The sequence below is a fragment of the Emys orbicularis genome, chromosome 2 (assembly GCF_028017835.1).
Source record: "Emys orbicularis isolate rEmyOrb1 chromosome 2, rEmyOrb1.hap1, whole genome shotgun sequence".
NCBI lineage: Eukaryota > Metazoa > Chordata > Testudines > Emydidae > Emys > Emys orbicularis.
In genome coordinates this window covers 121,275,592-121,563,949 of record NC_088684.1, presented here as the reverse complement: position 1 = coordinate 121,563,949, position 288,358 = coordinate 121,275,592, and the positions used below count along the sequence as shown (strand labels likewise).

Below are 288,358 nucleotides of genomic sequence, written 5' to 3'. Positions count from 1 at the left end.
ATCATTTATTAATCCACCAAATCTTATTCTCCTGTTAGACAATTCTTTTATCCCATGAAGTGCTGTCTCAGGTCACATAGCCACTCCATCCAGCATTATGTCCAGATATAACACGCAGTTTAGATTTTGATCTAAATCTCATTTAAGTCAGTGGAAAGACTCCAATTGACTTTCAAAGGTGTTGGATCAGGCCATCAGGGAGGCAGAGCTGTCCTTTGGGTATGGCGAATTGGGGCAACTGCTCCGGGCCCTGCACTTCAGTGCGCATGTGTCATGCGGGGGGCGCTAGGCCAGTCCAGCGGGGGTGGGGTTAGGAGTCCTGGGGGCCCAGGGAGTGGGATTAGGGTTTCGGGGGGCCAGGCTGGCTTGGAGGGTTAGCATTGTATTTCCTTTTCTTGCTCGGCATTGCAGGGCTCGTGCTCAGTCTCTGACAGCGGCAGCAGTGACCCCAGCCAACCCTGCTCCACCCCTCCCCGCCGGCTCCCAGCGTCGCCTGCCACCGCACAGCCGCCAGCATCCTAGTGCTGCAGGAACACGCCAGAGCCAGGCTGACCCCATCCATTGCCCTTCCACCCTGGACCCCACCCTTTTCCAGGACCTGCAAGCACAGGGGGTCCCCTCGCCCCTAGCACAGGTGCCACCCTGTGACTCTCCATCATCCCTCGCCCCCCAGCACTGGTGTCCCCTCTCCACACTAGATTTCACTTGTCTAAAAATGTTAAGGGAGGCCCATACGGGCTGATTTGTCCCAGGCCCCGCACCCCCCTAGGGACAGCCCTGCAAGGAGGATACTATTCAAGCATTTTAAATGAGCAAAGGCCAGATTCTGCCAACCGTAGTCACATCGGGTAACACTTTACTCAGCAAATAGGAATCTGACCCTAAGTGAAACAAATGAACGTATACTGTAGAAGCATATAATTAAATCATACAAGTGCCATTTTTAGGATTTAATAATAAACAACATAGATAGATTAGGGTAATAAACTGATCCTGGGCCATGCAATGGCCAAAAACTGCCCACAGATGGATGATCTGACAGTTAACAATTAAATATTATTAACATTAAGATTATCACATATTCAGGACAAATGTTAAGAAGTAAACTACATTCAGGAAATCAACAAGTTGTGGAATGAGTTACCACAGAGGTTTCCAAAATGTGGTCTGTGGAGAACTGGTTGTCTGTGGAGGACTTGCTGTTGGTCTGCAGAGAGCCAGCAGGGAACCATGGGCGCTGGTGCCTTATTTCCAGCTGCTAAATTTCATTACAGTTACAGATCCATTCCTAACCTTACTTCTCATGTAGGCAATTTCTGTACCTACCACAGTGGTGTTACGCAATTTCTGTTGGCTGTGGAGGAGGATGATTCCGTTGCGAATGGGAGTGGAGGTAGTCTGCAAAATCATCATCCTGTTAAGAAGGTGCACACTATGGAAAAAGTCTGAGAACCCCAGCTTTACCAGGAAAATGATAGAGGTGGAAATATTTGGGATATTATTTAAGAAAAACACATAGGACCCTCTCCTATTTGGAGGGCCAATTCCAGGGAAACAATGCCCAGCCAAAGTATTAGGTTGTGTTTTGGCTATCCCCGCAGAGGGGCGACAGCTGGAAGGAACTTTCCACCTTAGCACTGAATAGCTTTTCTTTGGCCTATGTTATCCAATGGCTGAAGTTGCCCTTCACTGCTCTAATGTGCACCCATTACAATTCCATTTTCAGAGGTACTTTCCTTGCATTAGATCTGATCCAAAGCCCTCTGAGTCTATAGGAAGGCTCTCACTGAGATCAGGGGCTTTCGGTCAGAATCATTGTGCATATAAAACGGTAACTCTAAGGACTAGAGGATCAGACCCTCGTTTCCATGTGGGAGGCTAATGATGGTGTCAGGGGAGAATGATGATAGAAATGAGAATGAGTTTAGATGGCCAGAATGGCTTTAATTCATTTTCCACAGCCCCCTCCCAAAATCTTAGAACTTTTATGGAAAACACATTTGTAATGTATTCAATTGCATCTATGCAGGGAAGAATAAGATTGGCATAAAGGTAAACAACTGGCAAATTATTCATAACTCAAAATCTGCCCAATGGTTTTTCTTTCCAAAACTTTAGAAATTAGAGACTGCGCACCAGATGTTATAAAAGAAATTACTAATTTAACTGCTAAACTGCTAAAAATGTTCACTCTAGTAATATTTTCTTGCCGAAAATGCCTGTGTCTTGTTAAATGTTTATTGAATACTATAATTATACTACATTTACTGTTAAACAATATTGACATTTTTGAATAAAAAAAGTTTGGTGTTTTTTTTTTTTTAAGCCAGGCAGGATGTAAAGTGAACATCTGGTAGTAACCTTATGTGTGGTATTGGGGGGGGGGGGGGGGGAGAGAAGAGCTTTCTTCCAGGGTGTTTTTTTTTTTTTTTTTGCTATGTGCTTTTTTTTTAAACCATGTAGCCTTTGTAACAGAAAGTACGATTAAGCACTAGACTTTCTCACTGTCAGTGAAATGTTTAAAGACAAGCCACCAGCAAATCCTCAGCAAGCTGGTGAAGTAAGGATATATTTAACTATGAAACAGCTGTTTTTTGAGCAATAACTCAGCTGTTTGGCTTGGAGGATGCTTGTTAGAGTTGATTAATCATTATATTAAAAATAGAAAAAATAAACATCTTTGGAGAGCATGAAACAGGTTTTAAAAGAAATCGGTAATTCCATTATTACAAAAAGTGCAACAATAACAGAAAGGAATTTCACTTTTAGCGACACAAGTGCATTAGTTAATAGCACAGAAGTGGTTGAACAGTGCAAAACTAATATCACTGCCAGCAATTGATTGAGTTTCCTTTCGCCATTCAATGCTTGTAAAGCATTTTGCAATAGTTTGTGGTACAGAGTTTTTCATATCCTCTCCCTCCCCTAGCCTAGACCTTTTGTTGAATTGCTGTAAAGAGGCACAGTGGGTTTGTGTGGGCTGTTGGCTGACTGCCCCAGTAGGGCACTTTTTTTCTCTCCTTTTCCCATTGGGTAATGAAAGAGGACAGTATGGCAGGTATTTGGCTCGCTTTCCAGCCTTGGGCATTATCCATAACGCAAAGATTTTGATTTGTGTTGGAGGCTGGAGTAGGGAATGCATATAGTACTGTACCATTTAGTTGGGATTTTAAAACAATCTTTCTTCTATAGGATTTCCCTGTCATGAAATAGATTTAATCAAGAGAATCAGTCAATTATAATATGTGACATTTAAAAGATCTTTTACTTATAACTTGACTCTTTAAATTGTAACTCACTGTTCAGAAAGTAATTTCTGCCTGGGAATGTTGTCAAAAACCAAAAGCTTCTTTCTCTATACGTGGGGCTGAATCCTGGTTGCTTTACCCCCATACAAGCAGTCCTGTTGACTCCATTGCAACTCCAGGTGGCCCTCAATTCAACAAGGTACTTAAGCACGTGCCTAACTTGAAGCATACAAGTAATCCCATTGACTAAGATTAAGCATATGCTTAAGTACCCTATTGAATCAGGGTCCATATGAGTAAGGCAAAAAGGGTTTTGCCAAGATAAACTATTAAAAATTTGGACAAGCCCCCTTCTTCTGGCTAGTTTGCTTTCAAAATAAATAAATAAATAAATAAAAACAACTTGTTTAAAATTATTTTAAATCTGATCTATTTTTCTTTTTAAATTTATTTCTTTGGACTCCAAATAGAATGTCCAAAGACTCTATTATGATATGATCCATCTACCAGAATGAGGAAAATACTAGCTGAGGCAGAACATTGCTAAGAAAAGAGCCCTAGTAACAGCCTTTCAAATTATTATTATTAATAAAATTATAGATTAGCCTAATAAATGGTCATATGTGTATTTACCCCACACTTTGTAATTCTGGGGCGTGCTTAATTCATGACTCCTGCTGCAGGTGTCTGTAAAATGGAATTTTCCTTTTCCAGACATTTTGACACTTCAAAAATAATATTCTGTTCCAAAATCAGAAGGACAAAATGAAATACTGAAATTTTTCATGAAATGAAAAAATATGAAAATAATAAATAAAATGTAGAAATAGACATTTTTTTTAATTCAATCACAATGCAATGTTTTGACCTCTCAAATGAATCTTTTTCATTTAGATTCTCCCAACTGGAAAATTTTAATAAAATGTAGTTGAAAGCTACATTTCTCCCATGAAAAATGTCACTTTAGACAAAACTATATTTTCCAACAGGAATATATTTTGGTTAAAAAAATGAACTAGTTTTAGCTCCTACAACAGAGTAAAATTATGCACTGAAAAATATACGTAGTTGTTCAGCCTGATTCTCATTTACTCTGGTGTAAATCATCAGTAACTCCATTGAAACCAATGGATTTACCCCTGTGTAAAACCAATCTAAAATCACATAATCTATCGAGGATGCTGAATACTGCACCCATGTTTGTGTTCACACACATGCACACTGCCCATGATACCAAAAGTCAACATGAATACCATGAATATAGATCACCATTTTAAAAATGAATGAATCATTCATAATTTTCAATAATTATTTATAGTTTTCATAGTATTCCATGAGAATGACAGTCAGGCTCACTTTTCAGTTGTATTGCCAGTTCAGACTACTTTAGTTTTTATTTTAAAGTGATAAATATAAAATCCCATCTAACTCTGTCTCCTTGAAGACAATAGAAAGACTCCCATTCACTTCAATAGGGGAGTTAAATCAGGCCCTGAGTGCTGCTGAAAAGTGTCACACATTCAGTACAGAATGTTTAAGAGCCACTATTTATCCACAGAACAGCTACACCACATAGTCCTGCAATAAGCTCTTCACAGGGACAGGGATTTGCCTGTAGAGAGCTCATTACAGGATCTGTGCCATAATCTGGCTCTCACAATTCCTTTGTTTCTACTGTGGTTACTAATAAGAAGGCCAAGTGGTCCCAATTGCAAAGGTGGCATCAGGATATCTTCAGTAGCAATGGAATGAGAAGGTTTTGCTGTTTACCAATCTGTCCTCCGTTAGCAACGGATTTAAACACTGGGAGTTAATTCAAACATGTACATGTGGGTTTGTTCCTAAAAGGGACAAGAGACATTAAATGGCATTATAGTAGTGTTATTCTTTTCTCTATAGATAAAGGTCTATGAGCATTTACACTATAAGATACTTTTCTTGTGTTTTTTTATTTAATTGCAAAAATGGGCTCCAGACTGAAAATTGTCTCACAGGCTCTCAACTATATAAAATTTAATATTTTTATTATAAAAGTGGTATTTGAGCTATTAGAGTTCAAAAATATTACTGCCAAAGGGTTTTATTTATAGTCTCATAATAGAAAACTCTTGCCAATCCAGGACTAAATCTAACCTAAATAACAAAAATAGGAATTGTTTTTCTAGTAATAACACCTAGTTATTAAGTAAAATTGTTCTTTGTGAATCTCCTGCGCCAATCTAGAGTGGGTCTAGTTCCTATCAGCAGGCAGAGAGACAAATTAAATTTGTGGAGATGATACAGGATGTGAATAAGGACTCATCAAGAACCTCTCAGCCAGCAGAAGATTTCCTTAGTGGTCATTCAATGAATTAGACTAAGAAAGAAGACAAAACTCCCATCCTCCAAAGGATCCCTGGGGTTGTATCCTGTTGCCGGCTTGTGGTCTAAGAAAAGAAGCTATGTTAAAAAGAGCAGAAGTTTATTAAGTGTAACATAATTACTGCTTTCCTTATGTGTAAAATATCATCCTTCCTGAAGTTAAGTATATCAGCAAATCAACAGTGGGAGAGCAAAGGGAGCGAGGGAGCTGCCTGCAGGAGAGGTGAAGCCTGGAGCAGGGTTGCAAAATGAGCCAACCAGAGACAGCTGGCGTGCAGAGGGAAACTCAAGCAGCTGGTTCCTTGTAAGACAGCTGAAGCAATTCTCTTAAAGGGTTGACTGGGAAGTCTACAAGGATGTCAGCTTGGAGCAGGGCATTACCAAGCTGAACCCCACAGCGGGTCACCTCCTAAGAACCGATTTAAAAAATAAAGACTCGGAAGGAACTATTTTGTTCATCCATGTTCTGAGGTAAGAGCCAGGCCCCAGGACAGATTCAGGATTTTGAGTTTTACTTTTGAGTTTATTTTGTCTGAATAAACCCAGACCCTAATAAGGGTGGTGATTGGATGAGCAAGTGTGTGGAGCCTGTATAAAAGGGCCAGGAAGAAGGAAAATAAATAGAGAGCAGGGCAATGCAGAGGCACCCTGGTCATGAGGGGTTGTGCGGAGGGTGGCCCATTTGTTTACAACAGTATACTATTCTATAGGAATAATTCATTTTGATCATTTCAATCACTGCTATGCACAGTGAATAGCCACAAGCAGATTGTGATTTCCTCATATTTGTCATTCAGAATTATTTGAATGTTTTTGCAAAGCTTTTTAACTCTGAATTGTTTGTTAACAATTCTGAATATTCACTATTCAAATTGCATGGGTTAGTTGTGATTAGTCAGGTATTGTTTCTGTGGATGCGTGTATGAGTGCTTCTGCTGAAATATCTGTGAGTGCAAATTTAAAATTTGTTTTTCTGTAAATATTTCTACATGCAACTTTGAAATTTGGACTCTGTGAACTTTCTCCTGGCTCACTCACATGTCAACAAAACGCAAAGACAAGAGTCCCTCCAAAGGAACTCAACTGATCCATGAGCTGACCAAGAGCACCAACAGTACTTAAATAAGATAATAATAATAACAATAATTGCTGTCAAGTCCAATCAATGTTTTCTTTTGTCAGGACTGTAATTTCCAAGTGTCTTGAGCTAGCTGTCTGCTCCTGGAACCCTTTCAGTGCAAAAGGATGCAGCCGCTGATATTTTCACATTGTATCTTTTTATACTGTTCGTCTACTTCCAAAGCAATTTCAGGAGCAAGAACACATTTCTGATCTCCAAATTAATGACATTTATTTAAAGCAGAGCCTCTCACCTTGACCATATTCCTTGAACACATCTATCTGAGAGGTCCTACCCTACTCCCTTTTTAAAGACTAACATCCCTGAGAATGGTCTTACCTAGTGGTCTGCCACTTAAAAAGTTCCTGCCCTTTTTTTTCACCATGCCTACAAGGTCTTGACCATTGCAGTTACAGTTGCTGCAGTGCAGTAATGTTGACTTCTGCTCTTAAATTAAATTAAGGAATCTCTGCAAAAAGCACAAGATGATGTTTTCCCATCAGTCATTGAGTGAGAAATTAACATGATCTTCAAATTTTCTTTTTGACATAAACAGTGGCACACAATAGATATCCATTGATCAGGGTATCAGTAGTAGTGCTTGCATTATGAAGCTGGAAAAAGACCCTCTGCCTCCTGGAAAAGTATAATTATTTATATTGCTGTAGCACCTAGGAGCCCCAGCCATGGACCAGGACCCCATTGTGCTAAGCACTGTACAAACACGGAGGGTTTCTTAACCTATCTACTGAGAGGGGATCATATTTCAGGAGGTCTCTTTTAAACTTCTCCATGTTAGCAACTCTAATGATACACTGATCAATATATTATCCAGTTATGGATGGAAGTGTGGACTCTGCTTCTGAAAATGACCTGTTAGTACCATCAATCCTAAGTAACTATTGTGAACCAATCCAGTTAGAAGTGCTTGGGAACAGATTAAAGATGATACATTGCTGCCGCAACTTCCTACACTCCATTTATATCAGTGGTTCTCAAACTTTTGTACTGGTCACCCACTTTCACATAGCAAGCCTCTGAGTGCGACCCCCCCCCCCTTATCAATTAAAAACACTTGTTTATATATTTAACACCATTATAAATGCTGGAGGCAAAGCGGGGTTTGGTGTGGAAGCTGACAGCTCGCGACTCCCCCATGTTATAACCTTGCGACCCCCTGAGGGGTCCCGACCCCCAGTTTGAGAACCCCTGATTTATATTCAAGTCTGGAAACTGAGCTATGCAAAATTTTGGCTTAAGCATTGTGTTTTTCCAAATAGGTGCCTTGTGATTTTTCAGTACAACATTTCCTCTGTTCTAAAAGATGCTTAACCTTAGAACCAGCTTCCTGATTTCCCTTGAGATTCTCTGTGAGATTATCCATCCAATTCCATATAATCCTTGGTCATTTTTTGGTCTATACTTTAAAACTTTTTTTGTGAAAATAAGTCTGAAAGTACCTGTTTGGCAAGAACAGCAAAAGATTGGTTGAATATTAAGAAAGGTTTATATTAAACGGGTCTTCAGAAGTTTGCGATGTTAACTGTGTGTTCACTTCTATCTGCCTGAAAAATGTGCTTTCTTCCAGTCAGCATTTCTATCATGCTCAGAGCTCTGCTCACTTAAAAGCAAGTCATCTAGTTAACATTTGCATCTTAAATTCTTCATAAATTATACCCCTCACTTTCAAGTGTGTATGAAACAAAATAACTCATCTGTAAATCTTTGTTTCTTAATTGGCACTAGAATGGGAAGAGAACAGTCTCCGGACTGTGGGCCATTGTAAATTGAAATAAATGCACTCTAGTAGCATTTAATCCTACTAACAGCCTTTCATTAGTGCTTTTATTTATTTATTTACTCTTACAGAGCAAGAATTAGGCATCAGTGCCCTGAAGCTTTATTTTATGTAAAATTCATAAAGGCAGTTGAATCCAAGAAAATTATACTAGAAAGTGGAGGGAGCCAAAAATGTTACAAGCCTTTCTGTTTGATACTTGTTAGTGTTAAAAAGATTTTGCTTTTAACATAGAATGTAAATTACCTAGCCTGGAGAATGACATCTGCAGGATTTCCAAGGGCATTGTTTTTACTATTCTGAGCGCTGATCCTGCAAAGACTTACCCATGTGCTTAATTTTACACACTGTAAGTAACCCCATTGGCTCACAGTATGTAAAGGTAAGCCCATGCATAAGCTTTTGCAGGATCAGAGCCTTAGGGAGTAAAATGGAAACAACTACCTGAAAATCAGAGTTCTTAACAAATCCTCTAGCTACATTTCAATACAAATTAAGCATGTAGGTCCAAATCCTCAACAACAGGAGTTAGGCACCTAAATACCTTTTGAGGCTCTGGGCTACAGGCCCTGATCCTGCAGTGAGATCTATGCAGGAAGATGCTTGCACCTGCATGGAGTCCCATTGACTCTAGCAGAGCTGTGTGTGAGAGCAAGGGTTTGGGACCTAAAATGGAAAAAAAAATCCTTTCGTTTGCCATCCATCACTAGGTGCATTAGGATAGTATAATGTGCTACACAAATATGCAACTGCCAGTAACATATCACTCTGTGTGGCATCCTCCAATCTACTGCAAAGGCAAACAAAATACTCTAAATTAATCTTATCTGTTCTTTAAAAACAAAATTTAGCCTTGCTAAAGCAGGACTGCCACTCATGTTGAATTGCAATGTGGTTTGTGATAAGAAAAAATAATAGCATTGGGAACTAGGACGAGATTGCTGAAACTCAATGGCCCAAAATGTGGCATTTAGCCATGGGCCCCTGTTAAGGTTAGCAGGAAGCTGCACCTACCCAAGATGAGTGTGAGTGCAGGAACTTCACAGGTGAGTGGCCCTTCTGTGGAAGAGGCAAGGAAGGAGGCTTCGGCCCCTTTCTCCTTGCACTGCAGCACAAGAGCCGCTCCCAATATGGTCCAGATTCACTTATGACCAGCAGCAGGCTGGGTTTAAATCTAAGTCTCCAGAGTGGTGGTCTTGTGAATGAAACCTCCTTATGTAGCTCAGCTTCTTCCCACTCTTTAGTTTGATGCAATTAAAAATCTAAAATATGTTCAATGCATTTTTTAAAAAAATACATCAATTAACACCACAGTAATTTTCTTATAAGGTTGAGGGGAAATGTCAACATTTTTACAGTCCCTGACCAAATCAAGGAGGTTGAAGTGCCAGTGGTCTGCTCTTTCATAGGTTTACAGGGCAATAAAGAGATCGTGTTTCTTTTAAGAAGCCGTAGAGACTTTTTTTTTAACTCAGTGTTCTCGCATTACATTATTGATAGCTCTGATTTTGTTTGGTCCCTGGGGAGGGTCCTTATTTGGCTTCATGTCTTCAGAGCCTTTTTTTTAAGTACCAGCCCATTTTTGGAATAATGTTTTTTTACACACTCACATGCAAAGTGAAAAATCAAAGCGAACTACTCTTTCCTAATTAACACTCTCAGCTGTCGGGTCTGTGTATTTTGATGAGGACAAAGTCATCAGTGAAACAAGTATTGGTGGCGTGAAGTAATCAAATGTGCCCTTACAATCCAATGTGTAGTATAAGCTGTTAGTACACCAGTGTTAATGTTAAAAATAACCCCAAAGGAGTTTAATAGGTGCTATTTTGAAAATACACATCAGGGGCAGCAGAAATCTAACTAGCAGAGCTGGCCAGAACAAAATGGAAAAAAATAGGTATTCCCCCACTTTTCAATTCAAAATTAACAACATTTCAACCAGCTCCATGGTTAATTAAAAATACTAAAATGGAGAGATCTTCTGTAAAAATGGCACTAATTTTCTCTTTTTAAAAATTAAAAACTGTATTGACATTTAATTTTTTTTTTAATTGCTGGTTCTACTAGTCATTCATTAATGATGTGTATTGTCATAGTGCCTACTTGGGGCTTCTTGGGGCTAGGTGCTGTGCATACAAAGAGCTTACAATACAAATGTATAACTAGAGACACCAGGTGGTTACAGGAAACAAAACGGGGGAGCACAAGTTAACAGTGAGATGTCTATGGTTATTGAAATAAAGGGGGGAAGCACACTAGAAGCCAGTTCCAAAGATGATTAAAGTCAGCAGAGACTCCCATTGACTTCAGTGGAGTTTAGATCAGGCCCAGCTGTACAGCTATTTTCAAATGTTTTGTAGGCATTGTGACAGAGATGAGTAGGGTTGTGACAATAATATACCTGAAACCCTCAACATTAAATGTTTTTGGAACATACTTAGTGGATCTGACATGATGTGGATTTTTAAGAAACATATTTAGAAACCATTTTTTCTGCTAGCTGGCCTGCCACAGAGCCAGCTGAGGGGGAAATGGCTTACCACCCTCTCAGACTCAGGAAGGGAATTGCTTATCTCAACATGGAGGTGTTTGTTTTAAGGAAGGAGAAGTGCAATGTTTCTAGTCAGTTCTGGAAATGCTGGGGGATAGGTGGGGAACATTCTCATGGAGGTTGGAGTTCAGAGAACTCCAGAATCCAAGCGTACGTGAAGGTGTTGATTCGCTGCCAACCTCTTGTGAACCAAACCGCAGAGTTTGCACAGATGTGTCCGCCAGCCTCTAAATTGACTTGCCTTTGTGAATTTAAAGCCAAGAGTAATCTTCCTTTTATAACTCACCTTGAAATAATCTGCCATTTGGATGGTTTGAATGGGCTAAATCAAATGAAGTAAGAGGAAGGACTCCATGTCAGTGGGCTTTGGACCAGCCACCTGTGCAATAGTGGGCACAGAAGATTAAACTAAGGTTAGACTTTTAATATAACTGTGTCTTTTGGGGGGGAGGGGGGTGACTTAATTCAGGCTACTGTTAACTGGCTTATATACTGTAGTGCTTTTTGCATTACTAAAGTTATCAGTATAAGAAACATACAGCTCAGTAAAGGGACAAGGGATGCAACAGCCTACACAATCATGGCTTGAACTACCCTCGTCAAATCTCATTTCATTATCCCTGGATACACATTTCCTCTTACAAAGTGCTTTTTAAGCTTTGGGACTCCAAGGAGCTGTTTCTGCAGCTTTTCTCCTCATCCTTTCTCTTAATACAGCTCTCTAGGTACTGTATATATACAAACCTAGAACCACTTCCAGTATCTCTCTGCTAATGTCGTCTTTCTGTAGACATCTATCCATCATTTATGCCCTTCCTTTATAGAGATATAATTGTTGTCTTTAGAAAGCTAATGTTAAGCCTCATTTCTTTCTTTCAGCACTTGGCTGGACTCATAAATCATCATGATGGAAGCTACTAAAGACCTAGTAAGAATAACATCATCCTGATGTCAGCCTTTGCTAGGTTCCCCCCAGCCCTTCCATTATGCTCACTACTTGTCCTCTCTCTCTGACTAGCCCCATCCATCTGATGCAATGTTGTCTACAATAAATGACAAGATGCAGATCAGTCAGTTGCCAGACTTTTATCATAGTGACTTATATGGAGGAAGGATGGTCTTCAGTTAAGGTACTGGGCTAGGACTCAGGAGAGCAGCATTCAAATCCCACTTCTGCCACAGACTTCCTGTGTGACTGGGAAGTCATATAATCTCTGTTGCAGGATAATGATACTTAGAATACACCTGTGAAGTAGCTGAGAATAAATTCACTGATACTGCATAATAGGTACCTATATAGATTTTTCTCCATATTATCAGTGAAGTTCTCAGCAACTCTAGACCCATCTTTCCATAATCAATTGTATTGTCCGGCTCAGTAACTAAATGAAAGGGGGCCTTTTTCTAACAAAAAGAGTAGGCACCCAGAGAGTTAAAATGGCTGAGGTCACCCAACTAGTATTTCATCACTGACACAAAACACCCAATGCTGAAGGAGATTCTCACAATTAGCCACTGCTGTTGCTCTCACGATTCTATACAGGCCCATTTCTTGCTGCTTTACAATCTTAAATCTCCAAATTATGTTGATTTCTTCTGCTGAGAGATTTAATTATTGGTATATGTTCACCACAGGAATGATGAAAGCAAGATAGAATTACTACTGAGTGGTCTAAAGAAATCTAGGATTATGATGAAAGTGAGCAGTAATTGATCACTGACTGATGTAAACAAAAGATTATTGGGCTTGAAACATTTGTAATTATAGGGCTATGATTCTTCAACTGAACATTTTCTTGTCAAACATAGGACGAACACTGTATTTGTCTTGTAAAACTGAAAGCTTTTGAGTGAGAAATTAGTCAGAAGATGACTTGAGTATCTTATTGTGTAAGTTACACGGGGTTAAATCACTTCTCGTGTAACTCTTTTAACTTCAATGGAATTGTGCCGATTTGCAGCAAGGCAGCATCTGACCTATGAAGTGAAATGTTCCTACAAAACTCAAAATGACACAGTTCCCATGAGTTTCTATTTCATTACAAACTAGAAACCCGGAGTTTGAACTGGGCCTTGAGAAGTGCCGAAGTTCTCAAGAAACTATAGTCTATAGCCATTTAGCATCACTGTGGGCTCTGGATCCCACCTCTCAAACCAACTACCTGAACTTCTACCAGTAAAACAGGAAAGAGTGTCCGCAGTGGTGTTATCAAAGCCTAGAATGTCTCTCTTCCTGAAGCAGATGTTGCCTTCCAAAGGGTAAGGAAAAAAGGCTCTAATCAGATTCATAGCTCTTTTAGATTTGAACATTTGATAATTCATATGATAAATTAATGATAGCTTGCTTAGCAGTCCAGAAAATGACCTTCTTGTCCGGCAGCTCCCTATACCGTTTAGTCACCCAAACTGATGATACTTCAGTAACATGGAATATTCAGTAATATGGATATTATTATTCTGTGCTTTGAAAGCTGCCTAAGGATAAGTTTTTTGGCTGCCTGTACCCCAAACACTAGTTCATTATTTTAGGTTGCTTTGCCCAATGAAAGACATGACTCTCACACTAAAGTATCTATTTCTATGTGCAGATATGCCAGAGCAGCAGTAGAAGACTCTCTTCTTGAGCTCCAGTTGGAAACCTGTTCTGTGGAAAATGGCTTAAAACACCCTCCAGAGCTTCTGACAATTCCCAGAATTATATGATTTTTAAACAGGAGATCATGGCCCCTATTTTTTTATTTTTATTTTTCGTAACAACACATTTCAGGAAAGAACTCAAGGACTCTAAGCCAATACACAAAACTGAGCATGAGCATGTGTGTATAATAACAGTACATTTCTTCAAAGGTGAAACCAAGCATCTCACAGTAATTGGGTGCCCTGGCAAGTGGAGGAAAGCAGATTGGATGTCGCTGTTTGAAAGCAAAGCAGTAGGATCCCAGTTCCTTACCAGCTGTACAGCATGGTCAAAGAACTAATAGCACAGAGTAGATCTCGGAGTCAACAGAAACTTTTACTGAGATTCTTTTAATGTAAGAGAGGTGAGTTGCAAGACAGTATTCAATGGGGATATTTCAAGATGCTATTTAAAGAAGCTTAAGAGAAATAAAGCAGCAGGATCTGTGGAACTGTTAAAGTGCTGGGCCAGCTATTCTTTTGTGGCCACAGATGCTGTTCAATAACATCTGGAGAACAGAGTTGGTCCCATCCAAATGGCAAAAAAGCATTATTTGGACACACAAAGGCAACAAATAAGACTGTTGTAACTATCATGGAATTACTTTCTATCCATCCCAGGGAAAGTTTTATCTTCTGTCTTCTTGGCTGGAGCCATTGAAATCTTAAGGAGCAAGATAAGACCACAAAAAAAATAGCCATTTCATGATGGAGCAAATCTTCACAGTGTGAGCTTATCAAGAAGGCGCGAGAACTGAAGTGCCCTGTTCCCATTTCATTGGATATCAAGACTGTTTGACTCTGACACAGAATTGCTCTGCCTGATCTTGAAATTCACAGGCCTCCCACACAAGCTCTGCAGATGACTCCTCCTCACATTATGTTCTTGTAAGTGGGAAAAGAATTAGTTAGGTCAAGTTAGGTCTTGTTCCGAGTTAGGTCAAGTGTTTCATAAAGATGTGTTGCCACCCCAGGACTCTTCAATGCCATCATTGACTATGTGCTTGGCCAGATACTAAGCAAATGCATTTTAGGCATATGACCTAGGAACCTCACTGATGTCGATTTTGCTGATGACATTGTGCTAGCTGTTGAGTCAATGGATGAGCTGGTTGCAGCACTTAAAGCCCTGGACAGCTCAGTGGCAAAAACTGCCCTGAACATTAATTGGGGTAAAGAAAAAAAATTGCCACTTGGTGATTTTGAACACTGTGGGCTCTAGCATCTATCATCAGCTACCCAGTTCAGAATGTCTGTCAGTAATTTCACCACCCTCGGCTCTGTCAACAACATGGGTGACACTGAGAAAGAACTTAAAGCCTGCACTGTATAAGTATTGTCAGTAATGAGGCACCTCAAGAATATATTTCACAAACCGAACACATAAAGTGGTATGAATTCAAATTGAATTAAGCGATCTTTTTTCTAACTAAATGGGTCATGTTCTCTCAAATGGTTGCCCAGTGCTCTCTAGGAGATATGGTCATCTGCTCCAAATGCCTACCAGCTTCCCTCTGAAAATCACCTTTGACTTTGTCCCAGTGAATACAGGATGAAAAGACCCTCCAGAAGTCCTAAAACACGATGACTGGATGGCATCAACAGACATCTGTTCCTCACCAGCATCCTACTCTGTAGCATGCCAGATTTGGCTCATAACTGAACATAATGGAGGTGCATAACACATTTGGTGGCATCTACACTGTTCAAGCAACAGCATATGAACTAACTGATATTTCAAGACCACACTAAGCAGGGATGTTTTAAAATACAGTAAGAACAAGGAAAAGTTCAGCAATTCGAATACTAGTGGCCCAGTTCAACCAGGAGAAACTGCATCTGGGACAACAAATTAGTCCCAGTACCAAATTAGTTCTGTGTGCATGGACTGGTGTTAACTATAGAAATAGTGCAACCTGTGATAAGTAGCCACCCAGCTGGCAAAAAATATATGGTTGCTCCAATATAAGTCATCTTGAAACAAAATTTTATTGGAAACTTTGGGGGGAATATCTTTAAATGGGTACTTGTAGGAACACCAACTTGAAATCTAGTCAATTTAAAAGAAAAAAAGAAGTTAAAATTAATTTCAGGCACTACGCTGACCACTTGTGAAAAATTTGGTTTAAGTGATTTGCCCAGATCACATAAGAATTCTGTGGCAGGGATAGAATCTAGTACTCCAAGGCAACATTCAATTGCCTTCACCATGAGACCTTCCTTTCTCTTCCTGCAATCCTGTGCCTCATTCACTTCACTCCTTCCAACTTCTGCAACAAACACAGGGGTGCCACAGACAAGTCTCTTTCTCTACACAACTTTGATTCATCCCCATCCTGTGAACTTAATGATGCAGGGGTCCTGTATGAAAAACTAGTATGTGATAATATAATTAAAGACTGTATTCTAATGCATACACCTAAGGGGGTCAGATTCAGATTGCACAAACATCCTTAATTTCTGGCACTTCCTGATCTTTAATGTTCTCTTAGTGTCATTTTTTTGTGTGCGATAAGGATATAAACTGACAAATGAATAAAATAAACAGAAAAATAGGGAAATATAACTTCCTCTAATTTCTTTCAGTTCTGATAATCTTAGGTGTTACTTGTAACAAGAGTAGATAAAACAACTTCAGACAGAAGAGTGATTTTTTTCAAGTCGATGGTGTCCCTTTAAGAAAAGGGATTGGATATTGGAGGTGGTGTTCAAGGCAGGTTTCACTACTTGTGTTTTCCTTTGTTTCTTTAAAGAAACATAGAACAAGGCCAACATGCTGTATGTTTTAGCAAGTTAACATACTGGACTATACTGACACTTTATCGTAAATGTTTTTGGTACTACTTCAAAGTCAATGTTTACACTGAGTATTTTCTTAGTGCACACATGTGGAAATAACAGGTGGAACTTGCCAAAATTTATCAGTCAATGCTGTGTATATATAGTAGCTTTAAAACTAACACAGGTGTCCTAGATCCCTTACACAAAATAAACAGAATTACCTGATCAAGAGGGTGTGTAACTCCTCTCCTCTTGAAATAACTCATCCCTTCTTGAAATACTAGTTCTAAAATTGAGTCATCTCTGCTTTTCAAAGGAGCAGACTCTTTACAAACATAAAATGCTATTGATTCCTGCACACCCACCCCACCTGCGTGTTTTTTAAATGCACATTTATGATTATAACTCTATACTATTGCTTTCTAGAATTTTGATTTTTTTTTTCTAAATGAAGGGCAAGCAATAAATATTCAATCAGTTCAGTTCATCCCTAGATCACACCAGCAGAAGCATCAGGTCTCTGGCTTTGGAAAAACCACACAGAGGCAGGGATGGAGCAATTGACTTGAAAGGAGGATAGCTAGAAGCCAGTCCCCACTCACGGGTCTCCTATGGAGCCCCAGCCACAAATTAAATCTGGCTCCCTGGGCAAGAAAACCTAGTGACAAACATTTTGCCTGTCGTCCTTCAGTGTAAATCTATCTGCCCTGAAACGTAGCTGCCCTATTGCCAGTGGAGCTCCCCCCTATAGACACAGCAGTGGCCTCCAAGAGGTGATTCCACGGCCTTTGGGAATGGAAAAGCCTTTCCTGCTACACCTTCTTTGCTAGCACAGGGGGAAATAATTTTAACACGGAGGAACATGTTGGTTGGTCGGTATTTAAATGCCTCTCATCAATTTCCAATTAAACCGCACTCATGATAATCTTTTGAATAAACAGAAGCTACATAACATCATGTCATGTGATTTGGAGGCGTGTGTGTAGAGAAAATTCCGTTGCTGGTGAGGCAAAATATACAGAGGATGCAGTCCTGTAAAAGGAGGATGACACATGGAAGTCTGCACATATTTTTCTCCATGCACCTTTAGAGTTTGGGCCATAAAAAAATTCAGACGCTTGAAAATGGAAAAATATTATTTATTTAAAGTCTTTCAACACTGCATTGATTTGCGTGCTTAATTTAAGTACTTAAATCATGTGCCAGATGGCACAATCAACATGCACTGTTGAAAGACTGTAATTTCACTGTTATAGAAAAATTCTTGTTTTTTTTTTTTTTATATCCTTGGCCTTATGATAAGATTTGTGGGCCAGATCCTCAGCTGGTGTAAATCTGCATAGCTCTACTTTTGGTGCAGCTACCCTGATTTACACCAGCTGAGAAACTGTCTAAGGTCTTACAGACAAATTCTAAAGTTTTATGTAGCAGAAAATAGCATAAATTTAAGCCAGGTTGCTGGGGAGTGGAGCGGGAGAAGAGTGGCAAAACAAATTGGTATGACGAATGAAGGAAAAATCCTTTTCTCTGCTATTTTGAAGTGAGCTAACAGCTTCTTTTCTGTTTAACCACACAGAAGCAGATTCTGCTTTCAGCACTCACATTGACGAGTATCCTGCCCTGTGAGTTGTCTCACTGACCCTATAGTCTCACAAAGGAGCAGACCAGAGAACAAACTGTGATTTGAGTGACAATACTTGGCATGTGCCCCCACCCTCTCACCCCTGTCATGCTTTGATGAAGAATGAGTTACTTCATCCTTTTCCTGCCAGGAATAATCACAGGTCTGATGCTATTTGGTTTTTGGTTTTTTTTAAAGCCCACCTCCGGTCATCATGTGATTAGGTGACAATCTCAGCTTTCATTTTCTAGAAACAGCATGTTTCTAAACCTTGTTTGCTGAGAAAAGCCTGAAAACATGAACCCCGAAGGCAAATAAAAAGAACCTCCATTTTAAAAAACCTCATGGTTTTTAAGCTGATCACAATGTTTTGGGGCCTGACTCATGATTTCTGGAATGTCTGGGGTTGGCAATACTGTGGAGTAGCTCAACCACCCCTCCCCAACCCCCAGACATTGGGCAGCTGCTCTGGCCAACGAGTGGGTGGAGCAAAGTCTGGGCTCCTCCTGCTCTCTGCCCCTCTCCACTCCCTTCCTGCCCATTTGCTGATGGGGAGTATTAAGCAAGCAGCCCCTGCACTCCCCCCTGTGGCTGGAGTCTAGTCAGGGCTGAGAAGGGAGATGAAGGGGCTTACTCCTCTGCCCAGCTGAGTAAGGCCTGTGAAGATATAGCTGAGAGTAAGACACCAGTGTGACTCTGCATGAGCAAATGGGGCACAATCAGACTCCTAATTAATACCTTTTTGTTTAGTGGCCTCAAAGGAAAACAAATGATATTTTCCAACTGTCTTTTATTGGTAGGTCTGAACCTTATTTTGACTCAGACCTACATAACAAAGACTCTTATGGAAATCATATATAATATTTAAATTCAGATCCTGAGAAACTGAGTTCTTTCAGTACTCACTGAAGTCAGTGATATTTAAGACAGCTAAGGATCTTATAGAAGGCACTCAGCATTCTGTAGGATTATGTTCATCCCTTTATCCAAAGAATCTAAATTTTTCTACTAGTTACTATGGCCCAATGTGACAATTTACAACCTGTAGATAGACCCCTGCACCTATATGGAGTCCCCATTGTTGTCATGTTACAAATGGCAGGACTGGGGCTTAAACCTGCTTCATTGTAATGAGCTCACACTGGGAAGTACAATTCTCAAGACGCATAAAAGCAGCTTTCTTGAATGTTGTTATATATATATATATATATATATATCATAAACCAACAATTCCTGACTGTTGAAAGATTAATAAATCATATCATGATGACTTCAAACATTCATCAGTTCATCTTCATTTATGGTAGATTACTTTCTGACCCATCAGAACTTTATTATTTAATTAGCTGTGCATTCAGAGCCAGAATTTCAAATGGTTTCCTAAAGTGCATCTGTTTGCGTATGCAAAACTCCACAGGTGACTGCATTTTTGTTTTCTATCCAGATCTACTTGCTTTGACATCACTCTCCAAAACAAAAGCAATACATATATAATTTTTTAAAGGAATGCTAGGTATAGCAAAATATATAACCAAAAAGCATGGGACTTTAAAAAAATTGTTTTAGCAGCATAATGTGCAGTCAGCTTTGTCATTTTTCTAGAAACTCTGCAGCTATGTAGATCTTGGTGTGCACTAAAGAAAATAGTTTATTGTTTCTCTGCAGCCCTTATGTTCCATTTTTTTATTTAGATTTTTCTTATCAATTTCAATGTGCCTCTGTCACTTATGTTCATGAGAGTTTATGGGCTCCCTCTGGTGGCCATTTGAAAACCTGAAAATTACTGAGTATTATTATTATTTTATTATTTTAACATACATCTCTACCAAAAAAAAATCCTAAAACCTGGTAAATAAACAATCTTTGATATATTTGTAGATGGCTGTATGGTTAACCCCTTCTCTGCTCACCACTATTCTGTAGCAGATTTACTTGGAGAAGTTTCTTAGCCATTACACTGAAATGCCGTAATTCTAAGGTGATGTATCTACTAAATGAAGAAGTGCTTGAAGTGCACATTGATACATTAAGAAGAAGCAATGCATTTTAATCTACTTGGGGGCTGTGTTTTCATTAAAATGTGTACCATTAATATCTGTGTTATGCTGTTTGACTTGTGGGTTCTCTTGCACATGATGCACCATGGCACTGAATTTGCTTTCATGCTGATGTTATACCAGTGTAACTCTATTGAGCTTAATGGGGCTATTCCGGATTTACACAGATATAAGGGAAAGAGCAACCAGGCCCCATATGTTTAAATAAAATATAGATTCTTTTAAACCTATTGCTGACTTGCATTGAATTATATTTAATTTTCTGACTAAAAACCACGGCCAAAATTTTCAAACCTGGGAGCTGTTGCATTAATTTAGAAGGACTATGTGGACCAAAGGTGTTAACATAACTCAGTCACTGCCCAACATTAAACGGAGTTAAACAAGATCTGGGGTTTGGTATACAGAGACCTCAGCCTGCTTATACTATGGCAAACACATCATTAAAAATCCTTTTAACCTTTTATTCAAGATACTGAAAAAAGGAAAAACAGTTAAAGCATTTGAAATGTAAAGTATTAAGTAAGGATTTCTTTTTAACAACATCCCTTGTTCCCTTTCCCTTTAGCTGGAGAGAGCTTTTAGAAGAAAAAACCTTTGTCTCACAGTCTCTTAGATAGTATTAAAGATGGAAACAATTGTCCTTTTGGGGAAAAGAGAAGAAGTTTGTTGAGGTGGGCTGGAGTTGTTGTCGTTGCAGTCTGACCCTGTTTTATCCCAGGTGATGTTTGGGATTCAGTTGGAGCTGATAGAAGTAGTGATATCATCTGTATCCCTCTTTTTTGGCCCAATCCAGTCAGGACATCTCTCAGGACCAGGGTGACGAAGGCCCTGAGTTCCCAGAAACAGTGAGAGTGGCAGCCATGATAGTGAAGCTTGCTCCAGTAGCCCCCATCTGTTCTTCTGTCTTTTCCCCACAAAGTGTCTTTCTCTAAGGATCCAAAAAGAGAGTGATGCGTGGAACAGTCCATGCCCTCATTATTTGATCCACCAATTAGACCTAGTTTCCCACACACCAGTTTTGGTTCTGGACTCACATTTTCTTCTGCTCAAGAACCTGGTTTTAGGCACCCTGGTTTCAAAATGTTAGCCCCTAGTCTTTTTTCCTTCTGCACACACGAGACCATTTGATGTCAATGGGAGTCTTAATCAAAGATCAAGCAGAAAATATGACCCTCTCTGAACACTATTCATATGTCTATCATAGACGGTGATCAAAGATTATCACAAATTCATATGATAGCTCAAAGGGCTGAGTTTTGAACTTGGCTGAAAGATGTGTGAAATGTAGTTGATATAAGAAACTACCAATTCATGGTGAGCCATATACTCTTGTACTAAGCACAGTACTCCCATTGACTTTACTGGATGGCCTCACAAAGCTTGTGGTTAGAACATGCCCCTTTACTGAAGGCTGTATTTGGAAGAAGACTGGGGAGGAAAAATGGCCCTGTTGTTGGCACATTAGCCTAGGTCCTAGGAGATATAGGTTCAATCCCCTGCTCTACCATGAACTTCCTATGTAACCTGGGGTGGTCACTTAGACTCTCTCTATGCCTCAGTTCCCCATCTGTAAGGGTGCTCAGAGAGGAGATGATGGCTACTACTGGCATATTTAAAAAAAACCAAACCATAACCCATTGAAATGATGCTGCCTGTGGCTGAGTTGGTCACAGGATACATAGTATATGGAAATAATCATATTTAAGAAATGTACTTCAGATACCTCCATTACAGCAGGTAGAATATGACCACGCTGTGCACAGGTAAGGCTTTTGATCAAATTACCCTCCAGGCTTACACGCTTGAGGGAACTTAAACATAGGTTTAGACTTACAGAGCTATGTTAAATCTATCTTTAGACGACAGCAGAATTCCAACCAAGCAAAAATTTAACAGCTAGGCTGCTGCTAGCCCTTCAGACATCAAGATTATTCCTCTTATTGTGACCTGCGTTCGTATGTCTGAAGATAGGGCCACGTCTTGAATGGCTAATTCTCAGTGCATTTATGAAAAGCTGTCCAGATACTGACGTTTCAAAGCCATGAGCTTTATATTGGAAGCCTAAAGGGGTTAGCATGCCATGGAATGATTTAACAAATATGCTTGCTCTAGTGGAAATATGATGATTGATCTTTGGTTTTTGTTTTTTCAATGAAAATGCAGTACTGATTAATCAAGGATTGTGTTCAAAGCTTGCATGAACTATGCAGTGGTTTCCTAATAGCCTTTTTAAATTCTGAACTATACTTTAAATTACCTCGTAATGTCCTGTTACAGAATATATCACTGAAGATTTTCTTTTTTCCCCTCACATCACATACGGAGAGTCAGAATTTTCACTTCAAACAGCCATTACAGTCAGCATAACCTCAGACAATAGAGAGTGAAGGGAACATAAGAGAAAGTGTGTAACTCAGCAACAAGTTTCTATCTCCCCAGCTATGCCTTTTTGCAGGTGAAAACAGAGCTCATGTAGAAATGTGCCATATCCCTTTTTGGTCTACAAATATACATAATATAAAAGGTGAAACATAGAGGATGGTGGGAAATGGTTTTCCTAGCCTACAAATATTTCTGAGAGATCAACATTTTTTTCCCATCCTGAACCAGGACAAAAAGTCAAAAGCTTGTAAACGTTCATGAACAGAAAAAAAATCTGTCAGCTCAAACATTTTGTTTCAATATCTGTTTTTTTAACCTTTCTTTCTGTCAAATTAACTTAAATTTCTAAATGAAATCTTGTTTAGAACCAGAAAACCAGAATTTTTTGAGTCAGGAAATTTGTTGAAACCGACCTTGTTTCACAACCAGTTTCAGTTTTGACAAATTGGCATTTTTCAACTGAAAAATGTTTTGCTGAAAAAATTCCCGCCAATCCTGATCCTGCGTCCATTGAAGTCAATGGGTAGACTTCTAAGAGCACAAAGCCTGACTAAATAGGATGTGTGTTCAGTCATACGCATGTGAAGCTGAAGATCAGAATCTTGCCTCGATTTGTAGTTGCTAGCGTGCATCTGCTCCATGACTGCTATTGGAGTGTTTAGGCTGCAAGTTGATGATCCTTTCCAACCTGCCACCAAACACTCAAATATAAATGTTTGGGGGCAATGCACCCTCTGTCTGTGATCAGATCCTACCCCTATCATGATTTTTTCCATGTATCTGTGTCCATGACCAGAGAGAGACATGGGGCCATAAGTTCTACAGCATGTAGGGCAGGGGTAGGCAACCTATGGCACACATGCCGAAGGCGGCACGCGAGCTGATTTTCAATGGCACTCACACTGCCCAGGTCCTGGCCACCGGTCTAGGGGGCTTTGTATTTTAATTTAATTTTAAATGAAGCGTCTTAAACATTTTAAAAACCTTATTTACTTTACATACAACAATAGTTTAGTTATATATTATAGACTTATAGAAAGAGACCTTCTAAAAACATTAAAATGTATTACTGGCACGCAAAACCTTAAATTAGAGTGAATAAATGAAGACTCGCACATCACTTCTGAAAGGTTGTGGACCCCTGATGTAGGGTATTCCTGAGTCCCTTTATCTGTAGCTCTTCCATCTTGCAAAGTGGAAATGTATCATTTACATTTTATTTTGGGCATCTAGTGACTATGGGGAGGGAAGGTGGGCACAATTATTAGGTAAGTGAGTTTCACCTGAGCAGAGACTGCAGGATTGTGCCCATAATGCCTTCCAATTATTACCATGTAGTGCCTGGTTAATTTGATCCTTTTGTCCCATTTGACTAAAGCTCAGGAAACAAATCCATTTATATTAACATAACATGATTTCCACCATTTATCTTGATTGCCCTAAGCAGATATTATTGGATAATTTGGACACTGGCTATAGGAAATTGTCACTTAAGCCAAATTATGAATTAGAAGAAGAGTCTATATAAAACCTATTATATAATAAAGTATGATGAAATCCTGACTTCATTGAAATCAATGGCAAAATTCCCATTGACATCAATGAGGTCACGATTTTACCTAATAACTTTTAGTTAAAAGTTCTGTTGTTCAGATACTGCTCTGAGCTGTATACGTACAATTGTCATTCTAAAATCATGTGCAGTTTCCTGAAACATAGCCAGCCACTTCAATTTCTGTTCCAGTAAATGGCAATTGTAGAACACACTTTTTTTTTTTGTAAATGCTTATTTCTGTTTTAGATGGATATTTATAGGTAACTCAATGATAAATGTACACAAGTAAGTATATAGATTTTAGGAGTGGCATGCATATGTAAATAAGTATTTTGTGTATTGTTTTTCTACATAACAATATATACCGGCAAAATCATTATGTGGAATATTACAGTATTGCTGCATACAAGTGTATGTGCAGGTATCTGGTGCAATATTGTCATATACAGTTATGTCTACAGATAGCTGGTATGTGAAATGTTAGTACTAATTATATGTAGCATAGCACCTAGGTGTTGTAGTCATTAATCAGGACCTTATTGTGCTAAGCACTGTACAAACTCAGAACAAAAAGTCATTCCCTGCCCCAAAGAGCTTACAATGTAAGCATAAAAGAAAGGTGGCTACAGATAGACCAACAGTGGAGTACAACAAGATAGTACTGATTGGCATGATAGGCAGTGGTCTTAACCCACCATTGTTAAGTAAGTTTTGAGGAGGGTTTTGAGGGATAATAATTAGGTACTTTTGTGGATGTTTATGGGGCGCTCCTCTCGAGCATGAGGGACAGCATGGCAGAAAGCACGAAGGTGCTTGTTTAACATGTGGGTGATGGTAGCTGGCATCATGGGCTGATTGGAGGTACGAGTCAACATTTCAATAGCAAATGAGAGGTAGGGTTGGGATAGACTCTGGAGGGCCTTAAAAGTGAGCCAGTGGAGGGATGCAAAGAGAGGGATGACATGGTCAAAATGATGGGCTAGGAAGATGACTTGCAGAAGCTTTCTGAATGGATATTAATGGGGTAAGGTTGCATTTATCAAGGTCAGAGCAAAGAGTGGTGCTGTAATTGAGATGTGAGATGGTGAGAGCCTGGATGAGAGTTTTAGCTGAGTGGATGGATAGGAAAGGCTGTATCTTAGAGATGTTACGCAGAAAGAGGGCTGTAATCGAACATCTACATTTGAGTTGGGAGGCATTATTCACACTAGCTGCCCCCAATCCTCTGGGTATGTACTCAGGCTAGGTCTACACTACCCGCCTGAATCGGCGGGTAGAAATCGACCTCTCGGGGATCGATTTATCGCGTCCCGTCAGGACGCGACAATCAATCCCCGAATCGACGGTCTTACTCCACCAGCGAAGGTGGGAGTAAGCGCCGTTGACAGGAAGCCGCAGAGGTCGATTTTGCCACCGTCCCTACAGCGGGGTAAGTCGGCTGCGAATTTGCCTATCTTAAATCGACCCCCCCCCCCCCGTAGTGAAGACGTAGCCTCAGACAACTAGATCAAACCACCACCCCTGCAGCTGTGGACACACTGCTATTTTAGGCGCTAGCTCGAGCAGACCTAGCGTGGGTATATATACACAAGCTGGGAATCAGACCTCCCACACCTCAAATGTGGGCACACCCAATGGTAACAGCCAGTTTACAGGCCTGAGTGACAAATAGGGTGGTGGAGTTGTACACACTGATCAAGAAAGGAGATAGCAGGTAGGCCTTGGAGGGAAGATTAAAAGGTCTGTTTTAGCCATGCCGACCTTGAGGTATTTAATACTTTCGAAGTCTGTATGCTTAGAGTGCCAGCAAAGGACTTAATCCTGGAAGGTACTGAACACTCTGGCTTCAGTCCAGCAAAGCATTGAAGCACATGCTTGACTTTAAGCACATTAGTACTCCCATTGAAACAGGTATTTAAGTGCTTTGCTGGATCAGAGCCACAGCGTTTAGCACTTCGGAGGATCAAGCCCTAAGAGTCTTTCAGAAGACTCTGTTTTCTTCAGATTGGTCTTTTGCTGAGTTCAGGGGGGTGGAAGCACCCTGCAAATGAGGGATAGGAAGAGGAGGAGCAACGGGATATACTGAGACTCTGTGGTGGGGAAGGGGGCAGCTGGCTTCAGGCTGGGAAGGAGAGTTTCAGGGGTTCCTACCTGCTCCCCTACCCGCTCCTCATCCCAGGCCCCACGGTGTGCACGCCAGCCCTCTAGGTCCCACTCTCACCTCACCTAACTCCCCTAGGCACACACAAATTTATATGGGGGTGGAGCCCCCCAATATTTCCATTGCAGGGGGCACTAGGCCTCCTTGTCCCCCTGGTTCCACTGCCCCTGGCTGAGTTTGGAAGCTTGCATAGTTTTGTTATAGAAATATGGTTAGAATTAAGCTAGTGGTATTCAAAGTATTGTTTTTAAAATGTTGGACAGTCCTGTACAGTAGATCAGATTTCAAACCAGGAAAATTAGGGGTTTTGGGGGGGTGATTTCTAAAATATTTTCTTCCAGCTTCAGTTTCTTAATTTTAATTCTGCAATTGGGGACACTACAGTAATTCCATCTAAAACAAATGTCACTTTGGCTTGCTAATATTTTATGTGGTTTTTATATTGTATCATTGTGATGATTCTTTAAAGTTTTTTTTATGTTTTTAGTGGCTATACTGTACATTAAGAATTTTGGTGGAGAGAGACTTTTCTATCTTTTTTTTTTTTTGTATCATGGTTCTTCTGTTCAAACACAAAGGTAATGAATGTCTTTAAACCCTATCAGCAATCAGAAACATTTACCTTTTCATAAAAATTGTGCAATCAATTTAGGAAAACATCTTAATTCAAGATAGCCCTAAATCACATGCAAAGTTAAGTATGTGCTTGAATCCCATTATTAATGTCAGTGGGAGTCATGCAAGTGCCTAAATTTAAGTATGTGTTCAAGTGCTTGCCTGAATCGATGCCTGTTCCATTTTGTTACCCTTAGGCCACTTGAATAAACATACTGTTCAGAACGTACCGCATGCAGCTCACATGACCAATCTGAAGGAACAAGAATACAGACAAGTAAACTATCCCTGTGTCATCCAATGGCTTTGTTTGCCCTGCAATGATTGGCAACCCCTTTTATTTTCTTGATGTGATGTGAGTTACCACAAGGCAAATTATGTTTGATTAAATAATTATCATGTGTAACCAAAAACTGTATAATTAAATGTGAAAACAAATTAAATCGCACAAAATTCCCACCACTTCCTTCCTTGCTCAACTAATTGCTCTGGCAATTTAGACTGTAATATAATTATTTTTAAAAAAAATCCAGTGCATGACACACTACCCAAAATATTCAAAGCTTTTCAGAATTTAAAAATTTAAAAAGCTTATTTAATAACATCTTTCCCTAGGAGAGGTGGAAGGCCCTTTACTATCCAGCTAAAATGTTTCGGATTCTTACTCTCAGAACACTCAAGTCCATGTTATTGTTTTTTGGAAGCAGTTGGGATTCAGGGTAGATTTTTTTTGTTTTGTTAGGTTTGACAAACTTTGGCTTAAATGCAGAGCACCTACGTCAATATTGCTGACCCCCTGTGTGATGGGTTCGGACACAGAGACCCCCTAGGGGTCTGTCACCTGACATGCTGACTTTACCTCTGAGCCCATTTTCCCCCCCAGCTTGGGACTCCAGAACCCTACCTTGTTGAGCCAGATACGCTAGCCTGCTGCAACACAGACCCAGGTCTGGTCTACGCCCGCAAAGCTATAGATTTAACCAAAAACTGTTCAGAAGGTCACCAGCACCCAGACACCCAGTTCCCAATGGAATCCAAACCTCAAATAAATCCGTTTTACTCTGTATAAAGCTTATACAGGGTAAACTCATAAATTGTCTGCCCTCTATAACACTGATAGAGAGATATGCACAGTTGTTTGCTCCCCCAGATATTAATCTCGGGGAGGGATAGCTCAGTGGTTTGACCATTGGCCTGCTAAACCCAGGGATGTGAGTTCAATCCTTAAAGGGGCCACTTAGGGATCTGGGGCAAAAATAAGTACTTGGTCCTGCTAGTGAAGGCAGGGGGCTGGACTTGATGACCCTTCAGGTCCCTTCCAACTCTATGAGATAGGTATATCTCCATACCTTATTATTATAAACAAAAGTGATTTTATTAAGTATAAAAAGTAGGATTTAAGTGGTTTCAAGTACTAACAGACAGAACAAAGTAAGTTACCAAGCAAAATAAAACAAAACACACAAGTCTAAGCCTAATACATTAAGAAACTGAATACAGGTAAATCTCACCCTCAGAGATGTCCCAATAAGCTTCTTTCACAGACTAGACTCCTTCCTAGTCTGGGCCCAATCCTTTCCCCTGGTACAGTCCTTGTTAGTTCCAGCAGGCATCTTAAGTGAAAAGCAGGGGTTTTCTCATGACTGGGATCCCTTTTGTTCTGTTCCACCCCCTTTTATAGCTTTGGCACAAGGCGGGAATCTTTTGTCTCTCTAGGTCCCCACCCCTCCTTCTAAATGGAAAAGCACCAGGTTTAAGATGGATTCCAGTTCAGGTGACATGATCACATGTCACTGTAAGACCTCCTTCTTCATTACCTAGGAGCTGGCCTACATGTACACAGGTAAACAAACCCATTCACAGTTCATTGATTCTGAAGCACCCTTAATGGCTTCCACTTAATATGTTTACATCAGTAATACAAGTTTATATCTCAGTCTCCTAACTCCAGACATAGAAATAATACATGCAAACAAATAGGATGACCACACTCAGTAGATCATAAGCTTTGTAATGATAATTTACAAGAGACCTTTTGCATTAAGCATATTCCAGTTACATCATATTTACACTCATAAGCATATTTCCATAAAACATTATGGAGTGCAATGTCACACCCTGATTTCATTTTGGGTAAAGAGTTTGCTACTGCTTCTATTTTTTTCTTTGTATAAAGGTAACTATGGACCCAATTTTTCCAGGCCCTGTATAGGCCAAACTCCCATTGACTGAAGTGCAATTTTGCCTGTTTGAGGACATGTTGAAATGTAACATTGTTCCTTATTTTTCAAAAACTAGCCAGGCTATTGCTATTTCAGGTGGCTCAAAAATATGTGCACAGTTTGTACTTTTAATGTTTAATAAGCTTAAAACATAAAATACAAAATGCAGCTTGAACTTTCTAGTGTTATTTCATCACCAAAAAAGCAAAGTCTTGAGGATCAGCAATTGCCTTTGTCAGAATGTAAATTCCAGCTTGTAATACCCAGGCTGTATGTTTCAGGAAATCAGTATTAACCTATTAGCATGCAGTTTTCCTTGGAGAAGAGCCATCTTCACACTGAGCCTGTATTCCTGCTTCAAACCTTCCTGTCACTGTTCCGTATCCACGACCCAGCCTAAGGCAGCCTTTGAGGGTTCTCTAGCCATTTCCTGCATTCTGCACTAACACTAATTGAAAATTTGGGTGGCCTTGTTTATTTATTTTCATGGAATGCAGTGGGTTATATTTTCATGGCACTTTCTCAGCAGTGCAACGTTTCAATTTCAAAACCTGCAACATGAGAAAAAGCACCAAAAAAAATAAAAAATAAAAAATAAAAATAAAAGACAGCATACCTTTGATTAATTTTTGTAGTAATCCTTTTATAAAATATAATGGAAAATAAGTAATTGGTATTTTGTTTGTCTTGCAAGATCAAACTAATTTAAATGTGCATAGATCATTATCATTTACTATCGCTACAGACATAGTAGTTTAAATGTACAGATGCCATGGAAATGAAAAGATAATATTCAGTGTATTCTTTGCAAGTCTTGTAGAGTTCAACAGCTACATAGTTGGGATTTTGATTGAAAAAACGATGTCTGTATATGCCACTGGCAATGGTCCTAGTCCTGGACTCTGCCTCCATGGATTTCTGCAAGAATGTAATTCCACAAAAGCCAACCTCAATGCCATTGCTACGTTAGGTTTGCTTTTGTGTGTGTTAGATTTCAAGTAACCCCACCTCTACCTTTCCCAAAACAAAAAAACCTATCCAATTTTTTATTTTGTGTGTGGCTTTGTTACTTAACCACATTCTTTCTGCCTCTTGTTTTGTTGTATCTTTATTGTTCCTTGAATTTTATGCAAAAATAAAATGTTAACGTGGTTAAGTTGACATTTAATGTAACCCCCCACCAGTTAGCAGTTCACTGATGGATTTTTTTAAAATAGTATGACTGGAATATTTGAAATTAAACAACCTTTTGAGAATCACGCTTTCTTCATTGGCCCATGAACACAAAGAAAAGATGAGCAACGAATATTCCATTAAGATGTTGATTTATCTCTCACAATTTACTTGGAGATGGACTGAGTCAAAAATGTCTGGTACGAGGCAGAGGCTGGAATCTGTTCTTACATTTATGCTCAATTCTAAATGTAGTTGCCATCAACTGGAGTTATGCATGTGTATGTGACCAAAGAATAGATCCCTCCATCTGAATTTAGATATTTCAGATTTGATGAAAAAAGGTTATGCATAAAAAAAATTTTAAATGGAAACTTCCCCACCCCCACAGAATTATTAACGGCATGTCACTCTGGAATTTTACCCATAACTGAAATGTGTTGATTTGAATCAGACACTGACCATTATTTTTATATAGTGCTGGTAACGAAACAAAATTTAATATAGATTTTTGACTAGAGATGGATTTGAACCAAAACTCCAGATCCAACCTCCTCTCCACTCCCAGGATAGAAAGTTCAAATTCTTACCAGATCCAACTCCACTGCATGTACGTATCTTTATAATGAGCCTGAATTGAAATCTGGGATCTGAGCATCCCCACACTGGGGGAAGTTCAGATTTGGAACTAAATTGCCAATTCTATTTTAAAACAAACTTGATATACCTTAAAGCATGCCTGCCAGAGAAGGGGCAGATTGTGGCAGTTAATGATTGCTCTGAGGTGGGGTTGGAAGAAGCCACCTTCCCAAGTGTATCCTACTTTATATTACTGTGTCAAATTTGTGAATATTCTGTATGCTACAGTTAATATTCTTTTACAATTCAGTCGGAAGTTGCAAACCACATAACAGACATGAGAAAAGATACATTTTTTCACTGTGATTTCCATATATCGTATACATTTTAAAAAAAATGCAAGATATCAAAATTTAAAAACTATCAGAATCTATTATTTTTAAAGGGCAGCTGATGCCTCCTGGAAATGATTCCAATTAGAAATGATTCTTCTAATGCTGCATATCATCTGTTTTCTTCATTATTATCGGGGTCACTTGCAACTGACCAGGAGATTGTTCTCATGAATTAATCTGCTCCTGCTAGTGGTGAAAGTAACTTACAGGACTTACCGGTACGGCCGGAGTCCTGAGGGGGTGTGTGGCCTCACCCGGAAGAGGCGTGGCCTCAACCAGAAGAGGCGGGGCCTCTCAGAATTTAAAGGCCCTGGGGCACGGGCTGTGGCTGGGAGCCCCAGGGCCTTTAAATCACCCCGGGGCTCCCAGCTATAGAGGTGGCTGGGAGCCCCCAGGGCTCAGGGGCGAATTAAAGGGCCCGGGGCTCTGGCCGCCATGGAGCCCTGAGCCCTTTTAAATCCCGGCCCCAGCCTGGCTGCCGGAGCTACGGGGGGGATTTAAAGGGCACGGGGCTCCCCGCAGCGGCCGGAGCACCGGGCCCTTTAAATCCCCGCCGCGGAAGCCGGTGCAGTCTGGCACGGCATACTGGCTCTTGCCGGTACGCCGGACCGGACCGGCTTACTTTCACCTCTGGCTCCTGCTATTTATTCATCACCTGAAGCATGAGCCTCCTCATATTAATGGCCACAGCAACCAGCTGTGATTGGTACCAACAGAGTTTTATGATTTTAGATTGAGAATAAGCAGCAGAAGCCTGATCCAACTCTTTCAAATATTAATCGAAAGACTCCCATGTATTTCAATGGGACATGGATCAGGCCTTGGAAGTGGATGAACCTCTGAAAAACAAAGTCCAGTTATTAGGCAAAAGTCCTGTAATAATAACTGGGAATGCAAACAACGCAGAAAATATGGCATAATTGTTTCCAAATAATGGCCAGGATTCTTTTTTTTTAAATGTGTAAGTAACTTTAGGCTCCTAAGTGGGATCTGATGGACACTCAGCACCTTTGAAAATCAGGCCACTTTGGCTGTGATCTTGCAAACACTTAAGCACATGCATAAATTTACTCATTGAGTAGTCACATTGTCTGCAATAGGATTACTCTTGTGAGTAAAGTTGTGCACATGCTTAAGCATTTGCAGGACAGGAGCCTTTATTTAAGGCTATGATCCAGCAAATCACTTAAGCACATGCTTAACTTTAAGCATTGGAATAATCCTGTTGAAGTGAGTGCTCAGTACTTTGCAGGACCCAGCACTAAATAGGGACTTAGCAGTCTACATTTAAACACCCATTTAAAAAAAAAAAATCTTAGAATTTTTTTAAAAGAATATTGGCTATGGAAATTTCTGTGGCTCTTTAAAGGGATTGGGTTAAATTAATCCCCCACTGACTTCAATGGAGTTACAACTGGGATGAGTTTGTCCATCCAGTTTTGCGAAAAGTTGATGGAGAAATACATTTTGAAAACAGGTTTCAGAGTAGCAGCCGTGTTAGTCTGTATCCACAAAAAGAACAGGAGTACTTGTGGCACCTTAGAGACTAACACATTTATTTGAGCATAAGCTTTCGTGGGTTACAGCCCACTTCTTCAGATGCATAGAATGGAACATATACTAAGGAGATATATATACATACAGAACATGAAAAGGTGGAAGTAGCCATATCAACTCTAAGAGGCTAATTAATTAAGATGAGCAATTATCAGCAGGAGAAAAAAAAACGTTTGTAGTGATAATCAAGATGGTCCATTTCAGACAGTTGACAAGAGGTGTTAAGTATCCTCACACCTCTTGAAGTTAAATTTGCTTTAAAGCAAAGTTTATTAAATTGATCATTACAACTGTTCTGGTTTTTAAATCATATTTGATTCAGTCTGGAGAATGTTTATTGAGAGTCTTAATAAATAAAGCATATTTTATAATACATTGCTCTACAACCTTTTGGGTCCTCTTTAAAAATAAATAATAATATTAAGGGCATGATTCAAAGCTCACTAAAGTCAAACATTCCCTTTTACTTTAAGGGCTTCAGATCAGGCCCTACATGTAATAATTTCTGATCAGAAATTATTTCAGTTTCACATTTTAATGTTAAATGTGTTCTATTTTTTTTCATAAACTTACTCTGTAATTATACAAATGATCCCTGATTACAATGTGTGCCAGTTTGGTATAACCTCCTATAAATACTGTGAGAATGATGGTTATATGAGAGTTGTTTGAAAAATTTTCAACTAAATATTTTTGAAGAAAAATTACTTTTCAACCAAAGTGAATATTTTCATTCCCTCCCCCACTCCTTTTCCCTCCTTTTTAAGGGGGAGGAAGAAATGAAAAACCAAATTCCCCAAAATTTTCAGTACTAAACAGAACATTTTTATTTCATTTAGTCAAAAACATAAAATATTTTGTGGAAAGTTTTCAAAATACAAAACCTTTTTTTTCTTTTGAACTTATTTATTTATTTATTTGGTGGAAAACACTTAATTTTTTTGATGAATTTGGTCCTAAATATTTATTATTTGTATTGTGATAGCACAAACAGACCAACAATTAAAGTTCTGGGCTCCATTGCACATGTATAACCTAAAACAGACCTTGCCCCAAAGAGTTTGCAACCTAAGGTCCTCATTCTGCAAAGACTTACACACATACTTAATTTTATGAACTATGAGTAGTTAATGAAGTCCATGGAAACTATTCAAAGGATGTAGAGTGAAGCATGTGCAAGATTAAGGCCTAATCAAACTGGCTCAGTTTTAAAGCATGAGGTTCCTGAGATGCTGATGTTACACTAGAATAACCACTGAAAATTATTTTATGAAAGAATCCTGATTAGGAAAGACAAATCTGAGATACATAGTAATTTGACGGTATATTCGTAAATGGTATGCTATGCAGAGTAAGTTATTTTTTGCTATTAAGATGTTACCCAATTCTACTTACATTATTTTCTAAAGGAAGAATGTAAAATGTGACGCACATAGTGACGTTAACATCACTTGTGTGAAACGCAGCCACTATTGCACCACTCTAAAACTAATGTTGTGGCCAGTAGATCTGCAGTATATAGACTAATTGGCCTCCACTCTACTCCCGTTCTGTGCATAATCCTCCCTATGCAAATACTTTCAGAGAGCTACCACCTAGCACAGCTTTATAATGCACAGAAGGTTGTAATGTTCTCCTTCTTTGGCTTATTCCTGTAACAGTGGAACCAAGGCAGTTCTGCTATAGTTTGGCCTTGCATACCAGGAAGGGAGAAGGAGCACATTTTACCCTGAGGTCCAGTGTCATAAAATGTGAAAAAAAATTTGGTAGGGCTTTCCGTTTTGAAGAAAGAATATGGGACATTTCTAAGTATTTGCAGCTTTATATGTCTGCTTTGTTCTTTAAAAATAAAGGCTGCAGATGAAAATTGCTTCCAAGATGTAGCATTAGAGCTGATGAAACCTACTTTACATAGACTAATGACATTCTTGACTGAGCTGTAGTATACAGAATTCAGTATTTTTAGCTGCACAAAGTAAATGAACAATTTGTTTTGTTGATGCTGTTTAGAGAAACAATGCCTCTGGGTCAGTAGTGCGCAGATTCCTTGGATAGGTCTTTAAAGGAAAGAATTAATATACTGCAAACCAAGAAAAGAAAGCGGTGTGAGAATTTTGTATACTATTAAAGATCATTTAAAAATGCAAAAGGCTACGCTTTCTGTTTGATGTGGAGAAACTGACTACTTGTTCAGGAAGAGAATTCAAAATATCTTGTGCATTAATTTATATTCTGTTTCTTTTAAAACATGCCAGGAATCATTTGGGGGGCAAGCACTGATCAGTAATGCTTCTTTTTCTCTTCTCTTTAAACTAGCATAAATATATTTTACTTTACAATTAGAGTTGCTGGCCCAAATTGATATTTACTGGGAAAAGCACTGCCAAGGTCAAAGAATTTATCAGTACATATTTGTTTAAAAAAAGAGATAAAAGCCAGATATTTTTTTAAAATCTCATCCTGGATATCAGCTTCATGCCTTACATCTAGTCAATTTTCTATTACAGAGACTCACAAGGCAGATAATCTCTAGGAAACATAATATAACATACAGGGGGGAAAGTCTAAAAAAAATTGACTCTGGAGAAATATTCCATGAATTTTCCAGCAAATATATGCCAGCGTCTGAAAGCCCCATTTACAAAAATAAAGAACACTGGTTTTAGCCCTCCATATTTGATCCTGAGAAAAAGCAGAGAGGTAGAACCAGTGAGACCACAAAATGTTTGAACAGTAAGTATGGATATCTTAGAGCGGGCAACTAGGAGTTAGGGCTCCTTGGTTCCATTCCTGGTTCTACCATTTTGACCTTTGACAAATTACCTAGGCCCTGATTCACAAGGTACTTGTTAGGCATGTGCCTAACTTTAAGCATGTGGTTTTAATGGTCTAAGTAACTTGCCAAATTGGGGCTTCAGGGGCCTTTCTCTATGCCTCAGTTTTCTCTATCTGAACATTGTCTAGTAATATTGAATAGAAGTAGGCAGGTGGTATCACTTCTGTAAACAGCATTCGCAAGACTATTGCTAGAATACTGTTCTCATGTCTGCACTTCAAAAAGGGATGTTGACCTATTGGAAAGGGTTTGGAAAAGAGCTACAAGAATGATCTGAGGTCTGGAAAACTTGTTTTACAGTGACAGACTGAAGAAGTTCAATCTATTTAGTTTACCTTAGGCCTGGTCTACACTGGAGGGGGGGAATCAATCTAAGTTATGCAATTTCAGCTACGTGAATAACGTAGCTGAAGTCGATGTACTTAGATCTACTTACCACAGCGTCTTCACTGCAGTAAGTCGACGGCTGACACTCTCCCGTCGACTCCGCCTGCGCCTCTTGCCCTGGTGGAGTACCGGAGTCGATGGGAGAGCACTTGGCGGTCCATTTATCATCCCTAGACTAGACGCGATAAATCGACCCCCGCTGGATCGATCGCTGCCTGTCGATCCAGTGGGTAATGTAGACAAGCCGAAAGAGAAGGTTAAGAGAGGACTCGATCACAGTCTACAAGTACCTACATGGGGAAAAGATTTCTGATAATAGGCTAGTAGCATAATAAGATCAAATTGTTCAAAGCTGAAGCTAGATAAATTCATTTTAGAAATAAGGTGCAATTTTTTAACAGAGTAGTTAATCCTTGGAACAACTTTCTAAGCATTGTGGCGGATTCTCCATTATTTGAAGCCTTCAAATTAGAATTGGATGTTTTTCTAAGAAACAGGTTCTAGCTCCATTTACAAGATAGGAGTTTGATGCAGGAATTACTTGCTGAAATTCTATGACTTGTGTTATGCAGGAGGTCAGACTACATTATCATAACAGTCTCTTCTGGCCTTAAAATCTTAGGAATGTTTACCTAACTCTCAGAGGTGTTGTGTTGTTTAATCTACATAAACAGACTAGAAAACAGTAAGTGCAAACTGTTGCTCTATGTAACCCTTATTAGGGAGTAAAACTTCACTGTTCAGCAGGATATAGTGTATTAAAGTTGCCACTTTCCCATCCCATTCTTAAGAAAGAGGATTAATCTCTTTATACTATCGTGAGTATTTTGAATAATTTAAATTTTATAGTCAATATTACTGTTTTACTCCATTTGTCCTGGAAGCATGTGTGTGTGATGTGGGTTCTTCTGCCCAACAGGCCCTATCTACATTCCATTGCTGTTTTGCTTAGGAGCTGTTGGATGGGTGCTTACAACATGGCCACTTTAAGTTCCTCTGGGTATAACTATTAGCTGGGAAAACAACATGTGGCGGAGTCAGAAATGCACTGTGCATGAACAGAGCTTCACTGACATACTTTCAGGTCACCTGAGTGGGTCAGAGTAAATAAATTCCATCCTGGGGAGCAAGAGAATTTGCATGTCTGAGGGAAAGCCACATGCCTGTTAGGAAACATAGCATATACCCTTTTAGTACCTAGCATTGGGTTCTGTTGTTGCAGAGCTCAACCTGGCTGTGCAGTTTGGACTGGATTCCATGTTGCTGTCACACCAGGACCTGGATTTGGCCATAAATTGCTGCTAATGTTATTTTATTGGCAAAATTTATTATAAACCTTAAAATGAAGATGACATTGGATCTGATGTTCAGAGGCTCCACGTTCCTGTAGTTTTCATAGAATTCACCTGGTGGTAAGTGCTCAACACTTCTGAAATTCAGTTCCTTTCCCTTTTTAAATCAAAAACAAGTTTCTGTGGATACAGACTAACGCGGCTACCCCTCCGATACTTTTTAAATCAGTTACTTTTAGAATACTTGTATTTCCAGTAGAGATGCAGCTCCAGATCCAAACAACTCTGAACTGTGGGAGAATTTGGATCCATTTCCAAAGTTTGCAGCCTGATTCAATTTTAAATTCAACATTGCAAAATGTTCTGCATGGACGAACCCTTGCATTGAGCCCTACTGAAGTCCTTGGGGCTCTCTGTGGGCACAGCCATCCACCTGCATGGAGCAGTTTGCAGGATCAGGGCCCAAGTGCTGTCTATTGGGTGGGGGCCCTCCTGGATTAATCAATCCTTGGTTTGCTTGAAAATAGTGGTATTGTTGATAACATCCTTTTAAACAAACAAAATGTACTGATGAACAGTCTGAAAATAAGGTGACACTCTCATGGGTGACAAAATCAGGGCCGCCCAGAGGATTCAGGGGACCTGGGGCAAAGCAATTTCAGGGGCCCCTTCCATAAAAAAAAGTTGCAATACTATAAAATACTATATTCTCATGGGGGCCCCTGTGGGGCCCGGGGCCTGGGGCAAATTGCCCCACTTGCCCCCCCCCCCCCCCAGGCAGCCCTGGACAAAGCTTAAAAAAAGAAAAAATCCAAAAGTTACATTACATCATCAGAGGGATCTGCCTTGCTCAGGTACCAAAGAGCATACTATAATTGAATCAGTTACTGAACATCATTGGAGAATAATACTAAAAAATTAGACTAAAGCAGGTGCAGTACAGGACTTTAAATGAGCAAAAGGACAAAATAAGGAATTTACCAGCCAATTAATTTTAACTTCATTAGTAGGTGAATTATTGTGGCCCAATCCTCTAAAAGGGTTAAGTGCCCTCAAGTTTACCTAATATCCATGGAAATACTCGTAGGAATTATTATGCCTTATAGCATCTGAGGCCAAGGAGGTTTTGTAAAAAGGTGATTTTTTACAAAACAAATTTTTGGGCCTTATTTGACAGTAGTATAACTTTAAGTGGTTTTCCCCTTTTCCAGTTCTTCCTGTTTTTCTTTCTAGTTTAATTTCTTCTCTGTTTAGGTTTAATTCTACTTAGGCTTTTGTAACCACATGCCAAATTAAAATCCCAGCAAAATAAAGAAAATAACATAACCCTCCTAACTCATCCCCCAAAAATGTTCTTTATTTTTAGATCTCTAAAGTAGGCAAGTCCCAGATGGTAAAATGGGTTCCATCATCTGCTTCTTTGTTTTATGTGGCATGAGACAGACACCTAATTTACTCCCTCAAAAAGAAGCGTAGGCATCTAAGCTGTACAACTCCAGGTAGCAGGTCCCTGTTCATGGATCACAGAGCTAGGCACTTCCATGCAGCCCAGACTTAGAAGCCTATTTCTGTGAAATTGGCAGGGCTTAACAAACACCTCTATCATCAACATCTTCCATTGGGTAGCTTAGGGTGCTCTGTGCCTAGCATGCTGGCTTTTGCAAATCCCATTCTAAGGCAAATCCCTATTCATTGTATAGGTATCCTAGGAGCCTAACTTGGCTTTATTGTTTCTGTGATTTTCTAGGTATCTAAAAGTTAGGCACTGTGACACTCAACATTGCAATGCCTAAGTCCCTTTGTGGATCCCACCACAGGCCCTGATCCTGCAAATTTGTAGGCCTATGATTAACTTTAGACACCTGAGAGGTTATATGGGACCCTTCAGGTGCATAAAGTTAAGCATTATGCCTGTGGGCTGCTGTGTTCTGTACCAGTTTCAGTTCTTGCATGAATGTAAAGATAACCTGCAAAGGAGAATATAAACCATACAAAACCACTGAACCTATGTCCTTTTTCACTCCTTTATGATATAGGAAAAAATGCCTGAAGATGTGTTTTTTTCTTTGTACTTTTAACAGTAGAAATTCAGATCCTGTCTAAGTGGACAGCTAATGCAATAATGACCGCATAAAAGCTAAGAGATGGAAAGCTAATTTATTAAAAAGGGGAAGGATTTTTAAACAGACTGCTTAAAACTGCTTTTGTTCTCTTTTAACTGCCATTTAACTTAACTGTCTAATATTTGGGATAAAAGAAGCTTTTGTTAAGGATTCAATAGCCTGGTCCTGTCTGTTAAGATGTGAAAATATTTATTCACTGAGACCTTCACCAGTGGAAGCCCAGAAATGACACTTCCAAGGTCTTGTCTATACATACTGGTTTAATTAAAGATGCATCATAAATCCAGTTATTTAAACTGCTGCAAATCCCTGTGTGAACACTTAAATTGATTGAAATCTGGTTTATATCAATTTAGTTTATTCAGTAAGATTTAAGATAAATAGATATAAACCTGGTTAAAAATCAATTTAAGGGCTTGTCTGCATGAGAAAGTTGCAGTGGTTTAACTACGGATGCGATTTTTAAACCAATTTAGTTAAACGAGTGTGGACACTTAGGGTATGTGTACACTGGCAGAGTTACATCGCCTGCAGTTACATCGCCGCTCAGAGAGTGCTGAAGGGAAACCGCTGTTGTGTGTTCACACTGTCAGCTGCTTGCGCAATAGCATGTTCACACTTGCAGTACTTGCAGAGGTATTCGGAGCGGTGCACTCTGGGCAGCTATCCCACAGAGCATCTCTTCCTCTTCCGCCGCTAAGAGTTGTGGGAAGGCAGAGGAGTTGCGGGCCATCCTGGGTCCTGTCTCAATGTTCTGTGATGCATTGCTTTGCATCCCAGCAATCCCTGTGTGCATTTGGCACCATCTTTCAACAGTTTGTGTACTGCACACTCTGCCTCTTCGGTCTGCAGGAATGGATCCCGCACTGTTGACCAATATGCTGCTTGCTCTCACTAATACGTCACGAGTGGCAGTGGAGTTATTCCTTAAACTACAAAGGCAAGAAGAGTTTGACATTGATCTCGCTACGCGTAGTGGCTACAACATGAGATTGCTTGTGGCATTCACGGAGGTGCTGACCACAGTGAAACGTTGCTTTTGGGCTCGGAAAACAAGCACTGAGTGGTGGGATCACATCGTCATGCACGTCTGGGATGATGAGCAGTGGCTGCAGAACTTTCGGATGAGGAAAGCCACATTCATGGGACTGTGTGGTGTGATGAGCTGTCCTGTCGTTGGAGAAGCGCGTGGCGATTGCACTGTGGAAGTCGGCTACTCCAGACTGCTACCAATTGGTCGCTAACCAGTTCAGAGTGAGCAAGTTGGCCGCTGGACTCGTGTTGACAGAAGTGTGCAGGGCCATTAATTGCATCCTGCTCCGAAAGACCATGACTCTGGGCAATGTGCATGACATTGTGGATGGCTTTGCACAAATGGGCTTCCCTAACTGCAGGGGAGTGATAGATGGCACGCATATTCCAATTCTAGCACCAGACCCCCTAGCACATTAATCGGAAGGGGTATTTCTCTATGGTTCTCCAGGCGCTTGTGGATCACCGTGGGTGTTTCATGGACATTATTGCAGGCTGGTCCGGAAAGGTGAATGATGCACGCATCTTTTGGAACACTGGCATGTTCAGGAAGCTGAAAGAAGAGACTTTCTTCCCAGACCAGAAGATCACCGTAGCGTAGGCTGACCAGATACCAAGTGCAAAAATTCGGGACAAGGGGTGGGAGGTAATAGGCACCTATATAAGCAAAAGCCCCAAATATCGGGACTGTCGCTATAAAATTGGGAAATCTGGTCACCCTACCGTAGCGGAAGTTGAAATGCCCATTATGATCCTGGGAGACCCTGCCTACCCCTTAATTCCGTGGCTTATGAAGCCATATATGGGGAATCTTGATAGCAGCAAGGAGCAGTTCAACAATAGGCTGACCAAGAGCAGAATGACTGTTGAGTGTGCTTTTGGATGTTTAAAGGCCTGCTGGCGCTGCCTATATGAGAGGCTGGACCTGGCCGATGACAATATTCCTGTGCTTATAGCTGCATGCTGTATGTTCCATAATATTTGTGAAGGGAAAGGTGAAAGCTTCACTCAGGGCTGGACCGCTGAGGCTCAGCGCCTGGAGGCTGAATTTGAACAGCCAGAGTCCAGGGCTATTAGAGGGGCGCAGTGCAGGGCCATAAGGATCAGGGATGCCTTGAGCCAGCAATTTGAAGCTGAAAGACACTAATATTTGTTGCTCTGCTCGGGAGGGCAGTGATTGTAATGCTAGGAGGTGATTGTGATTGGTGCAGACGATGCACTGTGAAGGTTTAAGAAAATTGCCTTTTGCCTTGCAGGGCTCTGTTTGCTTTCAATTAATGAAATAAAGATTGCTTTCAAACCAAAACAATTCTTTTATTAAAAAACAACAACCAGAGGAGAGAGACAAACAAAAAACCACAGCAGCACTATGGAGAATGGGGGGAAGGGAAGGTCCCAGGAGGTGGTGGGGTCCCAGGACAGTTAAAGATTTGTGTATGTCCAGGTCTCATATGCAACGCTTGTCCTTTGGAGTACAGTGCAGCGGGTACTGTACTTCAGCAGGGCTAAACTGCAGAGGGACGGGTGTTGAGTGCAGTGGGTACTGGGAGTCCGCAGGGCTGGACTGTGACGGGGCAGGAGTGGAATGCCGCGGGTACAGACTGGATCCAGGAGCTTGCTAAGAGTGTGTTGGCCGTGTCGGGGGGGCACATGGGAAAGTTTTTTGTGACAGCGGCTGCAGGAGAGGGTGGGCACGGAGCTGCTCAGTTTGCATTGCTAGTAGTGTCACACCCCAATGGCCCCCTCCCTCAGGGAGTCCCTGGGGAAGGCAGATCAGCACTATATGTGGCTAACGCTGTTGCAAGCATCGCAAAGCATTTTGGGGAGGGTCAAAGGTGTGTGAGTGGGGAATGGAAGATTCCTTTGCAGGAGTATGAGAGGCCAAGAGAGGGGGGGGGGGGGAAGAAAGAAAAAGCAGAGAACAGGTTAACTCGGCACTTTATCTAGCTCCGTGTGAAGATACTAGACTAATAGGTCATACTGGCGGTACGGTGTCCGTACCAAATTGGATAACGAATGTGAGAGAGGCTAAACGGCATAAATTAAGATGTTTATACACCAATGTGAGAAGCTAGGGAACAAAATGGAGGAATTGGAGCTCCTGGTCCGAGAAATGAAACCGGATATCGTAGGAATAACCGAAACGTGGTGGAACGGTAGTCATGACTGGAGTACAGGTATGGAAGGGTATGTGCTGTTTAGGAACGACCGGAACAAAGGTAAAGGTGGGGGAGTAGCACTGTATGTCAATAATGAGGTAAACTGTAAAGAAATAATAAGTGATGGAACGGATAAGACGGAGTCTGTCTGGGCAATACTCACATTGGGTAAAAAAACGACTAGAGCCTCCCCTGGGATAGTGCTTGGGGTGTGCTATAGACCGCCGGGATCTACCCTGGATATGGACAGAGAACTATTTAATGTTTTTAGGGAAGTAAATACTAATAGGAACTGTGTAATCAGGGGAGACTAACTTCCCGGATATAGATTGGGGAACAAATGCTAGTAACAATAATAGGGCTCAGATTTTCCTAGACGTGCTAGCTGATGAATTCCTTCATCAAGTAGTTGCTGAACCGACGAGGGGGGATGCCATTTTAGATTTGGTTTTGGTGAGTAGTGAGGACCTCGTTGAGGAAATGGTTGTAGGGGACAACCTTGGCTCGAGTGATCATGAGCTAATTCGGTTTAAACTAAATGGAAGGATTAACAGAATTAAATCAGAGACTAGGGTTTACGATTTCAAAAGGGCTAACTTTAATAAATTAAGGCAACTAGTTAGGGAAGTGGATTGGACTAACATATTTATGGATCTAAAGGCGGAAGGCGCCTGGGATTATTTCAAGTTGAAGTTGCAGGAGCTGTCGGAGGCCTGTATCCCGAGAAAGGGAAAACGGTTCGTAGGCAGGAGATTTAGACCAAGCTGGATGAGCGAGCGTCTCAGAGGGGTGATTAAGAAAAAACAGAAAGCGTACAAAGAGTGGAAGAGGGGAGGGATCAGCAAAGAAACCTACCTTATTGAGGTCAGAGCATGTAGAGATGGAGTGAGAAAGGCCAAAAGCTGTGTAGAGTTGGACCTTGCGAGGGGAATTAAAACCAATAGTAAGAGGTTTTATAGCCATATAAATAGGAAGAAAACAAAGAAAGAAGAAGTGGGACCGCTGAAGACTGTAGATGGAGTGGAGATTAAGGATAATCTAGGCATGGCACAATATCTAAATGAATATTTTGCATCGGTCTTTAATGAGGCTAATGAAGGGTTTAGGAATAGAGGCAGCGTGATAGAGGGGAATAAAGGAGGGGGGTTGACATTACCGTATCCGAGGTAGAAGCCAAACTCGAACAGCTTAACGGGACTAAATCGGGCGGACCGGATGATCTTCATCCGAGAATATTAAAGGAACTGGCGTGAGAAATTGCAAGCCCGTTAGCGATAATTTTTAATGAATCTGTAAACTCGGGGGTGGTACCGTTGGACTGGAGAATAGCTAATGTGGTTCCTATTTTCAAGAAGGGGAAAAAAAGTGACCCGGGTAACTACAGGCCTGTTAGTTTAACATCTGTAATATGCAAGGTCTTGGAAAAAATTTTGAAGGAGAAAGTAGTTAAGGACCTTGAGGTCAATGGCAATTGGGACAAATTACAACATGGTTTTACGAAAGGCAGATCGTGCCAAACCAACCTGATCTCCTTCTTTGAGAAAGTAACAGATTTTTTAGATAAAGGAAATGCGGTGGATCTAATATACCTCGATTTCAGTAAAGCGTTTGATACGGTACCGCATGAGGAATTATTGGTTAAATTGGAAAAGATGGGGATCGATATGAAAATCCAGAGGTGGATAAAGAACTGGTTAAAGGGGAGACTGCAGCGGGTCGTACTGAAAGGTGAACTGTCAGGTTGGAGGGAGGTTACCAGTGGAGTTCCTCAAGGTTCGGTTTTGAGTCCGATTTTATTTAATCTATTTATTACTAACCTCGGAACCGAATGTAGAAGTGGGCTGATAAAGTTTGCGGATGACACAAAGTTGGGAGGTATTGCCAATTCGGAGAAGGATCGGGATATCCTGCAGGGAGACTTGGATGACCTTGTAAACTGGAGTAATAGTAATAGGATGAAATTTAATAGTGAGAAGTGTAAGGTGATGCATTTAGGGATGACTAACAAGAATTTTAGTTATAAGCTGGGGACGCATCGGTTGGAAGTAACGGAGGAGAAGGACCTCGGAGTCCTGGTTGATCGCAGGATGACTATGAGTCCGCAATGTGACGTGGCCGTGAAAAAAGCTAATGCGGTCTTGGGATGCATTAGGCGAGGTATTTCTAGTAGGGATAAGGAGGTGCTGCTTCCGTTATACAAGGCACTGGTGAGACCTCATTTGGAGTACTGTGTGCAGTTCTGGTCTCCCATGTTTAAAAAGGATGAACTCAAACTGGAACGGGTACAGAGAAGGGCCACTAGGATGATCCGAGGAATGGAAAACCTGTCGTATGAAAGGAGACTCGAGGAGCTCGGTTTGTTTACCCTAACCAAAAGAAGGCTGAGGGGGGATATGATTGCTCTCTTTAAATATATCAGAGGGATAAATACCAGAGAGGGAGAGGAATTATTTCAGCTCAGTACTAATGTGGACACGAGAACAAATGGATATAAACTGGCCGTCGGGAAGTTTAGGCTTGAAATTAGACGACGGTTTCTAACCGTCAGAGGGGTGAAGTTCTGGAACAGCCTTCCGAGGGAAACAGTGGGGGTGAAAGACCTCTCTGGCTTTAAGATTAAGCTTGATAAGTTTATGGAGGGGATGGTTTGATGGGATAACGTGATTTTAGTCAATAGGTCAATAACATGCCATCGCTGGTAATTAGTATCAATGGTCAATGTGGGTATGGCTGGAGAATCTTGCCCGCATGCTCGGGGTTCTGCTGATCGCCATATTTGGGGTCGGGAAGGAATTTTCCTCCAGGGTAGATTGGCAGAGGCCCTAGAGGTTTTTCGCCTTCCTCCGCAACATGGGGCAGGGGTCACTTGCTGGAGGATTCTCTGCGACTTGAAGTCTTTAAATCATGATTTGGGGACTTCAACAGCTGAGTCAAGGGGGAGAATTATTCCAGGAGTGGGTGGGTCAGCTTTTGTGGCCTGCATCATGCGGGAGGTCAGACTAGATGATCATAATGGTCCCTTCTGACCTTAAAGTCTATGAGTCTATGAGTCTAAGATAAGATGCTGGCCCCGGCCCAAGGTCATGGGCTCGACGAGAAAGCTACAGACGAGAAATCTACAGCTGCCCCGTCGTGAGAAGAGGAGAACTAAAGGGAGCAAAGCTGCAAAGATAGCAGCAAAAACAGAGCGAATGAGGCAGCGACGGTGAAGGCCAACAGAAGGGAAAACAAAGTCTCCGGACCCGGTGTGTTTTGGGCAGCTGAGAAGGCCACAGCAAGCCCATTAGGACTGGTACAAAGAGCACCAGGCACAGAGGGCCCTGGGCGACGACACCCCCAAAGGAACCCAGGACTTAAAAACCCGCCCGAGAACAGGAGCAATTCGGAGATTACACCGGATTCCCCAGACGACCTGGGCCCAGGGCAAGAACTCCCGTCCACCCCTCCCCGTCCTCTTCTTACGTTACACCCAGGCCTGGCCCATTTTGGGTAGTGCGTGTGTGAGTATGAAAGTGGATTAGGGCTTGGGGCTCTAATGCTTTCTTTCTTCCCCTGAGTGACGTGGGAGCATTCCCAGCACTCTCTGCTGTATTTTATTAATAAAGCTTTAAAACTTAGACCCTGGGTGTGCTTAGTCATCTCCTTCCTGAAAAGATCCTGAAGCTTCGTGGCTTCATTCTGATGTGCCACATTCTCCTTTCAGTCCCTCTTCTCGCTGTCCCGCCACTCCTTCAATTCTTGCTTTTCGGCCGCAGAGTGCATCATGACATCACGCAGAAAGTCCTCTTTAGTTCTCGTGGCCACTTTCTAATTCTGCGTAGCCGTTCAGCCGCGACAACAAAGAGGGAGGCTGGGCTCCCAAGGTCATATCTGTGAAGCCAAAATGCAATATTTTACAGAAGCAGTATTGTTTGCAACACACAGACCACTGATTCAATGATTTAAAACACAGCCACTATTGACATACCTGTCACTAACTGGCTGACCCCAGGCAAGCACACAGGAGCCTCAAGACCCCCAAAATGGTCAGTAACCGCAGGGGCAGGGGCAATCAGTGTTCCAGGACCCTACAGTACACTAGGCATGTGGCTCCTGGGGAGAGACAGCACTGTAGGCGGGGCCTTATAATCATTACTGTCCCCACATTTTCCACAGGCTGTATTCATTATGGAAGATATCTCGCTGCTGAGGGTGAGCAGGGAATTAAGGGAGCGTCTTCTCCATGACTGCAGCTTCCGCCCGGGCCCTTATGCAGCTTGCCTATGTGCAGCAATGGTCTCCCCCTCCCACCCCCCCAGTGATGGCAGAGTGGCATGGGAAAGTTACCCTTAATGGGGCAAGAAACAAAGCAGCTCTGTTCCCGAGGAACCTGTGGCAGCAGATTGCCCCAGTATCTCCATGAGAGTTTTGTGGAGATCTCTGAGGCAGATTCCCGTGAAGTGAGGGAGTCAATCAACACCCTGTTCCTCCGCTCAGGCTAGGCATGTGGTGGTACGTGCATCATACAGACACAAGCCTACTTTCTGCAACCCTCCTGCCCCCAACAACTTGCTTCAGCGATTCCCAAAATCAAAGCCACTTACCAGGGGCCTCCTCTCCTGTTTGCGCTTCACCACGCTCCGACAGCTGTGACTGGCTAGCCTCCTCTGGGGTAGAGAAGAGCGCCTGGCTGCATGCAACTCTGACCTCCGAGTCATCCTCTGCCTCTGGGTCACCTCCCCCTCCACATCCTCATCCAAGATTTCCTCCTCCTGGCTCGGTCCACTCTCGACTGGCACATGAGCCACCGAAGTATCCACAGTGGTCTTTGCAGTGGAGGTGGGATCACCGAGTATCGCATCCAGCTCTTTGTAGAACCGGCAGCTTGTGGGCGCAGCACCAGAGCGGCGGTTTGCCTCCTGCGCCTTGTGGTAGGTGTTCCGCAGTTCCTTCAGTTTGTCCCTGCACTGCAGTGTGTCCTGGTTATGGCCACTTTCTGTCATGCATCGTGAAATCTGTCCGTAGGTATCATAATTCCTAGGGCTGGACCACAGCTGGGACTGGACAGCCTCCTCTCCCCAAATGCTGATGAGGTCCAGCAGCTTGGCATTGCTCCAAGCTGGGGATCGCCTGGTGGGTGGAGCAGGCGTGGTCACCTGGAAAGATGTGCTGAGACCACTGCACGCGTCACCGAGCAAACAGGAAGGGGACTTCCAAAATTCCCAAGGAATTTACGGAGTGGGGCTCACGGTTGGTCACCTGAGGTCAGGGCAGTAGAATTCAAACCGATGACCAGAGAGGCGAGAACAGGCATTGTGGGACACCTCCCGGAAGCCCGTTGTAATCAACCAGGGTGTCTACACTGACACCGCAGCGCTGTAGCCCCAGTGCAGAAAGCCTCTTATCGGGGTGGTTTCCATGCACTAAGTGGCTTGGCAGTGTTTTAACCTCGGGAATTACACCGCAGAATCTTACCAGTGTAGATAAGGCCTTATTTTGTTTAGAATAAATTAATTAAAATAATGTAAACTAATCACAATAAGCCCCTCTTAAACCAAACTATGAGTGTCCATAGCAGGGTTTACATCAGATTAATGACAGTGGTTTAAAAACTGATTTAAGTTAAACCAATATAACTTTCTTAGGTCGAGAACCTCTTCCCAACAGGGGCTCAGGGCTGCCCGGGGGGGAGGGGCGGGGGCAAATGGGGCAATTTGCCCGGGGCCCCCACGAAAATATAGTATTCTATAGTATTGCAACTTTTTTTATGGAAGGGGCCCCCAAAATTGCTTTACCCCAGGCCCCCTGAATTCTCTGGGCAGCCCTGCAGGGGCTTGTCCGGGCTCATCTAAAACTGTTTTTAAAAATGGATAAATTAGACAGGTGCAACTTTGGATGAAGACTGGGACATGGGTAAAAAAAAAATCCAACCTCCTGCCTCCCCAACAGGACCCTTATCAGACCTTGATTTATACAAATCAAGCCAGACGCCCAGTTTAAAACAGAAAAATATATTCAGTTGCAGGTTGCCTGTGCGCTGCAGCCCCTGGCAGAGCTTTGCAGGAGCGGGGCCCGGGTCCTATTTTGTTTCTTTCTCTTACTTTATCCCGTCTCTAAGCAGCATTTCCCCCACTCATCCTCGGTGGTTTTATTTCTTGAAGAGCCTTCTGTGGGGCTGGACAGCGCCTGGCCCCAGGGGCCCGCCCGGCTGTCCCCAGCTCCCTGCCCCCCATACACTGTCTCAAACCCAGTAATCCCAATGGCCTCGCCCTGCACTTGAGGGCGAAGGGACAGGACTGGTGGGAGGAGGAGGAGAAGAACAAACTCAGGGGCGGGGCCGGGAGAAGGAAGCCGCGGCACGAGCGGGAGGGGCGGGGCGGGGCTGCCGCTCGATTGCTCCGGCTCCGTCTCTCAGGCGATCGATTCATCCTGGCTCCACTGCGGCGGGCTGGCCGTGCGAGAGGCGGAGGCGCTGCCGGGAGGGAAGCTGCCCAGCGCTGGTTACAAACCCCGCGGCGGCCGGTGAGTGACGCCCCCCCTCGCTCCAAGTCAGCGCGAGCCGGCTCTGACCTGCCTCCGAGCTGCGGAGCTGCGGAGCAGCCCCCCCCCCGCCTCTGCGGCTCCTGCCCCCGGGGGGGCGGGTCTCACTGGGGACCCGCCTTGCCTCTGCTGCCGTTCATAATAACGATCCGGATCGGGCCGTTGGGACCCGCCCGTTATCCTGCCCCCGCTGGGCGCTGGCTCTGTGCGGGGGAGGCCAGGCCCCCTCCCCCCCCAACACTGTGGCGGGGGCGCTGGGGCTGCCGGAGGCTCCGCTTCTCTCTGCCCGGCACAGCTGCGCTGGGCCCCACGGGGCTGCGGCCGGCCACGTCCGTGCTGCGGCGGATCCTGCGCAAGGCCGGGGGAGCGCAGGTTACGGCTGCAGTACGCGGGGCCCGGGTCAGGGCGTATTCGGCTCCAAGCACTGTCATTTGCAGTGTGGACGCGGCCCAAGCCGCAGGCCCGACTCAGAAGGTCTGCGTAGTAGTGCATTTTAGTTAGCACGGCTGTGAGGCCCGGGTCCGGCTGTGGGACCCACATTTGCGATGAGAGCTGGCTTGGAAACACTGGGTATGTCTACACTGCAGTTAGGCATCTGTGGCTGGCCCTTACTAGCTACTCATGCTGGTGGGGCTCCTGCTAAGGGGCTGTTTAATTGTGTTGTAGATGCTTGGGCTGAGGTCTGGGACCCTCACAGCTTGCAAGGTCCTAGAGCCTGGGTTGCAGCCCAAGCCCAAATGTCTACACTGCAATTAAACAGCTCTTAGCCTGAGCCCTGTAAGCCTGAGTCAGCTGGCAGAGGCCAGCCACAGATGTCTAATTGCAGTATAGACATACCCACTGAGTTCACAAGCCCAGGTCCCACAGACCTGGGTTTACAATGCAGTATAGACATACCCTTATAGCTGGCCACATAATCATTGATATTTTGTCATCTTGGCCACTGACCAATGTGTTGCAGAAGCTACCTGAAGGATGCAGCTGAGGCTACAATGTGCTGTCATTTCTGTGATGCTTCCAACACATTCCTGTTCACCTGCTTGATATCAAATATTGGAGGTCGATATTAAAAAAACCCATGTTTTTTAATTAAATGAAAGCTCTTGTTCAGTTTTTATTATGTCTGTGTCACTACAGATGTATTCTCCACTGAAGAGTGAAATCATTGATACTAAGACTTTACATTCTAAAGGCACCATAAATACTGTAAATGGGCAAGTAGTGGTATTTGCTCTTCATTGTAAGCTACAGTTGAGGAGTACTCGATTGTACTTCCACACTTCGTGCAGTGGCATGGGGAGCCTGGAAATCTTCAGAGCCCTGGCTCTGCAGCAGGGAGCCTGGAAGCTCTGAAAACTCCAGCTCTCAGGGCTTCCAGACTCCCTGGCCAGCTGGCTGCCTGACCCTCAAGGGATCTGACTTCTTATGCTGGGGGAGCGGGGCAGCCCAGTGAGCCAGCTGGTCCAGGAGTTTTGAAGCCCTGAGATTCCTGGCCCTTGGGCAGTCTGCATCCAGGCCAGGGTGTCCAGCAGCTGCTGATATGATTCATGTCAGTTTCACTGCTGTCCACCCTTGAATAGCAGTGGTGAAACAATCATGTCCCTTTTACTGAGCAGCTGTGGGGATCAGAGCATATTTTGTTTGGGAAACAGTATTTTTCGGGGGGAATTGGTTTCAGTCTGAAGTGGACCAAAACCACATTTTGAAATGAGGGCATTTCCAGTGAAGCAGAATTTCAATGAGCTCTGCTGCAGAGGGGTGTGTGAGAATTTTTTTGGATGAAGCTGTCAAGATAAACACGGTAGTAGCCCTGTATATTCTTTACCAAGTGTATTAATTAGATTATATCCTTGCTGGCAGGTGAGTTAATTAGCATATTTTGCTTGCTCTAATAGCATCATTTAAACGTGCATACTTTTTAAAAGTCCTTCAAACTTGGCTGTTTCATGGTGTTGGTAAATACCTTTTCTTCTGCAAGCTTTATAAAATCTGCTGGGGAGCTCATAGAGTTTTGAGATGCTTAGAAGACTGTAGTAAATAACTAAAATTAACCATCCATTCATCCAGAAAACATGTTTAGGAAATAATTTTCAGTGAATTAAATAGATGAGTCTTTTAGGCCAGATTATCTTTTGATATAATCCCCCTTCCCCAGTTTACAATTTTTCAAAATTTAAGTGGCTTCTTGTCAAAGTACTGCAGTTCTAAAATGCTATATCTAATTAACTCCAGATTTCCACACCAAAAAATGATGTTGACAGGAGACCACACATGACAAATTTCAGGCAGAAAGCTACTTATCTAGCCAAATTGCTCCCCTGTTTTGTGTTACATGCCTGCTTAGCTAGTAGAAGATAAGCTCTTCAAATCATACAGGCATCTATATCTCCTCTTTCCTTTCCAACCACCAATTCACTCCTTGTTACTAAGCTTCATTAAAATCTTGTAAAGCTTTTAATGTTTTGTATTAAATCATGAAATATTCAGAACATTGTGATTTGAAAAGAATATAATACAAATATTGTTCCTCTAATAAATGTAGTAATGTTCGTAAAGTTCCTGTCATTTAGGTTACTCCTACACAGCAAATGAAGGTGTACTTTTAATCTAACTAGTGCAGGTATCAATAGTAATAAAGATGTGGCGACATGGCTTTCAGTGCAGGCTACTCGCCACTGTACAACCTTGGTGGGACCCTGGGTAAGCTAGCCCTTGTTGAAGTCTGTGCTGTCATGTCTTTACTACTATTGGTACTCATGCTAGCTAGATTAAAGCTAGGGTGGGTATGCTTACTTGCTTTACAGCCACGTCTTCATTTGCTGTGTAGATATACAGAATGTTTTGGGCTTTAAGATTTCTCATGGTCCTAAAACATGTTTACAGAGCAGCATTGACAGTAGCTAAGGCAAAAGCAAACACTAAAGGTTTTCAGATTTAAAATATACTGACAGTCTTGCCATAGTCCAGATTTAGAAATTTCTTTATCTGGTTGTATTTATATATTCCTTTCTGTGTTGGACCACTCAGCATAGTGAATTTGATCCAAAGTAGTAAATAAAATAGGTGGTTAGACGAGAGAGTCTACATCATGAATCCTAGAATGATGAAAATTGCAAAAAATAAGCAGTGTGTAACATATTCAACTAATTTTTAAAAAATTATTTAAATAATTATGAAGTCAGGGAGTTTAAGGAAGCATATTTTCAAAAAACATAAATCAGATTTAATTTCAATCTTATTTTAAATATATTTCTACTTATGCAGAAATCTGAAAATATCAAAAATCCTGGTTTATCGCTAAAATTCTAAATGTAAAGTTCAGAATATCTGACAAAGATAGAAGGTTGAATGTGAGAGATGTTTTTAAAGTTGCATTATTTCAACTGCTAAATTATGTCAATTTATGTAAAGCAGCCTGGATTATAATTTACCCTGCATTTCTGTTTCCAGCAAAAATAGGCCTGTAAAGCAAAAAGATTGATACTGCCCAGAGCTACAAACCCTGAAAGGCTAGCATGTATACATATTTTGTCAGTTTTCTCTAAATGTATGTTGCTCACAGATGGAGTGACTTCATCTCTGTGCTTCTGCTTTCCTAGTTGTTATATAGGAATAATGATACTGACTGCCCTGAAAAGCACGTTGAGATATATTGATGAAAAATGCGGTGTAAAAGCTAGTTGTTGTTATCGTGCAGCCTTTATCCATATGCTTTTTCTAAAAATTGGTGGTTTGATCCAATGGACTGGTTCTTAGATGAGGTTTGTCATCATACGATGATGTATCCAACAGTGTCATGTAGCGACAATGAACCAGATCAAACCATTCCCATGATAAACCCTGTGAGAGGAGATCCTGAGGAAGACATTTTCTTGAGGATCCCTCCACTGTTGGGAGGAGGTGACTTTTTTTTCTTCTTCAAGAAAAAGCTCTTGTGCCCACCTTCCCCAAATCTACTGGATCCCCAGGGCCATCTGTTTGGAGGTCCAGAGTTTTAGGCCCTAGCTGACACATCTCTAAATATACTGGTGGATATGGAGAGAAATTATGTTCATCCACCACTAGCCTTGCCTCTGGTCCATCCACACTTTCCCCCTCCATTCTGGCCTACCTACTTCACTCCCCACTTGCAGTGTGCATTGTGGGCTCATGGATTGCCTTCCACAGTGAAAGCAAAATGGTGCTGTGGGAGGGAGGAGAACTGCCCTGGGAGGGTTCCCTCTACATGTTGATTGTGGGGGATGATCTAGGCAGTGATTTTAATATCATATAAAGTAAGTGTGATTAAAAATAAAAAAATGTTTTTTTCCTTGGATATTAGGTAGTGCATATGCATAGTGGTAACTTTTCAAAGTTAAAGACTTAGAGTTCACATCCCATCCTCCTAACCTTAATGTAGCCAAAGGCACTAGTCTGTGTTTACAGCCGACAAACTCTCAGTTGCAAAAATAAAACAGATTTCAAATTGAAGTATAAAAGCAATCTGAAAATTAATCGGTTTGTTTACATTTCTATATCTCAAAAACAGTGGCAAGTTCCCCCAACCCCAAAATTTGATAGAGGCAAAACCACCTGTCTTCTGGGATCTCATGCCAAAAGTCAGCCTTGGATACACTTTTTAATGCTAGATTACAAATTCCTGAAATTAGAGGTTTATAATGGAAAGGCTCAATTTACCTATAGAAGCTTAACATCCTAGACGGCATATCAGTAACACGCTTAAAACAAACAAAATAAAACAAACAACACTATATTCCTCACCACTATATTTGATGTATTATATATTTTTTTAGGTCAAAACTGGAGTAAATATATTTTTAAAATACTAATTTTTAAACTATTAATGGATGAGTCTAAGGCATCTTCTTCAGTAGGAAACTGAATAATTTAAACTCTGTTTTTTTTAACAGTAGAGGTAATGATATGATGCTGACTGTTCAATGTAGATAAAAACAAGTTGTGGTCAGCATTGTCAGGTAGTCATGGTAACCCTTCTGGCACTTGGGACCATACTCAATTGTGTTTATAAAAAACAAACAAAAAAGTAAATCCCCCACACCCCCGGTTTTAAATATGATTGAGCTTCCTAGTGAAGTAAAGCCCTAAAGAGGTCTATATTCTATCAACATCCAAGGAAACTGATAACAAAATAGGGTCCTGACCTCCTAATCAGATTCATATAGCCAGACCTTGTGCGTGCGCAGAACTGCAGAGTCAGTGGGGTTCTGCGCTATACTGTATACAAGAATCCGATTGCATTGTATTGGAGGCCTGGATCTGACTGCAGTATTGGGACCTAAATGAATGTATAGGCCCCTAGAAGTGTGTTCAGGTATATTTTTAACCCTTTTTGGTTGAGCTTTACTGACTCTGTGTCATAATATCTGTAACAATATATTCTATATCGGTGGTCTCCAACCTTTTTACGCCAAAGATAACTTTTTGAATTTAAGGGCAACCCAGGATCTACCCTGCCCCTTCCCTAAAGCCCCGCCCCCCCTCACTCCATCACTCCCTCCCCATTGCTCACTTTCCCCCACTCTCACTCACTTTCACCAGGCAAGGGTAGGGGGTAAGGGTTTGGGAGGGGGTGTGGACTCTGGGCTGGGGCCGAGTGGTTCGCAGTGTGGGAGGAGGCTCTGGGCTGAGCCTGGGGCAGGGGATTGATGTGCAGGAGGGGGTGAGGGGTGCAAGCTATGGGAGGGAGTTTGGGTGCAGGGGGGGCTCTGGGCTGGGGCAGAGTGTTGGGGTGCAGGAGGGGGTACAGGGTGCTGGCTCTTGGAAGGGGCTGTTTGGGGTGCAGGAGTGGGTATGAGGTGCTGGCTCTGAGAGGGGGTCAGGGCTGGGGTGAGTGTTGGGGTGCAGGGTGCTGGCTCTGGGAGGGGCCTGGAGGTTGGGGCGCAGAAGGGGGTTCAGAGTACAGGAGGGGGTATGGGGTCTTGGCTCCGGGAGGTGGCTCAGGGCTGGGGTTCAGGGTGCAGAAGGGGGTTTGGGGTGCAGGAAGGGGTATGGGGTGCTGGCCCTGGGAGGAGGCTGGGGTTTGGGGTGCAGAAGGGGGTTCGGGGTGCAGGAAGAGGTATGGAGTACTGGCCCCGGGAGGGGGCTGGGGGTTGGGGTGCGGCCTCCTGCTGGGCAGCACTTACTTTGGGCATCTCGTGGTTGGCGGCACAGCAAGGCTAAGGCAGGCTCCCTGCCTGCCCCAGCCCCAGCCCCAGCCCCACGCTGTTCCCGGAAGGGACCAACATGCCCCTGTGGCCGCCGGAGGGGGAGGGGGTCATGCGGCTCCATGCGCTGCCTCTCTCTGTAAGTACCACCCCCACAGCTCCCATTGGCCACAGCTCCCTGTTCCCAGCCAATGGGAACTGCGGGGGCGGTGCTTGCAGGCAGGAGCAGCACGTGGAAGGAGACCCCTGCTCCCCTGCCCCCGGGGCTGTGCTGGCCGCTTCCCGGAGCAGTGTGGGGCCGGGACAGGCAGGGGGCCTGCCTTAGCAACAGCCACACAGCACCGCCGGCGATCGCGATCGACTGGTTGGTCACCACTGCTCTATATCTAATGGGGCTGATAGCAGCTCCAAAGTTAAGGTTAGACTTTTCACTTAAAAGTTAAATCTCTAAATGAAACAAAAACTTCCCACTGTGAGTACCTAATGGTGAATACAGACACACTGAATTTTCAAAAATCTAACTACTTTAAAATTGCTATTATTGAAAATTTTCAAAAGTCTGGTGGTGTGTGTGGCTGAAATGGTTCTCAACATTCATACATTGCTTCATGCTGCAAAAATGAACATTATGTTCTTGACAAATAATCTTAAGGAACTATAAAGAAGGGTGGTATGCTTTTGTTATCATAACATAGTCCCTTTTCATCATCACGGAAAGTGACGAACTTTAATTCTTTACAGACAGCTTCAGTTCTCCATAACCACACGAGAGACAGGCTTTTACATAGAAGATCCAGGCTACAGATTGGGAGCACACAGGCCACCTCCAATATTAATACAGACATATTGCCTGTGTTAAACTGAGGGAAACATATTATATGCATATCTGTGCATACAGGCCTACATTCAGGAAGGCATTTAAGCACATGTTGCATAGGGACTACTCCTCGTGTGTTTAAAAGTCAGGCACATGCCTAAGTACTTTGCTGAATCAGGGTCGGTAGCAAGCATGGGGTATTGTGGGAGTGCAAAATACTTTTGGTTATAGTGGCACAAGAGCATTTCCCACCAATGCAAACGGTAAAAACCAAGGAACCAATGATGCCACACTGCAAACATCACTTTACTTTATCAGCCTCCCCGCCACTTATATCCTCACCAACAAACACAAGGTTTACTCCAGGCATATTAATTGTATAGATGTGGTTATTTTATGACTAATAATGCTTGGCTGAAGAATAGAGTATGTAGATACATGAGGTTATGAAAAACCTCTGATGTTTTATTTTTTTCTCTAGTAAAACAAATAAAAACCCACCCAGTGGGATTTATTTAGTTCGTTTTTTTTTTAACTTCTTAATATATTTACATAAACATGTTTGAAAGTTTTTTGATGCTCAAAACATCAGGCTCCAATTTCAGTCTGTGAATAAGAACTTTTAACTAATTTAAGAAGTTGAAAGGAGATTGTTGAGAACACTAACATTCTTGTAAAGACTGTTAGGTTTATTAGGAAACAGTAAGAAAGTTACAGAATTGTAGAAGCCTTGAGTTGAAGGGGATATGTGGGCAGAATCACTGGTGATTGGAGACTGGAAGGCTAGTGGATGGAATAAACTTTCAATGGATGTTGGAGAGAGAAGTAGGTGGAGTCCTAAATTAGGAGAGGGTTTGATTTGCTAGTCTGGAAATTTATAGAAAGCTTGTGAGCTATCTGACAGTATGGCTGGCTAGGTCATTTTTGGTCTTCATGTTATTGAATTTACTACAACTGTAAATTCATCTAACTAGTAAATGCCAAAGCTGTTGATCAATACTTCAAATGGGTGATTAGTATTTTTAGGGATTACCAAATATCAGTACATGTATTTTGACATGTTAAGTCAGACAAATTAAAGGAAGGGGTAAGAAACAAGTGATTTAATGGACTAATGTCCATTGAAAACAGGCTGTTTTAAAGTAAAACATAAACTGTCAGGAATAGTGTGACAATCTTGATTTGAGATTTGAAAGGTAATCCTTTCTGTGTTTGTGAAAGAGATTGTTTCACAGTTTGTGGCATCAACATGGTAGAAATTTGTGGAAGTCAAATAGTAGATTATGGGGCACTTGAGTTCAGAATTTGACCAATTTTAAAAGATCTTTACTCCTCTCAAGCCTGTTCAGCATCAATGAAGAATGCCTTAAAGAAAATTTGGATTGGTTTGGTTGAAATGTTATAATAGGTTAGGAGTAGCGAAAGTGTTTCTGTATCTAAGGGCAGATACAAAACAGTGAAAAGTAGACTGGGATTTATGTTTTTTGTATAATATTTGTAGAATTGAAAGTTTTAAGTTTTGGACAATATGAATTTAAGGAATTAAGCATGCTTATGAAGTAAATTTTGCAGTATGTTTTGTGTTACATTTCATAAAATCTTGGTGAGTGTTTCTGGTTATTTTGTGTGCTAGGGCAAACCATAATAACCCTGGTTTATGAAACTAAGTTTGTTTTGTCGTATAGGAATTATTGTAGTGTGGAAAGAAAGTAAGAGTATGAGCTTTAGTTTTTTGTGGGTGATTTTGCTGAATGAATGAGTGAAGTATGTAGGTTGTGATTTAGACAGATAGGTGATTGAGATAGGGCCAAAGTGTGATTGAGTGGATATGGGATGTTGGATTGTGTGTATGGGCAAAGTTAAGGTTGTGTGTTTCTTAGTGAGTTTGAGGGAGGAGGAATATGTGGTGTGGGTGGTGGATAGGCGGCAGAGTGAGGGGTGAGGTGGGGTTGATTACGGTGAAGTGTGCACAGGGTGGAAAGGTATTAAAGGTTTTCAAATGGTCTCATTTCAATTTTTTCTGTTTTGACAGATATTGGTTTTAGTGGTATCCCCCACATCTTAAAAAATAATAGTGGGTATTCCTAAAGTGGTTGAATCTGTCACAACAAAAGACACTTTCTAAGTGTGACCACTGAAAGGGTAATTTCCTTGGTTTCAGTAGTTTATGTTGGTGGGCTATGCCCTTGTGCAGCCTTAACTCATAGCGCCAGATTGTGATACTCTTACACTGAGTGGCACCTTGTATTACAGGTAATCCCAATGACTTCAATGAGACTGCTTGTGGTGTAAGCTACTATTCAAAGTGAGGCTTGGTTTAAGTACTAAATTGGACCGATTTAGTTAAAGGTGTGATTCGAAACTGATTTAATTTAAATCTATGCATCTCTTCTGTGTGTGGACAAGCCCTGAATAAGGGTAATGTAATCTGGCCCTTAGTTAATGGAGTTTGTTTTGTGATAATCTTTTTCAAATATAAAACACGTCAAGTACTTTATTTGAATATTTGACACATGTTCTCCAGGTAGATCTGTTGCACATACTGCAGTCATTTAGTATTTACAGTTTAGTATTTGATACAAGCCTAAGATTTTTTGACATGTGATAGATAGGAGGTTAATTCATGTTAATTGATGTTAACCCTTCATCAGCTACTAAACTGCTACAAGAGGAGTGCAACTCATTACTACAAAAGGCCATTACTGGTATGTTTTCTCAGCAAGGATTATGGATTTCTTCTTTCTCCTTTCCTTCCTCCCCAAACCTCACAACACACAAGCCAGCTGCAAGGATAGGAGGAGAAGGCAGCAGCTTTTTTAAACACACACACACACTCCCGTCCCCCCCACCCTCTTCATCTTTCCTCTTCATACCTCAGTAGAGTGACAGCTCCTAGATGTTGCGTGCGAGTGAGTTCAGCTGGTGCTGTGTGGTCTGGGTGTGTGGTCTCCAGCTCGGCAGAGAGGCTGCTAACAGGGTGGATGAGAGAGAGCAACACTGTTTACTTTAATTTATTTCGGATGCCGGAACTATGCCCGGAGTTTCTCCTGAGCTTGATTCCACAGTTAGCAGCGTCAATCCCTTGCAGCTGCAGTGCAGTCTGAAATATGCACTGAACTCCTCTACCAAGTGCTTTCACAGCATCTGCTTCAGGTCCAGACTTCTAATCCCTTGTGACTCAGAAATCTTAGTGACATTGCTGAATGCTGTGATTATTTTGCTTTCACTGTGTCAAGATATATTGCCATGAAGATATACCTTTTTTGGGTTAAGTAAAGCAAGAGTTTTAAGATATACAAGTACAGTCGCTGTGAAAACAAAACTATTGAATGGGCATTACTCGGCTACTCTAAAAGATAATATAACTAACATATAGACCTGATGGCTGACTAGATCATGTGACCAAAACATGTTCCTTTAACAACAGAATAAGGCATCAGATCAGGTCATTTAATATAAAATCACATTTTTGTTTTCCATAATTTGTCCCCCATCTCCCACAAATTTATACTTTCAAATTCTAAATTGATTTTGGCATGTGACACTGTCCTGTAAATTAACATGTTTGTCAATGTTAATATTGGCTTGACTCAACGTGCCAGATATGACAAGCTAAGACAAACGAGGCTTTACTATTTCCATGTAACGGTGATATTACCCTTTATTTTATACTTGTTCATCTTTTCATTATAAGTAGCTTAGTGGTGTTTCGAAGAATTTTTTTCCCACAAAATATAACATCCATGAGCATTTCTTGTTTAAGTTGACAAGTCTTCTTTTATTATATAAATAAACGTGCATAGACTCTTAATATCACTTGGAATTTCAGCATTGTTTAGCTTATTCACTTCCCAGTCTTTTCTGGCAGGCTTGCGGGATTAGACTTTGTATTATTGATGCAGTGTTGAAGGCTGTGGAAATTGTAGGGCACTGAAGATCTCCAGAGGGGTTAATAAATGTCAGTTATTTTCATTGAGTTTCTTTTTGGCTACTTTTAAATCTTGGTTTGTGTAGCTTGTCTGTCTGAATTTATATTGCTAGGAAGATAAAGCACAGAAAAGGGTGCAGTAGTGGTTTTCATTGGTTTGCAGTGGCTTTGAATTAAAAATCTAAGGAACTTATTAGTAAATCATTTCATTGTCCCCCTCTGGGTCATTTGCCATGCTTCTTCATTGACTCTGTTGTATCGCAGTGTTCTCCAAGAAACACTTGGCGTTTTCTGTATTAAACAACTACATTAGGTTTGTTTGTTTGAAAAGTATGTTTCATAGTTAACCAGGATGATAGACTCTTCAATTTATGGAATCTGTTAAGGTTTTTTTGGCTTGTATTTTTTAAAGTGTGTTTCAAAAGTCTGCCTCTGTTGAGAGCATGTAACTGCTAATTGATATCAGTGGGCCAGGGGTCCCTAACACATCACTTCCAAATTTGCAGTTCCTTGTATATTAGAAGGCAGTTAATGGAACTAATTCTCTGATGAATACTCTGAAAAATGAAGCATGCCATGCTGGGCATTCCTGCTGTGCCTTGCACCAGAACTGGTTGAACAATAATATTTTTATGAATGTTGGAATTTTTTCATTAGGTATTTTGTGACTAAAACACATCCATGAACATGTACTGGTCTTGACATAGCTTATGCGGTAGATGTGCTCGTTCCACCACAATGATGGCAAATAAGTCTTATTTTTAATTTCCTCTTTTGAATTCAGATTCCCTCTGCTGGATGACTGCAGCAATGCACTGTGACCCCAGTATTAACTCTTTCATCTGAGAGAGAATCTTTCAGGTTGACTGCTTGTGAGAAATTTCATCTTGCAAAGTGCTGGGGACTTTAATTTAACTGGGTTTTCAGTAATTGGAACCAAGTGACTTTACTTTTTCAGAAGCGTGGAACTCATCTTTATGACATCTTAACTGGTGTTTTCTCTATTGACAAAACTCCAAAAAAACTAATTGTTAATCCTCCTCTGTTACCTGGGGTTTTTTCAACCCAAAGCTCTTGGTAACTTTTACTCTGTGCTAGTTGGTGTCAGAAATGAATCGGGGAGACACGGCCGTCCGACCGATAGATGGCTGGCACTAACAGGACAACACAAGAGTGCTTTCACTTAAAGCTAAACTTTACTTAGTCTCAAGCACTTACACACGTCCGCAACAGGTTAGTAAAACACCCCCAACCCTCGATAATTACCGAAGCTGAGTGTGGCTCTCCCCGTACACCTCTTCCAATGTTCGGTGCAGAAAGTTGCCTCCTAATGTCTGCAGTCATTCTCATGATAGCCTTGTCCACATGTGAATCCAATGGACAACATGACACATCGAAGTCCTGAACAACTATGACTAAATTATTTCAGATTCTGGTAACGTCAGCAATATCCTACTTCACAAAACTGGTCTGATCAGTTATGACAATTCCTTTATCCTCTCACATCCCTTGCCATTTGGCCATCCAACTTGTCCTAGAAAGTGAATCAGAATTCTCAGAGTAGTCCCAAAGGTTAAATAGCTTTCTTAGCAGATCTGATAGCCTCTGCTGTTTCTGTGTGGTTTGCCAGATCCATATTTGTGTGATCAGAAAACTTACTTGAGAAATTCATTTAAAGAGAAAAGAATTGTGCTCATCTTGCAAGATGTCTCCAACAGTTTTGTTTGTAGTGGATACTTCTCAGCTCCTTGCACTTCACAGCAAGAATTATGATAGCCAACATGATATCAAAAAGACTTATCTGGAAACAGTCATGGAAAGCAATCAAGCAACTGATGTGTATGCTAGATTACACTTTTTTTGTGACTTTGTTTTCTCAAGATACTAAAAAAGAGACAACTACTATAATAAAGGAATATGGTCCAAATCAAACAAAGAAGAAAGGTCTTAAGGAAATTTCTTCAATTAGACTAACTTCTCAGCAAAAAATATTGCTGAGAAACCTGTCTTTCCACATCCAATCTGTCAATGAATAACACTCCTCACAGAAGTACAACAGCAGTTTTGTAAAACGGTTTTTTTTTTAATAATGGAGACAATGGGAAATTAACTAATTAAACTTCAAAGTGATAATTATTGCTGGAAAAAGCCTATCTGAACATTCTTTATAGTCAGGTGTTTTGTAGTGGATATATTTTTCAAGCTTCACTTCGGGTGCTCACTGGAAAGAACAATGGTCTTTAATGGCTCTGAGTTCGTTGCTGAGAGACTACCAGATTCACAAAAGCTCAGAAGATGACAGAATTGGGAAATGTCTCTTTTCCACTTGCTGGCAGCACGGTGTTGGGCACATATAATAAAAAGAGAGAGAATTGTGCTATTTCAACCAGTGTTTATAAACCTGGTAAACAGTTAATTTTTGTGCCGGGTTTCCTATTTGGGGCTACATTTATAATTATAACCCTAGGTATGGACTCTGGCTATGATTTAGTATTTTCCTAATGTGCTTCTTCCTAGAATTATAAAAGTCATGTTTAGTTTCCAGTTTACACTTCTTTAAAAATAAGTTAATGGAAGTAGAAAATTAGAAACTAGCATTTTGGGGACACCTGTAATCTTTTGGGTCTTTTATCTATAGGTCAGTATTTCAAATTCAGGTGACTACTGAGTTAGAATCATTTTTAGCTAATGGCTTTTTTGAACGATGTGACATGAATGGATGGTCTCAATATAGTTCCTGTTGGACAGGTATTCGCATCATACATACAAACCACCCTTGATAGTCTTAGCAAGGATGCCAGTGACCAAATGGATTGAACTATTGTATCTTCTTTTTCCTTCTAGCCAGTAGAAGTGGTCCCTATGTGTAACAATCAAGACACATTGTCAGGGCAGTGTGGGGAAACTTGCATTGTTCTCGCTCATGTTGTTCTAGTTTTATGGATAAGTAGAATACTTTGGTACTTTCTGTTCAGGACCTTCTGAAAAGTTCTTTTATACTTTACACAGAAGAACTTAGGATCTCAAATATAGCTGTGTTAGAGTTTCATTGTTTACTGAATTTGGGTGGGAAATTTCTGACACTGAAGGTTAGTGGGTATTGAGTTGGTTTTTTGTTCGTGATTTGTTAGTGCTTATTTGACTATATTAGGGGCTCGATCCTGCAATTGGATCTATGTCTGATGACCCTTACAACACAGTGCCCCACTGAGACTAGCTGTACTACTTTAGTCAGTGGGGCTGTACACGGAACAAGGGTCTTCCTGTGACGAAATGCTGACCAAAAAAAACCATTCAGTATACTATGTGTTATGTTAATGGTCAGTGTTATAAGTTCCAATCCATGGTCTTTACATTTGCAATAATGCTAGAAAGCCTGAAAATATTGCTTTTTTTATAATTAATGCAAATATTTTTATTCTTTGTTAATTTCTGACAATCCATTGTGTCCTCCTTCATTGAGTCCCCTTTTTAAAAAGTGCCAGTCTTACCTTTCCCTACTTGATTATCACTTCATCCATCCTAGAAATATGACGTCTTCATTTGCAGAAGGAATCAATTAGAATATAAAAGCCCGTGTTCAGGGCAGACTTACCCAATATTTACCTGACTATTTATATTTTGGCAAATAGTCACTGCAAGTGAGGGGATGGGAAGTAAAACCAGAATTCTACTTTCTAGTAGAACCATGAATTAGAAATGCACGGTGTAAGCCCCAGGTAGCAGAATGGAGAGAATAATTTCTATATTGTTTTCACGAGTCAAATTTACTGGAAGGTTAACTGCAATGATAACTATTATTTGTAGAGATTTGGCAAATTGATTATAATGTTGTATGTGGTATTTCTAGTAGATATCTGTGCAGTAGTTGGGATCCTTGAAGAATACTGTTTAACATTTTATTTTACATTGTCCCTTCTACACCAGTGTTAACAAACCCATACAATTCTGCATCTTTCTGTTTCTTTATATAAGTGCTCTAAGACCTAGGTACATTCTCTTTCTCGCGCGTGTTCTCTCTCTCTCTCTCTCGTGCTCTCTGTTTAATATTATAAATCTAAATACAGAACAAAACTTCTTTAGTGGAATGGTCCCAAGCACTTGCTCACTCTTTGTAGCTAGGAGGATATATATAGTATTCCTTTACCTATTCTGTGAAATAATGAAGCCAATTGTTATAAATAAAAACTCAACTACTCTAAACAGTCTGAATGCTATAGTCTAGCTGTAACATTTTGAGATTTATTTCAGGCTCTCTATTCCAGTGAAGTATTTTTAAAGCAGTTCTGCAATAAATATAGAAATATTTTAGAAAAAATATTAGACTTCAGAAGGCTCAACATTTTTATTACGTATATTCAGCTCATCATGGAAAGAGATCAAGTGCTAGTTTCTGAAATCCAGCAAAATATGTTTTAATATTACTTTTGAGTTTAGTCTTAATTCCAACACATTACCTGTATACCCAGATATTTTGAAAGATGCACTATCCCCAGTAAAAAGAAACTGAAAAATTTTCTGGTGAAGAAAAATCAAGCAATAACAAAATAGTTTATTTCTGTTTCATTTTGTCTTCTAGAGATTTTCCCCACATTACTAGTGAGGCTCTGAAGAGTCCCCAATTTTGACCTGTGTTTTGGTCATTGATTTAAATCTCTCTAAAATGTGTCCAATGAATATAATGGTCCAGATGATCTCACTCAGATACATGCATCTGTCTTCCAATTCCTGCAGAAGTGGGGTGCTTAGCAACCTCCATGGCACTGTCACACCCTCTACTTTCTGTGGAGATCTCTCCACACTGATGGAGGGGATAGAGACTAGGTGGGCAGGATACTGGAGAATGCACAATATTTTCCTTCTGGCCCTGTGGAAATCACTCGAAGAGAATAATACACTCCTAGGCTGCAAGATCTCTTCTATCCTGTCTCAGCATAGGGAGCTGGACTAGGTGACCTCTCAAGATCTTTACATTTCAAGGATTCTTTGATTCTGGGGAAATCTCTGTAGGTCTCTAGTGAAGTCATCAAACTCTGGGCCTGAGAAGGGGTGGGGAGTCTGTCAGGGACCAGAGACACGACTTGTTCACAGATGGCACTGTTATCCTTCAAGTTTCAGAGTAGTCTCCAAAGCCAGCTTTTTGGAGGAAGGAACACCATCTCCTCGACTGACAATATTGTCTTCTCCCTGGATCTGTTCCCACAGGAAGGGATGAATCTGGGCCTATGATAACTGCTATCTTTGATCCATGTGGGAAATACAGTCAAAATTTCCTATGTTACCAGTATTTTTAAACTTGGCAATAGGCACAAAACTTGTGAGGGAGGGATAAGCATGTACTTAACCTTTGAACATCTTATTTATTAGAGGCAGAGCTCCTATTATTAAGGTTGCTTTACATTTCACATTATGGGATCATATTTTCATTTGGTACTTGGTTAGAAGTTTGCAAAATTGTAACTATTTTGGCTGAAATTATGAATGTCTGGTGTCTGCCTCAGGCTGAGGTTTTTGAAAAATGTCATTCAAAACATTTCAGCCACTTCTGAGAATGAGGCTAGTGACAAATACATTGTTTTGCCCATGTTAATAAAAATTCTTACAACTTTTTTATTGAGAAGTTCTAGCTACTCTTGTTTGGTGCAGGGATTTGAAATTTGGCAGGAGAATTTCTCGGGATGTGCTTTTTGCTGTCCCTGTGAAAATCCACCCAAATTTGGGCAAGTTGTAAAAATAAAATAAAATAAAATCACAGTTCGCACATGCTCCGAGACTTGCTACAGCCTAGCAATTTAATTCTCTGAAGATTCTGTCCTCACTGAGCATACTGCAACCTGGGTCTGAGCAGGACTTTCACTGAAACTGCAGTTCCCAGCTGGCCTGGCACAGGAACTGAGAGCAAGGAGCTTGTCTCTTCTGTGCTCTCAATGCCCTCTTCTACTGATGCCCAGGCATTGAAGAAGAGGAAGCTATCTGAATGGAATGCAGAGGGGACAAGAGCTGAACCAGAAAGTGGGCGGAGAGGGAATAGATGTGAAAAATGCACTTAGGGGTGGAAGACTGGAACTGGGGGATGGAGATGGAATTGGAATTGTAGTGGGACTGGGACTGGCTAGGCAAGGAGACTGGGGATAAGGGAGTGGGGAGATAGATAGGACAGAGAGCCAAGGGTGAGGGGAGAACTGTCACTTTTTTTTTTTTTTACAGAAACTGAGGGAAAAGCAGGGGTAGGGGTGGCACACACTGAGATAAGGCAGAGGAGGCAAATGGAGGCCAGAGTGGGGAAGAGAGACATCGGATGAGCAGGGAGGGGGAAACTGGGACTGGATGGCCTGAGAGCCTGGGGAAAAGGATATGGTGTGGGCACTTGAATTGCTGGGCTAGGAGACTGGGACTGTGGGAAAGACTGAGATAAGCTGTTGGGATGGGTGAGACGAGGACTTGCTGGGCAAGGAAACTGGGAGTAGGATTTTGGATGAGAAGCCTGAAAAGTGGAGGCTAGGAATGGCTAGGAGTGGGGAAGGGGATTAGGACAGGGACAGTTTGGAAGGGATGGTGCAAAGGGGTCAAACTAAGGGGGAATGGACAGAGAAGTCTGTGCCCCCTTCACACTCCACTTCAGAGCCTGGAATGGAACCCAAGATTCCAGAGTCTCGCCATTCCTCTGCTATCAACAAATAACTATGAAATCCTCTGGCAAAGTATCTCATCCCACCTCTAGTGCTGGTCCACAGAGGATGACTACCTACTACTGCTATCAGTCCACTAGGTCAAGTGACTGAGGTCTGTGCAGTGGATATAAAGGGTTCCAACCCTGCTGCTGATCCATGTGGGTGTCATTATGATGACACATGATAGAATTTGTTTTTTCACTTGACTACAGGGAGTCCTCAGACTTACGACACCCGACTTATGTTGGACTCCACTTATGATGCTTTTCAATTGACTGCCCGTTTCGCCCCTACGACGCTTGGTTCGCCCTTACGATGCTCAATTTGCATAAAGTTTACTTGAAATCACTTCCTGGTTGCATTATACTGGTATGGAGCTGGAAGGGGTCACTTCTGATTGGCTTTGAGGCAGCAGCTTGTTGCTGGGTAGGGTTGCTGCTTGGTTTTGATTGGCTGAGCCCAGGGTGGGGAGCCAATCAGAAAGCTTGAACAGTGATTGTCTGAGGCTCAACATGTGTGCCATTCTCCCTGGCTTTCTGAGCCTGTGTTGCCAGCATTCTGAGCAGCATATGTGAGTTTATATGTTTATTTGAATGCTGTTTACAGTGTACAGTAAATACATTGATGTTGCAACATTAGTTATCTATAATTCATTTAGTACAAAAAATCTGGGTTATTGTGGTGAAAATAGTGTATCAAGCCTTGGTTCAGGAACCAATCTCTGCTTCATACCATTGATTCCTATGGGAAAACAATTTCGACTTGCAATGTTTCGACTTATGACACAATTCGTTCCTCAGAATTGTGTTGTAAGTCAGAGGACTCCCTGTATTTTAAAAATGTAGGAAATTACACACTAAAAAATTGTGTTAAAAGAACATTATTAAGGTTGCAATACCAAGCACCCAAAAGCTAGGAAATGCCAGAATTAAGATGATACATTTAATTTAATTTAATTCGTCCCCCTTGTTCATATGCATTATGATACAGTTTCTGTGCCATGATTACATAGTATTTTTTCCACAGACCCCCTGCCTCATTCAGTGCACAGGATGGGTCTGCTCGGGGGATTAAACAGGGTTGTGTAGTGAAGGAGACTTGTCTGTAGGACCCTGCGTCATTTGTGGCAGAAAATGGGTAATGTGTCGTGAATGAGGCACAGGATGCAAAGAGAGAGGGTGGTCTCATGATTAAGGCAGTTGATTGCTGCCCTGGAGAATTGGATTCTATTCCTGTGTCTACCATAGTGTTATTATATGATGCTCGACAAGTCACTTAACCAAACTTTTCATGGTGGTCACTAATTTTGTGTTCCTCATTTTCTGGGTGCCTGAGTTGAGATCTTGGTGTCTGATCTGCAGAAGTGTGGAGCATTCACAGTTGCAACTGAAGTGAATGGGAGCTGTACTTAGTATTATATAGCACTTCATTTGTTCAAAGTACTCTGAAAAATCATGTCCTAGTCATCTCAAATTGGTTACCAAAATTAGTGGATACTTTTGACCTTAATCTCTTTGTACCTCAGTTCTTCAGCTGTAAAATGGAAATGATAATAACCCCTTCTCATTTGGGTGTTGTGAAAGTTAGTTAATGTTTATGAATCACTCAGATACTGTAGAGATGAGCACCATAGAAAAGGCCTGGAGGAAATTAATAATCCTGTCTTCAGAATAGGGTATGAGTAGCATGTAGTAAGCACAGCTTGGGGTCACGCATTGAACAATGAAGGGAAAACAAAATATTGAATAGGTGCTCATTAAGTGAGCCCTGCCCATCCTGTGCATAGAGTGAGGTAGGAATCCCATTGAAAAAATAGTCTGTGAGTGGATAAACTGCTGCCTTTAGAGCTGGGTGGCTGGAGAGCGGCGGCTGTTGGTCAGGTGCCCAGCTCTGAAGGCAGTGCCCTGCCAGCAGCAGCGCAGAAGTAAGGGTGGCAATACCATACCATGCCATCCTTAATTCTCCACTGGTGCCTTCAGAGCTGGGCGGCCAGAGAGTGGCTCTGCAGGCAACAGCGCAATTCCATACCATGCCATCCTTACTTCTGCACTGCTGGTGGTGGCAGCTCTGCCTTCAGAGCTGGGATCCTGGCCAGCAGCCACTGCTCTCCATCTGCCCAACTCTGAAGGCAACGCCACTGCCAGCAGCATTACAGAAGTAAGGGTAGCAGTACCGCAACCCCCCCCTGCAATAACCTTGTAACCCCCCCACGGTCCCCCCCCCACACACACCTCCTTTTTGGGTCAGGACCCCTACAATTACACCCTGTGAAATTTCAGATTTAAATAGCTGAAATCATGAAATTTATTATTTTTAAAATCCTATGACCAGGAAATTGACCAAAATGGACCATGAATTTGGTAGGGCCCCACTCATAATATGCACAAAGAGGTTGAATTAAGGTTGCACAGGTAGCTTTAATCCATTTTGGACAGCCACCAGGCCTGACTTTTATATTGTATAGTACCTGTGCTTTTGTTACTTTCATAATATATTATCTTATACCTTAAACCAATATATTTTTGGACTACTCAGAAGTCATTTGTCATGGATCACATCCTGTCACGTTCTCACTAGCATCTATTTAAGTTGCGCTGAAAGGTTTCAGCCATTTTTTTTAGGTGTCATATTTGGTTATCGGCTTGCCTAGACTAGAGAAGTTCCTGTTATAAATACGTGATGACAGATCATCTTCTCCCCAAGAGCAACTGGTGGAAGGCCGGGCAGAGGGGACTAAATGCTGTGAGGTTCCCCCTCAGAGTTTAAAAAAAAAAATTGTCCTACCTGGCTTGATTAGGGGGTCACAGAATAGATGAAGTGATCCATATATCCCTTGAGACAGGAGTCATCATATGTGGATGGCTGTCCCTGAACCCGGCTATGCTTGCCCTTTTTTTTACTGTTGAAGTTACTACAGGACCTATTTGCTTCTTTGGACTGAATCCCTGTGCAGCAGCTGCAGAAAGAACCCAGTGGGAGCTAATGTTGCTTCAAGCCGTGTGCATCTGCTTTTTGGCTTGCAAAGCTTTGCAAATGAAAGTTACTAATAAACAGCAAGAAGTTTAGTATCAGAATTAATCACGGATTAAGTATGAGTTGTATGACACAGGAGTTTTAGTAGTGTTTACGACTGCTGAGATAACTGAAATGATTCAGGCAGGCTCCTGATTTGAAATGCAAAATGATACTATTCTGGAAATGGTCCTCAAATAATTTCACATGCTGTTTGAATACGTATTCAAAGCGTATATTGTCCTGGGCCAGGTAGGATTTTTTTATATTGTTGTTGATAATATTGATTTCTCCTTTATGTTGGTATCAGGAGCTGTCTCTTACTTTCAGAGTAAGAATGGTTTCCATTTTGGATAAACGCTCATCATTTATCTAAACTATTCCTGAGGAATCCTCCCCCCCCCCCCAAGAAAGGGGGGTGTTATGGTTGTGAACATACGTAGGTAGTATCGTACCTCTGATCTAAGCCAAGGATGGACTTGACTGAGTAGATTCTTCCAAATTCTTACTACTATGATCTTATACATGTGTACTCTGACTTACCATTATGCATGTTAATGGTTTTGTTTCTAATGTATCTTTTTGGGGGGGTTTACTTTCCTTACTTAATTCAGATCTGGAGTTATTGAATATACATACGTGTAAATGCAAGGACATCTAGTAATTAATATAAAATTATAATTTAAATTTAAATATAAATATAAAAATATAAAAATATTTAAAATGTGTGGTGAAAACTATCTGTTTTTTATAAAAAACATTTTTAAAAGATGTTTAGTTTTACAATTTTAATGTTTTCAGTTTTTGGTATAATTATTTTGTAAATACTTACATACTGTATTTATTGTTCCTTATTGAACAGATTGCTGAGTAACTGGATTTCCAATCACAGAAGGAAAATATCATGTCTCGATCACGCCAGCCCCCTCTTGTAACTGGTATCTCTCCCAATGAAGGGATTTCATGGACAAAAGTCACAATTAGAGGAGAAAACTTGGGAACTGGGCCAACAGACCTCATAGGTAAATTCAGAGAAATGGTTTGATGCATTCCACATTTTTAGACTGCAAGAAACTGCTTGGTGACAGATTCTGATATTTTTACATTCAGAGGAAATAAACGATGGGTAGTATGATAATATACAATTATCCCCATGAGTTTGGAAGGATGGTTTTGAATTGGTAATGTACACATTAAATATATGTGTACCTTATTACTTATGCCAGAGGTGGTTTGTCTTGTAGTTAGAGTCCATGGGTGAAATCTGGCTGTAGTGAAGCCAATGAGAGTTTTGTCTTTGGTTTCAATGGAACCAGGATTTTACCCCATGATTGTAAAACAGAACTCCCAAGTTCTGTTCCCTACTCTGCCAGTGACTTTTGTGGCTGTGTTCAAATTGTTTAACTTTACTGTGTTTCAGTTTGCCATCTAAAAAAAACAGTATAACAACATTTTCCTGCTCTGACCAGGGTGTTGAAGCTTAGTGAATATTTGTTTAAAAACACAACCAAACAAAACAAAAAAACCTTTGATATATGTAGGTAAAAGGCACTATATATGCACAATTTTTGTTGTACTTTTTAGCATTCCAGCTAATTCACCTGGACTCTGTGTTGCCACTTGAAGTCACGCTATGCCACACCACACCCCCTCCAATAATACACCTGGGCAATTGTGCATTACTTTACAGTGTAAATAAGTCTTCTTTCAGATCTTTGCTGCTAATCATCTTCTGTGTTGATGTAGGAGAGTTGAAAGTCATTGCAATTTTTATCTTAGCTTATTTAACATTTAGTTTATTCTGGGGAGTGTCTAAAGGTACAACTACACGTCTGTGGCTGGCCCAGGTCAGCTGACTTGGGCTTGTGGGGCTCAAGCTGTGGGGCTCTAAAATTGCAGTGTAGAAGTTCTGGCTTCCACTGGAGCCCAGGCTCTGAGACCCTATGAGTGGGGAGGGTCTCAGAGCTCGGGCTCCATCCTGAGCCCAAACGTCTACACTGCTATTTTTAGCCCCACAGCCGAGTCATGTGATCCCATGTCAGTTGATCTGAGCTCTGAGACTCAGTGCCATGGGTTTTTTATCGCAGCATAGACATTCCCTAAGGTCCCAGTCTTGCAAAGAGTTACACACGATGGGAGTACTCACACTTGTAAGTCTTTGTTGGATTCAGGCCTAATATTTTTATAAACCTCAGTTAAACTCTCCTTACCACCTGCTGCCAAAAAGCATTACAATTCAATAAAAAGTAGAAAATATTATGTGCTTGGGAATAAACTGAGTACCACATGTATGAAGAAAGAGAATATGCCTTTTTACGTCATTCTGTTAAAGACAACCAGGTTGTAAGTCACTTGCGACTTTGAAACTTTAAAAACACTTGCAGAAAATTTAAGAAAATACTTTTCATTTATAAGGAAGTTCTGTCATTTGGGAACAAAGTTTGTTTCTGGATTCAAATATGTATTGAGGGAGATCTTTTGTCAGTTTTAAAGTTTTAGCCCTGTGCCATTACTATATTTAGTGTGGTATGCAAAACATTAATGAAGAGCACATACATTACAGTGCCATATCATTTATTATTCTGTGAGGTGAAGCCGATCATAGCAAAATTTTAAGTTAGTGGACTTCTTAAGTCCCATGTTCCCTGAGTAGTAATATTTATTTAAGAAATAAAATTGAAGGCAGGAAAGAAACTCTTAAATAATGTAGAAAACTTCAAATGATTTTGCACAAGTATAAACATTTCCTACATATTTTAGTGAAAATCCAAGTTAAATTATTCCATCAAGTTAAATTAAATAGTAATTAAATGAATCTTATTGAGTGAACCTTAAAACTGACCTACAAAGGAGGAAACAGGCTGCTCTTTTTTGCTTCTTTTGATGTATAAAAACATTCTGAATGTTGTTATAATTAAAAAAAAAATGCTTTTTTCCCCTTGCTAGTCTTTACACTAGAAAAGTCTGGTGCTGTCTACCCTGGTTTTGTGGGATGACTTTATGTATACTTGACAAACTAGTGGCAATTATATCATAAGACAAGAGTCTTTAAACAGTGACTAAAAATCACTTTCCCTCTCAATTGCCCAGGTTTCAAAGTCTGATTTCTTTATTTCTTTATTATTTTCTTAGCACCTACTTAATTCAAACTCCTATCACACACTTGGGAAAAAGTTCTTTGTTAAAGATTCAACTGTCTCACCTTTTCAGTCGGGGCTGAGAAAAGTTTCACTCCAGCCTCTTATTTTTGTCCTTCCAAAAATTCTGGGCAAAAGCCAGAAAAGACAGGGTTTGATATTTCATACATTCTGAAGGCAAAACACAAACATAAAACCTTTCTTTCTTTCTCTCCCCCCCCATCCCCCGAAACCCTCGCCCCCCCCCCCCCACAAACAATAACACACAACTGCACAGAGACAAGATTTATTTCTCTGCTGGTCACCTTTACTTTAGATCTTAGTTCCTCTGGTACCACTGACACATCTGGGAGTCCAGTTCCTCCATTGATTACAGTCACTCACTAGTTTTGTAGTAGTTCAGGTGATGCCAGCACATTCAGTTTACTATGTCACTGTCTTTTGCCAGTTCTTCCTTGGTCTTCCTCACTTTCTCCTTCCTCCCACAGGTACAATGCTTGCTTAACACTTGCTCCAATCTTCCATATGTTATACATGTCCAAATCACCTGAGCCTTTTTTTTGTTGTTGATATTTTCTAACATGTTCTGCTCTGTCAGCTTCCTTACTCTTGCATTTGTTGTTTTGTCTTTCCAAAAATGTGTAATATCTTCCTCAGCCATCTGTGGAGATTACCCATCAATTGCTTTGTGTTAGCCATTGTCTCTGCTCTGTACAGTAGTGAGCTCAGTACAGTCACATGGTATAGTCATGGTTTAGTTTGATGTGAAAGACCTCTGTTTGCTTTTCCTAATCTTGTATGAATATCTTTCACAGTCCCCTTCAAATGTCATCACATTCCCAAGATAGCTGAACTCTTCTACCTGTGTGATTTCTTTTTCATCCCCATACATCTTTACATCTGTTGTCCAGTTTCTGACCTTCATAACTTTTTACTTTCAATCCAATTTTTGCTGCTTCCTGTTCTACATCTGATATGAGGGGAATCATTCAGTTCCACATCATACTTAGTAAAGCAATTTCATCAGCAAAGTCGAAGTCATGTAACTTATCTCCGCTAACCTATTTTACACCATCCATAGTGCCTTTTTTTGCCCTCTTCATCACCCAGTCGGATGCTAATTCAAAGAGGATTGTTAAATAACACAGATCCTTGCCCAGCTCCAGTCACAATATCACAATAGTCACCCAGGCCTATATGCGACCTCACTGCACATCTGCTTCCATCATATAAACTCCCTTATTATGTTGATCAGCTTAGTATCCCATAGCTTCTAGTAATAGTCTACAAATGGCGTTGTGTCATTGCCAAAAAAGGGTGCTCTCATTCAGTGCATGAACTGGAGAGGTACTGCAATCAGTATTGGATACCATTCTGCTGAATAGAATGAAGAAGGCAGTGGATGGTCACCTTTAAAAAATATATAATTTATCTACCATCCCTGTACATTTTAAAAATAATTCTTTCTGAATATTCCACTCTGTTGTAACAAGCATTTTAGTCCCCTTAAAAAAAATGAATTTGGCCAAGAAGAGATGTGCTATCTGACAAAAACCTCAATCCTGCCAAATTTGTCTGCTGTGTACATTCAAAGAATTAAATTATGAGAAAAGAAAGTGTGAAATATTTGGGGCTGTGTGACACATGCGGACCTTTTTCATGTAAGTATCTGTTAAATTGGTAAGAGGTTTCTAGAAATTGAAAATACAAACCAACCCAATTTAAAAAAAAAAAAACTGGCATTGTCTGATTACAGTGATGTACCATCTGTATTGGGGCAAAAGCTAATCTAGACACCTATACTGAAAACCTGAATAATTAATATTTGTGCAGTGTTTTGAAGATATAGAGGCTGATCAGCAATGTACTTAGTACATAGGGAGAAACAATTTCAAAAGCACCTAAATGATTAGGAGCTTAAGTCCTATTTTCAAAAGTGCCTACCTCCCACTGAAAATCAATAGGGCTTAGGTTCATGCTTTTGAAAAATATACCCATGATTTCCTTACTGTATTGGGTCTACAAAGTACTATAGAAGAGGTACAGATGAGAGCACCTCAATGATCTCTAACTAGGCTTGGAAGGATTAGATTTTTATCCGTAAATGTCAGTAAACATTGATTTCACTGTACATACACAAACCCACAACAAATACTTACAGTGATGGTAATCAAAATATAAAGATAGGCAAAGTACAAAAAATGCTGCTTGAGAACTTATTAGAGTCAAAATCCAGTTATTTAGATTTTTGAATTAGACTTGTTACAAATGGATTAGGGAATGAATAGTAACAACAGGTCTGATTTGTTGATTTAAGGATATTTACTTTGTATATTTTGACATGTGATGTTGACAATTTGTGTTTTAACAGCTTATAACGCTTAATAGTTTGAATCTGTCTATTTGTCATTAAATAATTGTCTGACCTCCCCCACCCATAATTTTCCACAACCCTGAAAGTTTAAATGCATAAAAATAGGAAAAAATGCTTAAAAATAAACATCAATATTATTCATCTAAATTATAAAAGACAGGATTGGCAGAATTCTTTTATTTGTTTATAACATGTCTAGATAAACAGAAAACTAACTATTATAAGACAGACTGTATTTCATCAGTTTTATTCACAGTAAGTCTTTGATTTCCAGGTTTAACAATCTGTGGACACAACTGTCTGCTGACTGCTGAATGGATGTCTGCCAGTAAAATAGTGTGTCGAGTGGGACAAGCTAAAAATGATAAGGGGGACATTATTGTCACTACAAAATCAGGTGGCAGAGGAACTTCGACTGTTTCCTTCAAACTCCTGAAACCTGAGAAAATAGGTATTTTGCCTCATTCAAACTTACAATTACTTTTGCTAAATAATTAGAATTGACTAGATGTCTTTGGTTTTGTAAATAACATTTATTTATAAAAATGAACCCACTGATAGTTGTTCCTTAGTTACTCTTTACTTGTTTAGTACTTGCAAAATATATACTAACAATACACATTTTGGGTTGAAATCTGCCTTTTAGGTATACTTATACGTTGGTCACTGAAGGCATCTGTTTTTCTGAAAGCGAAAACTCTTTGATTTCCTTCACACACTCCTACCCTTTAGAATGGATATTAATACTTGCAAAAACGACAGTCCCAGTAATCAAGTTCTTTAATGGGCTATTAAGCTTAATGAATCAGTAAAAGACACAAAAGGAACGTGTGGACAGTACACCTATAGTTCCTTATGACTGTTATCCTTTTAAAAAAGGAGTTGAATGTTGGATGCTGTTATAATTAAGCAACATTAGCAACTAATACCTGGTAAGACACACACACACACAAAAAGACCTTTTTGGGGTATTTCTAGTGTGTTGTTTAATAATTAAGAATGTTGTCAAGTAGTCTAACCCCAAATTTCATCTGCAATCCTGTCAAAAATGTCGTTTGAATAAAAAAAAATTAGAATCCAATCTAGATCATTGAGAAATTAAGACAGGCACTGTTTATATAAGGGCTACACAAAAGCAACAGTTTAGGTTCTTGTTTTCTATGGTTCCAATGGCAATTAAATAACACATACTTTCCCCAGAGCTGTTCTAATGTTTTACAATCCAAATATTAATATTTCAGACTTTATTAGAAACTTGTGGGAGGGGGAAGTCTTGGGGAGGAAGAAATCTGTGTTTTGCCAAACAGCAAAAGTCTGAGGGCCTTGACATGCTCCCTATGCTTGAGCTGTTGGGAGGAAGCCAGTTCTCTCTGCTCTACACTCATTGAGGACTGCCACATACTGGGGGACTTGCTAGCTAAGGGGCTTGTGGCCAGAGTTAACTTTTATTCTGGCTGAGTGGTGAAAATGAGGAATCTTCCCCAAAATTTATGAAAAGAGAGACTACCACATTAGCAACTGGTATCTTTGGCGGGTGACAGGGTTGGAGGTGATGAGGTCCGTGTTGGTACTTTGTATCTTAAACAGAACAGTGCAGTCTGTGAGATGTAAGGTGTGATGCCCTGCCACTGATACCTTTCCAGCTAGTCTAAGCAAATAGTTTAGCATAATTGTATCCAGGTTGTTTTGTTCTGTATCTTCCAAAATATTACCTAGGCACGCATTTTATATTTTTCAGTCTTTTTCAAATTAATTCAGTATGGCCGAAGTTGATGGTGCTGGACAGCCTTTGTTGTTTTAAGGATATGTGCTTTATTTTCTCTAGGTATCTTGGATCAGTCTGCTGTCTGGGTTGATGAAATGAACTATTATGACACGCGCACTGACAGGAACAAAGGGATTCCCCCCTTGTCTCTACGTCCAGCTAATCCGCTTGGTATTGAGATAGACAAGTGAGTACCAAATGCCTTTAATCCACTTTCTTAGTGGTTTTTTCTATACATCATTATATGAATTCCAGAAAAGTTTAACAGCTTATAGGGTGGGGAAAGACAAGAAAATTCAATTAGCTGATGGCACAATACCTAGTATTCAGTAGTGTTTGGTAATCCTAATTTTTGTCTATATTACTGCGTGATCAGTAAGAACATCAGATAACCTGAGAGCCTAGTTCATTGAACCTTGTGATGTTTACAGTTTTGGGACTGGCAAATAACTTAGGGTCTAAGGCAGGGGTCAGCAACCTTTCAGAAGTGGTGTGCCGAGTCTTCATTTATTCACTCTGATTTAAGGTTTTGCGTGCCAGTAATACATTTTAACGTTTTTAGAAGATCTCTTTCTATAAGTCTATAATATATAACTAAACTATTGTTGTATGTAAAGTAAATAAGGTTTTTAAAATGTTTAAGAAACTTCATTTAAAATTAAATTAAAATGCAGTGCCGCCAGGACCCGGGCAGTGTGAGTGCCACTGAAAATCAGCTCGCATGCTGCCTTCGGCACACGTGCCATAGGTTGCCTACCCCTGGTCTAAGGGTTTATACGTTACAGTTATAGAACTCTCAGTGTTGTGCTTGAGTTCTGTGGGGCTTTTAAGCACGTTTAGATAGATATCTCTTGCTAGTATTGCAATGTGAAATATGTTTTATGTATCCATCAACTAGTTTACTTTTATTGAAACATTAATATGGGTTTCTAACCACAAACTTCTTGGCTTTCGTTCACAAATATTGTAGACTTTATAAAATTGCTCTGTAATAAACTTACTCCCTTATTATAAATCTATCATAGGGCTTTAAAGGGACACTATCAGTGCCCAAAACATAATCGAACCTAAAATAGCATTTAGAAATAAAATTCCTAGGAAGTAAGATATCAGCCCCTTCAAAAACAAAGGTTGTTTAAAATTAGACTATTTTACTATGGGATCCATTCTGTCTGGAGTGCATGGCTTGTTTGTGATCTCTCTGTCCATTTCTTCAGAGTAGCGAAGGAGAAACTATTTCAGTATCTTCTCCTCCGCACAAGAATGGGGCAGCATGACGCATACTTGTGAATCAAGAAAGTTGAAAGTTCTAATTTTTGGCCTCTCTCAGATTTGACAGTGTACCTTTTGAAATGGTTATCATAACTATGTATGCATTTGGGATTTAATTAGGATATTGTCCCTTTATTCTTTCCACAATGGATAAAATCTTCTGTTAAATAATTATCATCATTCAAGTTTGAATATCTTCATTTCCACAATTATTTCTGTAAAATACTTGAATTCTTACCACCCTAAATCCTGGCAATTACTGTTCTCTCAAAGTCTGAATCCTATCCCTAGTAAAATATTGAGAGTAATCATGTCTAGAAAATCCAAATCTGTTACTTGGTCTGCTTTCCATTCATCTGTCAATTTTGTAACTGTATCCAAACAAATGTTTGTCTGGCAAGATCTAGTCTTCATAAACCAGTGCTGCTTATTACTCATGACTTGGTTATTTTTAAGATTGGCTTTATTTTGATAAACCCTTGGATACAGTCTCAGAACCTTACTGTCAAAATGAATTCAGATCAGCTTGGCTATGATTACTGTCACATGGATTGACAACTACGTGAAAGGAGTGTAAAAAAAGGATTTAATTTAACAAATGTTAAATTGAAAGAGGAGTCTAGAAGGTACAGATGAGTTTAGTATTGGATCCAGTCTTAATATCTTCTTTAATTGTGTAGTAGTAGTAGGTAGCATGTTATAAAATGTACAGTTACTAGTGTGCAGGGAGTGGTACAAAAATAATACAAAAGGTTGTGGAAAGATCTAAAAAATCTGGGCAGAAAACAACAAGGTGAATTCTCTTAGAAAAATGCAAGGTACGTCTGGGAAATTATAATCCCAAACACAGATATGTAATGGGGAGGAGGAATCTGGGAAGTAATAATGCTGGGAAAGACTTATCTTTAGGTTTGACTGAGGAGAGAGAATTCAAAACAAATTAGTAGTGAGACATCTGAACAGAAAGGACCAATATAATTTTGGGCTGCATTTGCTGAGATATTCCATGACACAGCAGTGAGGTAATAACCATGACTGTAATTGGAATATTCTGTGGTTAATATTGAGCACCTCTTACTAGAAAGGTTTTTTTTTTTTTAAGAATTTATTTTTACAAATTGGAGGAAGTTCAAAGGACAACAGAAATGGTTGTGAGACTGAAAGGACTGGTTTGTAAGGACATCTTAAAAGCTATATGGGTATAGCTTAGCTAACCATTGATTAAGTGGGGACACAAGTCTGCAAATACGGGAAGTGCATAACCATTGAGGGAGGAGAGGTGGCACAATTAGGATTAATGCAATTAAATTAAGAAAAGTAAAACTTAGACCAACTAGTTATAAGCATAACACTCTCTAATGATAAACTTTACTAGGCTTTGGAATCCCAGTGAAAGTGGTGTAAGCTGCCCCATTGGTTGGCATATTCAAAACTGGACTAGAAGTAAGCCTAGTACAATAAAGAACAATCCTGCATTACCACAAAGATGAACTAGGTGACACAACATCTTTGACTCGCTTAAATTATTTAAACATGCACACAAGTTAGGATGCATTTCTCAGGCTTAATTTCAAGCTTTAGGAATGTGCCATGAGCGTGCAGCACTGGTCTGACTTTGTGGAATTTGCATCCTCTGTGGGAGCTTGGTTTGCTGCCTGATAGAGGTGGGGGGAAATGTCAGCATACTAGCCTTGCTAATAATGGTAGACAATAGAAGCATTTAAAGAGGACTAGCTGTGGAAGGAAAGGGGTGAAAGAAGAGAGAGAAAATGTGAGGTGGCAGGGTAACAGGAGGTGAAGCGGGACCAGAAAGCACCAGGCCTAGAGTAAAGACGCAGGGAAAAAAGGATCATGCCAGAATAGCATGTAAGACAGAAAAGCTGGTTCAATGATGTGAAATGACTAAATCACCTGCCCTGTGTGCTGTGTTTTCAAAAAAACAGGCATAATGCTTTCTTCTTTTTAAACAGAAAGTTGCCTCATGTGGTTTTCTAAATATTATTTATGGGACCATGTCCAATGCAAATGCATTTTGAATTGAATCATGCATTGTGAATCATACAGATTGGTATTTCCAAGATGGCTCCAAAAATGTTACTCAGGTTTTAATGATCAAACATCTTAAGCCCTAGGAATGGCTTTTAGTTTAAAAAACAACAACAATGTTTAACTGTTTGTACGAATGGGGAAAATGTATTTGATTTTGTGTATATAATCAGCAGATAGGCAAAAGTGGAATTTGATTAATAGAAATAATTTGGGAATTGTTACGGCTTATGTGAAAAGGGCCTTTGAATAATGAATTACTTGGTAATAGTGGAGGGAATGCCTTCTGAAGGTGGATTAGTCTGCTTCCAGTGATTTCAATAAGTCACTTTTTTTTTTCCCAGCAGTAGTGTACATACATGAAATGTACATGTAAGTAGGAGTTTAATGTCTTCATGACCAGTCTGTCTGAATGCAAAAAAGAAAGTGAGAGTTGCTGCTTTTGCATGAGTCAGGATTTAATAAATATTTTATGGGTGTACCCAGCATGCAAGCTGTCATCTTTCAACCTGCAAGTTTAATAATTGGTATTTATTGGCAGTCTTTGACTGTTAGGTCCTTCATATTTTTAAAGTCGTAACTGTTGTTTTTGTACACATGGTGCCTTAGTAGTTATAAAAATGCAACTAAGTGCCTAAAAAAAATTAAGTTCATTTTGCAAGGAGACCAGGACTTGGTGATAAAAATTTACAGTTGTGACTTTATTATGCTGATTCAATATTTACAAACAAATATACATTCCTAAGATGATTTCTTCTCTGCCATTGTCAGGTCTTTTTTTATAACTTCAAACATAAAAGCAGGTACAAATTAGAAGAGGCTTTGTTACCCAGCTTTGGAACTCAAGTGCAACGCTAGTGTGTTTTCTTTACCAGGCTTTGTGGTTCGTTCAAAATATTGAGTCTGCTTGTTGAATTCTAGCTTTGTAGTGTAGCCATCAGCTTGTAAAGGTAAAGCAAGAATTCAACAGAAATTGAGTTAACAGTGTCTTCTACTTTTATTTGGTGGCTTGAAATTTAAAGTAGATCTGATTTTTTTCCAAGGTGTGTTGCTGGCTATGATATTATTGAAATGCAGCCAGAAACCCAGCAGAAGAAGAGGTACCAAGTAGTGACCTAGAGCTGGAAAACAGGGAAAAATAACATAAAAATACGAATTAAAAAGGGATGGTGGTGAAGTATGTTTGATTTTACTATTTAAAATTTGTACAAGAACAGATTGGTAGGTTAATGATTTAATACTTAGAATTTTAAAACAGAAAAAGAAAAGAATTTGTAATATCTATTTCATGATAACAATGGGAGAAACGTTAATGAAATTCAGACCTACAGACAACTTGTTTTGAATGATTACTTGCTATATCAATAGATATACCTAGTCAAAACAGCTGAACAAGGTAGTGTGTACTACAGTTTTTTCCTTGTAACCTTTTCCAGACCATGAAAATGAATGCAACTGCAAAGCAACAACTGCAATCAGACCTAACTGTATCTAGTTTGGTTAGAAATTCTCTTGGAATAATGTTTGTTGTTTTGCATGCTGCATGGGTCGTCACTGTGGATCAGTCTCGTACATGAAAGCAATTGTTGACATGCTAAGTACATTCCACATTAGCTCTGTATCCACCCACTCAATACAGATACTTGCATCTTCCCACGGCCAGCTTCTGAAACTTTTCAGCCGGGAAGATGTAACAGACTGATCTTACACTGCCACCTAATGGAGTATGTCAGTTTTCTATTGTGATATGAGAGAAGACTGTTTCAGTGGATAACTTCAACATTGAACTTGGCTAATTGAAATTTACAGCAGCAGATAGACAATGGAAGTTTAAATTTTTCTACTGTCGGTTTTGTAAACTGCCGCATTCAGTTATACAAGTTATGAGATCTACAGATGAAAAGTGCTATATAAGTGGCCATGTATTATTATGCTGTAAAAATATTGTAACATTTTAGTTACACTTTGTGATATTGAGCCATCAGTTTTAGCAACCTACTTTTCTTACAGTCTTCCACTGAGTCTCTCTTACAGCATTCTCCTATGATTAGAAGCTGTTCTGACATTTCAATATCTTGTCTCTGCTGGGACCATCCCTATGTCAAATTTTGCCAGAGTGAGTCATTGCCTCTCTCCTGCTATTGCAGAGGTCCTTGTTAACACTTTGGATTTGTCCTGTTTAGTCTACTCCAGTGTCCTTTTTGCTGGTCTCTCTGCATGCACGATTAACAGAGTACAGCTGGTACAAAATCCTGCTTCTAGGAGTCTGACTGATACCAGACAGAGCAAGCTCATACAATAACTCTAGTTTTAGCTTGTTTATGCTGGTTGACATTCAGAATCTGTGTTTATTTTAAGTTGCTCCTCTTGACCTATAAAGTCCTCTGGAATCTAGTTCAAGTTACCTTTTGGTGACTGTATCCAGTTTTCGGGCCTGATTTTAGTTTCTAAATGGGTTTATATTGTTATGTACACTGAAAAATCTACGACTGGATAGCTAATACTTTGTAAAAAATATCTTTATAATAAATCCCCTAAAAATGACAAAGAAGCATTAAGTTGTATAAATAGACTAGCTATGTTCATTAGTACGCATTGCCACCTATTGTTGTTCCACTTATTTGTTGTGTCTTTGTTTAAGTTAGAGGCAGTGACAGTTACTTGTTATATTTACCGAGAGCCTAGTCTGATCTTGATTGACTTCTGTGGTTATTATAAATAATAATAATAGTCTGTGTGTCTGTGCATGCACAAACTTGGTAACAGAATTTGCAAGAAGAGTTTGTATGGGCCTAGGTACATGAAATTATAATAAAATTAGGTGGACATTGTTCTTGCAGTATGCAATAACATTGGGATTGCTTGGCAGATGCGGCATAAATGACATTAACTGTATTTGACATATTTTCAATCTTGAATGTATGAATATACATTTTAACAGGGAGCAAGGACCTGTACAGCACTATGAGAAGTTAGGAGCTTGCTTCCAGCACACTTGAGGGAAGTGGGGTATAGATGATGGCTCAAATCCAAGTCTAACTTTTGTTGTAGTTAAGATTTGAATATAAACTGTGTGAAATTGTAATGGTTTTATTTTTAAAACACTTCAACCCAAGTAGTCCAACCACTGTTGAAGGGGAAAAAAAAGGTAACAAGGCTGTAATACCAAATTAGGTGTTTCAATAGGAATAAAGAGCCTTGATAACAAAATCTTTACCTTCATTGAAGGACTTTAGGATTTTCTCCCCCTTGATAGATATCAAAGTTGTGGGTCATCAAAGAAGGTTGACCCGCCTCCCATCATCTTCTATAATGACAAAGTCCAACAGGCCCAATCCTAGTGATCTCCTCTACAATGGTGTGTGGATGTTAATTATATCATTATAGCTGCCCAATTACCAAATCATTTGAAGTTATTTCTCACTGTCTCTCTTTTTATACAGATTTAATGGTAAATAAGATGCATAATGGTGTTTGACGCTTTCATATGGTGCCAACATGATCTCACTTTATGTTCCTATGTGATGTTCCCCACACAATGTGCTGCTGTCATCACCGCTACTTTCCTCACTTAGGAAAGAAAGAAATATCCCGTTCCCAGTAGAGGTAGCTCCTGTTCCCTGGCCAGAGTGTTTTGAGGTAGTAAGCAAGTCCTTAGAAACCAGTTTGTCAGTGGAATGTAATGAAAACATACACAGTATGTTTGCAGAGCCAGTTTCTTGGATACTTCTATCCAGACATTTTTAAAGATCAGATATACTCTCACTTTGATAAGACGCCCTTCTATTTGATTCTCCTGAGTTCTATTTGGATTGTCAGTTTTTCTATCATAGCAAGTCATGAAGACGGGAGTGTTACTAATTCTCACTTCTTCACTAATCTACAAACTTGGTTACTCCATTTCCCAAAAAAAGCTTTGTTAGACGTTACTATGGCACTCTGCTCATTACAAAGATATAAAATATTTTGAAAAACATGCTAATATGATGTATTAAACTCTACTTAATAATATTAGTGGACAAAAGTACTCCATGATGTAGTCTTAATTTAATATGCAAAATTTGTTAATCTACTATGCATCGTCCATTTGTTTCTGTGGTTCTATTATATGTAGTGTCTATGTCTTATCCATATTTGTGTGGTGTTGTCTATGTATGTATCTAATTTATAATCCGAAATAAGTAAATAAACATTTCAAACAAAAAATCCTCTAGAATTTTTGAAAGTGGCCAAATGTCACACTAAAATAAACTAAAATGCAACTAACTTTTAAAGTTTCTTCAGGCTCTTTGAAGGGACTTGTTTTTTTTAAGCCTGAACAGGCTAACTGGAGGGAGTACAGTACATTGAAATAAATGCTAAGAGTTATATTAGCAGTATTTATGTTTGTTTGGTTTTGTGCATGATATAGAGGGAGATGTTGGTAATATTTTGCAGTAATAAGTATTGTCTCTGAGAGGTTTTTTTTGTTCATTTTTAGTCAGATATCTGTCTCTGATACACTCTCAGAAGGTGTGCATCTACTTTGATGCTCATGAATAAATCCTGTTTTCCCTATGTGTTGTTAAATGCATGCATTAAGAGATGATACAGTACTTGAATGTCTAGTTTGACTCTCTTTCTTAGCCATTGAAAGATGAATCTTTAGCTAGATTATTGTTTGACCACAAGGGCTGTACATTTATGTATTTTGTGAGCACTATATTGTATTATAATGATCCTATACATTTTGTTGGTTAATAGGCACTCAGTGATAATCCCACTGTAAAAATTCTTATCCTGGAGTGTCCTTCCTATTTGAAGACTTATAACACTGAGCTACTGTCAAGTACACCTGACCATCAGCATTTCCCAGTCAGTACAATTAGCCTCCACAAAATCCATAATCCTATCAGTACTGTAATGAGTCTCACTGCATGCACATATGGATTTTTGTACTCCACATAATTCTTTCACCAAAGGTAGAGAAAACTAATTTGGACCATGTTGTATGCAATCTCTATTTCTCACACGTTTCCCCCCCTTCTTTCCATTTCTCATGTTGTCTCTCTCCCCCACACCACTTAAATAATAACAAATAATTTAGACAATCCTAGTTGTTTTAATTCAGTAGAGGGTGCCACTGGCAAAAAATTTCTGGGCAAAAGGGTGGTGTCCTTTGCAACTCCTGGTGCTAATAATCCTCAAGATGTAAAGTGTGGTGGAGCAAAGATAACTTCGTTTCTTTGCGATTCTCAACTCTTTTAAAAATACCTATCTTGGATTCACTAGTTCATTTTAATCTGCATTTTGCCTTTCAGCATATTTTTAAAATATATGTGTTAGAACAGTTCATCCTGGAAGCAAGTTTTGTAGTCCTCTTGCCTCTTTGAAATATGTTTACCAATAGTTTGTTTTTAAAATACCTTTCTCATTGTAATTTTCATTTCCAGTGACATGGCTGTTGATACAGCAGGCTGTTGGAGAAGATATTAAATATGTATGTTCAGTGTCTTCTTCATTTTCCTTTTGGTCTTGCCAGTTTAATTTTAAGTGCAAGGTCCTGCAAGTTTGTTTTTTGTTTGTAGTGTGTGTTGCACAGTCTAGCAGCAGTTTGTCTAGGTCATATGCCTCAGAGAGGATTTTATTTCAGGGTCTGTGTCTGCATTTATTACTTCATTTTTCGACAACAGTTTTTAATTTTTTTTGGCAGTGTTTGAATTAGTTTCTGATGGTTGGATGCAGCTGTGAGTAGAGAACTGGGAGTGGTAATTTTTTTTTTTTGATTTGGGAATTTTTGACAAATTGTGAACATGTCTTATGAATGGGAGAAAAATGGGTTTGATTTTAAATTTATTTGATTTTAGAATAAATGATGTAAATATGCACTGAGCAGGGGGAAGGAGATGAGTTGCAATAGTTACTTGGCTATTGTAGCCTAACGCTGTTGCTACTGTTTCATTGGCTGCCTACAGAGAGTATTCCATCCCTCTGCACCAATCTCCTTTACTTGGGTTGACATAGAGTCCAGGATTCACCTCTTAATAGATTAAGCCAACTTGAAAGATACTCAGTGTTCACGATTTTTTATACGAATGTGGGAATCGTAATATCAGGTCTGCGGTCTTTCTAGGACAATATACTATATTTTACAGTGGCCAGTACCAGATGCTTCAAAGGAAGGTTAACCTCCTCCCTAAAAATTAAACAAACAAAAAGCCCCTCAAATGAAATAACCTGAATATAAGGGAAGTTTCTTTCTAACCTTCTACTTTCTGTGTTTTTAAAAAATAAATAAATTGTGCATTAGACAACACACCCATGAATTCAGATTATTTTTATATTACCAATCAGACATATTGAAACTTCTTTTTCCCATCGGTTCATAACTTTGTGAGTCTGTGTTCCCTTTAGGCTGAAACTTGTGACAGTCTGGCCCTGTTTTGTAAATGAAAATAAATGAATTAAAATGGTTTGCATACAGATAAGATCAAGTAAATGGAGCACTTCTAACAAATGTGGATGGTGGATGAAATGGAAAGATTTTTATGAAATTCAAAAGACATTATTTTACACATACAAAGGGAAATCTATCCACCACCCACATTTAAAGTATGTTAGATTCTGGTGCAAACTTCAAGTCTAGAAATTCACTTTTTGGGGTTAAAAAGATCAGTGTAATTTCACAACTTTCACCATTTTTAATGCTACACAGTTTAGTCTCATGGTGCTTATTACCTGTTGAAGGTTTTAACATTATGTATGAATTTTCCATACTTTTGTGAGTATAAGCAAAAGTCTTAATTTATTTTAAAATGAGTATAAAAAGTTTTTTTCTACTTTATTTTTCTACGTGAAGTAACATGTGAGATTGAATATCTGCAGTATATACTCATTCATGTATACATATCTACACTGTGTGTTTATACATACTGGACACACACAAGGCGTGAGAGAGAGACATTGCTATAGACTTAAATGGGAGTTGGATCAGGCCCTTAGGGACCACCAGTCACTGTATTATCTAAATACTGATATTGAAAAAAATAAAGGGCTTAAAAGACTTACAGCAAAAGGTGAGCTTTGCTCTCACTTTTCTGGGGGTTAGTTGATAAGTATTCATTTTGTACATTTTATTGCATTATGAGAGAGTTTGAAATAAGAAGATGAGTTTCTGCTTGCCTTCATAGCACACAGTCTTCATTTAATTTGAGTAATCCTTTTACTAAACATAAATATTTTAAAGGCCGTATAAATTGATGTATGCATTCTTTTTCAAGAAAAAAAAATATTTGCATCAACAAATGTACATAGATTTCTAAATGCAAATTATAGTATTCAGATATTTTAAAGTTAAAAAAGGAAGTAACACCTTTAGTTGTAAAGAATGTTCATGGTGATACTATTTACTGTTAGAATTGCAGCTGTTGTGTGTAGCACCATTTTAATCTACTACTCCCATGTACATTAGTAAAATCCAAAAATAATGTACCATTTTAATTTCAATTGCCTCTTTCCTAGATCTGTTGGGTTTACCCTAGAACCATTAGTACCAGATTTATTTTGTTAGGTTGTTACAGTTCTGTGTTTTTATTCTGTTACTACTTAGTGTCATGATTTGAAGAATGGAACATGAGCTATTGTTTTATGTGGTAATTTTTCTTATAACCTTTTGGCAGTAAACACTTTACTTTATAAATTATTTGCCTTTTTCAGAGGCAGATTTCCCCAGAAGGATTTGGAGGCACTGTTTCCTGGGATGAGTGCCGATTTCACTAGTGAAAACTTCTCCGCTGCATGGTATTTGATAGAAAACCATTCAACAACAAGGTTTGTGGACAATAACAATGTTTTTAAAACATCCGACAGTATTTGTATTGTTACTGAGCATCATAGATATCAATGGTGGTAGTAGTGGAAGAAATGTTTGTACTGCAGTAATGTCCAGAGGCCCTAGTCCGATTTGGGCCCCATTGTGGTAGGCAATGTACAGACACGCAGTACAAAACAGTAAGGCTTTTAATCAGCAGGCATGTGAAATGCGGTAATAGAAAAAGGTAGGACCCTCCAGTGAGATTCATGGGGTGAAGTTTTGGAAATTTTTGCCAATGACTCCATCATAATGCTTAGGAAGAACAACTTCTAGCTTTTGCTTGTGTGCAAACCTTCAGAATTGTGTACACAGAACTTGCTCTCATAGCCGCCTAATTCAAAGCCCATTGAAATTAATGGAAACATTTTCCTGATTTCAGTAGAATTTTGGTCAGGCATGGGATCGTGGTAGTTACATGGATACATTATGTACATACACTTTTGCATAAGCAACTGAACATGCACAATTCTGCAATTTTTGACTACAGTAGATTTAATGGAGGATGGAGCACTGTTTAAAAAAATGTGAATTTTAATATTCTTGTAATGATATTAGCTTGAAACCGGGTATTGAAATAAAGACTTCATTTGGTGTAGTAATTTTCTCTTGCATTTTAGTGGTAGAACGTGTTCAGTTTACCAGGATCCAAGAAGGCTATGACCACTTTAAATGAAAAGCACACAGTTGTTTAGATGGGCATAGAATACTTTTCATTTACTCCTGAATTGAAACTATGACTGAAAGATCTCTAATTATAAGACAAAAGAGCTGCTCCAATAGCAAGGGAACAGTATGTTCCAATACATGTGTAAGAAGAAGAGTGTATTTGAAATAAAAGTAGTTGGGAGGAAAAATTACTAAAATGACTTTTCATTAGTTGTCTAAGCTCTATGAGCCTGATTCTGGCATCTTTACTTACAGTGAATAGTAACTCAGTGGGACCACTCATTGTAAAGATTGCAGACTTGAGCCCTAAAATAGATCTTTGTGGTTACCATTCAGGAACTGTTAACAGGACCAGGAATCTATCTTTTGGTTTACCAGGATTTAACTGGAATGTAAGCAACAGAATAAATCCACAATCAGCTCTCCAATAAAACAGTATGTCGATGAATAAAATACTGAAATTGTGGCTGTTGAGAAGATGCTGCTGTCCATGAGTTGAAAACATAAATAACTACATAGACAACAACGTAGCTTGACATAGACTTACTTTCTTAACTGTTTCACATTGTTGTGTTGGATCAGTGCCTAGTGATGCATTCATGTGTGAAGCCTCATATTAAAATGGCATGTTGTTACATTTTTCTGCCCATATTAACTCAAGGCATGGAATCTGTCTTTGGAAAATAATTTGTCACAACTTTCTGCAAAACCATTCTTGTGAAGTACAAATTATTGTTGTATAGCTTTCTTTATTTGCTTATCTCATTAAGCTGTTTTTTGCATTGGGTCCACTGCTCTGGACTGAAGCCATAATTCATAGGTATTTCTGTTCAAGCCAATGCAATGGGGGCAGAGTGCACCTTTATTTTGTATTGATTTATTTTTAAATGGAAAGCACTTTCTGTTTGCATGTTTGCTGACCCAACTCATCATAAGTATAAACAAGGAACAAGGGTAGGGCAAAGTGAAGGAAAACTGAAAATTTAAAGTGGCAAAGATGCAAATATTTTTTCAGACTAGTAACAGCAAGGAAGACTTGAATGATAGATATGATTTGATGATGATTCAGAGGTGATTATAGATTAACAGACAAAGTTGTGGATTAAGGATAATTCTGAATCTGCTGGATCTTTAACTATTTTCCCAAGGCTAGAAATTTCAAAAACATGGAACGAAGAAGACGTTACCCAGGTGGAGCAGAACATCAGAGTTTCAGATATTCAGTACTAGGAAGTTATGGGGTGTGTTTGATAGAACAAGTACATAAATGAGAACTAGAAGACTTAAGAGTTAATTAAGAAGGATAGACATAATCAAGGACAGATCCATGCCATGAGCTAATACTGAAAGAAAAATGTAAAAAGATTCCACTGAGTAGGCTTTCATTGACATAGAAATGGTGGGGCACAAGGTTGGGATTTGGGACTCCTGACACCTGTTCCTAACTTTGCTACTACTTTGTTGTGTAACCTTGGGCAAGCGAGTTAGGGTAAAATTTTCAAAAATGCCAAAGTGACGATTAAGTCCCACTGAAAGTCAGTGGGATGTAACTTGCTATGTCATTTAAGGTTTTTTCAAAATTTTAGCCTTGTCCTCTCTGTACCTCAGTTTCTTCATCTCTAAAGTGGAGAGAATACTCATCCCATTTTGTAAAATGCTTTAAAATTTATTGATGAAAAGCACTGTGTAACTACTAGGTGGCATTATTTTGGCCCCCACGTACCTTACTTGTGCTGTTGTGTTGTTGTTTTTTCAGATGAGCACAGCATATCCTTAATGTCCCTACCGTTTATTTAACCCCAGGTAGCAGGAACTCTGAATGTGTGGAACTTTGATGTTTTGGTTAGCTCATGTATGTTTTTTCCTTGAAGGAAATTCAGATTTTTTTCACCCTAAAATTATTTTCCTGACAGAACATCATAACAAGTATAAACAAACTCTTCAGACTTCATATTAATTTATCAGCTAACAGGGAAACATTAGTTAAAAGAGAGCAGTACTGATTTTGTTGAGCCCAGCAGTCTGAAAGTGCTGCTAGTAAGAAGTTCTTATTGTACACCCAAATAGGCCATTTCAGACAGTGAGTAATATGATTTCCGACCAGCAAATGGAAACGGGAAATAAAGCAAAACATTGTGACATCATCCCTGTATAAAGGGAAATGCCTTTGCACAGTGCACCAGTGCTTTCCTGTCTCACAGCAGGTGGGGATCACTTTCTGACTGACTGAGCTCAAATTAGTTAGTTTTTAGTTTGTTCTTTCAACAAATCTTTTACTAACGCTTTTAAACTGACAGAGTTTTTGGTACTATTGTGTTAGGTGTATCCGCATTGGTGGATTTTTTAATTTCCATCCCTCACTGTCTTCTTGAGCAGTCATTGTTTAAAATTTTTTGAAATATCTTTGAAAAATCACACTTGTTTCTAATTATAATTGGTATTTCCATGCTTACTAATGGTGGCTAATTAAGTAACCTAACATGTGATAACTTGTCCCTGAATACAAGAAACAAATAGTATATGTGTAGTGGTTAATCATGAATTACAGATATTATTACTTTGAAAATAATCAAAGCTAGTTGAAACTAAATTTCCAATTTAAAAATTTCACTAAAGCAAAAACGGATAAAAAATCTAGGAGTACTGAGGAGCAGTAATATGGAAATATATCTAGTATAGGAGTGACACTGGACAACTAGTTAGACATGAATATGCAATGCAGTATAGTAGCAAAAAACCCAGTAGGCTGCATGTGCAAAAGCATAAAGGAATGGAACAGGAATGTGTTTTTCTCAAAGGCTTTGATGCAAAATTGCATTTAGTTCAGGACCTCATTATCAAGAAGATGTTGGTAAATTTTGAGTGACTTCGGAAATTAAAAACAAAAAGTGAATGGGATTAAGTTTAAAAGAGTTAAATGTACATTGTTTGGCTAAGTGTACACAGAAGAAAAGAGGTAAAAGCAGGTAATTATGTAGGATGGTACAGTGCAAGTGGATATAGCTTGGAGCAATAGGGTGAAATTTAGAAAGGGAAAACTTAGGATCAGTATCAGGCAAGACTTCCTGACTGCGAAACCTACGTAGTGGAAAATCTCTTCTAAGAGAAGTGATGGAAGCCCCTCATTTGGGAAAACTAGATTGTTCAGAACTCTAGAAATGTAACATGAAGAACAATTCTTCGTTGGCAGGAATATGTAGTAGATAACCTAATAAATCTCTCCCTTGTCTAATACTCTGTGATATGATAAAATACTGTAAATTACCATGTCCTGTGTGCTAAATTTTAATACATGACTTTCATTGTATCAATCCCTTTTCATTGTATCAACGACAGTGTTTCTTCTTTGCTTAATTTCAGTTTTGATCAGCTCAAAATGGCAGTCATGAATCTGAAGAAGCAGGCAAACAAGAAAAATGAGGGGAGTCTAGCATATGTGAAAGGAGGTCTCAGCACTTTTTTTGAAGCACAAGATGCCCTGTCAGGTAAATTGATTAATGATCATCAGCAATATAAAAGAAAAATCAAATATTCGTATAGAAAATCTATTTTAATTTACTCATTTCAAAGTAAAAAAGTATGAAGAAGGAAAATAGATTATGACTAACCTAAAATTCCAAATGATCAAGGTTGCAAGATAGGACTGGCCAGCTAGATGTACTAATCAGTGAAAGATGGGCACCAAAAAACCTGCTAGGTATCAAAGATATTCCAGGAAGATTGCATAATCCACAGTATGAAATAATCTAATGAAATCCAGAAGAGCAAGAAAAACATACTAAACCAGAGCTGACAGAAAGAAGATAAATTTCAGACTTTAGGAAAATAGTCTTGGTGCTGTGATGTCTCATCCTGAATTTAGATTGAAATGGTTACCAGTGTACAGTAAGTTCTGACTTGAGAAATCAGGCCAAAAGAATTCTAGTCTCTCAATTTTGGGGCGACCAATTTGATAGAGAGGCATTATTTTCATTGAGCCCATCCACCCGCCGAAAAGTAAGGGCCCTTTAAGGTGTTGCTCAGATTTGCATGCTCATCTTGCACTCCTAAATCACTGTTCAGTAGAAAATCTTGGCCTAAGGCTATTTTAATAAGAGACGAGAAATTCTGATGAGACAAAATCTTTTGGTGGCAGGTTTGAGTGATGTAACTAAGTGGAGAAAAATAGAGTAGGGTGACTACTATCATTTTAAAGGATCCTAGTACTGCTGGTCAGGTTCTAGTTACCTTTGCAGTGGTTCTAATGACCACGGTTAAAGCTTTCAATAGCTTTTAGAGGTGGGGAGGGATCTCGTTCTCTTTAGGAAGTGCATCACAGAAATGTGACACTGTGCTTGTGGAACATTTATAGTCTGTTACTGTGTTTATAGATCTAGTAACTGCCATAGATGTTTAATAGTTGCAGACAAAAGTGGAATAGGAAAGAATATGCTGAAATGTCATTTTAGAGGGCTTGTTACTTCCAACGTCTGTAACAGACATTTTCTTACATGAAAAATGCTGATAGATCATGTTTTATTTTTTTTCAGTAATCCGAAATCACCTGGGCAAATCTGAAATCCTAATTTGTAAATAATCCTAAATCTATGAGTTAATGTGAAAATTTGACTTTAAATCCCTATGATTACACCCAAATTCTTTTTGCTGTAGAGATAATATAATATCAAAATATACTCCACTACAGTTCATGACACACTTTTCCAACAATAACAACAAAAAAGTAGTCCTAATGGATATGTGGTAACTCTGCATGTGACCTCTTGGAAGATTATTTTGGGAATTCTCTTTTCTCTGACTTATGAAGGCTGGGTGGGGATTTGCAATGCATTATTATAAAGTGTGTGTCTTTTCAGTAAGACCAAAAAACTCGTCTGCAGTTGTTTCTCTTGTCCCTTCTTTGTGAATCCATGCTCTGTAAAACCATCCTCATAAGAGATTAAGAGGCCAGAGAGCCAGCCAAACTACAAGTTAATTTTACAAATATTAGCCAAACAAAAGGAAAATTGCAAAGCACCATTTATTTCATTTAAAAAAGTGTCTGCTTGAATACAAAAATACTTGCTAGCATAATACCTTTCTGCATTTTTCAGCTGGTATTCTGCAGCTTTCCAGTAGCCTCATTCAGAGTGTTTTAGCTGAACTAATTCTGTGCTTTCATTTCTGTTCATTTTAGGGGCATATCCCCCCATCTAAAAAAAAGTCTTAGTGCAGCTGCTTTTGTATTATAAGCACTATGAATTGAAAATAGAAGAGTACTGTAGATCTTGGTGTCACTTTGTGCCTATGATCAGTGACGTGGTTTGAGTCTTCCTCCCAGAGACCCCTAATGAGCATTCAAAAGGAAACAGACTTGTAGTTTGTGCCAGTGTAAACAGTGAATAAAAAAAAAAAATCATTGAGAGGAGAAGAATGATGCTGATGCTGATGCTGTTGAAAATTAGCATCTTTAAGGCTTTGAATCTCCTCCTTGCATTCAGACCTGTAGCATTAGAATTGGAGGGCGTTTTGTATTTGATTTCTAAAACTAATTCTTGGGGAGGACACAATTAGAGCTATGGGAATAACTAGTTTTTGATTTGCTGGCATTGTCGAACAATCGAAAATAAATTTCACTTAGGGCAGAACAAAACATTTCCTTTTGACAAAATAATTTCATTTTGATTTTGACTATATGTAAACGTTTGATTTTAAAAAAATCAAATTTTGAAACAAAGTTGTTTTGAACCAAAAAAATCAAAACATTTTGTTTAAAAAATGTCAAACCAATTTTTTTAAATGTTTTTAGTCGTCGTCCCCTCCTTCCCCAAGCTAAACAATTTGGTAAAACTGACACAAGTCTGCAGACTGTTTGTGACACCAAATCTGCATTTTTCACTAAAAGATTTGGCTGAAAAATTCCATCCGGCATTAGTTATAGTCTATTCCCTTTCCCCAGCGTTCAGTCACCCTCCCTCCCCATGTTTCCCGTCCCCATTGGCTCCTCATCTAGTCTGTCACCATTCTGCTGCTGTTCCTTGACCCAGTCTCTTTATGCAGCCACTCCCAGTTCTTCCCCCGCATCCTGGTTTCTCATCAGATCTGTTTTGCCTTCATCTTTCTCCTTCCTCCAACCGGGGTCCCAGTTTCATTGTCCAGTCAGTACCAGTCTACCCCCATCCCAATACCCAGTCTTACTCTCCCACCCCGATCAGCTTCCAGTTCCAGTCTCCTTCCTCCTTATCACACTCCTTGTCCCACTCTACTCCTGGTAGGTTTGGCTCTTGTCTCCCTGCATTCAAATCAGGCAACTCCCTATACACCATCTTGGCATCAGTAGGGGAGGGCATTCAGAGTTCAGGAGAGAGAGTCTCCCTGCTTTCAGTTCCATTTCCTGACCAGAATCCAAAACAGTCTGCAGCATCCCAAAGTTGCAATTGCAGGGATAATCCTGCTCAGCCCCCTGCTGGCCTGAGCAGGAGCATGCCAAGAATGGAAATTTTAGCTATTAAATTCTAGCATGTATTTATGAGCATGTACAAATTGCAAAATTTTCAAAGGCGTATAACTTGACCCAATGATGGGTGGATTTAACAGGGATGGCAAAAGGCACATCTGTGACAGGCTGCCCTTTGACCAAATTTCAAGTTCCTGCACCAAAGCATGGGGGCTCTTGAGTTTCTCAAAGAGAAGGTTACCAGAATTTTTTAACATGGGCAAAACAATTTATTTTTCTCTAGCCTCATTCTCAGAAATGGCTGAAACTTTTGGCTGAAAGTTTCCAAAAACATTCTGCCTGAGTCAGAGACCTGGCATGGAACATTTCAACCCAATCTCTTCATCAGAGTTGTTTATATTCAATTACAGAGCCCCATTACACTTAAATGTAGGAGTTTATTATTATTTGTTGATGTTGTAGGTTATACAGTATTAATTTGCATAGGGAGTTATAATGCTGGTGATGTCTTCCCATGCAAGTACAGTGGAATTTCCATGTAATATTTTTCCTCATTTAAATTCTAGACACGTCTTTTTGTTTTTAAACTGAGCTACATCAGAGACAGCTGATATTTTAAAGCTGAAATGTGGCTTCAACATAATCCTTAATAAAGAATATAAGCTTGATTCTGCAGACTGCTTCACTAAATAGCTGTTAAACTATACAGCTGTCAAAGTATCACATGAACTAGAGAGAGAAAATACATATTAGATCACATCTAGTCCATCTCTCCTGCCAATACAGTCTAAATGTCCTGTGTTTATTGAATTTCCTCCACTTCCTGACAGGAAATCCATTAGATTGTGGAATAGCCTCCCCACAGGAGGCATTCCATGATAGCCTACATTTTCCCTATCAGTTTTATCCCAATACCGCTATATTATCCCCAAACAATTTTTTTCCACTCTTTGTTTACTCCTCTCAATTATTTGTGAACTATTCCCATGTCCACCTTGTTTTCTGTTTAACAAAGCAACCTACTTCTAGTTCTTTTTTAATCTTTCCTCTTAAATTGGTCTTTCCTAATCAATAGTCATTTTTGCTTCATTTTCTTGAACTCCTTAATTTGTTGTTTGAAATCTACAGTATTAAGAAATCACCACATTTCATAGTAAAATTTTATTGAGAAATAGAATGCTATGTCACCTGACCCCAGGTGTTTTGTATTTTCATTTAACTATAAAGTGGAAGAACAAATATGTTTGTACATTTTTAAGCTTACATTTTTAACAATTTTTTTTTAAGATAAAGGGCCGGATCTTGCCTACAGTTATTCACAGATTTATGTGTGACTGCTCCTGTTAGTAAGGGCTTGAAAGATTGGACCCAGATTTATTAAGTAGACTGTCAAAACTGATGAAATCTTTACATCAATTTCAATGTATCTTTACAAAAAATAAATAAGTGAAAAACATAAAGAGTTGTACCAAAAGATGCTCCTTACATTGTGCAATTTGGAAAGTGTTTACTAAGAAAATAAGAGGTCAAGTAGGCCAGACATATTGTTATTTGGTTTAATTTCCTGGAAAATAAGAATGCCTTATCAGATCCCCATGTCTCTTTGTCCGTTAGCTTGGCTGACAGTTTGACAGTAACTTTACTATAGAGGAGATGTTCAACAGGAAGTTTGCTTTGTCAGTGAAAGGAGGCTGTAAACTGAGCTGAGGGGAACAAGGCTCACCTCGACTTGACCCATTTGTCAACATCAGTTATGTAGCTGGTTTATTTCCCATAATACTAATGGTAACCTAGAAAGTAGCATTCCAAACAGGGCTACTGTTCCTTTCATCGTATTGCCTTTGACAGACCACATACCGCCATAAAAGATTCTGGACAGATAGTAATCCAATATATATTTTTAAATGAACTCTTTAGAATCTTTACACTGCAAGATTTCTTTTTAGTTAAGTACAGATTAGAGAAATACACATTTGCATTTACTAAATTACCTGAATTTTCAAGTGTGTGACAGTCACATTACCAGTTATCTTTCTTCCTGCCTTTTGGATATGTTGAAAAATTCTAAAATAAGTTATAGTTTGAGATTATGACACTGAGTAGGGCAGCTTTGCACAGCTCATCTAGTGCAATTCTGCTGAAAAACTGGTTTAATTAGCCCTTGGAAGAACCCACTAGAGTAGAGGGATCCTTGGGTGGCATAATTCCCCCTTCTCCCATGGCTAAATCAGGGTGTGGCCAAGGGAAAGTGGGCGTGGCCAGGGCATCTCTGTGCCCTGGTGAACTCTGTTGTCCATAATGGATCCTTGGTTGCTGAACGAGTTAGAGCAGCATTTAGGCTACTTTAACTTGCACCTAGTGACAGGCCCAGAGCAGAATGATTCCAATCTCAGGTGAGTGCAAAGTGTGGTTTGCAGACCACATCATGCCCTCCTTTGCTCTCCCCAGCCTTGATTTGGAATGGACACAGCCACAACCCACCATTTGGCCCAGTGTCAGGAAACTTATGGTGTGGTATTACTACTGCTTAATCCAGTTTCTCCAAAACAAAAGAAACCACTACATAGTCATTCAGTTCTGACTCAGTCTGGGGTCTTGGGAAACTAACAACTGATGTTTGCCTGCCATATAAATGTTCCTTCCTGTTGGTCAGTCTGAAGCTATCCAAGTACGTTGTGCGTATTTTCACAGCACGCTAGTAATGCAACAGATGTGTTTGACATGACACATTCATTCTAAGGTCCTGCATTTTCAATAGTTTTTATTCATCAATCCAATTTTGGGATGGAATTATACAGTTAAGAGCTTAAAAACATATACTGGAAGGGGAAATGTTCTGCCTACTTGTCCATGGGCAGCCAAACTTTCAAATTTGGTTGTCTTACAAGAAAACCCATTTGTCAAATTTTCATGCTGTGGTTTCATTCAGAAGTAAATTAAATATTGTTGCTGCTGTTATTGTCTAATGTCAGTAGCATTCTTTGCATTCTGCTTGTTTTGCTTTGGTCTACTGTCCCGGGTTACTCATTATTATTCTCTTGTTTTGAGTGTGTCAGGCACTAGGTCTTATATATTAAGTTTTAGCCTCACTTTAATATAAATTCACACTGGCTGAGGAGAAGCATATTAGACTGAGAGTCAGAAGTGAGACTGTATAATAATGCATTTTAAATCCAAATAAATATCCTAGTACTTCAAATAATATGGACAATATCCATCTGACTTGAAATGTAGATCTGTTCATACAGAATAGCACTAGTCTAGTCCCTTCTGTTGAGTGCTCTTTGTGATTATGTAAATGAATATTTTGTTCTTGGTCCCACACCAAGGTAGTAGAGAATAGCCTGGCAAGGGTGTAAACCATCTATTATTTATTCATTTATTTATTTTTATGGTAGCACTTAAAGGTCAACCAAGATTGGGGCCACATTGTGCTGGGCAGTGTACAGAGTAAGAGGACACTTCACTAGTATCTACGTCAAGTACTGGAGTACTTTCTTGTGGGGGGAGATAGGGGGGCTTGTTTTTATTAAATTCATTGCAGATTATCCATGCTCTATTACTGCTTTGCTACAGGACAACAAAAACAATATTTCTACCAAGAACAGTGTATTCTGAAAGGCAGGTGGTCTGATAGTTAAAAGCTTTTAATTAAACATGCATATGCATTGTAATTTGTTGTGGATTTGATGGTAATCAGGTGTCATTTCAGATAAAACCAACATCTTGGACACTCTCCTCCTCTTCTTTGCACAATACCTAATGAAATAGCAGGTTGTCAATATATACATTTACATTTCCACAATGGGCCAATTCTTTTTGACCGTTAGGTCATCATGTTGAGCCAAAGGTTAAAACCATGTGAGTGGTGGTTGCTACAGCCTAGTGAATCTGGCATACATATATTCAAAAGCAGTTTCAAGATGATACATCTGATTGACTGATTGATTTACTTAATGCAGCTTTGCCTTTAAAACCCCAGAAATGTTTATTCTGTCAAATGTACCATCCTAGAGTTAAGCTTCCTTACATATGGGACAGACTTGTTTTTCATTGCTGCAAGTCCAGCATAGCACTTCCTAGGTTTTGCAAAGTATCAAACAAGAGATTTCTCTTTTAAAAATAAGAGAGACTTCAGTTGGAATGGTGGTTGAGTCCATGCTGAAATACATGTGCCCAAAACTGTGCATGTCTTGAGCACCTTAAGAATGATCCATATTTGATCTGCGTCAGCCTCTGACTTAATGTCTTCTAAACTGATGACAGCCTTCAGAGCTCTGGCCTGAAGATCAATCCTGAACACTTGGTCGATTCCTCCAAAATATCTGGTAATTACCTTAAACTCACCAGAGACCGTTTGAAGTTACTGTCATGTTTTATGACTTAGAGTTTATTTTGAATCCCATTTTCAAATTTTATTTTTCAATTGTTTAAGCTATAGATAATCTTTTATTAGACCAGAATATAAAGCTGAAGGTTGTGGTTGGTGCTGTGCACAAAAAGAAACATATCTTGTCTAACTATGACCTACATGTCGTTTGAAAGCCCATAGTCTCCACTACATAGTTTAAATTCATGTTGTTATTTCAATTTTGATTCAAACTCTTCTTGTCCTTATCTCCACAACTTGTAAAGCTGCTTTTATGCCTTATGTGATATCTTGAGATGTCCGAGATCCCAAGTTCACCGGGTCACTAAAGAGAGTATAACTTTTCCTATTCTGTAAAACCTGACATAACCAGAATTGCTCAGCTGCGGATTTTTTCAGTGGCTCATTCAGCGGAGTAATAAACCTAGCTTTTAATATACATTTCTGAGACACTTCCCTAAGAGACTTTGCGGTTGCTTATATAAACTTTCTTCCTACGTGGATGCATTGTTACCAAGTTTTGAAATTTTATTATAAGTCTCACAGTAGTTTGTGTTTTTCTTAAAACCCCAGGCTCTGGAGTCAGGTTATTATTTGAGACTCTCTACTTTAATAAATAAATACATATTTTTTCTTGCCCTTGTGGTTGTGGGGAAAAGCATGAAAAAGCTCAAAAAAACAAAAGATAATTAAACACAATCCAACATTATTTCAAAATCTCATGCTTTTTGAGGTCCAACATATTTTTTCAGTAGTTAGTTTGGCAATGTTTTGGATGTTAATGCAATATGATTCGAGATTAAGGCCATGTTTTTCCTTCAAGTTGCAAAATATTTCAATATTTCTGAAAATGAAATCATATTTAGTGACACTGTAAGTGACAGTACACCACATTGCTAATTTATAGATCTTTTAGCATTTTATGGAACAATCTAGTAATAGCTTCTTGAGGACAAAGTGACACACTTCTGTACATTTCAAATGATCAGTAGAACAGTCATATACATATCTGGGATCCATTCTGAAGACTTTACACTTCTCATAGGGGGCATGCCCTTATCAAAAGCTTTTCAGGTTTTCTCCAAATTACACAGATCATTTCATCTTTCTGACATGAAATCCATGGACATTTGGGTTTCCATTTATTCTGGAAAGTGTGTTTACATTTTAGTTTTTCCTATTCCTTAGTATACTTTGGTGCCAGAGGCTTAATGGATACTATGCCCAGGGCCTTCAGAACTATGCTCTGCTGAATCAGTCTGTCTTCCTTAGTTGTTTGTTTTTTGGTTTGATGTGTTCCAGACACTTAAAAAAAAAATTAACTACGTTTCTGTGCAAAAGCTCTCAGTTTTGGTCTACTTCTGCTTCCGTTGGAAACCAATGGTAAAACTTCTATTGACTTCAGTGGGAGCAGAGTTAGAGCAATGCTGAGCTGCTTATGAAAATTTCACCCATAGTTTTTGAACAAATTGGTATTAAAAATAGTGTGTATGTTAATGATTGACTTGCAAATTTAAATTGCCTGGTTCTGCAAAGCTGTAACAAAGTATTAAACCATCTCTTTCCTAATATTAAATTGTTTTTAACACAAACAGCAACTAATCAAATTGTAGTTTAGATTACTAGAAAGCCTATTGCAGTGTAGTTGCCAGATTAAACTATCACTTGTTTTTCTGGCAAAGATAACTGTCTTTGAACTCTTCAACTGTGGTTGAAATGCCTAGATTCAGTCTCTCCTTGCCCCAATAACTGCAAACTTTTTATCAGAGCACTAACAATGTTCCAGCTGATGCTCAGATATGGTAAGCCGTGGTCCTAACCAAGCATATGGTTTGTGTGGCTGAGTCTAGAGATATAAAATTTCCAGATGTTTTGAAGGCATAGAAAAAAAACATATGGGGAGGGCGGTTGAAAAACAGAAATTTTGGAAAAAATTGAAATATCTGCAGTAGTTACTTGCTTATCAAAATGAAACTTTGCTTCTTTAAGAGTGAGAAATGTATTATGTATAATTTAATTAGCACATAGAGATTACTGCTAGTTATATTTATGAAGTAAATAAGTATAAATTCTTTGTGTTTGAATAATGACAAATATACATAGTAATAGAGATGGAGCTGCACGCTGAGATATTTGTGTATTTTTTGCCTGTTGACATCTCTCTAAAATATGGGGGAGGGCAGGAGGAATTAAAATATTGAAAATAGAAAGCATCAACATTGTTGACTTGTACACAAAAAGGAAGGTTATCCGTAGGACTCAGAAATAGTATGTAAATTGAGCTCTGATGTTATAAAGCAGATACAAAAGAAACTCATGTTTCTAGAGAAAAAGTGCTAAAAATGAACATATTTATATTAGGGTTGTCAAGTGATTAAAAAATTTAATCATGATTAATTGCACGATTAAAAATTGATTGTGATTAATCGCGCTGTTAATAATAGGATACCATTTAAATATTTTGGATGCTTTCTGCATTTTCAGATATATTGATTTCATTTACAACACAATACAAAGTATATAGTGCTCACTTTATTTTTTATTACAAATATTTGCACTGTAAAAAAACAAAAGAAATAGTATTTTTCAATTCACCTCATACAAGTACTGTAGTGTAATCTCTTTATCGTGAAAGTTGAACTTACAAATGTAGAATTATGTACAAAAATACCCTGCATTCAAAAATAAATTTTAGAGCTTACAAGTCCACTCAGTCCTACTTCTTGTTCAGCCAGTCGCTCAGATAAACAAGTTTTTTACATTTGCAGAAGATAATGCTGCCTGCTTATTGTTTACAATGTCACCTGAAAGCGAGAACAGGTGTTTGCATGGCACTGTTGTAGCCAGTGCCGCAGGGTATTTACATGGCAGATGTGCTAAAGATTCAGACATCCCTTGATGCTTCAACCACCATTCCAGAGGACATGCGTTCATGCTGATGACGGGTTCTGCTTGGTAACAGTCCAAAGCAGTGCGGACCAACACATGTTCACTTTCATCATGTGACCCAGATGCCACCAGCAGAAGGTTGATTTTCTTTTTTGGTGGTTCGGGTTCTGTACTTTCCGCATCAGTCTTGCTTTTTTAAGATTTCTGAAAGCATGCTCCACACCTCGTCCTGATTAGATTTTGGCAGGCACTTCAGATTCTTAAATCTTGGGTCGAGTGCTGTAACTATCTTAAAAATTTCACATTGGTATCTTCTTTGCATTTTGTCAAATTTGCAGTGAAAGTGTTCTTAAAACGAACAACGTGTGCTGGGTCACCATCTGAGACTGCTATAACATGAAATATATGGCAGAATGCAGGTAAAACAGCAGGGCACATACAATTCTCTCCCAAGTTGTTCAGTCACAAATTTAATTAACGCGTGTGTCATCAGAATGGAAGTATGGCCTCTGGAACAGTGGCCGAAGCATGAAGAGGCATATGAATCTTTAGCACATCTGGCACGTAAATATCTTGCGACGTCAGCTACAACAGTGCCATGAGAATGCCTGGTCTCACTTTCAGGTGACATTGTAATTGAGAAGGGGGCAGCATTATCTCCCGTAAATGTAAACAAATTTGTTTCTCTTAGGGATTGGCTGAACAAGAAGTAGGACTGAGTGGACTTGTAGGCTCTAAAGTTTTACATTGGTTTGTTTTTGAGTGCAGTTATGTAACAAAAAAACCTACATTTGTAACTTGCATTTTCATGATAAAGAGATTGCACTCCAGTACTTGTATGGGGTGAATTGAAAAATACTATTTATTTTATCATTTTTACAGTGCAAATATTTGTAATAAAAATAATATAAAGTGAGCACTGTACACTTTGTATTCTGTGTTGTAATTGAAATTGATATATTTGAAAATGTAGAAAAACATCCACACATTTTAATAAATTTCAATTGATATTCTGCTGCTTAACAGTACGATTAATTGCAATTAATTTTTTTTTTAATCGCATGAGTTAACTGCGATTAATTGACAGCCCTAATTTATACATATTCATTATAGTGTAGTTAACACAGTACAACATTAAGGACCTGCAGTAAATATGGGTATATATCCAGATTTTATAGTGAACATTTTTAGACTCTTTAATAGTGCATTATCATTATATATAGTGTGTCATATTTGTAGGCAAATCTAGCCATCGTATAAATAAGTATAACTTAAACAGTTTAGTTATCAATTTACTCTTGGAAATGCTACCATAGCTCAAGTTTTTTCTTGTGACTTTTCTAATCAGAATCTCTCTCTCAAAAATTAACAACTTCTGATTCTGAACTTCCACTATGATCTTCATCTATTTCATTAAACTGAAGATATGCATGGCGTGAAACAAACTCTTTCACATGTTATCGTGTTTCTTGAGTTTGTGTGTATATTTCCAAACATTGACTAGTGTCTTTCTCGTGCTTCAGAAGATGGAGGAATCTGAAGCAGATGAGAAGCAAAAGGAGTCAATGGTTGTGCTGTACAGAGGCCTAGCCACCATTTTGTAGGAGCAATGTGCTTGGCACATTCCCAGATTGCACTCTGGGACCAAATACCTGAAGAGGTTCTGTATTCTGCAACATTTGAAAATGCTTCACACAGCGCACAGTCAACCTGTGGAACTCCTTGCCTGAGGAGGTTGTGAAGGCTAGGACTATAACAGGGTTTAAAAGAGAACCTCCATGAATTTATCTAGTTAAGTCCATTAATGGCTATTAGCCAGGATGGGTAAGGAATGGTGTCCCTAGCCTCTGTTTGTCAGAGAGTGGAGATGGATGGCAGAAGAGAGATCACTTGATCATTACCTGTTAGGTTCAGTCCTCTGGGGCACCTGGCATTGGCCACTGTCAGCAGACAGGATACTGGGCTAGATGGACCTTTGGTCTGACCCAGTATGGCCATTCTTATGTTCTTCTGCTTTTCCAAAATCTAATCCTAAATGTGTAGCTTGTTTAGTAATCCAGTCAAGTGATGTAACAATGCTATCATCACTAACATAACTACCTTTGAACCTTGGATCTAAGTGATTTGCAGTAGCATATATTGGTTTACAGCAGAATTCTTCCCATCTACGTATAAAGTCCTTCATTTTTATGTCTTCCTGACTTGTATGTGGAGATGAGCTTAGATTTTCAATACAGTTGACTTTATCTTTGTCATAACTTGAGGAATGTCCGACAGAAGTGCTTTGTCTGATTCAGATACAGTGATTGAAGAAGCAGTTGGCTGCAGAATCTTCAGAGTGTTCTGCAGGTGAACCCAGAAGGTATCCTCATCAAGTACAGTGTGTTGTACACTTTTAAGTTCTTCAGTCATCACTCTTTCTTGAAGAGCTTCTTTGTTTTAATACATTTTCAAATGACATCCCCACAATTCCCATCTTGTTTTGTTAGAAAGGTGCAGTGTTACCATTTTATTTTTACAATACTTTTCTTCTTGCTTCTTCTTAAAGAATATGAGTAGTTGTCACATTTTATAATTTCTTTTGCTTTTTTTATAGATCTCTTCCAATGTGCACAACTGCATGAAATCATTAATAAGCAGGTTTAGGCAATAAAAAACATATTCTTTTATAGTTATATGGGGATATTTGTCCATTATGTTGTCCCATTCTACTTTCATAGCACAGGCATTGTCAGTCAGTGGAGCAAATACTTTCCCATTTCCACTCTTCTCTAGTACTTCACATATTTCTCTCCTAATATACTTTGCAGTTTGTCTGTTTTCTCCTAAAGTGGTGTTATTACAAAGTTTATGATTCCTTCCCCTTCCACCCCTACATTTGTCTACCCATATGTAAGTACTGCCAGACAAAGTGCTTCGTTGATTTTTTTTTTTTTTCTTGCACAGGTTTAATTGCATGTTAATATTCTGACTGTAGAAGAGGCTTGCTCAAAGAATGTTTGCTTGGTAACTGGTATGATGGTCTTAATAATTTAAATGCTGCCTGCCAATAACTGTTTTCAATGACTGACACTGGAATACCAGAAGCATATATCACTCTTGCTTCATCAGTCTTTTTTGTTGATATTCAGGTGTCATCTTGTCTATAAATGAAGTCATTGTTGGGAGGTAATATCTTTTATTGGACCAACTTGTGTTGGTGAGAGAGACAAGCTTTCAAGCCACACAAAGGTCTTCTTCAGGTCTGGGAAAGGAACTCCCAGCCTCACAGCAAAATGCAAGGTGGAAAAGATTTTTTTACCGTAAGTAGTTAGCACATATTGTAAGGAACCATTCAACATAGAATGGTCTGTTAACACCCCACCCACCTTGTCTCTCTAATATCCTGGGACCAACATAGCTACAACTACACTGCATACAATCATTGTTGGGAATCTTTTGGATATCGTTGGTTCAGATGCCTATGTTTTCCTGATGATTGAAGAGTTGAAACTGAGTGTACAACACTTCCAGATGAAGATGTCACAGAAGCAGAAGGACTTCTGGATCAAGAATGTTTGTTGCAAATGCAACCAATGTCCGTGTTGTCTATCTCACACTCTTCTTCTTGACCTTCATTTCCACTTTTAATGTCTGCAGGATATTTCATGCATGCTAGGATGTGTATGGTCATTCTGGTGGCATTTGGAAATGAATATTTCATTTGGCAGTATTTGCAAAACACAGGTCCTTTTTTTGCCTGAATGACTTCCAGCTTGGAAATACTTCTACATGTTAGAAGACAGTCACATCATCTTTGCTGAGGGAGAAGGAAAAAACAATAAGAGCTTCTCTGTGCTTGGTGCGGTTGGTTCCTCTGGTGGATGTCAGGGTCAGGACTCTGAGACAGGATCCATTCCAGCTCCTCAAGGTTCTCTTCCAACGCCTTGCAGGCACAGGCCTCTGCCCCACTGGCTCTACACAAGCAGACAGTAATCTGTTCGTTTGTTCCCCAGCAAGACACAGGGTGTCAACCTTCTAATCTGCTGAGGAGATAGGATGAGTGTGCTGCTCCCTGGGGCCTGTCAGGAGGACAGCAACTTCAAGATAGCAGCTACTTCTCTCTTCCTGCTCAGGTTGTCTCCACACCAAACTTCACTCCTACTTGCTAGTAAGAATGGTAGCACCTTGTACTGACTGGGGGGCTGTAGTAATATGCCCCAGAGGATTACATAGATATATACAGTATATAGGCCTACAGTATACAGGAATTGTAATTGCCTGATACTATAAGTTTTGAAATAAAGCAACTTCATTTGACATTCTTATTAGAAAGCATTTTGAAGGACTGAAGTTCAGCAGTAATAATATTTCATATATTACTCTAATAATTCTTTCACGGTTCATTCAGAGACACATTTTTTCACATGAAAATTTCTTTTCCATTTCCCCCCAAAGTTCCAATTTTTCCATATCAGGAAACGGGGGAAACCAGGAAAAAATAAGTTTTTTTTTCCTGAAAGATTTTGGATTTTTTCTGGAGCCTCTTATCAGTGAGGCCTACTCCTATCCCTCTCATTGGCATCTACTTTGACTGCCCTTGTTTGTATGGTGTCACTTTAGCCCATTCTTGAGCTTCTTTGTTGTTGTTGTGTGGAAGGCAAGAAATCCAGTTTATCCAGCTAGCACTTTTTCTTTTCCTAGGCTTTTGAGCATCCAGCCTCTGTGTATGAAGAAAATGTTTCACTGTTTTTGAGTTACTTTATAATGAAAAAATGATTTTAATCACCATTTTAATAAATCCTTCAGAAGCTTTTTGCATTGAATCTTGAACCTAAAATTTGGTATGTGCATCGTTCTCAATGAGGAATGGACATATAATTAAATCTGAAAATACTGTTGGGTGAAAAGTAAAAATGGTTTCTGTATATGGAAAGTGAAGGTGTGTATTGTGCATGTGTAATATGTTGTATTCTCTACCAGTCTGTGTGCATAGAGAAGTTATTTATATGTACACCGTGTTCAGTGTGTTTAAGTTAATTTAGCTGGACTAGTTGTGCAAAACTAGTCCAAACAAAAATACTAACTGGTATGTAGGTAAACAGTCACCATTATCTCACTTACTCCAGACAACACTTTCCCTCTACTCTAGAATCTCTTAACACCCTGACAAAACACTTATACTTACCTACATGCCTCCAGCTTCCATCCAGAACACACTACACGATCCATTGTCTACAGCCAAGCTCTAAGATACAACCGCATTTGCTCCAATCCCTCAGACAGAGACAAACACCTACAAGATCTCTATCAAGCATTCTTAAAACTACAATACCCACCTGCTGAAGTGAAAAAACAGATTGACAGACGAGTACCCAGAAGTCACCTACTACAGGACAGGACCAACAAAGAAAATAACAGAACGCTACTAGCTGTCACCTTCAGCCCCCATCTAAAACCTCTCCAACGCATCATCAAAGATCTACAACCTGTCCTGAAAGATGATCCCTCACTCTCACAGATCTTGGGAGACAGACCAGTCCTCACTTACAGACAGCGCCCCAACCTGAAGCAAATACTCACCAGTAACCGTACACCATACAACAAACACTAACCCAGGAACCTATCCTTGCAACAAAGCCCGATGCCAACTTTGTCCACATATCTATTCAAGTGACACCATCATAGGACCTAATCACATCAGCCACGCCATCAGGGGCTTGTTCACCTGCACATCTACCAACGTGATATATGCCATCATATGCCAGCAATGCCCCTCTGCCATATACATTGGCCAAACCGGACAGTCTCTACGCAAAAGAATAAATGGACACAAATCTGACATCAGGAATCATAACATTCAAAAACCAGTGGGAGAATACTTCAGCCTCTCTAACCACTCAGTGACAGATTTGAAGGTGGCAATTTTGCAACAAAAACACTTCAAAAACAGACTTCAAAGAGAGACTGCTGAACTTGAATTAATATGCAAATTAGATACAATTAACTTAGGTTTGAACAGAGATTGGGAATGGTAGGGTCATTACACTAATTGAATCTATTTCCCCATGTTAAGTATCCTCACACCTTATATCTCAATTATCTTAATTATCACTTCAAAGGTTGTTTTTTTTTCTCCTGCTGCTGATAGCTCATCTCAATTGATTGGCCTCTTACAGTTGGTATGGCTACTTCCACCTTTTCATGTTCTCTGTATGTATAAATATCTTCTTTCTGTGTGTTCCATTCTATGCATCTGATGAAGTGGGCTGGAGCCCACGAAAGCTTATGCTCAAATAAATTTGTTAGTCTCTAAGGTGCCACAAGTACTCCTGTTCTTTTCACTTATACCTTGTAGATTTCCTCTCTTCCCTTACCTCCACAGCTTTTAAAATGCAGTTGTGTGACAGCTTTTGCAGAGCCACAGGTCCACCAATTTCAAAGTTTGGGTACTCTATAGCAAGGGTTCTCAAACACTTTCATAATGTGGACTGTATCTTCATCTAGACATTGTTTTATGGACCCTCACCTTCCTGTTTGTGGTTTCAAAGATCACCTGCTCTCCCATTCATGATCACATAGCCTCCCAGTGGCAACTACAGGAATTGATTTACATGGAAAAGTAACACCAGGAAAGTGTGTATATATTTTTAACTGTCCCTAATTTTAAAAAGTTAAAAAAAAAAAAGGCTAATTGTACTATCTCCATTTCCTTTCCATTTAATCTCATTTCTGCTTCTCTTACTGGAAATGAGACCATGGCAGACCAGCAGCTTTCTATAAATCATCTGCTACTGCTCTGCAGACCACCCATGGGTCATGGGTAGGGCCCTACCAAATTCACGGCCATGGAAAACGTGTCACGGGCCGCGAAATCTGGTCTTCCCCCATGAAATCTGGTCTTTTGAGTGCTTTTACACTATAGTACACTATACAGATTTCATGGGGGAGACCAGTGTTTCTCAAATTGGGGGTCCTGACCCAAAAGGGAGTTGCAGGGGGTCACAAGGTTATTTTAGGAGGGTCACGGTATTGCTACCCTTAGTTCAGTGCTGCCTTCAGAGCTGGGCGGCTGTAGGGTGGTGGCTATTGGCCAAGGGCCCAGCTCTGAAGGCAGCAGCGCAGAAGTAAGGGTGGTGATACCATACCATGCCATTCTTACTTCAGAGCTGGGTGGCGGAGAGTGGCGCCTGCTGGCTGAGGGACCAGCTCTGAAGGCAGCAGCGCAGAAGTAAAAGTGGCAATACCATACCATGCTATCCTTACTTCTGCGCTGCTGCTGGCAGTGGCTCTGCCTTCAGAGCTGGGCTCCCGGCCAGCAGCCACTGCTCTCCAGCTGCCCAGCTCTGAAGGCAGCGCCGCCACCAGCAGCAGTGCAGAAGTAAGGGTAGCAATACCACTCCTCCCCCCCACCCCAATAACCATGTGACCGCCCCACAATTCCTCGTTGGGTCAGGATCCCTACAATTACAACACCGTGAAATTTCAGATTTAAATAGTTGAAATCATGAAATTTATTATTTTTTAAATCCTATGACCGTGAAATTGACCAAAATGGACTGCACTTTAGGATGTAGTTACTAAGTGTAACGCTGCTCTACAGCCAAAATGCTTCTGAAATAAATGTAGTCAAACTTTACTAATTCTGAGTCACTGAGAACGAAAATGATGCTTAAAATTGTTGATTGGCTCTAGTTTTCAAGATATGCTATTGGGTCAGTATATACGACCCTTGACTTGGGAATGGCGGAGGATAAGTGAGTTATAAAGGGAAGGGATCTCAATTTAAACCAGAAATGACTAAAATACATCTTTGACTGGATCTATGAATAAATCTATGACTGGGTTTGGACAGTACTTGCTTTTTAGGCAAAACAATGAATGATGCAATCTGAAGCTGGTATTGCGTCATACATGATATGAATTGCATCATGTTATTCCTAGAAGTCATGGATGATGCCATCCTAATGAAGCTTACATCACTCTGCTGAACAAATTGCCCTATATCAGCTCTAGAAATCATACAGTGTCGTGCTCTCTTATTTGTCAGTGTTTGATTTTGCAAAGGGACACATTTCTGTTTAGCCAAAGTGAGCAGAGATGCCTCGTACTTGTGTGAACAGTACAGATAACTTCTGCTATGTTTGTGGTGAAGTGACTTTTGCATCACAAAAGCGCAGTATAACCACTATGGTTAAGAAAGCCTATCACCTTTATTTTGGCTCCAAAATTGGAGATCAGGACAAGAGGTGGGCCCCGCACATATGCTGCAACACTTGTGCAACAAATCTTCGCCAGTGGTTGAACAGGAAAAGGAAATCTATGCCTTTTGCAGTGCCAATGATTTGGAGAGAGCCAACAGATCATACCAGCAATTGTTACTTCTGCATGGTGCCTCCAGTTGGGAAAGGTGTGTCAATGAAGAAAAAGTGGACTGTGCATTATCCAAACATTCCATCAGCTATACGCCCAGTACCCCACGGAGAAGGACTGCCGGTTCCTGATGCACCAGAATCATTCTCATTTGAGTCAGACGAGGAAGAGGATGAAACTTCTGGTCCTGAACCATCAATGTCACAGGACCCACATTTTCTCCCATCCTCCTCCTCTGAACCACACCTCATAACACAAGGTGAACTGAATGACCTTGTCAGGGATTTGGAACTACCCAAGAGTAAGGCAGAGCTGTTGGGCTCCAGACTACAGCAGTGGAATCTCCTGGCAGGTGATGTTAGGGTTTCCATGTTCCGTGACCGTCAAAAGGATCTTGTCCCATTCTTCTTCATGGAAGGTGATCTTGTAGCCTGCAACAACATCGATGGTGTGATGGCAGCCCTCAACATCGTTCATGATCCAGATGAGTGGAGACTGTTCACTGATTCATCGAAGGCGACTCTTAAAGCTGTTTTACTGCATAATGGCAATGTTTTGCCATCAATTCCAGTTGGTCATGCAGTCCATATGAAGGAAACCTATGACAACATGAAACAACTTTTGAGGTGCATAAACTATGACCAATGTTAGTGGCAGCTTTGTGGCGATTTGAAGGTTGTTGCTCTCTTGCTTGGTCTGCAGACTGGATACACAAAGTACTGCTGTTTTCTCTGCGAATGGGATAGTCGTGCAAGAGATTCCCACTACATCAAGAAAGATTGGCCACTCCGACAGTCTTTGGAGCCTGGGAGGAAAAGTGTTCAGCATCCACCACTTGTTGAATCGAAGAAGATTTTGTTACCACCCTTACACATCAAGCTGGGTCTGATGAAGAACTTTGTCAAGGCCATTAACAAAACACAAGCAGCTTCCAAGTACCTCCGTGGAAAATTTCCAAGGTTAAGTGAAGCTAAGATAAAGGAAGGTGTCTTTGTTGGTCCTCAGATTCATGAACTTCTTCAAGATGATGCATTTGACCATGCACTGCGTGGCAAGGAAAAGACGGCATGGAAAGCCTTCCAGTTAGTGGCAATAAATTTTCTCGGAAACAACAAGGCAGACAACTACAGGTTGTTGGTGGAAAACCTCCTCAAGGCATACAAAAGCCTTGCTTGCAACATGTTACTAAAGATACATTTTTTGCACTCTCATCTAGATTTTTTTCCACCGAACTGCGGAGCAGTGAGTGACGAGCACGGCGAGCGATTTCACCAGGACATTGCAACAATGGAGAAACGCTATCAGGGCAAATGGAGCCCATCAATTCTTGCAGACTATTGCTGGACAGTGACAAGAGATGCTCCATTTAATGAATACAAGAGACAAGCCAAGAAGCGCCGAGTAGACACTGAATAGGACTAAACTATGTACATAATAGTTTTTTGCCTTTTGTTTCATAATAAATTTTATTTATATAACCCTTTTGCTGATTTTTAAAGTGTTACATAAACAGGACAGGTGAAATAGTATCATGTAAAGCAACCATAAACACATGAAAAGACCTTACAATTTATGATTAAAACTCTACTATCTTCACAATATACATAGACATAAAATGTAAAAACTTAAATATCTTAGAAACAGTAGCCAATCAGTTGTTTTAATTGTCATATTTGAATTCAGCACATCAAAATACATAATAAATAGCACATTTTATCTCTGAAGCAGATGACTTCTCAAAAATTGTAGACCAGTGATTATAATCAAAATTTGTTGATTGATTTTTGGTATACTGTTCAATACACTGCAAACAGGCAGTTTTAAACTTAGAATATAACTTTATCTATAGTACATTCCAAACTCATAGTGCTTGATTCTCATCTCATACCAGTGTAAATCAGGAATAAATCCACTGAAGACAATAAAGGGCTTGTCCACACTGCCCTGCAGTTCAGACTATGGGGGTGTGAATGGCAGTGCACACCGAAATGCTGTGCTTTAATGCCCCCATGTGGATACAATGGGTGTGAACTAAAAGGTTCCTAGGTCACATTAACGTAGTCCTCTTCAAACAGGACTGCATTACTGTGAACTAGGAACCTTGTAATTTGCTCCCGCAGCATCCACATGGGGGCATGATAGCACAGCATTTTGGTGTGCATGGCTATTCACACCGTTGTAGTCCAAACTGCAGGGCAGTGTAGACATAGCCAAAGGTACACCAGTTTAAAGCTGACAAAGGAATGAGCAGAATCAAGTCTGCAATGTTCCAAAGCACTTAAAGAGTTAGAACCTGGTAGGGCAGTGACTCTAAAGGAAAATGTATGAGGAGTTAGACACTGATCAGTAGTTCACACCCGTTCTTGAACAATAGAACTCGCTTTATTGGTGACACCATAATTGTCCAGTCTCATTTTGAAAAGTGGTTTAAGCATTTGGACTGATAATCTTTTCAGTAATTGTATCTCAAATATGCTAAAAGTTTACATTTATACCATTTTTAGGTTGTCTCCTGAGTGTTCAGATAACTAAAGGGTCACACACTTTGTTGCTTCTGTATGCCAAGCTCACCACTGCCCACACTACAGGTTCTTTGCATCCTTTCATTCTTCCTCACAAGCTTCCTGCATGCCACCTATCCACCCCATCTCTATTTCAGGAACTATTTGCAACTCCCCAAAGCCCCCAATACTAGGATCTCCCATTCTCCCTCCCCCATGCCAAGGGTTGTGGGTATGCCCTATTCCAGTGGTTCTCAAACTATTTGTACTGGTGACCCCCTTTCACATAGCAAGCCTCTGAGCGCAACCCCCCCTTATAAATTAAAACCACTTGTTTATATATTTAACACCATTATAAATGCTGGAGGCAAAGCGGGGTTTGGGGTGGAGGCTGACAGCTCGCGACCCCACATGTAATAACCTCACAACCCCATGAGGGGTCCCGACCCCCAGTTTGAGAACCCCTGCCCTATTCTCTTATCTCTTCTCTTCCCCCTCTCCCCCAACCCTTTCTTATTTTTTTTCTTTCTGTCTGGGAGATAAGTCATTTAGTGTGTCAACACTTTAAACTATTAGGAAGATGGGCAGAGCTGAGTTGGGGTTATTGTTATGCTGGAAGGAGTTAATGGCTGCCATCAACCAGTTCTTTCATCTTAAGATGGTTACAGAGGTGGTTGAAGCTTTGGCTCTGCTAACTAGATGCCAGGCAGTGTCACCCATTTCTCCCAACTTTCTCTAATTTCACAAAAATTAATAGCACTCTGCCCACCGTTACTAGATATTTTGAAATCATTGGCAATATCACACAGCAGCGTTTCACAGCTTGTTACACAGTTGAGGAACCCAAACAATCTTCTCTGCCCTGTAGTAACACAATTAGGGGAAAAACAGGTCTTTTAAAAATCGGTTTCATATGGTCTGGGACCAAAAACACCAAAACGTCTTAATTTTAATCAAATGGTTAATGCATGGTGTCACTGCAGGGCAGAGTTACAATTGTGTGGGTGCTCCAACTGTGCATTTGCATATCTTAACATTAAGTTGGACTTTAACTCTGGATTTATAATTGACTTTGGGATAATTCAGTATACATGTAATCTTTTATATCCTTAAATTACTGGTACATACTCTCAACCTTAACTCCCTTTTATTGTAGTTTTTGTCTGGGAATATAGAGGATAATTCTCTCAAGGACTAGTAGTCAAAATGGTCAGGGATGCAACTCTATGCTTGGGGCGACTCTAAAGCTCTGACTGCCAGAAGCTGGGAGGGGAAGATGATTGGATCACTCCAATAGCACTGTTCTGTACACTACAGCTGAAGCTCTGGTACTAGCCACTGTCGGAGACAGGGTACTAGGCTTGGTCAGACCCAATATGGCATTTTTGATGTTTTTAGGTACTATTATAATTAGGGCTTTTGATTAATCACAGTTAACTCTTGCGATTAATTAAAAAAAATTAATCATGATTAAAAAAATTAATCGCGATTAATCGCAGTTTTAATCGCACTATTAAACAATAGAATACCAATTGAAATTTATCAAATATTTTGGATATTTTTCTACATTTTCAAATATATTGATTTGATTACAACAGATAATACAAAGTGTACAGTGCTCACTTCATATTATTTTTATTATAAATATTTGCACTGTAAAAATGATAAACAAAAGAAATAGTATTTTTAATTCATCTCATACAAGTACTGTAGTGCAGTCTCTTTGTCGCGAAAGTGCAACTTACAAATGTAGATTTGTTGTTGTTGTTACATAACTGCACTAAAAAAAAAAAAAACAATGTAAATCTTTAGAGCCTACAGGTCCACTCAGTCCTACTTCATGTTCAGCCAATCGCTAAGACAAACAAATTTGTTTACATTTATGGGAGATTATGCTGCCCGCTTCTTATTTACAATGTCACTTGAAAGTGAGAACAGGCATTTGCATGGTACTTTTGTAGCCGGCATTGCAAGGTATTTACATGCCAGATATGCTAAACATTCTTATGCCCCTTTATGCTATGGCCACCATTCTGGAGAACATGCTTCCATGCTGATGAAGCTTGTTAAAAAAAATGTGTTAATTAAATTTGTGACTGAACTCCTTGGGGGAGAATTGTATGTCTCCTGCTCTGTTTTACCTGCATTCTGCCATATATTTCATGTTATAACAGTCTTGGATGATGACCCAGCATGTTGTTTGTTTTAAGAACACTTTCACTGCAGATTTGACAAAATGCGAAGAAGGTACTAATGTGAGATTTCTAAAGATAGCTAGAGCACTCAACCCAAGGTTTAATAATCTGAAGTGCCTTCCAAAATCTGAGAGGGACGAGGTGTGGAGCATGCTATCAGAAGTCTTAAAAGACTCTGATGCAAAAACTACAGAACCCGAACCACCAAAAAAGAAAAGCAACCGTCTTCTGGTGGCATCTGACTCAGTTAATGAAAATGAACATGCATCGGTCCATTCTGCTTTGGATCGTTATTGAGCAGAACCCATCATCAGCATGGACGCATGTCCTCTGGAATGGTGGTTGAAGCATGAAGGGACACAAAAATCTTTAGCGCATCTGGCACGTAAATATCTTGCAACACCAGCTACAACAGGGCCATGCCGAACGTCTGTCCTCACTTTCAGGTGACGTAAACAAGAAGTGGGCAGCATTGTCTTCTGCACAGGTAAACAAACTTGTTTGAGCAATTGGCTGAACAAGAAGTAGGGTTGAGTGGACTTGTAGGCTCTGAAGTTTTACATTTTTATTTTTGAATGCAGTTATTTTTTGTACATAATTCTACATTTGTAAATTCAACTTTCATGATAAAGAGCTTGCACTACAGTACTTGTATTAAGTGAATTGAAAAATATTATTTCTTTTATTTTTACAGTGCAAATATTCATAATAAAAAATAAATATAAAGTGAGCACTGTACACTTTGTATTTTGTGTTGAAATTAAAATCAATATATTTTAAAATGTGGAAAACATCCAAAAGTATTTAAATAAATGGTATTCTATTATTGTTTAACAGTGCAATTAATTGCGATTATTTTTTTTTAATCTCTTGACAGCCCTAATTATAATTAAGGCTACATTTATGACACGGAGGTCATGGAAGTCATGGAATCCGTGACTTCCAGAGACCTCCATGACATTTTTTGCTTCAGCCTCAGGGCCTGAATGACTCTGGAGCTGACAGCCAGTGGGGCCCTGGCAGGGTTCCAGTGACAGGCGACAGCAGCAACAAGCCACAGGGGGCCCCCTGCAAAGTTCCAGTGACAGGTGACAGACTCCTGAGGGGTCCCTCCTCAGGGTTCCAGTGACAGGTGAAAGCCTTGCACGGGGATAGGGGAACACCTTGGGCGAGCGGCTGGGGTGTCCCATTTTCTCTTTGGGAAATATGGTCACCCTGCAGCTTCCAGCCGCTGTGGGTGAAGCGGGAACCCCACAGCTCCCAGCCACCACGGTGATGGGGGAAACCATGGAGCCGCAGCAGCAAAAGTCACAGGTCACGGCTTCTGTGAATTTTTGTTTATTACCCGTGACCTGTCCGTGACTTTTACTAAAAATAACCATGACAAAATCTTAGCCTTAATTATAATATAACTGTGGCTTCTCTCTATTGTCATGTTCTGGGGTGCAATCCAGCCCACTGAATGGTTGTGTCTCCACAGCCTGTAAACCTGGGTGCATTAAATGCTCTGCTGCTGTGCTCACAGCTGGAGTGACCAGATGTCCTGATTTTAAAAGAACAGTCCCGATATTCAGCACTTTGTCTTATATAGGCACCTATTACTAGTCATCCTACCTTACAGCCCTGACATTAACAGCCAGGAGTCAAGCAAGCATTGAGTGTCTGTGTGTTAAGCAGCTCTGGTCAGCTACTCTGATTCTAGCAGCCCACTTGTTGCATCCTAGCCATGCTCTGGTATATGCCAGGTTTGGTTACACCTGGCAAGATGACCCCAACACCTCCCCAGTCCTGAATTTTCCCAAACTGTACGCTCTGCAATGTCCAACCTCTTTCATGGATCATTCAGAGGAATAATAAGGTTAGTTTGCTCCTCTGAAGAGACAAAATGCACATCTTATCACTTTAGTTGAAACACAGCACTGGGTTGATTTAGATTAAAAGTAAAACAAGTTTATTAACAAAAGGAGATGGGATTTTAAATGAGTTCAGGTATAAAGGATAGAGTTAGAAATGGTTACAAGCAAATAAAAGTGTTTTCTAGAAACTTAACAAAACTACAATCTTGGTTTAAGGTAAGACTTTTACCACACTTCCTTCCAGCAAGATGGCTGATCCCATTTCATCCCCCATCCCCCTGTCAGAATCTAGCACAAAATACTTGGTTCCTTTGTCGTCTTAGGTGAAAGATAACTTGCGGTTCTTTGCCCCTCTCTTTTATAGTTCAGTGAACCTTTGAAATTGATTCTTCTGAAGGTTACCCCCGCCACGTCCCCCATCCCCCAATAAAGTTTGTTCAAGCTCTGAGGAAGGAGACATGGAGTCTGGGGTGAAGGAAGTTCCATGCCGGTTTCTTCCCCTGTTGGTGTTTGCTAAAATGCAAATTGATCTGTTCCTGCCCTCTCCAGTGCAAATGAATGGCTACTTGACATGTGATTGGTAATCACCTGTGGTGACACCTGACTGGAAGTGTTAGCCTATCCTTTGTCTGAGAGAAACCTGTTTACCCTCACCCCAGCCTCGTCTGGTAAACACATTTTAGTTCCACATTTCCTTCATATTTGTATGGTCCCTTAGGAACTTACCGTATATACACACCACACAAGAATGTTAGTTATCAGTGTGGTGTTAGTTTTCACATAACTTACATGAGATACAGATTATAACATTAATGAATTGGGGTACTCTGAACTGGTCAGGTGAGCTGAAACTCATTACCAGATATCAGTGAGCCTCTTGCATTGGGATGCTGTTAGGGTCACACCTACAAACTACTTTCCAGTGTCATGATAACATATAGCATTTATGTGGTGTTTATATTTTCAAAATACTATACAAAATTAATACTATTTTATAGCATTATCCTTGGGGGGGGGGGGGAACTGAGACCTGGAGATAAGTGATTTGTGCAACGTCACACAGTGGCAAAGTAACAATTAGAATTCTGGAGTGTCTGGCTCTTCGCCCTGTGGCCCACTAGACCATGGTGCCTCTCATAACATTTGAGCTGCTTATGTCTAGCAAGAAATATAGCAGTTAATTTAAAATTTTTGAGAAGCTGTTTTAAAGTGTCACGTTGATATAATGTATTCCCATCGATTTAAATGGTCTGCATTTTAACTAGACATTTTATTCCAGCAATCCATCAAAAACTGGAAGCGGATGGAACGGAAAAAGTAGAAGGATCCATGACGCAAAAACTGGAGAATGTACTGAACAGTAAGTTTTGTCCTCCCACCAGCAACTATTTATGGACTTCAGACTTTATGAAAGCTTTAATATATTTCTTGGAATTTGTTACACAGTAGAAAACAGTAAGTTTTGTCCTGGCATTTATTCTTGCATAGTGATGATTTTTGGGACCTGATGCTGCATCCATTGAAATCCATGGGAACTTTGCCATGAACTTCAATAGGTACAGGATCAGATTTATGGTTAACAATGGGGAAGAAGGGGAGACTTTTAAGGTAAATATTGTTTTCCTGCTTCTAAAGTGACAAATCTTGGTTTTAAAAAAGTATACACAAAAAAGTTTTGAAAAATAAATGTGCATCTAGGACAATGAGTGGAATTAAATGCAATACATTAAAGCAGTGGCAGAAGAAAAATAGAGAACTGCTACTGGAAATAGTGTTTACACTGGTAAGATTTATTTACAATACATTCTTTATTTGATATTCAGTCATTCAGACCACATTGGGACTGGTACTCCTAAGTCATTTAGGCGCTTTTGAAAATTCCATAACCTCTTCCTGTTAAAGTATTCCTCATATTGTATGATTGAGTTGGGAGAGAGCATTTACATTTCTGTTGCTTGGTACATGCTTCACCAGATCACAAAAGTTACAGTTCCTAATTCTTGGACTTATGCCAAGATAATTTTACTTTGTTTCATTGTGATTTTTTTCACAGAGGAAGGGATGTTTCCCTTAGTGCTATATCAATAAGCAGGGAATGACATCCAAATAACTGACTCAGTGTCTGAGAGCCTGAATATGCTGTATGAAATCAGAAAAGTGACATGGAAGCAGATTTTGGGGGGGGGGGGGGGGTCAGGATACTTTGGTGTGTGAATACACAATGATAGAGTGGGTAGGGGGAGAGGGAATAGTTTTCAAAAGGGCCTCCACCCAGACTCTATAATAGCACATTTCATGTACACTGTTGTACGTGCAGTTTTGCACGTAGTTTTTTTTTTCTTGGCCATGCAAAACCTGGTATTTGCAATTTACTATCTGAACAGTTTGTGTCCACACATCTGTTTGGGGTTTTTTTATACAGGCAAAATGATACACATAGGAAAACATGCACGTGCCAAAATTTTAGGCACAACCTACAATGCCATATATTTTACACCTAGTCACATGTAAAGTCAGTGCGAGCTTTTTTTCTTTTGACCAAAGTAAATTTTTAAAATGTTAAAATAGTAAAAGAACACAGCAAAAGTATCCTGTATTTAGACTAATTCATGTATCCTCTCATGGACTGCTTGTGACAGACCTCAGATTAACAATAGACTCTGTGATCATTCTCTGGTCTAGCAAGTGGAGTTGAAATCTGTATGCAAGTAATGCAGTCCATTTTTTTTGCAAGCAAGCTTTTTAGAGTAGTTTGTGCCAGCCACTTCAGAATGGTATTGGCTTTTGCTTTCTTGTGGAAAAGAATTGGTGGCTTTTCTGTCCCTGTGAAGGTGGGCAAGTCATGATGGAGGACGCTGGATGGGCCAGGGCCTGGGCTTTAAAAAAAAAAAAAAAAGAGAATAATGTTATGCAAACAAGCTATTATATTTACATATAAAATCATGTATTGTACCATGCAAAGGGATGAGTTTAATCAAGAATGGTAGCTTAAAAGAATTCAGTATATTTTAAAAGTTGGTTTCCTTTTATTGGTATGGTATCTACCTGATTGTCATTTTCTTCTGTCCACATAAGTTTTTTTTATTTCCCAATCTGTCAGAGAAGGAAAACTGATAAGTAGTCACTACTTTACTTTTTGGTAAGAAGCACTTATGGACAGAGTGTCTGATAGACCTTTCTTAAGTACATTTCTTCAGCATAGGGCTTGATTCAGCACCCATTGAAGTCGGTGACAAAAATCCCATTGACTTCAGCATTACAGGCATAGGTCTTTATTCACAGGTCAAGATGTGAGGATTGTTTGAAGCTTAACCCTTTGGAGAAAAAAAATGTGTTTATAAGGTACACCAACTCCTTTTAAACATGAGTCTGCCGAGCAGTCTGAAATATGCCAGTGTTTTTAATGGTTAAGAACACGTTGGAAGTGATGCACTCTTAAGTATTACAGGAGATTTTGTAAAAGTCATAAACAAAGGACAATGATTAATTTTTCAGTTTGTGTAACTAAAAAGAGAAACTTTTTCTTGCATAGAAATTTGATTTGATATTTCTCAAAAAATGAATTAATAATCCATAGAAAAGAAATGCAAATGCATTAAAATTGTGCTGAGGATTAATAAAACATATTATTTCTTCAAGGAATTGAGTTATGGATTCTTTTAAACTAAAGACAAATATCCATGTGCAATTCTGTAGTTGTTAGTCACCTTTTAAAGAAGCTTCCTTATGTGTTAGGGAAAAATACCTTGTGATTATAACTATAATTACCAGAAAATAATAAATGACTTGTTGCTTAACTATTAAATGAATGTATAAGTAAGTTGTGATTTAAAATAAAACAGTGATTCTCTTTATATATATATATATATATATATATATATAATATATATATATATATATATATAACAGATAGATATTTGGAAAAAATCAAACTTTATCCAGAGTCAGTATTTAAGTGTCCAGTTAGATATTATGTCGTGGGTTTTTTCTTAATGAATTAAACCATTTTACATTAAATCACATGTAGTAGAAACGGCTGTCCTGACAAAACAAAGATTTTTACGTCAGGGCTTCAAAATTTCAACAGTTTAAACATTATTTAGATTTAACAATTATTTTACAAAGACTACTTTTAACTTGAGCAGGCCACCCACAGTGTTGACTAGAGAAAATGGCATGCAAGCCACCCAGCGAGACTGATGTAATTTTTTCATCTTTGCTTAAAGTATAGTCACTAGACCAGATAATGTAGACACTTTTTACAGGCAGCGATCTAAAAGGCTAAAACAGTTCTTCTTTTTTCCTTTTGCCTAATTAAAAATAAGTCACAAGTTGAAAAATGTAACTGTTTCACATCCCATACTAATCTTCCTTCGTGTAACAGAAATTTAATTATTTTGTGCCAAATAATTATGGGAAACGTTTTAGTACAAAATAATATAACACTTTGTAGTCTGATTGGGGAAAAACTAGTTTTATTCTCTTTAGAATGTATTTTGATTGAAAAAAATAAAATAAATATGAATAGATTAATGTAGACATTCTTATTCCCATAAAATTGTTAACATAGGACTTGATCTTGCATCCAGTGAAGGGAATGAGAATTTTACTGTTGACTGCAATGCAAACAGGATCAGACCCTTATATAATGGTGTTCCAATAATGAGCTCTATATAATTGCTTAAATGTGTCTATAGTTGCTATATAGATTCATTTTTTAAAACGAAGCATTTTAATGCCAAAGATCTAAGGATATCGTAAAAAAATTCTTACTGAATTCAAAAAAGCCCCAACTTGCTTTATATAGCTGTAAAGAAAAAAGAAAGAAACTCCCCCTGCCCCCCAATGCTAACTCTTGAAGCTAGGGAATTCAACAAGTATAATTTCATTATATTCTGTTCTAAAAAAAACAGTCTCTGATGATCGAATAGCCTAAAAGACATAGATTAACTGTAAAATTTAGATTGGTGGCCAAAACAAACTATAAAATCACCACAGTGAAGTTAAGCACTTGAACTAGGAAAATGTGGTTGTTTTTAATTGTACGGAGGGCTCACCACATTAAAAGGCTAAGTGATCAGCACTGAAATAGTATTTCAGTAAATTGTGACGTGTGCTTAATATAGCTGAACAGAAATCATTAAAGTGTTAATTTGAGTTTATAGAATCAGTAGTAATTATTCACTACTTTATAATTAACATCCAGTATTATTTGATAAATAAGATTAGCTATTGAGGAATATATAGTGATCTTATTCTGCAATGATTACTTTATTTCCTTTTTTTCTCCCTCCTTTAAAATAGGGGCAAGTAACACTGCAGATACCTTATTCCAAGAAGTGTTGGGTCGCAAAGACAAGGCAGATTCAACAAGAAATGCACTCAATGTCCTTCAGCGTTTTAAGTTTCTTTTTAACCTTCCTCTTAATATTGAAAGGAATATCCAAAAGGTACAGTGCATTTTAAAAATAAAGTACAAATGTGTTTTTCCCACTGAAATCAATGTACGATATTTTTTTATTGTGACAAATCTCCAATGTTCCTTTATTTTAAAGGGTGATTACGATGTGGTCATTAATGACTATGAAAAAGCCAAGTCACTGTTTGGGAAGACCGAGGTTCAAGTGTTCAAAAAATGTAAGATTTGGGTTCAGTTACTTTGACTCTCTGCTGTTTTTTAACAGGAAAGATAAAGAACATGTAGCACCGTGAGAAGCCTTATGTGGGCTTCAGCTTCTGTTTATATGGAGCCCTCTTTAGAATTTGGAACAATTACTTTAAACAATATTTCTGGCAAGTTTTCCATCTGAGAGATACATATTACTTTGTAGTATATATAATAAGAGCTTGCAGCCAGTTTTTTTTAAAGGCTTAGTATTACTAGACATAAAACAGGTTTCAGTAACTACAGGATACAGCTTAGGGTGTCCCTCGCTTGGCATAGTTGTGAAAAAGCTTCAAAGCCAAGGCTTGTATTTTTGTAAAATTATTGTTTACAGAACTCTTTCAGATGTAAATTACAGTAAAGAGTACATATACCTTGGTTGAGTACACAAAGTGATTGATTGTTTTGAATATCTAATTCGAAATTACCATGTCTAGAAATGTATTAAGAACAAAGATCCAATTCTATATAAAACTCGCTTAATAACCTTTTTTTAATTCTTAAAAAAAAATCCATTTGAGAAGAAAATGAACAGAGAGCATTGCCACCCATGTGGTGAAATTAGTGATATTGCAAAAACAAAACTAATCCAAATTGAACACAACAGTGAAGTTGTTAAGGAAATATTATATATGGTAGTTGTGGGGGGCGGCAGTGGCTGCATATGTAAAAAGACAAGACTCCTACGTACAGGGGAAATAGTGCAGGGTAGAGTACTGAACATGGAGCTAACAAAGCATCTTTTAAATTTAATCCTCCAAGGAAAAACATAATAGTTTGGTGATATTTGAAGATTCATCTTGTAAGAACTGGTGCAATTTAAAAACTTGTTAAAATTTATCAGTTTTATCCTAAATCCATGAGATTTTGCTGAGAAAATATTAAAATTTTCAGTTGACACTTCAGGCAAAGAAAGGTATATTGGAATTCTGCATTCCTTTTTTCATAGATTATGCTGAAATTGAAACTCGAATTGAAGCCTTAAGAGAACTTCTTCTGAATAAATTGCTTGAGACTCCATCAACATTACATGATCAAAAACGTTATATAAGGTGATCTTTTACCTAATATCTTTGTCAGATATATTCTACGTCAGATGCATGTCTGTGCATTTCCCAGATAATGCAATGAATATTTTATTACATTTTAAACACTGAATTTTTTTCTTACAGAATTTGAGATTATCTTTTTCAGCCCAGGACTCAAGTCTATGTAAATAATGGCAATAATAAATTGTATTGTGTAATAAATGACACTCCTCTAGAATGAGAATTTTAATCCCAATTATCGTTCATTAAAAAGCTTTGAAACAAACTTGTATCTATATAAAGATTCTGATAAAAACTATCACTGTATGAATCCAAACTGAAACAGTCACTGATCTTAAAATGGACTCCATATTCATTAATAATAATCCATCTTGATTCGGCATGAAAAGGAAATGGTCTTGAATTTAGAAGTACTAAAAAGTGTTAATTTGGATTTCTGTTCAAAAAGTTTTACTCTTCAGATTATCGTTTTGGCTCTTTTGCCACTGGTTCATATTCAAAGGAGTAATATTACATGGGCAGATAGATTGATTTGCATAGAAATTGCAAGGGTCAGTGACATTTTTCTACAATAGCATTTCCAAAGGGGGGAGGATATGCACAAGCTGATGTGCATGCGAGCATGAAAGTGTTTTTGAACTCCTCACACCAGCAGCCTTTTGTCAGTGCCACCCTATTTTGGGTAGGCTCTTAAAGCCTCAGGAGAGGACTTGGGAAGAGCAACAAGCCCTATTCCCCTGTTCCAAACCCACTGACTCCTAGACACTGTGAGTACTGCTACACAGTCTGTGGAAGCGAGCCTCCCAGCTCAGTTTGACACACTTGGGCTCGTGCTACCATGCTAAAAACATGGCGACATTGTGGCTTGGGCTGGAACTCGGACTTTGAAGCAGAGGGAAGGGGGTGGACTTCAGAGCCCAAGCTACAGATTCAAAACACTGTCTACATAGCTATTTTTAATGCAGTAGTAATAGCCCAAGTCTGTCAACCCTGGCTGGAAGACTTGCTGCCATGAGCCGTGTAGACATACCCTCCTCCTTGATACATAGGGCAAAAGCCTCACCAGCCGCTTCTTGATACAGTCTCAAAACCCCAGAACACCCACTGAAGAGAGCGCTGTGTGCACAGAACAAATTGCATGATTGGAGCTTTAGGCCCCGATTTAGAAAAATACTTAAGGAAGTGTTTAACTTTAATCATATGAGCCATTGAAGTCAATAGACCTACTTATGAGCTCAGAGTTAGGCATTAGTTTAAATACACTGCTGAATTGGATCATTAGATTGTAAGTTCTTTCTTACAGAGACCAGTCTTCTTATATCTGAATTGTACCAACACACTTTTTGGGTGCTGTATGGATAGTATGTAATTGCTATGTCAGTGTTTAAAGGAAGGGTCATGGAGCAAAGAAGTATGTTCCCTTTTTTTTTTTTTAATAATATGTAAAATAGTCTTGAAAGTTTTAAAAAAAGTCTTTCCTTAGAAAAAGGAAAGTCATGTTGCTCCCTTTTTGGAGTGCTTCTTTGGAAGATACAGAAATGTGTGTTAGGAGCTTTTTCAGGCCCTCATTGAAAGAATGGATGTGTTGAATCCTTAAGAATGGCCCCACCTACATTAAGGAAACTTATATAAGCATGTCTACACTGATTGTAGTTACACATGTGGATACACTGCATCGGTGCAAAATGGGGCTTACTTCAGTCCTGGTTAATGTGATGTGTTACTAGCTGAAGCTGCACCAGTGCAAGCCCTGCTTGACCACAGTACACCGTGTTTATGCTAGGGGTTTACATGGGTGTAACTATAATGATATGGTTATACCAGTGCAAATTTCCTTAATGTAGATGGAGTAAAAGAGCTTTTTTTTCCTCCCAAGTGGTCTTAGTTACATAGATATTAAAAAAAAAAAAAAGAAAAGAAACCCTAAGACTTTAAAATAGTCTGAATAAAAATCACTTATCCTCAGTAAATCGTTGATACTTTTGATGTTCTGTACATCCTGAGTATTTCAGTGTGAATGAGCTCTGAAACACCACAAATTATTCCTCCCTCTCCCCTCTCCCACCCCCAAAAAAACGAATGTCTTAATCAAAAAGACACTAAAAGTGTGTCAACCCATTTTTATCTCCTTTTGTAGGTCATGTTTTAGATTAATATTTGCATCATACTGTTCAAAATTCCCTCATCCAGTTAATTAAACATCTTTCCCAAAGCCAGCAAAAGCTTTTTAAAGTAGAAATGAGTCAAATGCAGATTCAAGTCCTTTTGAAAACTGATGAAGTTGAGCTCATGATTTATAAATCTTACACAACTGCTCATTTTTAAAGAGTATCTCATCTGTCCAAATGATGAGCATGCTTTGACAAAAACAATTTGTTCTACATGTCTCAAGTACCACAGACAGTTCTTAAGAAAGTTGGAATTTTGCAATCATATCAATTAGCATTACTCAGATGTAATAATTTAGCTTTTGTGAAAGGGTTATGCACTTTTCAGTACTGCTTACGATCTTAAATCAGTGTATTATTTCATCTTGGGTATCTTGCATTGCTAAATCCATTCTGTGTTTAGGTAGTACAAGAAACTTTGTAGTATACAAAATAGTAGATTTGCTAATACTGAAGCACTTATCTTGAAGCACTTTCAGGCTCAGTTATTCAATATGCTGTTGTTGTCGTCACATACATTCAAAGGCCTGTACTTTAGTTTCAGAATTGATGGGCATGAACTTCTACAGTCTCTATTTGTGCACATGCAGATGTAAGCACAGCAGCTGATTTTTTTCCCTAGATACCTAATTATGTGCTCCCCCTTTTCTAGAAATTTAAGGCCTTATTTTCAAAGGAACCTCATCTAGTCTCTATCACACCACACACACATTCTCCCCCCCCCCCAATAATAGTTCCTTCTTTACTCATCATTAATATTCACATTCAAGATTAAAGAGATGATAGTACAATCAGAATATAACTAGTGCAGGAAAATACAGTAGATTGGTGCTTATGATGTCAACAATGGTTGCAACAGAAACACTGAGCATTGAACTAAGATCTTGACAGATAATTAAGTTACCTTATTGGAGGAATAACTAAAGCTACACATTAATGTTTTGTTAACTATATATATTCTGCCTATTTCTGTTCTTTTCTTTGGTCAGGTAAGGCTTTGCCTCCACTAAATTAGGAAGGGAAACTGCAAAGCTTGTTCTAGTTTTCAGTGTAAATATCTCTCATTTAAAATTCTAGTAGTTCTTTAGATTTCCCCCCCTAAGAAGTACAGAAAAGGTTATTTATGATTAAACTTTGCTGTATTTTAAGTTTTCAGTATGTCAAGTCTGAGCTGCAACCTCTGGACTTGGTTTTACAGATATCTTTCTGATCTCCATGCTTCTGGGGACCCTGCGTGGCAGTGTATTGGTGCCCAGCACAAATGGATTCTTCAACTCATGCACAACTGCAAAGACAGCTACGTTAAAGATCAAAAAGGCAAGAATGTTTTTCCAGTTTACAGAAAGTCTTCGGTTTGACACTTAAGAGTTTGACATGGTTTCTTATATTTTATTTGACACAAAAGTAAAGGTTAGAATTATTATTATAACAACTTTTTACTTTACTTTGATGGCATTAAATAGTGAAAATATTATTAGGCTTCATCCATTCAGCTAAAGTTAGATCCAACCCTTGAAATATTTCTCCGTGTTCGGTTTAATTCATATTGATTTTTAATTGCTGAATACAGATATCTGTTGTCAGAGTATATGCCAGTAATGCATGGATATGTAGGAGACTGGAGCATTGTGGAATACTGAATTTGCACATATATTTTTATTGAGACTCAGTTTAGAGATTGTGAGGTTGGCTGCAACCTGCTACAGTGTCTAAATATCCCACTTACTCAGTTTTACCAACAGGTTCATCAACTACTCAATGGTCTTCATTTTCACTAGTGTTGCTACTGGAAGAATTGCTTTTATATATAGTGCTTCCAGAAGTTTCATCACCACAACTGCCAATTAACATGGTCTGTTATAATAATATTCTTTCCAGAAAAACTAGTCATAAGGCTAGTATTGCAGGGTGTGAAGCCAAAGAAAATGTTACCACACTTTGATTTGACTTGGAAAATTAACTATTGGTCAGATTTTAGTATCCATATAGTCATTTGGATCCATCCAACTATTGAATAGCATCTTTTTTCACTTAAAGAATAAATACGATACTACTCAAGGTAAGTGTATCAACATCTATCCCTCTTCTGGGCAGAAAGATAACTCCCATATTAATGTTACTCCATGTGTGTCCCAAACCAAAAGTATCTCTTTGGAACTACAAGAATTGTATCCATTGTAGAAGTGCTCCACAGAACTGGTATAGGACTCTTAGGCCTGGTCTACACTGGGGGGAGAGAAGGGATCAACCTAAGATACGCAACTTCAGCTATGAGAATAACGTAGCTGAAGTCGACGTATCTTAGTTCGACTTACCTCGCCGCCTCACGGCTTAGGGTTCGATTGCTGTGGCTCCCCCGTCAACTTTGCTTCCGCCTCTCGCCGAGCTGGAGTACAGCAGTCGACGGGAGAGCGATCGGGAATCGATTTATCGCGTCTACGCTACACGCAATAAATCAATCCCCGATAGATCGATTGCTACCCACCGATCCAGCGGGTAGTGTAGACGTAGCCTTAGACGTGTTTCTCCTTCCAAAGAGGTTACCAGGTGAGATATAGGGTTCAGCAGGTACTTAAAGTATTGAACATGATGACGATAATAGAACCATGAATTCATGAGATCTGGTTAGAACATGCACAGCATATACCTTTAGCTTCAGTCCACCCTAGTGGATCATACTGTGTGCCACTATGCCAGCAGTGATAGCAGGGGAGATTTTCATTCAGGAATACACCAATTTAGGTGCAAAAAATAAACAAAGTAACAAGATCCACATAAAAAGATATCTGTAGGATTTCTTTTTATCATCTTACCTGAGGGCTTATTGAGAGCAATCATCCCATAGCTTCTTACCCAGAAAAATAAAACAGGAAGATAATATGAGATTGAGACTATTTTTTTCTGAAGCTGTCTAGAACAGTGTTTCTCAATGATCGGTCTTTGGACCTGAGATCTCTCTGACACAGTTTAGGAATTCAGCAAGCCGATCCCTGGTGTCAAAAAGGCTAAGAAACACTGGCCTGGAAGACTTAAAGACATGTTTAATTAAAATTAATAGAAGATGTGTGTCCAAATTTTCTAGCTTGCCTCAATAATCTCAACCTATGTATAACACTTCTCCTTACTCCTTATTATCTGAATTGTTAAGATGTGGGACTTACAGCAATTCACCTCCAGCCCAATGTTAATATTAAACAATTTATTGTGTTAGCAGCCTTTCTGGGAACCAAACAGGAGGAATTTATGTAACTTTAGTCTGCAGAGCACATAGATTTATACATGGATGGAACAAGCAATATATATATACATACATATATTAAATGAGCTTAAATGAATGTGATCAGAGATGTAAAATAGATTAAAACACACTATAATAAATATGTCTTTCAAGCAGGAAGTGTGTCTTTCCATTCTAGGTGTAAAATTGGTTATGCATGAAACTGAGAAATCTAATCAACCTATAGAAATAGAAACAAGGCTTTTGACAGAAGAAAGTTATTTATATTTATACTGCATTCAGAGGCCATTTCGTAAGTGAAGTTGGTAACAGATTTTCAGACTGCAGTCTTCTATTAAAAGCTCCCTTTTCCAAGAAAGATTCTTTTGTATATCAAGTATTTGGCAGCAGAGGTGGGTCATAAGGTTGATATTCTCTTGAACACTGTATTAGATCTTTCTCAAGGTTTCAGTTTTTAACAGGCATAGCATGCACTTATCCTAGCAGATGGTGCTCTTCATATTGTAAACATTGGGATACAGAGCTGAAGATTACTGCTGCACCTTAAGCACACCAGCATTAATCATTGGATATTCCAGATTGTTCTCCCACTGACTGATTATACAACACAAATTTGATACGTAGATTTAAATTGAACCAGGACTGACTATGTTAAAACTCCAGTAAAGATACCTCAAATACCAGTAGGAGGTGGACAGAGAAACAGTGTGTGTATGATGTATTTCCCAACTTTTTAGTGAGTTAGTGTCACAAGCAATTTGCAGCTAAACTGTATCTGTTTCAAAGGAGACCAGTGCTCTGAATTGTTACACATGAAGAATTTTCTATTGCCTTAATACAAGTCTAATTCATCTCTTAAATTCCTGTGAAACAGGTCCAAAATTAGACCAAAGCCTTTGCTTTTCCTGCCAGGAAAGCCTTTGGTTAACACCCCGCTGGCATCCCCAAACAGGATTTTTAGAGGTGATCATCAAAGCTAGTTGGGTTTTTGGTTTGTTGGGTTTTTTTGTTCAGGTTTTTTTTTTTTTTTTTTTTGGCAAGTTGTGGTGTATGTGGGGGAAATATTTTAACACTACAATTATTTGCTAAATGCCTGAGTTAACAAGGATGAGTGAGACATTTAGCATGTCAGTTATTCTACGACCTGCCCACAATGGGGATTTTTCCTATTTCAACTATTGGTGATCGACCGCAAGTGTATCTGAGCCAATAAAAACCTGTAGTGCATGGACAGTGTCACCTGCTATAAGAGCTCCTCGTGTGTAAATACTGGATTTGCCTATCTACACTAGGGAATTCCGTGGTGCAGCTACACCAGCCAGGCCACTGATGGCTGTAATCAGGACAAGGATTATATTTACTTCCCCGCTATGCATGTATTTTTTTTTTTAATTTCCCTAGAGTTGCCCTGACAGTCTACCCTGCTGTCAATTATCAGAATCTCAGAGCCTCTACTAAGCATAATTGGAGAAGGAAGTTAGTCAGTATAGATGCTCATGTAGTTGACTTTTTTATTGTATGCTGTAGTTTAAATAGATATTTAAATATGATTTTGTATCCCAAATGAGAGTGGAGGATTCACAACAGTACCATCATCAGAAAAAAAAATTCTCTTTACTTGGGCACTGCTGGACAAGCTGCATCCTATAGTAATGGTTAGTGGTAGCTAGCATGTGCTAGAATTCTGAGCCACCACAGCGCAAAGCTTGCAAATGCAACTTGGAAGTGCTGAAAGAGGGAAAAGATGGCAAGCGCTTTCCCTACTCAGCTGTACGAAGTCAGGTTTAATGCACAGCGCTGTACATCTGCAAGTGTAGCCAAGGCCAGAATACTAATATAGGTCCTGAAGTTTCCTCCTGGAATTTGTAAGTAGGGCTAATTAGAAGTCCTGCATATTTCAAATGTTCTCTGCTCTGTGCTCAAATTGTGAATTTATGTATTTTACTGTCCCATTGACATTGAAAGTTATGTCAGGCTCTGAACTGTGTAAAACTATTTGGCAGCCTGACATGGATGAAGAAGCTGACAACTGAAGTAGCAAATCAGTTGTAATAATTAAAGAAATCTTTTGATGGGAGAGTCCAGGCTGCATACAAACTACACAAATCTGGTGATTAGGTAAATGGTTATGTTTATTTTCTGAGGGTGGAGATAAGGGGAACAATGAGGGAAAGAGAATCTTAACAAAATATGTGAGGGAGGGGAGATTTCTAAAGTACTTTGGTGCATTTTTGAGTTCATTTCTCAGAAATGATATTCAGACAGAGAACAAGAACATAAATAAATCCATGCAAATTAATGGACTAATCTTTCATGGCTGGCACCAGCACCAGTGCAACCTTCACAACAGCTTTTACAGAGCTGAGAAGCAGATTACAGGAGGAGATTACAGGACTTCTCTGCTCCCTCTCCAACACTTAAAGACCAGAACCAGTGCCCTCTATCTCAGTTGAGGAGCAATTCTAGATGCACGAGACAATGATCCTTATCCCAAACTGAACCCAACAATGATATTCACTCCCACCAGCTGATAGAGCATTGTGTCTACTACCAGCAGGTAAGACAGTTCTTGGAGATCAGAACTTCCCCTTTGCTCTCTCAAACCAAAGTGAGCTTGCCAACCACCCATCCTTCTACTGCAAGGAACCACAATTCTCATCACCCTATGTTCCCCCAACACTGATCAGATGATAATCCTCAGGCATAATTGATGGAGTGGATAACAGACATTTCATTAAGTCCAGACACATCTCCGGCCACATCACCAATGTTCACAGAAGACCTGTGTCTAATGAAGTATGCAGGCAGAAGCTAGCGTAGGTAGTACAAGGCCTGGTCTACACTACCCGCCTGAATCGGCGGGTAGAAATCGATCTCTTGGGGATCGACTTATCGCGTCTCGTCAGGACGCGACAATCGATCCCCGAATCGACGCACTTACTCCACCAGCGGAGGTGGGAGTAAGCGCCGTCGACTGGGAGCCGTGGCAGTCGATTTTGCCGCCGTCCTCACAACAGGGTAAGTCGGATCTGATACGTCGAATTCAGCTACGCTATTCGCGTAGCTGAATTTGCGTATCTTAAATCGACCCCCCCCTGTAGTGTAGATGTAGCCCAAGAAATTATTAGAATCCAACATAAAAGCGTAACAGTGACTGAGACCAAGAGACTACCCTCCTCCTCACCACGCACTCTGAAAAATATTAGGCCATGGAACTTTTCCAGATGGTGAGCCACATACTCCAGATTATCTTTGCCCAACTGCAGACCCTGGTACAATGACAAGACCCCATGATTCTCATTAACGGAGTTTTGTACAGCTGTGGAAACAGAGTTTCTGAAAACTCAGAGAAATGTCCACATCATCAGGTGTACCCATGTTTTTATGACTAGTGGATGGTCACTTTTTGCTTACTGCTAAACTGAGATTGTCAGTGCCTCCATCAGAAGGGGAAAATCTACTGATCAACTTGAAAACGTGGAATAACCCAATTTGGTACTCAAGAATCCAGCAAATGACTAGGAGGATAGATACTTAGGCACTTTTGAAAATTTCCCTTGGCATCTTTAGGCACCTAAAGACCTTTGACAATCTGGCCCTAAGTGACTTGCCCATCATCATGAGGCAAGTGTGTCGCAGAGCAGTGACTTGAACCCAGCGCTCTCAGATCCTGGGCTAATGCCATAACCACTGGAGTGTCCTTCTTCTCACCTCATGCCCAAAAACAAATTCAACCTCTTCCAATACGTTTTCAGAAATGAGATGTAAACATGGAACTATGCTCCTGCTAATACCTTCTAGACTCATTAGGAACTTTTGGCCCAGTTGCCCATCAAGGTCGTCTTATCTGCTTGTGAAGTCACTTATTCCTCTGACAGATTTGAACTTAAATTAACCTTCTGGGCAGTCAAAGCCCATATTTTTTCCTAGGCTTTTGGGAAGGGGTGATGTTCGAGATGTTTGGATTTTTTGTTATCTTCATGATATTTGCTAGTGAAAAGTTCTCTCTCTGAAGGTGGGATGAGCAGTCCTTTATATTTGTATTTTTTTATTTTACATTTATGGAATAATTGCCCAGAGCATTGGATGGACCCCTTTTATAAATCTAAATAAATACTTGCAGCACTACATCAGGCCAGTGATTTGTCGAAAGACTGATTGTAGGTAGAGCCAAAGTCCCTCCCTCAATTAGTTCATAGGCTCATCCTCCCCAAAGAAGATTCTCCAAAATAGAGAGAAATAGAATTATGGGAGGCTTTTAATTGCTATTTGAATTTAAAGCGTGTCTTGTGACAATCACTGTGATATCTTAATGTCTGCTCAAAGCAGACAGGACTTGCATATCTTCTGAAAGGCACCTGAACGGTAAACTGTATAGTACTCAATTTTTCACTTTGGGATGGATATTCTGAGTTGATCCTGCTGTGATTTGGAGGAGTCTAGGTATTTTCAAACCTGATGCTTAGACACCTTAGTTATCCCCTGCAGCTAAAACAATATTTATTTAAATGTATTTGGTCACTCCTTTACCATTTGGCACTTTTTTTGTTTTTTCGCTACTCTTTTAGGCTTCTTGTAGTCAGACTCACTGTAGTACAGGAAACATAAGGGATATAATGAAGTAAAGTGGCAGGCAAATAAATGCAAATAAATAAGCTTTAGTTTAAAATTTGCCTAGGGGCACCAGGAGCAGTGCCAAAATACAGTGAGTACTGGGATTTCTAAAGTGAATATAAGGGAAAGAAACCATAGAGATTAAGAATATTTTCTACATGTCTGCTAGTTATTGCTGGAGCTTTGCTATTGGTTATGTGGGTCTTGTGATCCTGTGAGCTAAAACAGGGAAGAAACCTAATGTTGTTATCTTAAATGACTGTAGCTAATATCTTCGTTTATCAAAATATCTTCACATAAGATGTTCAGTATTGAAGCAAAGATATAATCATTTTTCAAACCCTTAAAATAGTCTTATGGAAATGCTAAGACAATAATAGCATGAACTGCCTGCTGCAATATAGGGGGCGTGGTTGGTATGTAGATTCTGTCTACATTGTGTGTTATTTTTTTTAACAAAGTAAACACATGTATCTATCTTAAAACAGAATAATGTATCACTTTTAGCCAATTTTTAATGCTAAAATTGTATCGTTTTGGCAGCACTTTTAGTATGGTGCTCAACTGTGAGTGCTGTCTTAAGGATATATGTTTTCTTTTGATGCCAGAATAACAGCAGCTGTACATAGTGTGAAGGAAGGAGGCAGATGCTTAGACCACTTTGCTCTTTCTTCTGTACCATACTAGAATTCTATTCACCTTGCGATGAATGATCTATCTTTGTTAGAGCAGACAGGCCAGCAAGGCTTGTGTCAAAAGGGCCTTTTCAATTTGTTATCCTAGCAGCTGGTTCTCTTCTATTGCCTTCTCTTACTGTACATCTGGAAGAAGACTTCTTGCAGCTGGGAGCCATTTCATGTCTAAACCACATCCCCTGTCCGTCGCAGAAATACTCTTTTCACAGTGAATGTCCAGCAAAACTCTTAATGAGCTATTAATTAAGAAATTAAAATATTAATCATTACAGAGCTTGACATTGGGCTGTTTTTGTTTTATTTGTTTTAGTTTTGTTTTTATTATTATCTGTTAGTCTGCTGTTCACACTTGCTGTGGACATCTTGCGGGGGGAGGGGAGTGTTCCTTTATATGTCAGTTTAAATTGTTTAAACGTATGTCGCAGGCAGTAAAGGTCTGACAATAAAAAGAAACACAATTCGATCAAGGCGAACATTTACAAATCGGGGTGAAATGCTGGCCACATTGAAATCAATGGTAAAATTCCCATTGGCTTCAGTTGCTAAATTTCCCAAAGTGCCAAAATTAGTCTCCTAAATCCTTGTTTAGGTGACTAAATAAAAGTGGGCTGACTGTCAAGGATGCCGAAGACTTCAGCTCCACTAACATAGACCAGTAAAAACAAAGTCACTTTTATGTAGGCTAACTCTAGGTACTGAGTTTTGAAAATGAAAAGTATTTGTGAAGTTCTTATTTGTTATGCCAAATCTGTTTTATTTCTGTATACAAATTGCTATTTTAAATATAAAACCTTTTTGCACCATTTGTTTTTAAACATATTCCAGAAATATCAGTGGTTGTGATGTAGGAGAACCCCAATTTACTAACTGCCAGGTTTTCCTGTTTTGTTTGAATGGAATGTTTTGTATTTTTACTTACTGACCATGTGAAATCTGTCATAGTTCTAAATATATATGACAGAATATTGAGAGCAAACAAAACAGAGTAACTTATCTCTTGAAACAGGTTAATTTTAAGGGAATTCATAGTACTCCCTTAATTTCTTGCCTCAGAAAATTGAAATTCTTCTATGCGGTGTGCTTGAAAGGAATCCTATCCTGGTTGTGTCAGTGCAGGCTCCAGGCACTGCATGTTTGGTCAACAAGCAACAGTGGGTGGTCGGGCTGTAGCACAGGACAAGGGCCCGCTGTGCACAGGAAAAAATGTTCAAAGGTGTTTAAGGGTGGTAAGGAAGTCTGCCGCCCTTCAGAGAGTCTGGAGGCTATAGATCAGTATACCCTCACACTGTTGTGGCCTGTGAGAAAGCTCGCTATAAGAGACGTAAAGGATGAGAAAATACAGTAACTATATTCACCTAGTTACACATGTGCAGAGCCCTCTTAAATTTTACACATATGCATACCATATATACAGTAGTCTGTTGTTTAAGTATAGTCTGGCATGTTGGCTTATAAAGGAAAATTGTAATTCTTCAGATTGAAAAATTACTAAAACTGAGCTGTAACATGTCTCATTAGAAGTTGCTTTTTCAATCCAAGGAGAAATAATATTCCTCAATAGAGCCAAACTTCAATCAATACCTCTTCTGAAATCCTTTTAAAGAATTTTAATTGAATTTTACTTGAATGACATGCCAGGTACAGTTTGATGCAGAAATGAGGCCCCATTTAAAGGTGGCTCAGAGACAAAATCTCATTGTCTCTAGAGAAAAAGAATAAATAAAGTCAAGGTACAGAGAATTTTACGGAACAGACGTTTGCTGCAGAATAGTTTCACAAATAAGTTTTAAAATACGGAAATTAAGTCATTGTTTACAGGGTTTAAATTGTTGACCAGTTTGTAGACTACAGCAAAACTACTTTTTAAGTATATTGCCTGTAGAGCTTCAATGAATTTACACATAGTAACATGCTGGATATATAGTATATATGCATAATCCATAGTGCACACTGTATGCAAATGTGTTTATATAGCATATGTATATGTTTATGTTAATATATATAGAGAAAATTCTAGTCCCAGTTATAGGAGCATGCACAGAAGAATATATTCAGAATTACTTACTATACAGTAAGTGTATGCCTAAGTGTAGTAGATGTCCTCACAAGACATACAGTTGCTTTATATGCAAGGCCTGATTTTGAGAGGTGCTGAGCGCAGAGCGTGTGTGTAAATCTCAAATGTAATCATTCTAATATTATTTTATGCCACTTTATCACTGTAAATATATATGGTGTAAAATACATATTGTAGTATATTTTATATTTAAATAGTATAGTAAAATATTAAAAAGTAACTTTAAAATCCTGGAGTAATGAATATAAAAATCTTCAGTTACAAATTCTGCTTTATTTGATCTTTTCATGGTTTTACAGTTGTAGATATAAAAAGGCTTTAATTACATTTGCAGTCTGTTAGCGTGGTTGGGTAGATGGGGAGAATGTACTACATTTTAATTTAAATCTTTATTTTTCTGGGTTCCTTTAGTTAAATATACACTTTGGCACTGTAGTCACTAACAAATATGCTCTACACAGATACTGTGTTTTGGAACAAAATATTTTTGTGCCATCAAAGATATGATTGTATGTCAGGAGTGTGTATTTATGCTGCATATACACTATCTTAAAACCTGTTCCTGCAATGTGAAGCCCTTAATTTCTTGAAACTCAAACATAAAATACTAAGAATCTCAGGTTAAAAATTGTAGAATGTGTATGAAAAAAGTAAACTTGTAATCACAGTCATTTCTTTTGAGGTTTTAAATATTTACTGAACATTAATATCTCCATTCCATAGTTTGCTCTTAAAATAATCCATTGTGTTATATTCCATGGCTAACCTAGTACTTGTGCTCCTAGAGAGAAGGAGTTGAATATGGGAGAAAACTTGTTTGTAAGTTAACTTCCACTTTTCAAGATTTATGTTTAGTATGCAGTCTTCAAGCGCTATCTTCTGGTCAGTTCAGAGCAAGATCGGCTTTGCTAATGTACTCCAGATGTTTATTAGTCCTGGAGGTATATGTGCTGCTGTTGTTCCCTGCTGCTCTGTTATACTTGCTTATAATGTCAGACAACCAATTAAGAAATTAGTTCATGTTAAACTTTCTTTTCCTGGTACCACCACAACCTGATGATGTGGTTTCTAGTGGAACAAGAGAGTATTCTTTACACTGTCTTCTGTTGGTGAATAAATAAATCATTTGGGTTTTTGTAGTGTATCAGTGACAATAGAATTTTACAACTTTCAGCCACATCTGTGTAATATTGGGCACGTTATTTTAAGTGAACTTGCCTAAAGATCATTTTGTAAATGCTCTATTTTTCTTAAATAATTATGCCAGTTGAATAGACACTGTCTCACATTTACAAGGTATGTGGATGGTGAGGGCAGGAAATCTATTTCAATATGTTAAAGCATGATATTTTCACTTTCTCCTATATGTGAAAAAGTGGTTTATGTGTTAGAGAAAACAGTGCTAATTTTAAAAATATATTAAAAAGCACATTTAACTGGAAATATTTATGCCAACTAAATAACTTTGAATTGTCTTACCATGCGTCTGACGAAGTGGGTATTCACCCACGAAAGCTTATGCTCCAATACATCTGTTAGTCTAGAAGGTGCCACAGGACTCTTTGTTGCTTTTTACAGATCCAGACTAACACGGCCACCCCTTTGATACTACTTATTCTTGACATTTCAGAAAATTTGCATTTTATTTGTTTGAATCCTAGAAGTAGAGTCAACGGAAAAGCTTATATTGATACCAAATAATTATGTTAAGCTTTTAGAATTTCACAACGTCTTCTGTGCTATAGCCTTCCTTCTTTGGCCCCGGGGGAAAATGTATTACATAATTTGTACTTACCCCTTTATATTGTTTGGGTTTTCATTCTGTGTGAGAGAGTAAATTCACCCCATTCAGATTATTTAATTCCACAAATGTTGCTAAAATGTTATTACAGATGTTAAGGTATTCTAAAATTAGAACATTTGGGTATGCCTTTTAAAAAAATAATAGGCATATAAGTTGTGAATGCGAAAAATTGCATATCCAGGCACAGATCTTTTGCCTGTGCAATTGCATATTTTACATGCACGATTAACTGTTTGCATTTACATTGTACGTGCCTATTTTAAAAATGTTTGCCCTTGTACATTTTCCTTGCCAATTATTCCGTATATTGTGGTGAATTATTTTAAACAAACTCTCATATTCAAATGTACCATGGAACTATAGATTTTACGACTATATGTAATATACCTGTATCACCGCTACAATGTCTATATTGCTGAAAGTGGAAAAATTATGGTAAAGAATCCACAAAGTTGAATTAATCTAAGTGAAATACAAATTAAATGCAAAACAGTATAATAAAGCAATGTGGAGGTACAATAGGTAAGATCACAAAGTCAGGGAATGTAAAAAGTTTAATGTTCCATTACCAATGTAAATCTTCTGTGTAGCAAATGCTATTCATTTTTAGGTATACATTTTATCACTAAACAGCAATATATTACCTTTTGTGTTTAGCATGGGATCCTGCAATGAGCTTTGCACCCATGCACAGCCTCATTGAAGAGACCGAGGAGTTCTCTCCTTTCAGAGCTCATTGCAGGATTAGATCCCTAATCACTAAATAAATAAATACCAGGAATCTGTGTTGCCAACTCTACTGATTTTTATCATGAGTCATACTTGATTTTGTGTCTTTCTGAAAACTGCAGCTTCTGGAGTCAAGTGATTATATGAGAATCTCAGGACAGGACACTGGACTTGTTGGATCCCTCACTTGAGCAGATATGGCAATTCACATGTGCCTATGTAATTCTTGAGAATCTGAAAGTGAAAAGGGTTTTGAAATTGCATATGAAGCTGATTCTTATTTTCATTATCCAAGCTGAGAGAAACGGGCAAAAAGTTACCAAAGAGCAATAAAAGTAAAAAATAGATGAGATTTTTTCCCCAGTCTTTATAATATATTAAGATGATGCTAGTAACATTGGGTACGGCTACACTGCAGTTAGGAAGTGTGATTCCCAGTGTGGGTAGACAAACTAGCGTTAACTCTGCTTGACCAAGCATGCTAAAAATAGCAGTGTGGATGTTGCAGTTTGGATGGCAGCTAATGCTAGCTGTCTGAATCCAAGCCTGCCCACCCCCTTCAATCTGAGCTTGGGTGGTTAGCCTCAGCCACCCCCGATGCTATAATGTCCACACTGCTATTCAAATCTTGAGCTTGAGCAGCGCTAGCACTGGTCTCTCTATTTGCGCTGGGAATCACACCTTTCAGCTGCAGTGTAGACATACCTATACTGTTCTTCTTTAAGTGCTGGTCCATATATATTCCATTGTTAGTGCCCTGTGCACTTCAGTTTGGATTTTTTTGGCCAGCAGTGTCCTTTGGGGGCTGCACTTGCGCCATGACAGTCCTCCTGCCAAGGGCATAAAGGGGAGGACGACCTCAACTGCCTCATAGTTCCTTTTCACCACTCATAGCTTCAACTTGGAATTTTGCTGCATCTGAGCTCTCACCCACTGTGTGGCCCTCTCTTTGTTTGTAAATAGCTATGGATAGTGGTATTAGTTCATTAGTTGAGTGATTCATTTCCTTTTTGTTAAGGAATTTGTTTTTCCCTGTTAGACTTACCCTGTACTGGTTCCTTCCTATATGGTGGGTCAGAAGTCTCCTTGCTTTAAGAATTGCTTTTCATGAGAGGCCCTCAATGGTGGGCATTCTAGGTGCTTATTGTACTTGGGAGAAGGGCAGTTGTTGACAGGTGCTCTGTTCATAAGTTGTTCTGAAAGAGAACACAAAAAGCTAGGGAGGCACATAGGAAGATGTTCTTCATGGAGAAATCAGAGTTCTCTCCTGGGGTCTAGATGCCATACCTCTGATAGGGAGTCTAGGTCTTATTACCAATATCCTAGCTCTAAAACTGACAGCAATGCTTCCCCTTACTATCCTCCACCATGGGCCTTCTGTTCCTTATACATACCAGCAGCTTGCCCTTACTGTGCTCCAATGAGGCTTTCAGTTTGCAAGGAGATCAGCTTCCGTGACCCATATCTCCACTACTACCACCACATAGAGTAGCATTATGAACTACTAGGGAACCAGCTCCTACTGCCAAACATCTTACTGACGGTTTTGACAAAGAGTTGCAAGTTGATGATCCCAGCACCCATTTCTTTGTCATTTCCTGATGAAGTTGTAGTTGCATCAACTTTGCAGCTAGATGATTGCAAATCATTTCAGGAGTTACTTAGAAGAATAACTAACATGCTGGAGCTCCCAGGGGAAGTTAGTAAGCTCCTGGACACCACTCATACCACCATGCTGGGTCATTTAACAATGCCAATTAATGAAGGCTTACTGGATGCTAAATTACTCCAGCAGACAGCTGCCTGTCTGGCACCAACATGCAAAAGTGCAGTGCAATACAGTGAGTAAACTTCTGCAGATCTCATACAATTTTATATGAATCCTGCTTCAGGATCCTGTGTGGTATCAGTGATCCATGAAAGAATGAAGCCTCAAGGTCCTAAATCTACCCCAATTTAGAGCCTAAGAAATCAGACATATTTGGATACAAGAATTACTCATCTTCCAGGTCGCACATGAGAATAGCCAATTACCAAGCCATGCTGGAGAAATAAGACTAATTAAATTATAACAACACCTCTAAATTTTCTGATAAAGTCTCACAGGCAGCATGGAAAGAAAGTAAGTCTTTGATTTCAGAGAAGCAACTTGTAGGACATACATCACAAGTTGCCTGTTTGGAAGTATCTGATACCATCTCCAGGTCCATGACAAATTTTGTTGACATGAGAACGTCTTACTGGCTACATGCATCCAGCATATCCGAGGACATACAAGGTACCATAGAGGGCCTGCATTTTGAGGGATGTGACCTGCCTTTTGAGAAATGTGACGTATTTACTTAGAAAACGGATGAGGCCTTACTTTCCTAAAAGGACTTGTGAGCAATCCTGAGATTTTTAGGGGTGTGTACACCTGCTTTGACAAGAAAATTAGCTAGGCCTTAGTCTTACCCCAGGAAGTCTTATTGGCCTAAACCCAGACATTCTGTACCTCCAAGAAAGCATCAAAGGTTCCAGACGAAGAAAACATTAACTTCCCATGCATAATCTTCACACCTTACGGCATCCTCAAGGCAGCAAATTTTACTCCTCAATTGGGAGCTGTGAATGACTTCTAATAGATTATCTTATTATTTCAGCCCCATTTGGAGGCCATCTCTTTCATTTTCATGGGGTTTAGAGTACCGTAACGACAGACTATTGGGCTATGGAGGTAGTATATTCCATTCAGTTCCACACTTTCCTCATCCCGTGTCAGAGATCCCTTGTGATTTCTATCTCTTGGACCAGTAGAAGAAGTTTCACCAGAATTCTCAGGGAAGAGGTTACATTCCCACTATTTTCTGATACAAAAGAAAAATGGGAAATGGCGCCCAGTTCTGTATTTGAAGACATCAGAGCAACTTCATCTGCAAATTCAGGATAAGGATGGTAATTCTAGCTTCTGTGATTCCCTCCCTAAATCCACACGACTGGTATGCAGCTCTCAACCTTCAGGATGCTTATTTCTATATAGCCATCCATCCTGCCCACAGAAGAGATCTAAAATGTCAAGTAGGCAACTGCAATTACCAATTCAGGGTTCTGCCATTTGGACTATCAATGGCACTAGGGGTATTCACCAAATGTCTAGCTATAGTGGCATATTACCTGAGAAAGCAGGGAGCCATAGTTTAGCCATTCGTGGATGTCTGGCTTACTCAAGGGAAATCTCATCAAGCTGCTGATTCCATTAAGCAGATTCTCTGTCTCTTTGCCTCTCTAGGACTTAGAGCCAATAAGGAGAAATTACTCTTAGTTCCCACTCAAAGGGCATGTCTACATTAATGGCTGGGATCGACGGACAGCGATCGATCCAGCGGGGGTTGATTTATCTTGTCTAGTATAGACGCGATAAATCGACCGCTGATCGCTCTAGCATCGACTCCTGTACTCCACCTCAACGAGAAGCGCAAGGGGAATCGATGCGAGGGCGTTTCCCATTGACACACCGCAGTGAAGACGCCGTGGTAAGTAGATCTAAGTACATCAACTTCAGCTACATTATTCACATAGCTGAAGTTGCATAACTTAGATCGATCTCCCCCCATAGTGTAGACAATCCCAAAGAATACAGTTTGTAGGGAGGGGGTAGTCTCTGACTCAGCCACAACAAAAGCTTGCTTACCTCAAAGAAGATTCTGCAGCATAGTACAGAGTCAACTGCAGGTACATCCTTCAACATTGCTTCAGGCTTCCAGGGCACATGATCTCCTGCACTTGCGTAACTCAGCATGCCAGACTTTGTTACACGGAAGAATAGTTGAAGTCAGTATATCCGCTCATCACATATCACCTAGAAAAGAAGTTGCAGGTCACGCTAGAAGTCCTATTGTCCTTAAACTGATAGAAGGATTCTGAAAAGCTTTGTAAGGGAGTACGCTGCTCTGCACTTTTACCATCCAAGACTCTAGAAACAGATGTCTCCAATATAGGATGGGGAGCTAGACAACTTACAAACTGAAGTCCTCTCATCTCATCAGGAAGCTCATCTTCATATAAATGTTCTAAAACCTAGAGCAGTTAATCAGGCTTGAACAGCATTCCTTCCAGTTCTCAGAGGATTATTTATTTAGGTCTTCATATGCCCCCATGAGGCAAACCAGATTTAAGGGCAGTCTGAGTAACCATGAGGATTTTAGAGCCCTCAGAAGATTTGAGCTTTAAACAGAAAGTTGGTCTTAACCTTAACTATAGTAGACCTGGCAGTCTGCTCTAATTTGGTAGCACCCACCTCTGTTAAATTAATCACAGTGGAATATGTATGGACAAGCACTTAAAGAAGAAGAAACGGTTCCTTATCCTACAGTGACTGTGGTTCCTCGAGATGTGTTGTCCAGATATATTCCGTGGCCTGCCCATCTATCCCACTGCTACAGAGTCATAACACTTGGGTTCTGTAATGGTAAAGGAATTGAAGGGAGGATTGAGATTGCCCCATCCTTTTTTCCCTAGGCCTGGTCCCCAACAGACACTGCTAGCCAAAAGAATCTGAACTAGATTGCACAGGGTGCATGCGCAGCAACAGTGGAATATATTTGGACAGCACATCTTGAAGAACCAGTTACTGTAAGGTAAGTAATTGTTCTTCTTCGAGTAATGCCCCTATGAGTTCTCCATTCTAGGTGCGCTTGCGCCCCCTACACCTTTGATCAGAGATTTCTCATAGCAATGTCCATTCATCCTGCACATGTGTGCTGGTCAGCCTCCTGTCCCATGCCATTATTATATAGCAGCGAACAGGTGAACTGCCCTCAGTTCCTTCTCACTTTCCTCAGCCTGAGACGGAGCTCTGGCAGTTGTCCCTGTTGAGATTGCCTCAACTGCGTCCCAGTTTCTATTGTACTACTAAGTTTATAGTAGTTCTTAGTGTAATTAGCAGTAACATTAGCTTTCTAGTTTTAAAAAAAGTATTAAACATTTTAAAATATAATATATATATATTATATACATAGATATTAGTAGATAAGGTTGTTCTTATTCACTGAGAGGTTATGCCTGGTTCTCCCAATTTCAAACATTGCCTATTGTGCCTGGAGGCAGTCCCGGTAAACAACCAACACTCCCAGTGCATCCGTTGCCTCGGGGAATCATACATTGCCCAGAAGTGTAACTTCTGTCTCATATTGAAATCTAGAGCCAGAAAAAAACAGGGAGATCAAACTTTGTCTCTTCATGATGGAGAGCTTACTATGCCCAGCTTCTGACCCAGCCAAGGGACCCCTCTTGTACACCAGTCTCTGAGCAAGTCTCCTGCCTCCACTGTCTCTGAGCCACACTCCTTGAGGACATCTAAGAGGAAGACCCAAAACTCCTCTCATAAGTCTTCCAAAGCCCATGTCCTGTGTTTACCAGGTATAGAATCTACCTCAAAAAAACCAAGGTTGTCAGTGTCTTCAGTTACTTCAGCGCCATCTGCTCTCCAGTTTGGTCCTCATGAAGCTGCTGCTTTCTCAGGTACCAAGGGCACCGTTAGACTGAAAGAGGGCGAAGCTTTTGGTCAGGCGAGATCATCAGTACCATCAGTGGACTGAAGTATCAAGAGGCGCTCTTCCATTGCTTCATCGGTACTGAAGAAACCTACTTGGGCTCCTACCATGTTTCCCTCAGAGTGGCTGAGATTCACAGTACCATCTGCTCCCTCGGCCACTATTATCTCTGTGCACACCATGGACTCAGTAATGACCGCATACTCGGTACCACAGGAGTTTCGTTTTCCCTGAGACCTGGCTGTACCCAAGATGCCCAATTCTCCACTGCTTGACTCCAACATATTTTCGGTACTGAGGTTATCAAGATTGCCAGAAATTCACCTGGTACTTATGGTTTCACCCTAAATTTCTCAGGCTGCTCCACCATTCTATAGTGAGTTTGAGGAGGAGGACTCTGATGAAGGCCTTGCCTCAGTTTCCCAAATATTGGTCTAAGGCTCTCCTCACCCCTACAGAGGTCCCCTTTCCAGAAGTGTCTGATAAGCCTATAACCACTTGTGACACAAGGGCGCAACCACCAACTCACTGGTCTGAGCACCAATGGGTGCCCCCTCCTATGCCTTATGGACCACCACCTTGTCTTACTGGGACCCTTGGGCGGCCTATTGCCATCAATTTTCCAGGGTTTTGAGCACCACCATCATAGATAGCTAGGCAGCCTTCATCATCTGCCCTTTCCAGGAGGCATGATCCTCAAGAAGAAATCTTTGAGGAGCAGGAAGCTAGAGCTGATGAAGAGGTCTCTCCTTCAGCCGTCATCTCCTCTTCATCTCTGGATGAAGCAGTTACGCCTCCTCCATCTTTGCAAATGGTTTTAAGCAGTTTCAGAATCTGATCAGGAAAATTGCCGACTCCCTGCAGATCTCGCCCATTCAGTCTCTATAGCGGTAGTTATGAGATGGACTTCCTGTCTCCAGCTCTCTGGATTTCCACAGGAGATCCAGAATACGGTGGAAGACCTCCCTTTTGATTGGTCTAAATTGTTTGCAGACAGCTTGGATGAATCTCTGCGCACATTAAAGGACTCCAGATCTACTTTGCATTCTCTTGGGATCTATACATCTGCCTACAAAAGAAGGTTTAGCAACTCCCATATGGCTCAAAGATCCTGTCCTGCCCAATTCCTGACCTCCTAGAGGTCGTATGAGCCATATCAGAAGAGAGAGAAATTCCAGAGACTGAAACCATCCATCTCTCAGCCTTCGACCTCATACCCTTCGACCTCCAAGCAACAATTCTGACAAGCTGGTCAAGGGTCTGAATTACCATCCTCATCCTTACTAGTTGCACCAATTGACCTGCATTCTTCCCTTCAGAAACTGCTTTTACCACTTCAGGTGAGCTTGGGAATCAATCACTTCAGAGAAATAGGTTCTGGAGATCATCTCCACAATGTACACCATCCACTTTACTATTCGTCCACCAACTAACCTGACTTCCCCTTCCCTTTTGAGAGGCCTCTCTCACAAGAGCTTGCTTTGTCAAGAAATAGACTCTCTCCTATGTGTGAGTGCTATAGAATCAATTCCTGTGCAGTACACAGAAAACGTATTTTATTCCAGGTACTTTCTGGTACCAAAAAAGAATGGCGGGTGGAGACCAAGCCTAGATTTGAGGCTATTCATCACTTATGTGAAGACACACAAATTCAAAATGGTGACACTTGAACCAATAATTCCACCACTAGATCAAGGAGATAGGTTCTCGGCCCTCAACCTTCAGGATGTATATTTCCACATTGCGATCTGCCTGTCTCACAAACAATTCCTACATTTTACTGTTGGTCAGGGCCACTCTCAGTACAGGGTGCTCCCTTTCGGTCTATCATCTGCCCCAAGGGTCTTTTCAAAGATCATGTCAATAGTAGTGAGGCAGTTCCACAGGCAAAGTATTTTAGTGTTCCCTTACCTAAATTATTCGCTACTGCAGTGTTGCTCCCTGGAACTAACTTCACAGTCTACTACTTCCAAAGCCATAAAACTCTTCCTCAAATTGGGCCTACAATTGAACATTCAAAAATTCCCTTTAACCGCTGTGCAAAACTTAGAATTCATAGGAGCTCATCTCGATTCAGTAATGGCAAGAGCCTACCTTCCCACTGCACAGGTTTGTGGCTCTTTCCAACATAACCAATACAATCCAGCTCAGCCCTCAAACCCGGATCAAGAACAGTCTTCAGTTGTTGGGGCATGTGGCACCTGGTACCTTCATCGTAGACCACACAAGACTACCTTCAAGGGTGGCTTGGTACTGTTTATTCATCAGACACAGTTTAAATATTCTACTTTCCATACCCACCTGCATAAAGGAATCCCTCAATTGGTGGAAAGACCATCACAATGTTTGCACGGAAGTCCCGAAAGGTCATATTAACGATGGATATGTCCTTGCTAGAGTGGGGAACGCATCTGGACACTCTCACAGCCCAGGGCAAGTGAACGTTGCAAGAAACCACGCTACACATCAATCTCCTGGAACTGAGAATGATCAGATATGCCTGTCTCCAGTTTCTACCACTAATCAGGGGCAAGTACATAAAGATCTTGACAGACAATATGTCACACATGTTTTATATCAACCAGCAAGGAAGAGCAAGATCCCCCCCGCTGCGCCCAGGCTCTCAAGGTTTGGAATTCGTGCATATCCACCTGCATATGCAATCAGATCGTCATCACAGCTGCCTGTCTTCCAGGGCTTCAGAGTGTGACCATGTATACACCCAGCAGGTACTGCTTTCAAGACCACAAGTGGGAAATAGATTCCAGCATGTTACTCCACATATACCAGCAATGCCCTACCCCCCAATAGACTTATTCATCACAGCAATAAAGAAGAGATGTGCCCAGTTTTCCTCCAGAGGTGGGATGGGTCCCCAGTACCTAGGGGATGCTTTTCACCTTCACTGGTCATCGAATCTACTGTACACATTTGCACTGACTCCTCTAATAGCCAAAGTTCTACTCAAAATAAAAAAGGACAAAGCTAGAGTCATCCTATAGTTCCGACCTGGCCCAGACAAACATGGCTTCCTTACCTGAATCAGCTGGCTGTTTGCTCACCAGTCACTCTCCAGGCCTTTCCTCATCTCCTCTCTCAGGAAAGCGGGAAGATCCTTCACCCCAGTCTTGGAGTGCTTTGTCTCAAAGTGTGATTGGTCGATGGTTTGTGGGGTTAGAAATGACCTGCTCAGAAGAGTTAAAGAGAGTATTATTACACAGCAGAAGACTGTCTACTCACTACATATACTCTCAAAAAATGGACCAGATTTGTCTGTTGGTGTGACCTCAAACATAGTTCACTCATGACCTCATCACTACCAGATGTACTGGACTATATCCTAACACTAAAAAGTTTGGGGTTATCAATGAGCTCTGTTAGAGTCCACCTGGCAGTCGTCATGACTTTCCATTCTCCAACAGAGAGTTCTTTCACTGTTGCCCACCCAATGACAGTGAGGTTCCTCAGGGTGATCGTAAATCTTTTCCCCCCAGTCAAGCATCCTATTTCGCTTTAGGGCCTGAGTCTAGTCTTAAATGCCTTACATGACCACTGTTTGAACTCATGGTTACCTGCTCACTTCTCCATTTATCAATGAAAATGACATTCCTGATAGCCATCATGTCAGTGTGATGGGTTGGGGAAATAAGGGCCCATATGTCATGCCTCCCCTTCACAGTATTTTTAAGGACAAAGTCATCTGATCACACCCCAAATTTTTACCTAAAGTCTCCTCCGAGTTCCATATTAACCAACCTGTTCACCTGCCAGTGTTCCACCCTAAACCTCACCTAGATAAACAAGAGGCACTGTTGCACATCCTTGACATCAGAAGAGCCCAGGCCTTCTATCTGGACTAAACCTTCAGAAAGACCCCCAAATTGTTTGTCTTGCTTGCAGATAGATCAAAAGGGTCTGCAATTTCTAATCAAAGATTTTCCATGTAGATAACTGATTGCATTCATCCTTGCAATGAATCTCATAATATTCAAGCACCTTTGGACATATGAACTCTCTCTACATGGTCCATTTCCATCTGTATGGCATGTCTCAAAACATGCCCATTATTACGGAAATATGTCAATCAGCTACAATATATACGTTTGCTGAACACTACGAAATAACTCACAACTCTGCTTCCGATACTGTGTTTGGCTCAGTTGTACTGTTTTGTATTGGACTCAACTACAAAGCCCCCCTCCTCCTTAAAGGGGAACTGCTTGGTAGTCACCGAGAGTGAAGCACTCATAGGGACACTACTTGAAGAAGAAGAAGAAAAAGAAGAAATGGTTGCTCACCCTGTGCAGTAACTGTAGTTCTTAGAGATATGTGTCCATATGGGTGCTCCACTGTCCGCCCTATTTCCCCTCCGCTTTGGAGTTCTCTGCTATAGGGCTTCATGGTAGACAAGGAACTGAGGGCGGTTCACCCACACAGTGCTATATAACAATGGCATAGGGCTGACTAGCACACATGCGCAGGCTGAATGAACACTGCTATGAGAAATCTCCGATTGGATGCGCAAGGAGCGCAAGCACACCTAGAGTGAACACCCATAGTGACGCACATCTCGAAGAACTGTACTTACTGCACAGGATGAACAATCATTTCTTTCTTAGGTTGAAGACATATTTTTATTACATAATTTTGAACCTGACACAGTCCCTCTGCAAATGAAATTGGAGTTCCATAAGAAAATAAATATATTAATAACTGTGTCACTGTCTTTCAGGCAATTCGTTGCTACATAGCCCCATGCTAGACCTGGACAGTGATGTGCGTCCGTCTCCACTTGGTCATCTCAGTCAGACTGCTTCGCTGAAAAGGGGCAGCAGCTTTCAGTCGGGTCGTGATGACAGTAAGCATCAGTTTCATTTGTAAAATAAAAATCTACTTCTGACAAATCCCTAGGCCTGTGTATTTTTACTGTGTATTCCCCAAATATTAAAATTTGACAGAGGGTAATCATATTCATTGTTTTAGTGTGTTGACAGAAAATGAGCCACCAGTCCATAACAGAATAATATATGTCTATGAAAATTATTTTCATATTCTGTCTCTACTACTCTATAAAGACATAGAATTTTCTTAAAGGTAAATTGCAAAGTGAAAAGGGTGTGTGCTTATTACATGATGGGATCAGTCAAGGAGGAGCCCACAAAACTGGACAGTTATCCTCACCATATAGATAAAATCCTAAATAAAAATCCCCCTCCTACTGAAGCAAAAAACATCAGACCAAAGCAGTCCTCCCCTTGCTGAGATAAAAACTAGGTCCAAATCCAAGTCTCCTTTTCCAAGTTACAGTCAAGGCAACAAAGTCTCTTTCCATGTTGAGTTTCCCTGCACATTAGGAACTACTTTCTTATTTTTATCATATCAGTCTGTTGGTCTCTGTAATAAGAACCCCAGCTGCATTTAAATGTTCCTCTGTTACTTAACGCCTCCAGGCCTGGTTCTGTGATCCTATAAACCCAACAGGGAAAATAAGATTGCATGCCTTGATTTTACCTGGCTGTCCATAGCCTAGCTCCCTGTTATGTTCCAGGAACTGGATGGGCACATGAAAACCAATTTTTTTTAAGTTCCCATGATGTAGGAGTCTAAAGGCATGTCTACACTTACTTGCGGAGCAATCGATCCAGCAGGGGTCGATTTATCGTGTCTAGTGAAGACACGATAAATCGACCGCTGTATGCTCTCCCATCGACTCTGGTACTCCACCGGAGCAAGAAGCATAGGCAGAGTCGATGGGGGAGCGGCAGCAGTCGTCCTACTGCAGTGAAGACACCGTGGTAAGTAGCTCTAAGTACGTCACTTCAGCTACGAAAATAGCGTACCTGAAGTTGCGTAACTTAGACTGACTTAGCTTCCCCCCCCCCCCCCCCCAGTGTAGACCAGACCTAAGTCCCATTGAGCCCCGAGTAGTGAGATCACTGGTGGCTGAAACTTGAATTTGTATCTTTGTATCCAGGTCTTCCTTACAGGGAAGAGAACTTTTAGTCAGCCAGTTTAAAACTTTGTAGTAGGGTTGGGGGGTTGTTTTAGTTTTTGTGTAAGGGCAAATTCTGACGAACAGTTGGTATAAAAATTCAACATCCACACCTTTTCCTTAGAAGCTGAGGAAGCTACAGCTAAGGTTTCGTTCTATTATGGTGTTAGTATCCCGCTTAGCTATCCAACAAAAGCCGAGAAATAAAGTCTTGCTGTTTCTGAGTTTAAAAACAAGCCAAGTAGGAAACAAACTTTGAATCTATCTTTTATACATCATAAAGAGCCATAAAGGAAGAATCATTTTTTACTAGGGCTGTCGATTAATTGCAGTTAACTCACGTGATTAACTCAAAAAAAGTAATCCGATTAAAAAAAATTAAACACAATCAATCACAGTTTTAATTGCACTGTTAAATAATAGAATACCAATTGAAATTTATTAAATATTTTGGATGGTATTCTACATTTTCATATATATTGTATTCTGTGTTTTAATTGAAATCAAAGTGTATATTATTTTTGCTTACAAATATTTGCACTGTAAAAATGATAAACAAAAGAAATAGTATTTTTCAATTCACCTCAAACAAGTACTGTAGTGCAATCTTTGTTGTGAAAGTGCAACTTACAAATGTAGATTTATTTTTTGTTACATAACTGCACTCAAAAGCAAAACAATGTAAAACTTCAGAGCCTACAAGTCCACTCAGTCCTACTTCTTGTTCAGCCAGTCGCTAAGATAAACAAGTTTGTTAACATTTACAGGAGATAATGCTGCCCTCTTCTTATTTACAATGTCACCAGAAAGTGAGAACAGGCATTTGCATGACACTTTTGTAGCTGGCATTGCAAGGTCTTTACGTGCCAGATATGCTAAACATTCGTATGCCCCTTCGTGCTTTGGGCACCATTCCAGAGGACATGCTTCCATGCTGATGACACTCATTAAAAAAATAAGCGTTAATTAAATATCAGCCAACCCATGGCTTGGACCTTACCATCCACCACCCTTGTAAGAGGGTTAAGGTGGGCTACGAGCCATTAGCGCCCCAGGGCCACGTGCCTCAACGATATGAACTGCTTCATCAATGGAGGAATAGCGTATGGAACATAGAGCCAGGTCTATCCCATCATTAACAGAGCCACCTTGTGGATATGACAGGTGATGAATTAATTGGTATGTCCCTGGGGTCTTCTTGGGGGGAAACTCTCAAATGTGCTATAGGCAATTGATCAAATGGCCCAGCTATCCTGCCCTCCTTTAATTCTTGTGCAATCTTTTTTTTTAACAATATGTCCCATCCCAGCTACCGACTTTACATTTTTTGACATCAAATGAGTCCTATTTCCCACAAAAGGGATCCGAAATCCTGCTGAATACCCTTCCTACAAATATGCCCCATCTGCCCTGTTAGGGTAATCCCATAGGAGAATCCTTAACACATCCAGCTTAACTGGCGTTGGAGCCCGTGCCCATTGCACCACTTGTCCCCCTCCCCAGCTTGTGCTCTGTGTCCCACACCCTGTTCCATCCACGCCAAACCTGCGGTTGGCGCTTGTGCCACCCCCATTCCTGTTTCCTCCCTGTGATCTTCCCTTCCCGTTCTGGCAAGAATGGGCTGAATGGGTCCCAAAACATGTCCTGCAAACATGTCTGTATCTACAGGTGCTTCGAAAACAACCACCATCATTAAATGCCCAGCAAATATTATTATGTGCCTCAGGCCCCTCCCGAGCTTGCTGCGGTATGAGCAAATCACTGTCTGTGTGAACTCCTGGCCCCTTGGGTATCATCCACTTCAACCACTGTGTGTGATGAGGTATGTCCCACCTTATCCCAGTTTGTGTTGCTGCCCTTAATTGAAACTGCTCATCATAATTAAACCAGGACATGCCCCACATTTTGTGCCCGCCTACTTATGTCCATATACTTAACCAAGGCAGGGCTCCTCTTTGGGTAGGCCTATACTATAACACCTGCACAGATGAAGAAGGCAGCCTCCCAATTTTCCCATGTTCTAGGCACCCTTGGCCTCTTGGGCAGCTCGCTGTTTTGCTTGCCTTGCCCATGTTTACTGTCTGTCAACACCTCCCTGTGCAATAGGGATAATATATCCACGTATTTGCCTCTCAGGATTTTGTCGTTAGTTGTACTGCGTAGGTGAACTATCGGGTCAGCCACCCCGGCAGAACCGTACTCAGAACTGCATGGAGGGAGTTCCGCAGAGCCCTGCTCCCGCATAGTTGCCCCCCCCCCTCCCCCCGGAGTCTCTACTCTGTCCCATGAGGTTACGTTCCCTGATGGCCGATGAGTCCCCATGTGCCCAGGGACGGGCTTCGCTACCCTTGCTGGGAGCCTGTCCCTGTTCTGCTGCCCAAACTTGAGCCCATGCTGGGCCTGCCCTGTCACCCTGTGCAGACCCCTCACACCTAACTGCCTGAAGCTGCTGCAGTAAATGCAAATTAGCTTGCAGCAGCTGTGTAATACCATCAGTGCCCCCACTGAAGGTGTCACCTCTGGGTACATCTGCCCAGGCTTCTGGACCTCCAACTCCTGGACCCAGAGTATTTACTACCCCAATAGGCTCACTCCTGTCCCCTTCAGGTGAACTCACTGACGGGCTGATTGAGCACAGTCCCTGCACCTCGCTGTGGCCCCTGCAACTGCCACCTCTTGCCAGGCTGGAAGGCCGGATACCACCTCTGCCACCCATCCCCCCAACCTCTGTCTGGTTCAGATCACACTCACCCCTGGGATCAGCATTAATGCCATCCCTTGTGTTCAGTGGAGGAGAATATCCTGGTTCTGGGTGACCTCGTGCCCTTTGGAAGCACTGTAATGCTGTGGAGAAAACCTCAGAAACAATTTCACTGACCATTTGCTGCACAGCTCCGTTGACTACCTCATTAGACCACCCAGCCTGCCCACCTGCATGCGTGGATGCTTCCCCTCCGTCATTTCCCTCCCTCAGTCCATGAGGCTGCCCTGGGTTATTAAATACACCACCCTGAGCATTAACAGCCACTGTACTGGTGAGCACCCCCTGCCCCTGCTGCAATACTGTCTCCCTTGGGTCCCCCTCCAGCCCTTGTGCTCCATTGGGACTGCCCTGTGCTGCAGCTGCTGCCTCTGCTTGTCCCTTTTCTGGCAAAGGTACAGACACCTGAGCAGCAACCAGCTCACAGCCAGAAAGAATTGCAGCCTGATAGCCCATACATTTACTTGCAGCACGGGTGGTACATGAAACAGTTAAATTCCCTTGTCTCCCTCTTCCTCTCCCCCATCCCCTCCCAGACACTGTTTCAGACACTGACTAGCTTTGCTTGCCAATTCACCCTCCCCAATTGCAACTTCTAGCCTGTCTATGGGTGGAAGTACCTGGGGCAGGGGGATGCTAGTTCCCTTTCTTTCCACCCTCCCCACTGTCTAGTGACTGCAGCAGACACCTAGCAGCAGCTTCACTTGCTAAATCACACCCCTTGTGTCCTACTTGTAATTTGCCTCTGCTTGCCCTTCCCTGCCTCTGGGGCTGGGGGAGTAAGCCCCCATTTTTCCTGAGCTCACCCTTCTCCATGCCCCTGGAGCCATGCTGCTTCACGATCCTGTTTGCTGGCTTACTCGCTGTGTGGAACAGACTTGCCCCACCCAGGTTTCATACCTTTATGCCCTTCAGAGCTCACATTCCTGGGGGGAGGGGGGGGGATGAGTCATTGCTTCAAAGCTGACCACCAAGCACCTTTATTACAGCAGTTTCTGACCTCCTTCCCTCCTCCCCCAGCCACCATAAAGCAGAACTGTCCTTCTCAGGTAAGCGCCAGACAAACTCTGCCCCACCTTAGTTGTGGTACAGTCATTATAGCAGTCTTGGATGGTGACCCAGCACATGTTGTTCATTTTAAGAACACCTTCGCTTCAGATTTCACAAAATGCAAAGAAGGTACCAATGTGAGATTTCTAAAGATAGCTAGAGCACTCGACCCAAGGTTTAAGAATCTGAAATGCCTTCTAAAATCTGAGAGGGATGAGTTATGGAGCATGCTTTTAGAAGACTTAAAAGAGCAACACTCTGATGCAGAAACTACAGAACCCAAACCACCAAAAAAGAAAATCAACCTTCTGCTGGTGGCATCTAACTCAGATGATGAAAATGAACATGTGTCAGTCCGCACTGCTCTGGTTTGTTATCGAGCTGAACCCGTCATCAGCATGGCCGTGTGTCTTCTGGAATGCTGGTTGAAGCATGAAGGGACATGTGAATCTTTAGCGCATCTGGCACGTAAATATCTTGAGACACCGGCTCCAACAGTGCCATGAGAACACCTGTTCTCACTTTCAGGTGAATTGTAAACAAGAAGCGGTCAGCATTATCTCTTCTGCAGATGTAAACAAATTTGTTTCTCTGAGCGATTGGCTGAACAAGAAGTAGGGCTGAGTGGACTTGTTTTTTTACAGTGCAAATACTTGTAATCAAAAATAAATATTAAGTGAGCACTGTACACTTTGTATTCTGTGTTGTAATTGAAATCAGTATATTTGAAAATGTAGAAAACATCCAAAATATTTAAATAAATGGTGTGATTGTCATTTATCTTTATTCTTTAAATGCAAGTTTATAACATTGTTTTATATTCTTTTTATGCTGAATATTCACAGGAAAAATATAAATTAAACAGAACCACCAAAATATCCATATGCTAAAATGGAGTAAGCACATGACTTTATTGCTGTCTCCGTTGTCCTTCCTCCCTCCATCTCCATGATTAAAATTAGTTTTTAAGCAATGTGGGATAAGACAATGCACTGTCTTTCTTTTTTTGCAAAATGTCTAGCACACTCTTGGTTACTATAAAAATAGTAATAAATTCTGCAAGATAAAAGTCAAGATCTATCGTTGCTTACATATTTTTCAAAGGACAGTCTGTATGGTGGACTTGTCCCATCAAGCCCCTTGTTAATCTCATATAAACGCAAGAGGAGAAGCCTAAACTTCTTTTTGACTTTACCAATATGAACTAAAACATTTTCCAGCCATACTATGAAGCTGCCAAAAATTCTTCCATAAGAATTCTAGAATAATCTTACCCATTCCTTTTAGTTTTGTTTGCCTGTGCTACCTTATGTTCTTAGAGAAAAGGTTTTTGATTTATTTTATTTTTTTGCACTTTGAGATCCTGAAATGGAGGCACTAAGGACTATTATACTTTTCTTTGCTTATTTGCCCTTGGTTACATGTAATTTATCTACATTTACATCATAGAAAGTTTATGATATTAAAGAGCATATTTAGGCCAAAACTTGATGTCATTGCTCAGAGGATTCGTTTATCCATGTTATTCACTAGCATGATGCATCATTATGGCTGCAGTGAATTCTGGAACAAATTCAAAGAAAGTTGAATACAAAATAGCGAATTCAAATTACATTGACTCTGACTTGAACATAGATTTGCAAGGAATTTTGAAGTATGGCTTCAGTTACAGCTTTAACTCAATAATATCTAGGTCCTACAGCATGCATAAAAGACATCATGCACTGATCTTGGACAGATGCAGCCACAGTAATGACTACTTAAGGTTTTTTCTATTATAAGGTAGATTTTTGAGCCTTCTAACTTCCCACACCAGAAGTCCCCACCTGAGATGTTGCATCTTTCGTCCCTTGGCAGCGGAGCTAATCAGCCAGTTTTATATGGGCTCATGTTTGTCTAATTGGTGACTTTCTATGCTATATGATCAATATTTATGTACTAGATTAAAGACAAATACCATAAGCTATCCAGTAGTCTTCCATGCTCCCATGGAATCATGTAAACTAGTTTCACACTCTTTAACTGTGTAATTTGTGAAAGACCTAAGACTATACAAGAAAATCTCAGGTCCTCTTTGTAATCAGTTTGAAGGTCTTTGACTTCTTCGTGCCCACATAGTTTGCAGGAATCTAATTCTTGATGTAAAAAGCATGCAACATTTATTTATTGATGCAGAATAGTTTGCTAAGAAACATAGCTCTGATAATCAAATGAAGAAAGTCAACATGGGGAAGACAAACATGATTGGAGATGGAAGTTTCCTATCTCACCTCCACTTTCCATGCTCATCCACCATCTCCTGTATTTCCTCTCTCCCATCTCTCACCTGACAAGAAAATGGGAGAAGATCCACCTCTTCCCCCATGTTCCCAAAGTTGTGACTCTATTGATGTCTAGTGATGGTTAAGGTGCCAAGATTGTATAGAGGTTTATGCAACTTAAGATAATTTTTCGGTCTCATGTCCCAAGTGAAAAGTGCTATACTTACTTTTATTATGATTTTTTGAACTTCTAATTGTACTGGTCCTCCAAGAGTCTCAAATTGCTTTACAAATATTAATGAATTTAGCCTCCCACCTACAATGTCAGTATCCATCCCCATTTTACAGAGAAGGAAACGGAGACTTCGCTAATGAAATTGTGGAGAGGTTGATGAGTGAGATCACACTGGAAGTCTGTGGATGATCTGGAAATAAAACTCAGATCTCCCATTTCCCAGTCTTTTGTCTTAATCTCAAGACAATTGTACTGCCTACATTCCAACCTTCCCCCACCCTATATTTTAATGGCTAAGCCTCTGATCCTCCCTGTTCAGTTATCATTTAGCTTGGTTTAAAGACAGATTTATGCGAGTGGATTGTTAGGATGTACAATATAATTCAGTGGGGCCATACGAGCACCTCTACATAGAAGACATATTATACTTATAGTACCAACCCCCTCAAAAGAATATATGGAAATAAATCTTGCACGTACACAAGCTGTATGCCATATGGACCAAGTCGTAAAATGTTGCCATTCACACCTGAGAGATTATAGATATGCATGATAGATCCATTATTTTTAGATCACACTCTAGCAGCATGTTTAAAATAGCTTTTATTATCAATTCAAAGTTATTTATTCTTTCTCTTTTCCTCTTAGCTTGGCGTTGTAAAGCTCCTCAACAAGTTGCATTTGTTGAAAAGTTGACAAAACTTGTTGTAATTCAGCTCCCCAACTTCTGGAAGCTCTGGATTTCTTATGTGAATGGAAGCCTTTTCAGTGAGGTATTGGTTCATGCATATACATAACCTAAATGTCTTCAGATAGACAAAGCTCATAGGAATGATTTTGTATTTGAATTTGAGTTTGAAACTGCAGAAGTATAGTACCTCAGTGGAGAAGATGCCTGACTAAGATGTTTTTGCAGCTTTTGGATTACAGAGATTTGTAGAACGACATAAGCAATTGTACATCTACTGATTGGTGCTTGATTTGGCATGAAGCAATGGACCCACTTTGTATGTTATGAATGTTAATCAGTAAATTTCCTAGAAACATATATGTAAGGATTCTATTTAAAAAAAACCCCGAAGGCTTCACAATAGGAACTATTTTGTACTGTAGTATAATTCTCTGAGTGACCATTGAAATGTACATAGTTTCAGTCCTGCTTGTCAAGATCATCAGCCAACTGTTCCATGTTGGATTTTACATTTATCAACATCTAAGAAAGGAGACAAGATGTTTGGTAATCTTAAGAAATGATAAACTAGATGAATCTTAAAGATATGAGAGACAAAGCTAGAGGGATAGTGTTTGACTCTGGAATGGGCATACATATTTTGTGACTTTGAAGAATTTGGATGTGAGGATAGATTTAACCCCAGTGTTTCAAGATGACAGAAGCCTAGAATTGTACGTACACACACACACACACACTATTGTGCCCAATCTACGTGCAAGATAACTGTAGTGGCATGTGTCACAATTGTATGTGCCCCTCATCCAGTCTTGTATTAAGTAAATCTGGCCCATTAATTGTGTAGCAATACAGTATCATGCCCAGAGCAACAGAAAATATTTTTAAGCTATATCATCAAAAGAAATGTAACTCAAACCAGTGATCATACAAAATGACAGTGTTAATAATTTTAGTAATTACTCAGATATGCATAGCATACAACATACTGTCATATAACAGTATGGGGGAGGGATAGCTCAGTGGTTTGAGCATTGGCCTACTAAACCCAGGGTTGTGAGTTCAATCCTTGAGGGGGCCACTTAGGGATCTGGGGCAAAATCAGTACTTGGTCCTGCTAGTGAAGGCAGGGGGCTGGACTTGATGACCTTTCAAGGTCCCTTCCAGTTCTAGGAGATGGGATATCTCCATTAATAAATAACCTTTATAACTAGAGAATATAATGATATATTTTGATTTGTATAATTGCTAGTCACCAGTTTACAAAACTACAGTGTATTTGACAGAAAAAGTTAGGCTGAAAATGGCCTGGCCATTTCTCTATTTTTCCAGTAGCAGGATACTAAAGGTGGGGCATCCCTAGAAGAGGAAGTATAATTATGCCATTATCCAATGATGATGAAAGGCATTATCTGGTAATAGAATAGGGAACCTTCAATTGCTAGGTCATCTTACCAATATGAAGGTTGATTTCAGTCTAATTCCTAGAAAAATGTCATGTGCCATATTTTTGGAGTTTAATGTACCCAGCCTACAAACCTACATTAGATATCATTTGAAAGCTTATTTTAAGTGCATTTAGATAAGTTTTGATTTGGAACTGTCAAGTGGTGCTGTAAACCTGTAGGCGAGGTGAAACAGTGATACCCAAAATGAGAGTGTCATATTTGCGCAGTTGCGGAAACACTGCAACATGACTATGACCACAGTTTTTAAACCTTCATGTGGTGTTTATTGGTCAAAGCTACCAAATGACTGTATTAAAAGATTGTATTGGTTTTGCATGGACAAATTTTGTTTTTTGTTTTATTTCCAGGAATGATGAAGCTGGTTAGCATGTGACAAAAATGTCAAATATCAATATTTTGCAATCTACTAACATGAAACGTTTTCACATTGCATATTCTTAATTGTCAAAGTATCTCACAAGTGATTATAATAGTTTTCTATATTTTCAGTTGAAATGTGCTGATCAGATCAGTCTCACGCTGAAGATTATGCACCAGTAGCAGTAGATTGCATTCTCATCGTTTGTACAGCATAGTGGGTAGATATAACTATACGTGAATTCTTAATGTAATGCTTCCCCATTTGTAAGCATTTGAACAAAACAATGTAGCATCTAGTCTGCCTGGTAGAAGATTTTAATTTGTACTGCCTATGCATGAAGTACTAAGCTTTGAAATATTCTAGAAACTAGCTTTTTAATTCAGTGACACTTATGCATGGGTCAGTACTAGTGTTCGAGATGATGGTACAGAGCTTCATATTATGAATATGCCAAAAGCTATGAGAGAAAGAAGGGACCTAACAAGAAGTAGTGAAGACAAAGTCCACAATTAAGTTCTTGCCTCTGTAATGAAAAGGGATGAAGAGCATGTTATAGCTCTTATCAACCATGTCATCAACAATATGAGAAACCGATTTGACCCTGACTCATAGCGTCAGTTGTACAAGAGTCTCTACTGAAAATAGCAGGTGGTGAAGAACAAATGGAGAGATTTGTGAGAGGTGCACTTGATTCTGATGGCACATGAAGCTTCTTCAGCCCAGTCTAGAAATTTGACATCAAAACATTTGCTGACATAGCCAAGAAGACTAAAGTCTGGCAAGGAGGGACAATCATAACAGCTCTCAGTCCCAAAACTGTTTTCCCACAGAGCTCTGTCCTTAGCAAGATGGAGAGATGATGTTTCAGTCGCAACTGTTCCTAGGGCTGGTCAATACTGAAAACTTGTATCGGCACTGCTGTGTCTCTTAGGGGTTTGAAAAATCCACCCCCCTGAGACAGACAGCTATGCTGACCTAATCCCCAGTGTAGACATGGCTAGGTTGACAGAATAATTCTTCCATCGACCTAGCTACCACTTCTTGCGGGGAGGTAGATTAACTATAGTGACAGGACAATTTCTCTCATCATTGTGGTGAGTGGCTACACTGAAGTGTTACAGCAGCGCAGCTGAAGCACTGCAGCTGTGCCGCTGTAGCCTTTTCAGTATAGACATACCCTCAGTCACCCGATAGGATCTGTGCCTATGTTCCTTTTTCATGGTGATGGAACTATAAGAAGAACAGACAAAGCTGAATTAGGGCATCAGTTGAAAGCTCAAGCTGAAAAAATCCATGAGCTAAGAGCATGCAACAAAGAAACCATAGTGTACCTCTCAGATGCCAAGGCTGTCATACAAATGATAGCTGGAGACAGTCTACACATTTGACAAATTGGCTACTGAGTATTTGAGGCAGGTCCTAAAAGGATTTGAAGCTAATTCTTTAATTGGAATCTTTGACGGGTATGACAATAGTAACTCTGAAAATTTCAGAAAGATCGCTCCGAACAGGATCTAAGGTTGGATGCAAGAAATACCAGGTGATTGGTGGACACCCTGTGCCCCCATGGGAAAATGTTTTAAAACGTGGCATCCAACGAACACTCAGTTGCAAAATTCCTCTGTGAATGTATGGTTCAAAGTGCACCTGAGTGTAGGAGCACACCCAACACAAACACCACCTTTCCAGTGGTGAAGCAGCAAAGTCCATCACCAGTTGAGCTGTTGAAGAAGCCTGTACAGTATTCAAGAGAAAGCTGATACAAAGATGCTTCTGTATGTTGTATGTGCCAATATGGCTTTTGGTATCAAAGGAACCATTGTAATTAGGTCACCTGATACAGATGTTTTGGTCATTGCTGTTCACTACTTTCCAGAAATGGAACACGTAGATAACATGTAGATTGAAACAGCCATCATTACCAGCACAACTAACAAGTATCTCTTCATATCTGTGCATGAAATTTGTGATGCACTCACTCTGGATGTCTGCAACATGCTTCCTGCTCTACATGCCTTAACAGCATGTGACTCTCTGACATACCTATTTGGTATAGGAGAAAAAAAATCTGTTTAATGTTGTCGAAACAAAGTGATCGTACCTCTTCAGAGCCTCCCAAATTGGGAGATTGTGATGGACAAGCTTCAAATTTCTGCAGCAAGGAAGTTGATAGCAGTCCTGTATGACCAGAGTGAGAAAGAAGAGGAGACCCACAAAAACCTGACTTGCTTGCACCTCAATCTAGCCATCAAGAAGGACAAGTTACTGGCCAGAATCCCACCATGTGAGGAGAGTTTTGAAGAGCATGTCACAACAGCATCTTGGCAAACAAAGGTTTGGATGTCTTCACACATAAGTAAAGCAAATCATGGATCACCATTACAACATGGAAGGAAAAATGAGGATGATGAACAGCTTCCTGTATTCTTCAAAGGCCCAGTGGCATCTGAGCTTCTACAAGACCTTATTTGTGCCTGTACCAGAAAGGGTTGCTGAGCAATCAGCTGTGTCTGTAGTCATAACGTTCTTGTCTGCACAGAACTGTGTACATGCCAAAGGAACAATGATATTGGTAGCCCACTCACTCTTGCCAGAGATCATAATGATGTACAAGATGATGATAATTGTCCAGAAATGTCACCAGCGTTATCACGTTTCAATTATACCAATACAAATGTATTACTAGATTTGTTTTAGATTGTTTAGATCAGCTGCTCTCAAAGTTTAGCAACCTGAGGACCCCCATTTTGATTTTAAAAAAATCGGGGACCCCCCAAACCCCCCGCTCAGTCCTTGCCACGTCCCTGCCCCCAACCTTTTGAGGTCATGCACCCCGCTCATTCCATCCATCCTCCCTCTGTTGCTTGCTCTCCCTCACCCTCACTCACTTTCACCAGGCTGGGGTACAGGAGTGGGTGAGGGGTGTGGACTCAGAGAGGGAGTTTGGATGTGGGCTCTGGGCTGGGGCAGGGGGTTCGGATGCAGGAGGAGGTTAGGGCTCCGTCTAGACGGTGCTTACCCCAGGTGGCTCCCGAAAGCGACCGGCACATCTCTCTGGCAGCAGCTCCTAGGCGGGGGAGCCAGGGGGTCTCTGTGCGCTGCCCCTGCCCACAGGCACCACCCCCACAGCTCCCATTGGCTGCAGTTCCTGGCCAGTGGGAGCTCTGGAGTCGGCGCTTGGGGTGGGGGCAGCGCACAGAGACCCCCTCCCTGCAACCACCCCAGCCCCCCGTTTTCCGGAAGCAGCGCAGAGCTGGGGTAGGTAGGAAGCCTGCCTTCGCCCCACTGCGCCACCGGACTTTTAGTGTGCCTGAGGCACTGGGAGGGAGGAGGAGGAGTTGATCAGCGGGGCCTGCGGACCCTCTGGGGTATCCTCAGGGACCCCCCAGGTGTCCACGGACCCCAGTTTGAGAAATGCTGGTTTAGATTGTTGGGGTGGTGCTTTGAGGTCACAAAGAAATCCAATTTTATGTCTTTGAATAAGTGTCATTAAACTAAAGAAATGAATGCAAATTATTTCAGTGATCATTTTAACAATTTATGGTGTTGTATTTATCCCCCATTTCTATGGTAATAGCACCACATGATGGCTCCATATCCTACCTCATCTACAAGTAGACCTAATAAGCTTCCAAATGATGTATGATGTGCATGTGTGTACAGAGGGTACATTAAGTTGACCAAATCGGTCATGTCTGCCGCTCACCTAAAATCCTCAGAAGTGGATGCATTTTGTTGTCCCCATTTCACAAATGGAAATCCGAGGGAAAGAGAGAACATGCATTTGTCAATGCCATACAGTGATCGAGAAGTAGAGGCAGTATTAAAATGTAGGAATTTGACTCCTACCCAGTGTTTTTTCCATAGAGAATCATGCCATTATTCTCTAGTGAAAGTGATGAGAATCCTCCTGAAGCTTTTAATTTGAAAATAACTACAGTTTTGGTAATAATACATTTCTGGTTATTAGAGATTGGATTTGGACTTTAAAACCTCAACTGTAAATTAATGTAGTTTTCTGTCTGTGAGAAATTTCAAGAGACACTGACACTATGTTTACAATTGTACACAAAGTTGAGCAGTTCTGCTTGTGAGAGTAAGTGCAAGAGAAAATGCAGCAATCTTGTATAATGCCTGGTCAGAACATTGTTTCCATTGCAAAAAAGTTGGAGTTAATTTGCATGTTAAACTGTTGAGGTACCTATCCTGTACTTTCATAGGGCCAGATTCTGACTGGACAAGCAACTCATCCTCATCCCTTTGCTCCTTTTTTGTCCATATGTAGGAAATGGCCAAAATCCTGTGGACAGTGCAGGCTCTTGTTGCCACTAGCTATCCAAAAATGGATGGGGGCCTAGGAAACCTCATTAGGAGCTCCTGAGGAGAGCTTCAGCCGCAACACCTCCACAAGCTGTAGAATTTTGCCAATAGTATGGATTTTAGGCATCATTGAAGGTGTCCTTACTACATTTCCTTGCTATTTATTGGTATGTGAGAAACAAAATGTTGCTCACCATAATTTTGGAGACAGAGAGAGAAAATCATGAGAACAATGTACAGAGAACCATTTGATTGAAATCCATAAGCCTGAAATAGATTAACTCTAATACAAAAGAAAAACCCAGTGATAAATAACAAGCTGGTTCTATTTTCTGTTGTGAAGTTATATACATTTTTCTTGGCATAAAGGTAGGCTGTTCGTCTTAGAATAGTGACAGTTAAAGATTTATGTGCTATTTCTAACAGCTTTAAAAGTTTGCAGCTCTTTGAACCACTCAGATCCATATGAAGTAGCATATGTGAAGTCAAAACAGTGAAATATAACCGTTGGTCTTACCACAAAGTAGTTTTGGTCTGTCTGTGCAGGAAAGGGTTAAGATTTTTATTCAACGAAATCACTAAGGGCAAAAGTATCTTAAGATCTTTTATATTTTTTCTTTAATATAACTTCATATCAGGGCTTTAAGGGAGCAATCAAAACTGTTTTAAAACTTTAGTTGAGTAACATTTTAAAAGGTACCTGCAGCATAGAGAAGTTTATTCAATATGATTGATTTTTTTAATCCGAAAAAAGCAATAAAAAAGAGGACAGTATATATGAGGTTCATCAGTAATATGCAGGAATTGTTCTGATTAATATAAGATGGTACAGTTCAGAATACTAAAGGAAAACAGAGAATTTAAAATCTCTAAAGTGTTTTTGACAAGCTTCTTTCTATTTGAATTTCTTGTTGGTCATTGTATGCTAACTACAAAATAATCTGAAGAACTTCTAACAAATGATGAATTATAAAAAAAAACATGAAACTTATTTAGTCATTTTAAAAATATATTGATTATATTACTGCTTTGAGGACAGTTTTAAGAATATCTTTTCCAAACTACAATTCTGGTAATATACTTTTGTCCAGTAGGTGTCACAGTGCATACATTAAATTAGCAAATGTTCTTAGCTGTACAATTCCACCTACTTCTCTAATCCAATCTTTTAAACAGCTTTTTCTATGAAACTTGCTTTGTGTTATGGCACACTTCACACACAAATATATAATTATCACTTGCATTTGAAAACTGCTAACAGTAAGAGCACTGTTCAAGCCATATTCTTTTCTTCACACAACTGTAACCAAAGTTGCTAGTGCAGATGTGCTTTGGTGCTTCTAAATTTTCAGATATGTGAATTGTCCAGCAAGATGATGATAAATCTTCATTGTAAGTCCATTACAGATGATTTAGTTCTTCACTTTGGAGAATAATGGACTCTGTCTTCTGAAACAAAGTACTAAGCCAAAAGAAAAAGGAGAACACACAGTACTTCTGCACTATCCATCATTACAAAGAATGTACTTTATTTTAGACCCAAATTTTCCTCCAGGCACCTCTCACCTACTGGGGACTTGAAGATTCTTTTCCTGTAGACTTACTGCAGGATTGAGCCATGGATTTTAGAGCTCTTTTAACAATGTTAATGCAAAAGCATTAGAGGAAAATATTGCTTGACTTCAATGAAGCTTATACTTCTTACACTGTTATTTTACTTCCACCTTTTATTTTAGGTTGTTTTGGCACATTGTGCCCCACACTTAAACACTAGCAGCTTGATAGCTACTATAAGTAAATACTTGTTGACTTGTGGAGACTTTGCTTGTAGATGTGACTTGAGTTAGCTTCTTTTATCCCATTGTAAACTCACGAAGCATTTTTGACCCCTTTGCCTTGATGCATCTTTTTAGAATGGTTTTAAAATTGAAAGCCGTGGTTACCAGACACTGATACTTTTCAATTGTTTCTCATTTTTACAAGACTGCTGAAAAATCTGGTCAAATGGAAAGATCAAAGAAGAATGCTAGGCAAAGACAAAATGATTTCAAGGTAAGCTTGGTGCGCAGACTTGTTTTCGTTTAGGTGGTCCTTCAGATTAAGACACCTGAAGAAGGCTTAATTTTCAAATAGTGGTGAGCGTTGACCCTGTAATAATCAGGCCCCTTTAAGCTGTTTTAGGTTCGGCACCCAAAAAACAATAGTCACTTCCCCTCTCCCCCCACAAAAAAAAGCCCTGATTCTTGCTCTACAAGAGACTACAATCTAAGCAAAAGGCAGATACCTTGTACTGGCAAGTATGCTCACACATCACCGGCCATTTAAGAACCTGCCATCACGTATGAAGCCTCTACAGACAATCACGCTTTGGCTGTGGTGGGCCCTGCATCTTGGAACTCACTTTCTTTATATCCAACCCCTAAAATCCATTTTATTTTATCCCTGCTTTAAAAATAAATTTAAATCTTTATTTTTCACAGTTGTTTTTTGCAGTGACCCTTATTAGCCCTAGGTTTATTGCCTTCTCTGTCCTAATTTGGACCCTGTTGTTTGTGTTTATGTTAAAGTGATTTTTTTGTTTTATATATTGTATTTGTTTTAATTATGTTGTACAGTGCTGTAGTGCTTGTTATGTGGGTGTTTGCTATGTAAGTAAAGTTATATTCCTTAGTGAAATTTGAAATGTATGCCTGCCATTTCAGACTAGATTATGTGATGAATACATAACTGGTTAAAAGTATTGGTGCAGTTTCTAAGTATTTATTTTTGTGATGTTCTTTTATGCTGTGACAGAAAATGATTCAGGAGGTGATGCAGTCCCTGGCAAAACTCATCCGTGGAGCTTTGCTTCCATTCAGCCTCAGAGAAGGAGAGTTGAGACAGTATGGTGGCTGGGAGATGAAATCTGAACTCTCTGGACAGTGGCTAACACATGTCATCCAGACTGTAAGGTAACTGGGGCTATTGGTCTGTGTCGTATGAGTCTTTAGTATGCATAACATAGTCTAAACTGTGCCTTATTTTTTTATTTGTTTTGCGTTCAACTGAAAGATCGCTAATGTTGCAAAGTCAAGGACACAAAAGTTAGGAAATGTCAAAATTAAGGTTGCCTGTGCAAGATTAATTCAGCCTACTTGTGTATATATGCATTATGATACAATCTGTAATTACATGATCACTTGCTATATTTTTTCCTTGGGAGTCTTGTCTCAGTGCACAGGATGGACAGTGCTCTGTAGATGAATCATGGTTGTGTAGTGAAAGAGGCTGTTGTCTATAGGACCTCTTTTTCATTAGTTTTAGAAGTTGAAAGGTGTGTAGTAAATGAGGCAGGAGATTGCAGGAAGAGAAGGGATGGCCTCATAAATTGGGCAGCTGAATGTCATCTTGGAGAATTGATTTCTGTCCTTGCCTCCTCTTAAATTCTGATGTAATGTTGGGCTAGTCACTGAAACCAGAGTTTTCACAGGTGACCACTGTTTGTATTCCTCATTTCCTAGATGGTTAAGTGAACTAATGATGGCTTATAATCAGCTAATTAAGTGGTCATGCTGAGCAGACAATAGTAGTGGTGTGAACAAAGTTGTGGATAGTTACCAGATGACATTCCAGAATCACAGGGCAGTGATAGTGGCACACAGAGTGATGAAAGTTTGAAGATTTGTGTCCATCCCCTGATGATGGCTGCTCTCAGTGCCTGCACTCTGCTCAGAAAGAGGAGCAGGAAAGATAATGGCTTTCCAACCCCACAAAAGTCCTGGTGGTTGGTGGAGGGTTATCAAGTGCCCACACTTGGAGCCTGGTTCCTGCTGCTAGCTATTCCCGATACTTATGCCCTGCTCAAGGGTAGGGAGAATGGCAGTGACTCCATTTGCCTAGTTCTTGCCCAATTCGGAAACATTAAGGAGATGCAGCCAGTGTAGTGTCTTTGATAGGCAGTGGGTTTAAAACAAATAAAAGGAAGTATTTCTTCACACAGGGCACAATCAACCTTTAGAACTTATTGCCAGGGGATGTTGTGAAGGCCAAAACTATAACTGGGTAAAAAAAGAATTAGATAAATTCATTGACGATAGTAATGCAAAGTATTGCACATTGGAAAACATAATCCCAACTATAAATATAAAATGATGGAGTCTTAATTAGCTGTTATCACTCAAGAAAGAGATCTTGGAGTCATTGTGGATAATTCTCTGAAAACATCCACTCAGTGTGCAGCGGCAGTCAATAAAGCAAACAGAATGTTGGGAATCATTAAGAAAGGGATAGATGATAAGACAGAAAATATCATACTGCCTCTATATAAATCCATTGTACACCCACATGTTGAATACTGCGTGCAGATGTGGTCACCCCATCTCAAAAAAGATACATTGGAATTGGAAAAGGTTCTGAAAAGGGCAACAAAAATTATTAGGGGTATGGAACAGCTGCCATAAGAGGAGAGATTAATAAGACTGGGACTTTTCAGCTTGGAAAAGAGACAACTAAGGGGCAATATGATTGAGGTCTATAAAATCATGACTGGTGTGGAGAAAGTAAATAAGGAAGTGTTATTTACTTCTTCTCATAACACAAGAACTGGGGGTCACCAAATGAAATTAATAGGCAGCAAGTTTAAAACAAACAAAGTATTTTTTCACACAACACACAGTTAACCTGTGGAACTCCTTGCCAAAGGATGTTGTGAAGGCCAAGACTATAACAGGGTTCAAAAAAGAACTAGATAAATTCATGGAGGATTGGTCCATCAATGACTATTAGCCAGGATGGTGTCCCTAGCCTCTGTTTGTCAGAAGTTGGGATTGGGCAACAGGATGGATCACTTGATGATTACCTATTCTGTTCATTCCCTCTGGGGCACCTGGCATTGGCCACTGTCGGAAGACAGGATACTGGGCTAGATGAAGCTTTGGTCTGACTCAGTATGGCCGTTCTTATAGGTCCATCAATGGCTATTAGCGAAAATGGCCATGGGTACAACCCCATGCTCTGGGTGTCCCTGAGCCTCTGATTGCCAGATGCTGGGACTGGAGGACAGGGGATGGATAATTGATAATTGCCCTGTTCTGTTCATTCCCTTTGAAGCATCTGGTATTGGCCAGTGTCAGAAAACAAGATATCAGGCTAGATGGACCATTGGTCTGACCTAGGATGGCCATTCTTGTGTTCTTAACTCTTCTCCGGTCTTCCTTTGTGTCCCTGTGTAAAGATTTGGCACAATTGCAGCCCTCCAGTTAAGACTGCAAATGCTGCCCCTTACAAGTATATAGGGTGCTACAATCCTCATAGGGAGAATGATAAGGCATGGCCCCACTCTCTTCCACACCAGTCAGTGGTGCTGGGCTGGTGGAAATTAAGTTGTGTTGGGTGAGTCCATGCTGCACTGTCTTTAGAGGTGGCACAGTAACTGTGTTCCATATTGGCACGTCAAACCATTATGCTCTGCTAGGGTGGTATACCTTCACGTTACCCTTCACTGCAGGCTCTGTTGCTATTTATTTTATGATCACCCCTAGGAGTGCTGATCGTGGACCAAAACACCACTGTGCAACGTGCTGTACAACCAAAAGGACGGTCCTTGCCCCAAAGAGCCTTCAATCTAAGTATAAAACAAGAGACAACAGATGGATACAGACAGATGGAGAATTACAAAGAAACGACAAGACAATATTGGTCATTGTGATATGCAGTGGTATTAGCACATCAGTGGCCTAAACTTTGTCAAGTTTATACAGTACAACAGTGAAGCTCTATATTGATATGGTTTCAACAAATGAATGAACCAGATAGTAAAACATACCTATGGTATTATGGATGATATCACAGTTTAAAAAGCTTACTGTTGAGAGGAATAATATTATCCATAAGCAAAAGAAACTCCTAAGTAACTTTGTGATATTTAGCAGTATTGTCTAGAAAACTGTTGGTTTAAACCTAACCTTCATTTTATTTTCTTCTCCTTCCAGGCTTAGTTATGAGTCCCTTACTGCACTTGAAATACCAAATGATATGCTTCATATCATCCAGGATCTTATTTTGGATCTTCGAGTACGTTGTATAATGGTCACCTTACAACACACAGCTGAAGGTAATTAAAAAAAGACATGTGCAGACCTACATGCATATGGTTAGGATTTTTTATTTTCTCTTTGGTTAAATCAGACTGCATTCTAGAATAGATTGTGTTCACTTTAGGTACTTGAATCAATAATACGGTCACCTGTAATTCCCAGAGTCACAACATACAAGACCTATTAGGTTATTTTATCATTTCCCTAACAATACTTGCTTGTTCCCTGTATTATGAGCCTTTTTTCCCCCCTTTAATATAAGGCAGCCACTTTTTTCACTAGGTTGCAGTCTTTTTTCCAAACCAAACATGCTTTAATTTATTTGTACTTTTTGTCATGACACAGCTATTCCATGCAATGAATCAGCATTATTACTACTCTGTTCTGTAACACTGCTCTACAGCCAAAATGCTTCTGAAATAAATGTAGTCAAACTTTACTAATTCTGGGTCACTGAGAACGAAAATGATGCTTAAAATTGTTGATTGGCTCTAGTTTTCAAGATATGCTATTGGGTCAGTATATACGACCCTTGACTTGGGAATGGCGGAGGATAAGTGAGTTATAAAGGGAAGGCATCTCAATTTAAACCAGAAATGACTAAAATACATCTTTGACTGGATCTATGAATAAATCTATGACTGGGTTTGGACAGTACTTGCTTTTTAGGCAAAACAATGAATGATGCAATCTGAAGCTGGTATTGTGTCATCATGTTATTCCTAGAAGTCATGGATGATGCAATCATAACAAAGCTTACATCACTCTGCTGAACAAATTGCCCTATATCAGCTCTAGAAATCATGCAGTGTCGTGCTCTCTTATTTGTCAGTGTTTGATTTTGCAAAGGGACACATTTCTGTTTAGCCAAAGTGAGCAGAGATGCCTCGTACTTGTGTGAACAGTGCAGATAACTTCTGCTATGTTTGTGGTGAAGTGACTTTTGCATCACAAAAGCGCAGTATAACCACTATGGTTAAGAAAGCCTATCACCTTTATTTTGGCTGCAAAATTGGAGATCAGGACAAGAGGTGGGCCCCACACATGTGCTGCAACACTTGTGCAACAAATCTTCGCCAGTGGTTGAACAGGAAAAGGAAATCTATGCCTTTTGCAGTGCCAATGATTTGGAGAGAGCCAACAGATCATACCAGCAATTGTTACTTCTGCATGGTGCCTCCAGTTGGGAAAGGTGTGTCAAAGAAGGAAAAGTGGATTGTGCATTATCCAAACATTCCATCAGCAATACGCCCAGTACCCCACGGAGAAGGACTGCCGGTTCTTGATGTACCAGAATCATTCTCACTTGAGTCAGACGAGGAAGAGGAAGAGGATGAAACTTCTGGTCCTGAACCATCAATGTCACAGGACCCACATTTTCTCCCATCCTCCTCCTCTGAACCACACCTCATAACACAAGGTGAACTGAATGACCTTGTCAGGGACTTGGAACTACCCAAGAGTAAGGCAGAGCTGTTGGGCTCCAGACTACAGCAGTGGAATCTCCTGGCAGGTGATGTTAGGGTTTCCATGTTCCGTGACCGTCAAAAGGATCTTGTCCCATTTTTCTTCATGGAAGGTGATCTTGTAGCCTGCAACAACATCGATGGTGTGATGGCAGCCCTCAACATCGTTCACCATCCAGATGAGTGGAGACTGTTCATTGATTCATCGAAGACGAGTCTTAAAGCTGTTTTACTGCATAATGGCAATGTTTTGCCATCAATTCCAGTTGGTCATGCAGTCCATATGAAGGAAACCTATGACAACATGAAACAACTTTTGAGGTACATAAACTATGACCAACATCAGTGGCAGCTTTGTGGCGATTTGAAGGTTGTTGCTCTCTTGCTTGGTCTGCAGACTGGATACACAAAGTACTGCTGTTTTCTCTGCGAATGGGATAGTCGTGCAAGAGATTCCCACTACATCAAGAAAGATTGGCCACTCCGACAGTCATTGGAGCCTGGGAGGAAAAGTGTTCAGCATCCACCACTTGTTGAATCGAAGAAGATTTTGTTACCACCCTTACACATCAAGCTGGGTCTGATGAAGAACTTTGTCAAGGCCATTGACAAAACACAAGCAGCTTTCAAGTACCTCCGTGGAAAATTTCCAAGGTTAAGTGAAGCTAAGATAAAGGAAGGTGTCTTTGATGGTCCTCAGATTCGTGAACTTCTTCGAGATGATGCATTTGACCATGCACTACGTGGCAAGGAAAAGACGGCATGGAAAGCCTTCCAGTTAGTGGCAATAAATTTTCTCGGAAACAACAAGGCAGACAACTACAGGTTGTTGGTGGAAAACCTCCTTAAGGCATACAAAAGCCTTGCTTGCAACATGTTACTAAAGATACATTTTTTGCACTCTCATCTAGATTTTTTTCCACCGAACTGCGGAGCAGTGAGCGACGAGCACGGCGAGCGATTTCACCAGGACATTGCAACAATGGAGAAACGCTATCAGGGCAAATGGAGCCCATCAATGCTTGCAGACTATTGCTGGACAGTGACAAGAGATGCTCCGTTTAATGAATACAAGAGACAAGCCAAGAAGCGCCGAGTAGACACTGAATAGGACTAAACTATGTACAGAATAGTTTTTTGCCTTTTGTTTCATAATACATTTTATTTATATAACCCTTTTGCTGATTTTTAAAGTGTTACATAAACAGGACAGGTGAAATATTATCATGTAAAGCAACCATAAACACATGAAAAGACCTAGGTTTACAATTTATGATTAAAACTCTACTATCTTACACAATATCCATAGACATAAAATGTAAAAACTTAAATATCTTAGAAACAGTAGCCAATCAGTTGTTTTAATTGTCATATTTGAATTCAGCACATCAAAATACATAATAAATAGACTTTTTATCTCTGAAGCAGACGACTTCTCAAAAATTGTAGACCAGTGTAATTTTAGCTCAAACTTGGATATTCTTTTTTAAGTGAGCAAATCTTAAAAACTTTACACAATATTTTAGTTGCAGTTTTATCAGGGATACTCACTGTTTGTCTCTAGAGTCCTATTTAGCTCTTTGGGGTCGTAGATTCATAGATTTTTAAGGCCAAAAGGGACCATTAGTTTATCTAGTCTAACCTGTATAATACAGGTCATAGAATTTCAATGAGTTATCCCTGTATTTAAGCGCAATAACTTGTTTGACTAAAGCATGTTTTCCAAAAAGAAATCCAGTCTTGATCTGAAGATTTCAAGAGATGATGCATTGGCAATATCCCTTGTTAGTTTGTTGCAATAGTTAATCATCCTCACTGTTTAAAAAAAAAATTGTGCCATATTTCTAATTTGAATTTGTCTGGCTTTTAACTTCCAGCTACGGGTTTTTGTTATGCCTTACTCCACTAGATTAAAGAGCCCTTTATTACCCAGTGTTTTCTTCCTCTTCCTCTTCAAGTCTCTTCTTGACTTTTTTTATAAGTTAAACACATTGAGCTCCTTCAGTCTCTCACTGTAAAGCATTTTTTCCAGCCTTCAAATCACTTTTGTGTTCTTTTCTGTACACTCTCCAATTTTTGACATCTTTTTTTAAATCTGGTCACCAGGGCAGGATGCATTATTCCTGTATTGGTATCACCAGAAGTAAAATCATTTTCCTGCTCATACTCACTACTTCCCTGTTTATGCATCTAGAGATCACATTATCCCTTTTGGCCAGAGCATCCCACTGGGAGCTCACGTTCAGTTGTTCGTCCACTAAATCCTTATCAGTCACTGCTTTCCAGGATACAGTCCTACACTTTACAGGTATGGACTGCATTCTTTGGTCCTAGATGTATAACCTTGCATTTGGGTTGATTCAAACACGTTTGGTTTGAATGGGCCCTGCTTACCAAGCAACCCAGATCACTCTGTATGACTTCCCTCTCCTCATCGGTATTTACCACTCTGTCAGTCTTTGTCATCTGCAAATTTTATCCACAACGATTTTATGTTTAATTCCAGATTACTCATAAAATATTGAATAGTGTCAGACCCAAAACTGATCATTGCAGAAGCCCACTAGAAATTCCCCTATTCAATGATGATTTCCCTTTGACAACTACTTCAGTTAGCCAGTTCTTATTCCATTTATCATGTGCTTTACTAATATTGAATAGTGCTAATTTTTTAAATGCAAATGTCAGGTGGTGCTAAATCAAATGCCTTATAAAAGTATAAGTATATTAGACACCTATGCAGTTACCTTTATCAACCAAACTTGTCATCTCATAAAAAAATGAAATTTGGTTTGCTTGACAAGATCTATTTTCCATAAAACCATGTATATTGGCATAGTTATAGTCCCATCCTTTAATTCTTTATTGATTGACTCCCACAAACATTTTTCCTTTATTTTGCCTGCAATTGATTTGAGGCTAGCGAGCCTTATAATTACCTGGGTCATCCCTTTTGTCCTTTTTGAATATCACTCATCCAGTCCTCTGGAATTTCCCAGTTTTTCAAGATGTATTAAAAATTAACATCAGTGGGCTAGAGATCTCTCTTCCCAGCTCTTTTCTTTCATATGGGGCTCATGGTGTCCACTGGTTTGATCAAACTTCTTTTATTCTGTGATGGGCAGTATGCTAGACAATGTAATGATCCTCATGCTGACTGATATACGCAAAGCAATGCAGGGACCATCGAGCAAACAAACTGGAGCAAGCAGGGTCTCTTCCTGTTCCTATAAACAACCTTATTTCTGTTTGTTACTCGACTTATGCCCCAGTTCAGCAAGGTACTTAAGCCTAACTTTAAGAACATGAGTAATCCTATGTGAGAAGTCAGTGGAACTACTCACTTGCTTAAAGTTAGACATGTGCTTCAGTGCTTTACTGAATCTGGACCTCTCTGAGAAGAACACCAATAATCATATCTAATATTTATACTGTATAATACTTTTCATTTTCAGAATATTTTGCAAATATTAATGATCATTTACCGCCCTTAACTAACTCTTGATTCATCGTTGCCTATATTTGTTAACTCACACTAACTGTCCATTTAGTGCCTCTGAAATCCAACCAGAACACTTCCCTTGTCATGCCTTCATTGATTACTCTTTCATATTCTTGTAAAAAAAAAAACCAATCCTATTTATTAGATTTAATGGCTTTAATCTATTTGTTTTTCTAATCACCAGCCCTGTAAACTCAACCTGGGCTCTGAGAGTCAAACTGGTTTCTTTCCTTCTCATGCATCGTCACTGGCAATAGAGGTCATGCAAACTAAATTATGCTAATACCAAATTAAACAGTGAGGGTTGAACAAGTGTAACTGACTGGAAATTAGTAAACAATTCTTTTGAAAATGCACAAGAAGGAATGTAATTCAGCTCCCTCTTTTGCAATATGCATTAAAAAAAACTATTTCTATTTCACGCCAATCATAATTTTATTCCACTGATGCGTCTGCATTAAAGAAAGAACATTAACTGCAACTCTGACATTTTCTTGCTTGGATTATACTGTGCCTCGTCTTTGTGTGAATAATTTGGAGTTTATTCATCTTCATGGGCGAAAGTGCTTTTACAGTGCTGCTTAATTTTCAATTCTATAATTTAAAAAAATGATTTTTTTTTTAAAGAATGTAGCCACATGATATAGTGGTAATGGAGTTCTCTTCTTATGTAAACTGTCTCACAGCACTAAGTTGTACATTATTCTGTTATTGACTTGCAAACAAAATTTCAACAGTAAATGCAATTTAAACAGCAATCTAATGGTTTAAAAAATTCCGTTTTGAAGATACTTTTACCTTGTATTGTAGCTCTTACTTTCAGGGATACAGCCTGTGATTATTTTGCAAATAGATTTTTGCTGGAATCAGGTTTTGTCAAATTGGAAATGACTGTGGGATGCTTATTGTCTTTTAGTGATAAACGTGTTCAGTTTACAAGTAAATGGAAGAGGGTTTTTCTAGTTGTCAGCCCTGTAAACTCAGCCTGGGCCCTGAGAGTCAAGCTGGTTTCTTTCCTTCTCATGCATCATCACTGGCAACAAAGGTCATGCAAACTAAATTATCCTAATGCCAAATAAGGCAGTGAGGGTTGTACAAGTGTAACTGACTGGAACTTAGTAATCGGTTCTTTTGATGATGAATAAGAAGGAATGTAATTCAGCTCCCTCCTTTATATCTGTGTTAGATCTAAAGGTCTGAAGGGAATAAACCAGCAGTAAAAACAAATATAAAGTTGGCAGATTCAGGAGAAGATCTGTTGGTAACAAGTTGCTACTTTTGCATGGTCACTTTTCAGAGTATAGTGCTTCTCGAATGTAGTTCAAGATGCTCCTCTGCCACAACACCTATCAATCAATCAAATCTACCAATTAATGATGACTAGGTTGAAGGGTAAATGAGGCAACGTGCAAATGTATATAGGTACCTAAATTGTATATAACTGATTGTTATACTCCTCTTCTTCCCCTCCCCTTTCCTACACTTCTTATCTCACTTTCTTCTTATAAGCCTTCCAGGGCCTGGATGGATTTTTCCTATATGTTTGAGCAACACCTAGCACAATGGAGTCCTGATCCTGATAACTCTCAACCCAAACATATTATAAATATTTAATATAATTATGTGAGTCTTAACACTTGTCCTGATCTCAGATTAAGTTATGTACTTGAGGGTTTGTTTTTTTAAAACTGCATTGAGCAAGGAATAATAAAACAAACATACATTTGAATTCCCAAATATAATGCCTATATTATGGGTACACAGCCATGATATGTCCGTTTTTTTAAAACAGAGGACTGTAACAATATTTCTCTAACCTTAAGATTTCCAGTAAAAGGTGGGCTTTATGCAACTATTGCCATGCACCATAAATTTTACTTCTGTAGGAGAAAGCAGCAGCAAACTATGTGTGTGTGCCATTCTTAGTCATTTGAAAAGTGTCTGAAATCTTTTAAGTATGGCCAATGTACTTGTATGCCTGTTCATCACACTTAGGTGCCTGTGGTTTTATCTCTTGTTAAGTTCAAGGAGTTTTTTATAATGAAACCTAGCATTTTAACACCTTTTCTTTTTACAGATGTGAAGAGGTTAGCTGAAAAGGAAGACTGGGTGGTTGATAATGAAGGTTTAACATCTCTGGTGGGTACACTTTGTGTGTTTCTGGGCACCCATTTTTTGTGCATGTGGTGGACTTGTGTAAATTTCATTTTTCTTTTCATAAATATTAAAAGTTTTGCAGCATGTTATACATTTACTTATATTTACACATGTGTGTGCATATGTATTTTTAAAAGAATTAAAATATGGTACAAAATAAAGCTAATCAGTTCCCATCTAAAGTGGGTTAGAATTTAGATGGAGGAGAGATTATACTCCTATGTGAATTCTTTCTGCCCTCTGTCTGCTCACTTTCTCAAATATTCATGGTGGTATAAATCCTATCACAAAATCAAAAGTTACTTTTTCTCTTCTTTCACCTTTTCCCTCTTTCAAGAGTTATTTTTCTCCTGGTGGATTTTCTTACATGTGTCAGTGAGCATAAGCACAGTTCAAAGTAGTTTTAAAAACTAGATAAATTTCAGCTTATGGATGGGGTTTTCAAAAGCAGTGTCTTTGGTCCCAGTGCTGCAGAGCCATATATGAATAATCTTTATTTATGTGAGTAGCAACTCATGTCAGTGGGACTACTACCACGAGTAAGGACTACTCATGTGAGTAAAGCTTTGCTGGATTTAGTCCTTTAATATGAGTAGAATGTAAAGAATCACATGGAGAAGAGGCTAGCATGTATATAAATTGAGAGGGTTGGGGGAGGGGGGTTTAATGTGCCCCCATAAAGTTTTTACTGATCTTCCTTAGTAAGATTGTGTTGAGGTTTAAAAAAAAAAAAGGTTTCTTTGGCCTGGTCCACACTACCCCCCCACTTCGGACTAAGGTACGCAAATTCAGCTACGTTAATAACGTAGCTGAATTCGAAGTACCTTAGTTCGAACTTACCGCGGGTCCAGACGCGGCAGGCAGGCTCCCCCGTCGATGCCGCGTACTCCTCTCGCTGAGCTGGAGTACCGGCGTCGACGGCGAGCACTTCCGGGATCGATCCGGGATCGATTTATCGCGTCTAGACAAGACGCGATAAATCGATCCCAGAAGATCGATCGCTTACATCCGGACCAGGAAGTAAGTATAGACGTACCCTTTTTTAGCTATGGATGTTCTGCTAAAATACAGTTTGTTTTCTCAGGTTGTGGCAAGTTCAGTCCACATCATAGTGCTTCATAACTTAATGGGTTCGTTACCATGGAAGCTGGACTGTAGTAGATATAAAAAGTTGCTTTTCTGGTATAATGAGAAATTTAACTGAGAGCCAACTAATTTAGGAGGTTGCTCACAGACAAACAATAAACAACTTGAAACCATATTAAAATAAATTAGTGAGGTGCTTTCGGGAAAATAGTAATGACTAATGGCTAAAAGATGACAAGCACATTGTAGGCATGACTTAAAAACAATCTGAGAAAGCAGAAATGGCTGTGGGAGGATTAAGCTTTGTGTGTATTATATAAGAGAGTACTCGGTAGGCCATCTGTCTGAAGGTTGTGCTTGTTTGTTACTATAAATACATTTGAATGAAGTTGAGTAGGAGGGTGTGAAGCATTCCAGATATACATAATGTGGGAAGAAGTGTTGTCTGGTTTTAAAATACAGTACTGGGAGTCATGACTTCTGGGTTTTATTTTCAATTGCAACGTACTCTGGTCATTTCAGTCCAGACCAGAGCCCCATTTCCTTCTTCCATCTAGGTTTGCATACATGGTCATTCTTTTGTAGAACTAATAAATCTAAACAAAATCTTATTAGTGCTTCATTACCGTGCTCCAAAGCTATATATACCCTAGGATTTTTTGCAAAAATTTCCCACCAGTTTAGTTCTGCCAGCAGCAGAAACCGTGGGTGGATTGCTAGTGTATATGGGTCTTTAGGGAGCTGCCACCGTCTTAAGTATGGTGTCATCTAATCCTGCTGAGAGCATGACATGGTGCTTAAAATACTGGCAACTGCTGATGCCTTGTCTATATGAATAATCCCATTGTTACCACCACTGATGGATCTGAATCAATTGTCGTAATGGTGGGAAACTTTAGCAAAATTTCTGAGGGTAAACAAGGCCAGAGAGGCCCTTTGGAGACAGCTTAAACTATATGTGTAAAATGCATGCAAGAAAATTAGTTATTAACATCCTTGATATTTATACAGCTGTTAAATCATATATTGGGATACTGTTGTCAGAAACGTACAGCCATGGGGCCTGTAATGCACAAAGGTTAATGTACAGGGAAGCTTTATTATTTTCTTCTCAGGCAATAAAAATCTACATGAGAACAAAAATAAAAGGAGCAGCATTTTACTTTTCCACTGAAAGTATGCCCTTTTTCTGCTCATTTAGCTCTCTTTCTCTGCTGTATGTCTTCAGCAGCTTGTTCTAAAAATGAATAAATAGCATTTTAGTATAGTGCTTTAGATTTTCAAATTGCTCTACAGACATGAATCAATCCTCACGACACCGATGTGAGGTGGATAAGTGTTATCCTCATATCATAGGTTGGGGAAATGAAAGTGAAGTGACTTACTCTAAGGCCTGGTCTACACTATGAGTTTAATTCGAATTTAGCAGCATTAAATCGAATTAACCCTGCACCCGTCCACACAACGAAGCCATTTCTTTCGAAATAAAGGGCTCTTAAAATCGATTTCTGTACTCCTCCCCAACGAGCGGAGTAGCGCCAATATCGATATTGTCATTTCGAATTAGGGTTAGTGTGGCCGCAATTCGATGGTATTGGCCTCCGGGAGCTATCCCACAGTGCACCATTGTGACCGCTCTGGACAGCAATCTGAACTCGGATGCACTGGCCAGGTAGACAGGAAAAGCCCCGCGAACATTTGAATTTCATTTCCTGTTTGCCTAGCACAGGAGAGCATAGGTGACCACAGAGAGCTCATCAGCACAGATAACCATGCAGGCCGATAATCGAAAAAGAGCACCAGCATGGACCGTACAGGAGGTACTGGATCTGATCGCTATATGGGGAGAGGATTCAGTGCTAGCAGAACTTCATTTGAAAAGACGAAATGCCAAAACTTTTGAAAAAATCTCCAAGGGCATGATGGAGAGAGGCCACAATAGGGACTCAGAGCAGTGCTGCGTGAAAGTCAAGGAGCTCAGACAAGCCTATCAGAAAACAAAGGAGGCAAACGGTCGCTCCGGGTCAGAGCCGCAGACATGCCGCTTCTACGCTGAGCTGCATGCAATTCTAGGGAGGGCCGCCACCACTACCCCACCTCTGACCGTGGATTCCGAGGCGGGGGTAATCTCATCAGCCACACCTGAGGATTCTGCGGACGGGGAAGAGGAGGAGGAGGACGAGCTTGCGGAGAGCACACAGCACTCCGTTCTCCCCAACAGCCAGGATCTTTTTCTCAGCCTGACTGAAGAACCCTCCCAAGCCAGTACCCAAGACCATGACCCCATGGAAGGGACCTCAGGTGAGTTTACCTTTTAAAATACAAAACTTTTTTTAAAAGCAAGTGTTTTTTAATGATTACTTTGCCCTGAGGACTTGGGACGCATTCGCGGCCAGTACAGCTACTGGAAAAGTCTGTTTACGTGTCTGGGGATGGAGCGGAAATCCTCCAGGGACATCTCCATGAAGCTCTCCTGGAGGTACTCCAAAAGCCTTTGCAGAAGGTTTCTGGGCAGTGCATCCTTATTCCATCCTCCATGGTAGGACACTTGACCACGCCATGCTAGTAGCAAGTAATCTGGTATCATTGCATGACAAAGCCTGGCAGCGTATGGTCCCGGTGTTTGCTGGCATTCAAGCAACATCCGTTCTTTATCTCGCTGTGTAATCCTCAGGAGAGTGATATTGCTCATGGTAACCTGGTTGAAATAGGGGAATTTAATTAAGAGGACAGAGGTGGCCGTTCCTACTGGGCTATTTGCCTGTGGCTGAAAAGAAATCCTTCCCTGCAGTTAGCCAAGCGCGGGGGGGGGGGGGGGGGGGTGGAAATTGGCACTGAGTTTTTCGCCTTTGGCTAGCAGGGATCTTCCCTGATACCAGCCACGTGGTGGGGGGGAGGGGTACAGCGATCATCCCAGATAATTCATGGGGGGCGGGGGGTTAGTTTGGTTTCTGCAGGGATCTTCCCTGATACCAGCCACGCGGTGGGGGAGGGATAAAGCGATCATCCCAGAGAATTGGATGGGGGGTTAGTTTGTTTTCTGCTGCTGAAGGTTAACAGGAAAACCGCAGCAGTCAACGGGCTTTGCTTGGTATGTGGGAAAGGAGGGCGCAGAAGCCGAAAGACTATGGCTTACCATGGCCGCAAGCAAGCCGAATTCTGTTGCCCGGACCTGCATCTGTGATCTCTAACACCAAAGCCACAGGCACTCAATATTAAGATGGAAAATGCGACCTTGTACTGAAATCACATGTGCTATGTAATGTGAATAGTGTTTTTCACCGTGAAAGAGTATAAGCATTGTTCTGTAAAATGTATGTTTTTAAAAACTTCTCCTTTTTTTCAACCCTCCCTCCAGCAGCTGCACATTTTTCAAGCCTCCCTCCTCCGTCCCGAAGGCTATCTCAGATAAGGCGGCAGAGAAAGAGGACGCGAGACGAGATGTTCTCGGAAATAATGGAATGCACCCGCAATGAAAGAGCTCATTTGAATGAGTGGAAGGACACGGTATCTAAGTACAGGAAAGATGCCAGTGAACGTGAGGTCATGAGGGACGCTCGAGATGAGAGGTGGAGCTTCAGGAACGGCAGCAGGATAACAGAGTGCTGCTGCAGCCGCTGTATAACCTCCCTCTCCCCTCACCATGTTCCATAGCCTCCTCACCCAGACGTGTAAGAACGCGGGGGGGGAGGCTCCGTGCACCCTCCCATTCCACCCCAGTGGACAGCCCAACCAAAAGGCTGTCATTATATTGAATTTTTTCAGTGGCCTTTTACTTCCTTTCTATCCTCCTCCCAAACCTCATCCGGGTTACCTTGTCGGTTCTCTCCCTATGTTTATAATCAATTAATAAAGAATACATGATTTTTAAATGATAGTGACTTTATTTCCTTTAAAAGCAAGCTGTGATTTAAGGGGGGAGGGTGGTTTGCTTACAGGGAATTAGTCAATCAAGGGGGCGGGTTTTCAACAAACAGAACTTTCACACCGTAGCCTGGCCAGTCATGAAACTGGTTTTCAAAGCTTCTCTGATGCGCAGCGCTTCCTGGTGTGCTCTTCTAATCGCCCTGGTGTCTGGCTGCGCATAATCAGCAGCCAGGCGATTTGCCTCAGCCTCCCACCCCGCCATAAAGGTCTCCCCCTTACTCTCACAGAGATTGTGGAGCACACAGCAAGCAGCAATAACAATGGGGATATTGGTTTGGCTGAGGTCTGACCGAGTCAGTAACGAGCGCCAGCAACCTTTTAAACGGCCAAATGCACATTCTACCACCATTCGGCACTTGCTCAGCCTGTAGTTGAACAGCTTCTGACTCCTGTCCAGGCTGCCTGTGTATGGCTTCATGAGCCATGGCATTAAGGGGTAGGCTGGGTCCCCAAGGATAACTATAGGCATTTCAACATCCCCAACGGTTATTTTCTGGTCCGGGAAGTAAGTCCCTTGCTGCAGCCGTTTAAACAGAGTAGTGTTCCTGAAGACGCGAGCGTCATGAACCCTTCCCGGCCAGCCCACGTTGATGTTGGTGAAACATCCCTTGTGATCCACAAGTGCTTGCAGCACCATTGAAAAGTACCCCTTGCGGTTTATGTACTGGGTACCCTGGTGCTCCGGTGCCAAGATAGGGATATGGGTTCCATCTATCGCCCCACCACAGTTAGGGAATCCCATTGCAGCAAAGCCATCCACTATGACCTGCACATTTCCCAGAGTCACTACCTTTGGTAGCAGCAGCTCAGTGATTGCTTTGGCTACTTGCATCACAGCAGCCCCCACAGTAGATTTGCCCACTCCAAATTGATTCCCGACTGACCGGTAGCTGTCTGGTGTTGCAAGCTTCCACAGGGCTATCGCCACTCGCTTCTCAACTGTGAGGGCTGTTCTCATCTTGGTATTCTGGCACGTCAGGGCAGGGGAAAGCAAGTCACAAAGTTCCATGAAAGTGCCCTTACGCATGCGAAAGTTTCGCAGCCACTGGGAATCGTCCCACACCTGCAACACTATGCGGTCCCACCAGTCTGTGCTTGTTTCCCAGGCCCAGAATCGGCGTTCCACAGCTATAACCTGCTCCATTAACAGCATGATCTCCAAAGCACCGGGGCCCGCGGTTTGATAGAATTCCATGTCCATGTCCTCATCGCTCTCGCCGCCGCACTGCCGTAGCCTACTCCTTGCCGCCTGGTTTTGCAGGTTCTGGTTCAGCATAAACTGCACGATAACGCGCAAGGTGTTTACAGTGTTCATGACTGCTGTCTTGAGCTGAGCGGGCTCCATGCTTGCCGTGGTATGGCGTCTGCACTGTTCACCCAGGAAAAAGGCGCGAAACGGTTGTCTGCCGTTGCTTTCCTGGAGAGGAGGGAGGATGTACCCAGAACCACCCTTGACAATGTTTTTGGCCCCATCAGGCATTGGGATCTCAACCCAGAATTCCAATGGGCGGAGGAGACTGCGGGAACTATGGGATAGCTACCCACAGTGCAACGCTCCGGAAATTGACGCTAGCCCCGGTACATGGATGCACACCGCCGAATTAATGTGCTTAGTGTGGCCGCATACATTCGACTTTATACAATCTGTTTCCAAAATTCGAATTATATAAATTTGGATTAATCCCGTAGTGTAGACATACCCAAAGCTACACAAAGGATAAAGGGCAGAATGAGGAGTTGAACTTCGAAGTTTCTGGCTCCCATTTTTGAGCCAAATCAACTGGATTGGTGTCCCTTTTTCTAGCATGGAGATAGCTTTCTCACTTTCATGTTCCCCTCTGGAAACACAATTTCCCCCTAGTGCTGTCAGGTGGTCTCTAACCAGAGTGGCACAATATCGAGCAAGAGAGGATGGATAAGGGGAGATTGGCTAACGGATAATGCTACAAATTCGTTTGCATCTAGATTTATACACCTTAAGACCTATGTAACTTTATTTTTTTGGCATGTTTCCATGCCATTTTTTTTTTTTTTTTTTTTTGCAAAGTATCAAAGCAATTTCTGAATAGACAAGGTTGCCTTACTTCCAACCCAATCCACCCCTACTTGTTCTTGATGATTTCATGATAGTGAAATTATAATGGTGAATTTGTGATATCCTAGAATGGCCCCATTAAATTTAAATCCTGGTCCTGTTAGTCAATAGGACTTCTGCTATTGACTACAATGGGGCCAGGATTTTACCCCCAGACTTTTCCTGAGTAGCTGTGCGTGCAATCACAAACAAGGTATAAGAACTTCACTACAGGCTTAAGGCGAAGAAACCATTCAGTGGAAGAACCCCTCATTCAGACACTTGCAAAGAAAATGGATCTGTGTAATTATTTTTGTTTGCTTCAGTATGACAGTACATCATTAAAACAAGGGATTTCTGTAGTATATGTATCATGAAATTTGTGGGGGGGTTTCCATTTTGGATCAGTAAAAAATGAGTATCTTCTCTGTTACTGTAAAAAAAAAATTTTATATTAATAGTTTGTGTAGTATACATTGCACATTCATTTAGGAACTCAAAAATCTTTTTACTTTCAGCCATCCCAGTTTGAACAATGCATTGTGCATTCCTTGCAGTCACTCAAGAGTGTTCTGGACTGCAAACCTGGAGAAGCCAGTGTAAGTCTTGTTATGTACTTTTTCTTTCCTTGCATGTAAATTGTTATTAATTTTTAAAGTAATTACTGTATAAATATGTTTTCATTATGTATTATTAGTGTTAGTGGATAATACAGAGATGCTATTATAAAATGAATTAAGAAATTACTCAAGCGTCACAGTATTTTTTTCTTCACTTTGACAAAAAAAAGCCCTTGCAATATTGAGTCCGTTTTCAAATTGCACTCATAGTACCTTTTGTTTGCGAGGGGGCAAAAAGTGAACTGTATTTAAATGTAATTTTTTTGTAATAAAGGTTGTGACCTGTAGCTTTCAAATGGCAGCAGGTATGATCTTACGATGTAGGTATCCTGGAGAGCCAGTTACAAATACATATCACATCTAGACTTCATTCAGAACATAACTCAGCCCTTTGTTTTCCCTACTCCAGTATGCCACATGATAAACCCTAACCCATTCATTTACTGCCTTGGGGACCTGATGCCACAAGGTATGAGCAACTTCCATTGACTTCAGGAAGACATGAGAGCATTCTTCAGGAGATGCTCAACATCTCATAGGATTGGGTGCTGTTGCTGTTGCTCTCTTCTTCTTTGTCCCATGTATGACAAAGGTATCCTATTCCCCCAATGAGGGTTCCCCAGAAGAACCCGAAAGGGGATATTACTTCACAATTAATCGCTCCCTATGAGATAATTTTCACATGCTAACAAAGATGATCTTGAGAAGTCCCAAGAGCTTCTACTATTGCCCTGTTCTCTTTTCAGCTTCACTTGGTTTCCCCCATCCTACATGTTGCTACAAACCTTTTTCTCCAAGTTTCTGTGACATACAGGATGAAGGAAATCTAGCTACTACTTTCCCTTCTACTCACTTATTTTTTCTCCTACCTTTTTCTAATCACAGTTTCACCTTCATGGTATGGAGAACTGGAATTATCCACAGCTAGGTAGCGTCATGTGCCAGTATTGTTCCCATCATTGTGTTTCCCCTTCACTATAGGATGCCCACACCCCCTATCCATTGTGTTTGTACATAGGATTTGTTCTACCAGCCACTCTTCTTTTCCTGGGGAGCCTCACAAGGGCAGTGTATACAGAGAAACTAGGTTTGATATTTATAACTCTTTTCCCTTTCCTCACTTCCTTTGGAAGAAGGTCTTCTGAAGCTATTCCACTGAAGTTATATGGTTGTTTCTTCAGGTTTTCCAGCAACAAAAAACACAGGAGGATGTGTGCCAGCTAAGCATTGGTATCATGCAGGTAATTTTAAACTGGAATTGGGGAGCATAAATGAGTGATTAAGGGCTTACTTTGTATCCATTCCTCCCTAAAAAGTAATAAAAGGTGATAAGATGTCAGATACTGTTTAATTCAGATCATCCAGACATAAGTGTTATCGTAACTTCAAATTACAGTAACTCTTAAGGATAATGATGCTTAATGCTTCCTGGGGTTTCTAAGGCCCTAATTCATCAGGGCACCTAAACACTTCAAACATATACTTGAAGCACTAGCTTAACTTCAAGCATTTTCTGGGTTATTAATTATATATTTAAAAGATTAACTTAAAATTTGGTTTAAAAGAGCACCGGTTTCTAATACGAAACTAAGGGGAAGCGCCTGAGCTGGTATAAATTGGCATAGTTCAATTGCAATCAGTGTAGCTATGCCAGTTTACAGCTGAGGATCTGGCCCTTAGTTTCATATTAGTAACCAGTGCTCTTTGCAACAAATTTTTAAGGTAATCTTTTAAATGTATAATAACCCAGAAAAATTTTTAAGATAATAAAGCAACACCCAGCAGTTTTAACAATTGTTTGTATTGTGTTATCAAGTGAAATGTCACAAATCAGACCAAAGAAATGACGCGTAGTGGGCTTAAGAGATGTTTGCGTTGGGGTCTCTGTTTAAGCACTTTAAAGCCATTAAAGATACGTTCCTTGTAAACCAGTGGACCCTCAGTCCTATGATTTCAACTCTGATTTGGGAGGTCATTTAGCAAGATGAGAGATAGTACAAAGAAATAGCACAGATCTTTTTTTCCACAGGAAAACAAAGGCTAACAAGATAATGAAAACGTTTGCCGGACTTAATTTAAAATGCTACTGTTTTCAATTATTTGAGGTTTAAGAAAATTGGGGTATTTGTGATTATTCTGCTTACGTGCTAAAGTTAAAAATTCAGTTAAGAAAAATTAAAATATTTTACAGGTTTTGTACCAGTAGTTCAGCTCTGATGGAAAATTCAGATTTTTTTTTTAATTATTTTATAGGTTTTTATAGATTGTCTGGAACAACTGAGCACTAAGCCTGATGGTGATGCAGATACCACACAGTAAGTAAAATAATACAGTTGGAATATTTGAAGTTGCAAATTTCAAAAAGGTTTTCCTCACCAGTATTCCTGTGGTATTTCTATTAGATAGCTTTTGTGAACAATTTTGGCTTTGACCAATAATGCCATGGAGCCAAGTAGAACATTTCTATACCAAAAAAAAATAAAAATGAAATACAGATTTGAATAAGATAATGAAATATGATGAATATTAAAAAGTTGTTTTCTTAGTAGCTATTGTAATGCTTTGTGAAAGCTAGCTTATTCAAAATCCTTCTGCTTGATTCCCAAAGAGAATCATCTTTCTAAAGGTTGTAACTGTTACACCAAACTAGCCCATTTTTTGTTCTAATGGTAATATCTGTGCCTGGTGGTTTTTGTCACAGCTATAGCTTCCAAGCAGTTTATATGAAAGAAGTTGCCACTGTCACTGAATAACATCTACCAATGGGGAATGGTATTTTCCTTGCTTTGCCCTCTGTCTTTGGCATGTTCCTAACTTTATCAACATATCTACTAAATTGTTGACAATTTTGCTTTTATTCCATCAACCACTAATTTCAGAGATCTGAGGAGTCATAAGTACCTGAATTTTAAGGCAAATTAGAAATTTACCTGAGTCAAACAAGGAACCAGAAAATATTGCTTGGATTTGCCTGGAATTAAAACTGATTGACTGTATCCTGAAAGACCACCTTTGTTTTTCTCTTTACTTGGTTGACCTTTAGTTGGTGTATAAGAGAAGAAAACAGAAACTATTTTATTGCAAATCAAAGAAAGTGCAGAAAGGTGCGACTCCACCTTCCGCCCTCCCCCAATATGATTGCTGGAATGGCAATTCCTGTTCCCAAAGCTCTTGTTCAGTTTGTGGGTGATTTAGAAAAGCTCTACAGCTCATTCTGCCTTCTATTCCATGGTATGAGACGCTCTGACACAGCACTCCAACTTTTTCTAGAGTCTTTTCAGCTGAACCCAGCACGACAGCCGGTCAGAACATTTTCGACTAAATATTTTTCATCAAAGCCATATTGATTTTGACGAGTTTTTTGACAAGAAGGTCTCCGAGGTCCAGGGTGGGCTGACTGACTCTCGGGGGGAGAGAGAGCCAAATTGAAGACCAGATATTTTTGATTTAAAAAAATGGAATTTAAACCCAATTCCATTTTGCAAATATGTTTGAAAGGTTTTGGTTTTGTTCTATTTGGAACCTTGTTCGCATGTCAAAACCTCGAAAGTTGTTGAGAAATAGAAGTGTTGTTCTCCAGCAAGCACACATCATAGCTGATTTGTAAATGCTTGGAGTAAAAAGAATAGTCTCCTATTCACTTTTTTCAAAATATTTTCAGTCTTTCAGTTGACGTTTCATCTCCTGATTTATTTGGAAGCATTCATGAAGACTCTAGTTTATCTTCCGTAAGTGTGCCGTCTAGTTAAAATGTCTTTTGGGGTAAAATTAAATGTTGAATAAGGCTTTTATCTTTTACTGTGTGTCTTTTGTAATGCATTTGTGTATTCCTAAGTCACATTTTTCAAAATAATATCAAACTTTACTAACTACAAGATTATCAGAAAAGCTAATATTAATGGTATTTCGAGCTTTGGATTGTTCGGTATTCAGTGTATTTCCTACAAATTCTTACGCATGAATTTTATTAAAAAAATAAGGGTTGGAGCCAGGTCCTCAGTGGGGATAAACTGGCATAGCTCTATTGACATCAATGAAGGTAGCACTAATTTATACCAATTCAGGATCTGGCCCTTGATGTTTAGTTAAAACTCAAGTGCGAATAACCTTATTCCTAAAACAGATAATTAATTTTTTTTATTTTTTTTTTTTAGAACATAGAGAGAAATGTGTAGAGAGAAATGTGTAAAAATAATGTAGTTTGCCTTGGTGAGTCTCTTCCTTACAGTAGAATGTGTTGTGGTGAATAAGAGACTAGAAAAAGTTGCTTTTCCATAAAATTCCTAATGTTGCATTTTTGTGTGTGCAAGTTGGGCTCCCAGTTATTTGAACTAATGCATTCCCATAGAGTACATGCCCCCAGCACAAGGGCTATTGAAACATATAAAGTTATGCCTCTCAAAGAATGAATTTGAAGCTCTTATTATGTTTGTAATAATCTATTTCCTGCAGAATTTAGAAACTATATCCCTTACTTTCATGAGTAATCTAACTGCAATTAGTGAGCAAAGACTTGTAGGATTAGACCCAGAGTTCTAAATTCTGAAATTTAATAATAATTTAGTACTTATATCATTTTAACTCTCTAAGTACTGTGTGAACATTCATTAACTGCTATCATCCTATTTTATTTTCCTGTGTTATTGAAGTCCGTGTGACGTTTTGAGGGTTTTTTCCTCCCAAACAAATGGTTCAGTGCTTTTTTAGCACACAAAAAAAAATCATTGCCAGTAACCCAATACTTTTGACCAGCCATATGGCTTATACAATGGAAAAATAAATTTGGTTAAGAATTATTTTGAAGCTTCAAATGAGATATTAATAAACAAAAGTAGGAAAGAGTATTAATTTCTATATTTGGCACTTAAAAGAGTTTTAATCTATAGATTTCAAAACACTACAAGGTATCAATAAGGATTATTATCCCCCATTTACAAATGGAGTAGCTGAGGCACAGAGAGTATTAAGTGAGTAGCCTAGGATTTTTCATTGTTTTTTGTCAGTTTGTGTTTAATATTGTACATACAAATAATGATAAATTAATCAAAGTAGTAAGCAGGTTAATGGGTACACATTTATTACACTAGTCGTTGTAGTTCATTACTGGTTGATAAGACTGTTGGGAATTTATCAGGAATTGCAAATCTCATTCTTAATAAGATATTGACTTCCTTCACACCTCACTATGGTAATTTATCCTCAGAAAGTTTTCATTTTTAAAGCACTTTGCAAATGATTGTCCTGAACTCTCTTCTGAGGTAGGTAAGTATTTTCCACCTTTTACAGGTAGGGAAACTGAGCAATTTGTGACTTGCACACAAATTTGTGACTTGCACAAAAAGTCACCACCAGAGCTGAATTTATAATTTGAAAGTTCCTATCTCCCAATTACCTCCTGAGGAAAAACTAGACCTTGCCTCTCTCCCAGGTATCATATTGTTGCACCAGTCTTATGGACCAACAGTCCTGATATAACCTAATTCAATATCTGTTTTGAACCATATTTGATTTTTAAAACAAAATAATTGGAGCGCAGAGATGACTTACAATGTTTCAAATTATATGCAGAAATGATTTAGAGTTCTGTCAGTCTTTGATTTAGTTTAATTTGGAGGATGGGAATGCATTTGTTTAATATCTGTTTTGCTTCCTTTGCTCGAATGTTAAAACCGAGTTCTTCAGGCAGTTTCATATGAAAGTGAAGATTTTGGTTATATTTTATGGTGGTCATCATTTTTAACAGGTTACTAGAAAAAAAACAGTAAAATGCAGAAACCACTTCTTGGAAAGCTGTTTGTGGCTTACTTTTTGGAATGGGATCTGAATCACAGATCTATATTAGTCACAATTATTCCAGTGAATACTTTCAGACATCAGAGCCCATAAGAAAAAGTGCCCTTATTGAATCATTGCACCCAGTGTTGACCAGTTCTTAGGATTTTGTTTACAAAACTATTTGTTAGCTATATTTTATTTATCAGCATGCTTATCATATGACTGTTGTCATTCAAGTCAACAAAACATTTTCCACGATCAAAATGTGTATAAACATAATAATGCACAGTTATCCTAGATATTTCCTAATTACTGTTCATTTTTCTTTCTTAAAACATCTCTTGATTTAGGAGCAAAGGCTTTTAATTGTACTCAGTAATTGCTGCTACCTGGAACGTCATACTTTCATAAATATAGCTGAACACTTTGAGAAACATAGCTTCCAAGGAGTTGAAAAGATAACTCAAGTAAGCAATAATATTAAAATAAAATTGCTACAGATGTATCATTACTTTGGATGGAAAGATTTTTTTTCCTTTTCACAGGTATTAAATTAAGTATTTGTACAATCACCCAGAATAAATATTACTTGACCCTCCTACAAGTGAGTGGGATTTAAAGCATCTGTTTAAAAAAACAATAATAATAATAATTAATATGTTTATGTGTGTGGTTTAAATAAATAGTGTAGCAAATGTGAGCACTTGTTAAAGACTTGTATGTTCATAGGCAATGTTTATCTGATTTCTAAGTAAAGCTTTTTAATGTCACTGTGTTTTCTTGATGCAAAGAATAAAAAGATCATAATCTCAAAATACATTTGATAGATGAAATAATCTAGTAATCTCTACCACTTGACAGCTCTTGTTCATAAACTAGATCAGGGATTTTTTTTTTTCAAAGAACGAAAATGTCAAGGTGGGCGGCTATAGATGTCTCATTTTCCTGCCTTTTTGTAATGATTAATCATTTTTTATGAGAAATGTTATGACTTAGAATCTTTATGGCCATATAGTTGGTTTATTTCCAGAAATGTTTGTTGTTTGAAAGTAAAATGTTATCTCTTCCAGTACAGAGTATTTCTCTACAAACTGATGCTTCTACTACACAATGAACTCTCATAGCCGTTCCAGTGAATGTGTTTGAACTTTTGTGGCTGGAATCATTTTGAATATCATTCAAATGGGGTTTGAAATTATTTGCATTGTTAGTATAGTATACAAAATTGCTCTAGATTTCTCCCTTCACACTCAACTATCCTGAAATGCTTAATAAAGTGCTGAGTTAGGTACTGGTAGTGTGGTGACTATATAGGCAAATGAGGTGCCCATTATATATTCAGCAATTGATCTTGAACAGCCACATCAAAGTATTGTTCTTAAAATCTGGTATTTTTATAAAGAACAAAATTCAAACATTGAAGTCACTGAACAATTTAAAATCTATATTAACCCTTTAATGACCGTGGACAATGCAGTACTGTACATACAGTACATATATAAAGTACTAGTTGGTATATATAGTACCAGATGGTATTCGCCCAATAATTTTGAAGGAACTCAGATGTGAAATTGCAGAACTGATAACTGTGGTATGTAACTCATTGTTTAAATCAGCCTCTGTACTAGATGACTAGAAGATACATAATGTAACACTGATATTTTTAAAAGGCTCTAGAAGTGATCCTGGCAATTACAGACCAGCAAGTGTAACTTCAGTACCAAGCAAACTGGCTAAAACTATAGTAAAGAACAGACTTATCAGACACAATGATGAACACGATATGATGGGGAAGAGTCAACACGGCTTTTGAAAAGGGAAGTCCTACCTCACCAATCTATTAGAATTCTTTGAGGGTGTCAACAACAGTGTGTGAACAAAGGTGATCCAGTTGATGTAGTGTACTTGGACTTTCAGAAATCTCCCACACCAGAGATTCTTAAGTAAAGTAAGCAATTGTGATAATAAGGAAGGTCCTCTTATGGATCAGTAACTGGTTAAAAGATTGAAGAAAAAGGGTAGGATTAAATGATGAGTTTTCACAATGGAAAGAGGTAAATATTGGGGTCCCCTGATGATCTGTACTGGGACCTGTGCTGTTCAACGTATTCATAAATGATCTTGAAAAGGGGGTAAACATAGAGGTAGCAAAGTTGCAAAAAATACAAAATTACTGAAGACAGTTAGGTCCAAAGCTGACTGTGAAGATTTTCATAAAATTGGGTCACTGGGCAACAATATGGCAGATGAAATTTAATGTTGATAAGTGCAAAGTAATTCACACTGGAAAAAATAATCCCAACTATTCATATAAAATTATGGGCTCTAAATTAGCTGTTACCATTCAAGAAAGAGTTCTTAGAATCATCATGGATAGTTCTCTGAAAACATCAGGTCGATGTGCAGCAGGAGTCAAAAAAGCTAACAATGTTAGGAAAGGGATAAATAATAAGAGAGAAAATATCACAACGCCACTATATAACTCCATTGTACACCCACAGCTTGAATACTGTGTGCAGTTCTGGTTGTCTCATCTCAAAAAAGATATTAGAATTGGAAAAGGTATAGAGAAGGGCAACAAAAATGATTAGGGATATGGAACAGCTTCCATATGAGGAGATATCAAAAAAGATTGCTTTAGAATAGAGATGACTGAAGGGGGGTTATGATGAGGTCTATGAAATCATGAATGGTGTGGAAAAAGTGAATAGCAAAGTGTAATTTACCCCTTCTCAGTACAAGAACCAGAAGTCACCCGATGAAATTAATAGGCAGTAGGTTTGAAACAAACATAACAAAGTACTTCTTCACACGACGCGTAGTCAACCTGTGGAATTTGTTGCCGGGGGCTATTGTAAAGGCTAAAAGTATAACTGGGTTGAAAAAAGAATTAGGTAAGTTCATGGAGGATAGGTCCATCAAAGTCTATAGCCAAGATGGTCAGGTACACAACCCCGTGCTTTTGGTGTCTCTGAACCTCTGATTACCAGAAGCTGAGACTGGCTGAGAGGGGATGAATTATCCAATAATTGCCCTGTTCTGTTCATTCTTTCTGAAGCTTCAGGCCCTGGCCACGACCAGAAGACAGGATGCTGGGTTAGATGGATCATTGGTCTGACCCAGCATGGCCGTTATATAAATGTTCATAGGGTGATCATGAGGGCTATATTAGTACCTAGATGGATAGTTAGATTATCCTTCTAAGAGTTCATTTGGTAGCCAGTTTAGAAAACAACAGTGTTTAAAACATACATTGAGTGCTAATTGAATAATATTAATGTTTCATATTAAGTACTGAACAGATAACTTGTAGGAGGTCAGGCAACATGCTACTATTGCACAAATACCGTGAAAGAAAATAGAATAGTATTTTGGCTGCAGTTGTAGTTTTTGGGAGTTGCTGTGTCCACTGATTCCTCGAGGTCAGATTAGATGATCATGATTGTCCCTTCTGACCTTAAAGTCTATGAGTCTATGAGCTGACTCATCTAGTCATATTTCCATGTGAATGCCATCAGGCACTCAACATTTATAATCACTGTACTTTTTTCTGTTTATTCAAAGTACTTTCAGTCTTTCATTCTCTTGTAATAGGTTTACACAGATGCATTATCAGATGAAGTGTTATTTTCAGCCATTCAGGAGTGAGTTCAGATAAATGGAAGTGTAGGCAGTGACAGCTACTGTCTACTGACAAATCTCCTTTCTCCTATAGTTAAGTAGAATTACACTGTTGTGTTGCAGTATCACAGATAAGCTTAGACGGGGGAACCAACAACCACAGCCTGTAACCTTATTCTTGCACAATCTGTCTTTGCCAAATCAAGAGAATGCACCATACTGTATTGTAGATGTAATCAAGCAATTCCAGGGAGGAGTTTTACACATCTTAAAACACTAAACACTTTTTATGGGAAACCTGCCAAAGCCCTGAAAGATTTTTTAACTTAACAGTTTTAGGAAGTACAGAGCAGATCCTGACTTCAGTCAGGAGTGTAAGATCTAACCTAATTAGCATTATCTTCTTGATTGACCTAGAAATATTTCATTTTAAGGTGGAAATAGTCTAAAACATTTCTGTCCAAAAGAAATCCTCCTTTTTTTATAAAAGACCAAAAGATTCACTAATTGCAGCCATGGTGACCTCATCACTAAATGTTACCAGTTGAATTGATTTCAAGATGCTTCTCTTTTTTATAGGTTAGTGAGAATATTAATGCTTCTTTCTGACGTTTGTGAGTCAGGGGAATTCCCTTGGGTATTAGATACTTAAGGAAACCTTACCATTGAGTTCAGTGGGCATCAGAGAGGCCCTAAGTTACATGATGTTCATTGCCCATAGAATGACTAAAATCAAATTACTTGACCACTGTTTTGAAAACCTGGCTCTGCATCAGTGATGTGCAAATTTTATAGCACAGAGGGCCAAACTGGCAGCTTCCCAAGATCCTGAGTGCCACCATTAATTTGCATATATATAATTATATATTATTTTAATTGAAGATGAATGCACACATCTCTTTCTTATGGAGTCTTGTAAGTGTACACAGTTCTTTCCGAATCACACAGACCCAGACTTGAACTCTTGAGGACTCCAGAAGTGGGAGGGCATTTGTAATGGAGAATTCATGGCTGAAGAACCAAACATAGTCATATGGGTAAAAACAAACCAAAACTGTACTGGACGTGGAAAGGATAGAAGCAAACAAATAATATATGGAGTCAGTTAAAGCTTGCAGAATGAAGATGAGGGTGAAATAAAAGGCGGAATGAACTAATGCTTAAGAAAGTGGGAATATAAGTTTGAGCTGTTGCTCCATAATTAAAATTACAAATGAGTTTCCATTATAACCTCCAACTCCACACACCTCCACCCTAAGATCCACACTAAAAAACTATATCTACTTCATAGTTAGTGGTTTGCAGTGTTGTTGTATCTATGTTACTCCCTGGATATGAGAGAGACAGGGTGGGTAAGATAATGTCCTTCAATATTGATATTTGGAGCTCTAAAGTTTCTCTCTTTCACCAACAGAAGTTGGTCCAATAAAAGGTATTACCTCACCTACCTTGTGTGTCTCATATTTAGTAGGTTAGATCTGGTGCTGAGGTAGAATTTTTCTATACAGTATGAACTGAAATGGAAAAGGGGCTAGGTAAGTATGCCATTTCGTAGCCCTCTCTCCCCCCCCACGCCATCCCCCCCCCAAAAAAAAACAAATCCAGAGAAATATAAAACTATGGGTTTTATGCACAAGAACAAACTTTTGTTCTTTAGATTCTAAACTTCCTTGCTTTTGAATTGGAACATCAGTAGGAATGACTGGCTCATGGACATGAAAATAGAGACCTTAGCTTGTATTTTAAAATAAGTAAATCACTATCCCTTTTCCTTACAGAGATAAAGCTGAAAATGTAACCTGTCACTTGTCCATTTGTTCATGCGGGTGGTGGGGGAGATTTTTCTATTAAAGGGCTCATGAGGGAGGCTGCCAATCTTAAGACTCTCACAGGCAGGAGCAGGAAGAGGTGGGGTAGGTCTCCGTGAGGGTTCTCCCCTTTGCAGACTTCAGAAATCCCACAGAAAGTGGGTGGTAGGGAGGGAAGGAATTGCATCCCTGACCTTTTCCTGAGGGCCAGTTCTCACTGCCCTCATGAATGCTCCCCTCCTGCCGATCTCCTGAGCACCTTTTTATGGTCCTTTGTGGTTCTCAGCTGTTGGACTCACTTCTGACACCGCTCAGGAGGTTCACTAGGTGGAGAAAGCAGGAAAGCACTAGTGTATGCTGCTCCTGAGCACCAATTTCTCCCATTGGACTCCTCTGCTGCTGGGAGCCTCCATGCCCCCACCAATATACCTGCTTTCTCCCATATTCACATTCCCCTCCAGAACTCCTGTTTCTCTCCCCATATCCAGCTCAAGAGACCTCCTCTCCCCATCTACACCACCATCAGGACCCAGTGATTTGTGATTAGAGTGCTCAGGAACAGATTAGGGGTGTAGTAGGAGAAGGCAGAGCAACAGAAGTATCAATGATTTCCTCCATGCTTCATTCAGTGAATCTTCAAGTGGTTTTCAGCACAGGGACTCCTATCTGATAAGTCTCCATGGGAAGAAGGCAGTGAAGTGCTAGGGCTTTTTTTCCCCCCTGCCTTTTACTTCTGTTCTCCTGGGTTGGTCTTGAGCCTTCCAGGATGAGAGGTGTTCATTCAGGTGAGGGGGAAGTCCCTAAACCTCACAGTGACTGAGAAACGTGCTGAGTGACATTTAAAAAGTTTTACCTTGAAATCTGATAAGCTCATAAACATAAATATCTTCAACAAGTGGTCCCATGTCATTTTCTGCATGACTTGTTTAATTAGCATTCATGATGATATCAGGATGTTAACTTTCTACTACTTTTAGTATTGTCTACATTTCAGGTTTCACATTATGTTCTGGAATTGCTTTAGAAAATGTAGCTGTCTTGTGTAGTTATATTAAGAAGAAAATACTTGTACAGTATTGAAAGAGGTACAGTCTTTAAATATAGCGAGCAAGTGAAACGTACACATACATGTATCTCATTGACTAATCTTTTTGTAAGAGTGTTTCACGGTTTAGTTACTTTATTTGGAGATTTCAGTAATCGTAGTGCTTGTATTTAGCTGTATTCACACAAAGGAAAGAAGAGCACGTCCTTGCTCTATACTGTACCCAAAAGAGCTGCAGCTTATTGTTTTGTTGTACAAGGATACTTTAAAATAGTACACCTCTACCCTGATATAATGCTGTCCTCGGGAGCCAAAATATCTTACCGTGTTATGGGTGAAACTGCATTATATCGAACTTGCTTTGATCCGCCAGAGTGCGCAGCTCTCTCCCCCTCCCCCCTCCCGCCCTCGAGCACAGCTTTACCGCGTTATATTCTAATTCGTGTTATATCGGGTCGCGTTATATCGGGGTAGAGGTGTACTTGCAATGAACTTTAAATAAGCTGCTAGGAGGTCACAGATCTCTGGTGAAACTGAATTTTTCAAAAGGATTAAACTCTATATACAATGAATAATAAAAAAAAATCCACAGTTACATCAGGTGGGTTAAAAATATTATAAGGATTTTAAGCATTCATGTTTCAGGACATAAGCCAGCCACTAAAGGCTTGATCCTGCTCCCATTGAAGTCACTGGTAAAATTCACTGCCTTCAGTGATGCAGGATCAATACCTAAATGACAGAATTAGGAAGAAATTATGCTTATGGGAAGGTTATTCCAGGATTCTCCACTATGGAGTTTCTTACGTCTTTCTATGAAGCATCTGGTACTGGCCACAGTCAGAAAAGGGATACTGGACTAGTCTGCCCAGTGATGTGATTCAGTATGGAAATTCTTACAGTCAAAGAGATATTGCTTAAAATTATAAGGTTGGAAGCATATGGCATGTTTCCTAAAAATCAAAGAGAAGACAAACCATAAATTGTTGATTATTATTCTTGCTTTCATAATTAGGTGTGCTTTTCTTTTTGCTTTGATTTTAGATTAGTATGGAATCCTTAAAGGAGTTGGATCAAAGACTGTTTGAAATTTACATTGAATTGAAGGCAGATCCTATAGTTGGCTCATTAGAACCTGGCATTTATGCAGGATATTTTGATTGGAAAGATTGTCTCATTCCAACAGGTAAATATCTATTTAATAACTGTGTAATTATTCTAACAGAGGCTGAGATGAATTGAGATTTAAAAATCTGATGTTTAATTACAAACTGTTTTCTCATCTGGTTTTTCTTAACATTTACCAAGATTTCATTTAAAGTTGTTTTTCAGAGATTTTACTCTATAATTCCTAGATCTCTTTTCAAATGCCCTCAAATTATTATAGCAGCTTTTATCATTGATGTTTTAATGCTTGTTTTTCATGATTATTTTGCTTCATTGCTAATATATAATGGAATGATTATGAAAGACTTCTTTGCCATTTTTTCTTTTGAAATTCATTGGGATTTTTTGGAATTCTTTTGTAAAAATCTGGTCACTTTTTAACAGCTCTAACTGCAATTCTGAAAAGGTGAAAGTTATAAGAAAATGTGTAGGTGTAGCATAATAACAGTAGTTCAGCAACAAAAAATGAAATGTACAAGGATTCATAGATTCCAAAGTTAAAAAGGACCATTGTGATCATCTAGTCTGACCTCCTTCCTGTATAACATGGGCCCCCAAATAGTTCCTATCGCATATCTTTTAAACAAAAATCCAATCTTGGTTTAAAAATTGCTAGAGATAGAGAATCTACCATGACCCTAGGTTCAACAATGCCAAACAATATAGAGAAATACTAGTCTAAGGACCTTCCCTTTTACTACTTATGAAGTATTTAATACTTTCCAGTTCATCTCCAGGTATGCGGTTAAAAAAAAAAACTGCTTGATCAGAATAAAATAACAGTCCTAGTTGACTGGGAACTGGCAAGACACATCTTAGTGTGCAGTTCTGTTATACTGAATCATTAAAAAAGTCCAGTTAATTAATCTGGTGATTCATGAGCGAAATGTATTTGTGAAGCCATCCTGGTACTTTTTAATACCACATCTGAATGAAATTAATATCTGCTCTTAAAAGTAATCTTTTACTAATGCAGATTTAAAAATTTGATTTGAGTCATTGAACTGAATGTGTAGATTTTAACTGTTTTACCCAAGATTGTCACAAAAGTTGATGCCATTGGGGGGGGGGGGGGGGGAAACACTTCAGCGGTGCAAAATTGTCTGTCTCAGTAGAATCATGGGAGGAACTGGTAGTGTCATCTAGTTAAGGTTGCTCGACACTTCCCATTAATTCAAAATGATCCGGACAAACTGGAGAAATGGTCTGAAGTAAAGAGGATGAAATTCAGTGACGACAAATGCAAAGTACTCCACTTAGGAAGGCACAATCAGGTGCACACATACAAAATGGGAAATGACTGCCTAGGAAGGAGTACTGCGGAAAGGGATCTGGGGGTCATAGTGGACCACGAACTAAATGATGAGTCAACAGTGTAACACTGTTGCAAAAAAAAAGAAAACAACATTCTGGGATGTATTAGCAGGAGAGTTGTAAGCAAGACATAAGAAGTAATTCTTCTTCTCTACTCCTCACTGATTAGCCCTAACTCAACTGGAGTATTGTGTCCAGTTCTAGGTGCCACATTTCAGGAAAGATATGGACAAATTGGAGAAAGTCCAGAGAAGAGCAACAAAAATTATTAAAGGTCTAGAAAATATGACCTATGAGGAAAGATTGAAAAATGTGGGTTTGTTTATTCTAGAGAAGACTGAGAGGGGACATAACAGTTTTCAGTACATAAAAGGTTGCTACAAGAAGGAGGGGGAAAAGTTGTTTTCCTTAACCTCTGAGGATAGGACAGGAACCAATGGGCTTAAATTTCAACAAGAACAGTTTAGGTTGGACATTAGGAAAAATTTCCCAACTGTCAGGGTGGTTAAGCACTGGAATAAATTGCCTAGGGAGATTGTGGAATCTCCATCATCCGAAATTTTTAAGAGCAGGTTAGACAGACATCTGTCAGGGATGGTCTAGATAATACTTAGTCCTGCCATGAGTGTAGGGGACTGGACTAGATGACTTCTCGAGGTCCTTTCCAGTCCTATGATTCTATTATATTGTATTATTATAACCCCTGTTTTCAGTTGCTTATAATTTTGCCAAAATGTAATTGTTTGGGCTGAAATTTTCCATTCTGCATGCTTGCTTCAGGCTGATTTTTTATACATACATATACATATACATATATAAAAGTTTCAACAAAAACAGTTCAGCTGGTTCCAAGAACTGGTTTGTAGAAGTCAGTATGTGATGTCTTTTCAGTTTTCTTTTATAAAATATCAAGGGAAGTTACACACACACACATCTAGATTAAAAGAATATTAAGGTTGCAAAGTCAAGCCCTCAAAAGTTTAGGAAATTCCAGAATTAAGATTGCCTGTTCAACATTAATTCAGTCACTTTGTGCATATGCATTATGATATAGCCTCTAATTATATGATCACATGCTATCTGCCCCCCCCCCCCCGTCCCTGCGTTATTCATTGTACAGGATGGATGGTGCTCTGGGGATGAATCAGGGTTTTGTAGTGAAGAAGGCTGTTGTCTGTAGGACTCCTGCCTAATTTGTTGCAGAAATTGGAAGGTGCACGGTGAACGAGGCGGGGGGTTGCGGGAACAGGAAGGACCGTCTCATGGTTAAGACAGCTGAGTGTTGCCCTGGAGAACTGGATTCTATCCCTGCCTCTTCCAGAGTGTTCCTATGTGATTCTGGGAAAGTCACTTAAACCAAAAATTTTGCAAGTGGCTACTAATCATGTGTTACTTTTTCTTGGTGCTCTGCTTGAGATCCAGGGGCTAAGTACTCACAACTGCAACTGAAGTCACTGGAAACAGTGCTTTGAGTATATAAAGTTGTATAAAATGCAAAGCATTCTGAAAAAATCAGGCCTTAGGCATCTCAAATTGGGCATCCAGTGTACACTTCTGATCTTTATCTCTCTCAACTTCAGTTTCCCATCTGTAAAATGGGGATAATGCAGCTTTATCTCAAAGAAGGTTGTGAAAATAAATTCATTAATATTTGTCAAATACTCATAGTATTAGCTTCATAGAAGCGTGCAGGAGGAAATTAATCATTCAGAGCAGGGTTTGAATAGTGTGCAGAAAATAAGGCCTGGGGCCACACATTGAACGATGAGGAGAAAGCAAAATATTGAATAGCTGCACATTCAGTGAGCACCATGCATTGTGTGCACTGAATGAGGCAGGGATAGCGAGTGATCATGTAATTAAAGACTGTATCATAATGTATATGTACAAGGAGGAGGATTGGAGGATTAAGGTTGCACAGGCAATCTTAATTCTGGAATATCTTAAATTTTGTGTCTTGACTTTGCAACCTACAGTCTTTTAACTGTAGAGGGCTTTTTAAGTGTAATTAAGTAAAATTGCACACAAAAAAGTAACTACATATTAACATACTCATTTTGATTACACTGATGGCATGATCAACCTTCTTTATGATGTAAATTATAGCTAGTTTTTCAGTATGAAGTAAATCTTATTAAGTTGACAGGATTTATTTACAGATTTACTGTTAATTTAATGATTAATTCAAAAGCCTTATATTATTATGCAGATTCGAAGGACAGAGTTTTCTAATTGACACTGAATATTGAAATTGAATACAATATCCTAGAAAAGACTGGCTTTTACTGCGGCAACATTGCTGCCAATTTAAACTAATGGAGTTTAGATCTTTACATAGGGCGCTCTAGAATTGATTGTCCTAACAGATATTTAATCTAATGCAGTTGCAGAAGGAATGAAAAGAGAAACATATGAACTGGGGGGGGGGGGGGATATGAATGTTCAGCAGTTGCTTTCTATGATTAAATATATTTTATTCTCAATGTTCTCCATCCACACCATGGAATCCTGACTAATCCATCAGTTTGCTTGGATTTTCACTTGAGGCTAAAATGTTTTTCCTGTCTTGATAAAGAATCCTATCAAATTTGTTATACTTCCCTTGTGTATCGTTTACCTAATCGTTAATACTAGGTTCCATACTCTGGATTCCAAATTCCACATTCTTCTAAGAAGCTAATCATGGTTACATGATTAAATATGTTGTGCGTGGATATGAGAGTTCACTGCTGAACATTGAAATTGTAAAGTAGGAGCACAAATAATTTGTTACAAAATAACAGACTTCATAGTGGACTAGTGTGAACAGGTTAGAGGCCTGACTATATGAAACACGTGGGCAGTGTTTGATCAGTAGCTAGTCCTCTCTCTGTTTCTTGTGATGTGTTTATCGCTTCCGAACACATAATAGGTTTCTTGACCATTTTGTTACCTTAAACTAAAGTGGTCATCATCTTAACTGGCAGTAGCATTGTCTGATGCCCAATTACACATATATTGGTGGTTTAGATGATAAACAGGTAATTTAAAATTTAATTACTCAATGGATCATCCCTTCTGATTAATACTGCGAAAGTAGGGCAGTCGGCTAGTTATCTTAGGTGCCTGTACACGAATGCAAGAAGCCTGGGAAACAAGCAGGAAGAATTGGAAGTCCTGGCACAGTCAAGGAACTATGATGTGTTTGGAATAACAGAGACTTGGTGGGGTAACTCACATGACTGGAGCACTTCATGGATGGGTATAAACTGTTCAGGAAGGACAGGCAGGGGAGAAAAGTTGGAGGAGTTGCACTGTACGTAAGAGAGTGGTATGATTGCTCAGAGCTCCAGTATGAAACTGGAGAAAAGTCTGTTGAGAATCTTTGGGTTAAGTGTAGGGGCGAGAGCAACAAGGGTGATGTCATGGTGGGCATCTGCTATAGACCACCAGACCAGGAGGGTGAGGTAGACGAGGCCTTCTTCGGACAACTAACAGAAGTTTCCAGATCACAGGCCCTGGTTCTTCTGGGGGACTTCAATCTGCTGAGAGAGCAATACAGCAGTGCACAATCCAGGAAGTTTTTGGAGAGTGTTGGGGACAGCATGCTGGTGCAAGTGCTGGAGGAAACAGCTAGGGGCCGTGCTCCTCTTGACCTGCTGCTCACAAACAGGGAAGAATTAGTAGGGGAAGTAGAAGTGGGTGGCAACCTGGGTAGCAGTGACCATGAGATGGTCGAGCTCAGGATCCTGACAAAAGGAAGAAAGGAGAGCAGCAGAATACGGACCCTGGACTTCAGAAAAGCAGACTTTGACTCCCTCAGGGAACTGATGAGCAGGATCCCCTGGGAGGCTAATATGAGGGGGAAAGGAATCCAGGAGAGCTGGCTGTATTTTAAAGAAGCCTTATTGACGGCGCAGGAACAAACCATCTCAGTGTGCAGAAAGAATAGCCAGTATGGCGGGCAACCAGTTTGGCTTAAGAGAGAAATCTTCGGTGAACTTAAATACAAAAAGGAAGCTTACAAGAATTGGAAACTTGGACAGATGACTAGGGAGGAGTATAAAAATATTGCTCGAGCATGCCGGGGTGTAATCAGGAAGGCCAAAGCACAGTTGGAGTTGCAGCTAGCAAGGGATGTGAAGGGTAACAAAAAGGGTTTCTACAGGTATGTTAGCAACAAAAAGAAGGTCAGGGAAAATCTGGGACCCTTACTGATAGCAGCCTTCAACTACCTGAAGGGGGGTTCCAAAGAGGATGGAGCTTGGCTGTTCTCAGTGGTGGCAGATAACAGAAGAAGAAGCAATGGTCTAAAGTTGCAGTGGGGGAGGTCTAGGTTGGATATTAGAAAAAACTATTTCACTAGGAGGGTGGTGAAGCACTGGAATGGGTTACCTAGAGAGGTAGTGCAATCTCCATCCTTTGTAAGGCCTGCCTGACAAAGCCCTGTCTGGGATGAATTAGTTGGGGCTGGTCCTGCTTTGAGCAGGAGGTTGGACTAGATGACCTCCTGATGTCTGTTCCAACCCTAATCTATGATTCTATGAAACAACTGCACCAAAATGCTACATCACATATTGTGATCATCTAACGTAATTTCTTTGCTTTGGAATCTACATTAGTTTATGGTTACTCCCACTAAGGTTTTAGATTCCAATAAGATGATAGCACATGCTGAAACATGAGGTGGTATGTAGCTTGCATGTCATTTGAGTGCATGTCACTGTATTTAATTTTCTTGGAAACCATGCTATATACAATATTTCAGAGGGAAATAGGGCCAGCTACATTTGTGCTATAATTAACTAGCCTCTTCCCAGCCTGAGGGGGACAGACTAACGAGGGTCAGGTGATAGATTAATGGACACCTTATAAAAAGCCTGAGAGTGAGCTCACTCTGGAGTGGGAACCACGGGAAGCGTGCAGTGCCCTGAGCCAGGGTCTGCAAAAGGCTAGGTACTCCAGGGGAACCATCTTGGGAACCCAGAGTGTATACCAGATCATGGAAAGATGTAAGAGAGCCCAGAAAGGATCTGAGAACAGTAATCCGGGAGACCCAGCCCATGGGCCAAGAGCTCTATACCAGAACAGGGGAAGAGACTCCCAAAGGTAGCCTAGGAAAAAGGGGCTGGAAACAAGGCCCCGGTGGCCAGGCTGAAGAGAAGCTCTGAAGGGCACAGGAAAATGTTTGTTTGGGAATTTTTAGTTGGACTTTTGCTACCCTGCAAGGGATTATGTTGGTTTATCACTTGACTGGAGGCTTAAGCCACGTCTCCAGAAGTGTATGGGGAGAGCTAAGGAGCTCCACCTTGGGGACGGAAAATGAGGCAGGCAATGTGACGCTCAGCCAACAGAGGTGGTACAGGGCAGCCATGCCCCATGACGCAGTACCACAGAATGCTACAATTACCTCCCATATTCTCTTGTACTCTCACACGTGGCATTCTGGAACAACTAAGTGCAAAAAAAGTAGTTTTTAATTCACACTTGTAACTAGTATTACATCATACTTTAATAATTACATTAATATTGTGTCATTACATTGAAGAATTATCTCTTTTCTGTAAGTTACAATTAAAAATAGTGTTAGAATGAGTTTAACTGAATAATTAGTTTAAGATTTCCAGGTTCACCAATGAACACAACCATGCATTGTCTGAGTGCTAGATTTTGCATTTGGATCACTGCCTGCAGTACCTGGCAGAATAGACCTCTTCAAGTGTGTGATTGTTGTACAATATCTTTTAAGTAATTATTTTTAATTTGATTCAATTTTCTGAATGAATTTGCTTTTACACAGATTTCTCAAAAGAAGGAAAGACTGTATGAGATGATATTTTGACTAAAATGTACAAAAGAATACTGTTCAGCTTAATGATACCATGACTGTGACACAGTGAACACCATCTGTTGGACTTGCCCTATCACTAAGTAGCAGTTCTTGAGGCTTTTGTTACCTGATCAGCTTTACAAAATGTACCATGTGAAACATTACTTCCACGTCTCTGCAACTAAAAACATTCATCCTGTGCATCAAAATAGCTTTCTTTGGTTAATTTCACTTTAACCTCAAGTTCTCTTTCAAACTTGTTTTAGAAGATATGACATAATTTTCTAATATCTCTCATTTCTAATAAGGCAATATGGAAATGTTGTATCTGCATTAGTGGATAATGTATAGTATATTAATGCAATAACATATGTACTATCTGAGCAATAAACATTATGAACTGGATTCACTCCAGCAGGTGCAGAGAGATATACGTTGTACCCTCTTTGCCCACAGGGGAAGCAGTTGCAAAGAGGGGGAGAGGGGTTTCAGATTCAAGGGAGTGCACAAGATACTGCCACGATGCTCTCCTATAGGTTCTGCCAGGAGGACAGTTTTAAAATCTGGTGGAGCACCACAGGAGTCCCAGCAGAAACTGTCCTCGAGAGGCACTTCATTATCATATTTTCCAGGTCTCCTTTCCCTCTGTATCCAGCCCCACCCATTTCAAAGGCTTCATTGACTAGCTAAAGAGCTCTTAGCAGAGCATAGCTAGTGGCCAGCTTACTCTTTTACACTCCACCCATTTCCATGCAGAGTTTCTGCCACCAAGAGCTTTGAGCCTGATTTTTGTTAGTTTGTGCCTCCAGAACCTATGCCCTAAGTAGAGCTATTAACTATCATTTCATTGCCACTTGGGAATCTTCTTCCACATCATTTCTTATGGCTGGAATAGTCTTCCACTTCTTGTGCACCTGTCCATCTTCATTCAAAACCCTTCTTGAAACATACTTTGACATCAAGCCAGTGATAATCCACTAGAGAATGTCACCCATACCCCTGCTAACTTAGATTTCCTCTGTGGCCCTTCAGCTTTCCCCCTGTATTCACCTGCCATGGCCCCCAGGCAAAATATCTTCTTGAGAGAGGATGCTTCTGTCCATGTCTTTTTGTCAAACACTGTGGTGTAAGTCAGGCTCCTGGAACTCTTCGCATTTCAGCACCTCTCCTTAGAAGCTGAAGAACTTTGCTTTCTTTGGAGGCAGTCTGTGTGAAGTAACCTAGTCTGTGAGTCATATAATCACATTTTAAAAACAAGATTCATTAAAAATAGGGAGGAAATGGTAGCAAAACAAAATAAACTGTTTTCTACCCTGAAAGCTTCACAAAGCCTAGTGAGGCAGGCTTCCTTTATATTAGTTACAGAAAGGGAAAATCTCACATCTCTAAAAAGCGAGTCCCTCTTATGACCGTCTCTTCTCAGCTTGGCCCAGCCGTTCTTTCTGTGTCCAGAGATCTTCTACCTCTTCCAGCCTGCTTATCAAGTCATTGGTATAGAGTTCATTGTCATATCAGGGTGAGGTTACCTTAACATTTTCACAGGAGTGTTTTATCGGGAATACCATCTGGAAGGAATACAGAAGTCTTATTTTGTCCCCCATGCAAGAACTATTGTTCCCTAATCACTTTTGGGATGTTCCCCTACTTCTTGACTCCAAGTTTAAAATGTCACAGGCCATCTTGACCTTCCTGGACTCTCCTCACAGTCAAGATGATTGACTTGAGATTTGCATGTCTCTTTCTTATTCATAGTAGTTGAATCACTCTCCTGCCTCTTAAAATCTCTGTTGTCAGTTTTCCATTTCCATAAAATTGTCAAAACTCTAGCCCTCTGTCACAGTGAGAAATTTAAATGATATAAAAACAAAAGAAAATTATAAAATTCAACTCTCAAACACATTCAAAATAAGTTATATGATCAGTACATTCCTGAAAACAATGCTGCCATCCCAGAGCCAGCTCAGGACTTGCACCTGTGCTGGTACATGGAGAAGAGGGGGCAAGGAGTCTCCACCCTTCCCCCCACCCCAGTTCCACCTCTGCACTAGGACAGGCACAATAGTATTTATGTTCTACTGAGAGCAGGCTTCTAGATGTTCCCCCTTCATGGCATCCCTGGGGGAACAAATAATCCTCAGGGAGCTGAGACCATGATGGAACTGGCAGGATGTAGAGTGGGTAACATACTTCATCATCCTAAAGGATGGTTCTAGTTCTCTATAGCTTCTCCACTGAGTGGTGTAACTATCTGGCACAATGTAGACTCCAGCACTTAATGTTTTTCTCCCCATACTACTTCCCCTGTATTTGTCTGCCACAGCTGATCGCAAGATGTCGTATGCACGCGTTTTTATTGGTTCTTTGTTTAAATATAATTTAGGCCCTGATCCTGCAGACTCTTATGCTTTCTTGCCATGAGTGACCCCCCCTTAAAATCAATAGGAGCAATCACATCTGTAAAGTTAAACACATGCATAATTGTTTGCAGGATCAGGGCCTTAGATCGCAATCTTCTTATGTCTTTTTGTTTTCCTGGAAAGCACCCTGCACACTTACAGGGCTACATAAATAATAGTTGGCAGTATGGTAGATCTGCATCTAATCAAACAGTTCAAAGCTGTTTCTAATAAGGTGAGCTTATTACAAAGCCAGGGTTATTCATGTTTGTGTAACTGAAATCCCAAAAAAAGGTTTTGCTTTTGGAGGGCAGGGGGGTTCTTTAGTGTTACGGCTACTATTTACAACCAGAGAGTCAATTTTCTATGTTTCATCTAGAAGACTTTTGTTGCTCAGAAATCTAATTTGTGTTATTTAGTCATATGCTTTCTTCAAGAACAAATGCTTGTGGTAGATTTTCACCAAAGTGATACACCTGCTTTCCAGAGCAGAAAGAAGAGCTTTGTTGTGCTAAGCCTAGACTTCAGTGTATTACTGCACCACAACTACATAATATCCAAATAAACTTGAAGTAGACTTTGATGAATACATTTTCAAACAACCTAAAGAACCCATGCATTTATCGCTGGGGGAAGGCAAACCTCCTTCACGGATTCTGATTTTTTTAGGGTCTTAAAATGAGATGGATATTTAACCGTGTTCTTTGGAGCTATATTTTCCACTTGCAGTGCTTTTTAATCATTTAATATTTGGAATCAATGCAGTGATGATGGTGCTATGACTGTTAAGACCCATTTGATTATAATTTATTGGTTTGTAAAAAGATTTTGATTAAATAAAACAGAGTTTAGCACTGTATGTTCTTAAATGTTATGTTTATTAGCCCTCATATAAATCCTGGGTTCTGTGCGGATTATGTGCTGGAGCCTCTTAAAACAACATAAAACAAAATATCTGACTCCAGGTTGCCATTATGACAATGTGTGTGCTTGTCACCTTGAGCCTCTTTTATACTCTGTTCTTATATGTAGTTGTTAGGCATTTCTCATGCATCATGTGGGAGGATCACATCCCTGTAAAAGACAAGGCCACTAAGTCCACATTCTTTTAGACTAAGAATTGTGAGTGATTGCTTGAAAACATCACTTGATATACCCTTCAGGTAGGTTTGATCTCTTTCACCCTCTTCCTCAAGTTCCCCTCTCACTCAGATATTTACACATGTGTGCTCTGAGGATGATCTGATTATCATGTAATGTTCCTGGTATATTTCCCAAATCCTTTCAAGATTGTGGTTGCTGCTTAGGATAAACAATTTGAGATTACTGTTTCTTCTGCTCCCTTTATACAGCTTAAAAAATTCCTTTCCTTGTGTATCCACATGTTAGCTGTCTCTTCTCACGTTCCCCCATTCCAAGGGCTGTTGTCTGTTCTGTGCTCTAACCTGATGATCGTGTCATTCTGGCTCTGTCAGTCTGAATCCTGCTCACTGTCTGCCTTTATAGAGACAGGACTTATTTTCTTATAGTCCCCTCTTACATTTATTTATATTCTATCAAATGTAAATTATTGACAGACTAAAGTTATTTTATCACAATGTACTGTCATTTATGTTACTGTACATATGGCCATTGCATTCTTTCATATTGGATCAGCTAATGGCGTATATTATTCAGGTCTCAGGCTGCATGTATAAAATCCTATTGAAATCAAGGCACAAAGGTACACTTTCATGGTTCCATTTGTGGGATTGGGGTCAACTGTGCCTACTAAAGAACTTTATGGAATTTTAATTGAAAAGTAGTTTGTTGGGTATTGAAATCATAGTGGCAATTTTAGAAGTGGGTATTTACACTGGAAGTCTGAAGCCATGGGCCATTTATGGAGCATAACCCATTTTGGAAAAATGCTATGTGTCATTGTAAGCCATCTTAAAAGAACGTGGGTCTTTGTTCCCTTGTAGTAATTGGTGTACATTGGAGGTTTGTGTCTGCTGGGCTTCTGGCTACAAACATATGCCCCGGTCTTCAAAGGTATTTAGTCTCTTAATTTTCACGGAAACCAATGGAAGTTAGGAGCCTAAATACCTTTGAGAAGCTGGGCCACATTTTTTTAGCTCAGAAGGTAGATGCTCATGCCTTTAGCACTGAAGATCCTAAGCTAAAATCCTGCTGTTCTTCTAAGCAGGGTGGGCTATATCAAAATAACCTGAGCATTCTATCTGAAGTGCTAATAAACAGGAGATTATTCTGTATAGTATTCAATCTGTTTAGATTCTTATACTGCCCTCATCACTGTAATAGCTGAGCACCTGGAGACTGGAGTTTCATCATTTAGGCCTTTAATCTCCAGGTAGTAAAAAGTGGACATACTCTGTACACTTACTTATGTCCTCCACTAATAATAATTTAGCATCTTGCATCCAAGAATCTCTAAGTGCTTTACAAACATTAAGCATTACAATACCCCTCTAATGTATTGCATTTTGCAGAGGCAGAAAATGAGGCACAGAGAGGCTGGGATTTACCCAAGATCACAAAGCTGGGCAGTGTGGAGCCTTATTAAAACCTAGCAAACTTGATACCCCTACTCAAACCACTAGACAATTCACTTCCCTGGCAACAACTGTGATGTGACAAACACAGGATCAAGCAGAAAGCAAAACCTGGGCTATCAGTGGGAATAAGCCCTCATTCAAGCACAAATATTCTATCTGCAACACTGCTGACCGTGTACGGTAGCAGCTTCATGTTAAAGATGGTTTCTGTTTTTAAATACTCAAAGACACTAATCAAAGTATCCGTATAAAAATATGAAAGTTAGTTATTGGTTGGTGGGTGGGAAGCATATGGATAATCACTAATGTCTGTCTTAGTACTTGAACATTTTCTGATCCATATTTTTGGGGTTGAAATTTTTGGCTAAAAACTTTGGCTGGGAACTTCTATGCAAAGTTCAATCTAGAATGTGTTCTTTTTACAGCCAAGTTGTAAACTCTTTAAAAATAAGGTTTTAAATCGGAAAATCTGATAGACCCTAAACAATACAGCAGGCCTATTGTAATAAGTGTTATATTAATTTAAAATTTCTTTACACTGTGCAATTTAAATTTAATGAAACACTTAAAAATTTTATTAGTGTTTGGATGGGATTAGAATGCTGAACTTGTTCAGAGAATCACAGTAATTTAACATTATTAAAACATTTTTCTTTGAACTGTGAAAAATCTTAAGCTTTCCAGTTACTTTAGATCTCTCCTAAGTGCAGATCGTTTCCAAATGTTAAATTTTGGCTTTAATAATTTTTAAGGCTTCTTTGTACAGTTTGTGCTAAGAAACCCCGGTCACTTTCAAAACCATACCACTTGAAATATAAAGGGCCGCAGTGGAGGTTCTCTGAACCTAGAAAGTGTGTGTGTGGGGGGGGAATTTAACCTCTGTCTAATTATGCAAAATAAAGGTGTAACTTCAATGAATACTGCACACCTAGCAACTCTGTTTGTCTTTTTTTATTTTTTGAGGAGGTAGTGAGGAGGGTGTAAAGGATCATCTGTTTACTCCAATAATATAATACAGGTCTACAAAACTGCCACAATCTGCCTATTGCTGTCTGTCATAAAGTCATTGTTGTCTTTTCTTAGGCACATGGACAAAATTGAGAGCTGTTTTTATGAAGCTGTTTGTCACAAAATATAAAGCATGCACACTCGAGAATAATTATTACTGGTACGCCTTCTATCTGGTACCATACATATGATTGTAACACAAATTCTACATTTTAAATATATAATACGGGGAAATCTGGAATAAAAATGGCTGTCAATAGTGGGTGAAAGTCAGAATAATTATTATCCTTCTGTTCATTGCAGTAGGGACCATGTTTGTGTACAAAGAAGTTAGGTTTTACCAGAGAAAGTTAAAATGTTAAATGCTCCAGTCTGATAAACAAAAAGAGGCCGTATGTGTGACGTTCCCCTCTGGTGTTATCTGGACCGGTGATCTGCTAGGTCACTCCAATCCTCAACTCTGAGAGCCAGCCTTACCCTGCTCTGCTGTGAGAACCCCCACTCCTGGCCTGTTCACGCACAGCCTCTGGCATGTAAGCTGCTCCTTGGATTGTGCAACCAAACGACACCAGCCAACATCTCCGGTCCCAGACACAACCCTAGGAACCTCCGTCTTGCAGTGTCCTGTTATGCCCGCTGGACACCGCAAGCTTATATGAGTTCATCAATTTAACAAAGAAATTGATATGTACCAGGCTTGTTATCCCAAGGCTTGTTATCCTCTTCAAACTAAGCGCACTGCTTCAGGTAGAATAAACAAACACATTTATTAACTATAAAAGATAGATTTTAAATTATTATAAGTCAAAGCATAACAAGTCGGATTTGGTCAAATGAAATAAAAGCAAAATGCAGTCTAAGCTGACCTTAACACTTTCAGTGCCCTTACAAACTTAGATGCTTCTCACCACAGAATGGCTGGTTGCCCTTCAGCCAGGCTTTCCCCTTTGATCAGCGCTTCAGTCGCTTGGTGGTGATGTATGTAGATCGAGGTGGAAGAGGGAGGAAGAGCATGACAAACGTCTCTCCCTTTATCATGTTCTTTCTTTCCTGTTGGCTTTGCGCCTCCCCCCCCCCCTTCATCGCAGTCTCAAACTGACCACAGGAAGGGGGATGACTCACTCGAGAATCCAACAGATCCTTTTGTTGCTGCCTAGGCCAGCGTCCTTTGTTCCTATGAGGCTGGGCTGGGTTTGTCCCATACATGTCCTGATGAGGTGTTAACTGCCCCTCTGCTCTTAGAGAGTTTTTGCCTGGGCTTATTTTAAGCCATGAAGACACATTTTCCAGCCTCATAATTATATACATGAAATTACAACCTATAATATTACTATAACAACAATTACTATAACATCACCATAACAACAATGCTCAGTACATAATGAGCCTTCCGAAGACACCGGACATGACAAACTTTGTATTAGATACCACACAATCATATTATAAGGATGAACATGGGGGTGTAGGGTGTTTCCCCGAGGTACAGAACATCACAGTATGGCCTTCTGCTGCAGTTGCCAGGGGACCCAAATTCAAGACCAGGATCCTTATCTTCCTTCAGATTCTCCCTAAGACTCCATTCTTCCTTAATACATACAGAACACTGCTAACTGATAATGGCTAGACAGCTGGTGAACTGAGACTACTGACACTGATCTGGTCACTTGTCTCCATTAACAAACAAAATAAATCTAGAAATTGTGCACAGATCCAGTCTGTGAAAAAATATGTTTACTGTTGTCTCCCTTTCCTTTGTTTACTTGCTTCAGCTCAGTGGGGCTGCTCATGTTGTTAAAGGTAGGAATGTGCATAAGCCATTGTAGGATTGGGGCCCAAGATTGTAAATTCTAATGGCAAGAATTAGAGGTTTTTTTACTGCAGCACCTAACATGAAGGACCCTTGACCTGTTCTAGACCTTTAAGTGCTACTGTAATAATGAAATGCCATCAGCATAGCCTTCAGAAAGTGTGTTGGATTGTTCAAATGGGATATTACTTAGACTACCCAGTAAAAGACAGAACAAGCTGTAGATACGCACCTTGCAATTGCTGGAAAACCTTGCTTCTCAAGAAGAGACAACTTTAAAGTTGCATATTTCATAAATAAACTAAAATAAACCCTTCAAGAAATTCAGATGGCTCTCCTCCATTTCCTTTTTTGAGATCACCCCTATTTCTTTGCCACCTGGACTGTGTATCTTAAGTCATGACAGTGAGTTTAGCCAAAAGCAAGTTTATCCAAATGTCTTGGATAGTTTGAAGGTCAGATGTTGGGGTGGTCTCATATGCAGGACACCCAGTGTTAGTTCCATATTGTTCCAAACATTTTCTCTATGATGTAGGTCTTTTTGCATCATTTGGCTTCAATTTTCTGATAATCTCTTATAGTAATATTCATAATGTTTGAGTGACAACCCAAGTAAATTCATAAACATGGTATATCTCTAAACTCATTTTTCATTTTTGAAATTGCTGTCATTTCATCTTACAACGACTATGACAGGTTGTTATTACTTTAAGGATGACTTTGGGAATTGTAAGTAGAATACATACCACTTTTGAGCTGTTTTGTGTATTGAAGGGTTTTAATAATATTAGGTTTTATAAAATCATGAAAAGACACCTTCAGGGTGATTTAAAAAACTGATGGATTTGAAAGAAAGAAATGAATATTCTTGTAGTCGATGGTTAGTTTGTGTTAATGAAAGGAAACATTGGTATAGATTTCTGGATTCTTGAGTATTTTTGTTTTTTGGTAGGGAGAGGTGATGGTTTTTAATGTAGATTTTAAATAAAGAAATTTGGATTTTTTTATGTTGCGCCTCCAGTATCTTCTAGTTATGTGTGTCTACAGCTACTCTCTTTTGTCTATGAAGTGCTTTTGAAAAAGTGACAGCGTTTACATTGCACTGAATCCGTTTGCATTTTGTAGAATTTTTTTTCATTGGGGCAGATTTGGGCATAGGGGGTGGCAGATCTGATCCTGCACCATTAATTCAGTTGGAGTTTGCCACTGATATCAGTAGGCTCATGATTGGGCCTTAGGTCTTCATTTTCCAAAGTGGTGGTGTGATGAGAGAGAGGTACGGAAGATGTGCAAATTAAAAAGTGTAGGCCTTTGATAACACATGGGAGAGCTGAAGTGAGGGGTGCAATTAGCTTCATTTTCCTGAACAGGGGATCAGCTTTGAAAAGTTTGGGAGACACTGTCCTAGGTAATGGAACAACAGAAACACAGTAGCTACAGAAACCATATTTGACTCCTAAGCTCTCTGAAGCTAGGAGTCTAGTACTACTGCATTTCCTATTTTCATTTTCAGTAAAAGCCAACATAGGACACACCAAATGCAATACAAAGGGATTGTAACACTTTGTACTGAGGGAGAGTCTGAAATTATAGCACTTTTCCTTATACCATCTAAAATCTATGACAACACTTTTGAGTATCACAGTGCTTTTAAAAAGCAGCTAGAACAACAGACTGATAGCACAACAGAAAAGAAAATTGGAAGCCCCTATTTCTTGTGTCTTAAGCAGTGTGTTCAAGAGAGATGACTTATTAATAGGGTAAGTGGTGCTTTTGATAGGGAATTGGTGCTCAGATATCTAACTTACATGTTAGGATGAGGATTGGTTACATGTAACTATAAACTTGAAATTGTGAAATTATTTGAAGACTGTATTGTTGCATATAAATGCATATTTTCCCCAAGTGCATTCCTTGTTGCCATGTTAATAGATTGAAATTTGGTTTATTCTTGGTAATTGTGTGTGTGTGTGTGTGTGTGTGTGTGTGTGTGTGTGTGTGTGTGTGAGAGAGAGAGAGAGAGAGAGAGAGAACGCGCTCTGTGAGGTACTGAATGTCCTCTACTCATACTGACTTCAATTCACTGTTAAGAGTGCCCTCCATTGTCAAGGCCTTTGCAATTTCCCTCCTGCCCAAACCGATGGAAATAAACCTCCTTAAACAAAACACAATTCTCTCATAACTACTGCCCATTCAAGTGCCTTGGCCTCCTCCCACCGGCAGTGCTTTTCAGATTCCTACTCCAGTGACCTCATTCCCTGCCCACAACTCCCATACAGAGTCTCCCAGTGCTGCTTTTCACTTCAAATTGTAGCGCCCTCGTGGTTCTCCTCCTACCTCCCTCTATCTAGTGCTGCTTCTCCTACCCCTTCAGTGGCAGGTTCTCCTGGTGGTTCTCCTGGTGACTAGTCAGGATCTGGTAGTGGCAGCTGGTCTGGCTCACTGTGACTCCTCCAGCTCTCTCTGGCGGCACCCATGAGTCAGATTTGAGGAGTAGGAGGCAAAGCCTTTTATGAAGCAGCCTCAGCAGCAGATCCTGAATAGTTCCAGATCCAAGTTTTACGGCTTCTTGGTTTGGGCTATGAACCAGGAAACAGAGCCAGCACTTTCACACAGCTGCCTGACTCTCTCTACAATTTGGAACCTCTGCTCTAGACTTAAGCACATGTTCAGATTAGAACATTAGCTGCAACAGTGTCACCACTTACTGTTCCCTGGTGCTGCTAGCCAATTCAAGCACAGAAATATGCAGACTCTAGTTTGTGCACCCTGAAATAATTGTCTGTTCAATTATTGAACTAAAATAGAGCACAACGAAGCACATACTTAATAATAATTTTCATTTTTATGTGTTTTTAAAACTATTATTGTGATAATGAGGTGGTAAATCTCACCAGCTGATGTCCACAAAGTGTATACATATTACATCAATACAATGTGTCATAGCTTAAAAAAAGGAGAGTGGGGGAGAACTAGTTCAGGGATATAGCACTCTCGACTTCAGTTCTGGAAATTCTTGGCTGTGTTTTCCCCACATCCCTGGCCATCAGAAAGGTTGGAATCTATTCCCCTTTTCCTAATAACTCTCTGCAATCTGATTGTCTTAAAAAAGCCTTTCCCAAGCAAGATACCCTTCAAATCTGTCTGCTGGTATTTGCACCTTTTTTACCTTTCAGCTAGTAAGTATATAGGTCCTTTTATATCATCATTATTTCTGTTGGCTTTTTCGCTTTCATTTATGAGGAGACAGCATTTCTTCATGCTTACTGTCAATTATGTGAGAAGAATTTAAAGGAAACAAAGTACAGATCCTCAGAATGTATGCAGAGATCACCCACGCTTAGCCTTCGATTCTCTTGGCCTCTATCCCAAATGCATTCTGAATCTCTGATCTTTGAGTTATCATCTTTTGTTTCCCCAAATTATGGCAGAAACCAGTGCACCACCAGCGGTTTATGTACCTTCCATAACATTAATCAGTGTGCTATTTAATGTGGACCTGCTGTGAACAAAAAATTGATAAATGTATCAGACTGTTTTCAGTTTTACAAAGAAAATTGCTAATGAGCTATTTATAGCACATTGTTATATCTATTTTTTGTCAGTAGACTAGGGACTGATTTAGGACAAATGGGTTAAAAACAGGAAGTGTGGTTAGATATGTAGGTAGTCTCTCCAAAGAGTTTCCAGAGCTTACCCACACATTCACATTTTCTTCTGAAACTACTATCAAAACAACATTGGGTACAGTACCTTGAAATCCATCTCTATTTAAAGGAGGAATATTTTTCAGCAGTAGCAGGAAATGGCTCATAGAAAAGTTTTACATTCTTGTAAAAGAAAGTTCAAATGATGATCTGGAGTCATTGTCTGTAAATGTTTTCTCTCTGCTTTAATCAAATTGCAGCACTAACGGCATTTTAGTTGATTCAGATGTCTCTTATGAATTCCTACAAGCTTATAAATAGTTCAATTATGTATAAAGTAGTTGTATTTTCAAACCCAGATTAGTTATGAGCACTGAATTTCTTCCAACGTTGCCTTTCCTTTTAAATGAAACTATGCTTATTTATGGATAGTTCTATCATAATTATATTTTAATGAATTGCTGCCACAATTGCAGGTGGCAAAATGAGTAGTCTAACAATACTATTTATAGAAGACATTTTATACACCATAAATCTATGGGGTACTGAGTCTGCTGAAGACACTGAACATGATGCCTCTGTGGTGCTCTAGACTCGTAGTAGTTTCATTGGTAATACAGGAACAACATAATCCATTGCTTGTTAGCTGTCTTTCTGTGGTATAATGGTCCTGGGACCTCAGATTAAATTTAGATTTTTCCACCTAAAACTACATGGTGGGATTTTCAAAAGCACCTAAGTGATTTAGGGGCACACACCTTATGCTTATAGTGTAAGTATATTTTTGTATGTCATTGAATAAAGAAAATGCATTTTTTCTAATAATTTGTAATAGAACTATGTTTGTCCATCATTAACCAGGCACTATTGTCCTGTTTAAAAATTTTCAATCTCTGACTAAGGGAACAGAAATAATAACATATGACACAGGTGACCAACCATAGAATGCAACATAGTGAATAGTCAAAGCAAACAAATAAGTGAAAATTATTCGTCTAAAGTATTTGGTGAGTGCTTGTAATTAGCATATTTTTAAAAAACTGGTCAGTTTGCAAATAATTAATTAATCTAAAAGGGGCCAAAGCAACAACAAAAAAATGTTAACAAATAGCTTGAGCAGTTTTAGTTAGAGTAAAGTAGGTGCCTTGATTGAGAGTCCTGTGTTACTTTTAGAGTCACTACCACATGCAATTATGCCATTTTAGGCTTCTCACATCCCTCTTGCTTCAAATGTATGGTTCTAGAAGAGTTTATGTCCCAAGAAACTAATTAGAGAGGAAGTCAAAAAGCATGATGACAAAATGGATTTTAAGTAATTAGAATGAAGCAGGCCTATCTACCGGGGGTAAGAAAATAGGCCACTGATGGTTACATATTGATTGAAGCAGATTTCCCATCAGCCCACTTTGGAGGGAGAAACCTGCATGTTGTTGTGGAGAACAGAGGTGAGTTGCTTTGTTGTGTCCATGGGGAATTTCCAAGTCAGAACTCTTAATTTTTTTTAAATCAAGCTGCTAGGCTAGCGGGTTAGATGATATCACTGTGTGGGTGGGGACACTTCAGTCAAATATCATATTCTCATGTGCAGGTACTGTAGTTCAGGAAAGGCTTATGACTGCAAACATTTAGGGCTCATTCTTTTCTAACGTTTGTAGAATACCTTGAAAGGTTATGGGTTTTTAGAAGAAAAAGTTATTTTAAAATAAAACATATATTAACATTTTTAAAAATCTACCAGATCCCTCCTTGAGAAATTATAAACAAGTTTCTTGGAACTTGAGCTGCTGTTTTTCTAAAAGAGGGCATCAGAAGAAAAATAATCTCACAGTCAGTAATGTAATAGGAAATGGTAACTCTCTTTTACATTTGATCTCCTAAGATATCATACTTAAATATTTGAAGCCAATTTCTTTGAAAATTTAATGTAGATTTCTAAATTGTACTAGTAACAATACATTAAATCCCTTTCAATTAATACTTTAGTTGGCATAAAATGGATATATACAGATCAGACACATTAGACAGATGTTGATGCAAGTGATGGAGCTCTAAACAGCACTCTGGTACACCCTCATCCTTCCCAGCAGCTTGTGCAGGTAGGGTGTCTGGTCCTCTTGCAAGGACTTTGCCCCTGGACTTCACTGATAAAGAATCCCACCCTCATCTTTCACATCTGCCTTTGTCTGATTTGTTTAATCCCCCAATGAAGCTAGTTTTCAAACCTTGGGATAGTGCTATGAAAGAGGTAAGAATAAAACAAATTTTACTTAATTATATTATCACAAATGATTTCTTAAATAATTCATTATAGGCTCTTACACTTTTTTTACGACCTTTGCAACACATATAACATCTAGTAGTTCTGTATACTGAGTCCATAAAGGTCATTTACATGAAAAGTACACTAAACCATACTTGCTCAGCATGAAATGAAATGGAAACATGGTGGCATATATAATATGCCCCAAAATTATGTCCGTAGTTAGCCATTTCATCCCATGGAGTGAACCAAAGGTTGGCTGTGCTGCTGATTGAAAAGAAAATGCATAGCATAGTGTTGAAAAAAATTATTAAAATAAATACCTCAGAGAGAAGAGGTCTTACCATATACACAGTGTGTCAAAACAGATATTGTAAAACGTTGGCAATGAAATTGGTGTATGAGAAGTGTACATGAATGAAAAAAATATTACAGGATGCCATCCAGACTCTAAAATTATAGGAAAGGTTTTACATGGCATTTTAGAAATATGTGATCATGCGGTTAAAGAGTAATATAATACACTAGCATTAAGGAACAGAGTACGTTAGTTGTATAAGCAACATTCATTGTGGCATTTCCTGATTTTTGGGTGTCTAACAGTGCAACTTTAATTTTCTCTGAACGTAGGAAGTTTTGGGAAGGTATTTGGAATCATATGCAAACACAGAGAGAAAATATATTGAGTAATTATAATGTAATCTTAATAAACCACAAAAGTTAACTTCACAATTTTGTGGTGTTAAAAAGGACCTCCAAAAGAACTAGATGCATTTATAGTCATGTTAATTTTGTTACTTTATTGCAAGAGACAAATGGTTACTCTTCCCCCACTCTGACTTTATTCTCATGAAGTTCTGCCATCCCCAGTCAATGTCTCCAGCTACCCTGATTTTCAGTATTAAACCACTGTTAGTCCTTGTAATGGATGTGATAGCAATGCCAGAAATTACACACCATGTATGAGAAGTGACTGTAAACTACAAGACTTTAATAACATTGAGGGATTTTTGGTAATAACATCAACCACGAGAGTGAACTTCAAAGAATTTTGATGCCATCAGAAACTCCAACGTGGCAATATAGTCTTGGGCGTTTTCTGTTTTTTTTTCTTTTGGATAATATAAACAGCCAATTTTTTAAAAGTATCTAATGAAAAACTTTGCTTTCCCTATCAGTGCCATAGCCATCAGCCCACTCTTCCTTCCCTGCTCTTCTTTCTTTTCCTACTCTTTACACTTTCTCCTTTATAGTGGCACCTGAATTTTTTGCCTTTGATCATGACACGACTGGCTTTAATTTAAACATTGCTTTGAATCACAGCAGATTCATACATGTTTCAGAATTTGTGTATGTGAGGCCACTCTATGAAGTGAAATATTTCGTATAAGAGTGTCTCTCTACCATGTATTGTGTTTTTCACAACATTACCTGTCATTCACTTATGAGTAAATCTATGTTTATTACCTTTTATGAATAGGCAGAAGTGTTAAAGTGTATTGAATTATATAAACACATAACTGACTATTAGTATTTTGGTATAAAGGACAAAGGTCTAAATGTTAATATTGTAGAATTCAGTTGATTTTGAATTTCCTTTATCATAAAATGAATGAAAAATGTTTAAATAAAAAAACTGTTTTGTTGATATCCATGCAATCTAGTTTCAAAGAGATTCAGATGCAAAGAATTTCAAAGCAAGTTGTGCTTTATAGTTTTGGAAGATGTCAAAGTATCAGTATGAGCCTATTCACTGCTTTGTGGCATTGTTCTGTAATGCTTGATCATTCTTTATGAAGCAGTTGTGTGGAGATGGCTGAAAATTAGGGTACGTCCAGACTACCCGCCGTATCGGCGGGTAGCGATCGATTTATCAGGGATCGATATATCGCGTCTCGTCGAGACGCGATATATCAATCCCCGAACGCACTCCCCGTCGACTCCGGAACTCCACCGGAGCAAGTGGCGCTAGCGGAGTCGACGGGGGAGCCGCGGCCGTCAATCCCGCGCCGTGAGGACGGGAGGTAAGTCGGAATAAGATACGGTGACTTCAGCTACGGTATTCCTGTAGCTGAAGTTGCGTATCTTACATCGACACCCCCCCCCCCCCAGTGTAGAACAGGACTTAAATACCCAGCATGCCCACATTGTGATTAAAATTGTACTATCAACCTCTGTATTCAAACACTCTTGTCTGTCTGCTGACCTGCTGTGACCTAAGATAAGTCATTTTAATTTTCTGTGCCTCTGTTTCCCCTCCCACCTTTTGTCTGTCTTAACTTGGTAGATTATAAGTTTTCTAAAAGAGATGCTCTAGCTGAGCCAAAATGTATGGGCTTGATATAGGAATACTGAGTGAAATTCTACAGCCTGTGTTATGCAGGAGGTCAGACTTATAAATGGTTCCACCTGGCCTTAGACTCTATGAATAACCTCTCTGGGGTAGGGACTGTCTCTCAGTATGCACACTGCCTCGTACAATGGGCGCTGATCTCAGTTGGGGCCTCAAGGCACTACTGTAATACAAATAATAAATAGTAGTCTGCCATGCTACTGACTAGCCTATAGTACAGTTTTATAACAAGGAAAACAAAATGCCCTGGCCACAGTGATCAGGCAAATGGTACCAGCAGCAACTATTTTTTAAGCATTCATTAGATAATTCACTAGATAATACTTAGTCCTGCCTTGAGTGCAGGGGATTGGACTAGATGACCTCTCGAGGTCCCTTCCAGTTCTATGATTCTATGAATCTATGATTACTATCACCATGTGAACTGCAAAGCAGACAGCGTCTAAAGGAAATTCAACTCCTTTAAACAGTCTGATCTTAACTGTTACATGGCTTGTGGATATCGTTCGTTGGTTTCTATTTAAATGTCAACTACACAGCAGTGCTTAACGACTTTAATAGATATGTGCATTTTTTTCCAACGGCTACTTAATAGTTCCATATAACACATTGCAAATGCTTAGAGCAGGGGTACAAAATTTGAGTGACAAAAAGCTATCTGTGGCTTGTTATAAAGTTACAGAACTATACATCTGAAATTTGGTATGAGAATTTTTCATGGCACTAATATGAGCTAATTAAAAGTTCTTTGGAATTTTTGGAAAGAGTTGTCATACCTACATCAGATCAGCACAAAGAACAGGTGACTTTCTTAAGACAGAACTAATGATGACATGCATTCTGTCCTCCTTTCATACGTTTTGGTACGGTAGTCCTGTATTTTGTGTCTGGACAGCATATGAACCCACCAAGGACAGTCAAGTATAAGAGCAGTGCAACTACGCGTGAATCACATTCCTCTCAAATGGGTTGTCATACTGTGTTTATTATAAGTGGGGGCGGAGGGGATTATTAAACAATGAGGCAAAGAAGTTCTGAGAGAGAGACTGAGTAACTATAAATGGCACAACTCACTGGTCAGAACATAGAAAGCTCAGAACAGTGAATTATGCAAATAATGATTGAGTATAGAATCAGATTTCATGCTGCCAAATCTTTAGGTTCTTACTTCCACCAAAACACATATGCTAGTGCACCTCCAGGCCACCAGGCGTTTCCACAAAGAATGCTGAATACTGGCCAACATTGTGGCATAGACCTACAGTATGAATCACTGTTCCCCTACAGTAAAGATTGGGTCCTTGGAGCCGAGTGCTTTTGATTCCCAAAGCCACCTCTAAACTCGGGTTCAGTTTCTGCTTCAGTTCACAGTGACTTAGGGCAGGTCTTCACTACAGGGGGGGTCGATTTAAGGTACGCAAATTCAGCTACGCGAATAGCATAGCTGAATTCGACGTATCGGAGCCGACTTACCCCGCTGTGAAGACGGCAGCAAAATCGACCTCCGCGGCTCCCCGTCGACGGCGCTTACTCCTACCTCCGCTGGTGGAGTAAGCGCGTCGATTCGGGGATCGATTGTTGCGTCCTGACGAAACGCGATAATTCTATCCCCGAGAGATCGATTTCTACCCGCCGATTCAGGCGGGTAGTGTAGACCTAGCCTTAGATTTCTCATCAGCAAGTCAAATAGTTCAATCTTGAAAATTGTCTAAAAAAGGACTGGCGACATGATAACCATATGAAGCGCTTTTAATTTCTATGTCAGTGATTCATTCCCCTTATCTTTGGGGATTTTGAGACAATCAGAACTTGCAGTTGGCAGCCATAGGATCTCCCATGAGTTGTTCTTTCTCAAAACATCCTGCTTCCAGGCATGGAAAAACAGCAGCAGTTATACTCCTGCCTGTGTTTCTTTCTTATATATTTGCAGTGTTGTAGCTGTATTGGTTCCAGAATATAGAGGAAACTAGGTGGGTGAGGCTATATCTTTTATTGGACTAACTTCTGTTGGTGAAAGAGATGTGCTTTCGAACTCCACAGAGCTCTTCCTCTAAGGATTCTAGAGCTCGAAAGCTCATCTCTCACCAACAGAAGTTGATCCAATAAAAAATATCACCTCACCCATCTTGTTTCTTTCTAACAGTGAATTTGCCTCACAACATGAGATTCTTCTTCAAGTGATTGCACATGTCCATTCCACTGTAGGTGTGTGCACACCTCGTGCTCAGTTCTTGGAGATTTTTCCCTCAGCAGTACTCTGGGGGGCAATGCGAGTGCCCTCTTGTGCCTCACATTTCTGCATGCAGGCATAAAGGGCCACACTGCCCCCGATGCTCCTCAGTTCCTTCCTACTGCTGGTGACAATTGTTGGAGCTCCAATCTTTGTATCTGCAAGACTTCTCTCTTTTAATGTATATAGAACCTGTAGAGTTAGCTTTTAGTCTAGTGTAGACTAGACTAAAGATATAGATATAAGAATAAGTATAGGATAGTAATTTTCTAGAGTGGGGTTCCCAGTTCCTTGTTAGCGACTGGCCTCGGTACAGGACTAATTGTTCATTCTCCTGGCTCCAGGGCCTGTTGCTCATGTAATAAGTCTATGCCAGTGAGTGACCCATGCCACAGCTGCCTTAAGTGTCTGGGAGTAGTACATGTAAGTGATAAATGTCACATTTGTAGAGGGTTCAAGCCCCAATCAAAAAAGAACAGGGCTGCCAGATTCAAGTGGTTGTTTATGGAGTCTGTGTTTCCCACTTGGAACGGGTACCAAGCACATCTGAGTTATCTAGGAGTGCTTCCCCTGTTCTGCCTGTGTCCAGAGGCAGATACTCGTTACAGGTATCTAAGAAGAGACAATGTCAGGCTCCCAAAGACTTGGAACTGTGGCCTTCAAAATCTACAGTAAAGCACCAAACTCAGGCAAGGACTTGGAGGGGTGCTAAGAGAAGAGGCACCCCCATACAGTCTAAAACCCAGGAGGGATTGCTGATTCAGAGCCCAGGAAGAGTCCATTGAGACCAACCCCTGAAGGGCTAGAGCAGCTTTCAGTACCACAGACTCAGGAGGCCTTTTTGGTGCCATCTACACCCAAGGCTTTCGAGACACCCAGAAAGTTGCTTAACCTGTTGGTGCCAGCTTCCTCTGCTGTTCAAGAATCTCGCCTGGTACTAGCCTTGGAAGTGCACTCTGGCCCCAGAGCACTGTTTGGTACCAGTGGCTTCTATAGTTGCAGCTCCTCTCGATAGGGTTCAGTCTAGAGGGAAGCCAGAGATGATCTTGTTGATACCCCCATCTCCAGACTTGGAGTCAGTCTCCCTGGTACCATTGGGGTCAGCTCCACTATGGTCTGAGGAAGCAGATTTTTCATCAGACTCCAAAGTCGGATCAAGTGTCTTGACCCAAGCAGCATCTACATTGGTAATTTTAGCCCTGCAAGCCTGAGTCAGCTGCCCCAGGCTGAGTCTTGGTGCGGTGAGTTTTTTATCACAGTGTGGATGTCTCCTTTGTGCCTTAGTTTTCCCTCTGTACAATGGGAACAACTGCCCTGCCCCGCATGGCTGCTGGGAGGGTAAGTGTCTTAAAAATAGTGAATTGCTCAGCTACTGCAGTGATGGGGGCCAGATAAGCCAGAGAGTCCACGGCCGGACGGGACCGCCAGCTTATTTAGCCTGGTCTCCGGCATGTCATAAGTCATCAGCAACTGAGATTAGACCAGGTGTTACAGCCAAAGCTTCAGAAGGAAGTTACAAGATTGCACAGTGCACTGCAAAAAACGGAAAGCCATTTACAGACGGAACCCCAGGCCGGCAGCAGAGTGCCACTGAAAATCAGCTCGCATGCCACCTTTGGCACGCATGCCATAGGTTGCTGACCCCTGTTCTAGAGCATCTCCGCTCCCTTCTTGCCCTTCTACATAAGCTAGGCTTTGGGAGCATCTGCGGCAAGGTCACCATTGTCCCTCGACCGGGACCGTGCAGGGGAAACTGCATGCACAGTACTGCCTTTCATCCTGTCAGCAGCTCCTCGTGTATTCACAAAAATGCATGGTTGTAGTAGAGGCATTCCAGTGAAGGTCACGAATCCATGTGTTTTCCTACCTAGATGATGGGCTAGTGAGAAGCTGGTCCAGATATCAGATACTGTCCAGTGTAGCTACTGTTCAGTCCACTTTCGACAGGTGGGGGCTCCTAATCAATACAGAGAAATCTTTCCTGATGCCTGTTCAAAGAATAGAATTCATTGGGGCAGACCTGGATTCTACAAAGGCCAGGGCTTTCCTGGTGGAGCAGAGGTTCCAAATAATGCAGGTCATTGCTCTACGTCTAAAGGGGCACCCTGTCACTACAGTTTGGAATTGCCTCAAACTTCTAGGACAGGTTGAGGGCGTGCACTTGCGTGATGCAGCATACTAGGCTACGCCTCAGAGAACTGCAGGGTTGGCTAGCCTTGATGTACTCACTGGCCCATCATCATATGGACATGGTGGTTCAAGTACCTGCTCAGCTGTTGTCCTCCTGGACTGGTGGGTAGAACCTGCAGATGTTTGTGACAGTCACTCTAGACACAAATGAATCCGACCTAGGTTGGGGAGCTCACTTAAATGTCCCTCAGGGCCTTTGGTATCCTCAGGATCTAAGTCTCCATAAAAAATACCAGGGAGTTTCAGCTCCATTTAGCTTGTGTGGCATTCCTTCTGCACATCAACACAGCAGCCACATTCTATGTAAACAAATGGGGGGGGGGAGAAGGTCCTCAAAGTTATGCCAGGAGGTGAACCTCCTTTGGAATTTCTGCATCACCAGTCCCATCAACCTGCTTACCTTCTGGAAGTTCAAAATACTCTGGCAGACCACCTGAACAAGTTGTTTACAGGTCACCACAAATGATTTTTTCGCCAACATGTGTCCAGGTCCATTTTCCAGCAGTGGGGAACACCCCAAGTGGACCTGTTTGCAACACCAAACAAGAAATGTCATCTTTTTTGTTCCTAAGAGGGTCACAGCCCAGGTTCACTGACAGATGCTTTCCTCCTGCCGTGATCAAAAGGCCAGCTGTATGCTTTTCCTCCAGTTCCACTCCTGCCCAAAGTTTTGTCCAAAGTCAAGGAAGATTCCACCCACCTTATTCTAATAGACCCAGCGTGGCCCCATCAACACTGATTTTCGACTTTACTAGCCCTATTGGTCAGATCTCCGCTACTGCTCCCAGGAGGTGTGGATATGATCTCCCAGAACCACTGCTGCCTCTTTCATCCCAACCTTCAGGCCGTCCACCTGACAGCATGAATGCTTCATGGCTGATTAACTTGGGAATGAGTTCTCTCTAAGACGGCGCAGGAAGTTCTGCTAAATAGTAGGAAGCCTTCAACTAAGTCTACTTACCTTGCTAAATGGAAGAGATTCTCCATTTCCTCCTTACAAAGAGGCATCCCCCAGCTCAAGCTCTGATTTTCCATATCTTGGATTATCTTTTATTTCTGAAACAACAAGGGTTAGCTCCTAGCCACCAAATGGACTCTGATGGAACTATCTCAGCTTTCCACCCTCCCGCGGATAACCTATTTTGTTTTTTGAAACCCTATGTCCATTCTAAAAGGTTTGCTCAAATTATATCCTCAGATCCTCAGCCCAGTTCCACAGTGGAGTTTAAATTTAGTTCTAGCAAAGCTGAGTTTCTCCCCCCCCCCCCCCCTCCAATGAGCTGCTAGTGACTGTTCTCTGTTATACTTGTCTATGAAAGTGGCCTTCTTGGTTACTATAACCTTGGCCAGGAGAGTAGGGGAGCGGCAACCTTCAGTATCAGAGCCTTCTTATACAATTTCCTCTAGGACCAAGGTTTTCCTTTGACCTCACCCAAAATTCCTGTCGAAAGTGCTTTCCGATTTTCACATTAATCAAGCAGTTTATTTGTTGACGTTTTTTTCCAAAGCCTCATTTGAGTAAAGGGGAAGAATTGCCCCACACTCTAGACATTAGAAGAGCTTTGGCTTTTTACCTGGATTGAACTAGGTCTTTCAGATCTTTTTCTCAGCTCTTCGATGCAGTTTCAGACAGAGTAAAGGGCCATCCAGAGGATCTCTTCGTGGATTTCTAGCTGAGTTTGTGCTACCAATTGGGTGATATTGCACTTCCAGTAAAATGGTGGCTCGCTCATCCAGGTTGCAGGCAAACTTCTGTAGCCTTTCTGGCTCATGTAACCATATCTGGTGTTTGTAGGGTAGCAAATTGGTTGTCAGTCCATATGTTTGCCTCTCACTATGTCATCTCTCATCAATCTAAACACGATGCCAGATTTGGACAGGTGGTCCTTCAATCCCTGTTCAAGTAGACTCCACGCCCACCTCCAGTTCAAACTGCCTGGGAATGGAATGGACCTATAGTGGAATGGACATGTGCAATCACCGAAGAAGAAAAAACGCTTATCTATCTTTCTGTAACTGTTCTTCAAGATGTGCTGCACATGTCCATTCCCTGACCCGCTTTCCTTCCCCTCTATTGGAGTCTTTCCAGAAGGAACTGAGGGGTTGGGGGCGGGGGGGAAAGCATGGTCCTTTATACCACTCGTGCAGTGGTGCAAGGCACCAGAGGGTGCTCACACTACCCCGACAGTTATTGCTGAGGGGGGAAATTTCTAGCAACTGTGCACAGGATGCACACACATCTACAGCAGAATGTATGTGTGCATTCAATAAATTACGAAAAGGTAGGTAATTTTTTTTCCCTAAGGTCCTTCTCTACTGCTTCTCTTTCTTCTCTACCTTCCTTCCTAAAGTTTTAACATTACATCAGCCTTCATCACTAGTATGGTTTACTACCTGTGAGCAAAACTATTTAAGGATGCCACCCACTTTTTCTTAAAACTTTTTCACCTTAATCCCTTCTTTACTCACACCACTTGACCCACAGCATATGATCTGACTGGCTCACTTGGCAAGAGAGAACGAAAACGAGAGTTAAAACTCCTAATTGTGCCAATACTATACATCATTTCTAAAGCAACTCAAATCTTAAAACATTTAAAATATGTTAAATCTAGGCTGAGTTAAAAAAAATTCCTGTATGCTCCTGCTGTCCTAGCTGAATTCAAAGTTCTTTGAGCTTTGAGTTTTCTAGGCTGTGGAAGAGGTTAAAATGTTTGATGGTCACATCCTCTTTCTGTATCAGTTTACTCTTGAATATCTTTGAACACTTGAAGAACTAGCTTGCTGCATGCAGATAGAGAAAATGTCCTGACGAGTTCATATATACTCTGTGTGTTCAGGTGCATGCAGATTTTTGTTGCTTTCTTTTAAAATGTGTTAAACTTGCACATACAAATGTATAAAAGTCTCAACATTTTCATGTTTATTTGATCACTTTAAAACTTTGCACAACTTGTATACACATATACATTCCACACAAATTCTGCCTTTCAGCAGTTTTTTGTGGAAGACTTACACTAGCTGAATACTTTTGGAAAACCCAACTCTCAGAACCCAATTGATTTTATATGCAATATTGTGTGCATTTTATGGTTGTTTTTGGAGGATTCAGTGGTATAGTTCTAGTACAGCTAAACCTGTATACCCAAGTGCAGTACATTTGGTAGGATAATACTGTATCTGACTCTCTCCTGAACTACTCTCCATTGAGTGTGACTGCAAGCTTAGTTTCTGTTACTTCTCAGAACCACAAATCTTTCCCTTCTGTTTTTCACATAGTTCGTACAAGTCATTGCAAAAGCTTTACATTCTTTGCTAAACTTTCTTCTAAAAAGTGAACTTTCTGGGGGTTTTTGTTTGCCACAAACTAAACTATTTAAGACATAACATGGAAAATTGTATTTAACAGATAATAGATTGTCTTCCCAAATGTTTCATCAGTACGAAACTGCTGTGGTTGGCCCCAAATGGGAAGATGTTGGTTTTTTTTTAAGTTTCTATCAGCCAAAGTATGGTTGAAACTGCCTACATGTCTGTTTAAATCTTCCCAACCAGCTTTTCTCTGCATGTCTTTAGAACATTATCAGGAATGTGTGTTTTTTATTACGTAATTGTACCAATAATTGCTCGTGGCAGCTAGGATTCTGGCAAGACAGATTTTGCAGCTTAAAGGCACTGGGAGTGGAATATACAGTATTTGTACAATAGGGTTTATTTGGTTATTCTTTAACACCTTTTATTCAGAAGCTGTGGAAAAGTATTGTGTTATCATAGAGTCATAGGACTGGAAGGGATCTTGAGACGTCATCTAGTCCAGTCCCCTGCCTCATGGCTGGACTAATTATTATCTAGACCATTTCTGACAGGTGTTTTTCTAACCTGCTCTTAAAAATCTTCAATGATGGAGATTCCACAACCTCCTTAGGCAATTTATTTCAGTGCTTAACCACCCTGACAGTTAGGAAGTTTTTCCTAATGTTCAACCTAAATCCCTTGCTGCAATTTAAGCCCATTGCTTCTCATTCTATTCTCAGAGGTTAAGAAAAACAATTTTTCTCCCTCTTCCTTGTAACAGCCTTTTACGTACTTGAAAACTGTTATCATGTCCCCTCTCAGTCGTCTCTTTTCCAGATAAACAAACCCGATTTTTTCAATCTTCCCTCATAAGTCATGTTTTCTAGACCTTTAATCATTTTTGTTGCTCTTCTCTGGACTTTCTCCAATTTGTCCACATCCTTCCTGAAATGTGATGCCCAGAACTGGACACAATACTCCAATTGAGGCCTAATCAGCGCAGAGTAGAGTGGAAGAATTACTTCTCATGTCTTGCTTACAACACTCCTGCAAATACATCCCAGAATAATGTTCACTTTTTTTGCAACAGTGTTACACTGTTGACTCATCATTTAGTTTGTGGTCCAGTATGACCCCCAGTACTCCTTCCTAGGCAGTTGTTTCCCATTTTGTATGTGTGCAACTGATTGTGCCTTCCTAAGTGGAGTACTTTGCATTTGTCCTTATTGAATTTCATCCTATTTACTTCAGACCATTTCTCCAGTTTGTCCAGATTATTTTGAATTTTTATCCTACCCTCCAAAGCACTTGCAACCCCTCCTAGCTTGGTATAGTCCACAAACTTTATACGTTTTCTCTCTATGCCATTATCTAAATCATTGATGAAGATATTGAACAGAACCAGACCCAGAACCGATCCCTGCGGGACCCCACTCGTTACATCCTTCCAGCATGACTGTGAAACCACTGATAATTACTCTCTGGGAACGGTTTTCCAACCAGTTTTGCACCCACCTTATAGTAGCTCCATCTAGGTTGCATTTCCCTAGTTTGTTGATGAGAAGATCATGTGAGACAGTATCAAAAGCTTTACCAAAGTCAAGATATACCACGTCTACCGCTTCTTCCCCTCCCCCCCCCCCCCCCCCATCCACAAGGCTTGTTACCCTGTCAAAGAAAGCTATCAGGTTGGTTTGACATGATTTGTTCTTGACGAATCCATGCTGACTGTTACTTATCACCTTATTATCTTCTAGATGTTTGCAAATTGATTGCTTCACTATTTGCTCCATTATATTTCCGGGTACAGAAGTTAAACTGACTGGTTTGTAATTCCCTGGGTTGTCCTTATTTCCCTTTTTATAGATGGGCACTATATTTGCCCTTTTCCAGTCTAATGGAATCTCTCGCGTCTTCCATGACTTTTCAAAGATAATCACTAATGGCTCAGATATCTCCTCAGTCAGCTCCTTGAGTATTCTAGGATGCATTTCATCAGGCCCTGGCAACTTGAAGACATCTAATTTGTCTAAGTAATTTTTAACTTGTTCCTTCCCTATTTTAGCCTCTTCTGATCCTATCTCATTTTCCACTGGTATTCACTATGTTAGACGTCCAATTGCCACCAACCTTCTTTTTTTTTTTTTTTTTTAGATCATTGAAGATCTCCTAGATAGGCCAGGGTGGTCTCTTGCCATACTTCCTATCTTTCCTACACAGTGGGATAGTTTGCTCTTTTGCCCTTAATAATGTCTCTTTGAAAAACTGCCAACCGTCTTCAATTGTTTTTCCCCTTAGACTTGCTTCCCATAGGAAGTTATGTCTCAATACTCTAAATAAGAACTGTTTTAAATTTAAGAATGTTGTTACATTTCACTTGATTGGCCTAATAGTTACAACCTATGGTTATACAGTACATATGCTTTAGTGCTATATAATAGGATTGGCAGCCATGGTATCCCAAAACTATAATTGTGTGGGCTGCGGGCATGGAGAAACCTGAACAAAAATACATTATACATAGAAATTTTACTTTCTGAACAGAATTTTCTAACAAATTTACAGTTGGATGATGTTGCTCATATTTTTAATCAATTATAGTAAAAAAAACCTAATGCTTTGCTTCCATGAAGGTGCTCATTAAAAGCTGCAGGGATATAAAAACTATTACTCTAATTTTTTAATTTTTTTATTTATTTATTTTTGTTCAAAATATACTGTAGCTGTTCATTATGCCTGCAGGTCCTGATTTGTTTGGTTTTGTGTATCCACATGGAAAAATAAAAATCCTTCTTGAAATAGAAGAAAAGGAGCGCCCCCTTTACATTAGTAACTGCTCATGCTCTGTGTATGGTTGGAAATTGACTCATTGATGACAGTGGTTGTCACAACAAGTCTCCTTGAACAACTATTGAAAACGGTCTTTACTAGTGTAAGAGGTGCAAAACTGTTTGTCATCTTTCCATAAGAGCTTTGAAAATTTTCAGTACTGGTTTAGGGGGACCAGTTGCTAACAATATTTGTCAAGCACCATGTCATTTCCCTAGTTTGTACTGAGATCACGTAACTCAACTGTGCCTACCTATCCTGTATATTTTCTTCTTAACTTTGTCTTTGCTTAATGCAGCCTGTTCTTCTGAATAATGCAATGTATAATTTAATTCAGAAATACTTTATGAAAAAGAAATACATTTTTGACCCAAGTCTTTATGGTGTGATGGGACCTAAATCCCAGTGCTTTGATGCGGCTCGTATTCGTTCTTCATCTTTTTCCATATCACTGGTAGCTATTATTACACTGCTGTACAGCCAAAATGCTTCTGAAATAAATGTAATCAAACTTTACTAATTCTGGGTCACTGAGAACGAAAATGATGCTTAAAATTGTTGATTGGCTCTAGTTTTCAAGATATGCTATTGGGTCAGTATATACGACCCTTGACTTGGGAATGGCGGAGGATAAGTGAGTTATAAAGGGAAGGGATCTCAATTTAAACCAGAAATGACTAAAATACATCTTTGACTGGATCTATGAATAAATCTATGACTGGGTTTGGACAGTACTTGCTTTTTAGGCAAAACAATGAATGATGCAATCTGAAGCTGGTATTGCATCATACATGATATGAATTGCATCATGTTATTCCTAGAAGTCATGGATGATGCAATCATAACGAAGCTTACATCACTCTGCTGAACAAATTGCCCTATATCAGCTCTAGAAATCATACAGTGTCATGCTCTCTTATTTGTCAGTGTTTGATTTTGCAAAGGGACACATTTCTGTTTAGCCAAAGTGAGCAGAGATGCCTCGTACTTGTGTGAGCAGTGCAGATAACTTCTGCTATGTTTGTGGTGAAGTGACTTTTGCATCACAAAAGCGCAGTATAACCACTATGGTTAAGAAAGCCTATCACCTTTATTTTGGCTGCAAAATTGAAGATCAGGACAAGAGGTGGGCCCCACACATATGCCGCAACACTTGTGCAACAAATCTTCGCCAGTGGTTAAACATGGCTTTAAACACAAAAAGGAAATCTATGCCTTTTGCAGTGCCAATGATTTGGAGAGAGCCAACAGATCATACCAGCAATTGTTACTTCTGCATGGTGCCTCCAGTTGGGAAAGGTGTGTCAAAGAAGAAAAAGTGGACTGTGCATTATCCAAACATTCCATCAGCTATACGCCCAGTACCCCACGGAGAAGGACTACCGGTTCCTGATGCACCAGAATCATTCTCACTTGAGTCAGATGAGGAAGAGGATGAAACTCCTGGTCCTGAACCATCAATGTCACAGGACCCACATTTTCTCCCATCCTCCTCCTCTGAACCACACCTCATAACACAAGGTGAACTGAATGACCTTGTCAGGGATTTGGAACTACCCAAGAGTAAGGCAGAGCTGTTGGGCTCCAGACTACAGCAGTGGAATCTCCTGGCAGGTGATGTTAGGGTTTCCATGTTCCGTGACCGTCAAAAGGATCTTGTCCCATTCTTCTTCATGGAAGGTGATCTTGTAGTCTGCAACAACATCAATGGTGTGATGGCAGCCCTCAACATCGTTCACGATCCAGATGAGTGGAGACTGTTCATTGATTCATCGAAGACAAGTCTTAAAGCTGTTTTACTGCATAATGGCAATGTTTTGCCATCAATTCCAGTTGGTCATGCAGTCCATATGAAGGAAACCTATGACAACATGCAACAACTTTTGAGGTGCATAAACTATGACCAACATCAGTGGCAGCTCTGTGGCGATTTGAAGGTTGTTGCTCTCTTGCTTGGTCTGCAGACTGGATACACAAAGTACTGCTGTTTTCTCTGCAAATGGGATAGTCGTGCAAGAGATTCCCACTACATCAAGAAAGATTGGCCACTCCGACAGTCATTGGAGCCTGGGAGGAAAAGTGTTCAGCATCCACCACTTGTTGAATCAAGGAAGATTTTGTTACCACCCTTACACATCAAGCTGGGTCTGATGAAGAACTTTGTCAAGGCCATTGACAAAACACAAGCAGCTTTCAAGTACCTCCGTGGAAAATTTCCAAGGTTAAGTGAAGCTAAGATAAAGGAAGGTGTCTTTGATGGTCCTCAGATTCGTGAACTTCTTCGAGATGATGCATTTGACCATGCACTGCGTGGCAAGGAAAAGACGGCATGGAAAGCCTTCCAGTTAGTGGCAATAAATTTTCTCGGAAACAACAAGGCAGACAACTACAGGTTGTTGGTGGAAAGCCTCCTCAAGGCATACAAAAGCCTTGGTTGCAACATGTCACTAAAGATACATTTTTTGCACTCTCATCTAGATTTTTTTCCACCGAACTGCGGAGCAGTGAGCGACGAGCATGGCGAGCGATTTCACCAGGACATTGCAACAATGGAGAAACGCTATCAGGGCAAATGGAGCCCATCAATGCTTGCAGACTATTGCTGGACAGTGACAAGAGATGCTCCATTTAATGAATACAAGAGACAAGCCAAGAAGCGCCGAGTAGACACTGAATAGGACTAAACTATGTACATAATAGTTTTTTGCCTTTTGTTTCATAATAAATTTTATTTATATAACCCTTTTGCTGATTTTTAAAGTGTTACATAAACAGGACAGGTGAAATATTATCGTGTAAAGCAACCATAAACACATGAAAAGACCTAGGTTTACAATTTATGATTAAAACTCTACTATCTACACAATATACATAGACATAAAATGTAAAAACTTAAATATCTTAGAAACAGTAGCCAATCAGTTGTTTTAATTGTCATATTTGAATTCAGCACATCAAAATACATAATAAATAGCACATTTTATCTCTGAAGCAGACGACTTCTCAAAAATTGTAGACCAGTGTTATCAGTGACAACATCTATTGTAAAAATGTGTCTGCCTCTTTATTTGCTAGTGGGTTTCCTAAGGCAGAACTGATGTGGTATGCTAAATCATCAGACTATATTTGATGGTATGTGATTGCGTTGTCCTCTTCTGGATTTAAGCCCTCAGAGGATTTAAGCCCTAAGAAAGGAAAGTAGGGGATGAGAAGGGAAAGGAAGATGAAGAGGGAAAGAGGCGAAGGGAATATGGCACAATCTCACATCAGCCTGTGAACTTTTGACAGGGTACAGATAGTGCTGTGTAATATCCCCACTTTGGTTTACTAATTACAAGGAACATATTATTTCAGCCAGTTTCACAAATCATAAAAACTTTTTGTATTGCAGGGTTTTCCCCGCTCCACCTTGTAATAAAGAGCAAAAATGGAGAGGGCTTGATAAAATTCTGAAAATTTGGAAACCTTTAATGCACTACAGTTTTTGTTTTGTTTTTTTCCTATTTGTTTAGTTTAAATGAAAAACTTTTCAGGGAAGAGAATGTGTGGAGGTATGAATAAAAGCCTGATGGCACTTCTACCTAATAGAGCTTATGAGAAGACCTTTGTTTCTAGGCACATCATTAGATCGAAGTATACTTCTGTCCTAAATATGACTATGTAAAAATGGAATCTTCTTCCTGAACAGATCTGCTCCCTGTCTGTATTCTGAATCCTGTCTACTGACTTTAGTGACATAAATAGATTGTTATATCTTTTTATTCCTGTTAATCTTTCAGAACCAACAAACAAAGAGTGATTGTTCTTTCCAGTGCCCAGTTAACATAATTGTCTCCTAAGTTTTGATTATAGAGGTTATCGATTACCTTATACTGGTGCAAATGCATTAAGAGCGATGGTATTGCACACGTGTGATTCAAAGCATAATTTGAAGACTGTGGAGTTATACAGATGTGACCAAAGGTCATAATTAAGGGTACAGTTTAGTCAGGGGTATTTTTAGTAAAAGTCATGGACAGGTCACGGACCATAAAAATACATCTGACTGAGGGCTAGTCTACACTGGCAATGCTAAAGCTTTAACGTGCCTTGTATGGTCACTCTAAAAAAACCACCTCCACGAGGGGCGTAGCTCCCAGCGCTCGTGCACTGTCTACACTGGCGCTTTACAGAGTTGCAACTTGCTGCACTCGGGGGTGTTTTTTCACACCCCTGAGTGAGAAAGTTGCAGCGCTGTTAATTGCCAGTGTAGACAAGCCCTAAATCTTAACTGGGGAGCCGCTGCTCTGGGGTGAGCCCCAGGAGGCCATTGCTTCTTCTCTTAATCTTCCAACCGTCCTGTATCTGCCTCCTCTCAGCCTTTCAGCTCAGTCCAGCTGTGAATAATGGAGAAAATTTATAGATTTGTAAATATACACAAAATACATGTTTAATAATAAGCTGTGAGTGATAAGGATTACAGGGGTGAGTGCCAGAGGGACTCTGGGTGTGTTTGAACTAGCTTTGATGGGAAGGAAAGAGTGCAGCCTGATTTTTAAATCTCAAGCTGGATTTGCAAGTAAAATAAACACACAAATATATTTTATAAACTGAGTACACTTGAAATGACAGTTGAGACACAATGCACTTTGTTTCCCTCAATGTCATTTTTAGAGTCACTTTTCAAAGTAGAACTGTGCTATAATGACTGAGGTAGCTGAAGAAAGATGGAGTAAATGAGACAAACTGATTACAAGTGTATCTTTGATGTAACTTTTATAATAGCAATATTAATATCCATTGTAACTCACAATCTGTAGAGCCTCAATATTCTCCAAGATTCTGATCTCAGTTACATTTGGAGTATGTACAAAGAAGTTGGTGTGGGCTCAATGTACTCTGGATTTATGCTAGTGTAACGAGATCAGAATCTGGCCGGTCATGTACATCTACCCCTTCTCTCTCTCTACTGCTTTTGTGCTTTCAATGATTCTGCTTGCCTGTATGTTGCAAATTAACTACCCTTAAACAAAAAATAGTCCCTATGTTGCCATTGCTTGCAAAGCAAGATACACAAAGAACCAGATTTGTTCTGATACTCTAGATTTACTGAACAAATATTTTATATGCTACTGTAAAAGTTTTGTTAGAAAATAAACTGCTTGCTTGAACTCTTTTCCCCAAAGAAACTTCTCCTATATAAGCATAACATCTGCTACAAATTGTTATGAGTAATATCTTCTAAAACCACTTCCATAGAAACAAGAATTCTTATTTCCATTTATGATAATATTTCACAATCAAAGAAGCTGCAAAAGAAATAGGAATGAGATCTTCTGGTTGCAAGCTATGTAATCCTGTTGTCTACGTTCGCTTCTTAAAACATCACTTGCCTGTTATACATGTAATATACTATATTGTATGTGTATCAACAGGACCTTTAGATTAAGGGGTTTTTCTATTTTTTTAATATTGGATCTGTGGTAAACTGAAAGGTTATCAGAGTCAGGCTGTCACACAGAAGAAGAAGAATACTGAAACAGGAACCTACTGGCTTCTTTAACCTTTTGCTGTAAGGAAATGTGCCTTTCTCCATTTGATTTTGAAAAAGGAAATAGATTGTGGTGGTGTGGCTGTGGAACTTTCTCTTTCTGCCTCTATCATTGCAAATGTGTTAGTTAAAGAAATGAAAAGAAAAAGGCTACTATTAAACAGTAGAATTGAACAGTAGAATATCTTAGCTCTGTCAAGATAACACAGTGAAAGTGATTGACTGCCCTTTTTGTTTTGTTTTAGGTGTCAGAAACTATTTGAAAGAAGCATTAGTGAATATCATCGCTGTGCATGCAGAGGTGAGGTAACTTTAGATTATTCACATTATTACAAGCGTCAAACAAAATAAGTTGTCTGACTTCATTGGAAATGAGCACTCTGAAAATCAGGCCACTTTTATTTACGTGTTTAAATACAGATTTTATTAAAGAGGTGGGGGTGGTTAAAAATTGTATAAACTTCCATCAGTAACACCATATATCAAATTGTAGGGCTTGTTTACCCTGAAAGAGAATCCAGAATAAAGTAGCGTGTGAATTTAAAGTGGATTAACTATTCCTGATTAATTCTAGGTGTAGACACTCTTATTCCGGAATAAGAGTGCCTTATTCTGAATTAGTATGGATTAAATTTGGTTTACCTATGTGAACAGTTAGTACGCAGCAAACTGGGAAGTAAGTCTACTTTGTGCTATCCTGCTGCTATCCTAACTGTCTGTGTGGATCCTGCTGTCATGCCCAAAAAGTTCCCTAGTGCACTTTAATCTACTCCTGTTTCAAAACAGGGTAGGTCAAAGCACACTAAGGGTATGTCTACACTACGAAATTAGGTCGATTTAATAGAAGTCGGTTTTTTAGAAATCGATTTGATACAGTCAATTGTGTGTGTCCCCACTAAGCGCATTAAGTCGGCGGTGTGCGTCCACAGTACCGAGGCTAGCGTCGACTTTCGGAGCGTTGCACTGTGGTAGCTATTCCACAGTTCCCGCAGTCTCCGCCGCCCATTGGAATTCTGGGTTGAGCTCCCAATGCCTGATGGGGCAAAAACATTGTCGCAGGTGGTCCTGGGTACATGTTGTCAGGCCCCTCCCTCCCTCTGTGAAAGCAACGGCAAAAAATCGTTTCTCGCCTTTTTTCCTGGGTTACCCATGCAGACGACATACCACAGCAAGCATTGAGCCCACTCAGCTCACTGTCACCATATGTCTCCTGGGTGCTGCTGGCAGACGCGGTACTGCAGTGCTACACAGCAGCATTGCCTTGCCTTGCCTTGCCTTGCCTTGCGGACGGCAGATGGTAGAATACAACTGCTAGCCGTCATCGTCGTCCCTCGGTTAGGTTGGTCGGGGGCGCCTGGGCAGACATGGGTGCTCCTGGCCGGCCTCGGTGAGGTCGGTCGGGGGCGCCTGGACAAAAATGGGAATGACTCCAGGTCATTCTCTTCTTTAAGTTTTGTCTAATGGAGATTCAGTCCTGCCTGGAATATCATGCCAGCTGGAGGCTTCTGCCTCAGGCTGCTCTCCCAGTCGGCAGCACCGCGCGGTCGCACCTACCCCAGCCTACCCCTTGCTCCCATGGCTCATGAAGCCTGGACAGTAGAAAGGAGCAGTTCAACTATAGGGTGAGCAAGTGCATAATGGTGGTAGAATGTGCCTTTGGACATTTAAAAGCGTGCTGGCACAGTTTACGGACTCAGTTAGACCTCAGCGAAACCAATATTCCCATCGTTATTACTGCATGCTGTGTGCTCCACAATATCTGTGAGAGTAAGGGGGAGACATTTATGGCGGGGTGGGAGGTTGAGGCAAATCGCCTGGCCACTGATTACACACAGTCATACACCAGGGCAGTTAGAAGAGCACAACAGGGTGCGCTGTACATCAGAGAAGCTTTGAAAACCAGTTTCATGACTGGCCAGGCTACAGTGTGAAAGTTCTGTTTGTTTCTCCTTGATGAAAACGTGCCCCCTTGGTTCACCCTACTTCCCTGTAAGCCAACCGCCCTCCCCTCCCCCCCTTTGATCTTCGCTTGCAGAGGCAATAAAGTCATCGTTGTTTCAAATTGATGCATTCTTTATTAATTCGTCACACAAATGAGGGGATAACTGCCAAGGTAGCCCGGGAGGGGTGGGAGAGGAGGGAAGTACAGGGGTGGGGTAGTTGTAGGGGCACCCCCTAGAATGGCATGCAGCTCATCATAGAAGCGGCATGTCTGGGGCTCGGACCCGGAGCGGCCATTTGCCTCTCTGGTTCTTTGGTAGGCTTCTCGCATTTCTGCGGCAGGTCCCTGTTATAACCTCTGTCCTTCATGCCTTTGGAGATTTTTTTCAAATATTCTGGCATTTCGTCTTTTGGAACGGAGTTCAGATAGCACGGATTCGTCTCCCCATACAGCGATCAGATCCAGTACCTCCCATTTGGTCCATGCTGGAGCTCTTTTGCAATTCTGGGACTCCATGGTCACCTGTGCTGATCAGCTCGCTATGCTGGCCAAACAGGAAATGAAATTCAAAAGTTTGCGGGGCTTTTCCTGTCTACCTGGCCAGTGCATCTGAGTTGAGAGTGCTGTCCAGAGCGGTCACAATGGAGCACTGTGGGATAGCTCCCGGAGGCCAATACCATTGAATTGCATCCACACTATCCCAAATTCGACCCAGCAGGGTCGATTTCAGCGCTAATCCCCTCGTCGGGGAGGAGTACAGAAATCGATTTTAAGAGCCCTTTAAGTCGACAAAAATGGCTTCGTCGTGTGGACGGGTGCAGGGTTAAATCGATCTAACACTACTAAATTCGACCTAAACTCGTAGTGTAGATCAGGGCTAAGAGTAAATAAGAGTGCCTTATTCCAAATTAGTATGGTTTAAACTAATTTAAAATAAGGTACTCTTGTTCTGGAATAAGTATCCACATGTGGAGTTAATCAGGGGTAGCTGTTTTGGAATAACTCCCTCTGGAGACAAATCCTTGGTGTGTGCTTTTTATTTTCTTTCAACAATCTGAAAAAGAGGAAAGTCAAAGTATAAAACTCAATTCTTCTCTTTCCGTGTATGTTTTAAAAAAATACAGTGCTCTTTCTATGAACTGAGTTAGTTTGTGCTTCAAGAGATGGGAGTGTGGGGGAAGTGTTGAACATGTGCTGCTTGAGCGGGAAAACATACATCATGTTGCATGGAAATTCATCAAGCACAAATAGAAAATCTGGAGTGGATGCATAGTATATATTTGCCTGCATGACCCCATTTTGAGACTTTCTGTTTCCTGTGACCCAGACAACAACAAAGCAACGTAACAACCAAGGAATCCAAAGAATTTTAGTTAGTGCTCTCTTATGTGAGCACATGGACTTGTGTGTTGCAACACAGCTTCTCTAAATCCGGCCATGTAGTAGAAATTGCATATCTAATCTAATTGTGACATTAGGGGCAGATCGATACTGAGACTTGATGGACACAAATGTGCTGAATCCAGCTTCATACAAATATGTGCTCATGAATGGCACCATCAGTTTCAATGCATGTGTTGAGAGTGCAGGATATTCATTCTTGACGGTGAACCCAGAACTCTGGGAGAGAAAATTGGGCATATGTTACTCCCAAGAATCAATCGCAGGAAATTTCGATGAGCTGTTCAATTTCAGCTGCTGGCAAATCCATGGCATGAGGCTTGCAAACAGGTTTCACACCCAGTCATACTTTATAAGTACAAGGTCAGGGAAAAAGGATGCAAACCATTACTCCATCTGGCTGAGATGCTCAGTCATCACGTGTCTGGGAGGCCAAATAATTTCATTATCAGCCAATAACTTACAGCACAGAGACAGCAATTTACAATGATTCTTTATCGAGTACTAACAGGATACTTACGGTGGCATAAAAGAAGATATGGGCCCTGTCTTAAGGAGCTTACAAGCCACTGCAGCTTCCCATCTCAGAAAAAGCTAGCACAGACTCCTACTGACTCAAGCAGAGAGGATGCTCTTGTGGTAAAACTGCTGCCCATAGATAAGTATCTTCTGGATTCAAATCTCCCTCCCCTGGATGCTGGCACAGCCAGATGGTGCAAATGGTTAAATGGCATCCATACAACCACCTCCGTACAGCCAACGTGTCTGGACCTGCTCCACAAATACTGTCTCAGGAAGCTGCTGTTTTACAAAATGATGATCTCTGCATAGAGTGACCTCACACACACCATAGGTGTAAGGTCGCACTTTGTAGAGGTCACCATTTTGTAGATCAAAATAGCGGTCTCCTGGTGTGGCACCTGTGGAGCAAGTCCGGACGTGTTTGGGGGCAGACAGCGTCAGATTGTGAACCGAATCTGACCTGTTGGACCCACAACCCCATCTGCTGAGGGCACTACCCCAGTTTGGGAACCGCGGATATGTAGCATCTGGACTCCCAAAATGGGCCATGGCTTGCAACAGAGAGGAGGAGTGTATGTTAAAAAAGTAAGCGTGAAATACTGATGAAAATTGAAATAATTATTTGCAGAGCTGCACACTTCCAGATGCATACCTAAGTGTAAATAGACTATTGCAGGAATTTTCTACAGTACTTAAGCTATAGCACCTGTTCTAAATAATCCCATCCCTCGCCATCACAAAAAGTATTTTCTCATTAATATTACCAAAACCATTCTTTCACATAGCACAAATAACACTGTTCAGTCTTTAGACCCTCTTTACTTGCTTAAAATTGGCTTTTGAGTATTTTAGACTCCTTTTAATATTTTCTTTAATTAGAGAGACTAATGCTAATTGAAATATTTTCATGGCTTTTGGAATTCCAATTAAAACAGATTTTTGTTTTGATGCAGGTATTTACCTTCAGTGTATGTAGCACAAATACTGCAGCATTGTGCCAGTACTTAAGAATGAAGGAGTTAACATAACTATAAACCACAGTGAAAATGATTAGTCTGTTTTCATTTTCCAGGATGAGTAAATTACATGAAAGGAACAAACAAAATAAGTTAGATTTTTCTTTTAAATTCAGTTAAAATAATCTAAATTGTTTTTAATAAACACAAGTAAGGACATTTTTAAAATGATTTTTAACTTGGCTGTGTCCTTTTAAGTAGGTATAATTATTAAAGTCCTGATTCAGCCAGGGAGTTAAGCATATGACTACCTTAAAAAAGTTTGTTGTCTCATTAACTTCATTTGGACTACTTGTGCTTAAAATTAGGGTACATGCATAAATACCCTATTGAATTGGATGCTAGTTGATTTTCCCGTGTTAAGTTTTGCCGCATGAATTTCTATGTGTGAAATGACATTTTCGCAAGTACTTGCTGAAGTATGTGAATTTGATCACTGGTGTGAAATTTTACAATTTCCACAAGAGTAACACTGTTTTCTGCTGAAATTTTGCCAATCTGGCTCAGTCTTAGATTTTGCTAGCAACACTGCTGATTTTTGTAGTTTAAACAACAATAGTTAACCATCAACTGTGCAATAAGCAGGTTCCGAGGTGAAAAAAATTGTTCCTTTAACTAAAAAGTCAAATTTGAACTGAAACCAAAATAAGTATAGTTTTTGCAAAAATGTGGTGATTTACTATGGCTGAGAATTTTTTTCCTGAGTTCTAACAAGTAATGTTGAGAATGGCCATTGTGGGAACAAATAGTTTCCTCTTAGTAGAAGGCTTTGACCGTTTTCTTGGTATGCTTGTGTTGTATTGCTCAGCAACACCTGCATGAAATGGCTTTTTCCCATTTTGCTTTTACCATTTTTCTCTGTATGTGACCAAAATTGTTGGCTTTTGTGGGTCAAAGCAGTTAAAAGCAAGATGATTATTTGAACTCGTAGGTGAGTGACTGATAGCCAGCATATGTGTGGTCAGCATGCCGTGGCTGTAGTGCAAATCTGTTATGTTACTGTTTGTCTAGTCTGTGAAATCCATGACACATCACTCTCACATATATCGTGAAAAATCGGGTATGGTTCCTAAATTCATATTTGAGTTTTACTCATCCACATACTGGTGTTTCTCTAAATATTTTCCACTGATTATGCATTTCTATAAAGCAGTTTTTCATTGTCAAGTCAGACACGCTCCTAACTTTCGCATAAAGCAAAGGTCCTATAGTAAAAGTGTGACCCAATCATTTGTTGTTGATTGTTTGTTTTTTTAAGAAATCTGAATAAATGAATAATGAAATTTCTAGCCAAAATCATCATCTTTCCCCATGACTCTGATCACATCACTTCCTCCTCAAATCACCATCCCTTTTTCTTTCCCCTCTCTTTTCCACATGTAATCCACACTGCTCCTCATTTTCATCGTCAAGGCTTAACACAACTCAATCTCATTTCCTCTTACCCACCTCTTGCCCCGTGTTCTGCCCAATTTTCTCTCCTAATTATCTGAGACATTATCCCTCTTCCAGTGCACTAACAGTCTCTTACTGTCTTTAAATCTCTCCTTAAAACTGACTATTTTGCCAAGCTTCAGAACTCTGACACTGTTTGATCTCATTTTGGCGCCTGACTATCTTTTTGTTTTATTACTCTATTATTTTGTAAGCTTCTTAGGAGGTGGATCTTGTATTATTATTAAATTGAATTATGGCAGCAACTATGGACCCTAATTGGGAATCCAGGCACCGTTGGTCTCAGTGTTATACAAGCAAGTAATAAAAAAGACAGTCCAAGAGAGTTTTCAGTCTAGGTTTATGACAAGCCATAACAGGTGGAACAAACTGGCTGAGCAGTGGGAAGAAGATAAGGTGCTTCTGGGAAAAGCAACGAAACATGCAATCAAGGTTAACTCTTTGCATGTCCATACTAAGATGCAATATAAATATTAATACAGATACCCAATTCATAGCTCTGATTTAAAACCTGCAGGTATTCACCATCTCTAAGGAATTAGTGCCTCGAGTACTGTCAAGGATTGTGGAATCTGTTGCTGAAGAACTAAGTCGACTGATGCAGTGTGTGTCATCGTTCAGTAAAAATGGAGCTTTACAGGTAGATAAAGACTCTGAGTTTCTATTTCTGAGTTGAGAAAATTGGAAATACTGTAGCTAGAGAGTGAGAGAGAGAGAGATTCCCCATTGTTATTGGACTGTAGCGTAATAGCCTGTTTGTACTCAAATGCAACAAACAGCTGTTGTAGAAGTTATATTTTTACCCATTATTTTACAGCAGCTGATTAAATATTTTTATTGTGTTCTTATTTTTGTCCTCAAAGATTTTGGTTTTAATAATGTTTTTAATTGTATTTTATAGCTTGTTTTTAAATCTGTTGGTATTAGTGTGGAAAGGTCAGTGTAGTGATGTGTCATAGTGGTATATTATTCCACTGTTTGGAGAGAGAATAAAAACATTTCCTGTATTGTACGACTCCAGAGGAAGGCATAGCTGCAAAATATCTGCAAAATGACATCACTATGGAAACACTTGCAAAAATTACCATTAAAAGAAGGTCTTAAAGATCCATTTATCAAAAGTCTTGCCATTCCCATTTCAGATTAGATGAACCAGTACTAACAACAATGAGCAAATGAACTGTGACCAGAGTATTTTAAATAAACAGAGGTGGGTGGGAATGTGTGCTGGCCCATTCAGAGAATCATAGAATATCAGGGTTGGAAGGGACCTCAGGAGGTCATCTAGTCCAACCCCCTGCTCAAAGCAGGACCAATCCCCGGACAGATTTTTGCCCCAAATCCCTAAATGGCCCCTTCAAGGATTGAATTCACAACCCTGGGTTTAGCAGGCCAATGCTCAAACCACTGAGCTATTCCCCCCCTTGTTTCTAACAATTTATTTTGAGTGCTTTTCTTGTGAAATTAAGATTCCCAATGAGGTTCAAGGAAGGGTAAGTTCTTAGGGTTTTGTAAATAACTATAACCCTGGTGCGTCATTAGCAAAATATTTATAGAAGACATGGTTTAATCACATTCTTCATAGAATCAGATCCAATAGTTCTTACTCAGACAAACCTCTTAAGTCAATGCTTTTGAATCTTTTGACTGAGGAATACCTATCAGCTATATATGGTCTGTGAATTGTTTGTAGTCCAGTCAATTGTGCATCTTAAAATATCTTCATATTCGGGTTTTACTTCTATTCTTCCATGTCTTGTATTTAAAAAGCATGTTTAGCTTTTAAAACCCATTCTTAATAATGCAGATAAAAGGAATAGAAATCTGCAGCCAACACCCATCTTACTGTTCTTTCAGATTTATTTTTGAATTCTAAAGCAACTGAAAATCTAAACGAAAATGGGTTTATTTTTAAAAATATATTACACTCTTAGTAATGAAGATACAATGTAGAGTATTATCAACTTAACCTTTAAAGAGGAGGTCCATAGACTAGTTATGCTTTTTAGTTAGCAATTAAACTTAATTGGAGCAGAAGACTCCATAGCCTAGTGAAATTACAAGGGTGGAATTAACTAGTGTATATTTAAAATGTAATTACATGTAAATGTATTAAATACAAATGTGACAAGGAGAGAAGGAAATATTTGAGACCGAAATGTGATCTGATGTAATCCACAGTGGTCTGATACAAAGGAGCTTTGTGTTCCATATTGGCATACATGAGCATTCTGGTAGTTTACCTACCATTAATTGTGCATATTTTCCAAACGGGATTTTGGAGGGATGAGGAGTTTACTCACAATAGTTGTATAATGTTATTAAATGCAAAGTCTCAGGACTACATTCAAATATTTGGTTTTTGTTTTTAAATCAAGCTTATGATTTTTTTAAACAAATGACCTATACTGTGTGGCAGGGTCTTTCAGATTGTGGCAGTGCCTGATTTGAACTCATACCATGGAAGTGGTGGCACTTTACCAATCCGTGGGTAAAACAGATATTTTAACACTGCCCTGCTCACTTCTGATTGCTCCATTAGTTTGAACTAGTTCTAGAGAAGTCTAAAGAAAAAAGAAAGCTCCCTTTGACTCAACAGGCACTTTCTCTGACATACAGCCTCTCTAGGACTTGCAGGAACTACCAGCTGCCATTTCATATTCTCTCCAGCAGTCTTGGCATCTGGTGTGGGGAAATGTAAATATTAAATCCCACCATATTATAAACCTTATGTACAGTTTTGATTTTAAATATATTTGTAATACTTTCCAAGTACTGTTAGTAGAATAGCATTTGAAGGAGAATTCATGTGGGAAGGACTTCTTGTCACAGCCGGGTAAAGTTGGTAAATAAAGGCTCTACACAATTAATTTTTGAGTTGAATAAGTAGCCCACCTTTTATTGAACTCACTCCCTGAACCCATAACTGAAAGAATTGTCTCTCCCAGCAGAAAAATTTGTCAGTTGTGGTCCCTTTCTATCATTCTGGCCATAATCAACCCTCACTATTGATAGACTGATTGTACCAAAACCAGTAGGATATGGACCAGACCAAACTGCTCAATAATACCCATTCTCTGTGGAAAGAACTGAGCTTTGACAAGAGATGCCTCAATCTGTATTTAACAGCCATTCCCCTAATCCAGCCACCCCCTACATATCCAGGCTTCACTCACTCCCCAGCCTTGTGCTTGACGTTCGGCATAAACTATGGCTTCTGATAATGTGCCACTACCACAGTGGGCTTTTGCCTCTTAAAACTGAAACAAAACTACACAACTTAGTGTTACATTAAAACCCAAGAACTCAACATTTTATTGGTGGCAGAACCAGGGTCTAAAAGCGCCTAAGGCACCCAGCTCTCAAAAATCCTAACCCATTCATCCTGAAAGAACCTACAAGATGTTCAAGGAAGTTGAGAAGGCCCATCTTTGCTTGCCATTTTCCTACAAGAGAAACCTTTCTCCTTAACATAAAATTGGTGGTCAGCTAAATCCTAATGCTTGCCAGGAAGTCCTGCACCCTTAACGCACAAATCTATGCTGGCTGCCTATCTAGCAGGGGAAAATAAAAACTCTGTATGTATGATATATGTATAAAATATTCCCAAACAAAAGCCTTCATTACAGTTGAAAATAAATATGTATGTTAGAGTTTAAAAAGCTTAATTAGAAAGTTGACGTGGTTATATTAACTTTGGTTAAGTTTGGATCAGTCTCTGCATTTCATGATTGGATCCACCAGAATCTCTGTAATGGGCTGAACAAAAGCTGATTGTGAATTATGGTGAAGTTTGTGGCTCTAATCCATTTCTAGAAAGAAATGTGTAAATGGGATTTTTTTTAAGTATTGATCAAATTCATGGTGTTACCATCTTCACATAAAATCCATGATGGAAATGATTTCAATGAGAGCAAAGAAAATCTCTTAAACCCTGATTGATTCACTTTTACCTCGGAAATGTACCCAAACTTCATTTTCCATCGTAGCCTGCTTAGCTGGAAATTGACACACAGGTACATTGCTGAGGCAAAATCCCCAAGCCTGTATACTCAGCGAAGTGACAGATGAGAGAAGTGGAGCAGAACCATCTACTTCCTCATCTGAAGAAGAAAATTCAGCAGCAAAACCCAGATTAAAATGTGTATTAACCGATTTTTGTTCTCTTGTGTTTTCTTCCTCTCTGGCCAAGCTGTGCTGTAAGGTGCTAGTCTTGCCCTGTAGAAAGCAATAGCTAAACGTAGAAAAGCATGGAAAAAGCAGAAAAAGAGCACCAGAGTTCATGCTTTGGTACTGTTACTGGGAGACCGCTCTTTGTTTGGAGACAACTACATAGTGATTGGATAAACAATTTGACTTCAATTTCACAAATCTGTAATAGTTCCTGTAGCACTTCCTAACTGACATGGCAGAGTGGTAACCAGAAATACAGGAAACAAGTTATTGAAGTTAAGGCTGCTTAAAGTTGCAGTGTGCAGTAATATTTTACTTCTGAAAACAGGCGAGAGGCTTTGTGACATATATGTTTAATTAACCAAAGAATGTTTTAAATTTGTAACAATGGTTACATTCTGTCTCTAGGCAAGGCTTGAAATCTGTGCATTGAGAGATGCTGTGGCCGTATACCTAACACCAGAAAGCAAGTAAGATGCTAAGTAGATTGTGCTCTTGATTTAAAATGAAATGCCTGATAAATATGAAAAAAACACTACATATAGTTTAAATATTTGTTGAAAGAAATTTTATTTCAAATTAATTTCAAACAATGAATACTCTGTTATTAAACTCATCTCTGATAATGGGAAGTATTGTTACTTTTATTATCAGATTTTGAGCAGTATCTTTTCATCTAATTTGGGGAGTATTGCTTCCCCACTCTCCAAGTGTCTGGCAGAGATAGGGATCTGGATGAAAACAATTTGGCATAAACACAGATTGGATAAGATGAAAATGCTGCTTGTTGCAATCAAAACAAAGTCATTCACAGTCTCTGGGTCTCATTAGGCTCCTCCTGGTTCCTGGACTCCCCACTAGAAGTAATGGCCAGAAATACCTTTGTTCATCTTCTGTTGGCCAAAATGTACCCTTCCGACTTGAATGCAGATTTTGACACTGTTACCTACAGCTCTGTCAACTTAGCACTTGACTACTGTAACACCCTCTATGTAGGACTCTTGGAATGCCAGTCAGCTGTTCAGCTAGTATAGAATGGAATGGCCTGTCTCTTAAGTACAGCAAGCCAGTGAGAGCATATACATCTGTACTTTGTACTCTTCATTTTATTCCTGTTCACTTCTGGGTGGAATTCAGATTGTTAACTATTGTCTATAGCACCATAAATGACTAAGACCAGTTATTTTGGAGACTGCCTCTTCCTCTATGGCCCCTCACAGCGACTGTGTTCAGCATGAATATTTTTGCTGTCAGTCTCCAGGGTTTATCTGGTATCAGGTATTTTCAGTGGCTGTGGAATTTCCTCAGGCTAGAAGTCTACCTTAGCCTATGGCTGGCTATGTTCAAATTATACATAAGCCTGAGGTGTTGAGTTGATAATGTGTTAATTTAGCTCAGTCAAAACATTTCATAAATTGAAGTGTGTATTCATGGAGATACAGAGGGAGGCTGTGAGAGAGAGCTATTATACCTGGGAAAAATTAAATATGTTTGCATTACAGCTCAAGTTTTAAGCAAGCTTTGGAAGCCCTGCCACAACTCTTAAGTGGAGCAGACAAAAAGTAAGTGTACTTGTACTTCCTTTAACATTTATAATACCACTCGCAAGAGCACTGGTTTTTTAGTGCAGTAGCAAGATAGTGGTGCTGAAGAATAAGTTATGGCATTTAACTTTTGTGAGTCACAGAATGGCAGCCCTGATTCAGTGTGGCACATTAGACCTAAATTTTACAGTAGAAACTTTGGCTTTATGTGACACTGCTCTGTTCCCTAGTCCAGTCTAATCAATACAGTATCATTTTTGAATTACAGTCAATTATAGCTTTTCATGCTAATTTTCAAGTTTCAGTGTGCTGCATTGTCTTATTCTATTGAATACCAATAACTGCATTGGAGAAATAGCCAGGGAGGAAAACTGAAGGTTTTGACAGTTGGTGTTTTGGGGAACTTGGAAGACAGTTTTGTTTGGTTTTGTAATCCAAAGGCTTTAAATAAGAGGGGAATGTAGCACTCCTTTAAATTCAAAAGAAGAGGAAATTTAATTCCTCTTTCCCAATCCAAGCAGGCCCTTGACAAAGGCATTCTGCCATGCTACATCTAAACCAGTATCTATACAGTGGCGGATAAGCACATTAGCTTGATGTTAGGACTAAAATCAGAAATAGTGCCAACATTTAAATTGTCATAATTAACTTTCAGAGTTAACACCCATTGTGGTGAATGGACAGATTCATGTCTCCAAACCTATTGTTTCAGGCTGTCAGCAAATTCAAGCAAATGTTGCTGTGTTCATTTCCACTGTTTTTTCACAACTGAAGGGCTAGAAACTTCATTTTTTTCCTAAATGAAAGCTTAGATTCTGGAATATAATTAAAAACTAATAACTTTTTTAAAATAGCCACTTATACCATCATCTAATTGTATTATACAAGGGCCCTTGATACTGGCCCAGAAGGATTCAGATCTGAAGATGATGGCCACTGTGACCCCAGTCTAGCAAAGAATTTAAGTATGCACTTAGACTAAAGCATGTTAGTAATGCCATGTGATAAATGGGCCTACTCACACATTTAAGGTGAAGTATGTTGTTAGTGCTTCGCTGGTTTGGGGCCAGAGTGCTCAGCACTTTACAATGTTGAGCCCATAATGAATGTATTTACACACACAATCACACGCACACATGTCTCAGAAAAACAAACTTGGTATTGGTTTGTGTTCTGTCTATGAAACTGAAAGCAAAGGTGTGGGTGAAACATTTGCACGGATTCCATTCAGACATCACCCTAGTTCAATATTCTGTAGACACAAGCAAAGTATGCTTGCACAGCTACAACATTTGTGAACCCTGCCTCCCTGCAATGGGCCTCCATCCATTTATCCAACAATTACTCCTTGCTCCTGCCAGCCACAAGCCTCAAGACCTCTCCCCACCTTTAAGAGCTCTACAGGAGGGTCTGAAGATAAAAAAGGAGCCTCTTTTGGGGGAAGGAAGGTTCCCCTTTGCAATTGGAGTTCATCGAAATTAAACTTTCAGACAAACCCATAGGACTTGGTATGTTTCCAACCACTGTGCGCTGAACTACAGAGGGCGGTTCACAAACAAAGCACTGTACAGTTTTTACAGCTCTACCTCCACCCAGAGGGCAGCTCTGAGGCCCAGAGAGTTAAGGATGTGTTCTATACCTTAAATTATTTTCTCAGGTATGTTACCACTACATCTGTAAACTCCCCCACACCATTCATGACAAAATTAAAAATAATTATGTTAAACGTATTTTTTATGGAATGATTTAGAGCTGCTGGTGTTACCAATAACATGCTCCATGTAATATTGAAATATAGCCTGCGTGTGAATGATGGATGTCCTCAGTAGCCTTTCCCAGAGGGGCTGTTGGGGAAGTGGGTATTAATTTGTGCTTTCACTCGCTGATCGTAGGAAAGACACACACCTGTTAATTTTACAGCACACAACGTATTATTTGTTTTTTGAAGGAAATGATTGACATCTGCTTAAAGGAAGCCTTCAATGGATTTTATAAAATTGTGTGGGCTGCCCTTTCTTGCTTCTTTTGATGTAGACCTAAAATTTTGGGGGGGTTCCCCTCCCCCAAAAACACTTAATTTTACCTTAGAAATATGAATTCTGATTTTCTCTGGTTTTGCTGGAGGAATTTCTTGTCAATCTGAGATGTTCAGTGTGACCTAATTAAAGCGATGGGAGCATTGAATCTTTAACAAAGACACCCTGTCACAAATACTCCATATGCGTTGTAGCTGAAGAGGAAAGACGGTCTGTGGTTAAGGCACTCGACTATTGTTCAGGAGATCTGGTTTCGATTCCCAGCTCTACCACAGACTTCCTGTGTGACTTGGGACAAGGCACTTAACCTCTCTGTGGCTCAGTTCCGTATCTGTAAAATGGGGGTGATGGTACTTCCTTTCTCCCATCCTTTGTCTAGTGTTAGATTGTAAATTCTTTGATGCAGGAACTGTCTCTTATTATATGTATGTACGGTGCCTAGTGCAGTGAGACCCCCAGTCTCATCTGAGGCCTCTAGCCATGCCTGTGACACAAATCATTACCTTGAGTTCAATAGGTGCTAACATAAACAATAAAGCGTTTTAAATAGCCTGATGGAAAATCTCGTTACCTTGCATTTGCTCAGCTTTCAATCTCTTGACTTTTTTTTTGTGTTGCCATTTCACTAGTTCTCCAGGCACCATAGTCTCTTCCTAAGTAGCAAACCAGGCTTTTACCCCCCCAAAAAAAAACTTCAGACCACATTATTTTGTGCTGCTACTCTGAAACCTGACATTATTTTGTGTGTGTTTGTGTTTTCAGGGTGGTAGGCACTGTACAGACACAGAGAAAGAAACATTTTCTGTCCAAAAGAGTTTATAGTCTAAATAGACCTAGACCATAAGGAGGGGGAAAAAGGTGGGAGGCTGGGACAAACAAGCCTACTTTTTCTTTTGCAGGTTACCTCTTTAATGAAAATTTATTTTTGAAGATAGCATTTATATGAAGGCAAAAGCATACAACTTGATAATACCTCTGAAGCTATGTTCTTCCATGAGCACATAATTTTTACTGTCCCCTTATGCAGCAGGTTAAATATAACATGTGCTTGCTGTACATCTAAACATCAGCTATATATGGATTGTGGATCAAAGTGCCAGCATTTGATCTGATTTAAGTTGACCATGTATTTGAGAACACAGAAATAACTGCTAACGCTTTAAGTAGGGTTTTCCTTTATCATCCTATTCAGCCACATGAAAACAGGCTCCTTGTGATGCATTCTAAAAGAACAAGCTTGTGGGACTATAAGAAAAAGTGGCAAGTTAACACAATCTGGTCCTAACATTCCCGATGCTCCGCTACTGATTCCCTGAAAGCTGCTGCTTCCAGTATGTGTCTGTTGGTGTCACTGCAGTGGAATTTGTCATTTTCCTGCTATATTGTGAGAAATTACACCTCTACCTCGATATAACGCTGTCCTCGGAGCCAAAAAATCTTACCGCGTTATAGGTGAAACCGCGTTATATCGAACTTGCTTTGATCCACCGGAGTGCGCAGCCCCGCCCCCCCGGAGCGCTGCTTTACCGCGTTATATCCGAATTCGTGTTATATCGGGTCACGTTATATCGGGGTAGAAGTGTATAAGAATTTTCATACTAAAACGAATCAGAAGTCTCTGTGTTCAAGTATCTGGTCTCTAACAGTGGTTTATACAGGATCTGTTACCAAAGGATGTAAAACTACTTCAGAGCACCCAGTTGTCTGACATGATACTGTGGGAGGGTAAGAAAGTATTAGAGGAACTTGAACGCAAAAGAATAAGATTTTCCTTGCATTACCCACAATAAGTAGATTTTTTTTTAAAAAAGATAAAAAATAGGTGTGCATCTACAGTACCTGCTTTTGTAGTAGTGCATGTTTGTTCCTGGTATGCTATACTGGAGAAACTGAACTATTTAATGTATACAAAAATATTACTGACTTAATGTGTCCAAGTTCAGAGAGCTTGGGATATATGCTACATTAATTACCTTCTAAATAAATGGGTAAACCTAACTTGCAACACCCCAAATCTGTAAACTCCAAACTGCCAAAGTTATACAATGTTTTCTTTTTTACAGGTTATTAGAAGAGCTACTAAACAAATTTAAAAGTAGTATGCACCTGCAGCTCACCTGCTTTCAAGCTTCTTCAGCAATGATGAAAACATAGACGACAGCAAAATACAAGCATCCCACAAAAGAACACAGATAAACATACTCCCATTACTCCCGTCCTTTTTCATTTCCTTTGAACACTTGGCAGAATACTTTCTCATTGGAGTGGTGTTTCAGTTTACTGGCAAGCAATGGTGTGATTCATGTGGTGTAGCCTTCAAAGTAAGAAAGATTATTAGAAATGTCACTGTAAAAAAAAAATTATCTATTGTTTTTCATCGTATCAAGGCGGTTAGACGAACTTTGCTCTAATATCCTCTTCACAGCTGTATGTTTATAGAGAAATCTTCATTTGTGTGCTGCAAAGTATATTTCATTTGTTAGAAATATATTTGGAACATGGGGCATGTTAGACATTTCTGAATATCTGTGTGTACCAGTTTGAAACTCCCTGGATGCACAGGAATGCTGATGAGAACAGATTTGTATATTGGCATGTTGTATAAACTATCCAGATGCATACTACAAATGTTACTAACTGCAGATGGCTCTAATACACATTCAAATATAGTATGCTGGAGAAGGAGCTGCATGTTTAAAAAATTTAGCACTTTAGGTAATTTCTCTGCCATTGTCTTCAAGTGCTCACAAATCTGACTTCTTGGTGTTTTTTAAATTCAGCTGATCTCCTGGGCAGGGCAATACTGTGTTGTCTATTCCAGTTCAGTCAGAAAGTCAAGGTTAAACGTATAGCCGAAATATAACAGTGTGGTTACCTTTTCAGTGGCCACTTAACAGCTAGTGACTACTCTGCGTTGTAAATGCAAGCATTGCAGTATTTTAAATAATCTAAATCTTCACTAAATCAAATATTCTTTATTGGTTAAGGGCCAGAAGAGCAAACAACTTCTCAGATAGTCAAAAATAAGCTACCAATAGTGTAGTGTAGGCCACTGGATTTTGCTGCTTCCTTCCCACTTCCTCTCCTGCCTTTTCTCCTCCTTTTAGACTTACTCCCTCTGTCTGCCATCCCTCCATGGTTGTATCATTCTCATCAGGAAATACTGAATCCCTGTGGTGGGTGGGTGGAGATTAAGCAGACCAAAGACAAATGCTGTTGTTACTGCCATAGGAGTGTAATCCTAGAAGCTGTGTATGTATTGTGGCTTCTCTACTGACCCTAAGGACTCACATGCTGTGACTTAATGTAAAGTACAGGAAATAAAGATGCCATAAACTAAAACAAATATTAGTTAGTATAGGCTGTTAGTTTTGGGGGGGTTGTTTTTTTTTATTGATCTACTAAACTAATAATGGCCAATAATTATCTGCTGTTTATGTATTTAAAGTTATTTTGGCCTGGTTTACAGAAGCCATAATTTGAATTCACAAAATATTTTTCATGAATCACCAGAAATTCTTTATCTTGCCAATACAGTTAAATGCTTTAAAAATAAAATATAGAGCTTCAATAATAAACTATGTGTTGCCTATATATGTAGCTAAATAAGCATTAAGAGCATTTTAATGAAAATCTGAAACTTTTTAAGTGTATATGCTTATTGAGGGAGTATTAAACAGTTACCTGGACCACTGTTGTTTTCCTAAATCTGTTATCTAACCTAAGCTGAGTATATAAATTTATAGTCACAGTTTCTGATATGATTGTACAGTTTGTTAGACCTGTAAAGGCACTAACTTCAGAACAATAAAGTGGTGTTTAAGCAAGATGACCATTAACTTTTTGTGATTTCATTATTTTTGAAGAATTTATGACCTTCTTTACATAATATGTGAGGTTTTATATTTGCATCAGCTAGGTTGCAACATTTCTGAAGCTTTTATGCTAAAGTAAGAAACATCCCTCAGAGTGTCATTATATTGGTCACCTTATGTAACAAGAGATTGGTTGTTCTCTTCAAAACCTAAACCAAGCCATTTGCTTTTAGTTCAGTCTTTCTACAATCATGCTGAATGTTACTGACAGAGGGGCTAAGAATAATGGGAAAGGGATTGCATGCTACTTGAATTAAACATGGTGAGGAAAGGGGTCATGAACCAGTGTAGTACAAGAGTATTAGATTTCAAGAAAGCAGATTTGGGGAAAATGCAGAAACCTAATGAAGAAGGTGCAATGGAAGAAATTATTAAAATCTACTTGTGTGGAAGAGGGGTTAGGAATGCTACGATACCATAATTAAGGTACAATAGACGACAGTTCCTCTGAAAAAGAAGATTATGAGGAACAAGAAGTGGTCAATGCGGCTTCAGAAGGACCTGTTCAAAGATACAGTGAGTAAAAAAAACTTTACTGGAAATGGAAAAGCATTGTGGGGACCACACCAGAATATATAGTCAGATAAGACTTGAAGAGAGCACAAATGCAGATGCACGCACACACACTTCATGATAGCAAAAAGTGTTTTAAGGGTTAAGAGTATTTATAAGGATGTACGGCTTAATGGCAATACTAGAGAAAAATTCAGCCAATTAGTAAATGGACCTAGATACTACCCTGAGAGGCCTCTATAAGGCCAAAAAATCAGCAAGGTACTTAAGAACATGCCTGACTTTAAGTGTCATTGATACTGCTCACATTCTTAAAGTTATGTACGTGCAAATGTACATCCCTTCTGAATCAGCATCTAGATGCCTAAAAAAGATTAATGACGACTCTAAAAGATTGAGCTGGGATTGTTGGGGGTCTTTTCATCTACCATTTAAAAGAAAAATAAACTTGGGAAATTGAGAAGTGACAAGAAGCATGTACAAATAGATCTTCACTAAAAATAACAGGTGCAGGACACCTTGGAAAATTCAAATACACATCTCAGTGCGTCCAGATGTTCTGCATCTTGAGGTGTTAAGGAATTAGCTCACAAAGGGCTTGTCCACGCGAGAGGGGTGTAAATTCCAGCGCATGTTAGGGTGTTTTGCATTACCTGTTCCTTGTGGACCCTGCTGGTGCACAATGAAAATTCCGTAGTGCGTATTAATGCAGTCCTGTTTCAAACAGTACTGTGTTAATGCACACTCGGGAGTTTTTATTGTGTGCCAGCAGGGTCCACACATCATACCAGCTAGTGTGCCCCAAACTAGTGCCCGCTAGAATTTACGCCACTCTAGTGCGAACTAGTACACTGAGTAGATGAGCCCTAATTTACTGAACTACTGAGAATTACTTTTTGAAAAGTCACTGATGATTGGGGAGGTACCTAAAGATTGGGAGAAAGCAAATGGGGTACTGAAGTTAAAAAGAAAAAAATCTTAATCGGGGAGGAGTGACTTAGTTAAATTGAATGTCAGTCCTTAGTAAAATAAGGGGACAATCCATAAACATACAGAGGATAGTGTCACCAAAAGAAACAAGCAATGTGTGGGAATGAAGAACAAATCCTGGCAAACAAACCTGAGTTTTAAAACATCTTCATTAATAGGCTGTGGAAGGTCTAGAGTACATCAATGAAATTTGCAGATAATATCTGAGAGAGAGTTGTTGAACACTCTTAGGGGCAGAGAAATAATACAGAAGAACCTAGAAGATTGGAAACGTGGATCAAAATCCTGCAAGCATTTGCACACACTCTGAACTGTGACTAGGCAGGGGACTGCTCGTACTTAAAGTGAAACGTGTGTGTAAGACTTTGCAGAATCAGGGCCGTGATTTGTGGATCATGGATGTCGAGCAAATTCTGCCCACCCGCATGCATCAAAAGCCCCTAAATATACCAGAACCAGTACAAATTCACTATCTGACAGCAAGAAGGAGGTGAGACACTTGTGCTGGGGGGGCTGGGGCTGGACATTTTGTAGCTCTGGGAGGCTCTATGTGCTGTAGCACAAGGGGAGGGGGGATGACTGAAGGATTGAATTTACCCACTTACCAAACCATTGCCAAGCCTACTGCATCCCTGAGGAGAAGTGTACTAAAGGTGAGAGTTTTATTCACATACCCTATTGCCATGCAACTATTGAACCATTCATTTCTGGGTACGTCCATTACCAGAGAGAGAGAGACAGACTGGAGGGAAATCAGTGACAGAAAATGACTGAAGTACAACATAGATTAATCTATAAGGAAAAACCTAGAAAAAAATATAGCTAAGGTGAGCCACAAGTATGGGGGAACAGAATGCATTCCTGCAGATACTTGGAAAGTCTAAACACCAAAGAGGGAGGGGCATTGTTTAGAGTGATGCAAAACGAAGTGAAATGGGGATTAATTAAAAAGAAAAACTGGATTAACACAGAAAATTTCCTGACTCAGAGATCTATGACTTGCCAGGAACTTGCTGGAAGTCCCCTGCCTGCACACATTTAACACTTGACTGGTTAAAGCATTAGAAAATATATTCTAGAAACTATTTCTGAACTGACCCCTGGGGTTTTGAATTAAGTGGTTCAAGCGTTTTCCTTAAGTGTGTGTGATTTTTGTGACATCATGCAAAAATGGCATGTTCTAGAGATTATTCTGGCCTTGTGAGAATGGCAACATCAAGACAAGAATTTGGCTGTTACCATGATTACATGTGATCTTCAGTTCCTTTTAGAAAAGACAACGTACAAACATATCAAAACTCCTGTTATAGTGGGCCTCATCTAAAGCCCACTGTAATCAATAGAAAAACTCATTGACTTCAGTGGGGTTTGGATTAGTCCCATTGTTAAATTGTACATGAAAACCCAGGTGCACGCAGAAAATGTACTTCCAAAGAGACAGAGTTAACGTCTGTCCCAATCTGGGATCTCGCTAGGGAATGAGTGGGCCCTGCATCTTTTGTATTTGCTATAAGCGTGGAACCATTTTGCAATGTGAAATCTACAGTGACCTTTATCAAAATAAATGAAAATTGAAATACAAGCAAAATGGTATCTAATCCTACAGATGGGCTCAAACCCTAAATTCAGATCTGGATCTTGAACTCTGCACAGTTTTGGGTATTTTGATCTGAGGGTTTGATTTGGACCCATCTTGATCTGTGACAATAAGAGGACATTTGTATGTGTCAGCAAATCTGCTTCATGTTATGAATTGTGGCACACATGGGCACTTGGAATTGTAATATTTGGCTAGAGCTGGTAAAATATATGTGGCTATTGTCAAAACAATTGGCAGCGCTTGTATTACTTGCCATGCCAGTAGAGCTTATTATGTTGTGCTGTAGAGCATAAATATGACTTGGAGTGTCTGGGTTTCAGGACTCGATGTGAACTACGTCTGCAGCTAACCTTGTTACACCGATGGCAGACCTCAATGGGACTAGAGTGATGGCAAGTCTGTTAGCATTTCTGATGTAAGCCATGTTGTTGAGAGGGTTACATACTGTCACGCAGCAGTAAAATAGTCACTCTGGCATGGTAATTAACGTAAAATTTCTTAGTCCAGGATCAAATTTTATACCCAAGGAAAAAGGCTAAGCAATTTTAAAATAATGCCAAACAATTTAAAAGTTTATTAGATAGGGACTCTTATTGGCTCCTTTTTATCTCAGATATCTTTTTTAATGGGACCGACACATTTGTTTATATCTGTCCAGGGGACAGAATGGCTTAGAGAGAATTAATAAGGGGGTTTAGACTTTGTTACCTCTATGTCACTGCTTAATATCAAGGCAAGGCAGGTAGTGACCAAAAGCTGTTACTATCCAACTGCTATACCACCTTGAGTAACGATCATAAACTTTTCATATACTAGGAAGGCTTGAGGCCTGGTCATCATGTGGATAGTAAACAAAACAACAGGTACTTCAGGAAATTGTGGTGATTGTTTAGCAAGTGGCAATCTATACTGGAACAATGTCTCAACATGTTAGGGGGGCACTAAGTGTCTATTGAATGACACAAAATCGAGTTTTAAAAGGTTCACACTGCAGTTTCAAATGGATATTATTTTTATTGCTAATGGTTTATAATATGATAGCACCCTCAGTGTTGTAGACACTGTATAGACAAATGCAAAGAGCTTATTTTATATACTGCTATTAATTTCCTTCCCTAAACTGTTGTGCAGTAATACTAAGCACTAACAGCAGCTACATTTCATTCCAGAGGTGGCTGCTTTTCTTCCAGTGGTAGGCGAAGTGATTTTCTTATTAAATGCAAAATCCTAGCATTAATGCATTGTTACGCTTCAAATAACGTGCATGCAAGTATCAGGCGATTCCTAAAGTGAAGGCTGCTTCTATATTCCTTTCACTCAATTGGAACAAAAATAGAAAATGCTACATAATGTAAAATGTAGACAAGATACTTTTGCAAGAGCAACATTATGTGTTAGAATGTTCCGAGTTTGATATTTCTACTTGAGCATTTCAGTAAACAATAGTCTTTTGCATTTTGTTTCTTTGGATTATTGAAGAACAGAAAAAAAATCCAGAGCTATTTTTCTGAGGGGAGCATTACAAATATTTGTCTTCACCTTTGTAAATTTCTTCATCTAGAGTTACCGTGTGTTAAAGGCTCCGTGATGCAGCAGCCTTCTTGTCCTCTACGGCTCATGAGCACCATTAATTCCAAGTGCAGAGATTAATTGGCATGAGTTCTTTAATACAGAGCTATTGGCCTGTGATTTTTAAGTTCTTCCAGTTTCCCCAAAGGAGTAGGCAGGCTGTTATATAAAGTCCTGAACAAACCCACTTAAAGGGTTATATCTACACTGCAATTAGACACCAGTGGCTGGCCCATACCAGCTGACTTGGGCTTGCCGGTCTCTGGCTGCGGAACTGTTTAACTGCAGTGTAGACATTCTGGCTTGGGCTTCAGCCCAAGCTCTGGGATCCTCCCACCTTGCAAGATCCTAAAGCCCAACTCCCAGCCCAAGCCCACTGCAATTAAACAACCCCACAGCCGGAGCCCCATGAGCCTGACATCAGCTGGCACGGGTCAGCCGCAGGTTTTTAATTGCAGTTTAGACATACTCAAAGTGCTTAAGCCCTTTAAAAGAAGATAGTTGTGAGCAACTTAAATGAAGTAGCTAGCTGTCTCCTTCCATTAGTAACAAAAGATCTTGCTATTTTGGGACTAATGAAATTAACAGGTAAGACAATTTTTTCTAAATGCAGCTGTTTTTCAGTTGTCAAAGTGAACCTTTTCTGATCAGAATATATGGGCAAAATGTGTTTTCTTTTCCTCATGTTCTCATTACATAAAATAGTGTAATCAATTCGGCTGAAACTTTCTTCTTGTATAGAAAATTCTCAAATTCCTTTTGAGTTGGAAGGTTTTGAAAAAGGAGGATCAGAATAGAAATCGGAATTCAGCTTTATCTGTAGCAGATCTTGGTGCATACTATATACTTATGATTGGCTTTTAGACCATTTGGCATCTTTCTGGATCAAACATCTGTAAATCATTGTCAATAACAGATTGCGGGAACAACAAGGTGAGAGATATGATTTGAATTTGGTCTTAAATGGAACCTCCTTGCTTGTTGTTTCTAAATATTTGGATGATCTAGGAACAACTGGGAGGTCCTGGTCTGTCTCAATTTCAGTGCCATGGGGGGTTTGTGCTTTAACATTTCTGTTAATTCAACAAAAGTATGTTGAAATTCTCACTGTGGTAGAAGATCCTGCTTCAGCAAAAAGAGCACTTTCCTCATTTTTTTATTTTTATTTTATTTTAGTTGGTCATAAGCAGATTTTCAGCATATATTATCAAATCAGATAGTATATAATGTAAAATTAGCAAGATGAGAAAATCCTCATCACTGCTCATTACTCACATTTTCTGATGAATTTTGTTCATTGAAGTGGCTTGCATTTTTTATATTGACAAAGAGGTGATTTCCCCTTTCAGCTAATCTTTTAGATATTCAGTAGATAATTATAAAATTGAAATGCTAATGTTCTACTTAGCATTTTTGGGTTGTGAACTAAATAAGTAGGTAGGTTCACAGAGAGATTTGAGAATGAGTTAATAAAGCCAGGGCAGCTCTGAAACGTTATAAGGTAAATGTTTGAATGCAACTTTTCTAATCACAAAAGCATGCATGCACGGGGGGGCAATCTCCAAATTTTTCTGTTCAGGCATTTGAATGTCAGACTTTCAAAGTGGCAGAAGGTGATCCCTCCATCCAAATTGCACAGTGACATGTTAGCTATGATCATCTGAGTTTATAAAATGCCACCAGCCAAAAGATAGAAGTAAACCTCAATAAAGTCCTGCATGTTGTAAGAAGAAAATCTATCATGCATTCTGAAAGCTCACAAAGTAATAATGTCCTTGAGGAGAGCACCTTAAATTCTTTGGCACAAAGAGAGAGGTACATCACATAGGGAGTGCCAGGTGGGATCAGACCTGTGGTCTATTTACTATCCTGTCTCTGACACTGGCAAATACCTGCTGCTTTAATAGGTTATGTGCTAGCAACTGTGGTCAGCTGCTTAAACCCTGAATCACTAGGACTTATATCCCTTCTTTAAAAAAAAAATGTGGGGGAAGGGAGGTTATGCTATCTAATTTAACTGGATATTCTCCTTACCTATATAAACACTGAATACTTTTTTGATTCTTACTAAGCTGTTGTCCTCGATGATACCTTTTGACAATTAAATCCCACGGGTTAAGGATGTGCTGCATATATTTTTTAAAGTATCGTCATAAAAGAACGGCAGTATCATATCTAAACTGTGTACTGTGATGTGACAGCTGGGGTCAGTGTGTGGGCACTGGCTGGTGTTGGTGGCCTGTGCCATACAGGAGGTCTGACTAGATGACTTGGGGGTCCCTTTTGGCCTTAAACTCTATGAAAATACCTCAGAATTATTTTCAAAAGCACAGCCCTAGCTCTTGATTGTAGGTATTTAGACCCCGATTAGCGTAGTATCTGGGCACCTGACAATCTGTAATGTATTTTCCATCACAGAAGCTCTGTGAGGCAACGTACTACTATCCTCATTGTCCAGGCCTGGAGTTAAGACACGGAGAGGGGAAGGGACTAGCCCAATGTCATTTTAAAAGTCGGTGGCAAAAGACTTGAACCTAGGTAGCCCAAGTCCTAGGTTAGTTGAAGGGTGGCTGTACTAAAGTGTCAGCTTGTTGACACATGTTCACATAATAACCTATGCCTGTGTGTATAAAGACATTATGCTCTTCATAGTGCAACATCCATTGAGATTAATGGGAGATCTGTCTGCTTACAAAATAAAGGGAGAATGTGCCTCTTTGAAAAGACTCTCTTTTCTGTGTGGCCATTGAAATCTGCAAGTGTTTTGTATTAAGAATAAGTCTTGGATGTTACTAATAAAACAGATACGTTAAACTCAACTTCCTATCTCTAGCAGCTGGTTCAATGACATGTCTTCTGGCAACATTAGACTTTCTGAGATTATGATTTGGAGAAGTTTCTGATTGTCTGATGTCTTGCAGCTTTATGTGATTCCATTGCTGGCGCTGTATTAAACTTGGCAATGTAGGTTTTCTGGACTCTCATTGAAATCAACATATCAGAGTAGTGGTGGTGGTGTCCTTTCTCAAGTGAAAAGTCTGGGAGGCCCGGTTATGTAGAAAAACCTTGACATCCGTCCATCAGTTTTGGTATTAGTAATAGATAAGTGTATAATGAATATATGGAGAGCTAATGAGGGCTCAGAAAAATGTGGTGGTCTCGTATGAATGGTTGGGTGTCTTTCCTCTGTATTGCTGCAAAAAGGCACGTGTACCAAGAGAACTTCCTGCCAGAAACTGCCTCCTCAGGAAGCCTGAAGAATCTGCAATTTCTCTTCACACATAGTTTCTCACTAAATCTGCCCATAACTTTCTGTGGGAACCCGAATCCCTCAGTTCTTCTTTGAAGAGTGTCCCTGTGGGTGCTCCTGTTTAGGTGATTGCCTGTAATCGGAGATTTGTAGTAGCAGTGCCTGGTTGGGTCGCATATGTGCTGTCCCCACCTCATGCCGCTTCAGGTGGCTACATAGTGCCGTGTAACCCCCACCCCCACCCCGTTCCTTCTCTACTGCCTTTGGCTTGAGTCGAAGCACTTAGCAGCGCCTCTGTACTTTAACCTAGCTAGTCTAGTTATTTAGTGAATAGTTCATTGTTGGCTAGTTTATAATTACCTCTCCTTCACCGTTTATTTTATTTCTCTTTTAAAAACCTCTTTTTTCTCTTATATTGGGATATTAAGTTTCAGTTGTTAGTGAACCTTTAGATTAGCATATTGTCCTCCCTCATGGGAGAAAACCCTTCTCTGAGGGGCATGCCCAGCTCCCCGGGTTTTAAACACTGCCTTACATGCAGACTCTCTATCCCAGTTTCTGACGGGCATTCACAGTGTGTCCGCTGCCTTGGCAAGACATCCATCCCTCAGAAGTGCTCACACTGCCATAACCTGAAAGCCTGAGCCAGGAAGGCAAGAGACCTGCAATTGAAACTCCTTATGATGGAGGAGTCTCTGCACCTCACATCTGATCCCGGATCATGGACAACCCCCCGGATGCCAGTCTCCCACGGCAGCCTCTGACAGAGGCTCCCTTTTACAGGCTCAGGCAAAAGAGCATTCCACCAAGAAGGCAACTAAAAAGCGGGCTCAGACTTCCCCTCCTCAGGAATCCACCAAGAAACAGCATTCTCTAACTCAGCAGACCCTATCAGTACCAACTGCACCGGGACCTTCCACCTCTGAGGGACCATCCAGTATTGTGGGAACTTCACAAGCAAAGACCCTAAGCAGGCTAGCTCGGACAAGCGCAGCAATGGGAAAGCGAAACCCTCTGCCTCAGTACTATTGGAGCCGATGAGGCACTCGGCACCAAGCAGCTCGACATCACTGCAGGCTATGGTGCCACCTTCTGTCTCCACAGTGCACAGAGCCCTATCCCTGGCACCAACAACTGCACCCCAGATGTCGGTACCACCAACAACACCTTCGTCGATACCGTTGCTCTTGGTACTGCTGCAATTCCTTCGCCACAAGAATTTCCTAGTCTCCTCGACGTCAGACTCTCCTCTCCTCGGTATCGACCTCACTCCAGCAGACTCCATACAAACCATCTTACCACACCATCTAGATTTGCTCCTCCCTTTTCAAGTGATGAGGACGATGAGGATGAAGGAGAAATCTACTCCTCCCATCATTCTTCACCTCCCCATATATCTGCCAGAGCAGGTCCATTGTAACAAAGGGACTATCACCTGGGACCTGAAACTTATAACTGGTACAGACATCCCTGGATGCCACCACCCATGGGGGGGGAGGGATAACTCAGTGGTTTGAGCATTGGCCTGCTAAACCCAGGGTTGTGAGTTACTTGAGGGGGCCACTTAGGGATCTGGGGCAAAATCAGTACTTGGTCCTGCTAGTGAAGGCAGGGGGCTGGACTCAATGACCTTTCGGGGTCCCTTCCAGTTCTATGAAATAGGTATATCTCCATATATTATTTTTTCTTTCCCACCACAGTGGCTATACTGGGACCCATTGGCAGCGTACCACTGCAGATGCACTAAGCAGAACATTTTCCCAAGACACGAGTACTATGGAATATATTCAAACAGTGGGATTCTCCATGAGTTCGGTCAAAGTACATCTCGCAGCTATCACAGTGTTCCACCACAAGATGGATGAGTTCTCAATTTTCGTTCATCCAATCACCAAGCATTTTCTCAAGGGCCTTCGTAACATCTACCCCAAAATATGAACCCCTACTTCATCATGGGATGTCAATCTGGTGTTACAAGGCCTTACCGGACCCCCATTTGAACCACTAGCAACATGTTCACTACTCCACCTTTCAATGAAGGTGGCCTTCCTCATCACCATCATGTCCCCTCACTGGGTAGGGAACTGAGAGCCCTCACAGTAGTGCCCCCCCCCCCCATATATAACATTCTTCAAAAATAAGGTTACGTTAAAACTGCATCTCAAGTTCTTACCTAAGGTTGTCTCCTCATTCCATCTGAATCAGCCCATTCATCTCCCATCGTTCTTCCCAAATCCCCATAGGAATAAATGAGAACCAACACTCCATACCCTAGACATCCGAAGGGCGCTAGCCTTTTACATCGAGAGAACAGAGACTTTCAGAAAGTCACCACAATTATTCCTTTCCATCACAGAATGATCAAAAGGAGAGGCCATATCTAGACAGAGGCTATCTAAATGGATCTCCAAGTGCATTAACTTTTGTTATCAACAACAACAGCTGCAGCATTACAGCTGTGCCATTGTAAGGTCCATAGTGTAGACGTAGCCTAAAACCCCCACCGGGGACCCACACACATTCAACCAGAGCTCTGTCTGCTTTGATAGCCTTCCTTAACAATGTCCCCACTATGGACATCAGCAAAGCAGCAACCTGGGCATCAGCCCACACCTTCACACAACATTATGCCATTGCAGTGGTTCTCAAACTTTTTTTTTTCTACGGACCACTTGAAAATTGCTGCGGGTCTCGGCGGACCACTTAATGATCTTTCCAAATGTTGTTTGTACCATTAACTAACTATTGTAAAGTGCTTTGGATAAAAACACTATATAAAAAAAATCTTAATAATAATTAACTTTTTTTGTGCTACAAATAAAAGCACACAATTCATATTTTCATATCAGTAGTTTTACCTTTCTAATGCAATGGATGTGCCCTTTCTCCCCCGCCGTGGCAGCCCCCAAGCTGGGGCTGCGAAGGAGGGGGGTCTCTCCCCCACCACAGCAGCCACAGATCTGAGGCTGGGAGGGAGAGGGGTCTCTCCCCTGTCACAGCAGCCACAGAGCTGAGGCTGGGAAGGAGAGGGGTCTCTCCCCTGTCACAGCAGCCACAGAGCTGAGGCTGGGAAGGAGGGCCATCTCTCCCCGGCAGCGGCAGCCCTGGAGCTGGGGAAAGTCGACTCTTTCTCTGGCTGCCACAGCCCTGCACATCCCAAATTCTCCCCACCTCCTCTTCTCACCCCACTGCCCCCTCCCACTTACCCCCTATTCCCCCCAAGGCCACCACCTCACCTTACATGTATGTCTTCTCCAGGGTCCAGGCACCTAATTAGTGGAGCCAGGCCTGTGTGGCTCCACTAATTAGGTGGGTGGCCCTTCATTCTCTTGTGTGCACCTTAGGGCTGGTCTACACTAACCCCCCCACTTCGGACTAAGGTACGCAAATTCAGCTACGTTAATAACGTAGCTGAATTCGAAGTACCTTAGTCCGAAGTTACCGCGGTCCAGACGCGGCAGGAAGGCTCCCCCGTCGATGCTGCGTACTCCGCTCGCCGAGCTGGAGTACCAGCGTCGAAGGCGAGCACTTCCGGGATCGATCCGGGGCACTTCCGGGATCGATCCGGGATCGATTTATCGCGTCTTAACCAGACGTGATAAATCGAACTCAGAAAATCGATTGCTTACATCCGGACCCGGATGTAAGTGAAGACGTACCCTTAGAGGGAACTATCCGCGGACGACCTAAATGGAGCTCACGGACCACAGTTTGAGAACATCTGCCATAGAGCATTCATCATCAGATGCTCTGTTCGGACTAATGGTTTTATCATCCACCATGACTGCAACTCTGAAGCCCCTCCCTTCCACTGAGGGGTGCTGTTCCACTGTCACCTAAAAGTGGAGCACCCATAGGGACACTCATCGAAGAAGAAGACGAAGAGAAGGTTACTCACCTTGTGCAGTAACTGAGGTTCTTTGAAATGGTTGTCCCTCTGGGTGCTCCACTACCCCCCTCCCCTACTTCGGAGTTTTCACACTAGATACTTTGAGGTACAGAAGGAACCCAGGGGGGAGGGGGTGTCGCACGGTGCTATATAACTGCCTGAAGCAGCATGAGACGGTGACAGCAACCCAACCAGGCACTGCTACTACAAATCTCCAGTTACAAGCACAGGGGCACTCCATCACCTCAAGTGGAGCACCCACAGGGACAACCATCTTGAAGCACCTCAGTTACTGCCCAAGGTGAGTAACCTTCTCTTCTCTGCACCTGTAGAAAACACCTAGAGCAGTGAGCATTGCGTGTCATATGTAGGCTTGGAAAATTAGATTTTTATCAGTAAATGTCGGTAAACGTTGATTTCACCGTACTTACACAGTCTGACAAAAAAAATTCCATTGATAATAACTGACATTTACATATAGGCAAAGTAAAAAAAAAAAAAAAATGCTGCTTGAGAACATATTAGAATTTGAATTAATGATATATACTTTGTATATTTTGGTATGTGATGCTGACAATTTGTGTTTTAATGGTTATTAACTTCTCGAATCCCAATGGCTATTGCCATTAAATAATTATTGTCTGGCCCACCTGCCCCATAAAATTTAAATAGATAAAAATCAGGGGGGAAATGCTTAAAAATAAACATTGATATGATCTGCCAAATGCTTAAAAAATTGAATACTGCCAAACCCAATCATATGCCACCTTCATCTAGTGGATTTATATTTCAGTGCTGTAAATGAGAACTTTCTACAGCTCCTCATACGCTTGAAGAGTAGCAACAACTGGCCCCAGTCCATATATTAAAATCACAACTGGTCAGGATTGTCTATCCCTGCCCTATCTTGTACAATAAATCACTTCTGAAAAGTTGAAATAATTTCTGCAAAATGCAGTTATAGAATCTCCAGTTTTCTCTTTCTTCACCACGTTTCATTGTCACAGACACTTAATAATAGAATCACTCATGTACATGCATAGTGTAGCTGGGAAGGATAAAGTCAGACCACCAGCACCCTCCATAGTAGACTCCATGTCTGTGTACCAATCAGGGGTCTGAGGAACATTTCTACAAATCTGACCTTTTGTGTTTGTGAGGCTGCGCCCTGCTACTTATATGGGACCTAAACCTACGTTTTCTCTCTCCACTCCCAGTAACAGAACAATATTTAAACAACTTGGCACTTCTGCTCGTGGCCCACCATAGTGAAGGTCACAGAACTCAGTCTATTTTGCTCTGGGGGGAAAAGCAGGAAGTTGGGGATTGAGTGGTCCCTTTGAATACAGAGGATGTGGGACAGGCTGTTGTCCAGTCACAGCATGATGTAGATGAGAGTGTAGCTGAAAATAAATTTTCTTTCTTCTAAGAGAAAGGGGGAGACGGTTATGGTAGCATGATGCCCGTTACACTTGAAGAGAGAAAGTGAGCATGAAAGGAGTAGAATGAGGGTTGCAGCAGGGAAGAACAGGGTCTAGGAGCCCCAGTCACAGACCAGGACCCCGCTGCGCTAGGTGCTGTACAACCACAGAACAAAAAGACAATCACTGCCCCTAGAGAGCTTACAAATCTTAGGCTACATCTACACTACACACCACTGGTGGCAGTGCATAGGGTACGTGTAGCTACACGCCACAGTGAAAAACAGGCTATGTCCACACTGCAGCGTGTAGCTACAGGTGTCAGTGAAAGGCTATGGCTGGGGGGAGGCAGCAAAGACAGGATCCCCACTGCCTCCCCCGCTGGAGCCTTTCCCCACTGCCAGAGTCTCTCTGTGCCGCGGGGGAAGGCTCCAGCAGTGGAAGCCTCCTGTGGTGGGGAAGGACCCCAAGATCAGGGAGCTGCCAGAACCTTTCCCTGCTGCCTCTTCACTGCTTCAGTGGGGAAAGGCTCCAGCAGTGGGGAGCTGGGTGGAGCCTTTCCCTGCTGCCAGAGCCCCTCCCCGCTGCCCAAGTCTTGCCTTGCAGCTGGGAAATGCTCCAGCAGCTGAGAGGTAGCAAAGACACTACATGGCTAAAAATAGCAGTGTAGACAGAAAGGCACCGCTTGGGCAAGTAGAGAGCCATGTAGAGCAGTGGTTCTCAACCAGGGGTACATGTACCCTTGTGGTATGCAGAGGTCTTCCAGGGGTACATCAACTGGTCGAGATATTTGCTTAGTTTTACAACAGGTTACATAAAAAGCACTAGCAAAGGCAGTTCAAGCTAAAATTTCATACTTGTGACTTGTTTATATTGCTCTATATGCTATACTATACACTGAAATGTAAATACAATATTTATATTCCAATTGATTTCTTTTATAATTATATGATAAAAATGAGAATGTAGGCAATTTTTCAGCAGTTGTGAGCTGGGACACTGTTGTATGTTTGATTTTGTAAGCAAGTAGATTTTAAGTGAAGTGAAACTTGGGGTGCGCAAAGCAAATCACACTCCTGAAAGGGGTGCAGTAGTCTGGAAAGATGTGAGCCACTAGTGTAGAATATGCACATGGGTACATATTCACACCATTCAGGCATGTCTGTACTCTGCTTGTGTGTACTTAAGCACGTGCAGGGGGGTGGAGGGACTACCTGAGTATATACTCTACACACCACTGAAAGAAGCATGCAGCATAGACATAGAACCAATGACACAGAAGGGGAAGATAACATGGAGGGATATTTTGAATACTAAGAACTTGTACAGCATAGTCAGAACTGGTCAGGATTTTTTGTTTTTTGTTTTTTGTTTTTTTTTTACAAAAATGAAAGTTGTTCATGTTCATTGAAATATTTCTTGGAAATTTTTCAGGTTTTTGTGAAAAGCAGAAAAAACTTTTGTTTCTGTCAAACACTGACATTTTAAAAAAGAAGTTTTGATGGAAAAAATTCAGTCAGCCCTAATGATAATGCGTTCCGTGCAAAAAAAACTGTCGTCTTTACTTGGAAAGCCTATGTCACCTTCTGTCTAGAGACCATTTGACTTTAGTTGCTAAGTGGAGGGAGCACTGACATAACAGGTTGTGAGAGAGACCAACGGTGCTAAGCTTAGTAATTTGGAGTTGGTTCTTGGATAGACAATCTAAGCAGTCTAGCTTAATTTTAAGAATGCTCATAGTCCCCCTTATTTCAGTGGAACTACTCATATGTTTAAAATTAAACACATGCATAAGTGGAGGCAGGATTGTAGTTCCAAACATATGGGCTATACTGGAGACAACATTGCTTCTGTATTTGGTCATATGCTACATTAAATGTGTATTTGTGTACCTTTTTCTCCCATGTAGCTCTAGAGCTTCTATTTTAACGTTAAAGTTATCATTTTCTCCTCTAACCTTTGCTTATTGTTCCTCTTCTAAAATTGCATGATTTGGACTTGTATGGAAAGAATGGCAAATACCATAGATGAGCATTATACTATGAGTTATAAATGACCATGTATGACCAGGACTTGGTCAACTTCCAGAGAAATCAGCACCATGCTAGTTAAACAATACCCTAACATGAAATCTATTTCCATGTGAAAAAACTAGTTTACAAATTCAGAGAAATAGAATTATGCCAAATGAGGCCTTTCAACTCAGGACCTCAAAATGCTTACCTGGGTGAACTCCTGGCCTCATAGAAGTCAGTGACAAAACTCACATGTGTTTATCAATTAAAAGAGACAGCTCTCTGTGTCAGCATTATTGGCCTCATTTTATAGAAGTATCACTTGAGACATGGAGACGTTAAGTGACTCATCCAAGGTCGCACAGTGAATCAGTGGCAGAGTTAGGGATAGAACTAAGAAATGCAAATTCCCAGTTCCGTGTTCTAACCACTAGACATACACCCTCCCAAGTCTCCCCTAAGCAGCAAATCATGTCAAATATCAGGTATAAACCCAGTCATTTTTGTTATCCTGTGAAAATGAGCATTTAGATTTTTAAATCACCTTCTTTGACTGCAGTTTTCCCAATGCCACCAGGATTAGAGTGTCACTATAGTAAATCAAGAAACATGTGTTCTTTGTTTTTATTATCTTAAACCTTAATATCTTGCTTTCAATAAAGATATTCATTTGAAAAACATGCTTCAGATCCTCAAACAGCCTTTCTAGTCTTGTGGCCAGTTCATGCTGACTAGGTTATATATTTTATTATAATGATGAGTATGTGTCCACTGCAAAAAATAAAATAAAATCAAAGGTGTATTTTTAATTCTGGTTAGCTAGCCTATGCTAGCTAACTCTGGTTAAAGTAGCAGTTAATAGTTAACTTGGATTAGCAACTCAAATTAAAGCAGTAGAATAGTCAAGGGTAGATATGAGTCAATGGAGTTTAGCCACTTCTCATTTGGAGAATATGGAGTTTAGATTAGTTTACCCACTTCTATTTTTACCACTACACCATTGAGTTAAAGCCTATAGGGGCCCCTCAGGTTGAACCTGAGTTAACAGTTGAGTTGCCGTATCTTCATTGCTGTTTTAATCCAAGTTAGCTAACATGGATTAGCTAGCCTGAGTTAAGAACACACCTTTTTTGGCAGTGTAGACACGCCCCAGGAGAGCACCATATGACTCCTATAACTGTTCTGAAGTCATAAAATGAAGATTTAGTTTAAAAAAAAAAAAAAAAGTTTTAAAATTATATGTACTACTAAATGACACTATGGATATGACATGCATACAATTGGTCGGCCTCTACTGACCACATAGTAGTAAATACTCATTTGGAAATCAGCTTGCTGTGTGCTGCTTGCTGTTGGGTGTTGCCTGAATTCATACACTATACACACAACATTTCCCATCAACAAAGTCTAAGATGAAGCATGTATGCCAAGATTGTACTAGCTGGGTTAAGTAGTTTGTTCCCTTTTTATCTGGGCTTATACGAGTATGAGTGAATCTCGCTAAATGACTCTTAGGTTCCTTCCCTTTGAAAATTGGGTTATTTTTATTTTTTTTTAATTTCTGTGGCTAGTACTTTAACATCCTTCCTGCTCTTTATCAAGCTGCTTAGCGTGGGGAGGGGAGAGTGAGGCAGTTCAACTACAATCCCAAACTAACTGAACTTCCTTGCTGTTAAATGTTAGACTGGTTGGAATACTAACCTTCATGTCTCGGTTCCTAGCTTCTTTCAGTGTTGAGGTTTGCTTTGGTTTTCTTTTCAGAAGCTTACACCTTTCTCGAACCGTGAGTCTGATTTGGGTTTTTTGGACATGCCAGTGTTTTTTTTATAAAACCCTTTAACGTGCTAATCACTGATACATGATTTCAACCTTGACTCCAGCTTCACAAAGGTTTTGTTCATTTTGTCACAGGAAAGTGCTTTGTGTTTTGAAAAAGTAACATGGTGTAATAGAATAAGATAGACAGGGGAAAGTCATTTTATGTTTGGGAGCCAAATTGTGCCATTTGGACCCCAGCCCAGGTTGGGTAAAGTTCGGCTTGCCCCACCACAGTCAAGGCTCAGGGAAGCATTGCCCCTCAAGGAAGCACAATAGCATGCAAGCTATACTGTCCTTTAAAGTAGTGCAGCCTGCTCCTGCCCTGCAACCAGCCCACTCCAAGGGTCATGGGGGAGCGCAGCACCATGGTCCCACCTGCTCCCCACAGCATTTGAGGTGATATGCATCCCCAGAACTGCATTGCAGTAGTTTCTGTGGTGTGCTGAAGCAGAGAAAGCATGCAAGTGTATGGGGCAGGAGGAGAGAGAGTGTTGGATGAATAATTTTATAGATAGTAGTCGGTGATTGGCTTGTGCCCTGAAGCACAAGGTTTTACATTAGTTGCCCATTTTTATCCTATCTAACTTGGATATTCTCATTATCCATATAAATGTCTAGACCATTTTTATTCTACTAAACTGTTGGCCTCAATAATACCTTCTGGCATTGAGTTCCACAGGTTAATATAAACAACTGTTTCCTTTTAGCATTTTTTTCCTTTATGTATGTATGCCATATAGCCTGTTTTGAGTACTACCACAAGATACATGAAGAATAACCATAATTATTATTAATAATTTATCATTAATAAACATGTTATTTACTTTGAGGCAGAATCCTGATGGTCCATAAATGATCTAGCCAGCACTAGATAACCTAATCTGTCTTTTCCAATTTAGACCAAGTCCGCAGGTGGTGTAAATCAGCTAGACTGATTTAAAGCAATTGAGGATCTGGCCCAAAGTCTCCAATGAGTGCCTGGAACTCTCCTATGTGACTGTGACCTCCAGGTACCCGTTTGACTTGTGGATCTTATAAAATGTGAAGTATTTTTGAAGGCTCTTGTGCTGTCTGTTCCAATGGAAAAAAATATCTGTAGCTTTTCCTTACTATTCTCTAGACATCTCACCTCTGCCACAGGCAACAGAGGAAGAGAATGACAACAGAGCCCTGGCCACAGAGAGATGTCATCAAAGGAGAGAGAGCGAGAAGACCCAGAGAAAGGAGCATGCACGCAGCTTCTGGGAGTATGCTGCTGGGGAGAGAAATCCTGCAAGTAGGAAAGAAAATTAATGGCAAAGAGCATCAGCAATAAGCAATCCTGGGAGATTGTCTCAGCCAAGGGGTTGTAAGGCTTGTGATGTGATAATCATTTACACCCAGATCCTCAAAGGTATTTAGGTGTTGGACTCTGGTCCATATGCCCTGATCTAACCACATGTAGCTTGTGTGGACTAGTGTGCCCATTCAGAGTTCCACTGAAACTGGCGCCCCATGTGACTGCAGTGGGTCTCCCTACTTATTGTAGGATGCAGGCTTTACGCTTTTTAAATTTTTATTTTCGTTAAGAAGCAGCCAATGAAAAGTACAAAAAGGTAAATGACCTATAGCTTGTGTCTGTTTCCAAATACCACACACTTCACCGAATGGCTAACAGAATTGTGGAATTAAGCAGTTTTACAACTTGACAAAGCTACTCAAAGAATGCCAGACCTCCATACCACCTAACCCCTCCTCTTTTTCCTTCTACCACCCCTCCTCTCCCTATTCATGCATGTCTTTTCTTGTTTTATTACTGTTACCTCCCACCTTAAGCCTATCTAGTATTTTCTGGGTTTGTATGGTCTGATCTTGCAGCTTTGACACTTCTTTTAGTTCCACAAAGTGTACCATACAGTGTTTGCTATTAATTCGGAGAGGGGAAAGAAATACTGGGGAAGAAGAGAGTGATTTAAATGGTTTCAGTTGTTTCCTTATAACCATATAGAACTTCTTGACAAGTTTTAGAAAGTACTTGAAACTCAGATCTTTTTGCTACGAAACCCAAAGACCAATGACTCACTTGCAAAGCTGATTTGGATAGTCTCTTGTTCCTCCATAACAATTTCAGTGATAAGAGTAAGACGTTCTCATGCACACTTCATGGAAGCCAGCTCAGAATAAAAGACAGCTCTTCATTTCAGGAAACCTCATTGTTCATTTGTAAAATGGAGCAGTAGACACTTCCATTCACTTACAGTCAAAAAAAAGTTTGTTTGGGTTTTTTTTTAAGAAAGAGGGTTAGTTCTTCACTGTCATGGCAAATAAACGGCAGACAATAGCTTTAATGCTTTGAGAATGTAAAGACTGTATTATAGTCAGAGCTGATTGCACTACCTATTATTAAGGTTGCTTGACACTTCCCATTATAAGATCCTGTTTTCAGTTGATTATAACTTGCTAAACATTAATTGTTAGGCCTGAAATTTTCCATCCTGATTGTCTGTCTCAGGCTGAATTTTTTTTTTCTCAAGCTTTCAGACAAAATCATTCAGCTGCTTCCAAGAATGTAGCTAAGAAAAAGTACTTGGTTTCATGTTAAAAAGTTCTGGTGACCTTTTCTTTGCAGCAGTGACTTGAAATTTGATGGGGGAGAAGGGGTGAGCTTTGTGTCAGGGATGTGTGTTTTATCATTGCAGTGAAAATTTGTCTAAATTTGCCCAAGTTATAAGCCTTTGAAAAATCAGGTTCCACATGCTCAGTGGAGATTAGCTAGTGCTTAACAACTAAAATTTCCAAAGTGTCATCACTGACCATGTTCTATCTCCTCACAGCTCTTACATGTGGCCAGACTGTGCATAACCCCTCCCCCCCCCCCCGCCACACACACACACACACACACACACACCCCGCCCCAGAGCAACTGAACATGCTGCACCCAGCTGAAGCCTACAGGCGTAAAGCTGGATTTTCCCTGTAATAGCTGCTGTCAGCTGTTCCAGACTGGGGTGGGACTAGGCACTGGAACTAAGAGTGGGAAGCCTGTCCCTGCAGTGCTACATGTACGTGCACACACACACACACACACACACACTCTCTCTCTCTCACTCACTCACTCACTCTGCTGCCACCCAAGCAGCGTGGAGGCGGAAGCCATCTGATTTGAATGCATAAGGGACAAGAGCCTAAACAGGGGGAGAGACAGGATTAGATCAGGTCAAAGAGTCTGGAGGGATTGGAAGGGAGGAGAGATGCTGATTGAGTATGGGGGGCAGGTTTAAGATTGGTTGGTCAAGCAGACTGGGACTGTAAACCATGTGATGGGGAGACTGGGAGCTGGTGAGGGAAACTGGGGATGTGGGCGGGGGGACACTAAGATTGGACAAGGTGCTGAGGAGAAGTGGTTAGACAATGAGACTGGAGACAGAAGGGGGGACAGGGCTCCAGGGAGGGGGTAGGAAGGACAGAGATTACCTGAGGAGCTGAGGGAGAGAGATTACAACTGGGAGCTAGAAGTGGGAGAGGGGAGAATCAGATTGGATGAGGGGCTGGGGAGGGGGAACTAGGACTAGCTGGGCAAGGAGACTCGAACTCAATGTGAGAAGGGGGAGATTGGGACTCGGACACTGAGCACAGAGGACTGGCTGGGCATGGAGCCTGAGACTGGGATGAGGATCCTGATGATTGGAGAGGCAGGGATCCAGGCATGGACAAGAGACAAGACTGTGACAGGTTGGAGAAGAATGGGGGAGGAGTGATCATGATTGTGGGAGAATGGGCAGAAGAGTCTGTGCCCACTAGAGCACTCTCCCCTCCCAAGCCTAGAATGGAACTCAAGATTCCTGACTCTCATCATTTCTCTGCTCTCAGCAAATAGTCTTGAAACTCAATGGCAGCTCATCCCCAGCAAATGCTGGATAATATAGGGGATGACAACCTGCTACTGCTACCAGTCACTCTGTTAGCTCAAGTGACTGAGGTCTATGCAGTGGATCTAAAGGTTCCATCCCTGCTGTTGATCCATGTGTGTGTCAATAAGATGCTACCTGAGGGAATTTCAGGTTTTTTAGATTGCTTTTTTTTAAAAACTAGGAAATTATGGACATGCACGCACAATGAGGCAACCTTAATTCTGGCATTTCCTAACTTCCGAGCACTTGAATTTGCAACTTTCATATTGCTCTTTTAATATCATTTTCATGTGCAATAGCATGTATAAAGTAAGAAAAAAAAGCAAATAAGAGATCTGAAACTTGTGTGATTAGAGACTTCCTATGAGAGTTCAAGTTATTGCACTAACTTTTCAGCAACAAAGTGGGTTTGTAAATAAGGGTTGGTTTGTTTATCAGAAGGACTGAACACCCACGTGTTCAGTCAATTGCTGCTCCAGGTGCCCAGTGCCTCTGAAAGTCAGGCCCTAATGCTCTCTGTAACATCTGAAACCTCTTGCTCACTGGTATCATATCCCTGCTACTCTTTCCCAATTAAGCACTGCAGAGTTTCGTGCACTTGAGCCTGAATTTCTCCTCACCCCCACCCCTCAGCTGCATCTGTTGAATTAATCTGTCTCTTTAGTATTTCTTAGACCAGGGCTTCCCATTCTTTTGGGGCAAATGTGCCCATTCCTCAGGCTAAGGTCCTGACGCTGCACTACTTTTAAGCAAGCAGGCCTCCTCCCTGTGCAGATTCCTGGCAGCAGTCAATGGGGGGTCCCTGTGTCTGCCTGGCACTTACTGTAAGAAGCTTGGCATAGATCCTTAAAGTAGACAGATGCCTAACTCCCATGTTAGGCACCTAAATACCTTGGAAGATCTGGGCCCTTATGCTTAAGGCACTGGATTGGGACTCACGAAATGTGGGCTCTGCACCAGGTTCCCCGTATGGCCTTTGGCTAGTCATGGGGCTAAATCCCCAAAGGAACTTACCTGACGAGGGGTACTTAAGATGAGCATTGCACTAGCTAACTGCTAGGCAGCCTGCCCTTGGGTGGAAATCACAGCTCCGAGTTAGGTGCCCAGGCCCCTTCTACAATGGGCAGAGAGAAGTGCCCACGAAAGGAAGCATCAGAAGCCAGTGAGCTAAGCTAAGCTAACCAATAGGAAATGCTGAGGAGAGGACTGTGGCCTAAGCACCACCTCTCAAAGGAAGATAAACACCAAGGCCTGGCTCCACTTTTAGGCACCTTGAAAATCTTTGGAATCCACAAAGCCTGAGAAGGCACCTGGGTTCCCAGCACAAGGCATGGGAAGAGGTGGGCATGGGATCCACAAAAGCTAGCATGCTAGGTGGGGAGCTGCCTAAGCGAGCCAATGAGAGAGGTGTGGCTTAAGCCCTACCCCTAAGTCCAGACTCTCTCTGCCAGCACTCTACAGCTGAGAATCATCTCCTGGAGTCAGCCAGCTTACGTGCCTAAACTGTTCTTGCAAGAGAACAGAGGACGTGATACTTCCTCCCTGCTCACTTTGATCTTGTGGTTAGGGCACTCAGCTGGGATGGGGGAGAGCTAGGTTCAAGTCCCCATATCTGCCTAATAGGGAGAAAGGCTTTGAATAGGGGCCCCATTCTCAGAAGAGTGCTGTAACTACAGAACTATGGGGTATTCTGGTGGGGGGTGGGCACCTCATCCTCTCCTGTTGAGGCTGTTCCACTTTGTATTAATAATGAAAGAGGGATTGCAGCAGGACAACCAGACCTTGGGGATCCCACCTCCATGCTCTCACCACTGGACTAGAATCATTTTTTGTCCTCTCGGTCTCACCAATGGCTATTTGTTCAAAGTGGAACAGCTTCAGTAGGAGAGAATGAGGGAGCCCTACCTCAGACTAGCCCATAGCTCAGTGATTTGCCCATCTCTTAGGGGAGTGCGCTATCCTTATTCAAATCGTTTCTCCCCATCAAGCAGAGAAGGGAATCGTTGGTTGCCGTTATGTCTGCTTTGTACTGTTGTGAGAGGCAGACAGGTGGCTTCACCAGACCAGGAAGCCCCCGTGAGCATTTGCAAGCTCAGGTTGTGCAGCATTGGTATGGCCACCTCTAACTCAAGCCTCGATGGGGCATGTCAGGGAAAGGGGTGTGGCTGGAATGCTGCAACAGAGTGGAGTGGTGGCAGATAAGAACACCTTAGTGCAGGCCAGGGGCTGCTCTAAATTGCCCCCCCCCCCCAGTCAAGGGGCATAAGCCTGTGTGCAAGCCATCATTGCCCCTGCCCCCCCTTACACCTGCAACTGTGTAAAGCCTGGCAGTGAGGACTGGGCCCAATGATGTCACATAAAATGATTATGGTGTACTCCAACAATGAAGCCCTGTCACAAAAGCCTGCATCAAACAGCCCAAAACCTCAGGATAGGCTGGACTTCAGTTTGTGTAGCTTGAGCATGTCGCTGAGAGAATGGAGCTGGGGGTTAAATGTAAAAAAATCAAGCTAATTTCAATGGGTGCTGGTTAGTCTTTGAACCTCCCCAAGCATGACCACCCCACTGCCATTAACTTCATTTTACCAAATGACCACACATTCATCCCCCCGCTCTGGGCTTCAATTCATACAGTAACTACATCAGTAAAATCAGTACACCTCTGGGACTAACAAGGCTGGAGCAAATGGAGGTGTCTCCTCCTGGTCCATATCTGACTCAGTGTTCTGTTTTTAGAACAATGGGGTCATGCATTAAAACACTGAGCTGTATCTAGCCCCTCCCTTTGCTGCTTTCCACAATCCTTTCAGACCCGGCGAAGGCAGAGCAGAGGTGGGGGGGCGGGTCTGCAGCATGTGTTTTTTTCCCCTGCCCCAGACATTATACAGGTGGCAGAATTGTCCACATGCTCCAGTTAAAACTGAACTCTTCCTGAATAATGTAACACAAACATTGGTCCCAACAGCTGCACTCGGAGGTGCACAGTTCAAGTCAAACCTATAGCAGAGCCCCTTGCGCTGAGTAATAGTGGTATTCACAAATGGTTTTACACCTGTTCATATAATAGAACTGCGCTAACACAGGGCCTGAACAGTAGAACTGGAAGAGGTGATACGAGTCAACCCCATGTTGCATCAGCAAACCCAAGTACCGGGGACACCTCCCAGGAAATTGGTTAACGCTCTTGAGCTCCATGCTTGCTGGTTGAGGGGGACAGGTTTGTGTGATTTAGTGGCACTTGATTCTTTAATTTGTGCCTCAGTCTCAACCTGGTCCTGTCTGTCTGCTCAACTGCCCGCAGCTCATTGTCCTGCCTTAGCAGAATATGGTTGAATTGCTTTGGCCCGGCCCACTCCTAGCGCTCAGCTTACTCCTCCCACCCTAGCTATCCATGCTGAGCTAAGTGTCCTACCCCTGCCACCAGTGTTGGCTTGGCTGTGGAGTCCATCCCCCTCCCAGTGCAACTAGTGCCTCTGCCTGTTACATGGCACCTGTACAGAGAACGGAGACAGCCCATCACCACACAATTGTTTGGTGGGTGAACCATAGCGCCCAGAGAAAGAAGGCTGGAAGAGTCGGGCTCCCTTGAGATCTAAGACAGACCCATGACAGCAATGGAAAAAGCTGTCCCTCCCACAACATCCAGTAAGGACTGGATGCACCCAGATTCCCATGATGCTGCTGTTGAAGATGAAAACAGGCTGAGACCACAGGCTATAAGAGTCGGACTCATCCCACCTAGTTGTAATTTAATAAACCAGTTGAACAAACCACAGACAAGTCACTGCTGACTGGCAACTGTGGGTGGTGCTCAGTTTCAAAACCTTCCTCCCCCCTCCCCCCCAAAAAACTGGCACGTACAACACAAATATTAGGCTTGAAAGTTTGGTTTCACTTGTTAATGCCCACCTAGTATAGCACTGATTGCCCTTATGGTGCCTGCTGTTACCGCAGACCATGTCAGCAACGCTCGAGTCAGAGCAAAAGGGAGGAAAAAGCAGTAACAGGCAATTAACAGTAGTTTTTTTTTCTTTATCCTCCCCCTTTATGAGCTAGGAAATAGGTGCTAGAATGCAGTGGTCTCATGCTGGCTCAGCGAGCGGTGTCATAGTTCCATGCAGCCTCAGTTAAATGTCACACTAAATGTCGGCTCAGTCACTGCAGCATCATCCCGCTCAGCAGCTAGGCTAGCAGCCCTAGTCAGGAGCTCTTCCTTGGCTGAGGGTGGGGTACGCCTAACTCTACATGTTGGTGCAGCTCAGCTCTAAGGCGTTTCAGCATGGGTGGCTAGCCTTTCTACTCCACCCGCGTAGCAAAAGAGGTGCCACTGTGACAGGCTCTGAGTCACAGCCTTTAGCTGGACTGAGCCCCTTGCTTTCCCTCGCCCTCCAACCCCCCATTTAATAGACTACGTTGGGTTTTTTTTAGCATCATCCCAATAGCTTATGCAGCTGCAGCAAACACGCCAATGTGAGCCCAGAGCCGCAAAGTCTTTAGGCACCTAACGCCCAGTAAAATGAATGGAAGTTAGACATGTAAATCCTGGCAAGGCGCTGGGCCATGGGCCTTATGACCAGAGCAGGCTGCCAGCATGCTGCATGGAAGGGCCTGGATCTCCCCTGTCTCGCACCCTGTGCAGTCATTTACGCCCACACACATTCCACCAGCTCAGACTCCTAGCCTTGTACACCCACTTTGCTCAGGTGTAAATGTGAAGTGGCGACTCAAGCCAGAAGTGGTTGGTGAATACCTGGAAAGATTTGCTTGGCAGTGGCCCACTCTGGTGAGAAGGCTGCTTTATCAGCGCCAGTTCCTGACAGCTGAGAGCATGAGGTGACATCCCTGAGCACATCTTTGTACTGAGTAGTACCATGGGACCTGATTTTTTCCCCCCCCTTTCACTTACAGTGCTGTAAAGCAGGAGCAATTCCTTTGCTGTCAATGGAGTTACAGTAACATAAGCTCGGATCAGAACCATGCTGACGATCTTTTGCAGCACAGACCATATGTAAGGCCATTTTAACTATCTAGCTAGGGCAAGTACTATTAATCCCATTTCACAGATGGGAACTGAGGCGCAGTGAGCCTATGGGTGACAGGACACGAGGGTGACAGCTACATGTGAGCTGAGAGGTATGATGCCCAGCTTCTGTAGATGTACCCATGCTAGTGCTGCTTAGGCTACCAGCTAAAATAGTAATGTAGCCAACGTACCATGTGTGCCAGCTCTGGCTAGCTAGCTCAGTGCAAGCCACCCCAGCCCCTCCCTGGGTACATACTACCCAAGCTATACTGCCATTTTTAGACACCAGCTGGAACAAAGCTAGCACGGATACGGCCACACAAGCAGGGAATCACACCCCCAGCGTAAGTGTAGCCAGGCCCTATGGGTGATTTTCAGTGAGACTAAGGCTATGTCTGCACCTGGAGCGGGGAAGGAGGGCGTGATTCCTGTCTCAACCCGACAAACTCACGCTAGTTCTAATTGAGCTAGAGTGCTAAAAATAGAACGTAGCACAAGTAATGGGAGGGGGTAGCCACCCCAAATACATACCATGGGTCCCTGACAGGCATAAACCCCGGCTGGCTTTTGCTTTTGTGGCTATACTCTATTTGTGGTGCACTAGCTCAATGAGAGCTGGCTTACGTCTGTCGCCTCAAGCTGGAAACCACCCTCCCAGCTCAGCGAGGAGCCAGAACCTAACGGACGGGATTGCAGCCAGTGTAGACATACCCAAGCTCGCTTTACTTTACTAGCAGTGCAAGCTTGGCAGCATGGGCTTCAGAGAGGATTAGCCATCTAAGTAATTACCCAGGGTCCCAGGCGGACATGTACAGCCCATTCAGAAGTCTGTTCTGCAGCTTCGCTTCTCTCGTAGCTGGATTACCGCTAGCATGGGTCAAGGGTGGCAGAGCCTTCCCAAAAGTGGGGGTGGGGCAGGGGCCCCTGCTCCTCTTCTTCCCCATGAGGCTCCTCCCCCACCCTGCCCCAGCCAAGCCAGAAGCTGGAGCCAGCCCCTCCCCTGCCCGGGGGCCGAAAGCAGCTCCCTGCCCATATCCCCGACCCACAGACCCTCCCCCCCGCACTAGAGTGGGTGGAGGGACCCAGGCTCCCCATAGCTCTTACGCCAACCCAGCTCTGACCAGGGAAGCGGGGCCCCAGAGCCACATGGGCAGCTGTGGGAAGTAGCGTGGCCAACCCTCTAGGATTGGCCTGGCGTTTCCAGGAATTAAAGATTAATCTTTAATTAAAGATTGTGTCATACGATTACATCTCCAGGAATACATCCAAACACAATTGGCAACCCTAGTGGGTAGCTGTGGCATGGATCCGCCACCTACCCTGGATGGGGGCCTCTGGAGGGCGGAGATATGGGCTAGGGGCTGCTCGGCCCCCCTCCCGTTCTGGCCCCACTGTCGCAGTCACACACTGTGATTGCAGTGGAGACAAACCTTTCAGCTTCTAAGGGCTAGAACCAGACAGGGATTTACTTTGCCCTTCTCAGACTCAGTGCCACACGGCCTAGCTGGTGCCTAAGCCCTGGCAGGATTCCCAAACTTGCCTATCTTATCTGTGGGGCCCAATCCAGTAGATGTGCACAGAGCATATCTAACCCTCACAAAACACAGCCTGTGTGTGTGTCCGTGTCCCCAGGATAGCCCAGAGCCCAGTGGATAGGTACTCACCTGGGATGTAGGAGGCCTATTTTCCTCTGCCTGCATTGGAGCAGGGACTTGAATCCAGGTGGCTGCCCTAAACACTGGTTTTTCAGGCAAAAGGGCTGCCCTGGCTTAGGTGCCTAACTCCAGGAGACAGTTCAGGGTTGGGAATCGCTAGCAGAGAGAGGCAGCGGCCTCTGGCCTGGAGCTAGGTGCTTAACTACCTGTGAGGGGTGAGACCTAATCCCCACCCGTGTCCTCAGCATTTCCTATTGGCTGCCATGAATCCCTTTCTTAGGCTCCTAACGCTCCCTATACAATGCATGGGGTGCCGGGGTTCCTTGCTCAGGGCTGTGAATTCCACTGTGTGGCAGGGTGCCAAAAAGTTTGGCATTGCAACACCTAAGGCCGGTCATTCTAGCCCTTATGCACATTTGAAAATGGTTCCCTAAGTGTTGTCTAAGGTCACCCAGAACAGGGATTTGAACACCAGATGCCTTGAGTTCCAGCATCCTGAGTAGTGGACCAGCTCCCTCCCTAGCTGAAAGGAAGGCTCTCTTTCCAGGGCCATTAGAGCACTGTTTAAAGTTACAGGGGAAATGTAAAAACATCCTCTATTTTCCCTTTCCTCTTAAAAGTCAGCCATCACCTACCCAGCTAAGCCAATGACACTGCAAATATGCAACTAATGCAAACGATCTAACTCCCCTCAGCAAACATTTTTGCATATGAAAGAGACAAAACAGTAAGGGGGGAGAAGCGGGGATGAGGAAGCTAGTTAAGTCAAACATGATAAAACAGAAAATCACTAGCGTGGAGTTCCTGATGCCAACCACAGGAGAAAAGGCACTCGTGTTTACATAAGTAAATGTGGTCAAGCATGGTGCTGTCTTTCTGTGTAACAGAGAAATGCATAACATTTTTAGCTTGAGTTAAAAGTATAAAGTAATCCTTATTGATAGTATTACAAAGCATTCGCAGATGCCACATTCCAGAGACTGCATGTCCCAGATACACAGAGAACATCGTTATAAAGAAATCAGTGACTTGATATGAAACCAGTCGTAGTAGCATGTAACAAAACCAGTAACAGTTGTTCATTGTCTGTGGTTTTACAGACGGGCTGAGTGCAACGATTTGTATTAAATAAAGATTGACCTGAAGCTTACCCTACAGCTTCAAACCAGCACGACCCTTGCTTGAAAAGGGTTGGTTCACTTTTTTTGCTATTCAATTTTGCTTGCAAATGCACAGGAGCTGAGATTTTGAAAGCTGCCAAAGGGATTTAGCTGTCCAATTGATTTTAATGGGAATAGGGCATCCAAATCACCTCGGTAACTGAAAACTCTCGGCCCACCTGTTTTCTGAAAAAGTCCTTTTGGACCAAAGAATGAGCTGGTTACTTTGGGAAGCTTCAGGGAGATGTAGCTTTCAGGAGAGTAATAGGACAATGATGATGGTGCTTTCTATATAATCTGCTGCTTTTGTGATGGATGGTTTGCAGCCGATCACTCTGTAAGTGTGTTTCCTTTCTGAATGTGTTTGTTGTACATGCCCTGCCTTCTCCACTTACTATTATTATTCTTTGACTGTACTATGGTAGCCCAGTCAGGATCAGAGCCCCATGTTGGTAGGTACGGCACAAACACATATGCCTCAAAAAGTTTACAAAATTTGAAACGTGACTTAACAAGCAAGTGTAACAAACCCTAGAAGACAGGGTGGGGAGAGAGGCAGGACAGGAATAACCACAATAAGATTCTGTGCTATGCAAACTAATTATTGCACAACTTGATGGTTCCAAATACACCTCTACCCCGATATAACGTGACCTGACTATAGAGTGGATGAGCTAGGTGGGTTTGTAGGATGAAGTGATCAGGGAGTGACTGAAGTGAAGAGAAGAATGTGATAATTTTTAGATGACCCCTACTCTCCTGCCCAAGTAAACTATGAGATGAGCCCTTATTTTTACAGAAAATCCATCAACTCTCCTTCCAAAATGGTGCCTAATCTCCCTCCATCTCCACTCCACACGCATAGTCGCTCATTAATGCTTAATACTGGACCCTCAAAGTAATCGCATCAATCTCCTAACAAAGTCCCTCAGGAAAAAAAATCCCTCTATAGCCTCTCTGCCTCCCGCACAGACATACACAACCATCTCCACTCCACCCAGTTCTAGCTCTCCCCAGCTCCTAGGAGGGGAGCTGCCAAACTCCCCACTCACCTATGATGATAATGCACCTGTGGGCACTTCTGATAATGTGGCAGAGAGTTCTCTTAAAGTTGCTAGTTATAGCAGTCATTGTCATTCTCAGTCTTTCGCCAGAGACTGACTGAAAGATTAACTCACTGAAAATACTGAAATTAGGTATCTACCGCCAACTTTCTTTTAAAGTGCGTTGTTTTAGTGTCCCTTGGGCAGAGTCATCCATTGACTTGGCAATGTGGTCAGAAGGAGAACTAGGGAATTAACACCCTCCGAGCCCTGCAATCAGTTCACGTAGCGAGTAGTGGGACTGATTCACCTCTGGGTTACTTCAGTTTTATGCCAGGATAATGCTATGGAAATCAATGTGCGAAACTGGGGGGGAATCTGCCTCATTGCTTGTCATTCTGCTTTTAGCTATAACAACACTGCAGTTCACTAGGGAACTGCAACGCGTACTGTGGCTCACAGCGCTTCAATACTCCCGACAGATGCGTTAGCATCACCAGTACCCTGTGTATTTGAGCATTTTGTCTTTTTTTTCTGTTTCACCCACAAGCACTTACAACACAAACACATTTGGCCCGGCTGTCAACAACAGCCAGGCACTCAGAATAGTTCCAGTGGCGGCTGCTTGGCTTTTCTTGTAAAAGGAGAGATTCAAGTAAGTTCTGACGCTTACATTCCCACCTTTACTTGACAAACAGAACAGGGAAATGCCATCAACACGCAAGCTGTTCCTCAAACCACCTTGTTTTTAGCTAGTCGTACTTCGCTGCCAGTCACAATGGAAACACACCACTTCCTCCCACATGCTCTGAAATGCCTAGACTGTTGCTCTTCTTTTCAATTCAACCAGATCATTGCTTGTCTGTTATCCTAACCAAATGCTTATGTACTAGTGACTGCAAATACCCTGCTACAATGACTACATCAGACAGTGAGATAATTATTTCCATGGCAAACCCCCCCCCGATCCTGCAAACACTTTCACTTTACTCCCATTGACTTCAATGGGAGCACTCACACTAATAAAGTGAAACACAGACGTAACTTGTTTGCAGGATTGGGGCCATATGTGATATTATGTTGCTTCACATACAATTATGGCTTCCCAACCTGTCATGGGCACATCTTAAAATCCCAGTTGTCATTGCTTAAGTAGTTATAAACACTAGCTTGAAGACGCTAATGAATATTTCATTTGGACACATTTATAAAATGACTTGATTCAAATCTATTTAGCATCATGGCTAAACCAACAGCCCTGTACCCAGCTAATGCAGAGCCAGATGAGTTGAGGAAGGGTGGTCTTGTGGTTAACATGTTGGATTGGGATGCCTGAAATTATGAAATCTGGGTTTCATTCCTGGCTCTGCCACAGACTTTGTGTGTGACCCTGGGAAAATCTCTCCATCTCTCTGCGTCTCAGTTTCTCTCCCATCTTGTGTATCTAGACTGTAAGCTCTTATTACATGCTTAGAGTGCCCAGCAAAGGAGGGCCCTGCTCTCAGCCAGTGTTTCTAGGTGCTACTGGCATTCTACTAACAAGTCATTCACATAGAACTCCACCACCAACACTCCACTGGGATTTTTTCTGTCTGCCAACTTAAGCAAAGCACAGGGCAACCTGTGAAGCAGCTGGAAGGAGACAAAGCAAAAGAGGCAGCTGCTCCGCATTCAGGTCGAGTCACTACATATGAAAAGGAAAGGAACAAGGATACTGGAAATGGCTGATTCAAAACAATACTGTAGATCCAGGGCTCAGTCATGCACTTCCTTTGCTTGCAAAACTGGCTTTGACTTCAGCAAAATAAATTATTCTTTTGTGCTAGATAAAAGGGTGGTGACTTTTTAGAATGTGTAGCTTCCCAGCAAAATCAGTGCGGGACCAGCACCTGACATATGATTTGAAATAAAACCAGTGATGGCGCAAGGGGCCCAGAGGGGACTATCTCTGCAAAGAGCAGGAATTCCACTAGAGGAGAATAGGCCACATCCCTAACTGGCTTACACTGCCAGAGTTCCACTGAAGTCAGCAGAACTACATCAGTTTAAACCAGCTGGAGATCAGGCCCAGGAGCTTTAGTTTTCACCAGTCACTTCCTGAGATTCCTGCTGGTGGAGGGAGCAGGAGGGATGTTCTCTCCTCAGCCCAAACCAGGATCTATATCTAGCCATTTGGGGGGGGGGGGCGGAGAGGGTGGAAGGGGGAGAGGGCAGCGCTGGCCCCCTGAAGAATCTCTATGTCAGAAGAAGTTGCAGTTTCTTTCAGCTACGGCAACATACCCCATCCCTCTGGGGCCCGAGGGGAATTTAACCCAGTGTTCCTTTTGATCTGAAACCTCTTTTAAAAATATTTCTGACACAGAAGTTGCTTCACAGGCATTTTCTTTCTCCTGAATTGTTGCAATCATTTGACAAACTTGTATTCTTGGGACATGAGCCTGATTTCACTCATTCTGATGTCAGCAATTTTACATCTAGACAGTTAAAGTCCCTTCTGATTTGAAGTAGAACCAAAAGGGTATTTGTTAAAAATTGCTCCCACAAGTTAAAAAGAAATTCAGATGTCACTTTACACATGTAGATACAGATGGCTGTGTCTGCATAGTGTGTATGAACATGTATGTGGTTGTGGGCAATTCTTACATGAAGCCCAGGGAAGCTTTGCTCAACTTTGGTGAGGAACTGAGGAATTATTCAACATCCCAGTTTCACTAGGGCTTCACCACATGAAGACCACTTGTTAACTTTCACTCTCCTTTAAAAAGTTCTCAGTCTAAACATTGCTCCTTATCTGATCTCTGG

At 40.3% G+C, this 288,358-nt stretch overlaps 1 protein-coding gene across 1 annotated transcript; it reads left to right on the top strand.

The window, feature by feature from the left end:
- The first annotated feature begins 49,099 nt into the window (after positions 1-49,099).
- Positions 49,100-254,012, top strand: EXOC2 (exocyst complex component 2). Its single transcript, XM_065398970.1, has 28 exons — positions 49,100-49,185; positions 70,658-70,817; positions 75,581-75,757; positions 77,132-77,258; positions 88,085-88,198; positions 92,268-92,392; positions 118,782-118,862; positions 122,807-122,952; positions 123,058-123,139; positions 124,117-124,219; positions 127,583-127,701; positions 149,805-149,930; positions 158,020-158,144; positions 166,193-166,261; positions 167,003-167,160; positions 170,179-170,300; positions 177,329-177,390; positions 185,014-185,094; positions 186,297-186,356; positions 187,369-187,430; positions 188,777-188,843; positions 191,241-191,357; positions 198,409-198,550; positions 238,002-238,057; positions 244,610-244,732; positions 248,674-248,735; positions 249,768-249,827; positions 253,909-254,012. The coding sequence occupies exons 2-28, from the start codon at positions 70,700-70,702 to the stop codon at positions 253,997-253,999; spliced, it is 2,775 nt and encodes a 924-aa protein (XP_065255042.1). The 5' UTR covers positions 49,100-49,185; positions 70,658-70,699; the 3' UTR covers positions 254,000-254,012.
- The last annotated feature ends 34,346 nt before the right edge of the window (positions 254,013-288,358 follow it).

Excerpts from the sequence above, each read along its gene's own strand:
- EXOC2 (XM_065398970.1), top strand. The coding sequence starts at position 70,700 with ATGTCTCGATCACGCCAGCCCCCTCTTGTAACTGGTATCTCTCCCAAT. Across the intron at positions 77,259-88,084 it reads CTTGGTATTGAGATAGACAA|AGGCAGATTTCCCCAGAAGG; the intron begins GTGAGTACCAAA and ends TGCCTTTTTCAG. Across the intron at positions 248,736-249,767 it reads TACCTAACACCAGAAAGCAA|CTCAAGTTTTAAGCAAGCTT; the intron begins GTAAGATGCTAA and ends TTTGCATTACAG.